Raw genomic sequence first — 258,113 nt, forward strand, 5'->3', positions numbered from 1 at the left:
GGGTTTCCCATGCGACCACGACAGCAAATATCGCCCTTGTTCCAGTAGAATTCATTCTCTCTTAGTGCTGGTGTCATGTATCCAAGTACGTTTGTCCACCATGTAGCAAATATAATCATCTCCAAGAGCGTGGGCTGATTTGTGATTACCTCAGGTTTCGTATTGGTTGGGGTCATTTGAGGAGGAATGGAAAATGGCTTCCAAAACAGTTGTCAAAAGGGTAAAATAGCGGTAGGGTTGAGAGCTTTGGGTGAGGTTCGAATCTGCTTCCCGTTTCTTTCAAAGATGAAAGCTTGAAAAATGTCGGGGTCATCACTAATCCACAAAGTAATTTAAACATTTGGTCACCGGCGCACCAACTCTGGGGGGTTGAGGCGTCTCCAGCCCCCTCAATATTTGTTGGAAAGGGGGCCACATTGCAGCGTAAGCGGCCAGAGTCTCCAGGGCTTTTTTTACAGGGGGAAACTCACAGGAACTCAGTTCCAGCAGCTCTCAGGTGAGCGCCATTGCCATTCTAAGAGAACGAGGGAGGTGTTCATGGCGAGCTCTGGCCCCTGTTTTTCTAGAAAAAAAAGAGCACCGGCCACTCAGCCTCCCCCAGATGAGGCAATGTTGCACACACGATGCACGCCAGGCCCCCTCAATCTTGGGAGCAACCTGGTGCCCTTGTTTGGTCAGAGTACTCTTCTTCCTTGATATAACTTGCTGCCCTTGCATTTGCAGAAGCTGCAACTTGTGCAGGGTGCAGCAGCCAGACACCTCACGGAAACAGCAACATCTTACTTGGCTGCTGAGAGAACTGAACTGGTTGCCCTTTTGCTACAGGACTACCTTTCCTTTCCTTCTAAAGTCTTTTGAAAACCTAAAAAAGTTTTGACAGGTCTTTACAATTCATCCATCAGTATTTATGGGTGTTATGTTGATATTTTTAATGATGTTTTTTATGAACCTTTTGTTCATTGTGTGTGTGTATGTGTGTGTGTAACACAAGTGGGTTATAGATTCTTAAAAAGGTAAAGGGACCCCTGACCATTAGGTCCAGTCGTGGCAGACTCTGGGGTTGCGGCGCTCATCTCGCTTTATCGGCTGAGGGAGCCGGTGTACAGCTTCCAGGTCATGTGGCCAGCAGGACTAAGCCACTTCCGGCGAACCACAGCAGCTCACGGTACCTATTTATCTACTTGCACTTTGACATGCTTTCAAACTGCTAGGTTGGCAGGAGCAGGGACCGAGCAATGGGAGCTCACCCCGTTGCGGGGATTCGAACCGCCAACCTTCTGATCAGCAAGCCCTAGGCTCTGTGGTTTAACCCACAATGCCACCCACATTCCTATAGATTCTTAAGCAATAATAATAAACCATTCCCTGGTTTTGTAGTATGATCTGGCCCTCAAATATTTTTCTTTCTTTCAGCAACATCTTCTGCAGGTAACCCACAGAACAGCTCTGCCAATGTCTTGGATTAAAAAACACACACCATTATTTGCAAGTTAACTGATTTGTATAAACACTCCATAGAGCGCCCATATAAACAAGTCGTTCATGTGCCTGTTTTTTTCCACCCCGTGTGCCAAGTTAGCATACCCGGGGGCGAGATTTTTCCCCTCTGGAATCATCCTGGCTCCTTCCGCTCTTCACAACCCATCTCCAGTTTTTGCACCGTTTAAAACACACACACGAAATACCATCAATTAAACTGTAATCACAACGCACCTCAGTAATTAATGCAGGAGAGCGACTGGAAGCTCTCCTGAATACCAATGAGATATGCAGGTGTGCCTGCAATTCCACACTACAATGCAGTTCAAATGTTGCCAATTAGGGAATTAGAACAGGTAAATAAATAAGAGGAGGTTGCAGGTATTTAGCCGAGTTTACCCTCTCTTGTTGCTTGTAAGGAGATGCACACTTTAAAAAGCTGTCCGCGGAAATAGCAAGGTAAGGAAAACCAACCTGAACGGAAGCCTCTTCAATTCACAGTGCCAAGACAGTATAAAACAAATTGGGGGGAACAGGGAGGGGGATATACAGGGTTTCAGTAGAAATCCAACACTGACTTCTTATCCATGAAGACTGGGCGGGAAAGACCATTGTGCCTTTCCTGGACATAGAATGAGAGAGAGAGCGGCATGCTTTAAAAGATGGTAAAGGTAAAGGGACCCCTGACCATTAGGTCCAGGCGTTGGCCGACTCTGGGGTTGCGGCGAGGGAGCCAGCATACAGCTTCCGGCTCATGTTGCCAGCATGACTAAGCCACTTCTGGCGAACCAGAGCAGCGCACGGAAACACCGTTTACCTTCCCGCCGGAGCGGTACCTATTTATCTATTTGCACTTTGACGTGCTTTCGAACTGCTAGGTTGGCAGGAGGAGAAGGCCCTCTGCCTGGCTCCCTGCAACTTGGCTTCTAACAGCGAGGGAACCACCAGAAGGCCCTTGGCGCTGGACCTCAGTTTCTGGGCAGAATGATGGGGGTGGAGACGCTCCTTCAGGTATACTGGACCGAGGCCGTTTAGGGCTTTCAAGGTCAGCAACAACACTTTAAATTGTGCTCGGAAACGTACTGGGAGCCAATGTAGGTCTTTCAAGACCAGTGTTATGTGGTCTCGGTGTCTGCTCCCAGTCACCAGTCTAGCTGCCGCATTCTGGATTAGTTGTAGTTTCTGGGTCACCTTCAAAGGTAGCCCCACATAGAGCACACTGCAGTAGTCCAAGCAGGAGATAACCAGAGCATGCACCACTCTGGCGAGACAGTCTGCGGGCAGGTAGGGTCTCAGCCTGCGTACCAGATGGAGCTAGTAGACAGCTGCCCTGGATACAGAATTGACCTGCTCTATGAACTGAGTGCAATTTTAAAACACTGCAGCAGGATCCCACGCACACTGTAAATGGTACTAAGTGGAGATACGTTACCTGTTTTGTTAAGGGCACCATGTTGGCGACCCCTTAGATACAATATTTGAGCTGGCAGCTCTACGCGCAGACGCATGGGCATGGGAATCTGAAATGAGGCCCTTCCTGAAGCCATGAAACTCCACAAAGAAAACACATTCATCATTAGGGTGTGGAAATGCTAAAAGAATTAAATTTTGCAATTTGGAAATCAGCCTGATGAGAACTAGTAGGAGAGCAGCTGTTGAGCATGATGCCAGGGACTGGCTGTACGAAGAGGAGCAGTGGGAGGCACCAATTGGTGAACCCCCCAGGAAACCTCAGAGGAAGAAGGCTCCAAGCCTGGGAATTGGTGGAGGAGAGGTCAGAGGGAGAAGATTGAGAGTAGAGGCTGGATGCTGAAGGGGCAACAGAGTTTAGTGAGCAGGAGGAACCTGTGAAAGGGAGCAGTTCAGGCTCTGAGGCTGAAGCAGAGGGGCGGGCTCAAGAGATAGCTGAAGAAGCCAGGGAGTCCCTAATAAACATGGGAAAAGAAGGCTTCCAGAACACCACCTGGCTTAGCACAGATTAAATCCCACTGACAGTCAGACTGTCTCTCCAAGATTTACCATTTGAATACAGTTATCTGGGAAAAAATTGATTTACAAGTACGTTCATCGATAGCAGGAAGTCAAGAGATATGAAATAAGGAGCCAAGCCGAAGTTGTTTAAAAAAGGCTTGAACTCCCTATGTAGAAGACGATTTGAAAATATTCATCTTTCTGTTTTTCATTTTGTTCTGTTTCTTTTTTCTTTTTATATTCTCTATTTTTCTTTTTAGTTTTATTCATGTATATTTGATGTACAGTGGTACCTCTGGTTACATACTTAATTCGTTCTGGAGGTCTGTTCTTAACCTGAAGCACCACTTTAGCTAATGGGGCCTCCTGCTGCCGCCGCGCGATATCTGTTCTTATCCTGAAGCAAAGTTCTTAACCCGAGGTACTATTCCTGGGTTAGCGGAGTCTAACCTGAAGCGTATGTAATCCGAGGTACCACTGTATTTACGTGTTTGCAACTAATAAAAATAATTCAAAAGAGTGGGAGAGAGAAGCAGCCAGGGAGTCTCCCTCTCCTGCTGTGACAAGCTCCCTTCCCACTACTCTCCAAGAACCCACAGAGTAATGAGGGGAGCAGAACAGAGGCCAGAGGTGCTTGGGAAACATCTGGGAGAGGAGGAGCCTTAAGAGCAGTAGAAGGCAGGGACCTTCAGTCCTGGCAACTGCTCCAAAGGGGCAAGTCCTACGAGGAATTGTTGCTGTGACAACGAGGCTGAGTTGTATTTCATTTCCAGCTAACTTCACCAGCAGGAGAGATTTCCTTCCTTTCGTGCTGACCTGAGTCTGACTCCCCGCATGGGACACATGAGCCCCCGTGAAATGTGCCCCTTTCCTTTCCATGGGTCCTGCGACCTACCCAGGCTTCCCTCCCCACAACAAGAACACGCCAGGGAGAGACAACCCTCCGTTTCACGAAGCACGTTTTATTATCGATGTGGAGAGAACATAATTGTCAGTACTTGGTGACAGCACAGCACAATCACAGGCTACGGTTACCGTGTAATCAAATGCCTTATTACAATTATAATTTGCAATCAATGAACTCCCATGCAATGGAGGTTTTAGAAACATGATTCCAGCAGAGGGGGGGGAAGACAGATGACCCTCCCAGTGACATAATTTTGGCAATAAATTAAACCAACATTCTCATGATTATGCAAAGGAAAAACACAATTCTTTGAGGAACGCAGCAGGAGGCGGCCAACGCAGGCCCAGGGAAGGGATGGCACCAAAAGCAGGTTCTGTAGAGAAAATGGCAGTGTTGGGATGAAATATTCCACCTCCTCCTAAGGTCAGGGGAGGGTTTCTGCCTTGCCTTCCTGCAATCACTGGCAAGTGGGTTTCACAAGCTGCCCTCCGATGTGTGATATCTAGTATAATGAGATTTGGGTCTTGGCCAGGCTGATTGAGCTGCCGCATCCTACGGTCTTGATTTAGCCCTTCTGGATTCTCCCTCTTTCTCTTCTGCCTGCCCTGCAAATGGGCTGCTGGATTGCTCTCGAATAAAACGCCCCGTTCTGCTGCTGGAACTGGAGTTGATGAGTTGACACTTGGCGCGGAGGGGCTTCTATCCTCCTCTGCCAGCCAGGCTCTGCAAGGGAACGAAAAGGAGCAAGGTGAAGTTTCAACCCCACCGCGAAGGGGAACAGTGTGCCTGAAAACAGACGGGTTAAGGGGGAGCTAATTTGAGATTTCGACAAGGACTAGAACCTCCAGACACTTTTAATATGATTTGGCATTCCTTTATTGTTACATGTGCAACGGAACCATCCTTTGAAGATGACCCTCATCACAAATCTGGCAGATTTGATAATCAGATAACGCTAATGCGCTTTATTTTAGTTGTTTTAACCCATGTGTAGCTGTACTCATTCAAAGTGCCTACTTTATAGCTTGGTTTTTCATCTCTCAAGTTTCATCTTCTTCTTCTTTTGGGGGGGGGTGTTGTATGATTTTATTAAGACCTTTCATAATGCATTACAATGAAAAACAAACTAATCTAAACAAAAACAAAGAAAGAAGAATAAGAATACAAAGTCCTCATTCACAGGTAAATCTCAACTTGTCCCACAGAGAGAGAAGTGACCCTTCCTAGCTTTCACCTGCGAGGTTCCCTTTTTTCTGGGATATCTTCCCTTCCCACTCTGGCACAGGTAATTTCCATCTGTTGTTAAAACTGTTCTCTCTGTTTTATATACATTATAAAATGAAATCAAAAAAACTTTACACCCCCCCCCCCAACTCCCAAAAAAAGGGGCCAGGACACCATCTGACCCAATGACACACCCAAAAGGCAGGGCGATTATTCTCCCAACAGCAGCAGCCCCACTCCACCTGCCCCCACGGCAGAATCTGAGCCCAGCTGCATGCCACCAGGAGGCTGCAGGTGTCACGGTTCGGTTCACGGGCGATCGAAGTCCCGGCAGGGGACGTCAGGACTGGGGGCAACATGGCGGGGTGGGAGCAGGAACCGGGGTCCAGAAGCCAGGAGTCAGGAAGCCAAGAGTCCGAGAGTCAGAGAGCCAGGAGTCAAGAAGCCGAGGGTCAGGAAGCAAGGAGGCACCAAGTCAGGGGTCCGAGGATCAAGAAGCAGGGAGTCAAGAAGCCAAGGTTCAAGGATCAGGAAGCAAGAAGCCAAATGCAGCAAGGCAGAAAGCATGTTGCTGTGGCAAAGAGCCAAAGGGAAATGCTGACCTTATATCCCTTCCCGGCTCTTGCCACCAGGTGCAGTGAGTTACCAATCACCCTGTGTGGCTGCGCCTTGCCTCTTCAGAACGAACTTAGGAAGGCCCCAGTCCTGCAAAGTCCTATTGGTCACAGGGCCTGGCTCCTGCACGCACACCTGACAGCAGGTGAGATGGCTGCAGACCAAAAGAGCTTCAGGTGGCTCAAAGAAGTGAGCTGGAAGGCCCCCTCCCAAGGACTGCAAAGGAAGGCAACCCATGGTCCCATTCAGAGAGCCCTCACCAGCATCACCCTTTTGAAGTACCCTTGAAGCATCCTGAATGCAAAGTGAGAAGTTTGGGAGACCAAACTGCCTATGTGTCACCTTGCAGGTGGAGAGGCAGGCAAGATACTTTTTGCCTCTCTTTAAGTGAGGGAAGGGAGGTGACCATTGCTTGGGGCTCCAGTCATATGCAACACAACTGGGCTCTGTGTCTGGTAGGAAAGTCCTGGGCAAGTGTTGTTCCCTTCACCTCCTAGAGAGCCAGTGTGGTGTAGTGGTTAAAAGCAGTATTCTCGTAATCTGGGGAACCGGGTTCGCTTCCCCGCTCCTCCACATGCAGCTGCTGGGTGACCTTGGGCCAGTCACACTTCTTTGAAGTCTCTCAGCCTCACTCACCTCACAGAGTGTTTGTTGTGGGGAAGGAAGGGAAAGGAGAATGTTAGCCGCTTTGAGACTCCTTATGGTAGTGATAAAGCAGAATATCAAATCCAAACTCTTCTTCTTCTCTTCTTCTCTTTCTGTTGCCTCCTTATTCTTACCCGCTTCCAAACCCTCCACAAAGCCACTATTGCAGTGAAGCTGCTGGCTTAACTGACACCCCCAAAACTGATACTTGACTGCAATGAAGTCTAAAATGTCAAGATTCATCCCTCGTTACCCCCCTTCTCCCACCCCTCTGTTTGGTACACTTGGTGCTCCCCTCCTTTTGTTGAAATGTAGACTGTATGCTCCCTGGGGCAGGAACCTTTTCTTCCTCCCTCCCTTTGTTGTTGTTGCTGCTGCTTACTCTGCAAAGCTCAATGTGCCTTAAGGGTGCTATTTCAAATAACAAACAGCAGCAATATTGCAACGATCCCAACAACCTTTTTTTTGCGATCTATATGAAAATCAACACCTGCCACTCAATCTTGAGAAACAGCACTGCCAGCAGAACAGGGGGGAGCGCCGACGTGCGGAGACCAGACACGTCCCCTTGGCAAACACACTTTGCGCGGAAACAAGCTTGCACCTGTGATGAAAATCGGCAGCCGCGCCACATTTCCCAATCTTTTAGCCTACTTCTAAGGGCTTGGTGAGTTCCCAACTGCCCCTAAGTGCAGATTGAGCAGATGAGACCAAACATGCTGTAGAGCAGGCATGTCCAAAGTCCATTTTCGGGGGCATAATCCGGTCCGCCGGTCAGTTTAATCCGGCCCCTGTGGCAGTTTATTTTCAGGGGTAAAATCCTAAAAAAACCTCACCAACTTCAATCCTAAAAAGGTCAACAACTTTGGCTGGCCCTTTGGTCCTTTTTTTTTTTAAAGATATTTAATAGAATTTTACAAAATGAAAAAAGAAAAAAGAAAAATACAAAATAAAATTAGATAAAAAACAATTCCATCTTTCCATCACTTTCTTTCATTTGCTTATTTCCCGGACCTCCTCGCACCTCCCGTTTTGTATTCCAGTTCAATTTGTTAGTTCAGCAAATCCTTCCCCTCTTTATTTATCCTAATCTTTAATCTTAAAATAATGTAGCATTAAATTTTTGTCAGTTAATAGTCCATTTTTTTCGTACTCCTTATAGCATTATAGCTAAAAACCACATAACTTTTCATCCAACATCATTCTAACATTCATTAATTTTACAATATTTCTGTAGGTAGTCTTTAAATTTCTTCCAATCTTCTTCCACCGACTGTTCTCCCTGGTCTCGGATTCTGCCGGTCATTTCTGCCAGTTCCATGTAGTCCATCACCTTCATCTGCCCTTTGGTCCTTTGGCCCTTCACTTCATCAAATCTGGCCCTCTTTAAAAAAGTTTGGACACCCATTTTATGCTTAATCTTCTGATCACACTTGGCATTGATAAATGGTACCAGCGTCCCTCTGGCATTGATAGGCAGGCAACCCGGGAAGGCAGCCCATCTAGGAGAAGGAAACTCTGATCCGAAACCTCCACTGCCAGAGAGCCCGTGTGGTGTAGTGGTTAAGAGCGGTGGACTCGTAATCTGGTGAACCGGGTTCGCTTCCCTGCTCCTCCACATGCAGCTGCTGGGTGACCTTGGGCCAGTCACACTTCTCTGAAGTCTCTCAGCCCCACTCACCTCACAGAGTGTTTGTTGTGGGGGAGGAAGGGAAAGGAGAATGTTAGCCGCTTTGAGACTCCTTATGGTAGTGATAAAGCGGGATATCAAATCCAAACTCTTCTTCTTCTTCTTCCTTGCGGGATATCTTTGGGAGAAGAAAAGGCTAAGGAGTAAACCCTACACATATCCAGAGTGGAGTGCCCAAGACGGTTGGATGGTGCCATGTACGCCTCCTTCCAGCAACTCCTGCAGCCAAGCTGATGCCAAACATATTGCTCTCCTTTCCTTTGCTTCACATTATCAAGGCCAAGAGGAGGATCTTGTTGCCTGGGCAGCCCAAGACCTCCAGACACACTGGCCAGGCTTGCGCCCCAGGGAGGTCACTTTGTGTGCTGCTAATACAGCAGTTTGACTTCAGCCCACGCTGGCACCCTCCTTCGTCTCTCGAGACAGACGGATGCCAACGACAAGAGCTCCTCTTCACATTGCCATTGTGGTGCGGAGGCTCCTGAAGTGGGGTACAAGGGCGGAAAGTTTGCCCCAGCGTATTTTCCCTCCTGATGTTCTTTCAAGGCATTTTCTTCCTACCTGTGATGATGGCAGGGTCCTGGGTTTATACAGAGTGCACGTTTGTGTGCATTTTATTCTACGCTAGCTTGTTTCTCCCATTCATATAACCTTGATGGCTTCTTCCTTGCGACAGGAAGGCATCTTCTGCAAGAGAATCTTATTATGAAAAGCCTGGCTACACGTTACTCTCATGGTGTGAAGAGCGTGAACTAGGCTCTGACTATTAAAAAACCTGAAGTTCGCTGGAGACAGGCAGGGTAACCTATAAGAGCTTGCAGGAAGACAGGAGCCCTTGGTGATCTTTCTCCCTCTTGTCTTTCTCCTTGTCTAGGTCTCCACTCCTCTCCCCAAAGACAGCTAGCCCCTCAAGGAGCTATGCAGGGAGAAAGGGGGCCAGAACCTTCCCTCTAGTTTTCTCCGCCTGCCTCCAGGGAACCTTCGGAAATCTCAGCAGCTAAAGCCTGGCTTATGCTTGGATATTTTCCGTGTGATGAATGCAACACCTAGCCAGGCTCTTAACATTCAACACTGCATAAATTTAAACACTGCATAAATTAACATAATATCTTTCGGGGGCAAAGTGGGGGGTGGGGTGAGGAATGCCACAACTTGAAAAGCAGAACCCCGCTACTTCCCTCTAGGAATCTGCCAGGTGAGGCAAGAAAATACAGGTGGCCGCCCATCACACAGATTGCTGACAGATTAAAACAAAACACAAAACACCATTTCCACTGTAAGGAGGTGTGGGGGGGGGGGGAACAACCACCCACATTTCCACTGCAAGAGATGCCCTGTATGACACAGAGAAGATTGAGTTGGGTACGCAGGGGGGTTCCATTCTGTGTTTTTGAAGCAGCAGCAGCTACACCTGCAACATTTTGGATTAATTGCTCAGAAAACTTGCTAATTGTTGGACATTTCCCTTGGTTAAAAACAATCTCTCTCGCATGTGCGCCAAATTATTCACTGCAATGACTTCAATCAGAACAGCAGGCGCAGGACTTTCAGGCAGAAAAGCAGAATTGTCTGTGCCTCCTCAGCATACTTTTTAGCTGCTTAGATAAAGTACAATATTATAGCAACGATCAAGGCAAACAATTCTGAGCACTAGTGGTTTGGCTGATGGAGGGGAATATATTCCCTCCCACCCCCACCCCCCAATAGCTCTCAATATATTCCAAGAATGAAGCTGATGAACCTGAGCTGGAAAATATAGAGCGAAAAATACGGTATATATATATAAGACGCACCAGACCAAAAGACACACCTAGTTTTTGGAGAAGGAAAAGAAGGGGGAAAAAATCTGAATCCCAGAAGCCAGAACAGCAAGAGAGATCGCTGTGCAGCAAAAGCAGTGATCCCTCTTGCTGTTCTGGCTTCTGTGATAGCTGCGCAGCCTGCATTCGCTCCATAAGACGCACACACATTTCCCCTTACTTTTTAGGAGGGAAAAAGTGAGTCTTATAGAGCAAAAAATACGGTATTTTTGGTAGGAGGTGGCCATGGTGAGGAGAGGACAGGGGTCAGCAAGCCTTACCTTGCCTGGGCTGGTTTACTCCAGCAGAGATCCCTCCGTGGGCCGAATCGCGCGCATACCTGCCCAAGATTTCCGGAGTCTGCATCTGTGCAGGCGCAATTTCCGGCATCGTGGAAGCGAGTCCCCGCGCCGTGCTGGTTTAGCACAGCGCGTGGGGACTCCCTGAGCGGATGGCTCGGTTTGTGGGCAGCTCATGGGCCAGTTAAATGACCTCCATGGGCCTTAGGTTGCCAACCCCTGCACTAGGAGCAAGAGCGCATCTGGTTGCTTAAGAAATTGGCACGGTGCATGTGACAAGACCAACTGGCTACATCCCTGCTCAATGCAACCAAGCTAGCTGTCAGACCAGAGGCTTATCTAGTCCAGCAACCTGTTCTCACAGTGGCCAACCAGATGCTTATGGGAAAAACAGAAGAAAGACATGTGGCAGTGAGTTCCACAGTTTAACTAAGCACTGCACGGAGAAGCACTTTCTGTTCTGATCCAACAGTCAGCATCATTGAATGTCCACGAGTTCCAGTGTTATGACACAGGGAGAAAAGCTTACTGTTATGTTTCCCCCCCCCTTCAAGATCCCATTCTTGCTGTAAGTGCGCATAAACGCTGATTGCCGCCGGCCGCCACTGCTTTGATAAACATGGTCACGATAAACAACTGTCGTCATCGGAAGCCTGCTCTGGTGGAGGGGAGGAATATATCAATAATACGCTTCGCTTTATCAAACTGCCTTGAGAGAACTTCAGATAAAGATTTAACTCGAGATACAGCCAAGTGTCAAAGCCCTCAATATTAGCAGCTCCACGAGGTTTTTCTAAGGGAGAGATGGAGCCGGGAGATTACCGAGTGCGAAATACGGAGTGTGCAGATGACAAGACGAGCCGATTGCAATCGAGGCAGGAAGGAAAGAGGAGTCAATAAATTCAATTTATGAGCAGCACAAAAAGAGTCTTCGGCTGCCGTGCTGGTGGGAGGCATCGCTACCTGGATTTCAGATTCCCTCCTGTGTCTGCTTCTCGGCGTTATTGAGCCGGTTTCCAAACGCAATTTTTGTTGCTGCTGTTCTTCTTCTTCGGTAGCCGATTTCGGATTGGCTTCTTCGTCCCCCGATTTCCCTCTCCTCGGCTTATTCATCCCCTCGCATGCATCTGTCTGTGTTAATCACGGTCTGGTTTTCATACAGCCTTTTTCAGAGCAGCTTCAAAGCCAACTATTTGTTTAGACTCTTCAGTCATCAGCAGCTTAAGGGGGGGGGATTGCGCCCCCACCTACGGCCCACAAGGACTACAAAAACATCCTCCCTTGGGATGTAGGAGTAAAAATATAGCTCCCTCTACACCTTTCCAATAGCATGATAAAAGCGCTTTCTGTTCCCATATGGGCACATCCAAACATATATGAGCACGGTTTTAACTGCTATCGCTGCTCTCAAAGGACTCTAGGAAACACCATTTTGGTAGGGTCTTAGGGACCCCAGCCTCCTCCCAACCTGCCCAGGATTCCAGACCACCTGTTTTAACGTGCACCGTAAGCTGTGTTCTGTATATCCATATCCTAGAACAGGTTCATGAGAGTGGAGTGAAACCCCACTAACAGTTAGAGGGCCATCAAAACAACTGTCTGCATCAGGAAGGAAGTGCGGTACTGGGGTGCTGATGTTCTTCCAGAAGGCACAGCAGCGATAGCATGTGATGCTACTCTGAACGCTCAGCAAATATGCAGATGACAGACATGACTCCACCTTCTCTTCCTGCCATTTCGGAAAGTTTGACGATAATGTCTAACTTTACGCTGCTTTCAGCATGCTGCAATAATGATATTTCTTTATGCTTTCTCTCCATTGGTTTATGTTGTTTATTAATAAAACATTTTTTAAAAAATAAATAAGAAACAGCAATAGATTTTGGAACTGTCGGGGCATCGTTGCCAAGTAAGGAAAATGCTTCGTTTTCTGTCTACAGGAGGACTTCTGTGGCATGGGGCTGTGCATTTCGGGGGGGGGGGGGAATGAAGCACAAAATGAACGTTTGTTCAGGCATTAGTTGGCAACTGCACATCCTCCTCTTCTTCTTCTTTGGCGATCATTCGTAGCCGAGTAAGATTGTCTTCCATAAACACAGTTTTAACAATGAGTCCGTAAGTGGCTGTGGAGGCCAATTCTGGATCCACACATCCTTCCACAGTGGGGACATTGGTTCCTGGGCGGGAGTTGATCATGGTGTGTTTTTGCCAAGTGTGTCTTCCTCTTAGCACGTTTCTCCCTTGCGTCCTGAGTTTGAGTGTCTTCAAAGCCCATGACACCTTTGGGAAAGGCTGTTCTCCAACTGGAGCGCTCGCAGGACAGTGTTTCCTAGTTGTCCGTGTTTATACTACATTTTTAAAGATTTGCCTTGAGACAGTCTTTAAACCTCTTTTGTTGACCACCAGCATTACGCTTTCCATTTTTAAGTTCGGAATAGAGTAGTTGCTTTGGAAGACGATCATCAGGCATCCGCACAACATGACCAGTCCAATGAAGATTCGCCTGTCTTCCCAAGTCAGTGATGTCACAGGTATTATCTAAACCGGGTGGGCAATCTCTGGGCATAAGCCTAGTTGGACCTGCGAGGTCTCCCCATTTAGCCTGCAACGCTGTTTCAGCCAAGCCACACCCATGTGCCCTATGCATGGCATTATATATATGACACCAGGTGTGGGGGCAGGTGAAAACCTGGCTCAGCCAAAAGGGGGTTTGCAGGCACTGCCGACCAGGTGATCGGCAGTGCCTGCAACACCGTATGCAAGCCAATCTGAAAGGGGTTCCCTAAGACCGAACCATCAGCTGACTGTCTGGGTTTTCCTAAGCTCCTTTCAAGGCGCTGTCCTGTGGAATGCTTTGAAAGAAGTCATGAAAGTGCAGGGCAAAAAAGGTATCACTGTGGTGTCAGGTGACTTGGCCCACCCACCTGTCAAACTTGGCCCGCAAGGGGTGGGGGACATAACCATCTGGCTGGCCCACCAAACAGATGCAGTTCTTCATCCTTGATGTGTAAGGAAGACAGTGCAGGCCACATGTCAGCCTCAATAGTTCTACAGGTGTCATAGACCTTGGTATGGGGGGAAAACTTGAATTTTTATAGCAAAACCAAATTGCTGTTTGGTTGCTGTGGGGTGGGGGGAAACAGAGGCGCGACTCACAGGGAAGATATCCAAATCCTTTGCAACAGAAGAGTTATGTGGCCATTTCTCAAAAAACCTGAATTGCTCGTACAGTCATACCTCGGGCTGAAGTAGCTTCGGGTTGAGCATTTTCGGGTTGCGCTCCGTGGCGACCCGGAAGTAACAGAGCGCATTACTTCCGGGTTTCGCCACTCGCGCATGCGCAGACACTCAAAATGACACCATGCGCATGCGCAGAAGCGGCGAATCACGACCCGCGCATGCATAGACGCTGGTTGCGTTCGCTTCAGGATGCGAACGGGGCTCCAGAACGGATCCTGTTCGCACCCAGAGGTACCACTGTACATCGTGAAAGCCAGCATGCTGGACCCAGGGGTGAAACCAGAAAGTTAACTCAGGATAGTGAAAGGATGATTGTCCGAGTGGTGGAGAGAATTAAGCATAGCCGAAATTCTAGGTTCTTATCTGAGTTGCACACCATAGACACTGAGGTATCCCATATAATTTGAGAGTAGAAGTGGAAACTGAGGTCATTTTGAGCAGTGAGGACCAATGGAACCCAGACAAACATGATCTGATTTTGAGCAGGGCAACGGTGGTTGGTGATTTGAGTATTGGGATTATATAGCTTCCTCCGTTCTTCCCCGGCAAGCTCAGACTTCGTAGGCTTGAGTTGAGATAAGAGAACAGAGGAGGCCTCGGTGCTGCTTCCCCTCTCTGCCACCAGCTGAATCAGAATAGCAGGAGTGCCGTGAGGGGCTACTATACTGGAAGAACAAGCGTGAAACTCGGAGACGACAGCGAGGGAGCAAGCAGGACGCAGGGCAGGCAACGGGGAGCAGGCAACAATCATGTATCTATAAAGATGCCGTAATTGGCCCTTTCCATCTCTCAGTTCCATGCATACGGTCTACGCCAGATTACTGTGTTCTCTTGAGAGACTCCACAAAGTAAACTTGGCAAGCTGCCTTGACAACCATTATAAACTGGCGTGTCCCTGGATTTGCAGACATGCAAAGCAAGCAAACGATAGCCATACAAGCTAGAGCGTGGCTTCTGGCCCTGCCGGTCCACCGGGAACGCTCTCTGAAAGAGAGCGGGCCAACTTGGTGGAAATGGAATTATAACAGGAGCAGAAGAGGATAATTTATAAAGCACCACCAGAAGCAAGCCAAGAGGATGTGTGCAACTGCCTTTGCTGGCAACGTTCGCCGCGGAGCCGCTGGATGCATTCCAGCAAAAAGTTCAGAGCTTTGCTGAAATCAATGGGAACTGAGTAAGAGCAACGCTACCAAAAGAAAAGAGAAGACAATACACTTTCCTCTAATTCAGCGGTTCTCAACCTGTGGGTCCCCAGATGTTGTTGACTACAAACTGAAGGGTTTGCTGGAACAGGCAAAGCAGACGCAATGCTTGAAAAGCCGAAGAACATCCAAAAATAGGTAGAGTGGTATTACTGGGGCAAGGAAGGAGGTTATATCTAGCAAGGAGGGTGCCAGGCGATGCTGTATAGATTTGACAAAATGTGAAGTATCTCTACTTGCAACAGCGTGATTCAAGGCCGGCTAGAAGCAGCGAAAGGCGGGGGAGGATTTAAATGCATTTCAAATGCAGACACGGATCCAAAGCCCCAGCGACTGCAACTAAGCTCAGCCACCGTCAGTTTAAGCAAGGTATATGGAGAGAACGACAAAGAAACTCTATGAATTGAAAGCAAATCGGAGGAAGAGAAATCCAATACAGTGGTGCCTCGCAAGACGAAATTAATCCGTTCTGCGAGTCTCTTCATCTTGCGGTTTTTTCGTCTTGCGAAGCACGGCTATTAGCGGCTTAGCGGCTTTAAGAAAAAGGAAACAAACTCGCAAGAACTCGCAAGACGTTTCGTCTTGCAAAGCAAGCCCATAGGGAAATTCGTCTTGCCTACCTGTAACCAATATTAGATTGTTCACAATGCTAAGTGTTAAACAATACCGTAGAAATGAATGGAACAGGATCGGCCGGATCACTAGACCACACCATGAAATAATGAAAAAGAAGTGCGGAGAATGGCAACGACCTTGCAAAATGCTCTAAGGCAGGAAACTGCCCAGAAGGCCCAGAGGGAGCTCCACGGAGGTCTTGCCGTTCCCCTGCCCCCTCCACCTGCTTTTTGGGACTCACCTGCTTGGCATGGTTGACACACTTCAAGTACTCGCTGGCCAGAACTGAGCAGCTCAGCGTCTGCTGGGAGTTTTCCTGGTAGCACTGGAAGATTTTGCTCTGCAAGTCAGCGCACACAGGGCGAGACTCGTATCGCCTGCAACAGGGGGAGGGAGGGAAGATAAGATGGAGGAGGAGGAGGAAGAAGAAGAAGATAGGTATTGAATGGCTGCTTTCACACTAATTTATATGAAACAATGTATTATTATATAGAATGTTTTGCTGGCAGAAAGTAGGTTCTTTGTTTTCTTAATTATATGATCAAGATTCATACAGACTAAAGGTCCATCCAGTCCAGCACTCTGTTTCAATAATTGCCACCCTCATGCCCTGAACCCTTCCCTGTTGCTTGATATCAGAAGATATCGTAGGCGTACTCTTGGAAATCAGATGAGGCTGTTAGCTTTCCCCCGCCTGCCAGCTTATCAACGTACCACAAATGACTTCCGTGGCTTCATGTGGGCTAGTACATTTTTGGGGTGGGGTAGAAACATATAAGGGGACGCGGGTGGCGCTGTGGGTAAAAGCCTCAGCGCCTAGGGCTTGCTGATCGAAAGGTCGGCGGTTCGAATCCCCGTGGCGGGGTGCGCTCCCGCTGCTCGGTCCCAGCGCCTGCCAACCTAGCAGTTCGAAAGCACCCCCGGGTGCAAGTAGATAAATAGGGACCGCTTACTGGCGGGAAGGTAAACGGCGTTTCCGTGTGCTGCACTGGCTCGCCAGATGCAACTTTGTCACGCTGGCCACGTGACCCGGAAGTGTCTCCGGACAGCGCTGGCCCCTGGCCTCTTGAGTGAGATGGGCGCACAACCCTAGAGTCTGTCAAGACTGGCCCGTACGGGCAGGGGTACTTTTACCTTTACCTTAGAAACATATATGGACTTATTTCCAAAGCTAGTTTCATACAATATCCCAAAGAAACATTCATTCATTCCCTTCACTCACTCATTCATTCATTCATTCATTTATTCATCCCCTTCACCCCAAGGTCCCAAGATAGGCATAGCCCAAGGAAGTAACACATGCATCATTAAAAGAAAACAGTAGACACAGCGCAATCGCAGAGCATTTGTTCTCCCAAGAATTAATGAACGGGAACCAAGATTTCTCAAGTACTCAGTGTATATTGCCAGCCTTCCCTAATCCATGCAAACACAATACGTTTTGGCAGTTCAGCTGGTTTCCACAGTTCGCCCAGCCAGTCTTTCTACAACAGATTTACAATCAGCATTTTCAATGTTGACAGATCCAAGATTAACTCAGTACGCTCCCTCCGCCTTACAATCCGTCTTAGGAACCTACCTCGACATTTACTAGATTCGCAGGAATTATGTAGTCACTCGTGGTTTGGGTTACCTGGATTGCCTCTCTCCAAAGGTCTCCCATCATCACCATCTTTTAGAAATTACGCTGGTGCAGATTTACATAGAAATAGATGGCTTTTTACCAGCTGACATCTGCGCCGTCCAGCTGCATAGATGCTATGCAATCCTACAAAATTAGGTATCAACCTTTCTTCCTGTTGTTCTCACTATAGAAGAAGTGGGAACTGAAAGTGCCCCCATGGGCTAGATCCTCAGTTTTCCCGTCTGCAGGCCACCCACCTGTTCAAAGGGGCATTGAATAACAGAAGCAACTACAAGCCAGGCACATGCACGTTCGCGCGCGCGCACACACACACGGTCCCTCTGCCATCATCACTCTCCAGCACCCACCACCAGACTTGAGAAGTGGTTGTTTCTGCGGTTTGGTAAATGAAAACCACATAGCATTCGAAATACACCTCATGCCTTCTCTTTTGAAAATCAATATGTGAACACACACGTTTCCCCCATAAATCCAATATGCAGCTCAATCATATCTTCCACATAGTATCATTTTAAGTAGAACATGGTGAGAGAGAGAGAAAGAGACGCTCATCTGTGAGTGTGTCCTGCAATGAATATTTTTATGCTCCTTATTTCGGATTGGTTTGGGAATAACCATATTTTAACAAAAAAGATGAAAGTGAGATGCGAAGCAGTCAACTGCTCCTTAGGAGGGCTCGGTTCTTGGCAGCCTTGCAAGATGTAGAAGCAAAAAAGAAACCAGAGGGTGACTGCTAAATCTCCTTTATTTTACAGCACACGCCAGATTAAAAAAAAACCCCATCTCTCCGGCGCTCTTGATCATTATGCTGTTTCACTGCAAAATGTTGGGAAGCCAAATTAAAAATCCAGCCCAGTGGCCCTGCTCTGTAGGCTCCAAAAGTTGAGACTTCTGTAGATACTTGAGGCCAAGAGGCCTTCATAGACTCATCGAGTTGGAAGGGGTCACAAGGGTCATCTAGTCCAACCCCCTGCAATGCAGGAATTTTTATTGTCCAATGTGGAGCTCGAACCCACAAGATTAAAGTGTCTCATGCTCTACCAACAAAGTGATCTTCCCTGTACAAATGTGCTCTTGGTAGCTGCTCCTGCTGTCAACAGGTATTTTTACAGGGGGACCCTGGTAAAGCTAATGCTTTGAATTTGGAAGATCCTGTTGAGATGCGTCCGGGGAGATGGGGGCATTTGGCAGGCCCCTAGCTGGCTCCAGCCACCAGCTGGCAGCCGGGCGAACTCTGGTTCTCAGAACAGCATCAATCAGCGACTTGAGCCTCAGAAGCCTTCAGAAGCTGAGCACGCTCTTATCAGCAGAGTGAATAACTCTTCACAACGGAAGTGGCAGACAGAGGCATATGTAAGCTTTTTATTTCAGGACAAAGAAAGCATTTCAGAGCAAAGAAAACATGTCTGCTCTCTTTCGTATCCAAGCAAACAGCATAGCAAAAGCTATACACAAACAGAAGTTCCCAGCAAGCTGTGCTGGAATGTAAACAGACATGTGACGAGCAACAATCCACACATCTGTTCTAAAGGTGGAATGGAACTATATTCTAACAGATCCTGGGTTCAATTCCTGGGTTCAATCTCCTTTTTCTTATAAAAAAAATATGATTCATGTAGCAGCAGATGACAGGAAATACCCCTCCCTCCCTGAAACCCCAAAGAGCTGCTGATGGACAAGCCAGGATAAAGGCAGCTTCCTGCATTCCACATCACATCAACGTGTGCCACCCCTAAATGTTCAGTTTCCAAAGACCTTATATTGAGAGAGGGGTTTCCCTGAGGAGGTGCAGGCCGCTGCCAACGGAGAGGCAAACGTCTGCCTGAATAGCCCTCCACCACTTTGGATACAGGATGTGACCGAGTCAGGAGGCACAATCCAAAATGCACCCCTATGTCATCTGCAGAACTGATCTGCACGTTGCATTTCCTGGTCAAAAAGTTGGGCTTTCTGTCTGGAGAGACAGGGTGTGGTGTGTGACACTGCTATGCCAACTGCTTCCTCACCAACTTGCAACCTTCAGGGTTTGAGCTAAAGAAAGCAATTCTCCCGTATTAGCATATTCATCTACTATGCTTGCAAGGGTTGGGGGCAGCAAGAGCAAACTCACAAGGATGATCCAAAGGAGCGTCTGAAGGAGTGTCTCCACCCCCTTCGTTCAGCCCGGACACTGAGATCCAGCGCCGAGGGCCTTCTGGCGGTTCCCTCATTGCGAGAAGTGAGGCTACAGGGAACCAGACAGAGGGCCTTCTCGGTAGTGGCACCCACCCTGTGGAATGCCCTCCCATCAGATGTCAAAGAGATAAACAACTACCTGACATTCAGAAGACATCTTAAGGCAGCCCTGTTCAGAGAAGTTTTTAATATTTAACGCTGTACTGTTTTTAACACTTGATTGGGAGCCACCCAGAGTGGCTGGGGAAACTCAGCCAGATGGGCGGGGTATAAATAATAAATTATTATTATTATTATTATTATTATTATTATTATTATTATTATTATGCAAAGACTGGGTGGTACGATGTGCAATGCTGCTGGAAGCAGACTTTTGTGGACTGTCAAGGCCAGGAGCCAGAGTGGTGTCCAGAATTGGTTTACTTGTGACAGGTAGTTATAACCCACCTTTTAGGACAAAGGCCTCCCATGTGTGCTTCCTCAGAGAGCCTCTTTGGGGAACCTCGGGACATGAGTCACTGAAAGGACCCACTTGTCCCCATAGCTCTTCTTTTGAGTGAGCAGAAATGAGCCTGAGCTGAGCACCACCCTCCTTAATTGTGTCCTCAGAAGCTGACTGTGTCACAATATGAGAAGTGATGCTGCGGCTTCTGTGACTGATAACCGTGAAGGCTACAGCTGCATCCATCCCCCCCGAAAAAGCTCGGAGGGACGCAGCATGCACATGCTTCGTATGACTTATGACTCACCACTCTCATGATTCACCACTTCTAATGAAACCTAATGGAAGCCTAGCTGCAGACTGCTAATAGGGTTTGTTTGGAGAGTCACTGCAAGCAAAGCAATTAACCTAAACTTAGAACAGCTCCTGAACTGTTCTGATGAGGTAATTCCGATGGCAAGGCTTTGCTCCCTTAGCAAAAGCATCCTCAATGTGCAGGACAGTTCAAATTGAGAGTGGTAGACACGCGGCCTCTCAAAATTCTCCACCCTATCATCCAGTTTATCAGGAGGGAGGAGAAATTCTCCCAGCAGCTTCTTGTAGGAGGGGGGCTCTCCATTCGTAGAAAAAGTAGGACTGCTCCATTCCCCTTTTTTTCTGTTTTTGCTGCCACAGCAAGTGCTGCATAGGCCGCTGCCTTAAACAGACTCAAGATGTTCTGATCTTAGGATCTTTCTTGACAAACAGAATCATGGAATTGTGGAGTTGGAAGAGACCCCGAGAGTCATCCAGTCCAAACCCCTGCAATGAAGGAATCTAACCAAAGCATCCATGACAGGAGCTGTCAGGTGCTGGTGGTGGTTGCTCACGAGGAACCAGGCAGGACTCCGATCTGTCTTTTGCAGGTTTTTATTTGTGCAAACTATTTACAGTGCAGAACCACAAAGTTCATGTCCATCTTAAGTCACTTGCAGATTCCGGGAGTGGCCCCTTCTGGTTTCTCCCTCAGCATAAGAACTTAGACACCCCAAATCTCCACCTCCCCTCCTTACGTTTCACCCCTCTGCACAAACTGGGCGACGGAAATGGTGTGAGGTGCTTGGGCTCTCAGTAGCATCTTCAAGCCCTCCCCTCGCTCGGCTTCCCCCTTCCCCCTCTGCTCCACTGGAGGTGTGGCTTACCCCACCATTGGAGGAGGAGCTGCTCCTCAGAAGCACTGGACAAGGAGCTGCTCCTCAGAAGTGTCGGAGGCTCTCTATATCCCACTGCCTCCCTCCGCTGTTCCGATGGCAGTCCCCTGACAGGAGCCATCCAACCATGTGTCTGTGTGATGGCCTGGGATTTGGACTCAGAGGCTGAACCTGAGGAATCCCAGCCTGCACAGGAGTCCCTGCCTCCAGAACCAGCTGAGCCAGGGCCTGAGCCTGAAGGGTCCTCACCTGTGCTGGATCCTCAGGTGCAGGCACCAACTGAGTCTGCTCTGGCCCCTGAGGGGATGGAGGACACATTGCTTGCAGGTGCTCCACTCTCAGCCCCATCAGGGGAAGGTGAGGTTGCTTCTGGGTCCGGTAACCCTCCAGCCTCTCCTGAGCTGCAGAGGCTCAGGGCAGAGAGGCGGAGGGAACTAAGTTCCTGCAGGAGGAGTGCTCGCCTCCAGGCCAGGAGACGCGAGTCACCTGAGGATCGGGGCCGCCCTGTGCCTCGGGGAAGATAAAAGCCAGCCAGCCCCAGTCCCAGGTTGCGGGAGCAACGTTGTTGCTAGCCTGTTCCTGCCTGCACCCTGTCCTGCTCTTCTGCCAGAGTTCCTTACCTCACCCGACTCCCTGCCTTGGACCCGAGTTCAGCTTTGACTCACAGCCTCCATACCGCACCCTCGACCTCGGACTGGACTCAGACCTCGCCTCTCGGGACCAGCACAGTCTGCTTTAGAAGCAAAAGGGAAGGGAGATCTGTTGCACAGTTAGGGGTGGAAGCTAATAATTCAGAGAGTAGTTCAAATCATAGTTGTTATGGCCAACGCAATGTATGCCTTAGCACAGCCAAGTGGAAGAAAGGTTTTACAGAGCTTCGGAGCTCTCAAGAAGTACGTAGTGTAGGCACTTTTTGCATGTGGGTTCTCCTATCCTCCAAAAGAAACCCTGGGATGACCAAGTATCAATATGTCTGGCTGTGTAAATGGGATCACTTCCTTAGCAGACAATGCACTATATTAGCCTACTAGAAAGAAGCCCTGGCTGCATATTGAACAATTCCATTTGTTGTGCTCCCCTAATGCGCCGTTTACCCATTTGGAAAAAGGCCAAGCGGGATTAACTGCCTAGCATGAGCTAGCGACAAAATGTGCAGTAAAGTATCCTCCAATCCAGAGATTTTGCCTATACCTGTACAATGCAACACAACAACATATCCAGGTAGCTGCCTGTTCACTGCGATGAATATGCTGTATTAAATGCAGGCCTGATAGTGAACTTCTAGATGAGGAAGTTCTAGTATTTATTTACACCCAGCCGTATCGATAAAATAATGTCAAAGCTGTTTCCCAAAATAGGTCAGGATCTCGCAAAACACAGTCTAGTTGCAACTAGACTGTTTGCAAACTGGCAAAACGGATCGGTCTGCTTCTGCTTCCCAGTTTAACAGTAGTAACAAGCAATATGGAGAACAATGTTATGATTCCTCTTTGACATTTCAAGCAAGCATTTCAAAACTGGATGATGATGAAGCTTTGGGGCCTTTAACTGAAATGCTCTACTAGTTCCACCAAAGTGGAGAAGCGCCTTCACATATACTTTGCAAAAAAACCAAGAACCCCGGTTTCCTAAGAGACATGGAAAGAGCTGCAATGTGTGATCATAGCACACCGGCTACATTGCTTTAATAACTGGCTTGTCAATCGAAAGCAGTCTTCTAATGCACGAGCAATATGATTTGGTGAACTGAAAATTAAATTCTGATTGACCAAGCCATTCCCCCACCCCCATCAAACTCTGAAGGTGGTCTTAAAAAATGTATAACCTGATTGTATTACTGCACACACCACTCCCATTTTGAGCAAAAACAGCTCTCCTGGGGCAGAGAGACTGTGCCAAATGGAAGGCATAGCCTTTCTTTGCAGGTTTACATAAATCTAATTTAAAATCTGTTCATTAATTTATTTTTGTAGGGCTGCTAGGCACTTCGCAACAACGTTGCAAATAGGATGATTTACTACTCGTTTAGGTGCCCTTGTTCTTTTAACAAAATCAACTCCACCCTTCCTTTCCCCCATGCCATTGAGAAAGCGACTTCCAAGATAAGGAAGAGGTGGGGTTGCGGGCTTCACACCCCTTCCCCACACTCACGGGGGCTGGCCCCAGCCCACGCGATAGCAGGGAATCCTCGGCCGCGTCATTCCCCGTGCCAGCCAATCGGCTGGCTCCGGGGGCGTGGCCTCGCCTACTTAGGTCTGGCGTGGCCGAGGCTCCCCCTCTTTCCCTCACCGCAGCTGACCTGGTTTTCCCTCCCTGCCCACCCATTAGGCTAGGTTCTTTGACGTTGCTATGAACTTCAGTCGGTCGCCGTCAAGGGGCCTGGTAGGAATTTTTCCAAATGGCAGATTGGCTCCAGCCATTTGGTTTTCGCCTACCTCGTAGCAAACCGTCACAACTCCTCGGTATTGGCAGTTAGGCATTGGTGGGGGTACTGTTTATTGTTATGCAGATGAAGGGGGGGGAAGGATCGCCATCACCTTCCCCCAAACAAAGGGTAGTCCGGTAAAGGATTCCGGGGGGCGTGGCCTTGTCCTAAGCCTATGGAGGTGTGGGCCCACGGCACGCCCCCACGCCATGACCCCGGGGGGAGGTCCTAGTTGACGTGCCTCAGCAGGAATCCTCCCACTAGTGATTAACCCTTACCGGCCTTCAAGCCGGTTAGTTGTTAGGGCCAATGCCTAAGCCAATACCACTCAATTCCTGTAATCAATAAGTTGTGGCCTAATTTGACCCATTAACTCGAATTCTTGTGTCCTATGTCTTTATTTCCATGGGAGGAGGCGGGAACTCGCCATGCAACACCCACTGTCCTTCAGTGTAACCAGCTCTTGACTGACTAACCATCTAAAATATATCCAGCGAATTCTTCTCCATCCACAATTCCTGCCCCTCATACATTGAACCTCGCATGCAACCTTCTTATTTACCTTCTGGCATTCCTTAGCCTTTCTTAGCATGTGCCTTTTAACTTGTTTATAAATGTTCCGGAGTTTGGAGCAAGCAGTGAACTGGCTAAGTTTGAATTATGACACCAAATTATTCAAGGCGAGAGAAGGAGATGGCAAAGAGCTCCAAAATGAACACCCCAAACTGGGTGAATGGGCAGATGCGGTTCAATATAAATAAGTGTAAAGTGATGCACATTGATTCCAAAAAATCTCAACTGATGTACAGTATACACTGATAGGTTATAAACCAGAGGCAAATGGCCAGGAATGGACTCTCGGTGGAAAGTTCAATGAAACATTGAACGGTGCCAGTAGGCAGCTACTGCGAAAAATGCGAATTTCATGTTGGGGATCATTTAGGAAAGGTTTGAAAATATTCTATTTTGTGTGCTCTCTTTGGCAGCACATATATTAAAATTGGAACAATACAGATAAGATTAGCATGACCCCTGCGCAATGATGACACGCAAATCCGTGAAGTGTTCCATATTTTTGCCAGAAGCCTTTTTGCTGGGTATTTCAGGTCAAGAATTGTCAAAAGAAAAGAAAAAAACAGAAAATATTTATGTATGCTACAACAGCAGCAAGAGTTTTGCTAGCCCAAGGCTGGAAGACAGGAGAAGTACCAACAAAAGAAGAATGGCAAGAAAAATGGATTAACTACACTGAATTAGCAAAGTTAACAGACAAATTACATGAAAAGGACAATAGTGACTTTAAAAAAGAATGGGAACCTCTCACAACTTACCTACAGAAACAACAAAAAGAGATGGACTCACTGGCCGGTTTTGAATAAACATTCACAACTTTAAGTAGAATATGAAGAAAGACAGTGCAAGAACATGTATAGTTATTTAACTTGCAGAAGATAACAAGTAATGTAACAGGCACCCAAAAATTATCAAGGGGCTGGAGCAACTCCCCACAAAATATTTTAAATTATGCACAATATGGAGAGATAGCAGATTTATTGTTTCTCCCTCTTATGTAATATTAGGGATGGTCAAAGCAAAGTAGTTGATCCCATCCATAGAGCGGTATTCATCACCTTTACAGCTTGACATATGCCACGCGGGGGGCGCTGTGGGTAAAAGCCTCAGTGCCTAGAACTTTCCGATCGAAAGGTCGGCGGTTCGAATCCCCGCGGGGGGGTGCGCTCCCGTTGCTTGGTCCCAGCGCCTGCCAACCTAGCAGTTCGAAAGCACCCCCGGGTGCAAGTAGATAAATAGGGACCGCTTACTGGCGGGAAGGTAAACAGCGTTTCCGTGTGCTGCGCTGGCTCGCCAGATGCAGCTTTGTCACGCTGGCCACGTGACCCGGAAGTGTCTCCGAACAGCGCTGGCCCCCGGCCTCTTAAGTGAGATGGGCGCACAACCCTAGAGTCTGGCAAGACTGGCCCGTACGGGCAGGGGTACCTTTACCTTTACATGCCACTAAAACAGATACAGGCGCAGATACAGTGGCAGAGCTCATCGCTATGAATTTACACAATTCTTGGATGCACAAGAACCTCGCTCTCTCTTTCCTCCTCACTTTGCAGCAAAATTTTTAAATGGTTAAGTCTCAGGTTGCTTTGTTCTATTCCGTACATGCTCCATGTAAAAAAAAAAATCTTATTTTCAGCAGATGATCAAATGCTTTGGAGCAAATACACTAATTCTTGTTGGTCTCCATGGCAAAAGGGGGGAAAGTTCTACCTCTTCTTTTTCACAACAGAATGACGCTCCGGGGATAATGATGCTGAAATTTAGTGTTGTGCACCTTTAAAGGTGTTTGATGCTGAGCATTGCAGTTGACCTTAGAGAGAAAGAGAGAGAAGCTGCTTCCACTTAAGGAGAGAGTACAGTATATATTACTGATATAAAAGGAAAGCACAGTTTCTGTGGTAGTGTGAGGCACTATAAAGATTTTATTACTGTAAGTTTGAGGTGGCTGTATTGCTCCCAGGTCTACTGAGCCAGGAGTGAGTTATGCAGCTCTTCCTAAAAGAGTGCCAATAAAAAATTTACAGTGCTGCTGGACTGTCATGTAGTTGGGCTTCTGTGGGTCGTGGCTTTAGCCCCCTCTATTTTACTCTGAATATTTAGTTTCACAGAACTGGAGCGGGAAACCAAAGTATTACTTGTCTGCTCTTACCAGTAGTAAGTTATAACCCCCCCCAAAAAAAAAACCTCACCCCTATCCTCATCACTGCACTATGAATTTAAGGCTGAGCTCAAGTTCTCAGCAGAGAACTATCAAAGCGAAATGGGGTGCCTATGGGGAAAGAAGGATGCTCTGAAATCACCTGCTCTGGCGGACCTTTCTCACCACCACCTGTTAGACACCTGCCCTACTCAAAGAGGCTTCTAGCCACTGGTGGCTTCCATTGCGTTTACCCGAGGTCCCTTGAGCCAAGGCTGGAAGCACTCCCCACATTCCAGGAGACAATTCGTCAAATTGTGAAGTTGGAAGGGTCTGCGAGGGTCATCTAGCCCAACCCCCTGCAATGCAGGAATCTTTTGACCAGCTTGGGGCTCAAACCCATGACCTTGAGATTATGAGTCTCATGCTCTACCGACTGAGCTATCCTAGCTCACTCAAGGGAAGGCATGGATATCTATCCAGATGTTGGGCTCCAATCTCATCAGCCCCAGCCAGCATGGCCAATGGTCGGGGGTGATGGGAATTTTAATTCAACAACATCTAGCCATAGGTTAGGCCACCCCCTACAATGTTCTCCAGGTATTGTTGGACTGTGACTCCTCGCCATCCCTGAACGCGATACGATAATCTTTATTGTCACTGTCCCATACAGAACAACGAAATTGAAAAAATCTACATCAGACATTCAAAAACCAACAAGCCTGCTATCCCAGCCTGGTTAGCCCCCTAAAAACTCTGATACCCCATAATTGAATACAATATACTTCCATAAAGACTGGGTTTAAGCTGGCCACCTGGGAAGTTAAGGAGGAAGAATGCTACTCTAGAGCAGGGGTCGGCAACCTGCGGCCCATGAGCCACAAGCAGCCCATGGAGGCAGTTTAACCAGCCCACAAGTCGCCCCCAAACCGAGCCGCCCGCTTGGTGAGTCCCTGCGCACTGTGCTAAACAGGAACAATGGGGGGACTTGCTTCCGTGACGCTGGAAATTGCATCTGCGCATGCTGAGACGTCAGATCCAGCCCACGGAAAGATCTCTGTGGGACTTGACCGGCCCAGGCAGGTAAAACCTTGCCCACCCCTGCTCTACAGGACTTCCAGGTAAAGACAAAAACATGAAAGCCACCGGCTGGCAAAACTGCATGCAATAATAATATAATAATAATTTATTATGTATACCCCGCCCATCTGGCTGAGTTTCCCCAGCCATTCTGGGCGGCTCCCAATCGAGTGTTAAAAACAATACAGCATTAAATATTAAAAACTTCCCTAAACAGGGCTGCCTTCAGATGTCTTTTAAAGATAAGATAGCTGCTTACTTCCTTCACATCTGAAGGGAGGGTGTTCCACAGGGCGGGCGCCACTACCGGGAAGGCCCTCTGCCTGGTTCCCTGTAACTTGGCTTCCCGCAGTGAGGGAACCGCCAGAAGGCCCTCGGTGCTGGATCTCAGTGTCCAGGCAGAACGATGGGGGTGGAGATGCTCCTTCAGATATACAGGACCGAAGCCATTTAGGGCTTTAAAGGTCAGCACCAACAATGCCACCACCGCTGGCCAGTTTTTGCCCTCTCCCTTTTCCTTTCTCAAAAACCACTGAAATGACCCCTTTGCTTGGAGACATGAAACCAGGGTTGGCGCTGATTTTCGTTCAGCCCTATAAAGTCACATCCTGTTTATGAGTTCTGGTTTACCCTGAGTGAGCTTCAGGTGAAACCACCTCCTCTTAAAGGCACAGTATCTTAGTCATTATTGGGAAGGTTTTGTTTTTAAGGGAGGAGGGGTTATGCACACAGCACAGGACTCTTCCCCACACCGATGTAAAGGCAGTTCCATTGCAGCCCCTGCTCAGTCGGGGCTGAGAACAACCCACTGAGAAGCGAAAAGCTCAAAGAGAAGATAATGAACATAATTATAGTTAGTTATTGTTTGGTCCCCTTACAGACCCATTTCGTAACACTTCTGCCAGCAGAGCTATTTTATGCAATGCCTTTTTCACGTGGCAATCTTTTCATAAATCAAAGCAAAAGCCAATAGCTGGCAGTTTCTCCTGCAGCCTGTTTGACAATAGAAGTTAACATGGAGCCCTGCCTGTTATCAATCTTCATAAATGCGCCCCCGCTATGGAAAAAGCTCCTGTCACAGTTCGCGAGCCCTTCGCTAATAATGCAAGCAGAAGAGTGAGCCTGGGGCTTTAATGGGTCTTCAAAATTACATGTGTGTGTGCATTTTAGTTGGGGATTTAGGTGTCTTTGGGGGTTTTAGCCATAACAAATGCCTGCATCCTCCCGTCTTTCAACATCTGAAGTGAAAGACACCCATGCTTCTTTTTCTTTCATTGTGTTCAACTGCAATGGAATTCACATATGGGTATCCCTCCGTCCTAGTCCACAGAGCAAAGATGCCAGGTGGCTACCCTCAAATTTGGAATTTCGTTTATTCGGGGATTTAACAAGTCTATTTCTGTGTGTGCAATTCGCAAAGTAAGCCGTTTATGTACAGGAAAGCAAGTTATGGTAAGGAATGAGCAACGGTTTCTTTTGTAGCTGATTTTTAAAGGTTTGTTGTTGTTGTTTTTTTGGTCTATGGCTGTGGAAATATTCCCTCCAAAAACTTTTGAGTCAAAGGAAGGAATTCAGCAGAGTAGTGAAAAGTGTTATCTTGCTCACAAGCTGCGCCATTCCTTTATCTACAGCTAGGGTTGATGGGAGTTGTAGTCCAAAAAGAGCTGGAGGCACAAGTTTGGGAAACCCTGATCTACTGCTTCAGCAAGTTCTCTTCCAAAAAAAGAAAAAGAAAAAAGTGAAAAGGAAGATAGGAGCCATTTCCTGTAGTATCCCAGCCAATCCCACTTCAGTCAGGTGGAGGCAGGGTGATGACATCACACAGCTCTATTTGGTTCGATGATGACATCATGAGGGCAGGAAACTTTGCTTGAATAGTGTTGCCAGGAAGCCAAATCAAAGTGAAGGCAATCAGATTTGGCTGTATGTGGTGACATCAGCAAGCCAAATAGGGTGAGGTAAAATTCCCTGCCCTTGCTCTGAAAGGGCATTTTCAATTTTTCCTGTGAAACCAGCCCCAAACAGCCAAAACTATGTGTGCAGATCTCTGCACCATGAGGTAAACTTTTCTGCAAAGCATCCCCACCCAAAACAATCTGTTTAGCCCTCGTTTTGGTCATATCTTTTGGAACGTCACCTGCCCGAATCTTAAGAGACTGAAAATCCTCCCCTTCTCCCACTCAAACAAATAAAATATACAGTTGTAAATTTTTATTTTCATTTTTTAAAGGGTGGTGGGAGGAGGAGATATGGCAGCCATGGTCAGTTAATAATAATAATAATAATAATAATAATAATAATAATAATAATAAATTTTATTTATACCCCATCCTCCCCAGTCAAGACTGGGCTCAGGGCGGCTAACACCAAATATAAAAACAATTGATAAGCTAAGCTATTGATAAGGAGCCTGTCACTTCTGTTTGATTCACTCCTTTTTACCATGTATCTACACGAAAGAGGTTTGGTCTCCAACAAAAGAACAAATAAACCACATCTGACTCAGATGTCATACATCAAGCCTGAGAAGGCCCATAAATCTTGCTTAATCATTACAGAGGAGGAGGCTGATTTATACGGAGGTTTTCACAGAGCGGCGCAACCTGCGGCTCCAGGGTCAGGAGGGGCCTTGACAGCTTTTGTATTTAAACTCTACAAGGTCTAAGGGCAAGAACACATCTTGCTTGTCTATGCATTGTATGAATGAAAACTTTCATGGCCGTTCGATTTTTATTTTTTAATGTTACCTAGAAACAGCCGATATGGTAAAACCACCTCCACGTTCTCAAGTCTCATCACTTGGTAACTCCCAGATATGCTAAACATAGGCTAACTCAGATGTTACAAAATTGTAAATGTGAACTAAACCCCCAAAGCAACCGTCCTTCAACAACCAGATTACCAAAAAAAGGACCAATTGCAAGAGTGTGTTGCTTTATCAGCTTAAATTAAGCACTGTGAGCTCCCTTTGCATCAGTGGGAGAATTAAGTACATATTTAAGCCTCATCAACACAGGTGGTTTTTTATGGAAGAAGCTGCACATTAGAACCATAGAAATGGAGAGTTGGAAGGAACTACGAGAGTCGTCATTTAGGTATAAGAACTAAGCGGTGATGTGATCCTCGCGAGGATGCTCTCTCTAAATTCCTGTGTTTCATCTGAAATAGCCTCCTCCGTCTAAGTTTACGCCTTTCGCTCTTTAGTGGACGCTTTCATTCAAGATGGCAGCCAGATGGGGAGGGGAATCCAGAGAAACAGACAAAGGGGCAAAAAAGGAAGAGTTTACGATGCCATAATGAAAGGTTTCTGTGGCTTCAGTTACAGATCCTTTGCAAGACAGCAATTGTGATCGCAAACACAGGGAAGCTAACTGCTACGGCATACAAAGATGGGTCAAATTTCTGACACTCATCGCTTCTGCACGTTTCTCTCGCTTCGCTTTCAGCACGGGGAGAACAAGGTTTGGTTAACCTTTCCCATCCACTACCACAAAATAGATGTTCAGACAGTAACTACAGCTAGTTAGCATCAGGTTCAATAGGAAGTATCTTAGTTTTCATGGACCACCCCCTCTGAAAAATTAACAAGATGGATCCAGTTTCTTATAAAATGAAACATGCCTTTTAGAAATCAGAGTTTGCCATGCACTGAAGCGATATTTTTTGAGAGGACAACACTCTTTGTGGTAGATTAATTTTGCACACCATCTCAAGACTGCTTGCGTGAGGCATTATATACAACCACCCACACCTCCAAAACAACAACTTGGGAGTTTGTTTGTTGTAAAGAATGTATATTATGGTAATAAAATAATAAAGGATTTGAAATTATATATATATACATATACATACATACACACACACACACACACACACAAACACACACACACCCTGGAAAGAAAGAAAGAAAGAAAGAAAGAAAGAAAGAAAGAAAGAAAGAAAGAAAGAAAGAGAGGATTGCTGGAACTCATGCCCCATGCCCTCAGAGTAGTATGTTATATTAAGGTAAATCTTTAAAAAATGTAGTGTAAACACTGACAACTGGGAAACACTGGCCTGCGAGAGCTCTAGTTGGAGAACAGCCTTTTCCAAAGGTGTCATGGACTTTGAAGACACTCAAACTCAGGACGCAAGGGAGAAACGTGCTAAGAGGAAGGCACGCCTGGCAAATCCACACCGTGATCAACTTCCGCCCGGAAACCAATGTCCCCACTATTGAAGGAAGTGTGGATCCAGAATCAGCCTCCACAGTCACTTACGGACTCACTGTTAAGGCCGTGTTTATGGAAGACAAACTTACTCAGCTACGAGGGATCGCCAAAGATTAGGTAAAAGGATGACCAGGTTCCAAACCAGCCGAGTGGTAATGAAATAATGGGAGACCTGGGACTCAGAATGAAGTGGGAATCTGAAACAGCAAGGAAACCTGACACTGAAGTTGCCAAAGAGAAATAAAGCAGAACTGGTACCTCCAAAGCTCTGGGCTGCTCCAGACGCAGTGCTGCCCTTTTCTTAAATTTAGAAATCCTGGCATACCCCTAGTGTATATTAAGCATGGCTGACAGATACACGGATTTAATGACTAAGCTGTGGCTATGATTGCCCAGGGAAGGCTGGGGAGAAATTGTGCAGGAGAAGGGAAGGAGTCTGCCATCCCAGACCTCCTTGCAGCCTCCTAACCATTGTTAAGGTGTAGGGCGAGTTATCTCTGCACCAGTCACAATTGCACAAAACTAGAAAAGGAAGAATGATAGAGCCGGTGTGGTGTAGTGGTTAAGGGCGGTAATCTCGTAATCTGGTGAACTGGGTTCGATTCCCCGCTCCTTCACATGCAGCTGCTGGGTGACCTTGGGCCAGTCACACTTCTCTGAAGTCTCTCAGCCCCACTCACCTCACAGAGTGTTTGTTGTGGGGGAGGAAGGGAAAGGAGAATGTTAGCCGCTTTGAGACTCCTTAAAGGGAGTGAAAGGCGGGATATCAAATCCAAAATTGTGAGTCCACTGGGTGACAGGCAACTAATGCTGATGAAAATGTTATAAGCCACCCTGAGCACTCCATGCTATCCCATGAATGCAAAGCCATCAGAAAGGGGACACACATACTATGTACTCCTAAAAACTAATAATGGGAGCCAAGTCTGAACTTCCTTCATGTTGCATTCTCTTTCATGAATGCTGGAAAGTACCTCCTAGTAGCAGCAGTTTCTGGCACTTGTTGCAAACAACGCATGTGCTGTTTAAATGCTTTTTCTTCCTGGCACCATCTTCCTTAAGTCTTTGCACTCTGGACCGGCCTCATTTCCTCACAGGTAATCCCATTAGCTGAGATGAGCCATGTGATGTGGCTGACATCACACATGCTTCATCATGATGTCACACAATGGTGCTACCATTCCTTGTGAACGAAATCATATGGGTCGCCATGGCTGGATTAACAGCAGCGTGGGCAAGCTATGACGAGGACTATAGGGGCAAAAAACTATAGGGACAATGTTGCCAAGCAGCAGTTGCAAACCAAAAGGGTCCTGAAGAGTTGTGAAATGTCATGAACACTTGGTTATTTACGGACAACATTTCAGCGAAATCTGTGTGTGTGTGTGTGTGTGTGTGTGTGTGCGCGTGTGTCCCAGCCCAAGGAATCTGGTTACACAGATTGTGCTACTGTCCAAGTGAATATTGCAATCAAAAAATATTTGGTACGATATTACTACTATTATTATCTTTCCCACACCAACTAAAGAGTGCCAATTCCCACAAAACTTAAAGCTTTGGACAATTGGCTGGGTGAATTACAGAATCGTTACATGGGATTCATTTCCACTGAAGCATTAGACATTAGTCTTTGATGGAAGTGGGACTTTGGACTCGATGGATCATTGATCCAATCTGCTACAATAAGGCAAACGTATTGTTGTTGTGCATGCGTGTGCATATTAACTGAGACACAAACTTAACTGGATTTTGTTGCCAGCGTTTGGCAGCCTGAAATGCGTTATTGATCCACTGACTAGTAAAAAAAGGTGGTTATGAAGGATGCTTACAAGAGGAACATGTCGTCAAATTCAACCTGCAAAGAGTCATTTTTTTTAAATCAAAGCTGTGCTTTGCAGGGAATTATTTTTAAACAGTGACTTCGTTAGTAGGGGTTACAGTGACTTGGATTCTAAAAGGTATGGTGGGTTTTCCGTATAGAAAACCAACCTATTGAGTACAAACCTGGGTGCATAAGCAAAGGGCAAAAATCCCTTGACTTACACGAGAGAGCAAGTGAAGGTTATATCAAGTTGCAAGTGGTATCAACAGTGCTCACTTGCTCAAAGCAGCATTGATAGAAACCACCTTGTTCAAAGAGCTCTTCCACTGCTCAAAAGGTTTCGTCTCTCCAGATTAATTCTAGCTTTGTCCCCATCCTCCTCACTGCTGGGTTTTGCAAGGTCAACACTGAGACTGAGGAAGAAGCTGCCAGGCAGTGCCAACCCCTAGACTAGAGCTAGGTAAGAAGGGCAGGGGTAAGTAAGAAGGGTTGTGGAGCAGTGCCCCATTTGCTCTAATGCAGGGGTCGGCAACCTAAGGCCCATGAGCCACAAGTGCCCACAGGGGTTGTTTTACCGGTCCACGAGCCGCCCCAAAACCAAACCGCCCGCTCGGCGAGTCCCCTGTGCGCTGCACTAAAACAAGACTCGCTTCCGCGGTGCTGAAAATCGCGTCTGCGCAGACACAGAGCCCGGAAATCACAGGTGCATACGTTATATAATAATAATAATAATAATAATAATAATAATAATAATAATAATAATTTATTATTTATACCCCGCCCATCTGGCAGGGTTTCCCCAGCCACTCTGGGCGGCTTCCAACAAAACACTAAAATACAATAAACTATTAAACATTAAAAGCTTCCCTAAACAGGGCTGCCTTCAAATGTCTTCTAAAAGTTTGGTAGTTATTTTTCTCTTTGATATCTGGTGGAAGAGTGTTCCACAGGGCGCGTGCCACTACCGAGAAGGCCCTCTGCCTGGTTCCCTGTAGCTTGGCTTCTTGCAGCAAGAGAACCGCCAGAAGGCCCTCGGCGCTGGACCTCAGTGTCCAGGCTGAACGATGGGGGTGGAGACGCTTCTTCAGGTATACTGGACCAGGGCCGTTTAGGGCTTTAAAGGTCAGCACCAACACTTTGAATTGTGCTCGGAAACGCACTGGGAACGTATGTTCACGCGTGCCCGTAATCCGACCCACAGAGGGGGCTCCGCAGCAGTGAACCAGCCCAGGCAAGGTAAGCCTTGCCGACCCCTGCTCTAATGGACCAGCCTGCAGTGGGCACTGTTCCTCAAATGTTTGCAAGCGGATGAGAGGTGAGGACAACCCTGCTCACACCAAACCTGGGAGTCCCTGGAGCTTTTCCCAGAAACTCATCCTTGGAGTGTGGGCAGGTGTTGGCGAATCCTCTTGGGGCCCTTCAACTAGGGACTACCCATCTTTTTCATTTATTAGGAGGTCTGTTGAGAATCCTGGAATGTACTTTTGGAGCACTAGTCAAGCAAAGATGCTATGCCAGGCCCTGTGAACACAGACCCAAACCTTGCATAAAGTCAAGTTCCTGTGGCTTGGGGAGATTCTTTCGTAAAAAGGAGTGCATGAAGTTTAGCAGCAGCAGAGGTTTCAACAGCTTTTGTGTGAAGCGAAAATATGTAGAGTAGTAAAAATGTATTAGAATAAAAATTTTGGCCTAACAAGTAGAAACCTGAAGATGGTTATGAAAGTAATAGTCAAAACTGAAACTTATGCCCATGATAACGATGTTCATCACAGTCCAGAACTGAACTCGGTTTTTAGTTTCTGAATTCCCATCTGGAAGTAGTGTGCCTTAGTGATTTGAGCACGCGCCTTCTGACCATGAAGGTATTTAATTCATAGTCTCTTAAAAAGGAACTGGTTGTCTCCTTTCACCTGGCTATATGGAAAGATGGCAAATCCAGCTCTCATAACTACCTTCCTGCAGTGCCAAAAGTGAAGGTTTCCTTCTGCCAGGCTCCCCCCACCTGGTTTGGCACCCAGCAACACCTACGACGCCGTTAAATCTTTGCCAGTCAAAATAGCTGCGGCATATTGAAGGGGAAAGTTGTTGGTACAGCACAAAATAAACTGAATTTCATTTTCAAAATTAATAACACCAGAGCTACTGTACTGATTGCATTAGTCATTTCCATAAATAATTAAAAACCTCAATTTGCACAGAATTCCCAATCTGCTGCACCACGGCAGCGCGAAACACAACGACCTTGCTGCAAAATCGACTGCGTCTTGCCAACGAGGACAGGGGGCCTCCAGCGATGGCACCGGTCCAGTCACCCTTAGCCGTGTTGTTGCCCCACGAGGCTTGATCCACGGCCAGATGTAGCTCTCCGCAAAGACATATTTTTCGTTCTCCAGCCTGCTCAGTAAATACAGTTCAGCTGGCAGGCCAGAAATAGGTAGGATCAGTGCTTTAGATGTCACGGCAGCCAAGCACCAAACTGTGGTTTGGCAGTCAGGAGTGCCCTGCAGGTTCTCAGGAGCTCTCCCCAACCCACATCATCCATATCGCCTCCGTTTTTTGGTTTGCTCTAATGTCTGCATCAGCCGGTGAACACCACTTAGTGCTAAACGAAATTATTTTTTGGCAAAGGGAAAATATTGGCTGCATGTGGGTCTGTCCCAGAAACGGTGATCTGAATCAGGGACCACTGCATGCACATGTGTTTGTTATTTTAAGTTCAAGAAGATGGGGATATTTCTTGTCACACCCAGCCTGGCCCTAGATCCAAGATCTGGCGACAGAATTAGAATTCAAAATGACCACAACAGATCGGAGAACTGGGCGCAAGCTAGCAAAATGAATTTCAACAGGGACAAATGTGAAGGTTCTGCACTTAGGCAGGAAGAACCAGATGGACAAATACAGGATGGGGGACAGCTGGGAGTAGGAGTACATGTGAAAAGGATCTAGGGGGTCTTGGTGGACCACAAGCTTAGCACAAGTCAACAGAGCAACTGCAATTTGGCTCGACCTTTGCCAGAAATGCCCTCATCACCAGCCCTCCCACCTAGTCATTGTGGGACTTCACTATGCAACAGTACAAAAGAATCATTACTTTAATTTGCTTGTTTTCCTCTTCCTCTTCCATTCCTTCTATGCCATGCCTCTTAGACTGTAAGCCATTATTTTAAATGTAAACTACCTTGATTGCTTTGGGAGAAAGGAAGTATATGAACGTAATTAGTAAATAAATAAACCAAGCTAGCCAAACAGAACAAGCTAAGCAGTGGAACGAGAGAGACAAAGGGAGGAGGAGGAGGAGGAGGAGGAAGAAGAAGAAGAAGAAGAAGAAGAAGAAGAAGAAGAAGAAGAAGAAGAAGAAGAAGAGGAGGAGGAGGAGGAGGAGGAGGAGGAGGAGGAGGAGGAGTTTGGATTTGATATCCAGCTTTATCACTACCCGAAGGAGTCTCAAAGCGGCTAACATTCTCCTTTCCCTTCCTCCCCCACAACAAACACTCTGTGAGGTGAGTGGGGCTGAGAGACCTCAGAGAAGTGTGACTAGCCCAAGGTCACCCAGCAGCTGCATGTGGAAGAGCGGGGAAGCGAACCCAGTTCCCCAGATTACGAGACTACCGCTCCTAACCACTACACCACACCGACCATCTTGAAGTTATGACTCAAGCCATTTATGGCTCTACAGGTTTGGAGTAGAGACGTCACCTTGCCAACAAAGGTTTGTATAGTTAAAGCCATGGTTTTCCCAGTAGTGATGTACGGAAGTGAGAGCTGGACCATAAAGAAGGCTGATCGCCGAAGAATTGATGCTTTTGAATTCTGGTGCTGGAGAAGACTCTTGAGAGTCCCATGGACTGCAAGAAGATCAAACGCATCCACTCTTAAGGAAATCAGCCCTGAGTGCTCACTGGAAGGACAGATCGTGAAGCTGAGGCTCCAGTACTTTGGCCACCTCATGAGAAGAGAAGACTCCCTGGAGAAGACACTGATGCTGGGAAAGATGGAGGGCACAAGGAGAAGGGGGCGACAGAGGACGAGATGGTTGGATAGTGTTTTCGAGGTTACCAGCAAGAGTTTGACCAAACTGCGGGAGGTAGTGGAGGACAGAGGTGCCTGGCGTGCTCTGGTCCATGGGGTCACGAAGAGTCGGACACGACTAAATGACTAAACAACAACAACAGGTTTGGAGTCCTCCCCTTGAACCGTGCCCAGGACACCTGAAGAAGCTGGCACAGTCACCTGCTGACTATTCTCTCTGCTGAGCTTTCAGATCAGCACAACTTCAAGAAGGAGAAAGGAGCCGGTTAATTACAAGCAGCATCAGCAGCAAATGAGCTGTAATGGAGGTGTTAGGAATGTAAATCAGACCATGCCCAAGATGCAGCTATGGCAGCATCTGTGCATGCAGCTTGCAAAGTAATGAGGCTGTGACGATGTCCTGGCGTCCTGCTTTGATCACTTCATCTTGTTCAAGAGCTCTGCAGGGATAAGAGAGGTTGGTGGCGCTGACCTCGTCCCTCCTGCAGCTTTGCCCAGGCACCAACGCGACACACAATTTACGGATATTTGAGTTGCAACTCCATCTGCCCTCCACCATTACCCCCATTCAGAATACTGGCAGCTTAACAGGTGTGAGAAGGGCAGGAGGTACGGAAAGAGCATAAGCCATTCCACGTTTTAACATGTAAAAAGGTAACCGACAGCCTATCCTTCTCCCTAGAACCAGAAACGCGATCCTTCTTCCTATAACCAGAAACAGGTGGCCCGCTACTTTACACGAAACAAAAAGCACCCATATAATCAGCCGTGCAGACGTACATTCCTTTTCATGCAAGCCGGTGAAGTCACTGGGATATGTTTAAATGAACACAGATGTTCAAAAATCTGCAAAATGGCTCTCACTGCAAAATGGGAGTGGGCGGGGAGGAGAGCGCTTGCAAAACTCATCCATACAGGAGGAGAAGGCACACGAGATAGATTGCAGCTTTTAGCCTCCCACCTTGTTTCCATACTGTAATTGGGAAATGGGTGACTTGTACTCATGTAAATTCCCAACAAAGCATGTTCAATACATGAAAACAAGAGGCTTTAGAATCTCTGAAAGGGGGCTGGAAGCCAGATGTATCACGGCGGAGTATCACTTGCCAGCGCTGAGCGTGAAGCGCTCCTTCCCATTGGAGGTGGAGGCTTGTGAAACTGCAGCCGGCAGCAAGAACTGCCCTTAATGAGCACATCTATCAATTTTCAGAGGACTTGGTTGATTACGGATACACAAAAATAAGAAACGTGCCAATTTAACTGTTGGGCACTGATGTGTAAAGAGAAAGAGAGAGGGAGAAGAGAGAGTTTCACTCACTCACTTGATTTCATAAAATGTCTATTGAAAATTACGCCATCTATCCTTGTGAGCATGCATGGGAAGCCGCTGGAATTTTTCCACATGGACCGCCAAGTCCACTCATTTTTACTGTGTGATGGGGCAAGTCCCAGTTATCAAGAATGGACATCGGACTGGGTGCTTTTCTTTTTATCTTAAAGCTATCAGAGACCAAGCTCATACAGTGGTGCCTCGCAAGACGAAAAGAATCCGTTCCGCAAGTCTCTTCGTCTTGCGGTTTTTTCGTCTTGCGAAGCAAGCCCATTAGCGGCTTAGCGGATTAGCGCTATTAGCGGCTTAGCGGATCAGCTGTTAAGCGGCTTAGCGATCAGCTGTTAAGCAGCTTAGCGGCTTAGCGGATCAGCTGTTAAGCGGCTTAGCGATCAGCTGTTAAGCAGCTTAGCGGATCAGCTGATAAGCGGTTTAGCGATCAGCTGTTAAGCGGCTTAGCGGATCAGCTGTTAAGTGGCTTAGCGGCTTGGGGGAAGGGGGGGAAGGAAAAAAAAGCTGCAGGAACTCGCAAGACATTTTCGTCTTGCAAAGCAAGCCCATAGGAAATTCGTTTTGCGAAGCACCTCCAAAACAGAAAACTCTTTCGTCTAGCAGGTTTTCCGTCTTGCGAGGCATTTGTATTGCGGGGCACCAGTGTACATTTGTTTCCTTAAAAATATATATTAGGAAGATGCTTCAAGTGTTCAGCTGTGAATGTGACCAACACAAGTATTATATAGCTCATTCAGAAGCCTTTAAAGAAGACTGGGAACCTTTTCTAGTCTATATAAAAAGTCATTTCCCATATGTGAAGACCACAGCATGGTTTGAATTGTAAAAAAAAACAGCAGAATATATTAAGCAACATGGTAGAGAGGATGAAATTAGATATGACGGAACCTTAAAACACAATTGTATGTAATTTGGGTTACAAACATCCATGTTGGGTGAGAAGGAAGCCACTACTTTTGTTGAACTGGAATATAATTGTTGAGTAACAAATGTAATTTTCTATATGGAAAAAAAGAATAAAATATTGTTATAAAAAGGGGGGGAGTCCTTAATTGGCTGACAGCAGTCTTGACCTTCCTAATGAACACATATCTTAGGGCTTGTCAGCTTGGCTGCATATACAGCTGCTCTCCCTCTTTGTTCCTGTATAACTATGTTGGCATAGACTCCCACCTGGAATAAAGGTACCCTCAGGCACAAGGGAATTGCGCTGCTATAGCTATTATGATCCCTTTAAAGTAGTTTTACTGGGATAAGAAAGGGTGCTCTAACCAGGCTCCACAATCTAACACATGCTCACAAATTGTCACAAAGGACATGCTCACAAATTGCCTGATGAAACTTTTATTTCAGAAGTCTATATAAAAGTACGCATGATTTGCAGAAAGTGGCGAGGAAGAGGATTTCACTCCCTTTCCCATTATGCTAGAATATACCTGTGAAGTTGATGGGCAGGAGATTCAAGGCAGACAAAAAGCAAATACTTTTTCCCACAGCACATACGTAGATTTATGGAATTCACCATCACAAGATGTGGCTGCAATGCCATTCAAAGGAGTTTGGACAAATTCATGGAGAATGTCAACCAATAAGTACGAGAGCCAGTGTGGTGTAGTGGTTAAGAGTGGTAGACTCGTAATCTGGTGAACCGGGTTCGCTTCCCCGCTCCTCCACATGCAGCTGCTGGGTGACCTTGGGCCAGTCACACTTCTCTGAAGTCTCTCAGCCCCACTCACCTCACAGAGTGTTTGTTGTGGGGGAGGAAGGGAAAGGAGATTGTTAGCTGCTTTGAGATTCCTACGGGTAGTGATAAAGCGGGATATCAAATCCAAACTCTTCTTCTTCTTCTTCTTCTTCTGCTTCTTCTTCTTCTTCTTCTTCTTCTTGCCACGAGAGCCATATGGACTCTCCATCTTCAGCATGCCTTTGAATGTCAGCTCTTGGGGGCGAACCAAAGCGAAAGGGCTGCTGGCTGGCTGGCTTCCTGGACCCAGTGAACTGGTCACCTTTGGAAACAAGCTGTTCATTTAGATCAGGGTTTCCCCAAACTTGTGTCTCTAACCATTTTTGGACTACAACTCCCATCATCCCTAGCCTGGAAGACCAGTGGTCAGGAGTGATGGGAACTGTAGCCCCAAAACAGCTAGAGACCCAAGTTTGGGAAACCCTGATTTAGATGCACCCCTTGGTATGATCCAGAAGGCCTCTTGCAGATGCTGGGCCACAACAACATGGCACATGGAAAGAGTGCACATCATTATCATGCAAACGTATGATCATGTATTTATAGAACTGTGATTTGGTAAAATGGAAATACACACACTCCTTCAGCACCTCCTGCTTTCACTGGATGCAGAGTACACATTTATCTAGCTAAAATGTGCTTAATTAATATTTCATATAGCAGTGTTGGATACTCTACATTCCTAATGGATTGTATTGATCAAAGGAAGAAAGGAAAACGTCTGTGTTGCTGTAGGGAAAACTAAAGCTGTCAGTTATAAAGCGATCACTGTTCAAAGGTTTAAGACTTGGAGCAGAGCCTCTGTAAAATCTAGGCAACTCCTCCTCAACCTGCAAAGGAAGCTACAATATTTAAGACAATGATCTGGGAACCAACTGAAGAGACTACCCTCGCAAAGCAAAGCATCAAGCAGCAGATAGTGCTAGACCCATGAAGACAGGTATGCAAGGCTGCCTTCTTTAGGAATTCCACTAACCCACATCTTCTCCCTGAGCTGCCTAAGGCCATGAATATGTCTGCGGAAGTTTTAAACTAGTTGGTAATAAGGTTGTTGTAAGCTGCCTTCAGTTTGCAGAAAGGCACAAGTAAGAAGATTTAAAATAAGAGCAACTTCCACTTTTATTTTTCTGGTTTTGATCATGTTTTCCATTAGCACCATTCTAATACACATTGTACCTTAACACAAGAACCACATCAAAGTCATGCCTTCATCTCAGCTGGGCTATTAGCTTTCTGAGTAGTTCCCGGCAAGTGCCTAAAGAATGGCTTAATTCACTACAGGGTATGGTTTGCTGTTCCTAGGGTTCGCCCTTCTTCCAAGTGCACTATTCTTCCTTCCTATTTGCACCATGTTTCGAAAATGCAAAGTGCTCTCAAGACCTGGTTTCCTTTATCCTCACAATCACCAGGCTAAACAAACACGAATTCTTCCCAGATCATAAATGAGGAACTGAAGCTGATGTGAGAGAAGATGTGGGTAAAATAAATCAATGGTCTTAACTTTCTAGATACAGGAATCAGATGTAACAATTGCTGGGTTAGCTTTCAACAACTGATCTGCTTTAATTCGTTTCATTTATTTTTGGCATGCTATCTTTTATCTGTCTGGCTTAGTTGTCACAAAGAACAAGGTGAGGTGGTGAACCTATGTCTGAACTATGCCACTTCTGACTCCTCTGGCAACGTATCGCACAGAAAACAAAACAACAAAAGAGAAAATGGTGGTAACATCTCTGCTACGACCCACTTGTTGAAGACCAGCGATCCTAGACCACTGTTGGTCTCCCAGTACAATTTTTTACTTTCTATGTATGTAATTCATACACGTGGCCAAATCTGTGGTGTGGGTGCTGCAAATGTTGTGTTAGTGGCACACCTCCAGACATGAGGAGAAAGATACTCTAAGCTCTGCTACCAGCCAGACAAACTGGGAGTTTGCAACCTGGAGAGCAGCCCAGCCTCAGCCATTGGCCAGAGAAAGGACATCTGCCAGGGCTTGTTCTCACCTCCCTAGCAGAAAAAAACCACTCTACTCTGGGACTGCAGAAGCAATGGGAACATTACTCTGGACTCTGATGCCAGCCAGAGTCTCCGGGGAGTACTTTGCATTGTTGTAATGTGTTGCAAACTGCCTTGAAGACATTTAATCAAGGGCAGGGTACAAATCTGTCAGATGGCAATGGTGGTTGCTCATGAGTAACCAGGCAGGACTCCGACCTGTCTTTTACAGGTTTTATTTGGGTGCAAACTATTTACAGTGCAGAGCCACAAGTTCATGTCTGCCTCAATTGCTAGCAGAATCCGGGAGTGGTTGTTTCCGGGACCTCCCCCAACATAAAAGTCTCGTTACTCCCAGCCTTTTCCTTCCCTCTTTGCGCTTTAGACCTCTGCGCAGTGTGAGCGACGGAAGGGGAGTGCTTCCCTCCTGGCCGGCTTGGCCAGGAGCGGTGCTGAGGCTCACCACAGCATTCCCAGGTCCTTTTACTTCTTCCCCACTGGAGGAAGAAGTAAAAGAAGTACTTCTTCCTCATCACCGGAAGAAGAACTGCTTGGCAAGATTTTCGGAGGCTCCCTGTAACACGACGGCTCCGTTTCCCGCCCCTGTTCCGATGCCAGTTCCCTGACAAAATCTTTAAAATAAGAGCAAAAACAATGACCCGAGGGGCCACTTGTGACATGCAGACAGGCCTTCACATCTGCATGGGTCAACTGGCCAGCAAGCCAGAAGCTAAACCATATTAAGGCAAAGCAGGATGAATATACTACAAAGCATCTTATATTGTTGCACAGTTGCCACCACAATTGGCCACCACAATTCTATGTCTTGGGGAAATAAGTGCAAGAGCTTGAGGCCCATTCCTGATCTCACTGCACATTGAGGTGTGTGGGGAAAGAACTATCTCAGACTCCAAGACGTTGTGCAGTCAATGACAAGACAATCAAGTGGGTCCACCAGAATATCAAACCAGGCTTAAGCTGCCTGCCAAAAGTCAACCAGACAAAGCAGGATAACTCTTCTCTTGCAGTTAAGATAACTCTACATATATTCTAAGGGACACAGGGGGCGCTGTGGGTTAAACCACAGAGCCTAGGACTTGCCAATCAGAAGGTCGGTGGTTCGAATCCCCGCAACAGTGTAAGCTCAGTCCCTGCTCCTGCCAACCTAGCAGTTCGAAAGCACATCAAAGTGGAAGTAGATAAATTGGTCCTGCTCCGGTGGGAAGGTAAACAGCATTTCTGTGCGCTGCTCTGGTTTGCCAGAAGCGGCTTAGTCATGCTGGCCACATGACCCGGAAGCTGTATGCCGGCTCCCTCGGCCAATAAAGCGAGATGAGCGCCGCAACCCCAGAGTCGGCCACTGGACCTAATGGTCAGGGGTCCCTTTACCCTTTACATATATTCTCTTGCAGGGTAGAGGCTTGGTTATTCCCCATTCTGAACCCCTAACTGAATGATCAGAATGTTACTTGGCCCTGATGGTCATGGGAAAATAAGATGTCATCCCCAGAGATGCCAAGTTTCCTGCCTTCAGCCCTCGAAATTGAAGTGTAAGAAAGGAATCCAAGAGAAATGCAAAATGCAATTACTCAGTAAAAGCCCAAAGCCTTTTGCCCAAAGCCAAGCTTTTCCTGTAATACTGCACTTTCCTCTCCCCCACCTTCTTCTTCCTTATGTAAACTTTTCATTATGAACAAGACATCTTTGTAACATAATCATTCTGGTTATAATGCAACTGTGAATAACATAACGCCTGCATTAGGAAAAAGCAGCAGGGCCTGGTAATGTTGTTTTAATATCATTTGTGTACTGCAGGAACTGGCTCAACCTGATCATTTAGAATTCGATCAATGCGAATTAGTGTCTTAAAGGGAGATAAACCATTTGACAATTTAGGATCTGATCAATGCAATTTGAGCCCCACAAAGATTTTTTTTTTTAAATCATCAGGTATGTTTTGGAATATTAAAGCAAATTAATGCAGCACTGGAACAGGCAATGAGCAGGCATCAAGGTAAGTACCGCAGACAATGTACAGTGAGCCTGCCAGCTTTCCAATAAATTCTAGGTAGGTTATGCAGTGTGCCCTCCATTCCTCTTAAACTTGGCAAATTATCCATTAAGACTACTCAAACCACATCTCATGTAATTCAAAAGGACTAAAAGTAAAACAGGAAGGGAAGGGAAGCTCAAGGGAAGAGATGAGTTGCTTGTTCATTTCACTATTGGAAGTACTTTTGTGTCAAGACAGAAAATAATCACAAAGACTGCCTTCAAAGAAGGCAGAGCGGAAAACTATGCAGAAAGTATAAAAATAAATTAAAAGAAAGCCTATCATACCCTGAATTAAGAACCATCCATTCTGGGGAAATCTCCAGGTTACCGATTGCTAAAAAGCAGAGACATCACCTTGCTGACAAAGGTCTGTATAGTTAAAGCTCTGGTTTTCCCAGTAGTGATGTATGGAAGTGAGAGCTGGACCATAAAGAAGGCTGATCGCCGAACAATTGATGCTTTTGAATTATGGTGCTGGAGGAGACTCTTGAGAGTCCCATGGACTGCAAGAAGATCAAACCAATCCATTCTGAAGGAAATCAGCCCTGAGTGCTCACTGGAAGGACAGATCCTGAAGCTGAGGCTCCAAGACTTTGGCCACCTCATGAGAAGAGAAGACTCCCTGGAAAAGACCCTGATGTTGGGAAAGATGGAGGGCACAAGGAGAAGGGGACGACAGAGGACGAGATGGTGGGACAATGTTCTCGAAGCTACCAGCATGAGTTTGACCAAACTGCGGGAGGCAGTGGAAGACAGGAGTGCCTGGCATGCTCTGGTCCACGGGGTCACAAAGAGTCGGACACGACTAAACGACTAAACAACAACTATTGATGGCTACTAGTCTAAATGGCGATATGCAACCTGCAGGATGAGAGGCACCTTGCCTGTGAACATCAGCTGGTGGGCAGCAACATCGCCTTCATGGGCTGCTCACAGGCTTCCCCCAAATGCATCTGGTTGGCCACTGTGGGACAAGATAGGCCTTCCATCGGACCCAGCAGGGCTCTTCTTGCATTTTGTGCCCACTTGCCTGTACTGATCACCACTGATTATGAAAAATACCTTTTAATTGACTACAGTCATCGTAAGGGATGACAATCATCTGAGCAGTGCAGGAACTAGCTCAACCTGACCAGTTAGAACCTGATCATTGCAAATGTTATGTCTTAAAGGGAGGTAAACCGCAGCGGTGGCCATACATATCGTATGGGTTTTTATTATACCTGGAGGCCATTTCCTGAGCTGTGCCCACTGTCTCATGCTAACAGCTTCAAGGAGCCACAGGTGAGAGCTGAGAGCAGGGTGGGGACCAAAGGTGGACAAGCTACCCCAGACAAGCTACAAGATGTTCCCCATCAGCGGTCCCACCCCCCTAACACCCCATACACTCCAGCACAAGCCCTGTGTCCATTCTTGATTACCAGGCAGAGGGCCTTCTCGGTAGTGGCGCCCGCCCTGTGGAACGCCCTCCCATCAGATGTCAAGGAAATAAACAACTATCTGACTTTTAGAAGACACCTGAAGGCAGCCCTGTTTAGGGAAAATTTTAATGTTTGATGTTTTATTGTGTTTTTAACATTCTGTTGTGAGCTGCCCAGAGTGGCAGATGGGCAGGGTAGTATAACAACATCAACAACAACAACAACAACAACAACATTTAGCCTCTCTATGCCAATAGGAATTAATACTGGCAGCCTACCTTCTGCAGCACAACTACTATCCAAATTAGTGTGTGAAACTTTCTCTTCGAAAACGAAGCAGAAAGTGAATATTTCAGTGGAAAACTTGCTGAAAATTCTAGGCATGTTTGCCATTCTGAAGTGGAGCTGCTTTGCAACAATACCACAATTAGCTCTATTAATCTCACACTCCCAACTTGAAGTCACACTGACATGCAGCACATTGGTTTATGCATTTAACAGAATTATAAATTTAGCAGTTCAACCTTATTTAATTCTCCTTTTACAGACAATTAAACAAGCTCTTTAAAGCACTTTTAGCTGGAAAAATCTGTCCTCAATCCTCACGTTCAATTAAACTGAACACGAGGCATCAGAAGAGCATCGATGTTTAGTTTTCTACTGAATCTTTCATAATTTACTTATCAAGCTATACTCCAGAAGACAGTTAAAAGAACATCTGTTTAAATTAAACTCTTGGGAGCATGAAAATAACACTGTGACTATTTTTTTAATATGCATTTATGTATCAAGGCAGACAGGAAGACATCTTTCCCCACCCCTCCTAATAGTTCCACGGGCTGAAAAAGGGAAATAGAAAGATGTTAATGGGCTGTAAGAAAATCATACACAATATTGGGTCTTGAATTAACAGTAAAATAATATGCCCAGTAATGTTTTAAATATCATGTTTTATTATACTAGTTATAAATTTTACTCATAAATTAACCCAAAACTGTGAATTATGGTCGTATCAAACACTACATGTCAATTGCTTCTGTGCCCACACAGACAAGAAGTGAGCATCTAGCCCACTGTTTCCCAAACTTTGGCCTGCAGTTGTTTTTGGACTACAACTCCCATCATCCCTAGGGAGAACGGGTGTGGTCAGGGATGATGGGAACTGTAGTCCAAAAACAGCTAGAGACCCAGGTTTGGGAAGAACTGTTCTAGTGAATAATAAGCTTGTACTCAATAAGTTAAGCTATGTATACATTTAAAGCGAGCTTTAATATTTTCAGGTTCCAGAGAATATGCTGGTATCTCTGCATAAGAGACATCTCGCCCACTTCCTTCCTATTGTCTTTTTTTTTTTTATAATAAATTTTTATTAGTTTTCCATAAGTAAAGAAAAAACAAAGCAAAAACATAAACATAAACAAACACAAAATCGACTTCCCCATACCACCCCTTTTCTGCATTCTTGTTTCAAGATTTTTCAGCAACCCTCTGATAATAAACTTAATTATATTTCATACATTTAACTTCTGTTAGTTATTAATACAACTGTAGTTCTTTATCTCTTATAACTCTGAGCCCCTAATTTTCCAAATTACAACAGTTTTTAAGATAAACTTTAAATTTGTTCCAATCTTCATCCACCGCCTCTTTCCCCCGGTCTCGAATTCTGCCAGTCATCTCTGCCAGTCTTCCTTCCTATTGTCACTTCTGCCCTGGAAGTTGAAATCATGAAAGCGGGAGAGGAGAAAGAAGGTCCTGTGGCTGAACAACTACGAGAAAAATGTGAGCTTCCTCTTCACAGAATGGGAAGGACTGACACACCCTGTCTTCCAATGAAATATACCTCTGTGTTTTCTATCCTTTTTCTCTATAAAGGCAAACAGATAACTCCTGAGTGCTGTACCTTAATTGCACGTCTAAAGCTTGCAGGTATTATTTGTCGATATTATTTGTATGAAAAGGCATGCCTATTTCCATAAGTTTGCCAGAAGTGCTTTGTGTCAGGTTATACATAAAACATTTTGCACTGGGAACGTTTAGCTTGGGAAAATAAAGCAATCCATTGTTCTTCCTGGGCTGTCTTAATTTCTAGTCGTTTCAAGCTCTTAAGTAAGGAAAACCTTAAACTAAAAGAGAAAGTGAAGAATGGTCTTGCGGGATAAGATCAAAGCGCCCGTGCCCAGCCTATAGTTGTCATGGCTAGAAATTTGGGGTGACCAGACCCCCATGAACTTGCCTAGTCTTTTTTTTTTTAATAACATATTTATTAAAATTTTCAAAAAATCCAGAAAAAAGAAAAAGAAAAGAAAAAAAGAAAACATTCACAGTTTAAGCCTTATTTTCAATGACATATTTCCAAGACTTCCCCACACCTCCCCTTCTTGTATTCCAATTCCACTTATTTGGTTCAACAAGTTCTTATCCCCAATTTTTGACCTTATTGTATTTAGTTCATTATTATATTTAGTTCATTTATATAACCAATTTTACCTTTATACATTAGAATCTTTTTCTAAGGTCGACCCCAATTCCCTTCCACGAATTCCCCATTTTTGTACTCATAACAAAACAAAATAAAAAAGAGAAGAAAAGATCAAAATATAATTGTACACCCTTTGGATTCCCAAGCTCCAACCCCCCCTTTCCCAGTTTTGATCCCCAATGTCCATCAATCTATCTGCTCTCAGCCTGGAGACCTCACATCCGAGGCTCTTAATTCTCTCTCAGTTCCCCTTTGCCAGTTTTCTTGATAGTCCTTTATATCAAACACCAAATCTCGGAGAAGCTCTGTCTCGATAATGTCCATTTTTTGAACTTGCCTAGTCTTCTTAAATAGTTGGGGGGGGGGATAAGCCTGTTTAAGTAATTCATGGAGACGCGGGTGGTGCTGTGGTCTGAACCACTGAGCCTCTTGGGCTTGCTGATCAGAAGGTCAGCGGTTCGAATCCCTGTGACGGGGTGAACTCCCGTTGCTCGGTCCCTGCTCCTGCCAACCTAGCAGTTCGAAAGCACGTCAAAGTGCAAGTAGATAAATCTGGCGGGAAGGTAAACGATGTTTCTTTGCGCTGCTCTGGTTTCGGTGTTTCGTTGCGCCTGAAGCGGCTTAATCATGCTGGCCACATGAACCGGAAAAACTATCTGCAGACAAATGCCAGCCTGTAAAGCGAGATGAGCGCTGCAACCCCAGAGTCATCTGCAACTGGACTTAACTGTCAGGGGTCCTTTACCTTTACCTTTAAGTAATTCATTGTTAAAAATAAGCCCTGGAACTACTTCTTATCATGTGCTGTCATGACCCTTTTGAATGTCTGAGGACTCAAACTCATGCATGTGGCAACTTTGAGAATGAAAAGTATAGAAGGCTTACTCTTGTCCGTCCCCCCCAATTCTTTTTATTGATTTTCATTAGACTTAGTCTTGAGTCACCGTAAGGCGACTTTTCACCTATACATCTGGACTGTAAGAAAGTTTTTTAGTATAGTGGAACCTTGGTTCTCTAAATTAATCTGTTCCGGGAGTCTGACTCCCAAAACCATTCGAAAACCAAGGCGCAGCTTCCAATTGGCCGCAGGATCTTCCTGCACTCAAGTCAGATGTTTGGCTTCCGAAAAAGTTCAAAAACCAGAATACTTACTTCCAAGTTTTTGGCGCTTGGGAACTACTTTGTTCATCAACTAAGCTGTTCAAGAACCAAGGTTCCACTGTATATGGAAAGTTGTGATTTTACCACACTGATTGCTTTTCAAGACCATTATACCATGCAACTATTGAATGGGGTGTGGGAAGAGAAGGAAAGACTCCTCAGAAATCCCTGTAAATTGGGTCTGAGAGTTTCTGGGCCTGACTTATTTTGCAGTCCAAAGGGAAAACCATAGAGGAGACTCCTTGAAAGGTTCCATATGCTTCCATATTGACAGGACTGTGCAATGACTCAATTTTAGAGTGTTTGCTGAAGACCTTCTTATTTCAGGGCGCTTTTAATGTTTTCCATCTTAGTTTGCTATAGGATGGTTCCTGTATTTCAATTCAACTACTACAGTGGTACCTCGGTTTACGAACTTTATCCATACCGGAAGTCCGTTCTTAAACCGGAGCCATTCTTAAACCCTAATGAGGCCTCCTGCTGCCAGTGCCCTTCCACTGTTCAGATTGCGTTTTTAGACCAAGGTAAAGTTCGCAAACTGGGACACTACTTCCGGTTTTGCGGAGTTCGTAAACCGAATAGTTCGTAAACAGGGCTGTTCTCAATCCGAGGTACCACTATATTTTAAACTGCCTTTTGTTAAATTGTGTTTTAGACATGCATCATTTCATGACACAGAAATTCGGGGTTGGGGGGGTTACTAGCAAACTGGAGGTTAAATTAACTCCTTTCCAGCCCCGGGAGGAGCACGGGGAGCATTTGCACAATGCACCTACACACTGCAGCCAACACACTAATGTGTCGTGACACTCAGTTTGGAAAGCTCTGATACAGAGCTACCAATATTCATAGTGCGTTAGAAAAACTGCATGCAACTGGCACCCTTCAGATGCTTTGGAGTGTAACTCCTGCCTGCCCCAGCCGGGATATACTGAAAAGGCAGAAAATATCTCGTCCTTTGGATGTTTTCCTATGGGAAGGCTGACTAAAGCCATGAGTTGCCATAAGGCTCCTTTATGATCTTTATCAAGTTATTAAGTAGCTATAATGATATGTTGTCATGGGGGCAGAGAGCCTTTCAGCAACAACAGACTTCCAGATAACAACAGAGTACTGGTCTCTGTCTTCTACTGACAGCATTCATCAGAAAACAGTAGGAAAATGGAAGGGGGGGGGGTTTAACATTTCTGAAATGAAAGCCATGAAATATGATGGATGATGCCTTCCTGCAAGAATTAGCAGCAGAAGAAGGAAAGACCAGGGCAAAAGGTCAGAGTCACTTCGGTCCCGCAATTACTGGATCTTCATTAAGCCCTCCGGAGAAATAAAGAGAATTCAACCCAACCTTCAACACAAGGGCAAAGTTAAATTACTGATTTAAATACCTTTCAAGCCGTTGGGGGCGGGGGAAGAGAGAGATTTTACCAAAATGGCTGAAATCTAATCACAGAGGTAGCAATATAATCTAAGGCGCTTTAAAAAACAGAAAACACTATATGATTAATAAAATTAAAGAAGAGCCCCCGCCCATTGGTCTGCAACCTAATGTAATCTTTGGGATTCCTATGATGGCAAGTGCATGCTTTAAAAGTAATAACAGTGCTTGCAGTCATCCCCTGCATCTTAGTGGGCCTGATCCAGGAGACGCATCCTTCTTTGAAGATTCCGTCCCATTCTTTCCAATAAGCATCATGCAAAAGTTAAGGACATGTGTCTGCTTTGAGTTTCTATGCTGCGACCAGGACACAGTTCAGCTGATTTGGAGCCCTGGTCACAAGGCTTTTCCTGCAATGCCAATACCCGCAAACTCACTTCATTTCCATTTTCGCTTTCCCAGAAAAGGCCGGGGGGGGGGGGGGCAGGGAAGAAATCAGATTCATGGTCTTCCTTCAAAAATAGTACAAGGATAAAAAGAAAAGAAAAAAGAGGACTTACTTGAATCTGGCATCTACTTCCTCGACAGCTTTTTGGTACTGCTCCGTGGTGACTTTATAGAACTGTGAGCTCTAGAAATACAGAGAGAGTGAGAGAAATAAGCGTAAGCAATCAAAGAAGTGAATGCCAAATGAAAAAAGCATTTTTTTTCATGGGGGAGGGGGGAGTTTAGTAATTCATGAGGCCCTAACGAGACATCCACAGCTGCTCTCACTCCAAGTCCAACAATTACTAAGAGAACCTCGTTAAATTTGCCGCTGTGGTTATTCTAAGTGGCGAAAAACTTACTGGGTGGAATTCAGTTGTCACCTTATTATGACTGTTCCGTCAGTGCAAGTATTTCTGCTTGCCAGATGGAACAATCTTCCTTCTCCTGCCCCTGTGCGCTGTTCGGGGGGCGGGTGTTCTCCTAATCTTGGGGGGGGGGGCATAGCTGTCAACAATTTGAAAATAAGGGACCAGCAACCTCGAAAATAAGGGTCCAGCAGCCAAAATAAGGGATTTTAGTCAGCCAGCTCCTGAGCCAAGGGCAGAAAGCCCAGCCAGCCCAGCAGCCAAACGAAGCCTCAAGCGGTGGTTCCCACAGCGCAGCAACCCGGCAAAGGGGATGCAGCAAGGAAAGCCACCGTCCCCTCTCCGCTGGGAAGCGCTGAGCAAAGGCGAGCCCCCAGGCAACGCGGCCGATTTGACCGGCCCAAGGCATGCAAGCTCCACCCTCAAGTCGTTCTTAGACTCCTTATTGGGTGAGCAACGCAGCCAAGCAACACAGTTGGAGCCTCCCTCCTCTCTGGCTGGCAGGCAGGGAGGGAGACGAGCTGCTTCCTTTGAAACCCGGGAAATTTAAGGGACATCATCAATAAGGGACAGCAGCGGGACACGGCGCTGGGATAAGGGAGTTTCCCGCCAAATAAGGGACGGTTGACAGCTAGGGGGGGGCACAGGAAGGGGCAGAAGGAGAGGCGAGAAAGCCCTGTTGCGCTAGGAGGGCTCATTGCACTAGTTGAATTCAGCCCATTGACTGGAAAGTAGACAACCAATTTATTCCTAATCATTCCCACATCCAGCTTCTTCAGACCTGCTTTTATCCAGTCCTTCTGTTCCTTCCTACCTGTTTTCCTTGGCCCTCTTTTCCCTCTGCTTCTTGTTTCCTAGGCTCCCCACTTCCATCTATTTTCTGATTCTTACACCCTCTGTCACTGGGCTCCCCTCTACCCTTAACATCCATGCCATTCACGGCTCATGTCTCCTTGTCTTCCATTTTGACTCTGCTCCCCAGCCTTGCTCTGAGCTTTGTGACATCATAACAGTTCAGCCAATGGCAAGATCAAATGCTCACAGCAGCTTCTACTGCTTTCTCTATTGCCCATGGCTAGAGCTTGCCGTTTCTGATAAACTGATAGAACCATGAGGGCAACCAAAATGGTCAAAGGCCTGGAAACGATGCCTTATGAGGAACGGCTAAGGGAGCTGGGCATGTTTAGCCTGGAGAAGAGGAGGTTAAGGGGTGATATGATAGCCATGTTCAAATATATAAAAGGATGTTATATAGAGGAGGGAGAAAGGTTGTTTTCTGCTGCTCCAGAGAAGCGGACACGGAGCAATGGATCCAAACTACAAGAAAGAAGATTCCGCCTAAACATTAGGAAGAACTTCCTGACAGTAAGAGCTGTTCGACAGTGGAATTTGCTGCCAAGGAGTGTGGTGGGGTCTCCTTCTTTGGAGGTCTTTAAGCAGAGGCTTGACAACCATATGCCAGGAGTGCTCTGATGGTGTTTCCTGCTTGGCAGGGGGTTGGACTCGATGGCCCTTGTGGTCTATTCCAACTCTATGATTCTATGAGAGGGAAGAGAGAGAGAGTGGACCTTTGCTTTAGTTTTATAGTTAAAATAATATATGCATAATTGGACCCTGAAATGTCACCTACATATATATAAATCTGGGAAGAGGTGGGGAGGGCTTTTGCAGAACCTCCCAACTGCTTGTGCCTCTGAAAGGGGGACATGCTTTGCAAAATCAGAATTACTGAGTGGCAGAACTGCACATTCTATCTCTACATGTGTCTTGAAATGCCGTCTGCAAAGTGAGGCTGGGGGAGGCAATTTTTAGTGGGGAAAGTGGTCCGATGAAGGATCTACAACCGCCTCACTGCTCAGAATCTGCCACCCCCTGTAACAAAACAACCCCAAACCCATCTTTCCAACCCAGATGTGAAACTCTAGCTGGTGGTTGGGGAAACAGCAGGAGGGCAAAACTTCAAGGCAGATTAAAAACCGTGACGCTAATTGTAATGAGGACTAGAACCTGGTTGCTAGTTTAATGGAAACAACAGCTGGATTGCTTATCCATAATGCCGGGCATAGAAAGTGGATGCAGAACCTGACCCATCAACAGCCCCTTCATCCTGCCTTGATGCAGGGGCCATGTATGAGATGATTAAAGGTTTAGAAGGCAAGTTGCAATAGCTGGCCTGTACCAACATGGTGATTAAAATGGCGCCTCTGTATTACACCACAGATGCCTTATGCATTTCATATTTATATAGACTACACTTCACACATAATAAACGGGACACCATGCTAGGACCCTGCTCTCAGCACTCTTTAAATGAGACTAGCTAATTTTTTGATTGGGATCTGCATATGCAATTCTTCTCTGTGCCCTGCCACAATCTTCATGGTCAACCAAGAATGTCCTCTTGGACCAAGCCATAGCAAACATAATCCTCCCCTCTTATGTAGTAGTGCGTCACTTCCATTAAGCAAACCTGATAACAAACCTGTAAAGGAGACCAGTATTACTATGATCCAATTATGGACTGGGGGCTGAAGACAAAAGAGAGCAGTTTGCTCAAACTCATCCAGCAAGTTCTTGGCTAAACCTAGACCAATGGTGGGAACTTCCAGTTTAATTCTGTCCTATATGCTTCAGAGATGGTTACATGGTCTTCCCACCAGCTACAGTAATAATCTAGCAGTAAACATTATCACGTTGCAAGTATCCCTACCTCACAGCACTGGCTGCCATGCAGGTAAAGAAACTCACAGTCCATGTGGTAAACACTATCAGACATTTGGCTTGGGGAGAGCTTACTTATGGGGACATCATTTTTGGAGACATCTCTATGGCTTGCAAAATGGGTAACCTGTCCCTCGGGCACCAACTTTCTTAAGCTGAAAATCCCCAAGAGTTTTTTAATCAGCAGGTAGAAGCTTTTAACCTCAGACACGCTCCTGACTATCAGATCCAAACCATGGTTATGTGAAGTCAGAAGAAGAAAACATCACAAGACATTTTCTTTCTACTTGTGCCACATTAAGAGCAGAAGACAGGCAACAGGAAACAAGGCTCCTTTACTCCTTTACTATGTTGATGAGTGAAAGAAACTACTCCATCTGGAAAGGTAAGAGGACAGATATTTAATCATCTGAGCCTGTGTCTTTTGCTTTACCAGGCAGCTCTGAATTCGCTGGGGATCTACAAAAATCATTGGAAAAATCATTAAGCTGAGAAGAAGGGCAAGATTGTGTTTTGAGCCTCACACTTTTTACGCAAATTATAATAAATTGTGTAACAGATACCACAGTCAAAAGGGCACACAAATATTAGACAGAACATGGTGGTCTCTCAACTCGGAGCTTGCTCCTGTGATCCAGACCTAATAATTCATTTGTCTGCGGACCCAAGTTCCAAGCATGTGATTTTGGGGGTAGTTTATTTTTTAATAAATCATTGTTGGCTGCTAAGAAAATGAAAATGAAATCCTCTTCACACTGCTGACCCCCATTGCATTTAGCAATCTCGCTCGCCCAATGACAGTCACATCCAGGTTCCTCAGATACAGATAAAATCAATAGGGATGTGATTAGACAAGCAGACGGACGACAATGCACATACGGACAGGTCACCATTTGAGATGATGAATAGTCCTCTATCAACCAACAGTCCCCTCTGATGCTAACATTTACTATAATCTTATTTGGGCAGCGATTTATCTTTCTTGTGCCTGATCAATAAAGATGAACACAACAGTTGCAAGGATCGATTGCAATTTTTTATCATTTTAAAGCATGAAGGCACATTTCTGACACAAAGGCAATATTCATAGTGTAGTTCAGCTTTTTCTTTCTTTCTTTTAAATCTGCCATTTGAGGGAACAGCTGAGTCGCGACACGTTGAGAGGCTTTAATCTGACTGCAGACTATCAAGCAGCCGTTTATCAACTTAGATTCAGTTTAGCGTGGCTCTCAAATGACACAGCTTTCGCTTGAAGTTGTGTAAAAGAATGTACGCGCACATGCGCACACACACACACCACATATGCAGAGTGGTGTGCTGCGATGAGCAAACGGGCTTTCGTTGTCTAACGAAATTCTTTATTTTAAAGAGAAACTTCAGAACTATGCAAACATTAGCTAGAAATGATCGTGGTTGCTTTAATGGACTGTCAATTAGAAACTACATTACTGTACAGGTTCTAATGTACTGCCAGAGAAATGGCTTTTCGCTTCTCAGCTGGTTAATTGAAATTGTCACTTAATAGGATGATAAACTGTGGGGCTATATTAGCTTTAGGTCAGATAAAGTGGGGATCAAGGGTTCCATTCTGAAACGGGCTCTGGAACCCTTCCCCAAAACAACAGGATGGAAACAAGCAAGGTCTTCACGTTTTCCACTTGTGGCATATGAACGAGAGACAGAGTTTTAAATACAGAACCTAATGTGCAACGAATTCCAAACGTGCAAGAGACAAAAACTGTTCGCAGACTGTCTTTTTGGATGTGCAGAGCCAGCTTGGTGTAGTGGTTAAGAGCGGTGGACTCGTAATCTGGTGAACCGGGTTCGATTCCCCGCTCCTCCACATGCAGCTGCTGGGTGACCTTGGGCCAGTCACACTTCTCTGAAGTCTCTCAGCCCCACTCACCTCACAGAGTGTTTGTTGTGGGGGAGGAAGGGAAAGGAGATTGTGAGCCGCTTTGAGACTCCTTAGGGTAGTGATAAAGCAGGATATCAAATCCAAATCCAAACGCTGAGCCCTACAGAGTTTTAAAAATTCCCTGCATTTTAGATGCAACTTGCAGGGCAAACTAGGTTTAAAGAATTGCTGGCCAAAATGGCAGGCGTTTCCGGGTGGAATATATTTCAGCGGAACAGAAGGAGTATCCATGGCTCAGTTTACTAGCACACCTTTGCAGCATGACAGCCGCCAGAAAAGCGAGCCGCATGGGTCCTCTTCTCTGAGGAGAAGAGTGTGTGTGAAGCAGCACTTCGAGAGGTTGCTGCCATGTTATTTTTGTCTCGTAAATACAACAGAAAAGCCAATTTTATAGCAATTTTCATCTTATAGTACATTACAAAATTGCATGTTGACACAATCAGAGCAAAACTAATGAGAAAGAAATGTGGTGGCATGCAGCTACTACAAATGCCTTTACACCAGAATATCAACTCCGCGTTTCTTCTACAGGAGCTTGAGGGGTATGCTGTAACAGAGCAACAGGCAAATCTTCCACTCTTTCAATTCTGATGGGACTTGAGATTGTAACAGAACCTGAAGGTGGGACTGGAGGGATAACAAGCAAGGAAACAGCCTGCGCACCAAGCTCTGGCAAGGAACGCCGGGGGGAACCAACTAGATTAGCCAGGAAGCATATGAGCAGCAATAGGCCTATTCCACTGCTTAAGCATCTGTAAAGGTTTTCAGATCAAGCTCCCTCTATGACTAAGTGTAGCTGAGTGCTCACTGGAAAGACAGACCCTGAAGCTGAGGCTCCAATACTTTGGCAGCCTCATGAGAAGAGAAGACTCCCTGGAAAAGACCCTGATGTTGGGAAAGATGGAGGGCACAAGGAGAAGGGGACGACAGAGGATGAGGTGGCTGGACAGTGTTCTCGAAGCTACGAACATGAGTTTGACCAAACTGCGGGAGGCAGTGGAAGACATGAGTGCCTGCGTGCTCTGGTCCATGGGGTCACGAAGAGTAGGACACAACTAAACGACTAAACAACAACAAAAGCTCTACTGCTCCCATGCTATTTTTTTTTTTATAAAAATTTTTATTGCGTTTCTTTCCATAGTTTTGTACATTGCAAACACATACAATAGATACAAGAAACATTTTTTTCTTTTTTAACAATACAAAAAGCACAGAAAAAAAGAAAGAAAAAGAAAGAATTAGATACATTTGGACTTCCCCACCCCTTCCGGATCTGCGTTCTTTAAATTAACCATGTCAGCAATTTGTTACCTTATTTCATACCTCACTGTAACTTTCAATTGTTATGTATCCAAAATCAATATATTATATCTCAGTTTTAATACCTTTAAAATAAACATAACATATTCAATTCAATTTGTCTCCTTTTCTCTTTTATCACTTATTTTACCATTTACTTAATCATAATTGCTAAAGCATAACATTTCCTGATCGTGCACTATCTTAAGATTCGTACAGTTTGTAATATTTTTGCAAATAGTCTTTAAATTTTTTCCAGTCCCCCTCAATTGTTTCTTGATCCAAATCTCGGATTCTGCCGGTCAGTTCAGCTATCTCCATGTAGTTCATCAACTGCGTCTGCCATTCCTCCAGCGTGGGCAAATCTTGTGTCTTCCAACTCTTTGCGATGAGTATTCTTGCTGCTGTGCTAGCGTACATAAACAAAGTTCTGTCCTTCTTTGACATTTTCTGGTCCACCATACCCAGCAGGAAGGCCTCTGGTTTCTTGGGAAAGGTATACCTAAATACCTTTTTCAATTCATTATAAATCATTTCCCAGAAGGCCTTCACTTTTGGGCAGGTCCACCAGAGATGGAAAAAAGTCCCCTCTGCCTCCTTACACTTCCAACATTTGTTGTCAGACAGGTGGTGAATCTTAGCTAACTTGACTGGGGTCATGTACCACCGGTATATCATTTTCATAATGTTTTCCTTCAGGGCACTACATGCCGTGAATTTCATTCCGGTGTTCCATAACCTTTCCCAGTCTTCAAACATAATGTTATGTCCAACATCCTGTGCCCATTTTATCATGGCAGATTTAACTGTCTCATCCTGTGTATTCCATTTAAGCAGCAAGTTATACATTTTCGAAAGTGTCTTAGTTTTTGATTCTAACAATTCCGTCTCTAATTTCGATTTTTCCACCTGGAAACCCACTTTTTTGTCCATTTTAAAAACCTCTTGAATTTGAGCATAATGTAACCAGTCTCGCACCTTATTTTTTAGCTTATCCTGACTCTGCAACTTCCAGTTATCTCCAATTTTTTCAATTAATTCCCAATATTTCGGCCAGTAGGCCTCCATATTGGGTCTTTTTCGAGCCTTGGCCTCCACCGGTGATAGCCACCTCGGTGTTTTACTCTCTAATAAGTCTTTGTATTTCAACCAGACTGCAAAAATTGCTTTTCTGACAATATGGTTTCTGAACAGTTTATGAACTTTAACCTTGTCATACCATAGGTATGCATGCCAACCAAAAGCATTGTCAAAACCTTCCAGATCTAGGACATCAGTGTTTTCCAACAAAAACCAATCTTTCAGCCAGCAGAAGGCTGCAGCTTCATAGTACAACCTCAAGTCCGGCAGGGCAAACCCTCCTCTTTCTTTCGAATCAGTTAATATTTTAAACTTTATTCGAGGCTTTTTGCCCTGCCAGACAAACTTAGATATATCCTTCTGCCATTTTCCAAAACATTCCACTCTGTCCACGATCTGTAGGGTTTGAAACAAAAACAACATTTTCGGCAATACATTCATTTTTATAGCTGCGATTCTTCCCAACAAGGAAAGTTTCCATCTTGACCAAATTTCTAAGTCCTTTTTAACTTCCGACCAACATTTCTCATAATTGTCTTTAAATAAATTCAAATTTTTGGAGGACAAATAAATCCCTAAGTATTTCACCTTTTTGACCACACTTAATTCTGTTTCTCTCTGAAACCCCTCTGTTTCTGTAGGTGTCAAATTCTTGGTCAGAACCTTAGTTTTTTGTTTGTTCAACTTAAATCCCGCCACCCGACCAAACTCAGATATAAGTTCCAGAACTCTTTTTGTACTGGGCTCTGGCTCCTGCAGTGTCAAAACTAGATCATCTGCAAAAGCTTTCAGTTTATATTGTTTCACTCCGACCTCTATCCCTTGTACCAACCGGTCCTCCCTTATCATGTTCAGTAGCACCTCCAGGACTGAAATAAATAAAAGAGGGGATAGAGGGCACCCTTGTCGTGTCCCTTTTTCAATTTTAAATTCCTCCGTCACCACATTGTTCACTATTAGTTTAGCTTTCTGTTCTGAATAAATTGCTTGTATTCCATTTTCAAACCCCCGTCCCACTCCCATCCCTTCCAAGTTTTTCTTCATAAACATCCAAGATATGTTGTCAAATGCTTTCTCCACATCAATAAAAATTAACACCGCCCTTGTGTTCCTATTGGTTTGCAGAAGTTCCAAAATGTCAATGATGTTTCTGGTATTCTCATATAAATGTCTACCAGGGAGAAAGCCTGCTTGGTCTTTATGAATTACTTCATTTAAGACCTTTTTAAGTCTCCTTGCCAAAATGTCTGCAAATATTTTATAATCCACATTCAGGAGTGAGATGGGACGGTAGTTCTTAAGCTGAGTCTTTTCAGATTCTGTCTTAGGTATCAATGTGATGAAAGCTTCTTTCCACGTTTCTGGTGCCCTCTTCCCATCCATAATCTGGTTGCATACCTCCAACAGAGGTTGTATCAAATAATCCTTCAAAGTCTTGTAGTATTTGGAGGTAAGCCCATCCGGGCCTGGAGATTTGCCTAGTTGCATATTCTGAATGGCACCTTCGATTTCCTGTGAAGTTATTGTAGAGTTCAAGATTGATCTTTTATCTTGAGTTATTTTTGATAGTCCATTTGTCTTTAAAAATTGATCTATCTCTGATTCTTTCTGAGGCCCCTGTGCATAAAGTTCTTTAAAATATCTGTGGAAGCACTTCCTAATTTCTTCTGGTTTCTGTACCATTCTTCCTTCAATCTCTAGATTTGTAACTGTGTTTAGCTTTTGTCTTTTTTTCAGCTGCCAAGCTAGCAGCTTTCCACATTTATTTGCTGATTCAAACGATCTTTGCTTCATCTGTTTAATTTTCCATTCGATCTCCTGATTTATCAACTTAGAATATTCTGCTTGATGGAATTTGATTTCTCTCAGCACCTCCTTTGACTTTGGTTTAGTTCTCAATTTTTTCTCTCCTTGATGTATTTTCTCCAATATTTTGTCCTTCTTTCCATTCCAGAGCTTTTTCTTAATTGTGTTCTGTTGTATCAGAAACCCTCTCATAACAGCTTTGCTTGCGTCCCAGATCGTTCTTTTTTCTACTGTAGTGTTCAAATTTATCTCAAAATAGTCCTTTAGCGTTTTTTGGGCCTTTTTCACAATCTCTTGATCTCTTAATAGTGTGTCATTCATTCTCCATCTGAAGGAACCGGATTGAGTTAGTCTGAATTCTAATTTTAGAGCGTTGTGGTCGGAGCATGTTTTTGGGCAGATTTCCACCTTTCTGGTCTTAGGTGCCAGCCCTCTAGACGTCCAGATTTGGTCGATCCTTGTCCAGGACAGGTGGGCCTCAGAGAAGAAAGTTCCTTCTTTACCTAGGGGGTTCTTTGTCCTCCATATGTCAATCAAATCCAAATTGTCAGTCAATTCGAAAAAAGTTTTAGGCAGTCTACCGTCTGATGTTAAATTTTGACTTTGAGACTTATCCATATGTGTAGACACCACTCCATTCATGTCTCCCATCATTATGATGTTGTTATAGTCCAAATAATCCAGCAAAATCTCATGCAGCTTCTTAAAAAATTCTGATTTCCCGTCGTTTGGAGCATATATTCCTAATATCAAGATTTTTTCTCCTTGTGTCTGGATTTCAATCGCCAAGATTCTTCCTTGTTCATCCTTAAATAAAAATTTGGGCATCAGGCTCTCCTTAGCGTAGATCACCACTCCTCTTTTCTTAACCTTATCTGATGAAATAAATTCTTGGCCTAGTCTTTTGTTAACCAAAACTTTTCTGTGGAGCCTGGTCACATGAGTTTCTTGTAGGCAAATAATGTCCAATTGTTCTTTCTTCAATATGTGAAATATCTTCCTTCTTTTCTCCGGGGAATTTCCGCCATTTATATTCCAACTAAATAGCTGCAGAGACATCCTGTATTATTTTGTTCCACCTAGAGTGGTGTGTCTTCTTTGTCCTCTGGTCCCGAGGGTATAGGCGTTCCTCCGCCTCCAGGCGGTATAGGCTCAGATTGAGGTAGGGGCCAATGAGCTGCTGCTTCTTTTTGGAGATCTTCTCCGTGGTCGTGCAGGAACTTTTGTAGGTCCTCTGGTGTTCTTATTTTAACCTTCTTCTGTTTGTAGGAAAATGATAATCCTTGTGGAAACTCCCACCTATAAGGAATTGAGTTGAGTCTCAACAACTTTGCCAATTCTGAGTAGGTGGCTCTCAAGTCCAGTAACTGTTTAGGTATATCTCTGTAAATTTCCACCCTTTTGTCTTGTATCTCAAGTGAGTTTTTAAAGTGAAGGCCTAGTATCTTGTCTCTCTCATCCCTTGTTCTCAAAGCTATCAAACAGTCTCTAGATCTGTCCTTTCTTACCAATCTTCCCAGTCGAAAAGCCGATACTATTTTAAAGTCAGTTTCTTCTTTTATAGCCCAGAACTTTGAAAATTCTGTTGTCAAAAATCCAATCAGATCTTCTTGTTCAATTTCTGGGATAGCCCTTAATCTGAGGTTAGTCTCCCGATTTTTCAATTCCACCAAAGAAAGATAGGTTTGCTGGTCCCCAATCTGTTTATGCAGAGGCTTGACTTCTGCTTTAACTTCCTCGACCTCTTTCTTAGCTGACGTTGCTATTTGAATGGCTTCCCCTGCTAGTTTACGATTCTCTTCTGTTGCTCCTTGCAATTTCTCAATTGCTTGTGTATGTTGGGAAACCTGATCCGTCAATTTCTGAATCGAGGATGTAGCTTGGTCAATTTTAATTGATTGATTATCTACTTTTTGATTTAAGGTTGACAGTTGTTCCAAAATTTGCTTCAGAACAGCCTCTGATCCTCCTGCTGCCATATCCTCCTCTTCAGGTTCTTTAGGCTTTTCAACTTCTAACTTTTGCGTTGCAAGCACAGCTGGAACTGATAATCTGCGTCCCTGAGCCAAAGTTGTTTGCACAAGCTGTGCCTGCTTTTTCGCTTTTTCTTTTTCCTTAGCTTCCTTAGCTTTGGCTGCTCTTGTCTTTCCTGTACCACTCATCAGTCAATGTTCAAGGTCAAATATTGTAATCCCATGGGAAAGACAAGTCCACTTCAAAAACAATCCAATGAGAGAAAGTAAACAAATAGAGCTGTTCCCAGGCCTTTATATTCCCAAAGTCCTCTAGGGGGAGTGCCACCAGAGTTCAGTAAGAAGAAGGCAACTTTTCCGCCATTAAAATCTCTATTGTTCCGATTTTAAAAGCACAATTGTCCCAAAACACTTAAAAAACAGATTCTGCAGAGCATTTCCAAACTTTAACAAAGTTCCAACAAGGTGCCTGCAACAATATCCAGTCTAGCTAGTTGAGCTCAAATGTGTCACTTTAATATCCAAAAGTATCTAGGAAATTTTGTAACAGTTCCACAGTTAAGGCAACTTCCCCCCCGGCAGTCCGATGATTTGGAGATCACTACCTCTGTTGCCCCCAGGCAGGGGGACCACTCCAAATTAAATTTTAAAGGTTTACTCACGGATACTTCTGTATTTCTTCTTTAAAAGTCAGTCCAAAAATGCACGAACGTCCCTCTTTAACGCTTCCCCACACAGCGCATTCAGCTCCTCCTGTCCTTTGCTTTGATCTTAGAAGCAGTGCCGGAAGACGGACTTCCTTTTTCTCGTCTCCCGGTTTCAGCCAAATTCTTTAAATTTAATCCACCGAATTTCAAGTCTTTACTCACGGGATTGTTGTTTCAGCCTGATATTTCCAGGAAGAAAGGTCGGCGCTCATCCGTGACAGCCTCGCGGCTTCGCCTCCGCAGAAAGAGCGATGAACTCACAGCACCGCTCCCCCTCCTTCACTCCGGAGCCCCTTACGGGGTTCCTTCCGCGAATTCGGGTTCGCTCCAGGTGCCCGCCGAGTCCCACGGCCACGAGCTCACTCTACTCGTGGTTTTTCTTCATGGGTTGCCGCTGCGCCGTAGCGAACAACCCTTTTCTGCGGTGCCCCTCTTCACAGCTCGAAGAGGTCCGCCATCACGGTTTCGCGCCGCCTCCGGAAGTCCTCTACTGCTCCCATGCTAGACCACCTTTTCTTTGTCGTCCCATTCCCCTCCTCCTGTGCCCCATAGCTCAGCAAGGTCCAACACTGGTAGATAAAAGTGATCCACTTGGCGTTGCGTGTTTGGACTTTCAGAAAGCGCTTGGTTCAGCTACGGAATACGCTCCCGCAATAAGCAGTGATAAACACCAACTTGGATGACTTTACAGTGGTACCTCGGGTTAAGAATTTAATTCATTCTGGAGGTCCGTTCATAACCTGAAACTGTTCTTAACCTGAGGTACCACTTTAGCTAACGGGGCCTCCCGCTGCTGCCGTGCTGCCGGAGCACAATTTCTGTTCTCATCCTGAAGCAAAGTTCTTAACCCAAGGTACTATTTCTGGGTTAGCAGAGTCTGTAACCTGAAGCGTCTGTAACCCGAGGTACCACTGTGGTTGGATAGCTCAGTTGGTTAGAGCGTGGTGCTGATAATGCCAAGGCTGCAGGTTTGATCCCCGTATGAGACAACTGTGTATTCTTGCATTGCAGAAGGTGGGACTAGATGATCCTTGGGGCCCCTTCCGACTCTAATTCTAAAAGAGAAATTTATGGAGGATAAGGCTATCAATGGCAACTACCCAAAGTGGCAATGAGCCACCTACACTGTTGGATTTAGTGTGCTTTTAAATGCCAGCTGCTGGGAACCCCAAGGAGGGAAAGTGCTCTTGTGCTCAGGTCTTGGTTTGGGGCTTCCCATAGGCATCTGGCTGGCCACTATGAGAACAGGATATTGGACTAGATGGGCTACTGGCCTGATTCACAAGGGCTCTGCTTATGTTCTTCCCACATTTTTCTTTCCCCCCGATTTCAGTACTGTTGTTTCCTCTGTTACAGTACACTGTCCGCAAGTTATACTCAAGTGACTTACATTCATTCATTTCCTTATTCATCATTCATTCAGATAACAGATCCTCCCAAAGCAGCTTAGTAATAAGTAATTATTAATTACTGTTGTTTTATTGTTTCGTTGCGATTCTTTCATTGCCAACTCCTTTGGGAAGATCTGTGCCCCTGAAAAGTGGCACAGAAATAGTTTAAAGGAAGCACATAATTTAGCTCGTTAAATATAAATCAGAGGAGCGGGGAAGAATAAAACCTTCTAAGAATTCTAAAGTCAGCGCCTGCATTCCCAGCCCATGATACCAGCAACCTCAGCCCATCTGAAAGCCAACTGGGAAAGAAAAGTCTTTGGGCTCACCAGAAAGAAAGGAAGGAGCCAAACACAACTCTCATGGAAGAGATTGCCATAATACACAGCGGCCCGTGTGTGTTAAAATACTGGAAATAAATAAATAACCACTGAAAATACCCTCTATTGTGTGTCCATCATTCTAAATCTATTCACTGGCAATGGCAGACCCAGAAGAAAGGCCTCAGAATCCACTCTTAAAGCCTGGGCCAGTTATGTGGGTGCAGGTGGTTCTTGAATGCCTTTCTCAGACACTGTGATTTATTGAAAATAGGCCTCTTTTCGATAAAGCTGTGGCAAGGGTTAAATTAAAAACAAGTGAGGAGCTACTTCATGTTAGAAGATATGCCATATCTCCTCTTCTCGGGAGAAACTGGCCACTCTCCAGGCTCCCGGCACGATCTCCTGGTGACCTCCCTGTCTGCATTCCCGGCAGATGCAGGCAAGGTCGCGATCAGCGATCCTCCTCAAACGTGAGAAGAACACACTGCTCTCCCCCCCCCCTCCCAGGCAGGGGGAAAGAGAGAGACAGAAATGTATTTACATGCCTTTATTTCTGTCTTTGCAGCATTACAGAGAAACACGTCCTCTCTCATCAGAGTCCAACAGAAGAGAGACAAAACTCCTCCTCCTGTACTTCCTGTACAGGTCACACTGAGCTATTTCCGGTGCTTTGCACTGAAAACAGACTCCCCCTCTGTTCCCACGGAACAGTTCCAACATTCCCATTACGTTTGGCTTTCAAGCCACCTGCTGCTCGCGGTTGCATTGCATCCATATCGTAACACTTCACCCAACCAACTTCTGATGTGGAATGAAGCTCACTGGCTTCCATTTAAAAACTAATGTATGAATCACACCTTCAATGGGACATGGTCTACATCCTCAGTAAAAAAAAAAGGTCCCTGCAGAATTTTACAAGGTCAACTGTTTTCGCAGTGTATGGAAACTCAGCAAGTATGTGTGTCTTTAACCTAGATCGAAAATCATCTCAGGGTGCTTCATTAGAAAAGGTGCTAAAAGATCTCATGTCATCGAAGCAGACGAAAGGTTATCACCATTGAAATGCATCTGAGTCCTCGCTTGCACTTCACAGAAACAGACAGCTCTTCCATGTGCCTCCCCACTGCAAATCTGCTGGAACCACCTTTGCTTCAGAGACAGAGTGTATCTCCTTTCCGTTGTGTTAGTTTGAACTCTGATGCCTCATATTCCAACAAATTCAGATGAAGTTTATGTTCACACTTTTAACTCACTCTGTGTGAAGGCTCTGAGTGGGAGATTGGCTAAAAACCCACTTTACCAAATACAACTCTTAATGACAAGTGGGAATCACCATTAGGGTGGGCAGGGGACCTTCGGGGTCAACAGACTGACATCAGAACCTACAAAAGGTCAGTGAACTTCCAGGTTTACTGTTCTGTACAGGGCAATGGCTTGTGCACCATCACATGTGACAGAGGGACACCTGTCTACCTGATGAAACACATAGATAGGTGTCTCTCACACTACTGGTGTATGAGATGTTTGCCTACACCATGAATGGAGCATCTCTGGCCTTCCAGATGCTGTTGGACTCTAAAAATCCCATCAGCCCTAGCCAGCATGACAAATTGTCAGGAATGCTGGGAATTCCAGTATCTGGAAGGCCACATGTTCCGTACTCTTGACTTAACAGTACAGATGTTCACGTAGGAAACTTGTGCATGTCCAGAAAGCCTTGGCAATAATCATACAACCATAGAATTGCAGACTTGGAAGGGATCCCAAGTGCCATCAAATCCAACTCCCTGCAATGCAGGAATTTCAGCTAAAGCATTCATGACAGATGGCCATCCAACCTCTGCTTAGAAACCTCCAGTGAAGATCTTTGGAGAACTCCATCAGTCCTAACAGTGAACTCCATTTATCCCTAGGGGATATAGTTAAGCCTGTGGGTCTTTTCCCCATGCTGACACCTTCACAACGGGTGCACATGTGTTTTTTCTCCTAAAAGAGGACATCCATTCAGGAAATTGCCACATGTGAAGTAACCCTTAGTCCCTCATCAAGATAGGGATTTCCCCTTTGAAGACACTGACGCCTGGAAGTGTTGCTCCATTCCTTGACAAGAATAGAAAGCAACCCATGTTTATCTTTGAGATTATGCCTGTTCACTGGGAAACATGTATTCCCTTACATAATTCAAAACAAATGGCTACAACTCCAAAAGTACATGAACAATATTCATGTTAAAAGAAAAATCAAACAAGAAACCTAAGCCATGATAAAGGGAGGGAAACACATTCTTCCCATCACATATTTCAGTTACGCACTTACCCACTGCCCTTCATCCAATTAGGATCACAGGGCAATTCACAGTACATGAACAAAGCAAAAAAAATACTATCCATAAACTGTTTAATCAAACCAGGAGTTTACAACTCTTCATATCAATCCAGCAGATAAAAAAATACAGTACAGTGGTACCTCAGGTTAAGTACTTAATTCGTTCCGGAGGTCCGTACTTAACCTGAAACTGTTCTTAACCTGAAGCACCACTTTAGCTAATGGGGCCTCCTGCTGCCGCCGCGCCGCCAGAGCACGATTTCTGTTCTTATCCTGAAGCAAAGTTCTTAACCTGAAGCACTATTTCTGGGTTAGCGGAGTCTGTAACCTGAAGCGTATGTAACCTGAAGTGTATGTAACCTGAGGTACCACTGTACTAACAACCCAACTAAAACATTAATATCACCCCAAGGCCTGGGTGAATAAGAGTGCCTTCAAAACCCAAAAATGAGCGTGATTGATACACCTTAAAGGGGACAGATTTAGCAACTTAGTCATCTATCTCAGTACTGTATTATCAACACTGACTGACATCAGCTCTACAGGGTTTCTTGCAGGGTTCTTTCCCTTCCCTACTTGCTGATTTGGTCATTGAACCTGGGACCTTTCCTATGCAAAGCTCATGCTCTACCACTGGGCTATTGCCCCTTTGCCCCCATAGGCAGGGCCCCATCACAAAGAATGCCCTATCCTGAGGGACCACATGAGGGACCGTGCCAGTTGGTGGGACAAGATGGGTCTCAACTGCAGACTATAATGCCTGGGCCAACTGATATTGGGGGGGGGGGGGTGCCTTCAACACCAGAGAACTGGTGTTATACGACTGAACTTGATACACCACTCAGCATTCAAACAGTGACATTTTGCACTAGCGGCAGCTTCATGATTGTCTTCTAGTCTAGCCCCACACGGAGAGCATTACAGCAGTCTACATGCCAGGTTGCTGTGGCAAGACTATCCTGGATTTGGAATGGCTGCAGGGTGTGAAAATAGGCATTCAGCCACTGTGCCCAACTGGGCTTCCAGAGGACTTAATGGAGATGGTATGGAGAGACTGTCCAGCAAGCACCTCCTGTACTATCTGTCATGGGCCAGGGCCAGGAGTCATCTTTACCGGCTGAAGGGTGTCTCCACCTGCAGCTGATCAGCCTTCAAGGACACGGAACAGAAGGCACTGATGAGAACCAGCTGGCTGCGGACTTCTTAAAACAGAGCTCTCAGCAGCAGTCAGATGCCAGAAACAACACCTGTGGTTCTGGCCCTACTTTGATGCTTCCTGCTCTCCATCTGGAGACCCTGACCTCTGGACCGTCTGACTTCGTATGTGGATTCTGCTCTCAGACAAGTGTTCATTGGAGACTCCTAGCCCCTGCATGCTCGGCAACAGGACTTGGACGGGACTATGACACTACCTTGCCCCAAAAGAAGATATATGCCACTGAGCAGTAGCTGTTAACCTCAGGGTTCAAGGAAGGACCTCTTGAGAGTGCACCACCACCTCTTCACTGCCCCATTGTGAAGAGAGGCATTCCCTGCCACTTGACTCCACCACGTCAATTTCTCCAACCTAGTTTTTTATAAGCCAATATGGACAGGAGTTGAGGACACATGTGATCAGCTACCTAGTTTCAAGCATCTTTTGCTTCTATGGTGTCAAAGCATTCTAAGTAGACTGTCCAAACCCACCACTCAGGTAAAGCTAACTAACTGGACCCCCTTCTCAAAAGGTACAGATGCATCACTTCACTACTAAAACATTCACCAGCTAATTTTGAGAGATGCGAAAGAAAATGGAAACCTCTCATCAAAGGACGTACCTATTTCACAAGCCTTGTAGCTATTCACTCAACCATCTAATCTGCATGTAATTGAAGCACATTCTGCTAATACAAATGTTCTCGATCCCTGGCACATTCTTAGATGCTCAATGATATCTACACATTCTATTGACAGGATGCCTAATCAAAGCCATTTGTGTTTACAACTTTTTGTTCCTTGGCGCCTTGTATCTGTGATACTACATATTACAAATCTCATCCTCGCTAAGCCACTGTTTGTGATTCTTCTGTACTCTGAAGGCCCTCTGTCATCTCGCGCTGCTTTGAGAAAGCTCCGGAGGCTTAATTGGCAAGCAAGAACTTACCATTGTTCCCGCTCCGATAATACCGGCATTTCAGACTGTGAACACGCATTAGCAGAAATGGCACATCTATAATATTGCTGGGCATCTACTGAATTCTGTAGCGCAGGACGCTAGCTGATTTCTTCACATTCAAAAATATGCAAAAGGGGGGAGGGATAATTTAGTTTCTCAATGAAATAAAGCCGTCTCTGGGGATTAAGATACTTGCTGATGAATGTTATTCCACAATGGCTTGAGCGTCAAGACCAAAAGAAAACACCACCTGCTTTGCATCCTTCAATGGGATTCCAGGATCAAAAGAGCATACCCTCTTGAGGTGCTATCCAAGTAGCAGAACAAGACAGACAAGCCATAAAGTTAGTTGTCTGTGGCTGCCACAAAATTATGGATCTCTGTCTTGGCAGCTTACGAACCAAGAAAGACAAGAAGATAGACATATGCCTTTATACTGAGCAAGGCCATTGATGTGTCTAAGTCAGTACTGTCCACAATGTCTGGCAGGGGTTCTCCAGGATTTCAGACAAAGGTCTCTCCCTAGCCCTTTCTGGAGATGCTTGGGTCTTCTGCATGCACATCAGATGTTCTGCCACTGAGCTATGTTATTTCCCCAATTAATATTGCTCAATCCAGCAACCAATAGTCATTGCATGGTATCTCTGCTTCCAGTATTTTTTAAGGATGGCAGGTTTCATAAAATCCCATGCACAATGACCTGAGCAACTTAGAAAGAGGGTGAGACAGAAACAGAACTAATAATGATGGATAATTACTTGTAAGACTTTGGGCCTTTTAAGAATTATAGATTATATTTAACCATGATATTTTCTTTTTGTATTTTATTCTAAGAATTGCCCTGCTCAGCCAAATCAAAGGCCACATGCCTTTCAGTACTCCATCTCTAGCTCTGATCAGTTGGAGGCCCCCTGAAAAGGTTGAAGGAGTTTGCAAATCATTCCTGTTCTTTACACTCATTCATGTATGGCGTTCCCTCAACTTATGAATGGACAAAAGGATCATACAGTGGTACCTTGCGTTACATACGCTTCAGGTTACATACGCCTCAGGTTACAGACTCTGCTAACCCAGAAATAGTACCTCGAGTTAAGAACTTTGCTTCAGGATGAGAACAGAAATCGTGTAGCGGCGGCGCAGCAGCAGGAGGCCCCATTAGCTAAAATGGTCTTCAGGTTAAGAGCAGTTTCAGGTTAAGAACAGACCTCCAGAACGAATTAAGTACTTAACCTGAGGTACCACTGTACTCCCAAATTAGTTTCTTATGCACCTCAACTTTACATAGGTAAGTTGAGGACCACAAAGAATTAGTATGTTACTTTTGCCAACTCATAGGCATAAGTCCTCAATCCATGGCATGAATGAATCCCAAATGGTGTTGGTGGAGGTGGCAAAGAATGTACCACCTGCTCAGCATTTAACCTCATGTTGGCACATTCTCCAGTTGCACACCAGACGCACTGAGTCACACTGTGACTCCCCCTCACATGGGCAGCAGCGCACTGTTTCACGGTCAGCCTCTGCAAATGCTGTGCCAGTATTCTCCATCTCTTCCTTCCTCAATTCGACATGTGTCTCTGAGAATCAATGTCAGGCCTATACGGCTTAAATTCCCACCTGGTTCACATCTACCTACCAACTTGGTATGAAAACTCACTGACTGTTCTCTGTTTCAGAGTTCTCACGGCCCCTTCTTTTACTACCAAACTACCAGCTCATTCATTTCATTATTTGCATTCTTTCTTTAAGAACAGAAAACACCAGAATCTTTATGGCAGCTTCCTATTCAACATGATTTCCTCACTCAGCTTTGCAATTATCCGCCTTCTCCCTGCCCTGCCTGCCCCCATCAGTTTCCACTGTCATTTTATCCACCCCAATAACTTTCACACGCAACTTACTGTAATGCATGCATAATCCCTCTCTGCTCTCATCTGCCCAGATCTCTTCCTCAAGCTCCCCCTGCCCCATCTTCATGTGAAGATAGTATTTCCATTTCTGTCCCTTTTCTGAGCACCAAAAGCAAACCCTAAACTCACGTAGAAGCATGGGTGGCTGTCTGCAAGCAAGCGCTTGCTGCCGAGTCAAAAGTAAAACTTGTCTCTTGCTTAGCATTCATTTCACCTTTTCCAAAAACCAAGCTTTTAAACCCACATAGCAACTGCAATCTGCCAACAGTTTGACCTCGCTCCCAAAGGCGCACTCCTCCATTGTCTCCCAAGACAGACAGATGCCAACCGTTTCCAAGGAAAGTTAGTAGATATACTCTGAAGGCTTTCTAAGTACGGGGAGGGGATGCCAAGAACTGCACAGCTCCCTGACCTCACCTTAAACCCAAATGCTCACTGATTGCCACATTAAAGTAAAGGTAAAGGGACCCCTGACCATTAGGTCCAGTCGTGACCGACTCTGGGGTTGCGGCGCTCATCTCGCTTTATTGGCCGAGGGAGCCGGCGTACAGCTTCTGGGTCATGTGGCCAGCATGACTAAGCCGCTTCTGGCAAACCAGAGCAGCACACAGAAACGCCGCTTACCTTCCCACCAGAGCGATACCTATTTATCTACTTGCACTTTGACGTGCTTTCGAACTGCTAGGTGGGCAGGAGCTGGGACTGAGCAACGGGAGCTCACCCCGTCGCGGGGATTTAAACCGCCGACCTTCTGATCGACAAGTCCTAGGCTCTGTGGTTTAACCCACAGCGCCACCCACATTGCTTGCCCCCTTTTAAGGTGCAAATGCAGTATCTGAAACCTTTTCCAGATCCTGCCATTTGTTTCTGCAGGAAGGACTACGGTTTAGTGGCAGAGCAGAAAGGTTGCCACTGCAGAAGCAGTTAACCTTCAGCATCTACAGTTAAACCACCTCCCATGGCAAGCTAAGGTGGAGAGCTGCTGCCAGGCAGGCACAGCAGACAGGCGTAGTTCACATGAATCAGTGATCCGAATTAGCACAAGGCAAATCCATCTCAAAGTCAGTGAACAACTGAGCCTTCGTTGTGATGAGTCCTTTCAATGTTGCTTTCTCAGGAAACTCTCTTGCCAGATATTCATCTCAGCACCCCCTGCATCACTTCTAAAAGCTGTATGAAGACTTTTTTTATTGTTTGCCTTCCTCTCCCTTTGTTTCAAATCCATTTTAACTGCAGTAAGTGATTTTTATCGTATTATGGGATTCTCCCAGAGCTTTATCAGTGTGCTATATAAGTGCTATATAAATAAAACCACGGCTCTTGTTGTGGCTATAGCAGTTTCTTTGTGTCATTTCATTTTCTATCTTCAGTACTATAATTTCCTTTAGTGTGCACGGAGTCCAGGGGAAAAAAGAAAAGAAAACTCTATATATTTAGTGTATGTCACACTTGAAAGTACGGTCATTACTTTGCAACTGAGGGATTCTGGGAGCCTGAGGATGACTTATTAGGGAGATACTATGCAAGAGAAGTGGTATTTAGCTCATCTGAATATAATAAAAGCCCAACACATACGCTATCTATGACCAACTGTGGGTTTTTTTATATAGAAAAAAAGAGTTTGGCATTTAAATTTTCTTGTTAAAATTCACAGCACTAACCTGTCCAACTTGCACGCATCTGAATTCAGCAAGAAACACCTCTACATATGGAGCTGTTCACAAGAGAGGGAGCTTGCACATCTATTTTTGTCACCTGGATATGGCAATGCTAGCGTTCCAGGGAGAATGAAAATGAACGGAACCCCATAACAATTTATGCTGCAGAAAGCAGAAGCAGAGATTACTATCTTCAAAACAAAGCACTGAGTACTTCAGCTGCCAGGCATTCCAGCCTTGCATGAAAGTAAAACCAAGATGAACAAACAGTTACCTGGATTAAAACTAGTTGTTTGGATAAACAGGTTTACAATTCAGCCTGGTTTTGATATTCAGTTGCTAGAGAGATTTACCCTCTCAGTTTAATGTGTTAAGATTATAGTGGATATCACTAAGGCAGCCTTTCTCAACCTGTGGGTCCCCAGATGTTGTTGAACTACAACTCCCATCACCCCTAGCTAGCAAGGCCAGAGCTCAGGAATGATGGGAGTTGTAGTCCAACAACATCTGGGGAACCACAGGTTGAGAACAGCTGCACTAAGGGGTTATCTCCAGAGATGGTGAGGATTCCAGGGTCACCTGTTCCAATTGGGGTGGTTTTATTTTGTGAGCCACTTTAAGGACTTCAGTAGAAAAGCAGGTGAGGCTGATAGGACACTTACTAGCACAGGGTCATCCAGTGAACTTGACGATTAAGTGCACAGGGTGAGGAACATTAGGACCTACATACCGTGTTGTACTCCAGTGCCCATCAACCCCAGCCAGCATGTCCTCCAGTCTGGGATGATGCAAGTTGTAGCCCAACAAGAAATTTAGCATCCACCCCTGCTTTAGTGGATGGAGACAAGTGAGGGGGTTGAATGTGGGTTGTGGTCCAGCACTCTATCCATTGCACAACACTGGCTCCATTATGGTAGAGGATATGTCCTTCAATTCTTCGGCGATCAGCCTTCTTTATGATCGCCGAAGAATTGATGCTTTTGAATTATGGTGCTGGAGGAGACTCTGGAGAGTCCCATGGACTGCAAGAAGATCAAACGTATCCATTCTTAAGGAAATTAGCCCTGAGTGCTCACTCGAAGGACAGATCCTGAAGCTGAGGCTCCAGTACTTTGGCCACCTCATGAGAAGAGAAGACTCCCTGGAAAAGACCCTGATGTTGGGAAGATTGAGGGCACAAGGAGAAGGGGACGACAGAGGACAAGATGGCTGGACAGTGTTCTTGAAGCTACCAGCATGAGTTTGACCAAACTGCGGGAGGCAGTGGAAGACAGGAGTGCGTGGCGTGCTCTGGTCCATGGGGTCACGAAGAGTAGGACACGACTAAACGACTAAACAACAACAAAATGTCCTTCAAGAAGCCCATCTCTTTTTAAGAACAGTGCCCTCCAAGTAGTTCCTCGACATCACTGTTGTGGCAACAGACTTTCAGGAGAGCAAGGCTTAGACAGCTTACTGGGCTCCCGGCTAAAAGGCAGCAGAAAGATTTCCAACAGCAGGTGGACGAACGCAGACCCCAGCACAATGGCAGAACAGGTGAGGACAGAGGGCCCTGATGGCTATCAAAAATGAAGGAATTCGGAGCCATCTGGAGCATCACTTTGCTGCAGTTTGTGCATCCAGGTACACACAAAGAAGCAATACCATGGGAATATATGGTACACAATAAGAAAGGGTTAAATCCAGTTTTTTTGGGGGGGGGAGTGTGAATGAAGATTTCAAAAGTGGCAGGGGAGTCACTATTCATTTCAAAAGGCATGATTATCTTCCTATATTTCAAAGGAAAGGCCTTTTGAAAGATCTGGCATGGAAATATGCATCTGAATAGAGGCATATTGAAAAGCCGGGAGCTTTCAGGTATAATGGTTCTCAGTCAGAGCGCTGGATGTGCTACAGGACTTGATTCCCTGTGGCACATTTTAACACAGTGGAGCAGAGCCATCAGACCTGCATTATCACCCCTGCCCAGCTACAAAAACTGATGGTTCATTAAATTTCCTCCCTTCCCCGCACCCCTCCCCCCGTCTCGCAGCCCTCTCATAGCTACCGCAAGCTCCCCATAAAATTTCTGGAGAAGCCTTATTCCTTTAGTGCAGATAATCTTATCTGAAGCAGACATTAAAAACCAAGAAAATAAAAAAGAGCCTGAAATGTTTAATTTCATCAAAGAAGAATAAAGCAAGGAAGGCGGTTAATACGAGTCATGCAGGTTGTTAAAATATTAGTATAACACTCGCCTGAGCTGTGTGTGGAAACACAAATCATTTCCCACACCCTGTCCTTCCCCTGCAGAAGAAATCCAGGTAGAAAAATTCTAAGTTAAAGCTAGTCAATGGATTTTCTTTCTTAAAAACTGAAAGTCATCACAGGGATGTGCCAAAGAGGTTCGGGATTGACTTCTTCATTGATTCCAGATGCTGTGTTAATTTAGTCCTCCTTCAAAATCTATCCTAAAATCTCCATGCCAATGCGGCTCACTCTTCTTGCATCAAAACCCATTTCACCGCTCTACCTCTAGAGCAGCCTTTCTCAGCCTGTGGGTCCCCAGATGTTGTTGAACTACAACTCCCATCACCCCTAGCTAGCAAGGCCAGAGCTCAGGGATGATGGGAGTTGTAGTCCAACAACATCTGGGGACCCACAGATTGAGAAACGCTGCTCTAGAGGGTACTCGTAAGCATATTCATGTGCACAAAGGACATTACGCTGGGGTCCACAACCTGCAGGTTTCAACTGGCACCATATATTCAGATATCCCCATCTGATCTTCCGCAGTTACAAACTCAACAAACACATTCACTTAAGCTTCTGCTTCAGTAAGAACTAGACTTGTCATTTCCTACCTCCGGGGGTCAAGAATACTGCAATGCACCCCATATTCCTGTTCTCCCCAAACTGTGTGTCTGAGAAAGGCATTCGTGGCTGACCTGGGAACCAGTTCTTTAGTGGAGGTAAAACAGAAGAGTCAAGGGGAGCAGGGTTGGGGGAGAGGCTGCAATATCCCAACATCTAGTGGTTTGGCCATTTGCTGCTATGCATCCGTGCCCCAGCTCTTTCAAATTCTTGGCGTAGGAGGTGACAACGCACCACACTGAGGAACTGGGAGGTCTATCAGAGGTACCGGAGGTGATGATGGAACTCGTATTGTGAAAGGCAGTATGTTTATTTTTGTCATGTAAGCTTGATCAGTACACATGCTTAGTTTCGAAGCAAACTTCAGACTTATTTTTTTCTGCACTCTGTATTTTGAAGGCAAGGATCTGCACAGATGCAGGGCTACATGTGAGGAAGCATGAATTTGTGGGGGAACCACCAACAGGAGAGGGGCAAGGAGCTGGTAGAGTGGCTTGATGGTGAAGCTCTGAGCCCATTACCTTAATCTGTGGATGACAGCAAATGATTATTGCCATTGCTGTTGTCATTACCTGCATTCACTGAGCACGATACAGATTACTACCTGAACAAAAGACTTTTTGAGTAATTCTGTATATTTTAAAATGTACTTCTTTAACAAAGTTTTCCTTTTCTAGTGAAAAATTACTTTGTATTTCAGTTGTATTGGTTTCCCGAATTTCATGGGGAAAGGTGCTCGTGGTCTCAAATTAGGAACTGGCAGCCAGATTATAGTTCAGTGATTCTCAAACTTCTTTATCTAGGCTATAAAAAATTGCTCGCACCACACCAACTTTTTAATTGATAAGAAATACATGGGGGGGGGGGGAGAGAACCAACCCTTAGCTGTGCTTGATTTATAACACTCCACAACCACTTTATAATATGATCATGGGACACCCAGAAAACATTAAACAATGCAGCTACCTAAGAACAAGAATCATTTCCAAAATATAATACTGATTGTCCTCAAATCTTCATGCCAACTTTCCGTCCTCCTTCTGCCACACCCTTTGAGAAGCACTGTTCTAGCTCTTCACTTCCTGTGCCACCCAGGCAGCTTGCCAGAAGAGGGAGCCACAGACCCAGTGTGCCAAATAGTCGTGGCTCTCTTGCGCACTGCCAAAGCAACTGGCTAGAAAAGAGAGCTTCAGGGACAGAGGGGACCAGAAACCTATGTCCCCACTGTGGAAGGACGTGTGCATCCAGAATTGGCCTTCACATCCATTTATGGACTCACCGTTAAGACCGTGTTTATGGAAGACAATCTTACTTGGCTACAAGTGATCACCAAAGAAGAAGAAGAGCAAGTCTCAAGCCTACCAATGTAGCCATTTCGCAGATGTCCTGAAGGACCAGTGAGGTAGCACTATGGGTCTCTAGAACCTACTAGACTCACCTAGCTAATTAATTTGCTAGCTGCCCTAGTCTCCTCTCCACCTCATTATGTTTAGACAGTTTATCTGGCTCACACGCCTTCCTGACACTGCCTCTGACTATGCCTCCAGATACCACCCTTAGAACCACTGCACTTTCCTCTTCCATGGCCACAACCCCGTTACATTTTTAAACTTGCTACCCATCAGATGCCAGTTGGGGCAGAACTGACTATATCTGGGATTAGAAAACATGTTTTCAAAAGCAAGTCCCCGGTAAAGAGCCAGTGTGGTGTAGTGGTTAAGAGCGGTAGTCTCGTAATCTGGGGAACTGGGTTCGTGTCTCCACTCCTCCACATGCAGCTGCTGGGTGACCTTGGGCCAGTCACACTTCTTTGAAGTCTCTCAGCCCCACTCACCTCACAGAGTGTTTGTTGTGGGGGAGGAAGGGAAAGGAGAATGTGAGCCGCTTTGAGACTCCTTAAAGGGAGTGAAAGGCGGGATATCAAATCAAAACTCTTCTTCTTCTTCTTCTTCTATTAGATATTAAGCAAAAACGGCTGATTTCTCACAGTCTTCAGTCTGCTGAGTCAATGGAGAAGTCAACACTCTGGCTTTGTGCACACGACCTTCTGAAGTAAGTTCTTCCCCCAAAAGAATCTGGAGCACTGTAGTTTGTCAAAGGTTGCTGGGAGCTGTGGATCTTTGAGGGACAACTGCGCTGCACAGAATTCTTTGGAGGGAAAGAACGAGCTTCCAGGGTGGTTTAAAGGGTTGGGACAGGATTCACTACTATTCCTACTCAAGAGCAGACCTGCTGAAGTTAACGGAGATGACTAACCTAGGTTCATTAATTTCAATGGGTTTACTCTGAGCAGGACTTAGTTGAATAGAGCCCACAGTGTGTGTACACAGTCTCTGCCTGCATGCTAAATTTATGGCTTGAGGCAAACAAAGTCTATTTTAGTTTGTTTGCATGTACAAGTGACTGTGTGCACACAAATGACTGCAAGTGAAAGCTCTACCTGACAAGATGTAACATGTGTGCTACTTTGGACGAATGGTCAGTTCCTCCCAAGTGCAAGACAGAAGTGTGTGGTTTTTTTCCACCACTATTTATTCACTCGGAGTTAAGTTTGGGGATTTCGCTTGCCGGCATACGTATGCACTTACAGGAGCAGCGAACGAGCAATGCATCACGTGAGACGGGTTGTCTCTGAACCAGAGCTTACTGCTCAGTGAACCTAGAAAGCAGACCTACAAAATCCATCAGCTGCCACAGACGCATGGCCCTCTCTCAGGGCTTTGCCCCAGCAGTTCCCCGTGGCCAGTGAAAAGACCTCTATTCAGCTGAAGACCAAGTTATTAAGAAATGGTTTGTCGTCTTAGATTGGATTGATCATTTGTTTCCCGAATTTCTTTTCCCATCATTTACTCATTATACGCCTCCTCCTGATGGGAGAGGACATTTATTAGCTCCCACATTTATTGCACTGGCAAACGGAAACACTCTGGCAGCAGCATTTCCTGAGGGCTGACTCATTTATTTACTGAATAAGAGACTGAAGTTTTCTAAGGGGCAGAAAAATTAAAATATCACTCAGGCTGACAGGAGAGAAAATGAAGGTCTATATGCGGATGAGAAGGATGTTTGAGCTTTCAGTTTACAAGGCTATTGACTAAAGAGAGTTCGAAAATTGCACAGGGATAACACTCCTTGCATAATATCCTCACACTGATAAATGAAAGGGCCTGGCCGCTTCCACTAATGCATGTTTTGCAAAATTCAGCAGCAGGACCTGGGAATGTGTCTGGAAAACCTACCCTTTTCGTGTCACATTTGTGCACAACTAACTGCCCAAGGCCACAAATATTTTACATTTCACTGTCACTCCATCTCAGCTTTGTAAGTCAAAAAGCACCACACATCCATTCACAACAGAGATGTGCCTACAAAGATATGGCTGGTTAGAGTTAATCTACAGGCCACTTCCTAAGTCTTAAAAAAAGGATCTACTCCTAGCTCTTTCCCTCACACTTCCCAAGGGCACATAATACAGTGGTACCGGTTGCGGACGGGATCCTTTCCGGAGGTCCGGCCGGATCCCAAGGTTTTTGCAACCGGAGAGACGCTTCTGTGCATGCGCGCGCAGCAAAAAACCCAGAAATATACTTCTGGGTTTGCCGCTTATGTATCCCAAAGTTTATGTAACTGGAGGGATTCATTAGCGGAGGTACAACTGTACCCTCTTCTCCCCAGCTGCTGCCTGAAAGGTTTCTGTTTATCCAAACCAATCTTCCAATCCCTTCATCACAACAGCAATTTTTAAAATCCCAGTTAACGGGTCCCCTCCAGATACTCAAGACAGGTCATGGACGTTCCATGAAATCACAGCAATTCAGCAAAATGGATGGAGCAAGATGAGGTCGTTCCCACTGCTTTTTATCCCAAGACTGCAGAACACATGAGCGGTAAAGTACAAACCAGCATAGCATCCCAATGTGGCTGCTGAAGAAAAGGTACTGCACCACTCTCTGAAACGTCCCTTAACAGATGAGCAATTCTGGATGTCTCTTTATAGTGTTTTACTTTGGGGATTCAAGCAATTTCTAGATAGGAGCCCCTTGGCCACCTAAACCGTACAGGATACTTTTAAAGCACAACACTAATAAGTTGGCCGTAAGGGTAGGTACATGCAGGAAGCACAGAGAACCAATAAATGAATACAGGCTGGGATGAGCTGCTTCTTCAAAAAAGAACTGTTTCCTGTATTACCATGCAGCTTGTCGAGCTCAGCTTTTACACAGGCTCTGTCCAAAACTGCAAAGGAACTTATTCCAATACGTCTCAGGCAGGGAATGGAGCAGAAGAGAAATGCCACAGATACAAGCACTTCAAAAAGCACAGAACAGGAATGTTTGGGTTTAAACGCAGGCATTAATTTCCATTAATAACAATGAACCGTTCTAGATGCCCAAATCATTTAGGCTATCGAGGTTCGAGAAGGCTCTTCAATCCAAGAGCGCTGGCCCTGCACATGTGTGAGCACACAGGAAGTTATTTTCAGCTGTGGTCAATGAAGTGTGAGATATAGAAGACAGAAGACAGGGAGGGTGGGGGAGAGAGAAAGTGAGCGGAATCAGCTCTTCACTGGCTCCCAGCAGAGAATCAAGAGGAAAAGGGGATTTCAGCGGAGCTGTCCATGGTAGCTTGCTCTTTAATCAATGATGCTGAGGTTACCTTCCTATGTATCCACCAAGGGCTCGTCCACTCTCCTGCTTGCCGCATGCCTAGAAAGCAAGGAGTCTAAGCGGTTTTTCACTTGTCCGAGAAGTTTTCTGTCTGCCCCACCCCTTTCCCCAGGAAAACCCAATTTTTAGTGCTGAATAAAACAGGCATCAATCTGCAGAAAACCCGACTGCCGTTCGCTCCAATTCAGTGGTAAAGATCGGGTGTCCCCGAGAGAAAGCGACCGGAGAATCTGGGCCAAGCCCTAAGTCTCCATTTGCCCAGATAATTGCCATTTTTGTCTTCTTTTGCACCAGTGTGCCCCCAGAGAATTCAAGAAGTATCTTCAAGCAACTTTTCAGTTTTTTTCCTTCCATCAATTCTAGCTTCATTTTGTTGAATAAAGGGGTTACTTGGGAAATGATCTATAATGAAATTAAGAAGGTCCTTAAATGGACCTTTCCTAAGAAACCTGAGGCTTTTCTCCTGGGCATGGTTGGCCAACTGGTGTCAAGGAAGGATAGGACGTTTTTTATGTATGCCACCACAGCAGCAAGGATTCTTTTAGCAAAGTATTGGAAGACACAAGAATTACCCACGCTGGAAGAATGGCAGACAAAGGTGATTGATTATATGGGACTGGCGGAGATGACTGGCAGAATCCGTGACCAGGGGAAAGAGACAGTGGAAGAAGACTGGAAGAAATTCAAAATATATCTTTAAAATTGTTGTAAAATTGATGAGTGTTAAAATGTCAAGGGATTGGGAAATAGAGAATTGCAGCTGTAATTGATAAGTTAGAGAAGAACTTAAAAGAAAATGAATTGAATAATTAGTTAATCGGAGGAGTTGCTGAAGAAATGTAAAACAAGGATGCAGAAAAGGGGGGGCATGGGGAAGTCCGGGAAGTAAGGTTTATGAAAAGAAGGTTATGAAATTATACATGTGTCAGGGTTTCAGGGAGAGAGGCACAGATGAGGGAGGAGACTGAGAGCGAGGGGGAAGAATCCCAGAACGAGGAGGAAGAGGATGACAATGACTTGAGGGTTTCCATGAGTCTTTCAAGTGAATCGGAGGATTCCCAAAAGGGGGCGCCCGTGGTCAGGCCAAGGGGAGTTACAGGGGGGACTCGTCAGGAGCAAGGAAGCAGCAGGGGAACCCAGAGTGGGAGTTGGGAATCAGGGCCGGCTTCCCCGCCGGAACGGAGTGAAGAGGGTGGAGTTTCCAGTGTGACAGGCGAAGCAGAGCAGGAAGCCGAGAGGGGAGAGAGATCGGGGGAGGACGTCCTCCCGGAAGGGGCGGAGAGTAGTACAGGGAGTAGTGTAACTGTCAAGAGGAAGGTCAGAGGTAGCGAACGCGCGCCAAGTTCAAATGTGGAGGCGCACGGAAATGCAGAGAGCCCGGAGGAGGAGCCTGGTCCCAAAGCACGCAGGAGGGGGGAGCAGGCGTCTGGGGACTCAGCGTCAGGGGAAAGCAGGAGGGAAGGAACCCAGGGGGGCAGGAAGACCCTGCGGAAAAGGAAGGACAGGAAGAGGTGGACCAGCACAAGCCTCTTAAACTGGTGTAGAGGCGGGACTGATTCAGAGGGGACTTCAGCAGTCTAAGCGTAACAGACGTGGGGCTGCGCGCCTCGGCTGTGGAGCAAACAATGTACTTCAATAAAGATCTTTGTATATAAAGTGGACTTGGCGTTGGTCTCTTGTGAGCTGGGACCTGAGGCGGCCCTGACAACATGTTTAATGTTTGTTTGTTTGTTTGTTTGTTTGTTTATGTATTGTGTACTGTTTGTGTTTATTTTGTGTTTGGAAAATCAATAAAAATTCTTTAAAAAAAAAAAAAAAGAATAAAGGGGTTAATGTAGATTGGGGGGAAGGGGAAACCGGCAAGGCAAAGCTGAACGCTGCAGCTCCCAAGTCTTGTCTTAAAAGTTCAAAAACGAGAGGCGACCCAGAAGCAACCTGCATCAAAAAAACGAGGCATGCAGCAACCAACACGCTTTCGTAAGCAAAATTCTTTACCACCGCTGTTTCCCTCCACGCACTGCTTTAGCAGCTGATGGACAATATTGTTTCTAACTATATATATATATATATATATATATATATATATATATATATATATATATGTGTGTGTGTGTGTGTGTGTGTGTGTGTAGCTTCTGAGTAGGGGTTTTTTTTAAAAAAAAGTTGAGAACGTTTACAATAATTTTCAAATGGTGAGCACCAACTTTCAATACTTCCCTTGTTACCTTTTATAAATTACGAGTAGATCCTGCAACAAAACATGCTGGGTGCTCATGCTAAAAGCCCTTTTTCAGAATACTCCATTCTATCCTGCATCCTCCTCAATTTTCCAGTGCCGACCCCAAAAGACACTCAGCATTGTGTGGACAATGAGCATATTAAAATCTCAATGGTCCATTTCACCCCCCTCCTTTCTTTTACGATTTGTTCTTAGAAGATTTTCTTTTGTGTTTCTGCAAATCTTGGAGTCACTCAAGTCTGCGTGTGGATGTTGCCATTTTGATTATGTAATGATTGGCACTCTGAAGAGTGCTCTGTATTTATTTCTGTCTAATCCTGTGTGTTCCTTGTCTTCACCTGTATACGCATTGAAAATTGAATGTTATAGCAAGGAAATAAGTACTGAAACGTAACAAAACAAAGTGGGAGAGGGGGTATTTTACTTATCAAATCTACTAATGCTCAGTGATGGATAAGACTCAGACCTTGTTTCCATAGAAGTCATACATGTAGCTGATTTGCCCAGGAAAATGGAAACAGGCCAGTCTTTCAACTTAAGGTGTTGTCTCTTTCCAAAGCACAGCTACTGCTGCTGATGTTTTAATGCTTAACACAAATCTTGGCACCAGGGAGAACCAGTCTAAAACTTAAATGGCCATGTTTAACTATAACATACGATATGTCTGCCTAGAAAAAAAAAATCTTGCAAGAAATATAAGATTAATGCTTATTATTCAATGTGAAAAACAACTTGGGAGTTTTTTATATAAAAAATTAAGTGATACTTCAGTGTTGCTATCTATCATAAGGACAGTAATGAATGAGAAGAATAATTTCTTTTTAACAAAGGAAAGTGTCGTCAAACATAGAGGCTCTTCAAGTTGTAACCGCAGTTGGGTAGCATATCTTTGCAATGATTAAATGCATGTAAGGATTTGTCCCTGCTGTCATATATAAAAATGCTTAGGTCTCGCTGACAGAGGTATCATGAGAGTACTTCCATACCAACTAAAAAGCTGAAATTTTGTGTGCACACAATAAAAGATAGTGCATCTCTTTCTCTCTCCCCCCCCTGATAAACAAGGAATGTCTGCATTCAATTGCTAAAGTGCTTCAGCACAGGATACAGACAAACCAAATTGTAAGTTTCTGACAGTTTCACCTTCATATACGTAGAACAGATTGCGGGGAGCAGGGGATCTGCAGTGGCAACCCAAAATGGATCGATGATTATAAAAGACAAACTCTGTTTTCACATAGCAATGAAAATAATGAATAGAGTTGGGGCAATAACACAACCCTGTTTAACACCCGATCCCACTGTGAATGGTTCACTTTGAGAGCCATTGTTATCTGCGATTGTTGCTGTCATATTATCATGGAGGAGCCGGATGATGTTTACAAATTTATCTGGGCAGCCCATTTTCAGAAGGACAGTCCACAGGGCATTACGATTTACAGTGTCGAAAGCCTTAGTCAAGTCAATAAACGCCATATACAGGGGTTGGTTTTGCTCTCTGTATTTTTCTTGAAGCTGTGAAAATCGTGTCCACTGTCCCCCTAGAAGGCCAAAAACCATTTTGGGATTCAGGAAGGGTCACCTCGGATATTGTTACGAGACGGTTTGCTAAGATCCTTACAAGAATTTTGCCGGCCGCAGCTAATACAGTGGTACCTTGGGTTACAGACGCTTCAAGTTACAGATGCTTCAGGTTGCAGACTCCACTAACCCAGAAATAGTACCTCGGGTTAAGAACTTTGCTTCAGGATGAGAACAGAAATCGTGCGGCAGCAGGAGGCCCCACTAGCTAAAGTGGTATCTCAGGTTAAGAACAGTTTCAGGTTAAGAACAGACCTCCAGAACGAATTAAGTTCTTAACCTGAGGTACCACTGTAGAGAGATGCCTCGATAGTTTCCACAATCAGTTCTGTCGCCTTTTTTAAAGAGATTGATACATTTGGCATCCCTAAAGTATGCAGGGATTTCTTCTTCTTTTTCAAAATATAGTCCAGCCCCCCACAAGGTCTAAGGGACAGTGGACCAGCCCCCTGCTGAAAAAGTTTGCTGACCCCTGTGGTAGAGCATTGTGTGAAGAAAGTGGAAGTAAATCCAATCAGGTTCCTCTGCTTGCATAAACAAGAGAGGAGCTACACTACCATAACACAAAGTGTCTGCACCCACTCTTCTGCTACGGATATTGCAAGTGTCTGCACAGCAACTAGTGGTTAGCTTCCTTCCACTTGCACTTCTTCAGATCCAACTCGTCGTTTAAAAATGATACTTCATTTTCCACCTGCACCAGACAAGCTGAGGTCTGAGATACTGTAATTGTCATTGACAAACTTGCTAGCCTTGGCCTAACTGGCACAGACTTCTCCCATCACAATACCCTCTCCAAATGCAGTGCAATCTACAGAGAGGAAGGCAGGAGCTCTGATGACAGAGTGTCATGCTTTAGACCAAACTGACAGCTCAATTGTGTGAAGCTGCCAGCCATATTAAACTCTGACCCACAATACAGAAGGTATTGTGTTAATCAATGCATTGTTGTGAAGCTGTGATGAACTCTCTGTTTTTAATCTTTCCAGTGCAGAGCCCAGAGGTTCAGAGAGTTGAAAAATGGCCACTGCGGACAGCATGGGAGCCAAGACTCATCCGAGTCTTAAGCAATATTTGGTCCTGGGATATCGCCTGCACGCCAAAGCAACCTGTCGTTCGGATCCTCAGAAACAGAGGGTAATGCCATTTAGGTGACAAGAATGATCACCTCAAGCTGCAATCCAATGATGTCTGCCCACATGACCCTAAAGCACTTTTGCGAAGTCAGTGGGTTTATTAGAATCCCGAGAATCACAGCGTTCAGTAAATTACAGGGCCTCATAGTTGTGGTGATAAGATTGAAAGCAGCAGGCCAGTGTGCCTGAAAAGCTCCACAATGATTGCAACCAATGTGACAGTGAGGAACGAGAAGGTGCAAGTTGGAACTTGTGCTAGGATATCAACAACATCCCCTACAAATTACGGGCAACTGAAATAAAACCATGTCTTTTCCCCTCTGCTTATCTCTGCCTCCATTTTCCTCCCCTATCTATATTGTCCACCTTCTATTTAATTAGTCTGTTTGCTCATCAGGACAGTGACCTGTCCTGTCACTGAAGCCAGGTTCTTGGTATCCAAGCAGAGTTGTGGCTGCTTGAATAAAATGGAACACTGGGGGGAACCTGAAGTGGTAATTCAATAGGGTTGATCTGAAGTCCCCCCAGCAATAACTTCAGAAAATGCTCCTCCAGGTATGTGGAATCACTGTAGATAAGCACCACCCACGCCCAGTTTGGACCGCCTTTGCAGAAGGATGCCGTGGTTGACGGTACTGAAAAGTCCAAGGAAATCAACTGGGCTGCTCTCCCTCATTTCTCTCGCCCAGCAAAGGTCATCCCACAAGGCTGTTTCAGTGCCAAAACAAGGCCTAAACCCTAATTGAAGTTGATGAACATCAGAGAGTGCTTGATATTGATGAGCGAACACTCATTCAAGCACATTGCCCAGGAATGTGAAACACAGCTTGGTTCGTAAGCATGGGTGGTCTTGGCCTTTTCTAAGAGCTTGTGGGGTTCTTCATTTGCTAAGCAAATCACCTCTCTCTAAAGGGAGTGGTCGGAATGCTGTGGCAAACCGTATTTTTCGCTCTATAAGGTGCACTTTTTCCCTCCTAAAAAGTAAGGGGAAATGTGTGTGCGTCTTATGGAGCGAATGCAGGCTGCGCAGCTATCCCAGAAGCCAGAACAGCGAGAGGAATCGCTGCGCAGCGCTCCCTCTTGCTGTTCTAGCTTCTGGGATAGCCCCTCAGTCCCTTCCCCCACCTCCCGGAAAAGCCCCCAAGAGCCGCACGGAGCATGTGCGCGGGCTGCCCTTCTCCCTCCTCGGGTAAAAGCCTGCAAGCACCACACACAGGCTCCATTCGGCTCGTGAAAGGGAGCGCTGAGCAGAGCCTGGGATGCATACAGGCTCTGCTCAGTGCTTCCTTTAAAGAATATTTTTTCCCTTGCATTCCCCTTCTAAAAACTAGGTGTGTCTTATGGTCAGGTGCATCTTATGGAGCGAAAAATACGGTAATTGGAATGCTTCAGTACAAATAAAGTGGGGAGCCAATGTTGGGTGAGATGACCTCTGCTCTGGTCAGACCTCACCTGGAGTACTGTGTCCAGTTCTGGGCACCACAGTTCAAGAGGGACACTGACAAACTGGAACGTGTCCAGAGGAGGGCAACCAAAATGGTCAAAGGCCTGGAAACGATGCCTTATGAGGAACGGCTAAGGGAGCTGGGCATGTTTAGCCTGGAGAAGAGGAGGTTAAGGGGCGATATGATAGCCATGTTCAAATATATAAAAGGATGTCATATAGAGGAGGGAGAAAGGTTGCTTTCTGCTGCTCCAGAGAAGCGGACACGGAGCAATGGATCCAAACTACAAGAAGGAAGATTCCACCTAAACATTAGGAAGAACTTCCTGACAGTAAGAGCTGTTTGACAGTGGAATTTGCTGCCAAGGAGTGTGGTGGAGTCTCCTTCTTTGGAGGTCTTTAAGCAGAGGCTTGACAACCATATGTCAGGAGTGCTCTGATGGTGTTTCCTGCTTGGCAGGGGGTTGGACTCGATGGCCCTTGTGGTCTATTCCAACTCTATGATTCTATGATTCTATGACCTTCTGCTCCCTTCCCAGTCTATAATTTCTGACAATTACGATTTTTGAAAGCTCAGTGTTTTCACACGATAGACCATGAATGCCTACCCTATGGTCTTTCAGTTGTTCCTGGACTCCAATTCCCACCATTTCTGATTGCTGGTTCTGCTGGCTGGGCTGATGGGAGTTGGACTTAGGAACATCTGGAGGGCTATAGGCTTACCATCTCTGTGTTAAGACGTTCAGAACAAAAAAAGCGAATAGCCGACACAACTTTCTAGAAAGCCCAGCAGGTAAGACAGACTTCCCACTATCAAAAGTTCTGGTGTCCACCACACTGATGCAAATTAAATTCATGGATGTGACAAGAGTAGATGCTGCTTAGTGGCTGCCCTCCAGCTTGCAGTACATTTGCAAAGCAGCCCCGGGGTACTTGCCCCCAAATTCCACAATAATGAGTTCCAGGACATCAGTTGGCAAGAAAGGAAATGGACTGCAAGTCCCACCTCACAATTGTTTCAATAAGTCTTGTGCAGTCCCTTGAAGGTAAACAGGTACTTCAGTCCCTCAAAGGGGGCTTTATGGGAGTGGGGAGGTCCCATTATCATATAACAGCACTTTCTGCTGAAATTAATCAAGCTCCTCGTTTCAGAATATTGCCTCTGAAATCCAAAAGCATGCAGTCAAGGCTTGCACAAAGACTACACAAGACAGCCTCTCTTAAGGAGCTGAGTGTTTTTTAACTATACAGTTGCCTTCTATACCCAAGGGAGTGATGTGTTTACGGTGCCAAACACATGCTTCAACTATTCACGGAAACTGCAGGGAATAAAGAGGTCTGAACAGCTTTACTTCATTACAATATATAATCATGGGCTGTTCTTACCAGAAGTACAGCATTCCCAGGTTCAGAGCTGATAGAAAGAACTTTTTAGCACCACGGAGGAACAGATATCGGTGAAATCTAAAGTCAGTAATAGGGCCTGACCTGGCAATGTTACCACTGGCTGGCTGTCATTCCTGGAAGTCATTATTTGGGGGTAGCAAATGCCAACCAACTTTTTGAAAGCTAAATATCTTTGCTTGTATTTAGCCATCTACTCATTTAAATGTGTACCTTTGGGTTAGGTTGGGGATAATGTACTAAAACCCTGCTGAAAGTTAAGATCAACATCTAAAAACCCGTACTAATATCCTCGTCTTTTTCCAGTTAACCCTAAATCAAACCTAAAACAGAGATTTTAAAACGTTTCCATAATATGTTTCTTTAGCTGAGCACAAAGCTTATTCTCTTCCCAAGTGTTTGGAGTGGGTAACTTTATTCTCCTTCTTGAGCCCGCTCTTACCCCAGCTATGAAAAGCTGATTTGAATAAAAGCATCTTGGGGGAGGGCAACCAAAACAGCCCATTGGTAGCTGAGCATGACTGGCGGGTACAGAATGCAAAGTGTCTGTTGGGGGCGGGTCAATGGAAAATTAGGGGGAGGGTGGCAATGGCATGGCATGGCAGGCTGACTTGGAAAAGTGAACAGAAACACTCTACGCTGCAACGTTTTGTTGCAGGTCCCACTTATTTACATTCCCTGTGGATAGCGAACTTCATGAAAAAGCTCAGGTTGAATGAGAAACGACCTCTTACATAATCTGCAGCTGTAAGACATGCAATAAAAACCTCTGCACAACATTGGGGGAAGGAACGTGATGCCTAAATTCCAAAGAACGTGCTTTCTGCCTCTGAAGTTATTATGTGGCTCAGAGGGCAACACGGTCCCTTTGCTATAGTTAAGCCTAACATATAGGTCAGAAATGTTTGCACAGCTACAGCCAACATTTGCAAGCCGGAGTTCACCAAACAAACTATCCAATTGCTAGATCATTCACCTGTTGAACCTCTGAGATGATGAATACAGCCGTGCGTGCAGGGAAATCTGAAACCCGCGTGGCTTGCATTGTAATACTTTTGTTCACGGCAAATGTACACACACATGCACGGAGATGATACTTGGCTTAGAAGCTGAATTGCGCATTATCTCCTTTGTCAAAGCCCTAGAGCTATCACTGCAAAAGCCCAGCATTCCTTTCTGAGCCTTGAATGGAGCGGGGGGTGGGGGGGGGTGAAGAGATCATTAAATTATAATTTCTCTACACTATTGGGATGAGGATTTCCTACCAACAGGATTAATGCGAGCACAAAAATCCAGACTAAAGCCGCTCAGCGGAGAGGAGAGCAGTTTAGTGTCTAGTAAATTTGATTGCTGTGAAAACCCTGACACATCATAATAGCAAAATCCTATTTACTGCAGCAAGCGGGATGGATAATACTGGTTAATACCAGGTATAGTGTGTGCCATCAACTCGCAGCTTTACTGTCTGTGTGCTCATCTTATTTGAAGTTTAATACTCCTTGACAGCCTGTGCAGTAAACTGATGCTGCAAATGAAGCGCCGATCCTACGAGCTAAAAATCCTACCTGCAAGCGTAAGCCACAGAGGGAAAACAGAAGTTATAAAAAAAAAGAGAGAGGATTGTAACTCATGTCTGCATTTTCAGGAATTTGAACCCAAGCACGATTCGTGAAGACAGATTCCATTCGCCTGTGCGAAATGTACCTGTCCAAATGCAGCCAAATCTAGTATCAAATCGATGGTTGAATTTCGAGCTGTGCAAGTTGTGAATTAGCATACAGATTCTGCATAGCTCATAGAATCCTGAGTTGGACGCTACATCAGGGTCATCTATTCCACACCCCCACACCCCAAAATGCTGGAATCTTTTGCCCAATGTTGCCTATATCCTTGTCAAAGCTGCAAATAAATTCATGTCTTCCCTCTGCTACAAAAATCACTAGGTGGCCTCAGGCAAGCCTCTATTTCTCTCTGTGTGCGCGTGTAATTATCACTACCTGCGCTTCTTGCACTTCATTTCCCTCTGAACTCGCTACTGACACCCCCTACCCTCTTCACATTCATGCGTCTTTTGGGCCTGCCATTTCAGGATTACACGCGATGCATTTGCTGACATGGGCTCTGATCCTGGAAAATGTACGCCGTAATAAATGTATTCTTCGTCTTTAAGGAGCCTGCCATCCACAATATGGAAAGAACAGCCTTACATTGCAGAGTAGCTGTAAGGAGATTGCAACCAGGAAATGTATGCAAAGTGCTTTTAAACACTACACAGCATTATATAAATGCCAGGTGTTCTATCATTGTCCTTTCTTTAAAAAGCTGCACTTTACACTGTAGCATATGCAGTATTACAAACATATAGAGAATTTGTCACAAGAGCAGGGGTCAGTCTCAATGCTGGTACTTATTTATTTCCTTTTTCCATAAGATTTTATTAAAGCTTTGCTAGTATTTCTGAAGCTGCAGCTATGTGGATCACTTCTGTTCTATAACAGCGGAGGAGCTTAAAGAGCAAATTGAGGCAAGAGTTCGACTTGTGCTGGAGAAAAACCTCCATGAAGCACTCAGGCCAGTCAAACTCTCAGCCAACGCTACATCCTGATTGCCCATAAAATTTTGAACTGGGAATTTTCCAGTATGCATCGGAATATTTTCTGATGCCCTAGAGCAGTGGCTCCCAAACTTTTTGAGTTGCAGAGCACTTTCCAGAAGAGAAATTCGTCACAGAGCACTATTGTCGCTCTTAAGCTAACGGTACATATTTCACGGAATCATAGGATTGTAGAGTTGGAAGAGACCTCAGGAGACCTCATTGCAACCCTCTGCAATGCACAAATATGCAGCTGCCCCATACGGGGATCAAACCTGCAACCTTGGTGTTATCAGCACCAGTCTCTGACCAACTTTTTCTTTCCAATCTCTTCGTGAAACGGACTCCATCAGAAGGTGGTGGACTCTCCTTCCTTGGAGGTTTTAAAGCAGAGGTTGGATGGCCATCTGTCATGGATTTAGATTCCTGCATTGCAGGGGGTTGGACTGGATGACCGTCAGGAGCCTTCCCACTCTATGATTCTAGAGTTATCTAGTTATCTCCTGCTTGGACTACTGCAATGCGCTCTACGTGGGGCTACCTTTGAAGGTGACCTGAAAACTACAACTAATCCAGAATGTGGCAGCTAGACTGGTGACTGGGAGCGGCTGCTGAGACCATATAACACCGGTCCTGAAAGATCTTCATTGGCTCCCAGTACGTTTCCGAGCACAATTCAAAGTGTTGGTGCTGACCTTTCAAGCCCTAAACGGCCTCGGTCCAGTATACCTGAAGGAGCATCTCCACCCCCATCGTTCTGCCTGGACACTGAGGTCCAGCTCCGAGGGCCTTCTGGCGGTTCCCTCACTGCGAGAAGTGAGGTAACAGGGAACCAGGCAGAGGGCCTTCTCAGTGGTGGCACCTGCCCTGTGGAATGCCCTCCCGTCAGATGTCAAGGAAATAAACAACTATTTTTCTTTTAGGGAAGTTTTTAATGTCTGATGGTGTATTCTTTTTAATATTTGGTTAGAAGCTGCCCAAAGTAGCTGGGGAAACCCAGCCAGATGGGCGGGGCATAAATAAATAAATTATCATCATCATCATCATCATCATCATCATCATCTCTACACCAACTCTTCCATCACCACACTGTCACTATTTGGTGGGTGTTTCCTCAGTATTAAAAAGCAATAGTGCCTTTATGTTATCTATCTCCCATCACAGGATTTATGGATTAAAGTCTAAGAGCTGCGAGAGTTTCTATTATTCTCAGTTAGGGTCAGGCACAAGTTCAAGTGAATGTTGTGCCCTCTTTTTCAGGCACAGAGGCTGCAACTGGTTCAGAGTGCAGCTGCCCTCACCCCAATGGATTTGAGGGTAGAAGACTGCTAACACAACTGCATCCTTACATTTACTGACTTCACCTTTCATCCTCTATGGGCTAAGAATAGGAAGTTACACACATAAACCGCTCGGCGCATTATGCCTTTTCCATATGAAATTAAGGCTGATTTTGGGATGCTTACCCTCACGATGAGTGTTTGCACTGTATGTTGAGGGTCTTCATTAAATCCATATTTTGGTTTGGAGTCTGACCCTCTCAGGATCCTGACACCGCAGGGTAGCTCACTTTTGCATTTCTAGGTATGCCAGTTCTAGTCACCAAGGGAGCAGTCACAACTAGCAACCGGTTGAATGGCAAATTGCAGGTCTGATTAAAAACCCAGGTCTCCCAGGTCTAAATCCAGCAGATAATGTGCTGAGCGACACTGGCTGTAATTATGCGCGTCCCGGCATGCGCATTTGAAACAAGATGATGTGTTTTGTCTCAACTACTCGTGCACAATTTTGAAACATGCCAAGCTGGGGCTGGGGGAGTCTGGTAATGATAGATTGTGGATTCTCTTCAATTTTTAACATCTGCACTTTGGAAATGAAGTAATGACGCAGTATAATGATGGAGTATCTCAGGGCGTTTTGCTGATGTCTCCTGCTGGAGGAAAAGTGAGCGTTTCCCTTCTAAGCGGCTTCATTATTTCAATCTATTTTCCCATTGATTTGCCATTTCCCATACAAGAATGGCAATTAGCCCACTATGGGCTCTGAGCGCATTAGATGCAGCTAGTGGGTTTTCGGCTAGGAGTGTCAGCTAGGACGTTTTCATTCAAAATTAAGGCAGGGGGCAGAAAGGGGGGGAGAGAACCAAGCCTATACCCTTACATCCTCTTCTATTGTGTCTCCTGCTGAAAGCTCAAGAGGGCTGCTCTGATATCAATGTGAATCAGGAGAATTGGCTCATATTTTCTCAGGGTCTGAAGAGGAAAATGTCCCTTTAGTACTGATGAATGAATCTCTCTCTTGAAATCTAATGTGGGGAACTCTTAAATAACGAGTTTATAGCCTGAGCAGATATACTGCATAGGAAGGTTATTCTTTAACTCCTTTGTTAAACTATTCCATCTTGCTTAGCCACCGTGAAGCAGGCAGTAACTCACAACCTGTGTGCCATTGCTGACCTACAAATACTGTCAGCTGTTTGGGGAATCACTTTCTTCCTTTTCCTTTTTTTTCTTTTTAAGTATCAATGCCTTTTTCTTTTTTTGCACATAAATGAAATTTATGGATGGCTATTGCCCCCAGGGAACAGAATTGTTTATGTTTCAGCATCCAAGCTGTCATGGATGCCGTGTCACTTTGTCCTGTATTAATCCTCACCAAAAGGTTGGCGCATCTTCACTCCTGCCTCTGAAATATTTTCAAAGTGACAGGCGTCATCTGAAAGTGAATATGTATAATAACTCAGCTCTAGAAGGAGCACACGGGGGCTGACACTAATCTGCTCTGTTGTCATCTCCCTTTATTATCAATGACTGCGGTGGTGTTTCTGCTGCAGAGGGAAACATGAATATGAAATTGCTAATTGAAAAAGAAAAAAACCTAATAAAAATGGCCAGTTAATTATATGGAGGAGCTCTGACACTTAGAGATGCAATATGCTCAAATGCCACCTTAACAGGAACCAAGGTACTTTATCTGAGAATTGGTCTAGGAATTAATGAGCATTCTTGGCCAAGACGGTCAGTGATTGCTTGCTTTCTCTCTTTTGGTTTTGAGAGGTACACTAGCTCAAGCCTTCCTTAAACACACAGCTTCTGCTCACTAGTACAAGGAATTCGCTCTCATCATTGCAAAATCGACTCTTTATCAATTTACATATTCTTCCTGCTTTAGCCTTCTTAGAGACATATTCATATTCATACACCTATCAACAGCCACCCAAAAGTAAAACAAAACCTCTGTAGTCAGAGATGGTATATATTTAATTGGGGGGCGCAGGTGGAGCTGTGGTCTAAACCACAGAGCCTAGGGCTTGCCGATCAAAAGGTTGGCGGATCGAATCCCCGCGATGGGGTGAGCTCCCGTTGCTCGGTCCCAGCTCCTGCCAACCTAGCAGTTCAAAAGCACATCAAGTGCAAGTAGATAAATAGGTACCGCTCTGGCGGGAAGGTAAACGGCGTTTCTGTACACTGCTCTGGTTCGCCAGAAGCAGCTTAGTCATGCTGGCCACATGACCTGGAAGCTGTCTGCGGACAAATGCCGGCTCCCTTGGCCTATAGAGCGAGATAAGCATGCAACCCCCGAGTCGTCTGCAACTGGACCTAACGGTCAGGGGTACTTTTACCTTTACCTTTACATATTTGATTACAAACTGGTCAGTACAATTCCACTGCCACCCTGGACTCCTTTGGGAGAACAGGTACAGTATAAATTTAATTAATATTTTTTTAATAAATAAATAAATAACAGTGCTGGGGAGAACCCACATCACAGTAGCAAAGCACATATTTTGAATAACGTAAGACCCAAGTTCAGTAACTGGCATCCCCAGTTAAAAAGATCTCCATCAGTAGGTCTAAAAAAAATACCCTCTATGTAAAACATTGGAAAGTCATTGCCAAAGTATTGAACTAAACATACCAATGAACTGGACATACTCAGTACACAGCAAGCGACATACAGTCCATAAAAACAAAATTGCCAACTTTTTTATTAATATAGAAAGAAGAGCTATTGCTTCTTTGTCCCAGTACAACTTGCTGCAACCTATAATCTTTTGCACCGAACATGATCTCACCTGATTAGTCTGAAAGGGGATGTAACGTGTGTTAACATCCCTGTAACGTATTGCAAGAATACGGAAAATCTATCATGGTCCCAATATATTACTTTTTCTTTCCCCTTCTTCCTCGCTTGCCTCCCTTTTTTTCAGGTATTGTTTTGACACTGAACCAGAGGAGAATCCTAACAAAGGCCTTATGTTATTTTCCCCTATTACCAACTTTGGCAGGGAAAAAGGGAAGGGAAGCTGTTTCACTGTAACAGCCACTTCATGCATACAGTGGCACCTCGGGTTAAGTACTTAATTCATTCTGGAGGTCCGTTCTTAACCTGAAACTGTTCTTAACTTGAAGCACCACTTTAGCTAATGGGGCCTTCCACAGCCACCGCCGCACAATTTTCTGTTCTTATCCTGAAACAAAGTTCTTAACCCGAGGTACTATTTCTGGGTTAGCGGAGTCTGTAACCCGAAGCGTATGTAACCCGAGATACCACTGTATTTTAAAGCCAAAAAGCCAAAGTATAGCAAATATGATCATCAGCACAAATAAACAACATGAGAGCATAGAAGTTTGGACTGCTCTCTGACCACATGGAGATGTCCTTAGAGGCTATACCAGGGATGGGGAACCACTGGGCCATGAGGCCATCCCTTAGAAACCAAAATGACACCCCCCCCCCCACACACACACACCCTGGCCAGGCTAGGCTGGAATTGCTTTCCTCCAGGGATGTGTCAAAATCAAAGCCTCAGCATTTTCTGAAAAAGTTGTAAGTCTTATGAAATTGAACTGCCGTCCAATAGCTCTGGTTCAGCCACTGAAACAGGTTAACATCATTGATGTGACACATCTCTCCATGGTGTGAAACAGTTTTACAAGACCCCGGAACATACAGAATGCCATTTTTTCCCCAAGAGGGAAAAGAGCTTTGTTCTTACCCTTCCTCCCTGAGCTCCACACCCTATTTAAAAGTTAGCCAAAAAGCAAGTGGAGAACGGGAATTAGCAGCAAACCCCTTCATTAAAAGAGAATAAACTTTCTCACCCTCTCTTCCAGTCGAGCCAGCTGCTCTTTGTAGTAAGCATCATGCTTCTTCAGCTCTCTGTCTTTCTCTTCCAGCTGCTTAGCCTAAAAAAAGCAACACACACACACACACACACAAAAGAGAAAACTGGATCAGAAAAAAAGGAACACTGGCAAGCCAAAAGTCTAGTGCAAATTGTGCCCGTTAACTCTTGCATAGAGACTGAAGCCTGCAGCCGGCACACTTTTGCCAAGGCAGTATATTAATAAGATCATGATTAGCGTATTGAGAAAGTTAAGTGCTTGCCCATTGTATTTCCCTGTTTGCTCAACAGCTGTGCCACAGTTCATCCAAACGGAGCTGGGAAGAGTCAGAAGGCAGTGCCAAGAAAGCAGCGTCGGGGTGAATGTTTAGTGAAAAATTGGTACCAGGAATCAAAAGAAATTTGAAGATCAATGATGAGGTAGCTAACCTGCAGTGACATTCCTAGAAGATGTGTTTTGAAAAGAACGCTTGGAGCACAAGGTGAAATGTTTCAAAAGTGTCTGATTAGATTATTAGATCCAGCAGCCACTCAAGTAAAACTGTTTTAAATTGTCAGGGACACCCCTCAATGAAACCTAGTAACTAACTGTACATTATGAGTGGCTTATCAGGGCTGGTGGTATATTCTGGTTACTGGAGCTATTCGAAATGGAGATTTTTATCCCAGTTAGCATCTGCACTGGATTTGAAACTGTTTTCATATATGTGGTTGTTTTAACTGTTTTTATGCAGGCAATTGTTTTATAGGCTTTTTATTGTATTGTGAAATTGCTTCAAGATGCTTCATAAGAAGTGACTCTTAAATGAAAGTAATTCTATTATTTGTTTGTTCATTCGTTCTGGGTTGTCCGAGGCAGTGGTCTATAAATAGGCAGATATTTTAACAGGAATAGGCATTGCGGCAGAACATCCACTTGAATTTACTATGCTGAGGAAGCCAGCAGTTTTATTGTATCTAATATAAACACATTGGTTCCTTATATCACATGATCTCCACTACACTGATCTCAGCAGCACCCTCTACGATTATTTTTCAGCATTCGCAGAGACAACAAAACGTCACATTAGTCAAAAGAGATTGGGGTTTTACCATAGATATCCGAGCCAAGATGGCAAGATTACTCAAATCCTTTCAACAACACAAAGGGCTATAGGTTTGGTGAGAACATTGCCCTTTTGAACACAAGCTAGCTCCAAGAAAACTACCACTCGTTATCTAGTAATTTTGTGAAACTTTAATGTTTGTGATGACACTGATATATCCGCACACATTTTCAGCGAAAGTATATGTCTTTCATCTTCAAATAATATTTTTGCTTACAAATGGTTTTCCCAGCTGCTGATCAAAGAGATCATTTTAGTCCCTCCCTGGCCAGAGCAGGCTGCATAGGAAAAGTGAGCCTTGTGAAGAACGGTCCTTGAGAGTGGAATGATTATCAAGAGATCAGGAGGACGTGGGATATTTCAACTCTGTGAAATTTCATCCCAAACTGACAATAATGAACCTGCCATTAACAAAAACCTTGGCCTATTGGTGACTTTCATAAAGCAAGTTTCACTGGGCCCGCTTCAGCCAGTCGGTTCTCATATCAAAACTAATCACTTGTGTCAAAATTAATTAATCCTGGCAAAATCTGCAGGAAACTTTGGAAATTGATGCTTTACTCCTCAAGGTTGCTTTGTTAGTTCTTACCATCAAAGATACAGGAATGAGCATATGGAGTATGGAGCATATGGAGCAAATGGAGTACCTGATTTGAACACATAAAACAGGCTGAGAGACTCATTTGATCCGCACAGTGTTGAGAGAGCCCTCCTTAGGAAAGTGTGGGATGCTGCTAAGAGGTGAAAGATACCCTCCTCTCTCCCTATTGCCCCCTATGGTCCCAGTCAAAGAGCCAGTTTCGTAACCGTAGTGAAGACCTTCTGAGCCTGACACACACTGGGATTTTGATGTATTTTGCAGAATTTAACCTGAATGATTTGCAACTTTAATTTCCTAGTAAGAAGCAACTCCATGCAAAGGAGGCTTTCCTATAAAAAGGAAGAGTGAGGACTCCTGTGCGAAATGGAAGGGATATCAACAAAATAACTCATTTGGAGAGAACTTGTCCCTTTTTAATGTTTTCTGTTTGTTCCCACCTTGCTTTGTCCCCCATCCACATAGCTACCGTTCCTGAAGAAGTAGAAACCCTATTACCACGCGCAACTTATGGTGTATATTCTGTACTCCTTACTGAAACTCTGACTTTACTGCTTACCTTAATTTCCATCTCCTGAAAGCATGTAAATCCAGAAAACACAGCCATCAATTTATGAAACAAACAGAGTATAAATAGAACCAACAAATGTGCAAGAGACAATTATGAAACTCTCACAGTTCTGGCCACCTAGATAATTTTTTCTGTTTTGTTTTGGAAACAAAACAACATTAATCAATTTGATACAAAAACAGATGGGCAAGTTTCTTGACTTTTCAAATATACAGAAGGTCAAACTAGATAGTCCCAGTATCTGAAGATGTTGGAGCATAAGATAAATTAACAGTATGGCAAAATGAAATTGGATCACAGGCAAGTTTAGCCATCAGTTGTCTTCATTTGTTTCTCTTTACAATTACTTCTTAAAATGATTTTCATGCCCTCCGAAATTTCATGGTTGAAAAAAATGGATAGGTCTATCAATAGTATTTAATTTATTTATAATAAAATCTTCACCCGGCAATTTTATCTTCAAACAGGGACAATCAATGTGTCTAACAAAAACAGACCAAGCAATTCAAATGCAGTAAAACCACAAAATAGCACACCTTAAAATATAAAACCAAAACTGGAACAAGACTTTTTAAATAAGAATAGAAAGCACATATAATGATCTAAGCGGCAGTGGACTCAAACATCTGTTGAAAAAGATGCCTCCAGAAAAGAACAAAACACGGATAAAGAGGTAGAAAGTCTGTCTCAGAAAGGAGAGGGAATATCTCTCTGAATTCCGGGTCTTCCGAACAAACAATGGGGGAGAGGTTATTGCCTAATTATCATTATTATTTATTAACTTATTTATAACCCACTATTCATTCTTTGCATAATCCTATAACAAGAAACAACAATATAATGCAACAATATTTTATTTGAATACAATTTATGTAAAGACAGACAGTATACTGCATCAGCCAAACAAGAGGCATTCCTTGGATGAATAACCTGGCATCTAAACCCCATCAATGTTGTTGTTGTTGCTATTTAAATTTGTATACCACCCTTCATCCAAAGATCTCAGAAGGGTTCAGAGCATAAAAATACAAAAGAAAAGCATGAAATACATAAGAAAAACAAGAACAAAATAAACCAATAACACACACAACCCGTCCCACAAGCACATTCTTTTGGTGCAACATAAACGAGAGCTGGAGCCCTGCTGAAGTTGTTGCAACTACAGAACGTGGGTGGCACTATGGTCTAAACAAATGAGCCTCTTGGGCTTGCCAATTGGAAGGTCGGCGGTTCGAATCCCTGCGATGGGGTGAGCTCCCGTTGCCCTGTCCCAGCTCCTGCCAACCTAGCAGTTTGAAAGCATACCAGTGCAAGTAGATAAATAGGTACCACTGTGGCGGGAGAAGGTAAATGCCATTTCCATGCACTCTGGCACTCATCACAGTCCTCTGTTGTGCCAGAAACTGCTGGCAGCATGACCCGGAAAGCTGTCTGCGGACAAATGCTGACTCACTTGATCTGAAAGCGGAAATGAGTGCCGCACCCCACAGTCGAATTTGACTGGACTTTACCATCCAAGGGTCCTTTACCTTTACCTGTTGGACTACAACTTCCATCAGCCTTAGTCATCATGGCTAAAGGTAAGAGATGATAGAGCTGTAGTCCTCCAACATCAGGAGGGCCACGTGTTTCCCAGCCCTTACACATTAGTCTTTTAATTTGCAGTATGTGAAACAGTAGACTAAACACTACATATTGGCATGCATGCGTGTGCAGAACAGTCAAGATGCATCAAATAGCCAACTAAGATATATCTTCTAAAGATATGGGAGAGGCAACTGAAATCTGAAGAGCAACCTTTTCACAAGTCGGCCTCAAACTTCCACTTTAAGACCAACAAGGATGGTGGTTTACCATGGACAGGTATGAGAACATTAGGACCATCTCTGGCAGATGGGGACCCTTGGAGAATGCAGATTTTAGTTCTAAGAAACTCCTATCCATATGAAGCCTCAGTCTCTTTCCACTCCTTTACCGAGAGCGAGTTTAAAAAGTCAATAGAGTGGAAAGAAAAAAAGTCACAAGGCAATTTGAATTTCCAACAATTTACTGTTCTAGGAAATTTAAGGGTATTAAAAAAAGGGAGAAGAAGAAAAGGTCACCTATGCATAGTAAGCAAGTAGGGGAGGCTTCAAGCTACCTAATCACAAATAACTTCTCCCCACCTACTTCAACAGATCAATTAAAAGCAATTGCCTGGACCTCTCCGAAGGAAAACAAAAGCAGCAAATTAACAGACTCACTGCTGTGGAACGAGGAGAAAGAGAAAGAAAATTAAAGGGATTCTAAACTTTAAGTAGGAAGCGAACAAACACAAATAGCATTTTGTAAGCCACGGTTTACCCAGGTCTAGACAAAGCCTGGTTTTTCCAAACGTTTTTCATCCCTGGATCCCTCATTCAACACTTTTGTGACATGTGCAAACTGAGTCTCCAGAAACGCATTAGTGAAAGGGGATGTGAGTCACATTAGTCGCTGGTGTTTGATCTGTGGTGGCCTCATTCACAAAAGCAAGTCAACCCTGGATGTTGCAGTAATCCAGTGGTGAAAATGCATGTGTGAAGCCCTCTCTTGTTCCACACATAGGCTGCTTCAGATGAGGGTATGGTGCCACTGAATATTCGAGGGGGGGGGGAATATGGAATACTAAAATGTTGAGGGCAATGACAAACCTAGACAGCATCTTAAAAAGCAGAGACATCACCTTGCCAGCAAAGGTCCGTATAGTTCAAGCTATGGTTTTCCCAGTAGTGATGTATGGAAGCTGGACCATAAAGAAGGCTGATCGCCGAAGAATTTATGCTTTTGAATTCTGATGCTGGAGGAGTCCCATGGACTGCAAGAAGATCAAACCTCTCCATTCTGACAGAAATCAGCCCTGAATGCTCACTGGAAGAACAGATCCTGAAGCTGAGGCTCCAAGACTTTGGCCACCTGATGAGAAGAGAAGACTCCCAGGAAAAGACCCTGATGTTGGGAAAGACTGAGGGCACAATGGTTGAGAAAGATTGAGGGCACAAGGGGACGAGGTGGTTGGACAGTGTTCTCGAAGCTACCAGCATGAGTTTGACCAAACTGCGGGAGGCAGTGGAAGACAGGAGTACCTGGTGTGCTCTGGTCCATGGGGTCACGAAGAGTCGGACACGACTAAACAACAACAACAAAATGTTGAGGTGCCCACTAAAATATTGGTGCTAAATATTAATGTGCACCCAACAAGCTTTATGCATTTGGGAATTCTAAAGGTAAAGGTAAAGGTACCCCTGCCCGTACGGGCCAGTCTTGACAGACTCTAGGGTTGTGCGCCCATCTCACTCAAGAGGCCGGGGGCCAGCGCTGTCCGCAGACACTTCCGGGTCACGTGGCCAGCGTGACAAATCTGCATCTGGCGAGCCAGCGCAGCACACGGAAACGCCATTTACCTTTCCGCTGGCAAGCGGTCCCTATTTATCTACTTGCAGCCGGGGGTGCTTTCGAACTGCTAGGTTGGCAGGCGCTGGGACCGAGCAACGGGAGCGCACCCCGCCGCGGGGATTCGAACCGCCGACCTTTCGATCGGCAAGCCCTAGGCGCTGAGGCTTTTACCCACAGCGCCACCCGCGTCCCTTGGGAATTCTAGGGCCACTATAATCTGGACCAACTGACAGGACTATTGTGGGTTAGTGAACAGAAGCCTGCCTTCCAAAGGCCAAGCTTACCCAGCCTGCCCCACCTCCCACACCATAACTCCCTGGTTGGATGGCCATCTGTCATGTATCATCTCGCTGAGATTCCTGCATTGCAAGGGGTTGGACTCGATGACCATAGAATCATAGAGTTGGAATAGACCACAAGGGCCATTGAGTCCAACCCCCTGCCAAGCAGGAAACACCATCAGAGCACTCCTGACATATGGTTGTCAAGCCTCTGCTTAAAGACCTCCAAAGAAGGAGACTCCACCACACTCCTTGGCAGCAAATTCCACTGTCGAACAGCTCTTACTGTCAGGAAGTTCTTCCTAATGTTTAGGTGGAATCTTCTTTCTTGTAGTTTGGATCCATTGCTCCGTGTCCGCTTCTCTGGAGCAGCAGACCCTCGGGGTCTCTTTCAACTCTAAAGTGCTATGATTCTATGTTTCTCAACACAGGCTTTTAGCTGCTACGCTACACTATAGTGGCTCTGTTGCAGTGTCAGTGGCATAAAGAAATTACTCCTTACTGCAACAAAACCGATTCACTGACAACCAAGAAGTATGGTTTTTCTGTTCTCTAAGAGGAATTGCAAGAATTGCCAAGTACATAAATAATTCACAGGAACAGTATCCACCAAGTGGCCAACGACATTTGTATTTTGCAAATCATGCAGAGCAAGCAAAAAATAATAATCTAAATATATAAAAAAGGAAGCCATGGCAACTTTTATACAGGGGACAGCATAAACATGCCAGTGGCAGAGAATTCATTGCTGATATATACACTTGGCAAGGTAATATTATATTTATGGGGCTACAGAACATGATCTCAGTGAATATCAATTAGCCGTAACAAAAATAATTAACAGTGGTCATGTATTCAATTAGCTGAATGTTGCACTTTAGTTGTAAATGAGAAATTGTACAAGGTTCACTGCTTCTTTTGCAGAGTGGTTCAAACACACATAATGCTGAGCTTAGGAAGACTTTAAAGTAGGAGTCCACCTCTGAAACTGTAGCCTTAAACACTCCAATACCTCAGGCTAAGCCAATGTCAAATCACATGTGGCAATAACCATTCATTCATCCATCTGAATACTTCTGATCCACACTTTCATGAAATATATCAAGGCGGCTTACAAAATAAAACACAATAAAAATCAATCAATAGCTATAAAATGTAATTTTAAAAAGCAGTAGATACAGGTACAGAAATAGGAGTATAGCATCTAGATCAAGGGAAGTAATAGTGCCACTGTATTCTGCTCTGGTCAGACCTCACCTGGAGTACTGTGTCCAGTTCTGGGCACCACAGTTCAAGAAGGACACTGACAAACTGGAACGTGTCCAGAGGAGGGCAACCAAAATGGTCAAAGGCCTGGAAACGATGCCTTATGAGGAACGGCTAAGGGAGCTGGGCATGTTTAGCCTGGAGAAGAGGAGGTTAAGGGGTGATATGATAGCCATGTTCAAATATATAAAAGGATGTCATATAGAGGAGGGAGAAAGGTTGTTTTCTGCTGCTCCAGAGAAGCGGACACAGAGCAATGGATCCAAACTACAAGAAAGAACATTCCACCTAAACATTAGGAAGAACTTCCTAACAGTAAGAGCTGTTCGACAGTGGAATTTGCTGCCAAGGAGTGTGGTGGAGTCTCCTTCTTTGGAGGTCTTTAAGCAGAGGCTTGACAACCATATGTCAGGAGTGCTCTGATGGTGTTTCCTGCTTGGCAGGGGGTTGGACTCAATGGCCCTTGTGGTCTATTCCAACTCTATGATTCTATGATTCTATGATTCTAGGTGGGTTTGCAGGCCATTGACTCTGTGGGCCAATGCTTGGGCTGCATCTCCTTAATCTTCAGCTTCCCTAGGAAATGTGTGTGTACACTTGGAACTATATTGCATGTGGGATTCCCTGCCCCAGAAGAAGAATGTGGGGATGTTCAGGGAGGCAGGAGAGGATATATTGTTTATTAATATCCTTCCTAACTTGTGCTAGCAAGTTCCTTTACTTAGCAGAGTGCAGTCCCCTTTACACAGCAGCAAACTAGTTGCAAACTGGTGTGAGTTTCTTAAGGCAATACGCAACTCAACTTGGCTTGTCCAGATTGAAATGTGTTCTGATATTTTCCTGGTAAGACCCCTTTAATCCCTCCTAAAAGAATAAGGACACCACAGTCTTATTCATAAGTAACAAAAAGAAAGTTTACTCACAATCAGGCAGTAATAATAATAATAATAATAATAATAATAATAATAATAATAATAATAAATAATAATAAATAATAATAATACCCCGCCCATCCGGCTGGGTTTCCCCAGCCACTCTGGGTGGCTTCCAACAGAATACTAAAATACAATAACCTATTAAACATTAAAAGCTTCCCTAAACAGGGCTGCCTTCAGATGCCTTCTAAAAGTTTAGTAGTTATTTTACTCTTTGACATCTGGTGGGAGGGCGTTCCACAGGGTGGGTGCCACCACCGAGAAGGCCCTCTGCCTGGTTCCCTGTAACTTGGCTTCTCGCAGGGAGGGAACCGCCAGAAGGCCCTCGGCGCTGGACCTCAGTGTCTGGGCAGAACGATGGAGGTGGAGATGCTCCTTCAGGTATACCGGACTGAGGCCGTTTAGGGCTTTAAAGGTCAGCACCAAAACTTTGAATTGTGCTCGGAAATGTACTGGGAGCCAGTGTAGGTCTTTCAAGACCGGTGTTAGGCAGAGCACAGTGTGATCCCTGAAGGCATGTTTAAGGCTTAAAGTTTCAAACATATACAAAGAGGTTTACCCCATAAGGGAGATTTACCTAGTGACTGCAGGCAAGCAGTCCAGCAGTTCACAGGACGAAAGGAAGATGGAAAAGAGAGGAGAGAGCGGCAGCATGCCTTGGCCTTTTACCAGGTCTGGAAAGGTCATGCCCACCCACTAGTCACATGCAAGGAAGGATGCTCCAGGCCAGGAGGAACAGGAAGTTTCCTCTGGCTGGACCAAACATCCCCCTGCATGTCCACTCTAGGAAAACAAGGAATGTTGTATTTGACTGCTCCCAGTGGATTACATCCCACATAGAAAACTACTCTCTTTTCCTGCGTGTGAGCCATCAAGTTGCAGACAGCAGCTTGATCCTTTATTCCCTCTGTGCAATAATACGCTAGTGGTAATCAATGACTTCATCTCAAAGAAGGTATCTGAGAGACCAAGATGTTAGTAAGAAGTCTTAGTCGGAAGAAGTCCAAAGGAGGGAGGGGTGGGGAGCAGCAAGATCTGGGAAAGATGATAGCAAAAGGCTCAGCACTTAAAAGAAGAGAACTGAATGCCAACTCCCTGCTTGAATTAAGCCAACTACACACGAAAAGTTGTACATTAAAGGGATATAGTGGAGTTCTGTAATGACTCACCTAAACATACCAATGTTACTTTCTACGGCAGCCACCCCCAACCTGCTGCCCCAACCTTCAGAGGTTGCTGGAATATACATTGATGAGCTTAAACCAGCATGGTCAATAGTTAGGGATGGTGTGAGTTCTGGCCCAAAATATCTGGAGGATAGTGAGTTAGGAAAGTCCTATGGAGTCGGATTCTGATAGCGTAGGGTAATTTAGATTCCCAGTACCCCAGACAAAGCAGCATTTCAGTTTTCCCCATTCACTCTCACTGAGGTCAACACATTCCCTTTCTTTTTTCTCATGGGGTTGAAATACCATAAAACGAATCAATCCTCATTATAGGAAAACACAAGAGACTATGAAGAGATACAGATTAATGTGGAAAGTTGTACATAATTTATATACTCCTTCCAGGCCAGTTTTGATCCATATAAATGGGCACACACACATATATTTAGGGTGATATTCAATCAACTTTTACTCAGAGCAGACTCACTGAAATTAGTGAACATGTCTAAGTTAAGTTGATTCATTTCAACAGAGCCTACTCTTGAGTAAAACTTGGCTGAATGTCACCCTTAAAATGTAAGGATGTAATAATTGTTAAATATTTACCAGGTTCTTAGAAAAGAGGTTTTGAGATCGAACTGATTGCCATTCATCTGACAAAAATCCATCACTATATTTACCATGCCACATTATCGGCCTGGAAGAGTTGCAGCCGTTCCATCTAAGCTGGTTAAGCCACTTCCTCCTCGATCCCAGGAGGAGAGACAAACAGAGGGATGGGTCAGATGAAGGATGAAACAATCTCTCTGCCTGAACGGCCGACAACTGACATGCCTCATGTTTGTGAAGGGAATAAAGATCTGTCCATCAAGGCTGACTTGACAGGGCTGCCCGGTGAAATGTTAAGTGAAGAAACAAGGGCTTTTTGCACTGAATAAAGCAGGAGGTTGTAAAAAAAAGTGTCTGTGGGCCTTGAGGCACACTAGAGAGAGATTCAAAGGGAAGGTTAATGTTAAAAGAGAGCAGTCGCTTAAGCACAGGGCTTGTGCGGGGCAGGGAATGCAAAGTTCTGCCCAGAAATCTGCTGGCGAGGTCTCTCAAAGCAACAGGGTCAGTAAATGCCATAAAGTTATCTTACATGATGATCTCATTTTAGGAGCATGGAGGTTGTAAGAGAGGCTGACGGGCTGGGAGTGAGGAGTTGAAGGAAAGCACAGGGAAGCAAGACTACCAGCCTTCCACTTCCCGTTTGTTAAGTCTACGAGCTCCAAGGAGTGCATCTGTTTTTGTCCATGCAACACTGCCATCTGTTTATCATCCACTGCATCCCAATGTGCCTTCCAGCCTGACACTCGATTAATCTCTCTTCTTAGGCACTTCGGTGCTACTGAAAGGTCTTTCCTTGCTGCTCCGCAAGCCAACTTCACATGGCATGAAGCGCGCTTGTTTAAACCGGCAACCATGAATGTTAACCAGAGTTCTTTGTTTGAACGGAACAACAAGCTTTGGTTTATCGAAAACAGAAGCAAAGTGTGATGGCCTGGGACTCGGGCTCGGAGCCAGAGGAGTCTCAGTCCGCACTGGATCCTTTGCCTCAGGCATCATCTGAACCTAGTCTGGGGCCTGATTCTGAAGAGCCCCAGTCTGCACAGGTTCCCCTGCAACAAGCACCAGCTGGGCCGAGTCAGGGGCCTGAGCCTGCCCTGGCTCCAGATGCGGGGATTATCTCATTGCCATCAGCTGGGCCATCACTTACAGCTGCTCCACTACCAGTTGGGTCAGGAAAGGCTAAGGCGGCCTCTGGGTCTAACCCAGTCTAACTCTGAGGAATCCCAGGCAAATGGGCGGGGTATAAATGATAAATTATTATTATTAAATTATTATTATAACCCACTGACATCTCCCGAGCTGCAGAGACTGAGGTCTGAGAGAAGGAGAGACCTGAGTACTCGCAGGAGGAGTGTTCGCCTTTGGGTGAAACAGGGAGGCGAGTCACCGGGGGATCAGGACCGGCCGTTAGCCTGACAGAGATAAAGGGCTGCTGGACCCCGCCCCAGGTTGCGGGAGCAACGTTGCTGCTTGCCAGAACCTGCCTGTGATCCTGTGCCTGACCTTGCCTGGTTTCCTGCCTGGTTTCCTGGCTTGGCCCTGTCGGACTGACTCCTCGTGGAACCCTTGGATTCGGGACCAGACCTGGACCGCGTTACTCGGGTTACTCCTGGGCCCAGCACACAAAGGCTTCCAAATCCCTTATGGTAGCACCAGAGGAGGATCTAGGGCTGTGGGGAGTGGGGTGAACAATCTCAGGAGGCATCTTGGTTTGTACACACGGTGCTGAAATATACTCAAGCTTATCAGGTCCACCCTTGTATGCTGACCTTAGATGTGCATGTCCCAGTTTAATCAAGGACTTCTGGTTTCAAGCACACCACTCTCTCTTTCTAAAATGGCGCTAATGATTTCCATAAGCTCTGGCCCAAACCCAACACACTCTGACTTTTATGGTAAGTCATAAAAGAAATGGAAGACACAAAACACTTTACCTGAGAAAAGGAGTTGCTAAACCTTTTTTTTAAAAAAATAATAATTATAAAGCTTCAAAACAGAATTTTTTAAGCTTCCATAATTTCCAAGGCGTTGCCAACCCTCACCCCTCCCTCTCTGTGGCTTGGGAACCACCCTGCGGTAAGAAACGAATCTAACACACTGTTTTACTCCTCATTCCTCCAGTGCCCTTCAGCTTTGGGTTTCTGCTGGCTTTGTCACTACTAATGGACCGCCTAATTGCTTGTAATATGCTCTTTTAAAAAGTTTATATGGAATGAGCTGCTCAGGTGGAATACAGTAGTAATACAAACCCTTACAGTGTAATGGTAGGAAGCAAAATGTGTCCAGTGACGCACAGCCTTTCTGAAATCTGCATATGAAGCCGCCTTTATGAATTATTTTTTTAAATATTCTCTCCCCCCACCCAATGTTTTTAGCCAGTTCTATTTTGAGCCCCATTGAGTCTCTGATAGGGGGGGAAACAGGCTTTATCACCATCATTATCAATTATTATCATCATTATTATCAACAGCAGCAGCAGCATCTCTCCAAAGTCTCAGGTGACGATCTTCCACTGCCTAGCTACCCTTCTAACAAGGATCTTGGCTGAAGTACGTACATTCACCTGGGATTCCTAAATAAGACTCTTTCATCTTCCTCCTTCCCAGGTAGTATGAGGTTTGATCCTTGGCTAAGGGAGCAATTATTTGGCGAAACAGCACGGGGGCTCTCAGCCAAAGGATAGCCACTGGTGGCATATAGGAGGAGTTTCAAGAGCATGAAACACAGGAGCAAATCTTTCTGCTGGTGCTAGGGAAAGAGTGTGGGATAGTTGGGAGAAGGGGCTGGAGACTGAGCACTGTTCAGGGGGGAGCTGGGAAATGGGAGCTGATGACGAGGAAGAGAGCTCAACCTCAGACGGCAACCCTAACACGAACGAGCGTCGTTTGGTGAATGACATGCACTGCTATTGGGTTTTTTAATTGGGGTTGGTGGGAGGACCAGTGCTGCAGTGTGGTCTTTCTGTATCTGTACCCAGGGGATCGTTTGGACCAGTAATGGATAAGAATGGGGAGAGAAAGAGAGAAAATGAATGTGTGCAGGAGCAGGCCGAGTGTGGTATGTGTGTGTTAGTGGATGTGGAATTTGCATGGGTACAGAATGAGTGGGATTCCAAACTACTCTCAAGGTTAGTAAGGTCTTCTTAAATTCTACCTTCCTGTATTTTAAATCTACTCCTTCATTTTTATCCTCAAAGCACTGGGTGAAAAAACCCCTCTTCTTCTGACTGTTTCAGAATAAATACATAAATAAATAAAGCTCAGGAACGCAGGATCCTGGTAAGTAAATCAAAAGAGTCACTTGCACAGCCATTCCCATATGACATGAATACCTACCTGCTGCCCCAAATTGGATGTTAACACCAGCAGTTAAAGCAGCGGGTGAAGCCACCTTCAGGCTGAAGATATGAACCACAGAGCAGGAAGAAATTGGAAGAACAATGGGCATTCCAAGTGAAATATACTGATAATCTTCAGGGTCAAACTTGATTCTGAAAGTTTGCAGCAGAATCCAACTATGCCTATTCCACACTGGATGGTGCCCATGCCTTAATCAATAAATTTAATCAATTCGTTCAGGAGCATTTCACATTTCAGAAAATGTTTTTGGAGTCTTAATTACAGTGGTACCTCTGGTTACATACTTAATTCATTCCGGAGGTCTGTTCTTAACCTGAACCTGTTCTTAATGTGAAGCACCACTTTAGCTAATGGGACCTCCCTCTGCTGCCGCGCTGCCGGAGCAGGATTTCTGTTCTCATCCTGAAGCAAAGTTCTTAACCCGAGGTAATATTTCTGGGTTAGCAGAGTCTGTAACCTGAAGCGTATGCAACCTGAAGCATATGTAACCTGAAGCGTATGTAACCCGAGGTACCACTGTATAGCAATAAATGAACAGACAAATGTTCATACAGTTTATTATTGTACCTGCCCATCTGACCCAGCTAGGGCGACATTGATGGCAGAACCAACGTCTGATGTGCTGGTGGGTGTATCTGCCAGTTGCAAATCTGGAAGAAGTCTGGGCTTTGAAGGGGAGAGCCCCAGATGAGTGGTAAAGCTCATGTCACATGCAAAATGCCACAAGTTCAGGAGGGGCTGGGGAAGACCCCTGCCTGATATCTTGGGGAGCCACCGCCAGCCAGTGTAGGCAATACTGAGCTAGATAGACCAATGGGGCAACTCCAAATGAGGCAGCATCCAGCGTTCATTGCAAAGTGAACTCCATCTTAATACGTCTCCAAGTCTTAAAAAAAACCCTGAATCACACACATAAAGGTAAAGGGACCCCTGACCATTAGGGTCCAGTCGTGGCCAACTCTGGGGTTGTGGCGCTCATCTCGCTTTACTGGCCGAGGGAGCCGGCGTTTGTCCGCAGACAGCTTCTGGGTCATGTGGCCAGCATGACTAAGCTGCTTCTGGCCAACCAGAGCAGCGCACGGAAACGCCGTTTACCTTCCCGCTGGAGCGGTACCTATTTATCTACTTGCACTTTGACGTGCTTTCGAACTGCTAGGTTGGCAGGAGCAGGTACTGAGCAACGGGAGCTCACCCCGTCGTGGGGATTCGAACCGCCGACCTTCTGATCGGCAAGTCCTAGGCTCTGTGGTTTAACCCACAGCGCCACCCGCCAGAAATAATTGCTGTGTGTTGCCAATTTCATGCCAATAAGAGTGCTCTCAGTTCTGCAAAAGATTTTGCCTGATGATCTATAAATATTAAATATATTTTAAATTTTAAACTATATGTTTTAGAGTGCTGGAGATCACTGTTCAAATTGTTTAATGCGATCTAACCCTGCAGACAGACATCTTTGGGAGGCTTTATCCTTGACCTTTGTATCACAATGGGAATATCTGCTGTGCTGATTTCATCAGTGCTTTTTCCATAAGTGACAAAGATCATTATCATGGCAAACATATCTAGGTTGTTTGCGTGCCAGCGCAGAGAAAATCGTATAGAGGTTATCCACAAGAGCACTGGAGTGGGTTTTTCAACTCTTTGCTGATTTTCCTTCGCATTCAGCATTTCTGAAACCAAATCTGAAAGAATACCCATGTGTTTTTCTGCCGGCTACTCTGCTTCACTTTAACTTAAGTGTCCCAGTACTGTACTCCTAGAAGTAAACATTGCCTGCCCTCTGCTCAAAATGAGACAGCAAAAATACTAAAATCCTGTAGCACAAGTCTCATATTAAAAAGGCAAAAAGAAAAGGAGACTTGCTTTAGTTTAGAGTAAGGATGACAAGAAAGCAGATCAGGCATTTCCATGCTTCGCTTTATGTTTGCCACGGTAAGAAAAGGGGGGTGACCAGTGAACAGTGAAATTGAAAAGCAACAATATCTGAAACAGATTAAATGCACAGTTAACCTGAAGAACTCATGGCCACAAGGAACAACAAAGTTTTGGTTAAAAGGGGGGGGGGTTACTCAGGTGGACCATAGAAAGTCAATTCTCTTTTAAATAGCAGTTCTTTGGTGGTGCTTTTTATATAGGTTTTTTAAATTACTAAAGAAGGAGTATTAAAAGTGCCTTGCATGCAGAGTGAACAGCAAGCAGATCCAATTCCTAGTGTGTTATGAAGATTCTTTCTAGATATTAATTTCTCCAAAATGTGCACAAATTAACACTTTCCTCTATCAGGGAGACTTCTAAACAATGGCATGGGAGTCCACACACTTGGCCAAACTACACTGGAAAGGAGCTCTTTCACTATGGATGGCTTGATCATCTCTATCATACAGAGGTTGATCACCTGCATCTACCCCATATTTCACAGATTCATGGACCATGGAGCAGGAAGACATTGGAACAACAACCAAAAACACCCAAATCCCTTAACTATTTAGGATTGCAACTAATCTTAATCCTACTCAGTGTAAACCCACTGCAATTAATACCCATGGCTCACTTCGGTCCATAGTTTCAATGAGTCTACTCAGTCTAAAATTTAGCTGGATAAATCCACAATAATTAAAACCCAACTCTTGCATAATACTTATGTCCTGCCTACAAATATTAACTAACAGGAAGCACCTCTGCTGTTCTCAAAGGGGCAAATAAGTAATTCTGTTTATCACCTGGTACAGTGGTCCACAGCTAGGAAAAATTATGCTGGTCTGTATAATTTCTGAGAATTTTCTGCATTGGACTAGATGACCCACGGGGTCCCTTCCGACAATTCTATGATTCTGCACCTGAAACAAGGAACTTAAATGAAGCTGGTCAACCCCTTAAATGAAGCTGGACAACTATTATTTGCATTTCATCTTCCCAACAAAACTCAGGTACAGTATACCGAGAAATGGCTTCCTGGCTGGGGTTTGCAAAGGAGCTTTTATGGGTGAAGAGGAAGTCGAACCCAAGATTTCCTGGTTTACATCCAATTTTCAGATTGCCCTTCAAACCGTTAAGAAAAAAGTTCAGACAACAAGTTCATGGTGTCAGAGCGTATGCAATGGGGGCAAAACCTTCTTGGCAATGACCTCTGAAACGAGCGCACAGACTTCCATTACCTTCACAGCACACACCTTCAGCTACAAAGCAGATACGGGTTGTAAAAAACATACAGGTTACATAAAAGTACAAAACAAGCTGAAGAGTCATGCAGTGTTCAGGCATCAAAAATTTTAGTACTGCCCAGGAAGTAGCTTATACACATTGCTCACTACAATTTATAGGAGGATTCCTTCTGACAAATATTTTATGTCTCTTTTTCTCTGTTTATAGCCATTGGCAGGCTTAACAGCGAAGAAGCTGTACACCTGGGGTTGACAGCAGCCGCAGAGTGAAACGGCCACCCTATCTAATCTCCGAAATACCTGAACCACTGGCTGTTGAGAGATTACGATTTCATTTAGACTGGTTGAAATATTGATGCGTTAGTACAGAGCTACTAAAAGAAGAACCTAGGTCCAAAAGGATTCTAAATTTCTCACTTCTTTACAAACTTTAAAATCTGCAAGGCACCATTTCAGATGAAGGGTTGTGTGCTTTTATTAAAAACAAGTGTTTTTGGTTTGTTCACTTGGGTTTTCTGTGGAGCTTTGGGCTTTGCAGCAAGCCAGAGGAAAACTGAATTGCAAACGGCCAATTCTCGCTCTGAAGCCGGTTGAACACTGTACATAACTGCGTGTACAACATTGCAGTGCAGCACAGCTGCAAAGAAGGTTCGTATCATAGCTGCACTGCAGCCTCTTGTAGCCGGCCAGTGGAGTTAAATTGGGTGGTCCTGGAGGTTCCTGAATCCTCCAGTGAGGAAGGAACTCCTATCTGAGCACCCACAGTGATCAACTGGCTACACACTTCAAAGATAAAGTTGTTTGACTCTGGATGAAGTACTCAATGACACAGTCAGCAATGTCTTGTGGGATCAGTTTCAGCTCATGCACTGAACTGCTGTGGCCAAGGTGCTGCACTCTAACAGCCCCTGTCCCTCCTGGCTTATTAAATCCAGCAGAGGGGAGTTTACTGGTTGGGTCTAGAGCATGGCTAATGCTTCTCTGCATAGGGGTGGGGGGTCCCTGCTTCCTTGAAAGAGGTGATGCTTCAGGAATGCCTAATATGCTGGCCTCACACATTTATATTTGCAACTCAGGACTTCGTCTGATGTTCTAGGACAGGCACGTCCAACAGGTAGATTGTGATCTACCGGTAGATCACTGAACATCTGTGGCAGATCACTGGCTCCCCACAAAGAAGCTCAACACCTTTGCCCTGCACCCCCTAAAACAGGGCTTCCCTCCTCCCTAAAAAAAAAAATGGACCCCCCCCCAAAAACAGGGTTTCCCTTCCTAAAAAAAAATCATCTGGCTGAGTTTCCCCAGCCAGTCTGGGCGGCTCCCAATCAAGTGTTGAAAACAATACAGCATTAAATATTAAAAACTTCTCTAAACAGGGCTGCCTTCAGATGTCTTTTAAAAATAAGATAGCTGCATATTTCCTTGACATCTGATGGGAGGGCATTCTACAGGGCGGGCGCCACTATCAAGAAGGCCCTCTGCCTGGTTCCCTGCAGGGAGGGAACCGCCAGATGGCCTTCGGCGCTGGATCTCAATGTCCGGGCTGAACGATGGGAGTGGAGACGCTCCTTCAGGTCACATGCAACCGAACCCCCCAAAACTGGGCTTTCCTTCCTAAGAAAAGCTCAACAACTTTGACCTGAACCTCCCCCCCCCCCCAAAAAAAAAAACAACGGGTAGATCACTGCCAGCTTTTAACTCTGTGAGAAGATTGTAGTCTCTTGGGGGCTGGCCACCCCTGTTCTATGATATGCAGTCAAACTGAAGCACACAGAATCATGGAAACATGGAAACAAATGTTGTAGTGGACAACAGCACCCAGTGATGTAGTTTGCCATGAGTAACCAGCTTCTGAGGACTCTGAGAGGATAGATCTCACAGGGGACTGTTGAGAGGCAGAGGCATGGTTGCTGCTGGGTCAGCACACTGCCACTGAGCCAGGCCATGACATCGGCACTGCCAGTCAGTCAGTATCCGCATGTCTGCCCATTGCTGACTTTGCAAGTGCCATGCCTCACCTTGAAACACCCGCCAGCAAAAATGTTCAGTCTCTCCCCAGGTTTGGCTCAGTGATGGCAGCCTGTTATGTAACAGCAAATCACCTGCGCAGCCGCCACTGATTGCACACGCACCTGCTTTGCCTATAGGCATGAACTCAAAGCCACCTCTGGATGTTCAGAGTTCACATGCCTATGGCAGAGCCAGATGTACAGACAGCATATTCTCATGCAGCTGCAAAACTATGCCTAGAAATTCCAACCGGGTTAAAAACGAAAACAAAAATACGCAAACCTCTGGCAACATTAGCCAACAATCAACAGCAAATATGACTTCAGAATCATCAACAGAAGCAATCACTGAATAGGCATCTAATTACTCTTTATTTGTTTAATGCCAACTATAACTGTCAGGAACGCTTCCTCATTTAAAGGATGCAAGAGATTTCATAGATGCAATATCAGCATATCTTGCAAGTTTCAATTAAAAGAATAAGCAATGTGTAAGAATTACCCTTTAATTACACAAACCACTTGAGACTGATGGCAAGAAATTAAAAGGGGTCATGTAACCATAAAAGCCTTGCTATTCTCAACCGTAGAAGCTTGTTTGGGGGGCTTTCATAGCCTGCTGTTTGACTGAAAACTCATTTTGCCACATTCTAAGCTATCAAACGCAGCTATTCCAATTCCAGCATTCTCATGGCTGTGTTTTTAAATTGCAGAAACAGGGAGTGCCCGCCTGTGAGCTTAATCCAAGCCTCCAGGCACTCGCAGGAGGGTCCTGCCCCCTCCCCTTCAACGACCAGGTCTGCTGCCTTCATGATTTTCCTGGCAGGCAATGCTCCTTTCCACATGATTGCAGTGCCCGCCTGCATACGTAACTCGCCCCTCTGCCCATGTCTAGGAAGCCATTCCAGGAAATGTTGGGGGTCCCTCACGAGAGTTCGGCTATAATTGGAAGCACTTAAGCCTTTTCAGCAGCCCTTGCCCATTACTGGAATGCACTGCCCACCTTCCAACGCAATGCTTCCCCCAGGAACCTCTTTCCAGTCCAAATGGAGAGGACTCTGAGAGGTCTGGGCTAAGCCAGGAGAGAAAGAGAGAGGGAATGTGTTGGTCATATCCAAATTAAGCAAAAGGGCACACTTAAAATTGCAGAAATGGACTAGCCTGGCATTGCATGGAAGGCTTTCTATTTGGGAGAGGCTCACACGTTCTCTCAATTGACGCTCCTGAGGTTTGCAAAGGAAGAGCAGGATAAGGGTTTTGAAACAGCAAAAAGTACAGACAATGACCATTTTGCGCACGTTCAAAGCACGCACGACCATGCACACGGCATCACTTGAAGCCCAGAAGTGACAGGAAAAAGCAAGCTTAAATGCACTCCAATGTTGCATGTGATGACCCCGTGCAAATCAGTAGTTGTCTGTATTCAACAATGGGGGGAAATTAGGACTGTATCATCTCCATGTTTTACCACACCCCCAATTTGTTCATGAAACCAATTTGCTTTATTACATGTAGATAGTGCCATACTTACACATGCATACATACACACTACTTTACTAAGAATGACTCTCTCTGCCCAGTGAAGGAAAAAGCAACAACAGAGTTCTTTGTGTCTGTCCCTTCAAAGGGCAGATTTTCTATGCAGTTTTTTTTATTCCAGTTACTTAATATGGTTTTGCTTCACCCGAATAACCCAAAGTATACAACCACCAGTTAGCCAACATGTTGTCTAAACCTACTAGATGGAATAAGATAGAAGAGGGGGTATTCTAAATGCTCAAATTCTGTCATTTCCATTTAAACAAATGTGCTGTCAAAGACCTCTCACTGACCTAAGCCTGGGAGACATGATGCCCATCAGAATGGAAGCTACTAGGCTGACAAAGCAGAACTCAACCGTCTATGCTGATATCCAATTGGGGAAGTTCCATATAAAGGACAATATCAGTCCCAGAAGAGCCCCGTAATGGAATGTAACTGGAAAAGTCACACGAATACATGATTGTGAATGGAAGCACAGAAATCAGGTCGTAATATATCTTGTTTTGACTTTCTGTTGAACCACAGAGGTACAGGGTGCAGTTTTCCCAAAGGAAACTTTGGGGAAGAGCTGGTCCCGACTGAATTCTATTCGCCATGCTTTCAGGCAGCATGGATTATTACTTGCTAAAATCTTGTTTTATCCTTTTTCCTGGTGAAGAAATTACACCAGCACACTCCTTGAGAAAAATGCCACAGCTTATCCCGCAAATGGATGTCTTGGAATTTTCATTTTACCTTCACGAATGGCTTTTCAAATGCATGGTCCCGTTTTAAATAGATTCAAAACTCTTTCAATGTCACCATTCTTCAGTGAGGTCTGTATCAATAGACCATTGTCACGGAGCCTGAAAACATAAAACTCCTATCTATTTTTTATTTATAAATAAACGAAATCCATCACAAAAGCAAGCACTCTGCACGCCTTCAGAGAGATCTAAGACAGCAACAAATTAAACTGGATCCTATTACTTGAAGGTCCAGGACCACAAAGAGCTGCTGAACACCGGCGGTGAACCGGTGTCACTTTGATCTCCATTGTAACAGAAAAGCAAAATGACATGTTCAAATGAAAATCATTTATAATGGATGAAAGCAAGGCTGCACTTTCTCTGAAACAGATATGTCTAGAGGGAGGCCAAAAAGGGAGTGGTGTGTGTTCAAGAAAGCAGGGGACGGCTATCATCAGAACAGCGTGCTCCGAGGGAGGTGACATTAAAAATGGAATTATTAGGATGTGCATTTTGGAACTTTGCATCTCATTTAGTTGCTGGGGACATTGATCTCATTTCTGCAACTGAATTTGTGGCTTTCTGCACCATCTGCCCTGCAATGTACCTCCCCACAACCTGCAAAAGATGGAACCCCCCCCCTTTTTTATGGTGGAAACCCTTTTTGAGCCATAAGGATTTTGTACAAACCTTATGATACGATACAATACTCTTTATTGTCATTGTCCCATACAGAACAGCGAAATTTAAAAATCTGCATAAGACATTCAAAAACCAACAAGCCTGCTATCCCAGCTATCCCAACCTGGTTAGCCCCCTAAAAACTCTGATGCCCCATTTTTAAATACAATATACTCCTATATACTTTTTCTGAACACACATAATCCCTGACCATTGGCCATGCTGGCTGGAGCTGGCAGCAGGGCTGACGAGACCAGGGACCAATGAGACAACACTGAAAGGGGTGTGGCAAGCAACAGGGTGGAATATGAAAGGTATCCTCCTCGTGGCCCAACCAGAAACCCACCAGCTCACAATGCTGACCCAGAAAGAGATGTCACATTCCTGGCTGTAGGCTGTGGTCAGGAAGACGTGTGGTCAGAGATGTCATGATTCCCTATCTGGGGACAAGAACACAATGGCCTTCAGTGCAGGCGGACCTCCCCCTGTCCTTTTTGAACTGTCAAAAAGCAGCCCTGATGACCAGATCATGTCTATTCAAGCTTTAGGAAGAAACATCTGACAATAAGAGCTGTTCTGGCAGGGGAATGGACTCCCTCGGGAGATGGTGGGTTCTCCTTCCTTGGAGGTTTTTAAGCAGAGGTTGGGTGGCCATCTGTCATGGATGCTTCCTGCACTGCAGGGGGTTGGACTAGATGATCTTCGGTGTCCCTTCCAACTCTACAAGTTCACCAGTTACCCAGGAACCTTGAAGAACCCAATGAAATACACAACACCATCTAGACAACAGGCCACTCATCACTGAAGAGGTGAGACTTGGGACTGTTTCAGTTACAATCCTTGGGGGGAATATTATATATTATTGATCTGATATGTAAGGCGGATCCTCTACCACTGAACTATGGTCTTGCCCAAAAGGCTGGAACCCACCAAACATTATCAGTAGTGACTAGCCCCCAGGCAGCCACTCCCAAGACCTTGATTTTTTTAAAAAAATAAATAAATCCTAAATTGCCAACCTTATCCAAGAAAAAGCTTTGAAATCTTCTTTGAACGAGTGCACAGAAACGCCAGGTGCAACTTCTGGCCAGACCCAATAGCCTCCTTTTATAGCAACCTTGAAGAGCACACTTTATACTCAAGTGCTTTCATCAGACGGATAGTTAAATGAATGACCAGGGAAGTACGAGGCTTTTTGCTACACTTAGCTCTTATATTTGCACTTACAGATGCTTTTAAATAAAATATGACACTTGGGGCTCATTCAAGTAATTTAAAGCCATGATTCTCAAAAGTGCGTCACGGGCTTCCATGAAGGTAGCAGGAGCATTCTCCTGTTCCCCCTCGGCTCCACCTTGCATGTACCCCAACCGAAGGCCAATTTGTACAGCAGAACTAAGTGGTGTAGCTGGAACACTTCAGATTGCAGGTGGGGGGGGTGTGAATGTTTGAATGCTGCTCCGCGGGGAGAAGAGACTCCTTGCAAATAGAAGAGTAGCACATCAGGAAGAAGGGTTCAACCCTAGGAAGATTTTTGGCATGTCTGAATGGTCTCCCATCCAATCTGATGTGGCACAGTTCAAGCGAAGCTTTAAGCCTTCTCCCATGTTGATCCATAAACAGTAACTAGAGTGTCAGCCTATCTCCCCTCCCAATCATTGCTTCGGCCCAGACACCGATGTCCAGCTCTGAGGGCCTGATGGCAGTTTCCTCACTGTAAGAAGTGAAGCTACAGAGAACCAGGCAGAGGGCCTTTTCAGTAGTAGCACCCTCCCTGTGGAACACCCTCCCTTCAGATTTCAAGAACTACACAACTTTTAGAAGACATCTGAAGGAAACCATGTATCATGAAGTTTTTAATGTTTGATGTTTTATTATGCTTTTATATGTGCTGAAAGCTGCCCAGAGTGGCTGCGGAAACCCAGTCAGATGGGAAAGGGTACAAATAATAAAATTATGGAAGATTATGATAGGATTGTCTGCTGTACGGAAGACCAGGGAACTGCCCACCTAGAGCGGAATGAGGTAGTTGATAGCGCTTCCCAACCCCCCATATAACCCCAGGATCAGTAACCAAGAAATTTTTGATTTGAGGGGTCCTGAGGTGACCCTGCTTCAGAAGAAACAGTTTAAAAGACTGTGAAATCTTTATTCTGTTCAGAAATGTATTAATATTGTATTAGAATAGATATTTATATCGCAATTATATACACACACTCGTTTTGCCTTGAACAATCCCTCAGGGTGTACCCAATGCCTCTAAGAAAGCTATGACATCTAAGAAAAATAACGTATGAAATATCTCACCAATCACATAAGCACATTCCTTTAAGGCTCAACATCAAAAACTTCGCATCCCAGGGCAGGAAGTGTTCATAGTTCAGTGTCAAAATGCCTGCTTTGCGTGTGGACTGCATCAGGTCCAGACCCCTGCAACACCATTGGAAAGGATTGCATGGGGCAAGACGGAGGAAGCATTTCTGCTCTGCTCAAGATGACAGACATAGCAGTAGCCAACCTTGAGGAACTGGTGGGATGCTCAATATAAGGCAGTTGAGTCAAAGGTGTGGCTTAGTTAAAGGTAAAGGACCCTTGACAGTTAAGTTCAGTCGCGATCGACTCTGGGGTTGCGCCGCTCATCCCGCTTTACAGGCCGAGGGAGCTGACGTTTGTTCGCAGACAGTTTTTCCGGATCATGTGGCCAGCATGACTAAGCCGCTTCTGGCGAACCAGAGCAGAGCACGGAAACGCCGTTTACCTTCCTCCCAGAGTGGTACCTATTTATCTACTTGCACTTTGACGTGCTTTCGAACTGCTAGGTTGGCAGGAGCTGGGACCGAGCAACGGGAACTCACCCCGTCGCGGGGATTCAAACCGCCGACCTTCCGATCAGCAAGCCCTAGGTTCAGTGGTTTAGACCACAGCGCCACCCGTGTCCCTGTGGTTTAGTTACACAGCTCCAAAGCTAATCCTTTCTCCTCCAACCCATCCCTAACAAATGAATTAGAACAGATTCACATGGTGAGTTATTTTCTCTCCCCCCACATAGCGTAAAACCAGACTGTATATCCATATTTTCAGCTCTTGGAAAGGCATACTTAAAGAGAGTGACTCAAACAGATTTTTTTTAAAAAAAGGTTCTGCTTATTTCTGCAACATGACTCCGACTTTGCAGTAGGTGTTAAGGCAGCTTTTCATGGCATCACAGAATGAAAACACTGCCTGGGTATTAGAAAAACACGAGGAACAGAAGGAACCTTCACATGCAGTTACAAATATTATCGGCTTAATAACTGAATCGGCTCATTTTGCTATATTCTGTGGGCTTGTCGTAGGTGTCTCTATAATCTTGCAGGTCAAATGCAGCCTCTGTTTATCTGCAAAGAGCTTCCATCAATCAGATGCAGACAACACTTTCAAAACAGCCTTTGATTCCAATTAGGAATCTGAAGAGAGAACCTGCTGCTGCTCGTTTGTACTGTTGCCAATTAGAGCACTTATTGGGTGCTCAGCACAGGGGGAGTTGTGGCACCCCAGGTCAGCTGAGAGAAGAAAAGCACCTTGACAATAAGGAAGCTGGGGCAGCGTGTGGGGCAGCACAGAGATGCAGAAGAAATGGGGGCAGAAGAAAATCTCAACAGGTATCATTCAAACAGGCTGCTTTCAAGCTGAATCAAAGTTTTTTCATATGGGCAAAGAAAAATGAGACCAAGGAAAAATGAAATCCCAGCCTTGAAAGAAGAGAGTTGACCAGTTGAATTGGCCACAAACTTTGGCGGGTATTGTCAAAAAAAGGTTTGCTATTTCGGCCATAGTTGAAGGGCTCCTTTGTTTGAAAGCCCCATGCCTTTCACTCAATCACCAGCAATTATTTAACCAAATAATTAAACCGAGGGGAATCCTGTCATTTCAGTGCTTTTGAGCCAGTAATAGCCAGCTTTCTAAGTCCCATTTTTAAGGATTTCCTCTCAGAACCTGCTGACTGTATCATCCATCCAATAGCACTTGGGACTGCGATTGCTCTAAGCAGCTGGGAAGACCAAATTCAACTCTCAGATTAAAACAAGCTGCCTGTTCCGAGTGAGGCTGTATTCCCTTTGAAGGCACGGCCATATAGTTTGAAGGTGTTCCTCGATTCAGCACTGAAGCTGGAGGCACAAGTAGTACCCATGACAACAAGTACCTTCTGCCAGCTTTGTTTGGTGCCCCTGCTATAGCCACTCCTGGAAGAGGTAGTCTGGCCACAGCAATCCACCTACCAGGAACCTGTCGTGAGCTCCATGTGGGGCTGCCTTCGAAGTTGGTCTGGAAACTGCAGTCAGTACACAATTCTAGGCCAGTGTTCCCCATACTTGCCTCTCCGGCTGTTTTTGGACTACAGTTCCCATCAACCCTGACCACTGGTCCTGCTAGCTAGGGATGATGCGAGTTGTAGTCCAAAAACAGCTGGAATCCCAAGCTTGGGAAACACTGGTCTAGGCCATTATGAGGGACAGCCTACCGAGGGCACTTTACACCTGTTGAAGGAAGCGTACTGGCTGAATATACGCTGCTGAGCCAAGTTCAAGAAGCTTCCATTCACATACAAATCTCTAAATCACTTAGGATCCAGATTCACAGCAGGCCTGCCTATAAATTATTCCTGAGAGCCAGCTTGGTGTAGTGGTTAAGAGCGGTGGACTTGTAATCTGGCGAACCGGGTTCGCTTCCCGCTCCTCCACATGCAGCTGCTGGGTGACCTTGGGCCAGTCACACTTCTCTGAAGTCTCTCAGCCCCACTCACCTCACAGAGTGTTTGTTGTGGGGGAGGAAGGGAAGGAGATTGTTAGCCGCTTTGAGACTCCTTAGGATAGTGATAAAGCAGGATATCAAATCCAAACTACTCTTCGTCTTCTCTTTCCAAATATGGCTGGTGCTGACTCTTACGGAGTTTCCGGCAGCAGCTGCAGGCATATATCTATTTATCTAGGACTTTAGAGAAGCGGAGCAGCTTGCCACGTTTTGTTATTTATCGGACTTAAATGCCTGTTGTGCTGTTTTTACTTCTTTTGTTGTTTTATGGTGTCTCCTAAATGCGACCTGCTCTGGGATAATTTTTAGACACGTAACCTGGGGAGGTGCTTTAAATGAACAAATAATAAAACCTGCTATAAAGCTCTGGAAACCTTCACTTATATTGAACGTGCTCCAGCCAAAGTTGAGAGCTGTGAATGCCTATCGGTCCCAAGGTAAAGAGATGTAGAAGTCCACACTCAACCCTCCCATTGACATCAACGGGACTTCCGTGATAATTAACACGGACTGGATCCCCTTTACCTTTTAAATATTTTATTTACTTCATTAAATCTTTCAAAGCTCTTTTAACTTTCCCTACTCCTCAACTTGCATTGTATACATTTCACGGTTCCCTAAGTGTCTTTAAAATTACAAGCACTTTAGGTCATGATTCGTGTGCCGCAGACTCTGTGTTGTTCCCTCTTCTCCCTACCCCCCTGGCTCAATTATATCTTAACATTATGGGGACTGGAATGCATTAAATAAATCATATTGCACAGACTCCCAGTAAAGTAATAATACTTACATGCGTTTTGGAAGAAATTGGCCTGCATTATAGATGTATGTATAATGTCATTACCTTATTTTCAGCACCGACTGTAATATCAAGCAGCAAGCGACTGCTTCTAGCTACGGATGGAAGCTTTTAGCAAACCTTATGTTTATTCTGTTGCTGGTAATTAGCTGCTTTGGTTAATGTAATCCAACATTTACAAACAGCAATTTACCCAATATATAAACCCGCTCCAGCAATTAACAAAGCATTGTTATTGATTAAGATTTAATACAGCAGTTACTGGTTCTGCAAAGCACCACATAACAAAAATGATCCCCATTTGTCAGAGGATATTTTATTGTCAAAAGTACTACACTGGCAGACAAAGCCTTTGAATCACATCTTCTTCTAGTCCTAAAAAAACAGCTTCTAAGGCCCAGGTGGGGAAGAGCAACAGGTTGAGTGCATAATACTTTGTCCTTAATTAAAAGGTATGCTGGGGTTTTTAAAAAATTCTAGGACAGTTACTATAAAGAACAGCATGTTAAATTTTCAAACACTGTGCACAGATTGTTTCAGGGCTCCAGACACTAATCCAGAATGCAGCAGCTAGAATAGTGACTGGGAGCGGCCACCAGGACCACATAACACCAGTCCTGAGAGATCTGCATTGGCTCCCAGTACGTTTCCGAGCACAATTCAAAGTGTTGGAGCTGACCGTTAAAGCCCTAAACGGCCTCAGTTCTGTATACTGTTTTAGTGTTGTTAGCTGCCCTGAGCCCGGCTTCGGCTGGGGAGGGCGGGATATAAATAAAATTTATTATTATTATAATTTATTATTATTATACCTGAAGGAGCGTCTCCACCCCCATCGTTCAGCCCAGACACTGAGGTCCAGTTCCAAGGGCCTTCTGGCGGTTCCCTCGCTGCGAGAAGTGAGGCTACAGGGAACCAGGCAGAGGTCCTTCTCGGTAGTGGCGCCCGCCCTGTGGAACGCCCTCCCTTCAGATATGAAGGAAATAAGCAACTATCTTATTTTAAAAGAAATCTGAAGGCAGCCCTGTTTAGGGAAGTTTTTAATATTTAATGCTGTACTGTTTTTAACACTTGATTGGGAGCCGCCCAGAGTGGCTGGGGAAACTCAGCCATATGGGCGGTGTATAAATAAATTATTATTATTATTATTATTATTATTATTATTATTATTATTATTATTATTATTATCATTATCTATGAATGCTGGCTCCTCATACCACTGCCTGAGGTGTTCCACTCCTACTCAGGGTATTCCTCTTTTGCCATAACCTTAACCATAGTATAGAATCATAGAATTGTACAGTTTGAAGGGACCCAAAGGTCATCTAGCCCAACCCTCTGCAATGCTGGAATCACAACTAAAGAATCCCTGGCAGGTGGTTATCCGACCTCTGCTCCAAAACCTCCCGTGAAGGTTCGGAGGTAGTCAGTTCCACTGTAAAACAGCTCTTACTGTCAGAAAGTTCTTCCTAATGTTTAATAGGAATCCCATTTGAACCCATTGGTTCCAGTCTTGCCCTCTGGAGCAGCAGGGAACAAGCTTGCTCCCTCTGCCACGTGACAGCCCTTTAGATATTTAAAGATGGCTATCACATCACCTCTCAAGTCTTCTCTGCACCAGGCTTCAAGTTCCTGGGCAGCGGAAATGATGCCTACAAATCAGGCAAGTGTGTGGTTCTCCATGCTCAGTGTTGCGGAGCAGGAAGAAGGCTTATTCAGAAAGATGAGCCACTTCAGGCTCTTCCTAGAGAAGTTTACAGGGGAACAGCAACTAAAATCCACTCAAGATGACCAATCCCTCCATTCGCCATCTAAGGCTTCAATCCTGTGCGCACTCAATAGGCAGTGAGTCTCACTGATTCAGGCATCCCCAAACTCGGTGTGGCGTTAACATATGAGAGTGCTGGAGGTGAAATAGTTAAACAGGTTAGCCAATCAGAACCCAGGGGGGTGGAGTCAGAGGGACTATAAAACCAGCTCTGGGAAGGGCAAAGGGAGGAGTTCGTTGGGAGGTTGGTTGGAGTGGGAGTGAATTGGGATAGAGTCTGTGGGTAGGTTGAGTTAAGTGTAGTGAAATAAGCTGAGTCAGGAACATTTAGGGGCTAGGAAGACAAGTAAATATCTGAGAGGTGGTTTAGTGAGTGAGAGCAGGTAGCGGAAGTTATAGGTCTGGATAGGCACCCCATGATTGTAATTGACCGATACCGTTTATGAAACCACACGCTTGTTAAACTGCAATAAATAAACAGAAGTTTATGTTCCAATTTAACCCTGACTGGACTCAGTATTGTACCAGGTAGAGCTTGGGTGGTGGCAGCAAGAAATAAAGTGGTGGCACAGGGATCAATAGACGGTGAAACGTCCGGTGATCCTGTGTGATCGCCACACTCGGCCCTCCAGATGTTTTGGGAATAAAAACTCCCATCATCCCTAGCTAACAGGACCAGTTATTTATTTATGTATCGAATTTATACACTGCCCTATACCCGGAGGTCTCAGGGTGGTTCACAGAATAAAATCAAAATATATACCACAAGATACATAATTAAAATAAATGCAACAACCCAATAACCCGCCCCCTCTATATCCTGGGATGAGAGCTGCCTGACTAAAGGGCACCTTCAAAGTGGTAGTCAAATGCCTCTGTAAACACATCTTATGGAAGTGAGAGCTGGACCATCAAGAAGGCTGATCGCTGAAGAATTGATGCTTTTGAATTATGGTGCTGGAAGAGACTCTGGAGAGTCCCATGCACTGCAAGAAGATCAAACGTATCCATTCTTAAGGAAATCAGCCCTGAGTGCTCACTGGAAGGACAGATCGTGAAGTTGAGGCTCCCATACTTCGACCACCTCCTGAGAAGAGAAGACTCCCTGGAAAAGACCCTGATGTTGGGAAAGATGGAGGGCACAAGGAGAAGGGGACGACAGAGGACGAGATGGCTGGACAGTGTTCTCGAAGCTACCAGCATGAGTTTGACCAAGCTGCGGGAGGCGGTGGAGGACAGGGGTACCTGGCGTGCTCTGGTCCAGGGGGTCACGAAGAGTCGGACACAACTGAACGACTAAACAACAACAAAGCACATCTTGTAAGAGAACATTCCAGGCTTCCTGAACCATTGGAGCTCAATCTCTCTCTCTCTCTCTCTCTCTCTCTCTCTCTCTCTCTCTCTCTCACACACACACACACACACACACACATCATTTGGGGGGCAGTTTGCAGCTACCCCACACTTTGCTCTCGGAAGCCATGCAAGTGGCTGCAGAAGAGGGACCCTGAACAACATCACTGGGGAAGGTTCCTAGGACTAAGGTGAAATTGCGATGCTCCCTTGTTATTTTTGGCTATTGGGTGCTGCAAGTGGTTTAAGTAATCTTGTTCTATTTATAGTATTGAAATGTGGGGGGGGGGGGGGTTGTATGTTATATTTGCTACTGTTTCGTTATGTTATTATGAAAGCGTTACAGTGCTGTTGTTTTGCTATACAGTGGTACCTTGGTTCTCAAACGCCTTGGTACTCAAATAACTTGGAACCCAAACACTGCAAACCTGGAAGTAAATGTTCCAGTTTGCGAACTTTTTTTCAGAAGTTGAATGTGCTTCGTTTTGAGTGTTATGCTTCCGATTTGAGTGCCACACTTCCGTTTTCTGTGTTACGCTGAGGTCTGTCTGTTTTTGCTATTTATTTTGCGTTTTTGTGGATCTTTTTGTTTGTTTTTGTGACTGTGTGGAACCCAGTTCAGCTACTGATGGATTGATCGATTGTGTGACTGCAGTACATTGTTTATTGCTTTCATTTTATGGATCAATGTCTCATTACATAGTAAAATTCATGTTATATTGCTGATTTAGAGGTTGATTTTAAAAGTCTGGAACGGATTAATCCATTTTGCATTACTTTCTATTGGAAAGCGCGCCTTGGTTTTGGAACGCTTTGGTTTTGGAACGGACTTCTGGAACGGATTAAGTTTGAGAACCAAGGTGCCACTGTGTTATGAAACTATGTCTGTAGTGTTTGTTTGAAATGTGTTCCTGTTTTCTTTGTTTGTGAGCTGCTTTGAGCGTGATTTTTTTTCCCTATGTGAGAAAAAGCGGCATACAAATACAGTGGTACCTCGGGTTACATACGCCTCAGGTTACAGACTCCGCTAACCCAGAAATAGTACCTCTGGTTAAGAACTTTGCTTCAGGATGAGAACAGAAATCCTGCTCCAGCGGCGCAGCAACAGCGGGAGGCCCCATTAGCTAAAGTGGTGCTTCAGGTTAAGAACAGTTTCAGGTTAAGAACGGCCCTCCGGAACGAATTAAGTACTTAACCCGAGGTACCACTATAAAACAAATGAATGGATGAATTCCTCTACAGATATGCATTAAGGTACAGAAAGCTCGCCTGAGAACTTATGCTGCCTGCCTGCATTGCATTACCTAGTATGGTGTAGTGGTTAAGAGCGGTAGTCACGTAATCTGGGTAACCGGGTTCACGTCTCCGCTCCTCCACATGCAGCTGCTGGGTGACCTTGGGCTCGTCACACTTCTTTGAAGTCTCTCAGCCCCACTCACCTCACATAGTGTTTGTTGTGGGGGAGGAAGGGAAAGGAGAATGTTAGCCGCTTTGAGACTCCTTAAAGGGAGTGAAAGGCGGGATATCAAATCCAAACTCTTCTTCTTCTTCTTCTTTGCACCATAACCATGGAGAAATCTGTTCTGCAGGAAGCCACACAGGATTCCCTCGATATCTGCAGGCAGCAAGACCCACGCGCAGCTTTTTCTCACAAGGAAAAATCAAGCAGTCCATCTGCCCCTGGCTTCCCAGACCCATTACTTTGGTTCGGTTGCCCAATGTCCCCGACATTCACAGAAAAGAGGAATGACGGGTCAAGGTGCCCATTAATGAAAAATTCTCTTTGATAGTCACAGCAGAACACTTATACTCATCACGAACCTGAAAGGGAATATTGCGGCAAGGGGCGGGGGGGGGGGGAGTACTCTTCCAATGCTCAAAGAAATTAACTCGAAGTATATTCGCTCCTTGATATATGCACCAGCAAAATAGCATTAATGGAACCGACACATAAGCATTCGCTGGCAACTATATCCCTTATCTCCCAGTCACAGATCTGGTGTAGTCAGCTACCCGTTAGCCATATCCCATTATTTCAACGCTTACAAACACATTGTTTGCTTTTCATAAAAATGCTAACAGTTGTAGGAAGAGCAGTATCAGGTATTTAATTAGACTTCCAAATCACTCCAACACCTTCCTACAGCATAATTTAGAATGAGGAGGAAGCTCCAGAATTCTTCTATTTATCTTTATGACCAACAGGCACTCGTTTGCAGGATAACCTACTGTTCAAAAGATGATTCAACTATTGTTTGCTTCTTTTTTTTCAACCACCATATAATTACCTCACTGTCTTAGGTCAAGGCTTATGTCCATCTGTTTTATGAACAGAATATGAGTAATCGAGCACCCCATGAGGGGAAACTGTTCCCTCTAACACCACCACCAGCGAAACCCATCCCTTGACTTAACCTTTAATACAAAGAAGTTTAGGCGTTTATGCTTCTTTATTTTCATTTCATGGTCTATGAAACTCGCCGGCACAATAGCTCAGAGCACCTCAACATAATAATAACCCTTTCCCACTGCCACCATTCCCTCAACATGTCCTGTCCTTATCTAGACAGGGATAGCCGAATTACGGTTGTGGCGCTGTGGGTAAAAGCCTCAGCGCCTAGGGCTTGCCGATCGAAAGGTCGGCGGTTCAAATCCCCGCGGCGGGGTGCGCTCCCGTCGTTCGGTCCCAGCACCTGCCAACCTAGCAGTTCGAAAGCACCCCCGGGTGCAAGTAGATAAATAGGGACCGCTTACCAGCGGGAAGGTAAACGGCGTTCCGTGTGCTGCGCTGGCTCGCCAGATGCAGCTTGTCACGCTGGCCACGTGACCCGGAAGTGTCTGCGGACAGCGCTGGCTCCCGGCCTATAGAGTGAGATGAGAGCACAACCCTAGAGTCTGGCAAGACTGGCCCGTATGGGCAGGGGTACCTTTATGCTCTGGTAACCTCTAGGTTAGATTACTGCAACACGTTCTACATAGGGCTGCCTCAGAAGATGGTTCAGAAACTTCAGCTAGTGCAGAATTCAGCGGCCAGGTTACTCATGGGAGCAAGATGATTTGAGCCTATCACACCAATCCTGGTCCACCTGCACTGGCTACCAATTTGTATTGGTTTGGACCTATAAAGCCTGAAATGGCTCAGGACTGCAATATCTCAAGGATCACCTCTTTCCATATGAACCTACCTGGACCCTGATACCATCATCTGAGGCCCTTCTTTGTGAATCATAAGAGGTTCAGAGGGTGGCAACACGAGAACGGGGCCTTTTCAACAGTGCCTCCTCATTTGTTGAATGCTCTCCCTGGGGAGGTTTGCCTGGCGCCTTCATTATACATCTTTAGGCGCCAGGCAAAAATGGTCCTCTTCAATCAGGCCTTTGGCCTTTAACTATCTGTGGTCTTTAAGAAGTGGGTGGGATGTTTTCAATTTATTTCTCTTTCCTGGAGAGCGGCCAGTGTGCCTTACACTAGTACCATGTCAAAGAAGTTAGCACTCACTAGAAAAACATCATGTGTAGGGTCACTTGTAATCATGCACATTCATCCCTATTCAATAGTTCAGTTGCCTAATGCTCATTGAGCAATAGCTGCTTTCTCCATGTGAAAATCCCAAAAAAAGTTACCATCACATTATTTACAAAGGCACCTAACACACACACACACCCGCATGGAGTCAGCCAGCTGCTTTCTACATATTAAAATCCACTTTCTGATCATTTAATCCTGTTACAATTATACAATGACCATGGGAATTCAAGAATCGCACAGCTCCGTTTTAAGAAAGTGAGAATAAAGAAAACTATTACGTTCATTAAAATGCTCCGAAAATGACTAGTTTATCATCTACGTTGCAGAATAGAACAGGGCTGAGCATAAATTATTTATGATGTGTAACAGTTTAATGGAGCATAAAATGGATTTTCTTTTCCTCACTATTAGCAAAAGTTGTGGGTTTTCTGTGTGTTAGTTCCAAACTTGGCAGTGTACCTTACCCATTTAGAATTATGACAGATGCATCAATTTTCTAAATTGTTCTATATCAACTGCAAGTTAAGAGAAAATTGCTTGCAGTAGGCTGTAACTGCTGTTTTCTAAGGTACCACACTGGTACCCTGCAGAGATCTCTCATAGTTGCTTTATGGAGTCTTTCAGCAAATGCATAACTTTTGACAAAACCTTCTGAAATTTGGGGAGCTTCCATCAGCAGAGCAGCACACCAGCCGAGAGTGGCAGCAACAGCAAAAGCTATCATTTTCCGATGGCTGGAGTGTGTTTGCTGATATAATTCACTGCAGCAAAGGTGATGCAATGCTTAAGCTAATGAAGCAAACTGCAACCACAAGGAAGGAGCAGCCACATACAGTATTCTGGTCATGCATTGTGTCCATCTTCTGGTCAGTCATGAAAAATGGGGAACATTTTTGAAAGGGGGGGAGGAAGGAGGAAGCGGAACTGGACTAAGTAAAGGTAATTTCAGGAAAAAGAGCACTATATATAATCAACAGGCCATATACACTTGCTTATCACTGTGAATTCAGATATGCAATTAGTCATACTTTGAATAAACTTTTTGGGTTAATGGTAAAATGACCACCCTTGAGATAGAAAACAACAGTGCAGTGACTGAGAGCCAGTGTGGTGTAGTGGTTAAGAGCGGTAGTCTCGTAATCTGGGGAACTGGGTTCACGTCTCCGCTCCTCCACATGCAGCTGCTGGGTGACCTTGGGCCAGTCACACTTCTCTGAAGTCTCTCAGCCCCACTCACCTCACAGAGTATTTGTTGTGGGGGAGGAAGGGAAAGGAGAATGTTAGCCGCTTTGAGACTCCTTAAAGGGAGTGAAAGGCGGGATATCAAATCCAAACTCTTATTATTATTATTATTTGCATTCCTGGAGGAATAAATGAGGAATGGTCCAGTATTTATTTATCTGTAGACTTATTGATTGCCATTTATACCCCACCCTTTAGCCAAAAAAGCTCTCAGAGGAAGGAGGGGAAAGCAAGCTCAAGCACATATTCATAAACTTCTTAAAGTTACAAACTTCTGATAAGGTAATAGGTAAAGGTAAAGGGACCCCTGACCATTAGGTCCAGTCGTGGCCAACTCTGGGGTTGCGGCGCTCATCTCGCTTTATTGGCTGAGGGAGCCGGCGTGCAGCTTCCAGGTCATGTGGCTAGCATGACTAAGCCGCTTCTGGCAAACCAGAGCAGCGCATGGAAACGCCGTTTACCTTCCCGCCGGAGTGGTACCTATTTATCTACTTGCACTTTGATGTGCTTTCGAACTGCTAGGTTGGCAGGAGCAGGGACCGAGCATCAGGAGCTCACACCATTGCTGGGATTCGAACCGCCGACCTTCTGATCAGCAAGCCCAAGAGGCTCAGTGGTTTAACCCACAGCACCACCCGCGTCCCTTCAGATAAGGTAGTATTGGGGGCTATTTATTACCCATGTACACGGAGCCTGAACAAAAGAGTTTTGGAGGCAAAAATGGACGGGTCCCAGCTTCGAGGAACTTGATATATTAGGGGATATTTTTTAAATGCATGTTGTGCACAAAATGCAGGTGCACTGTTCTAGGCCAGAGGTCTTCCTGCAGATGTTTGCCGGACGACAACTTGCACCATCCCTGACTATTGGTCATATAGGTTGGGGCTAACATCTCTGCAGACACTACATTGGCTACCCGTGATCAAGGTCAACCTGAGCTTCCCCTTCCACAGCCCTGGGTCCTCATGTTTAACCAGAATGACGTTACTCTTCAAAACCGTTTCTATGACTCCAGCTCCCACTGCAAGTGCTAAACCCCAATTCATATTCTGCTCAAGTAGTTCCTCTCTTGGGCTGAAAAAGCAATAGTGCTTGGCTCTCCCTGTGATGTGTACTACCTTGACTTCATTCTGCAAACCTGGCTGGCGGCCTTTAGGCTTTCGCTCACGTAATGCAAAATGTCTTGGCTGCTGTTGCGTTCTATACATTTCTGTCCCCTTTGTTGAGATGCTTCAAGTAGCACTATGCTCGACATACTAATATAAGCAGTACAGACACTGGATGAGGCTGAGACCAGGGCTGTCATAGGCTTGCTGGAGGGGAAATGCTGGCTCTGGGTGTTTGTGGGGAAGGGGAGGAACTTTTGAGAAGTGTTGAGCATAAACTAGTAGCCCGAAGTGCATTCAAATACCCTGTGACTGTGCAGAAGAGATGCTCTCTCACTGCAATACACACACACACACACACACACACACACACACACACACACGGACAAGAACATTTTCTTGCATTCAGAATTCTCTTCTTCCTGATGTATTCTAAATGCCCTGGCAGAAATTATTATGAAAAGAAACCATTAAAGGTATGCTAATGACTACGAATTGTGACAGATGCTATAGAAACAGGGCTGTTGGCTCAGTCACAGCACCATTAACTATCTATCATAAAGTACTCTGAACTTGCTCATTTATTACTACTGTGCCGCCCAAGGGGGGGAGGCGAGCAGCAAGAGAGTTTCTCCAAGGCAAAATCATAATCCACTTACTTATCCTAATGTCATGATCCCTACTGTTTATCTGCATGATAATTAGGAAAATGAGAAGGACTGAAATATTGTTTTTAAAATCGTGACTGGAATCACACGGCCCTGTGAAACAGGGCAGGGGGGCAGCACACCATCTTAGCAGACCGCTGGATTTCCAAAGCGGGGAACTTAATTAGATGCTGCATCTTCTATGTTAGCAGAGAGGAAAAGGTTACTAACCTTTGCTGTGGATGGCTGGAGAAGGAGGGGGGAAGAAGGGGATATAAAAAGCAAATTTCTATCAAGCCAAAAACAAAATTAGCAGAAATGCTTATTTGCTCATTGAAGCTACATTCCCAATCTTGACTGCACCAAGTGGAAACTATTCCTAAGAACCATTTGCACAGCATTTAAATGGTGCAGACTGCTTGCTATGAATCCTCTGTCTACAATACAACTCTTGACGTCATGCACTGCTATTCTCATTGCACAGCTAAGGAACCAAAACAGAGAGTGCTTCCAAGACCACACCACATAAATAACCACCAATATTGGGGAAGAAAGCAGGTTTGCATGCTTTACTCGGCAAACCACTTTGGCCTCTGGTTTTTGGAATAACTGCGAATAGCATTCATTCAAAAGCCGGACACTATCAATCACACAAGAGAAAACTGGGCAGGATCCAGTGTTGTGATCATACCGCTTATACCAGACACCAATTCCCAGTTCTACCTAGGCTAACCCTCTGTGGGTACTACAGACCTTTTAAAGCTAGAAAACAGACACTGAAGAGCCCAGCAATCCAACAGATTGCTACTACCAGCATTTTACTGATTTAAACTACCATATTTTTCGCACTATAAGATGCACCAGACCATAAGACGCACCTAGTTTTTGGAGGACGAAAACAAGAAAAAAAAATATTCTGAATCCCAGAAGCCAGAACAGCAAGAGGGATCACTGTGCAGCGAAAGCAGTTCTGGCTTCTGGGACAGCTGCACAGCCTGCATTCACTCCATAAGATGAACACACATCTCCCCTTACTTTTACAGCAAAAAAAAATACGGTATATGCAACTACAAGGTCTCCCCCCCTCAGGCTGGCCACCTTCAACTATGTAAAGGGCTGTCACATGGAAAATGGAGCAAACTTGCTATTTTCCTGCTCTGGAGGCTGGAAACCAAACCAAGGGATTCAAGTTACAAGAAAGAAGATTCCAACCAAACATCAGGAAGAACTCTATGATGGTGGGAGATGTTGGACAGTGGACTCTCCTTCATTGGAGGTTTTTAACCAGAGGTTGGATGGCTATCTGTCACGGATGCTTTAGTTGAGATTCTCGCTTTGTAATCTGGACGAGCCTCATGGTCCCTTCCAACACTACAATTCTATGATCCTATGAATACCACTTTTATATGCCTGTTGTTTTTGTCCATGGAGTTTTCTTGGCAGGGATACTGGAATGGCTTGCCAGTTCCTGCTCCAGGTGGATCACATCTAGTCAAAAATCTCCACTATGAACTGTCCGTCTTGGGTGGCCCTGTGCGGCATAGCTCATAGCTTCTCTGAGTTTTTCAAGCCCCTCCGCCACAACAAGGCAGTGATCCATGAAGGAGTCACCTCATGAGAAGAGAAGACTCCCTGGAAAAGACCCTGATGTTGGGAAAGATGGAGGGCACAAGGAGAAGGGGATGACAGAGGACGAGATTGTTGGACAGTGTTCGCGAAGCTACTAACATGAGTTTGACCAAACTGCGGGAGGCAGTGGAAGACAGGAGTGCCTGGCGTGCTCTGGTCCATGGGGTCACGAAGAGTCGGACACAACTAAACGACTAAACAACAACATGAATACCACTAAAGGAAGCCGCTCAAGTTATCCCTCTGTCTTTGCTTCCCTTCTTTCACCCCTTCCTTCTCATCTGTTCTCGAAGCCTACAAAAAACTTCCAATGAAGGAGTGTCCATCAGCTTCCGAGGGAGTCTGTTCTACTGTGTTTTAGTGGTATAACCAGAAACATTGAACCAAATAAACTATTAGTCAGAATCTACCTTTTTAACCAAGCATACTTAGTTATAAGCATACTCACTCAAAATCAAATCCCATTAAAAAATAAACAGGACTTGCTTCCAAGTAAACACAGTAAGGATTGAGCTGGAAGTTTATTGTATTTCCCCCCTCTCTCTCTTCCCCCTGGAAATGGGTACTTTTTGTCAGGGATTTTAGCTCCTGCATGCAGATATATAGAGTATACTGCAATTCATTCTTCAAAAGGCACATTACATAAATTACAGAAATCTACTATGATTGCAGGCACTTATATAGCTGCACATAACTTTTATATTGTACAAATGTCTAGAAAACCTGGCTATTTCCCCCCCCCCACCCTTTAATAATACAGGCAATTTCCCTCTAGTTTTGCTACCAATCAAAGAGAATATGCTAGACAAGGAAAGTCCCTTTACAATTCTGCTTTAACAGAATGTAATCTCTCTCTCTTCCCCATCCAACTTTTATCTTTTTTTTTCTTTTTTGGCTATACGAAAAAACCAAACAATAGAATAAACTAACAAGCAAGTTCTTCAGCTCCAGGTTAAAAAATATTTATGCTTAAATAAGCAAAAATGTATTAGGACAGACTTGTCAAGCTACATCGTCAGAAATCTTTAAATGCAGCCAAAGTTTCATCGGGGACTTGGCTGTACTCTGTGGCACACACTTGCATCATAGCATATAGAAGGTCAAACTCTGGCATCTTTTAGATTCAGCTTTTGCTCTGCCAACTCAGCTTGTGGAGGAAGAGGAGAGATACATGCCGGAGGCCCAGAAGTTATCAAAGTTTGGGGGAAGGGAAAGTAAGAGACACATATAAAGGTAAAGGTAAAGGTACCCCTGCCCGTACGGGCCAGTCTTGACATAGACTCTAGGGTTGTGCGCCCATCTCACTCAAGAGGCCGGGGGCCAGCGCTGTCCGGAGACACTTCCGGGTCACGTGGCCAGCGTGACATCGCTGCTCTGGCAAGCCAGAGCCGCACACGGAAACGCTGTTTACCTTCCCGCTAGTAAGCGGTCCCTATTCATCTACTTGCACCCGGGGGTGCTTTCGAACTGCTAGGTTGGCAGGTGCTGGGACCAAACAACGGGAGCGCACCCCGCCGCTGGGATTCGAACCGCCGACCTTTCGATCGGCAAGCCCTAGGCGCTGAGGCTTTTACCCACAGCGCCACCCGCATCCCTAAGAGACACGTATACAGCATATCAAATGTTGTTTAGGAAGTATGTCCTCATCTTTGTATCTTGGGGAAGCAATATCCCTCGAGAGAATGCAAAGTTGTGTGAATGTGAGGTCAACATGCTTCTCCCTTTCCTGGACATGACAAAAGATGGCAGAGCTCTTTTCACCAGGTGGCATGTGCATCTCGTTCAATTATGAAGGCAATGAGTTCATGCAGGAACTGCTATGAGGGAAGGTATAGAGAAAGGACTAGAAAATATGAACTCAATTCTAATCAATTTCAGTTGTACCTTGGTTGTCGAATGCCTTGGTACTCAGACGTTTTGGCTCCCGAACACCACAAGCCCGGAAATGAGTGTTCCGGTTTGCTAACGTTCTTTAGAATCCGAACATCCGATGGGGCTTCCGATTGGCTGCAGGAGCTTCCTGCAGCCAATCAGAAGCCGTGCTTTCGTTTCCAAATGTTCTGGAAGTCAAACGGACTTCTGGAACGGAGTCCATTCGACTTCCGAGGCACGACTGTATAACAAACAACAGGAAAGGGTGAGGGGAACCGATTATATTATATTAAACATTTGAGTTTTCAAATGTCAGTCTGGTTTCGAACGTCAGTCTGGTTTCAGTCTCCTAACACTCAGAGAAGAACAGACCAGCAACTGTTTCTTCCTCTGTCCCCAGTGACTGGCCAGTCATGCCCTTCATGCAGGCACTTCCAATCCAGGGACTGGATCAGACCCAAATCTCTTTAGCATCAGAAAGTTCACTGAATGATGGTCCATGCCTTGGGAGCGTTCTCTCCAGGGTCTCTCCAGTTTAGATCTCAAAGAGGGGAGAGGATGCACATAAATATTAAGATACTAGGCACTGCAGATTATCATTTCACTTCTGGCTTTCAAGCTGGCAGAAACAGGCTATTGCAGAGTAAACTAACCCTGCAGAAGGAGACCTCAGCAACAATTGGTAGTGGAAAGGAGGGAGCCTGAGGTCATGAGTCTTTCCTAACATTGTAATGATACAAGTAGGCCCCTGTTTTCCTCTGCAAAATGTTAGCAGGAATGGAGCCTCTACTCTTAAAACTATTTTTCATTAACTTTTTATGCATACACCATTAAACTTTAGGAAACATGTTGGGATAGAATTCAGGTTTCTGAAAGTTAAAATACTTCACACAAACTCACAGAGGTTTACTTTTAGAGAGTGAAAGGCTAAATAATCACCCATCCTCAGCAGAGTCAACCCCTTTTCTTGCCATGCCTCCTCACTGAAAAGAGGACAGCCCAGTGCCCAGTGATTCAATGGGCAACCTTCCCGAAGGGTGATTCTTCTCCACACTGGAAATGACTGAATGATCCAGGCACACTTGATGCGAAGATGTGGCAGAATTACAGCAAAGAGATGGCAGGAGACAAGTGAGTTTATGTCCTGCTTTGTGCTTCCTAAGAGATTTCTGTGGAAAAGAAGCATGTTGCCCTAGAAAGGCCTCTGGTCCAATTCTGCAGAGCTCTTCCTATGTTCTTAAAGGTAAAGGGACCCCTGACCATTAGGTCCAGTTGTGAACGACTCTGGGGTTGCGGCGCTCATCTCGCTTTATTGTCCGAGGGAGCCGGCGTACAGCTTCTGGGTCATGTGGCCAGCATGACTAAGCCGCTTCTGGCGAACCAGAGCAGCGCACAGAAACACCGTTTACCTTCCCGCCGGAGTGGTACCTATTTATCTACTTGCACTTTGACGTGCTTTCGAACTGCTAGGTTGGCAGGAGCAGGGACCGAACAACGGGAGCTCACCCCGTCGCGGGGATTCGAACTGCTGACCTTCTGATCGGCAAGCCCTAGGCTCTGCGGTTTAACCCACAGCGCCACCCACGTCATATGTTCTTACTCAGGCCAAAAACAATGAATCAGGCAACCTCTGCAACAAGTTGGTTCTCTAGGCTCACGTGAGCCTAACTAATGAATGGATTTATTTCTCACAGCCTTCTTGCTATTTTCTCAGCCAATTCACAGCTTGGCTGCATGCAATCCGAATGGGAGAAATCCCCACTTATTTCTTCATTGGACTGTCTCACAGACTGACTGCGACAGGAATCAAAACGAAAGTGCATTCAGCAATCTATGCAGGATTTAGCATTTAATGGTTGAACAATAATTTTATTACAAGAGCTCACAGGACACACGTCATCCTGGGGTTCAGCCATGCAACAAGGGAAAATGCTGCATCACCTACGGGGCATTTCAGTTAGCTGCGCTGTTTAACTATCAGGAGTAATTAATTCTGAATTTTGTGGATTTTGCAGATGTTTGCTCGAGGCCCTGGACAGTACTGCAGCAGGCAAATAAATTGTTTTCCTTTTACTCAAGGTCCACAGCAAAGCTGCCCAGTAACTGCATTATAGGAAACAGACGATGTGCTGAATGAAGAAATTGTGGTAAGCGATAGGCGGTGCTCCTGCCTACGAAAAATGAACAAAAGGTCTTCTGCAATCAGTAGCCAACTTGCTTGATGTCTCTCGATTATATTCTAAAGCAAACTATTTCAGCAGCTATTAAAACTAGTATTGACCTCTGCCAATTCAGACTTTAAGATGGATGCCTGAACACTTCTGGCACCAAAACAGAAGTTCACATTGAAAACTAGCACATCAACGAGAATGTTGAGCTAAAATGGTTCTCCAGTGTGGCATAGTGGTTAAGAGCAGTGGACTCGTAATCTGGTGAACTAGGTTCGCTTCCCCGCTCCTCCACATGCAGCTGCTGGATGACCTTGGGCTAGTCACACTTCTCTGAAATCTCTCAGCTCCATTCACCTCACAGAGTGTTTGTTGTGGGGGAGGAAGGGAAAGGAGATTGTGAGCCGCTTTGAGACTCCTTCAGGTAGTGATAAAGCGGGATATCAAATCCAAACTCTTCTTCTTCTCCCCAACAAGGTCGTTTTCTATGTGCAATAATTTTATAGGGAATGTGCAACACAAGAACGGCCTGCTGGATCAGCCCAATGGCCCAACTATGCCAGCATCCTGCTCTCACAGTGGCCAACCTGATGCCTCTGACACACCTGTTGGGAATCTGAATACGTGCAGCTTCACACACATAGTCAATTAGGGTTTGGCCAACAGCCAAGGCAATATGAAGGAGTAAGTCTGCCTGGTGATACAGAGGCATGGAGACAGCTCCGTGATTGGTCAAGCTCTCTCACGGGAATGATTTATGGCGTACTAACTGGAATGTGTTGGTGCGTGGTTCAGTGTTGAGTGTAGGAGTTGAGAGTTGTGTAAGAGAGAGCTAGTCAAAGATCCGTGTTCTGTTCTGTTCCTGTAAATAGTACACTGTATATAATAAACCTAGACAGCATCTTAAAAAGCAGAGACATCACCTTACCAACAAAGGTCCGTATAGTTAAAGCCATGGTTTTCCCAGTAGTGATGTATGGAAGTGAGAGCTGGACCATCAAGAAGGCTGATCGCCGAAGAATTGATGCTTTTGAATTATGGTGCTGGAGGAGACACTTGAGAGTCCCATGGACTGCAAGAAGATCAAACACATCCATTCTTAAGGAGATCAGCCCTGAGTGCTCACTAGAAGGACAGATCGTGAAGCTGAGGCTCCAATACTTTGGCCACCTCATGAGAAGAGAAGACTCCCTGGAAAAGACCCTGATGTTGGGAAAGATGGAGGGCACAAGGAGAAGGGGATGACAGAGGACAAGATGGTTGGACAGTATTCTCGAAGTTACCAGCATGAGTCTGACCAAACTGCGGGAGGCAGTGGAAGACAGGAGGGCCTGGCGTGCTCTGGTCCAGGGGGTCACGAAGAGTCGGACACGACTAAACGACTAAACAACAACATATAATGAACACCTATAACTACAAGTTACTGGTTCCTGCTTTATCCATCCTGTCTGCAGCCAAGTTGCCAATTGCTTTCATGAACTCTGCGTTTACTCTGCTAGGTCTGGCTAAGGTCCTGCAACTAGTCAGAAAGTTGCGAAACACCAACAGGTTATGACAATAACACCAAGGGGCAGAACATGAGCACAAGAGCAAAATTCTCCCCTCCTGTGTTTCCCAGCCACAGGTATTCAGAAACACTGCTGCCTCAAACTGTAGAGGTAGAGCCCAACCACCATGGCGAGTAGCTAGACTTGCTTTGCATTGTGTGTGTTTTGCACGGAGAAACTATTTATGTAGGTGAGTCCCCGCCTGCGGGCTGAAGTGGTAGAGGCCAGGAGCAGTTTTACTATTTCATTTATATATGTGCAGGCCGGTCATATCTGTACATTAGTACCTCAATCATTATTCACACTGTCAGGGGTTCAGGAGCAGAGGGACAGGAGAGGGAGGAAGTAGAGACCGAGGGAGAGGAATCTGAGGGAGAAGTCAGCGAGGGTAGCCATCCGAGGTCTCTAAGTCTCTCCAGTGAATCAGAGGATTCACAGAAAGGGGCCCCAGTGGTCAGAGCCAGGGGGTTGCCAGAGGGAACACCCCAGGAAGGAGGGGCCAGAGGGGACTCAGAGAGCAGCAGCTGGAAATCGGGACCAACTTTCCCACCGGAGAGCAGTAAGGGGGAGGAGTCCCAAACATCGGCAGCAGGCAGCCTTCCGTCAGCGGAAGGACATGAGTCAGGGTTAGCCACGCCTGCATCAGAGAGCGAGGTAACGGTCAAAAGGAAGGTCAGGGGCAGCGCGCGCGCGCCAAGTTCAAATGTACAGGAGGGGGGCGCAATGGGCAGTCCGGAGAGAGAGCCGGGTCCCAAAGCCCGCCGGAGAGAAGGGGAGGAGTCCGAAGGGTCCGCTTCCGAGGCATCCCGGAAAGAAGGCACCCAGGGGGGTAGTAGGACCCAGAGGAGGAAGGAGAAACGTAGAAGGTGGAGTAAGGCTAGAGTCTTAAGCTGGTGTACAGGGGGCGGAGACTCAGACGAGGCTTCGCTGGTCTAGGGTTTAGACGTAGAGACGCACGCTAGTGTTTGGAAATGGAAACTAAATGCCAATAAAGACTTCTGTACAGTTCTAATGGCTAGCGTTGGTCTTCTGTGAGCTGAGACCGGGAGGCAGTCTCTGACAGTAAGCCTCGTCTCACAGTTATCATCGGTTTTCTTCGCCTCAAGCATCGCTAAGGAAGCGAGGCAGGGAGGGTGGAAGACTGGTGCCTTGCGAGCTCACAAGAGTCAGGCAAGATGACTACAGAACAGAAAATAGCTTCCCTGCAAGAAGCGGTGACGCTACTCAACGCTGAAATAATCGCATCCAGGAAGAGAGAGGAAGAAGCGGCAGCTGCATGCAGAGATCTTCAAGCCAGGTTGGAAGGGCTTGTAAAGCAGGGGATCCCAGCACCCAGGTCCGAGGGGATCGGTTTGGGGAAGAGAGGAGGCAGCATTGTATCTCATTTTGATGGGAATTTGCAGCAGTACCCCAATTTCCGAGCAGATGTGCTGTTTGCGCTGCAGCTGCTGGAAAGAGACTTTAGAGATGAGCGGGAAAAAGTGGGGTTTATTTTGTCTCATTTGCATGGGAACGCGAAATCATGGCTGCGCAACCTGTGGAGAGATAAGGATCCAGCGCTCCAAAGCGCAGATGCGTTCATTAAGGCGATGGACTCCTGTTTCTTATCCAAAATAGACCTGGACATTGCCCGGAGGGACATATTTGGGCTAAGACAAGGGAAAGCCAGCGTAAGGCAGTATCATTCCCGGTTTTTTGCATTGGTCAACGCGCTGAATTGGGATAAGGATTCTCCGCCGGTTAGAGACCTTTTTTGGGAGGGTCTGAATGCACAGATCAAGGATGAGATGGCAAGGGGAGAGAGACCCACCACCACTCAGCAAGTGGTTGAAAGAGCGTTGTCTATTGGGGTGAGGCAGGAAGAACGTCCGTGGAGCAAAGAAGAAGGGCGTTGGGGACGTTCACCAGCGAGAGTGCCCTCCCTCTTGCCCAGAGAGGCAGCGCGTGCGCAGTCCACGCCTCCACAGGGAGGGGGCGAGGAGCAGATGGAGATTGGCGGTGCTAGGGCTCACTCAGCTACCAGAGCCTTAACGCCGGGAGCAGTAAAATCGAAGCTGCCTAGAAGGAACAGGAAGTGTTATATATGTGAGAGTGCAGAGCACATGGCGAAAGAGTGTCCCCAGAGGAGTTTCAAGCACACTGCAGCTTCAGTGACAGTATTGGAAACAACTCAGCAGAGAGCACCACAGCAGGGAAACGACCAGGTCTGGCTGGAAGAGGAGGCACTGGGGCCCAGCCAGACGAGTCAGTGAGGAAGTCCCCAGAGATTTTGCAGCCCACAGACCCCCTCCCGCCCAAGCCAGTGGTGCAGCTAACCGCATCGCTTCAGCTGCCCAATGGACTCACCTTAGAAGTGCCTATTACAATTGACTCTGGCAGTAACGCAGACTTTATAGGATTGGAGTTCATTCAACAACACAACGTAGCATTACTGCCAGCCACACTGCCCCTGAAGGTTGTCACGGTGGATGGCAGGGAACTGCTAGGGGGGCAGGTGGTGCAGCAGACGCCGCCTATGGTGATGCAAATTGGGAATCACCGGGAAGTCATCAGTTTCAATGTCACCCAGCTGTCCGACACGCCTATAGTATTAGGCATGAGTTGGCTGCACAGGCACAGCCCAGCATTGGCGTGGTACCAGCGCCACCTGACTTTTGGCTCCTCCTACTGTGCAGAACACTGCATTATACCCAGCCCGGAAGGGGAAGAGGAGGACCCGCAGTTGCAGTTGGGCACGCTGCAAGCAGTACCCCACAAGTATGCGGAGTTTTTGGAGGTATTCTGCGAGAAGGAGGCGGACAAGCTACCCCCTCACAGACCCTATGATTGCTGGAACCGCTGCAGACACCGTCTGAACCGTGGGAGAGGGTGGCCCTGGACTTCGTCACGGATCTGCCCAGCTCGAGGGGAAAGACAGCAGTGCTAGTGGTGGTGGACATGTTTACTAAGATGGCACACTTCATTCCGTGTGCGAAGGTAGCCACGGCAGAGCAGACCGCCAAACTGTTCATAGACCACGTGTTCAAGGTCCACGGTCTGCCACGGTCTATTCTTTCCGACCGGGGGCGACAGTTCATCTCGAACTTCTGGCAGAAGCTGATGGGCATTCTGAACGTCAAAGTCAATTTGGCGTCGGCGAGACACCCGCAGACCAACGGACAAGCGGAGAGGGTCAACGCCGTCATGCAGCAGTACCTAAGATGCTACGCCAACCAGCAGCCCACGACATGGGTGGACTACCTGCCGCTCGCCGAGTTCGCTTACAACAATACGAAGCACGTGTCGACGGGGGTGACGCCGTTCTTCGCCAACAACGGGAGGCATCCCAGAACCTTCCCGGGTTTAGAGAGAGTGGGGGAGGGGGAGCCACAGGCAGCGGAAGCCTTAGCGTCAGAGTTGCAGGAAGTCCACGAACAGCTCAGGAGGCAGTTAGAACTAGCAAAGCACGCATACAAGGTGCAGGCCGACAGACACAGAAGAGTTGGGGAAGACATACAGGTGGGTGACTGGGTCTGGCTAGCAGCGCAAGCAGTGCCGACCAGATCATTAGCTAAGAAGAAGCTAGGACATAAGCAGCTAGGACCTTACCAAGTCCAGGCGCAGGTCAATCCAGTGGCCTTCCGGTTGGCTCTTCCGGAGGGTTCCAGAATGCATCCGGTGTTCCATAGATCGGTGCTCACGCCCTACAAAGCACCTCATAGGTTTCAGGAGCCAGACACCGCACCAGACCAGAGCAGTGAAGGGCCCAGAGTGAGGGGGCCGCCTAGGAAGGGACACATCAATGAGGTCACAGAGATTTTGGACTCCAGATGGGGGGAAGAGGGAGTAGAATATTTCCTAGCCAGAGAGGGTACCCCGGCCAGTGCCAACAGCTGGGTACCGGACTATGCCTTGGAGGAACCGCTGCTCAAAGAGGAGTTTCATGCCCTCTTCCCGCACAGGCCCATGCCAGCAGAGTATTTCGATGACTGGCTTTTCACACCCACTCTTTCAGCCAGCACATTCCTGGGGTTCGACTCGGACGAGGAACAGGCACCAGTCTCCAGCTCTCAGGTGGGTTCGCCACCGGGGTCTGCCTCAGACCACTCGTATTGGTGGGACGATCAACCAGAGGAGCAGTGGCGCAGGAAGTGGCTGAGGGGTCCTTGGATGGGACCACCCGAAGAGGGGGAGAGGGGCGAGACGGACATGGACGTGTTGGGGGACAACGTGGGGTTCGAGCATGAAGACAGAGAGATGGAAGCAGAGGAGAGCGACGTTGACGAGTACATGGGGGATGAACTGTATCCGGCAAGCACCCCCGCGACGACGGAGCACCCAGTACCCGCACCGGAAGGAGGGGAGGGGGGAAGGGGGGGCTTCGAGGGGGGGATGGATGTCAGGGGTTCAGGAGCAGAGGGACAGGAGAGGGAGGAAGTAGAGACCGAGGGAGAGGAATCTGAGGGAGAAGTCAGCGAGGGTAGCCATCCGAGGTCTCTAAGTCTCTCCAGTGAATCAGAGGATTCACAGAAAGGGGCCCCAGTGGTCAGAGCCAGGGGGTTGCCAGAGGGAACACCCCAGGAAGGAGGGGCCAGAGGGGACTCAGAGAGCAGCAGCTGGAAATCGGGACCAACTTTCCCACCGGAGAGCAGTAAGGGGGAGGAGTCCCAAACATCGGCAGCAGGCAGCCTTCCGTCAGCGGAAGGACATGAGTCAGGGTTAGCCACGCCTGCATCAGAGAGCGAGGTAACGGTCAAAAGGAAGGTCAGGGGCAGCGCGCGCGCGCCAAGTTCAAATGTACAGGAGGGGGGCGCAATGGGCAGTCCGGAGAGAGAGCCGGGTCCCAAAGCCCGCCGGAGAGAAGGGGAGGAGTCCGAAGGGTCCGCTTCCGAGGCATCCCGGAAAGAAGGCACCCAGGGGGGTAGTAGGACCCAGAGGAGGAAGGAGAAACGTAGAAGGTGGAGTAAGGCTAGAGTCTTAAGCTGGTGTACAGGGGGCGGAGACTCAGACGAGGCTTCGCTGGTCTAGGGTTTAGACGTAGAGACGCACGCTAGTGTTTGGAAATGGAAACTAAATGCCAATAAAGACTTCTGTACAGTTCTAATGGCTAGCGTTGGTCTTCTGTGAGCTGAGACCGGGAGGCAGTCTCTGACACACACGTTTATCTTTTTTAAAAAAAAAATCACGACAGCAAAAACATGGGGCCATTGGGTTTAAATTCTGTTCTGGGACTGGCCCTAATTTTTAAGTATAAACACTAATCTTTTGAACATTTTCACCACACAGCAAATAGTCATTATTGAACTTCCTAGTCTTGCCATTTTGGTTTTTCTGCTTGGATGGGCCTAGAATAACTAATTGCATTCAGTTTTAGGCTATGTAGCTTCCCTCGAATAATTTCAGAATCATATAAAAGAACTTGTTTTTCTATTAAAATGATGAATGGGCTAAATGAGGTATGTAATAAAATACTGCAGGCTGGTAAACAAACTAGTGTTCTCTTACGGAAAAAGCGCTTTACCTCGTTTAGCAAATTCTGCCCTGCAGTATTTTCTAGCCAAGCCATCCTGAAAACATAGTTAGGAGAGGAAGGATTATTTGGCCGGCAGCAAGTAAGGTCAAGTGTAATCTGCTTCAGAAGAAAATCAGAAACCTTCCTGCAGTCAAAGGTGAGCAAGTGGGGGAAAAACAATGGAGACAAATGGGGCTGTTAGTGAAAACCCAATCTGCGTAGTCTGAAGGAGATGGATCCAAGCAACATTGGGGGGGGGGAGGATTATCTGGTTTACCCAATATCATATGCATTGGGGGAACTTATCAAGCAGAGTGAAAAGGTGAAGAGAAACTGGCTGTTGATGTCAGCGCTCTCAGCTTTTGAATGAAACTGCTTTCATGGCAAAACTATAGAAAAATGGGGAGGGGGGCATCTTTTAGAACATCTATGTCCTTGCTCAGTAGACATGCTCAGAGCTAGAGCAGCCCCCATAAATGCTTGCCCAGCCCTTCCTTAAATACCTACCACCACCCTTCTAGGTCATTAGTTTCACTGCCATACTGCCAGGGGCGTCTTACCCATAGAAGCTAGTGGCGCAGGGCGCCAAGTTCTGGAGGGCACCAGGGAAGAGGCAGAGGCTGGACGCGGTGCCTCCCGGAATCAGCTCGCCACCCTCGCCCGCCTCCGCCATGCTGCGCCAAAGCAGCGCCGCACCTGGAGCCTCCGCCTGCCGTGGCCACCATGGCACGAAGCAGCCAACTGAGCCAGGAGCCACCGCGTCCAGCCTCCGCCTCTTCCCCGCCAGAGGAGCTGCCCTCCAGCTGCTGCCCGCCTCCTCCAGCCCCACAAAGCTGGGCGTGTCGCCGGCAGTGCCATCCTCCCTGAAACAGGTCGGCAACTCTGGGAAACGGGGGGGGGGGGGGCAGGAGGGATCTTTGCACCATGGTGCTGGATGTGCTTAAGACGGCCCTGCAAACTGCTATTACAGTGGTACCCTCTAGATACAAATGGGATCCGTTCCAGAGCCCCGTTTGCATCTAGAGATAAACGTAACTAGTGACGGCACATCTGCGCGCGCGCGCGTCGTTTTTCGCTGCTTCTGCGCATGCACGTGACATCATTTTGAGCGTCTGCGCATGCGCAAGCGGAGAAACCCAGAAGTTTCCACAGGTTGCCGCAGAGCGCAACTCGAACGCGCTCAACTCGAAGCATATTCAACCTGAGGTATGACTGTACTGTCATGAGGTTTCTTTTAATGTTCTTGAATGACCACACACTCTGGACACTCGCTCCTCTTGGCTGCTAAAAGCCAGCAGCGAGGATACAGCTAGCTGAGCCAGGGAGATGATTAATGCCTCCGTGGGAAACGGGGAGGTCCCTGCCCGTTTTGGCACAGAAACCGGTTGCGATTTCAACTAACTGCAATTCCTGGGCACTCTTCAAAAATATAGCTCCAGATACAGTACATTACAATAGCTGGTCCCTGAGGTTATCAAACATGGATAAATACGGCTCTTTATTATGCTGAGTTTGTAGTTGTCAAGATGAAAGGACTGCTTTGTTTTAATTAACAGAGACAATGAATCAGGAGCTTGAGCCCAGGATAAAATGCAAAAGAGGGTACACAAATGTTTCAACACTATGGACCATTCTTCCAAACAATTGTCAGCTCCAAGTGCACAGAACTACATTTCTTTGGCTCTTCAATAGGAAATGAGACTTTAATGTTGCTGGCAACCCAAACAGACCTGCTTTCCAAATTGCAAGGTTTTAAATGACAGCTCATTTCAGTCCAAGCAGTAAAGCAAATATGTTAGCAGCAAATGCCAGGTCGTTATAAGGAGAGGGAAATATAACTGCCTTTGGGCACCATAAATAAAACTATAGATTTATTTATTTTTTTAACTCCGTGTTCTCCACAGCTCACCTTGACACTCATTACGGCTCCACTGATGGGATGTCAATAAGATATTTGTGGCGTTGTCACCACATTGAAAATTATTCCAAGATGAATGAATTCAGCTGGTCCCCAAGCAGTTTTTTGCAACACAGAACACTTCATGTGGAGTTCTGGATGCAGAATTGTTGTAGACTTAAAAGGGTGGTCACTAAAATGACCTGTGGAGTCTTCTGAAGCAAAATAATGCTCCTGTGAACACCTCATTGCCATTAAAGGTCTGCTTCAAGCAACTCAGTTTACTTGCAGCGCTTCATCCAATTTCCAATGCCTCCTTATGAGCAGCTTTAAAAGGCTGAAAGTTTGCCTTCTATTTCATAAGCTCAGGTCCATGGAAGATTATTATTGTTGGTTTTTAATACATAAAAGAACTTGAAGGCCAAAGTAAAGAGCCTTGCGTGCGTATATTTTCCCCCCCTTGATGAATTACCGTATTTTTTGCGCTGTAGGATGCACTTTTTCCCCTCCCAAAATTAAAGGGAAATGTGTGTGCGTCCTATGGAGCGAATGCAGGCTCCTTGGCTTCAGCGATAGCAACGCGAAGCTTCCAAAGCGCAGAGGGAGCGCTCCCTCCGCGCTCCAGAGGCTACGCGTTGCTTTCGCTGAAGCCTGGAGAACGAGAGGGGTCGGTGAGCACTGACACCTCTCGTTCTCCAGGCTTCAGGGATAGCCGCCTGAAGCCTTCGGAGCACAGCGAGAACTCGCGCTGCGCTCCAAAGGCTTCGCAACCTTGCCGCCGCTCCCAGCCCCGATCCTCCCCCGCCCCAGGCTAAAAACGAAGCCAAGACAGCGAATGGGATCCATCCCGCTCGCTGTCTTGGCTTCTGCCAAAGCTGTGCGCAGCCTCTCCCGGCTGGAGAGGTTGTGCACGGCTAAAGAGGCCGTGTCTTGGCTTCTTTGCTCTTTGGAGCGGGGGGAGGATAAGATTTTTTTCTTGACCCCCCCTAAAAACTAGGTGCGCCTTATGGTCCGGTGCGCCTTATGGAGCGAAAAGTACGGTATATTCTGACATTGAAAAATCTGCAGCACAAGAGGAACACAAGGGGGGGGAGGTATATTTTTAAAGCTTAGATTGGGGTGAGGAAAACAAGCCAAGGCTTCCTGCACAAGGAGACCACTGGGACATCTTTTAGCCACACAGTGGCATAGTTCCTGAGGTTAATTTAAGGAAGGTCACAGGTGGGAAGTTTGTGATCCTCTTCACTTTCCTGAAGCCAACCTCAGCTCCCTGAAACCCCCTCTGGAACAGGGGTCAGCAAATTTTTTCAGCAGGGGGTTGGTCCACTCTCCCTTAGACCTTGGGGGGGTGGCTGGACTATATTTGGGGGGGATGGACGAATTCCTATGCCCCACAAATAACCCTGTGATGCATTTTAAATAAAAGCACACATTCTACTCATGTAAAAAAACACTGATTCCCGGACAGACTGCGGGCCAGATTTAGAAGGCGATTGGGCCATATCCGGCCCCCGGTCCTTAGTTTGCCTGCCCATGCTCTGCATCAGAAGAAGCCACCAGAACATGGTGGGGTGGGGTGCAGAGGCGAGGAAAGGCTAGAAATAGATCCTTTCATGAACTTCCTTCCATTATTTATCATAGGATCAAAGCCATTAAAGCAGAAGCAAAGATCTTGAAAAGCACATTTAATCTGAAACGATTCCATTTGTTCAGTGGAACAAGCCTTTCAAAATTTTGATTTTTTATTTTTTTTAGTCCTTTTAGAAAATAGTTCCATGGAGAATCTTACCAACCACATCAGCTGCAGGGATGCAAAGAGGAAGCACCTAATGCCAGCATCTTCACGAGAGCACTCAGCTACTGTAAGCATGACACCCTCTCCAATTATCTCATCATCATATACCAAAATACTGTTTCCCTGTCACTACCTATCACTCAGCACCTAGATGGATTCCAGCCTCCCTTGAACTGGTTCTTCTGCAGCACCTTCTCACTGCTTGATAATTGGGGGGAAGATGACGACTTTACACTTACCAAGAGCTGTGCCTTGAGGCGCTCATCTTCGGTCGCAGCTCTCTCTCTAAGGATGGCTCTGGACAAGTGCTCGTTTGAGGCCGCCCGCTCTCGCTCAAGAACTTTGCTGATTTCATCTCGGACATGCATTTGATTCTGCTTCAGTCTACAAGAGAGTAAAGAAAGAAAGGCACGGAACTGAACTGTGTGCTCAAAACTTAACACCTGGTTGGGTCAAAGCAACACGACGCACATTTCTTGGACCTGTTCCACAGATATCCTGCAGATATCCCATTTCTACTATCATTTCATGTCAACAGAAGCAGTGCAGTGAGGCACGAGGAAGCATTTCCCACATTTTGTGCCCATTGAGAATACCACAAGGTATCCAACAGCTCTGGCAGGGAGACATAATTACTGGTTTTTAAAAAGCACAAGGAGCATATAAACGTGAATGCCAAATTTTTACAACATGCATAAAGCTTGAAGTATCGCAACCAACATGGTTTCAACTTATCAGTGCTACACCCAGATATAAAATCATTATGACTGTAAAAATCCCATTTCCCGGAAAGATTAAATACATTATTAATATCTCTTCATCTGCACCCGGGCAGAGAGTTATCCTTATTCCAAGCCATTCTTGTTTAAAGTAAAGTTGTTTATCCTTCACCGCCTATTTGTTGCCACTAAAAGGACTTAATAATAATAATAACAACAGCAACAATAATATTCTTTTATTTATATCCCGTCCTCCCCAGTTAGAGCTGGGCTCAGAGCGGCTAACAACAATAAAATAATACAGCATTCTAAAATCAGTTCAAATCAAATTAATGGCAACCACTGGGCTAGAGTTCTGTGAGGATTACCAAAGGAGGGGGTCAGGTTGTGCCTTGGCCAAAGGCCTGGTGGAACAGCTCTGTCTTGCAAGCCCTGCGGAAAGATGTCAAATCCCGCAGGGCCCTAGTCTCTTGTGACAGAGCGTTCCACCAGATCGGGGCCACGGCCGAAAAAGCACTGGCTCTGGTTGAGGCCAGACTAACCTCCCTGTGGCCCAGGACCTCCAAGATGTTTTTGTCTAAAGATCGTAAGGTCCTCCGTGGGACATACCAGGAGAGGCGGTCCCGTAGGTACGAGGGTCCTAAGCCGTATAGGGCTTTAAAGGTTAAAACCAGCACCTTAAACCTGATCCTGTACTCCACCGGGACCCTGTGCAGCTGGTATAGCACTGGGTGAATGTGATCCCGCGGCGAGGACTGCGTAAGGAGCCTCACTGTGGCATTCTGCACCCGCTGGAGTTTCTGGGTCAGTCTCAAGGGCAGCCCCACGTAAAGTTGTTAACTGTTCGCCATCAGGAGCTTGCCCAGAGAGGGAGGACTGAACATGGGTGAAGGTATCCACCCAAAGAGCCATACTGTAGACTAGAGAAGCAGAACAGGTAAGAGATTATGAGAACTGGAGTGGAAGAAAAAACTAAGATGACCCAACAGCTTGGGTCAATGGATCCCTGAATCACAAGCAGGAGGTCACTAGCAACATATCAAGAGCCTGTCAGAAGCAGAAATTTTAGAGGACCCCAGCCCAGTAACAGCTCATGGGGTGGGGTGGGGGTGCTGCCTTCAACACCTGTGTTGGTTCACCTATATCAGCTGAACAAATAATGGGGGGAATGGAATGTGGGGTGTAAATTGGCTTTATGTTCGTCAAATATATTTCACATCAAATTCTGAAGTTAAAGTGCATGCCACAAGACCTTTAAGATCCTTCAGAAATTTGATTTTACATACAAATGAATATATTTTTTAAAAAAACCTTTTCTCTATACTTATCAAATAATTTATAAGCTAACAATTGGAGGATGCAACTCTGAGAAAACAGCAATAGGAATAGGATCTAGGGATAGAGATTGTGGGTGTGGGTTGGAATAATTTGTGGGTTTAAAAACCACTAAAATCAGTATCAACTCGGATATGAGAAAATACGTTAAAATTACAACACCAATGGCATTTGACACCCTTATGGTGTAGCTATATTAATAAAACTATGCTGGAAGGTTCCGTTGCTTCCAGGATGGGCTAAAATGTTTCTTCTTTTCCTGCTCAAGTTCTCACTGGGCTCGAAATACCCAAGCTCTTCTGCGAGTGACACCGGCTTGTGACACCACCCTAGAGACTGGTGAGGATTTTAAGCCTGTATTTTGCATTACGCTTTGGGATCTTGACCGTGTTGGCAGTGTTCTTTGGACCGTGCGATGCAAGAAGAAAACTTGATCCGAGTCTGTCTGTCTGTCGTGGGGAATTCGACGTTCCGAGCGGGCAACCTCTAAAGCCGCCAAAGCTAATGAAATCATTAACGAAATACCTGCCGTTCTAACGCTGCACATTTTTATATGGAGACTAAAATATGTATTAAATAATGTAGCTAATAAAATACACCTGCTTCATGTGTGTTCTCATGCTGAGCACAAAGTCAACATCTGAAAGTTTGCCGCTGGTGACAGAATATCAAATACGGCTCTTCAAACGGGCTTTGGAAATTGCAGCAGAGATGAGGTTTCGGAGTTCTTGCCACTTTTGTGCATTACCGAGGGAGCTTCTGAGAACAAATCATCATGTCTAGGGTCACTTTGTGAAAGGTACACACACACACACACTCCATTACAGAGCTTTATATTCTTCCCCAAGGAAATGGTTAGAGGTTGGGGGTGGTGAAAGCAGACAATAAAGATTTGAATTGCCTTTGTGCTCCAGATACAACCCTCTGGAATGTGAACCAAATGGGAGTTTTTATCAAGTTTATTAAGCAACGTCTTCAATTACTCGAGCAGAAAGCTAGATTATGCAGACATGGACCAAATTCCATCAAGTGATTTCCCAAGATCCTCCAAATTATTCCAAATCGAATCTATCGCACAATCAATGATGCGGAAAACAGGAAGGCCAAATCAAAATACACAAATCTGAGTTTAGGGAGGCCAAATGTAATCCCAAACAGAGGAGTTTAAAAGAAACAGCTCTTCTTCAGTGCTTTATGAGTGTTAAATTTGGTGCAGTAACTAATTTGTGATCATCATTTGGTGTAAGTTCTACAACTAAGGGCTAAACTGATGGAAATTTTGACACACACGGGAGAACTCCAAAGTGTCATAATATTTGCAGGGTGTTATGACAGGCTTGGTTGTCTACAAGGAGAGGGTGCAGTAACCATCTGTAGCCACCCTCAGGTCTCTTATGGCAGAATGCCTGTTAGGAAACTGAAATCTCGCAGCTCCTGTTTGGGGTTCACAGAGAACACCCTTAGTCTTTCTCATCCTCCTGAAACTTTTCCCCGCTTAACCATTTAGTGCTGAAATTCTCAGAATTAGGGCCAGTTGTCAGGTGCTTAGCTGTTTTCATGTAAAGAACTCTGAAGCATTCATTAAGATATACCACTTTTTAAAAAAACACCTCTTTTTCAGCATAAACTTCAATTACTATTTTCCCACGAAGGTCTCATGGCATTATTATTGCGGGGGGGGGGGCACTACAGTTAAGGACAACCAAGTTTGCTTTTTCAATTGCAAATGTTCCCACAAGGCATGAAAAGAAACCAAGAAATATCACCAGGAACAGCCTAGATGACGGCAAACATCTCAGCCTCTTTTGGGGGGGCCCAAGTAATTTCTTGTTCTGCATTCTTGCAATGTCATTGTTCTCATTCCTCGCTTCATAATACCATTTAACAATCATTAGAATTAACTCTGTTAAAGAGCCAAAATACATGGGATAGTATCCAGAGTGGAGCAAAGTGAAATTCTTCCAACTGAATACTCCCATGGATGGAAGACAGAAAACAATTTCTGCCAATTCCCCATCACCTTAAAATCCCCCCCCCCCAAAAAAAACAACCCTCCAACCTGTACTGGAAGGTTGGTGAACCCTCCAGAATAGTATGGGAGGTGGAATTATGGGCTGCAGGAGGGATGGAGAATCAGCAAAAGCCGCCTTTCCTTCCCACCGCAGAAGCATCCAGCTCATGGACAGGGAATCTTCCACTGGGTCCAACTCACTTCCCAAAACAAAAAGGAGTCCTTCTGTTTATGGAACAGCTGGTCTGGATCCAACCCAAGGTTGGATTTTAACCTCCTCAGCTAAACCCTGTCCAGTGACATGGAGAGGTAAAGGAAAAGTTCCAAAGCAACTACTCTATTCCAAACTTAAAAATGGAAAGTGTAATGCTGGTGGTCAACAAAAGAGGTTTAAAAACTGTCTCAAGGCAAATCTTAAAAAATGTAGTATAAACATCAACAATCGGGAAACCCTTGCCTGTGAGCACTCCAATTGGAGAACAGCCTTTACCAATGGTGTCATGTACTTTGAAGACACTCAAACTCAGGACGCAAGGGAGAAACGTGCTAAGAGGAAGGTACGCTTGGCAAACCCTCACCGGGATCAGCTCCCACCCAGAAAACTATGTCTTCCCTGTCGAAGGACATGTGGATCCAGAATTGACCTCCACAGTCACTTGTGGAGTCACTGTTAAGACCATGGAAGACAATCTTACTCAGCTACGAGTGAACACCAAGGAAGAAGAAGATACATGGAGACCTAAGTGGCAGCTGCTTGTTACCTTTAAAGCAGAGGCTGAATAGGTGGAAGACAGCTTGACCATGACTTCACTTGATCACATGTAATGCTTAACCACAGTTCATGCAAACCATATTCATTAAAGCCATGCCTTTCTCCCTCAATACGAGCCATGCAGATCTAATTCAAATCAATACAAAAAGAAGAATCAATAAAATAAATAAAAATAAAAATGCAAAAGAGCAGATGAGATAAGCATGCTGTTATGGACTGGCTGGATGCAGAAGAGTGGTGGGAAGCACCGGCTGGGAAACCCCCCCAAGGGAACCCCCAGGGGATGGAGGCACAGAGCCAGGGGATTGGTGGTGGGACGACGATGCATGGTCAGAGGGAGAAGAGGGGACAGACTGGGAGACGGTGGTGTTGGAAACTGAAGAGGCAACAGGGCTTAGTGAGCAGGAAGAGTGTGTGGCAGAGAGCAGTCCAGAACCAGAGGCAGAAGCGGAGGCTGGTGAGGAAGGGGGCAAAGAGGCAGAGTGGAGGCAGGCTGCTGAAGAAGCCAAGGAGTCTCCCCTTCCTGTTGTGGCCAGCTCCCCTTCTCTTGGTCTCCCAGAACACAAAGAAGAACAAAGAGAGAGAGGATGAAGGATCCTCAGGCTGCTGGGGTAGGAACTGAGGGAGGAGCCTTAGAAAACGATAGGAAGGTGGGGACAATCAGTTCTCAGAACTGCACTGGGACAAGATCGCTGAGCCTGAGCTGTTTTGTTTCTTTGAAGAAAGAGTTAACTTCACTGACACCTTGTGAGTTATTGTTGACTTGCTCCCGACTCCCACCTTGCCACCTGCTAATAATGAAGGAGCAGGTTAAAGTCAGAACTAAAGGACTACAAAGATCTGACAGGCCAGACATCTACCAGGAAAATGGTATTTAGTCAAGAACAAAATGTCAGCAGTAAAGCGCCAAATAAATATCCTGAGGTAAGATAAAGGTAAAGGGACCCCTGAACATTAGGTCCAGTCATGGCCGACTGGGGTTGTGGCGCGCATCTCGTTTTACTAGCCGAGGGAGCCGGCATACAGCTTCCGGGTCATGTGGCCAGCATGACTAAGCCGCTTCTGGCGAACCAGAGCAGTGCACGGAAATGCCGTTTACCTTCCCGCCGGAGCAGTACCTATTTATCTACTTGCTCTTTGACGTGCTTTCGAACTGCTAGGTTGGCAGGAGCTGGGAACAAGCAATGGGAGCTCACCCCGTCGCGGGGATTCGAACCGCCGACTTTCTGATTGGCAAGTCTTAGGCTCTGTGATTTAACCCACAGCGCCACCCGCGTCTCTATCCTGAGGTAGGGGATTCCAAAGGTAGGGCATTGCAAAATGGTTGGGTGCTAGCACAATCCCGGTTGACTGCCATGCCTCAACCATGGTTGGCTGAGGTATTCTGATGAAGCACTTAATCACACTGAAGTCAAGCAGCCCATGGTTGGACATTATGTCTGCAAAGGACCATTATATAAACAGGCATAAAAGGCACAATTATCCAGATGAAATGAAAGGAGACAAGAAACGGGGACATGGGCCTTTCAACGTCATACAATATAGGAAGTTAAAAGCCCAGGCTTTTTAATGTTAAAATGGGGACAAGGATATGAGAAAGCCATCTTAGTAAATAAGACTCAGTCCGGAACTCATGACAGGCTCTTCATAATAAGGAAGCCTTTTTTATCTTGGAGTTTTCTCAGAACAAAAACTATTTCAAGTGAACTTTTGTGCCTTTTCTGACATCAGACATCACCACTGCAACGAAGCCAGCCAAGTATTATTGACCAAAGTTTATGCACAAATATCCCAAACTCATTTTAGATTCACCACCGTTTCAGTGCAAAGAAGGGCCGTTCTGAATGCAACCTGACTTATTTGCATTATGTAATTGCCTGGCTTGAAGGAGCTTAATGAAACAAACACAAGTCAGCGCTGTCCTAAGATCTCAAACACTTGCGTGCATCAACTTATAGTAGTTTTCTCTCCCAGCACATTTGATTGGCATTCAGTATGCACCACAACTGAAAGAAAACACACACCAGCTAAATCTCCAACAATGAACACTACTAACTACCTTAATGTTAAAAGAAAACCTGAGACCTAAAATTTATATGCAAGCACACAGATGCACACCATGGCCTATCGTTTGAGTTTAATGACTTCAAGAACTATTCAAATATACAAAAAAAGTATCAAAATGATTTTCTCTGCACTGCAATCGAGTCGAGCAGCTCCTGCAGTTCAATATGAAACACCAAATCAAAGGGAAATTACGGAAGATGGGAAATGACATATTTTATTGGTGGCCATGCACCAACAAATGTACCAGGAAAGTATCACGCTTGAAAATTTGCAACATATATACTGATCCAGCTTGTTCAACACAGACAACCTGATTTAATAAATTAATGGGACCTAGCCATCATAAACATAGAATACCGCATTCAACCACCAAAAGTCTTATGCTACAATATAATATCACAGAATCATAATGCTGGAATGGACTACAAGGGCCATCTAGTTCAACCCCCTGCAATGCAGGAATATTTTTGCCCAACACAGGGCTCGAACCTACAACACTGAGAGTCTCATGTTCTACCAACTGAGCTATCCTAGCTAGCAGGACCAGTGGACAGGGGGATGATGGGAATTGCAGTCCAAAAACAGCTGGAGACCCAAGTTAGAATCATAGAATCATAGAGTTGGAATAGACCACAAGGGCCATCGAGTCCAACCCCCTGCCAAGCAGGAAACACCATCAGAGCACTCCTGACATATGGTTGTCAAGCCTCTGCTTAAAGACCTCCAAAGAAGGAGACTCCACCACACTCCTTGGCAGCAAATTCCACTGTCAAACAGCTCTTACTGTCAGGAAGTTCTTCCTAATGTTTAGGTGGAATCTTCTTTCTTGTAGTTTGGATCCATTGCTCCGTGTCCGCTTCTCTGGAGCAGCAGAAAACAACCTTTCTCCCTCCTCTATATGACATCCTTTTATATATTTGAACATGGCTATCATATCACCCCTTAACCTACTCTTCTCCAGGCTAAACATGCCCAGCTCCCTTAGCCGTTCCTCATAAGGCATCGTTTCCAGGCCTTTGACCATTTTGGTTGCCCTCCTCTGGAAATAAGGTTGCCCTCCTCTGGAAATAAGGCATCGTTTCCAGGCCTTTGACCATTTTGGTTGCCTTTCCTCGTTGGGAAACCCTGGACAGTAGATCACTGAATCTTGTTGAAGCCAGCCCCACAGTTTAACTATGTGTTGTTCTTGTATTCGATAGATGGGAACCTGCTCTTATCTACTTTCTCCTCACATGCATAATGTCATACTCCTCTGTCACGTCCCCTCTCCCTTACTCACCTTTTTCTACACTCAACACCCACCCACCCCAAAAATTAGCCACTTAGCCCCTTGGTTATTTTCATTGCCATTCTAGCTGTTCTACAGATTGGAAGGGAAGACTGGCAACTACAGTCATACCTCAGGGTGAAGTAGCTTCGGGTTGAACGTTTTCGGGTTGCGCTTACTTCTAGGTCGTGTTACTTCCGGGTTTCGCCGCTTGCGCATGCTCAAAATGACGTCATGTGCATGCACAGAAGCGGCGAATCACGACCCACGCACGCGCAGACGCGGGTTGCGTTCTGCTTTGGATGCGAACGGGGCTCCAGAACGGATCCCGTTCACATCCAGAGGTACCACTGTATGGGATGCAGGATCCTGGAACACATGAGCCACTGATCTGATCCACCGCGGCTCTTATTATATTGCATTTGTTGTCATCATGACATTCATGGAGGAATTTAGGGGGTTGAACTTGGCTAGATATAGAGCCTCGCCTAGATTTCAACAAAATGTTTCTCCCATACCAAACAATCATGCAAAAGGTCATGGACACAGTACCAATAAATAAACTTCCAGTGTGGGACAAGAGAATGAGAATCCCAGAGCAATCAGCTGATTATAAAAGCACATCACCTTGACCCTTGGCATCTGCGCCAGATTAACGCGGGCAAAGGCTGTGCTGTGTCCTGAAATCAATCTGAGTGTGTTCTTGCGGGAGGGCAACAAAAACCTGGAGCACAAGGTTCTTTGCACCAGCGAAAAGAGTGACTTCTTCAAGGATGGCGTTGAAACATTGAGGCCTTTGAACATATAGCAAAGGAAGCCGGTCAGCTTTGCTCTTGAGCAAATAAATAATGAAGACGGAATCAATGGGCAACGTCGGACACTGCTATGTAGGAGGGATATCTGTAGGCATTTGTATAGACTATGCACATTGCATAGTAACTGTTGTGGGTCTTTTCTAAGAAAGCTAGGAGAAAGGAAAAGAGTCAAAGGGGCTGCTTTACACCCTACTTTTTTTACTCAGCTATACTTAAAAAGGTAAAGGGACCCCTGACCATTAGGTCCAGTCGTGGCTGACTCTGGGGTTGCGGCGCTCATCTCGCTTTATTGGCCGAGGGAGCCGGCGTACAGCTTCCGGGTCATGTGGCCAGCATGACTAAGCCGCTTCTGGCAAACCAGAGCAGCGCACGGAAATGCGATTTACCTTCCCGCCGGAGCAGTACCTATTTACAGTGGTGCCCCGCAAGACGAATGCCTTGCAAGACGAAAAACTCGCTAGACGAAAGGGTTTTCCGTTTTTTGAGTCGTTCCGCAAGACGAATTTCCCTATGGGCTTGCTTCGCAAGACGAAACGTCTTGCGAGTTCTTGCGAGTTTGTTTCCTTTTTCTTAAAGCCGCTAAGCCGTTAATAGCCGCTAAGCCGCTAAGCTGTTAATAGCCGCTAAGCCGCTAATAGCTGTGCTTCTGAAGACGAAGAGACTCGCAGAACGGATTAATTTCGTCTTGCGAGGCACCACTGTATCTACTTGCACTTTGACGTGTTTTCGAGCTGCTAGGTTGGCAGGAGCAGGGACCAAGCAACAGGAGCTCACCCCGTCACGGGGATTCGAACCGCCGACCTTCTGATTGGCAGGCCCAAGGCTCTGTGGTTTAACCCACAGTGCCACCCGCATCCCTTCAGCTATACTTACCCGAATACCAAAATATTAGTTTCGTAACTTATTTAAATGATCACTTTAAAACAACAACAACAATGCAGGACAAAACATGTACTTTGGCCAATAAGCTACAAACATAATGAAGATACAAAATACCATCAAAACAAGCAACAGCAAAGAGCATAACTAAATCAGTAATGCGTGACTTCGATAACCACAGTTTAAGCATCTGTTTTAAAACCACAACTTCACTGCTCACCGAGCAGCAAGGAAATGCAGTGGTACCTCTAGTTACGAACTTAATTCGTTCCGGAGGTCCGTTCTTAACCTGAGACTGTTCTTAACTAGAGGCATGCTTTCACTAATGGGGCCTCTTGCTGCCGCTGCGCCGTCGGCACACGATTTCCGTTCTCATCCTGCGGCAAAGTTCTCAACTCGAGGTAACTCTTCCAGGTTAGCGGAGTTTGTAACCTGAAGCATTTGTAACCTGAGGCGTTTGTAACTCGAGGTACCACTTTAAGTGGTTAGGCAGCCCTCTCTTGGGGAAGGTGTTCAGCGACGGAGGCTTTGATATGGCGCAGGCTTGGACCGCCACAGTACAGTCCCCGATTCATCGCCTGTTTGGCAGTGGAGGGGGTGACTGCACAGTGCTGGGGTAGGCAAGGGGGTGGTGGCTCTCTGCTAGCAGCTGCCATGGACCCCCCCTTTCATTCTTTCTTGAAAAATGGTATTGTTCACACCTCTCCATCCTCTCGTTTCCTCCCTTCGCTGTCTCCCCCTGCCATGCTCATTCTCTCTCTCGCTCTCTCTCTCCTTTCTCCTCTGTAAACATTTTTTAAATTAAAAGGGGTCCTTAAAAAGGTTGGGAACCACTGTTCTAAATCATCAATCTTCAGCTGGCGTATCAGGGACCCTCTACTGGGTCACGGCCTAATGTAAAGTGGGTATCGCACTACCACCACGCAAACATTGTCGGCATCTGTCTGTCTCGAGAGACAATTGAGTGTGCCTCTAGGGCAAGGGTCAGCAAACTTTTTCAGCAGGGGGCCAGTCCACTGTCCCTCAGACCTTGTGGGGGCCGGACTATATATATTTTGGGGGGGGGGGGTGTTGAACAAATTCCTATGCCCCACAAATAACCCAGAGATGCATTTTAAATAAAAGGGCACATTCTACTCATGTAAAAACTCGCTAGTTCCCGGACCGTCTGGGGGCCGGATTTAAAAGGTGTTTGGGCCAGATCTGGCCCCCAGGACTTAGTTTGCCCACCCATGCTCTAGGACAGGGGTCTGCAACCCGCGGCTCCGGAGCCACATGTGGCTCTTTTACACCTTTGCCGCGGCTCTGGGGCGGATACTAGCGAGGGGAGGAGGCGCATTGTGCGCCCCGACACTCCCCACTGTGGCGGGCGCTGTACTGGCTGTGACGTCGCATGGGGGCGGTGCATGCGTTAGTCACGCACCATCCTGACGTCACCTTCCCGCCCGCCCGCTACGTTGTAAGGGGCATGTATGGTGGTCACTACTACATTGTAAGGGGCATGTATGCTGGTCACTACATTGTAAGGGGCATGTACACAGGTCACTGCATTGAAAGGGGGCATGTACGCTGGTCACTGCTTTGAAGGGGAGTGAAGAACACACACACAAAAAAGGTAACTTGTTAATTTAACATTTATTTCTATGAGGAGGAGTAATTCTGAGGGGTCAAACAAAGAAATAATAAAAAGTGACAAAAAAGTTATTTTTATAATGACGAGGATGACATTGGGCCCTCATTATTAATTATTATTTACATCAGGCACTGATTATGATTTGTGGTACACTGGGGCCCTGATTAATTTTCTATGTCGCAATGGTTTTGCGGCTCCCAGATTTTTTTCCTTCGGAAACGGGTCCAAGTGGCTCTTTTTGTCTTAAAGGTTGCAGACCCCTGCTCTAGGAGGTAAAACCGCTGTGTTAGCAGCACTGATCTGACTTCCTTGAGATGTGAAAAAATGGGTGTCCAAAACCACATTTGTGTTAATGGTGGATCCAAAGTCTAAAAGGGCTGGAGACTACTGCTTTAAGTCTTAAGCTGCTTGCAGTAATAATTGATATTAAATAATGTATTGGGGATATGATCTTGCATTTCTACTTCAGATTTTTTTTTTGTGGGGGTGGGGTGGGGGAGCCATATATATATTCTTCCAGGCAGGATTCATAATATTTTCTGAAGCACATTGTTTCCTAGGCCCCACTTCCATATTGAACTGACAATAATGATGCTGTAATTAGTCTACAATACCATGCTAAAAGTCATCCCACACAGTATGAACCACGTTAGCTTGACAAAATGAATAATTTAACTTAGCAAGAGAGGATTCACTCCACCAGCTATGCCACTTACCCGGACATATTGGTTTTCCAATACTCAATAGCGCAGCCAAAGGTACTGGAAGGCTAAGAAAGTCGGTCGTGCTTCTATGTCTAATTGCTAGACATAGACCAAAAGAGTAACTCGGAGACAGTCATAAGCACTTGCCAGTAAAGGTATGTGTATCTGAATGTACTGCCTACATAGGTTCCCAATGCCTACACAGGTGCGCCTTTGCTTGTCATAGACTCATAGGATTATAAAGTTGGAAGGGACCCTAAGGAACAAGCAACATCTGGTCCAAACCTCCTCCCCCTGTAATGCAGGGATCTCAACTATTGCATCTGTGGCAGGTGGCCACCCAACCTCTGCTTAGAAACCTCCAATGAAGGAGACTCCAGCTTCATCTTAAAGTGCTCCTGATGTCTCATGATTCCCAAGACCCCTTGCAACCTGAAAGAGAACACTTACTGTTGGGGAGACTCCTGCAGATTAAGACACACTACCAGCGCATCCTGAAATAGCTATAAATAGCTACCTAGTCTCTATGTGGGTGGCGCTGTGGTCTAAACCACAGAGCCTAGGGCTTGCTGATCGGAAGGTCAGCGGTTTGAATCCCCGCGAGGGGTTGAGCTCCCGTTGTTCAGTCCTAGGTCCTGCCAACCTAACAGTTCGAAAGCACGTCAAAGTGCAAGTAGATAAATAGGTACCGCTTTGGCGGGAAGGTAAACGGCGTTTGCGTGCGCTGCTCTGGTTCGCCAGAAGTGGCTTAGTCATGCTGGCCACATGACCCGGAAGCTGTACGCTGGCTCCCTCGGCCAATAAAGCAAGATGAGCGCCGCAGCCCCAGAGTCAGTCACGACTGGACCTAATGGTCAGGGGTCCCTTTACCCTTTACCTTTTTAGTCTCTACTCAAACCTGGTTAGTATTTCAATAGGTTCACCACCTTAAACGCCCACGGAATTATCACAGGGAAGTAAAGAACCCTGCTGGTGGGAGGACACATCCCATAAGAGTTGCAATTTTAAATGGGTCAATGTGCACCTGCACAGTTGCAGCTCTTGCTATCTTGTGGTCTCCGGGGGTCAAGAAAGTGATTAGCACTTTACTGTGCCTTATGTAACAAGGTGTGAATCTCCTTGCTGTTGAACAGAATACCAGGGTCCCTTTATGTTTAGCGATGATGTACAGCAGATGTTTTGGTGGATCAAAATACCCATCCCATCTGGTTGGCTTCAACTTTTAAAAGGTCTTGTCACAGAACACGGCTGTGTGTGTGCAACAGCTCCAGCTTAAGAGCATTTGCACCAAGCCAGACGCACAGCGCGGGACACATTTACGGTGCAAGGCCATTTGTCACTTTGTGCTTACTTTCAACGTGAGCAGGTTTGTTAATGTCGTTTGACAGACTTGTGTAACATCCTAAAATGTTTTGAACAATGCAGTTTAGGTCACAATGCAATATTGATGAACGAATAATGTTCCTGAATGCCGACCTCAATATTTAATGAGCCTGAGTGCTGCAGAAAGAGATGGAAGCTGGAAATCACTGCAGTTGTCAGGGAGCCGAGGAAAGGGCTACCAGCTCTAAGGAAGCCTTCAACCCAGAGCTTGAACTGGGAAATAAGGAAGGTGCAAAATGTGAGGGGTAGGGTTCCTGGAGGCAACAATCCTGGAAAAGAGGAGACTGAGAGCAGATAGGATAACCATCTTCAAATATTTCAAGGGATGCCCCATGGAAAATGGAGCAAGCTACAGTAGTTTTCTCCTGCTCTGCAGGGGAGGACTCGAACCAATGGCTTCAAGTTACAAGAAAGGAGATTCCAGCTAAACATCAGGAAGAACTGTCTAACAGCAAGAGCTGCTCAATAGCGGAACAGACCGTCTCAGAAGGTGGCAGATTCTCCTTCACTTAAAGGTTTTTGAGCAGAGGTTAGATGGCCATCTGCCATGTATGATTTAGTTGAGATTTCTGCATTGCAGAGGGCTGGACTAGATGACTTTTTGCAAATCCCACAATTCTTTGATTCTATAATTTACTACTACACATCCATTGAAAGGTCGGAGGGAATGATTCCCTCCAAAGACAGGCCCCTTTGGGAGGAAGAGTAGAACACAAGTTAAATAATAAGAAAGGTACAATATCTCCACGCCTTAACAAAAATCAGTGAGAAGTGGGCAGGGCCACAGAAGGTCTGCTGAGCACCTCCCCTGCATTTCAGCAGGTCCTGCCAAGCAGCTTCCCAGTACTTTAGATGCCTATTACTCCTTCAGCCAAATAAATGACGCATTAACATGAAACAATAATCTGAATGGCTCTTTGATGCTTATTCCATTTGCTATTTTACAAAATGAAAAATCTCCATCTAGAAGCAAACATTCCTTCTGAGTTCCCACTAGTGAAGATGATGAGGAGAAAATTACTTCTCCAGCCAGTAATCCAAAGTGGTATAGTATTTACCTAATGCGCCATCACCAAACATAACAAAGTAGCTTCCAATGTCTCATTTCTCCGGTAAAACACAACAATTATCAAGCTGAACCTCTACATACAATCTGTCTGTTGAAAAATACCACATTTTAAGACTGAATGGGGGGGGGGGACTCACCTAGAAATTGGGGTTTTATGAGAGCTATCTCTTTAATTCCCATTCCCATGCTTTGAATTCTATTTTCTCATGTGACTTTAGCACTTATCTTCTCCAGACGTGTCCATGTTTTTAAAATGAGTCCACATAAGCAGCTCCTGGGAAGAATTTAGATCCAGGAGAGAGCTGGCAGAGCACAGGAGCTTACCTATTTACCACTGAATTCCTCCCCATTATTAGCTCAGCTTGGACAATTCAACAAACCATAGTTTGCAGACTGGGAAATATGAAATGAGATCATATTAGCCTTGTCTGGATAGAACACTAAGCTAGTTATGGTGGCATTTTGTGAATAAGCCTGCGTGACCCTCGGCCAATGCACACCCTGCTCCCCTCTAGTGTAGTCACAAGAAAGAGATGAGAAAATTTTGCATCCACTTTAACTAAACTGTGGTTAGTCTGAACTATGGTTTATTGAAACAAGCCAGTTTCAAACTGTGGCTTATGAAACTGGCCTGTTTCAACAAAATATAATAAAGATGAACCACAGTTTGGAATTTGGCATCATGCCTAACTGTGGCTAATTAAAAACTGAAGCAAAAAGTTTCCAATCCCATACTTGTGGCCCCACCCACATTGTCAGAAATGAAACAAAAAACGCACAACTGTAAAAAGAAGCACTCAGCAAAAGGTATTATAAATATTTTTCTGCATCAATGTTGAACTCGTTTTGAGAGACAGAACAGCCATCAAAATCTGAAAGACGGCACAGTGTGCCTAGATTTCATCATGACATATAGCAAATATCAAAAGAGCTCTGAAATCTGTTACATTACCACTCACTACGCTGAGCAAACGCAAGGCGCACACACAAAATAATTTATCAAGTGCTTTGTTCAAAGCCAGGTACAGAAGAAAAATTTTGTTTTTATATTTCCTCAGATCTTTGCCAGTCCTCTAAAATAAACATGCTATTAAAAGAAAAATCAATAGAAAGCTTTAAAATGTACAGTATCATAAAAGGTCAAGGCCTATCATCGATTTTAATATCACATTTTCGGGGGCAGTTTCCCAATGGGTTCTTTCTAATGCTCCTCTTCCTTTCGCTCTCTTTTTGTTCATTCTGAAGATGAGAAAAGCAAGACAGCATCTCGCAGCAAGGTTGCTCAGAGACTGAAAAGCTGAAGACAGGCACGTTCTGGCAATGGCCGCAAGCTAGAAGACCCTGGGTCACTGGGAGGCTGAGCTTCCTGCCTCCCAAGAAACGTAAGAGGAGCCCCATTGGGTCAGGCCAAAGACCCATCATGGGAACTGCAATTTAGCCCTCACAGAGCTACAGTTCCCAGTGTCAGGAGTTCAGCCTACACCCGAGTAGGACCCTGGCAGAGGCACATGCCCGACTGGCATGTTCTCTCCCTCCTGGTCGATCGTTCGGGAGCTTCATAAGCTTTCTTCAGCCCAAACATCACAGCAACCGATGCCAACCGACACCGGCACACTTAGGGATCTGCAGAGTTTGCGCATCATGCGCGTGACAGACCTCAGCAACTCAGCATTTTGGCTAATCTACTTTATTTACATATAAACACACATGTAGCACTGCAACATGTCTCCCTCTCTCTCTAGCATAAGACAGCAAAGAGAAAAAGAACAAAGGGCAATAGTCCCACTTCACGGAACACAGTAACACAAACATCCTGTCTCCGTCACTTCCCACTCTGTGGAGTCAAAACACACACCGTCATGTGATAGACAAAAATCCCATGACTGAAATCATGGAGCAGGAATTCTAACACCCAGCACCCTTAACAATCTGCATTTCTCAGGATCTCTTGGGGAAGCCATGTGTTTTAAACGTATGGGGTGGATGTGACTCTTCTCCAGCATCCTGTTCTCACAATGGCCAACCAGATGCCTCATTGAGAAGCCCATGAATGGAACCTCAATATATCAGCGCTCCCCTCGCTTGTGATTCCCAGCAACTGGTATTCAGAAGCATACTGTTTCTGACAGCAGAATCACAGAATTGTAGACTTGGAAGGTACCATGAGGATCATCTAGTGCAACCCCCTTGAATGCAGGAATCTTTTTGCCCAATGTGGGGCTCAAACTCACGACCATAAGATCAAGAGTCTCATGCTCCATATCTACCACCGTCTAGTCGCCTCTGAAAACCTTAAGCCCCATAATGTCACGGCAAGGACATCATGGCAAGGGAACGAACAGCCTGGTGCCATCTACCAGTCACTGAAGGAGCAGCTACTCCTAGACTTGCTTTCCTCTTCCCTCCTTTTGCATGCACCATGTCCATCAGCTGGTCAGCTTATCACCCCTCTTTTATTGTCCATTCCGGGAAGCCCAACCACTGCCACAGTGTCCTTTCTCTTGGCAGATCAAGATAAGCAGGTGACAGCAAAGGTTGCAAGGTTTTTAGCTGGGGCAATCAGAATAAGATCCACTATTTGGCTATTGATTCAAAACCCTAAAATGTATTGTAATTGACTTTTTACAGTGGTACCACAGGTTAAGAACTTAATTCATTCTGGAGGTCCGTTCTTAACCTGAAACTGTTCTTAACCTGAGATACCACTCTAGCTAATGGGACCTCCCACTGCCACCATGCCGCCACCGCACAATTTCTGTTCTCATTCTGAAGCAAAGTTCTTAACCCAAGGTACTATTTCTGGGTTAGTGGAGTCTGTAACCTGAAGCATCTGTAACCTGAAGCATCTGTAACCCGAGGTACCACTGTATTTCTATTCTTTGTATACCATATTGTTATTTTATTGCTATGGCTGATGGCTGACGCAAAGATTCATTCATTCAGCTGGTCAGTATCCTGGTACAAGTTGTGTTATTTTTTTACTACCTGTTTAGTGTTTAGAAAAATATTAGGTGCTACGTAAGTCAATAGTGACGACGGAGATGATCTGACAGAGTTTGCTATATCTACGATGTACTGTTGAGGAACAACTGAAACAAGACTGGGGAAAGGGAATCTTTCACACAGGATGGAATCTCTATTAATTTACTGTGATACTTCACTCTTCTACACACACACACACACACACACACAAATGCAAGAGAAATTAATTATTTCTATCTAACACTCTTCCACTGAGTGCTACATCCAGGCACTGCCACGTACACATTTTTAAAGTTGATTTAGTGTTTACAGGAATTTTCCTCAACAAATGGATGTGAAGATTTAGAAATATGGTGGGCAAAGGTTGCAGTATGTTATCTAGCAAATGACAGATAAAAATGCCACACCATATGGAGTCCAGCTGCCCCTTGCAGAACACACTCATTATTTGGGACCGTCTGAAGAGCTATTTGGAGCACTGCGCAGAAGAAGGGAGGGGAAATACATTTGCTGGAAGCTTCAAAGCCACATTTCTAGAAGCCACCGCTTCCAAATGGAAGGCTAAAAATGAGAATGCTCGCTCTTGCTAAGTTGTTGCCATCTGTTTGGCAGCAAACAATGGCTTGCGGGGGTAGGAAATCGCACAACTGGATGCCCTGCCAGAAAACGCAGGGAAATTAGACTACCCTAGAGTGTGGCTTCTTCCTATAGCAGCCATTGGCAACCGGGTGCCCACTTGGCCTTTGGAGCTACAACTCCCAATGGCCAAAGTCAGAACATCTGGAGGGCAGCAGGTTGGCAAAGGCTGTCTTAAAGGATCTCAAAGTCCAGGATCCAGGGGGCAGAGAGGGAGTACAGTGGTACCTCGGGTTATATACGCTTCAGGTTACAGACTCCACTAACCCAGAAATAGTACCCCGGGTTAAGAACTTTGCTTCACGATGAGAACAGAAATCGTGCTCCGGCAGCGCGGCAGCAGCGGGAGGCCCCATTAGCTAAAGTGGTGCTTCAGGTTAAGAACAGTTTCAGGTTAAGAACGGACCTCCGGAACGAATTAAGTACTTAACCCGAGGTACCACTGTAACATCCAAGCCTCCTTTACAACAAGGTGCCAAGACAAGAACATGTGGGCAGCCATATCTGAAGACACGAACCAAGCATGGCAGGGCTCACTATTCACCATGTCAAGCATTCTACATGGGGAATATAGTTGGGCGATAACATGAAACACCACCGTGACTTCCTTCCCCCGCAGTTTAATAAAAAGGCGAGAACTTCCTTGGTAAGTGTGAGCAAAACAGATTATAAGCAAAAGAGAAATGTTAAGCAAAACACTGTTTATTAGTCAATGCCAGGGCAGAAGAGGGGAGAAGAGGCAGGAGCGAAGCAATGAGGAAGTTTTAATTATCATTTATTTTATTTTATTCTATTCTTTTATTATCATTCATTTTGTTGTCATTTATTGGGAGCCACCAGACGCAGACAGTTTCAAACATCAACTCGACATTTAATACCAACAGCACACACTGTAAAAGGATGCTGTCGGGTATCTATTCCACACTGAGAGTCATACTGAATATGTGCATTTTGGAATAAGAAATAAGGGGAAATGGAGAGACAGGACGTCGGTGCTGTTCCTCAGTTGAGGAACAGGATATTCAAAGCACATACAGTCATACCTCATTGCTTCAGGCTGCGCATTTTCAGGTTGCGTCCCGCGGTGACCCAGAAGTATGGGAAAGGGTTACTTCTGGGTTTCACCGCTTGAGCATGTGCAGACACGCAAAATGATGTTTGCGCATGCGCAGAAGCGGCGACTCGCAACTTGTGCATGCGCAGCCACAGGTTGCGCTCTTTTCAGGTTGTGAACGGGCCTCCGGAACGGATCCAGTTCACAACCAGAGGTATCACTGTACAACCAAAGTTCAGGGTGCCAACGTAAAACATTTGCATGGATGGAAAAGGCTATCCCTGCCATTCTGAAAATTCTCCAAAGTGGACAGAGAGCAGGAAGGGAAGAAGGGGCCATCTGATTAAGGTTAAGGGTTATGTGGTACGATTCAGTTATGCTTTTGCACCTCTGTCCATCAATCTCCAGTATACACCCCACCTCTCCTCCAAGCTCACAACAGTATGTGTGTGTTCTTGCACACTTTATCCTCACAACCACTTTGTGAGATAGGCTGGGCCTAAATACCAACTTGTCCCAGAGGTACATGCCATAAGCACGGAAGAGAGTATTTATCCAGTATCACCTTATGTCCATCTAACCATGATCGAAAACTAAGTGCAGGCTGTGTAAAAGTGCAAAAAAATAATTAAATACTTGGGAAAAATTGCTTCATAGATTTTCATCTTCACTACCACCACACATCCTCCTTGTTCAAGCATCTTCAGTACATATTTCAGCTGTGGAAATCCAATATTCCATTGAGGATGACAACACAAACCTCAGTAGTGAGTTCATCAATAGCATAATCACTATAATAAAACCGCTAAGTTATCCTCCCACTTTTGATTTCCCAGGGCATCCCAATCCTCTCTGCCTGTCATTTAGACTGTAAATTCACAGAGGTAATTGGATCTCCATCTTGCAAAGCACCCAAGTCAAGCACTGGGGTGGGGGGTGGGGATTATGCTTCTCAGTGATGAAAGTGCTGTCATAATCACCCTATGCAGAAGTTGGTAGAATTAAAAGAAGAAAGTGAAGGTACTGTAGCCTGGATAGCTCAGCTGGTTAGAGTGTGGAACGCCAAGGTTGAAGGTTCATTCCCCATATGGGACAGCTGCATATTCATCCCTGCACTGCAAGGGTTTGGACTCGATGGTCCTCAAGGTCCCTTCCAACTCTATGATTCTATGATCTACAGAACACACACAAATCTAAATTAGCACAGCAGTTTTTCACATTCCCCAAACAGAGGGGAGTGATGAGGTTGGATGCAACAACAATCGCGGACTGCCAACTCCACATCTGCTGATCGATCCCTCAGACGTTTCCAAGTTCCAAGTCAGAGCAGTTGCACACTGTCTCCAAGGTCTCAAGTCACCACTCATCGCTGGCTTGCTGGCAGAAGTGTCAAGAACATAGCAAGACCCCTGCTGGATCACACCAAGGTTCCTTCTAGTCCAGCATCCTGGCTCCCACCGTGGCCAAGAACGTGTCTCCTGCTTTTGCTCCCCAGCAACTCATAACCAGCATCATGCTGCCTCTGAAGCTTTAAGTTTCATATAGCCATTGTAGTTCACAGCTCCATGCATTCATCCGTAAGATTTATGATAACCCAGCACTGCCAAAAAATAAGGAGAAATTAGCTCATAGGCAGGAGAGCATTAGCAAAAGGGAGATTTGGCCAAGGACACAGCGGGGGACTATGGTAACAAAGTGCCAGGGTTGGGGGGGGGGGGGGCGATATGAAATAATGTTCTGGATAAGTTCCTTTCTTGGCAAGAAGCCCTAACTTCACTACGCAGAGATTTTTTAATATATATTGTGGATTGTTATTCAGCTATCTCTGGCAACTAGCTGCAATTTGTCACCGTGTCCCTAAGGCAAGGCACACGCTGCTCCACTGAGTTGTGCAGATTTCTCAGCAAGCTTCTCCACAGGAGTTGACAGAGCAGGTGCATCGCGTTGACCACAAGCAGATTTCTCATCTCCAAAGTTCATGAGCCATGGCACCCATCTGGCACGGCGCACGCCACCTGCATGCCACCAAGAAAAATGCTTCCAACTACAGGAACGTTCTTCACTGGCACGTCAACAGCAAGTTCAGATGGTCACCTCGTCACAGCCATGAGCAAGAGCGCATGATTTAACAGATGAGTCAGTCAATGAATGTTCTAGATATACAATGCTCATCTGAATCAAGGGGACATATACCAGCAGGCTTACAAAAACAGGAATTGAAATGGAAGGTATTTCAACCCTAAATAAACATTAATTTACCCCCATCTAGACACTACCTACTGTTGGGAAGGTGGCAAGCACACACGCATAGAGAGTTTTCAGGTGTGACTTGGCTGGTTTATTCAGAGGACTTCACCACGGAGTATACAGATGAGCAACTACTATCGATTTCTAAGTTACAGGCATATAGGGTCTCATGATCTCACAAAATCACACATCAGCTTTTAGGTGATATACTAAAGTTACAGTGAGATATTGCAGGAAAAAAATCAAGCTAGGAAATATTCTCGATTGATTAACATGCCCCTGAGTAAGAAACACACAAGACATGTTGACCAGCGTCTTTATGTATTAGCTCAAGGATGTAGCAAACAAGTCCTCAACTCTAAGTAGCTGAAATCCTAGCTTCAGGGAATAGCCCAGTTTCACACTGTTTTTCATCAAAGATACCTTGAACCAGCACATGACCTATAGAAAATTTCTGTTTGCATCTTTTTCTACAAGAACATCTCTCTATAGCAAACAGTATCTTCAGCTGAAGTAAACGTTGGTTACACAATCAAATACTGTTTACCTGCCAAAAACTCCAAATACAGCATTCTGCATATCGTCTGTCAGACTTATGCTAGCTTTTGAGTCACACACAGCCAGGAGTCCACAGGCTATTAACAGCAAATAAAATATGAATAAATGGCCCCAAAACCACCCACAACCAAATGCACACACCTACACCTATCTGGAACCACAATCCAGTACGGGCAGCAACCATTTTGTGCGGGGGTCCCATTCCCAGCCCCCAAGCGCATACAAGCCCACCCCACCCCATTATGTCCCCCCCATTCCACCTCTGTTCTGCCCTCTTCCAGGTCCCACACATCAGCAATCACACATTTTGGACTCTCCTAAAATGTTTGTCACCTTATCATAACTTTCCAAATGTGAAGGAAGCCTCTTCTAGGAGAGACCCTTGTCCAGTCCCTCTCAGAAGTATAACTCAGCCCCATAACAGATTGGAGACTCCTCCTGCCTCTGTTTGGGATGGGTTTCACTTCAGTGTGCCATGCGTCCACCTGAATATCACTCCTTGTGTTCCTTCTGTGTGGATTTGTAACTGGCTGACTGACCGAACCCAAAGGGTGCTCATCAATGGTTCCTCTTCATCCTGGAGAAGAGTGCCTAGTGGGGTGCCACAGGGTTCTGTCTTAGGCCCGGTCTTATTCAACATCTTTATCAATGACTTGGATGATGGACTCAAGGGCATCCTGATCAAATTTGCAGATGACACCAAACTGGGAGGGGTGGCTAACACCCCAGAGGACAGGATCACACTTCAAAACGACCTTGACTGATTAGAGAACTGGGCCAAAACAAACAAGATGAACTTTAACAGGGAGAAATGTAAAGTACTGCACTTGGGCAAAAAAAAAAGAGAGGCACAAATACAAGATGGGGGACACCTGGCTTGAGAGCAGTACATGTGAAAAGGATCTAGGAGTCTTGGTTGACCACAAACTTGACATGAGCCAACAGTGTGACGCGGCAGCTAAAGAAGCAAATGCAATTCTGGGCTGCATCAATAGGAGTATAGCATCTAGATCAAGGGAAGTAATAGTGCCACTGTATTCTGCTCTGGTCAGACCTCACCTGGAGTACTGTGTCCAGTTCTGGGCACCACAGTTCAAGAAGGACACTGACAAACTGGAACGTGTCCAGAGGAGGGCAACCAAAATGGTCAAAGGCCTGGAAACGATGCCTTATGAGGAATGGCTAAGGGAGCTGGGCATGTTTAGCCTGGAGAAGAGGAGGTTAAGGGGTGATATGATAGCCATGTTCAAATATATAAAAGGATGCCACATAGAGGAGGGAGAAAGGTTGTTTTCTGCTGCTCCAGAGAAGCGGACACGGAGCAATGGATCCAAACTACAAGAAAGAAGATTCCACCTAAACATTAGGAAGAGCTTCCTGACAGTAAGAGCTGTTCGACAGTGGAATTTGCTGCCAAGGAGTGTGGTGGAGTCTCCTTCTTTGGAGGTCTTTAAGCAGAGGCTTGACAACCATATGTCAGGAGTGCTCTGATGGTGTTTCCTGCTTGGCAGGGGGTTGGACTCGATGGCCCTTGTGGTCTATGCCAACTCTATGATTCTATGATTCTCTGAGATACCTGTGATTACAGAAAGCTAGACCCAAAGGCTCAGCTGGAAGGGAAGAGGCCTTAAGTTGTCTGGAGAGAGAATTGCAAGCAAGGGTGTTGCTCCCAATTGGGAGCTATGTGGCCCTGACTCCAGCAGGGCTGGGGGGGGGGGGCTACTCTTGCTAAAGCTGTCAGGTGACGCCATGATGAAATTTTAAAAGGTAAGTTGATTCTTACACAATTTCACAGTGGTCAGTTCACCACCATCCCAACCGTATTGGGTTGGGTACTGAGAGGTTCCCACACCCTGAAACTAAACCAACAGCTCTTATAGACATTTTAAGCACATACTGAAAGTCATTCCACATATTTCGATGGCTCTTTTTATTTTGCTCTCGGAAAAGCACACAGCACAGAAATAAGAGCTGGGGGAAACAAGAGATATTTAGCCTGCTTTCATTTTGTTCTTCCCTAGCAAATCTCAGCATGAAGAATTATGGCTCTAAAGCATCTTGAAAGCATCTACGTTTGATGAAGATTTTATTAGGAGAAGGCAAATAAAAAATGTATAAAAAGGAATGAAAATACAGCTATGCAATACATGTCACTCTGTGTGAAAAAAGATATGAAGCTCATTTTAAAGACATGAAGTCATCAACTCGCGGTGGATTCTGAATGTCACCTTAAGTACTTTGGCAAAGAAGAGCTAACAGTGACAAAGTAGAACAGTCCAAAATTAAACTGCCAACATTAGACATAAAAAATCCACAGCGCAGCTCCATTTTATAGCCTTAAGAGCTTGCTAGCTTTTTACATCTGCTAATGTAAAGTGCCCGGGTGAACCTCAAACAAAGAGTGTTTTTGATGCATGAGATTTCTGACATGAGCACACTGTGACTGCACATCTCTGATAAAAGGAATTAGATGAGCAAGGCTCCCATTTGCGCCACCAGGTAGAAGGTGGAACTCTAATGTCAAAGGCTAGGGGGTCAGAATGAGTGGCATTTTTCTCCCTGTCAGAGAGCTTGACATATGGACTGAGGGAGCCAATGGAGGAGTTAATCACAGCAGCAGAGCGCCTGCAATTCGCATGTGTCCCATTAGAAGCCTGCCATATTGTCTTAGGACAGCAGCCATGGTATATAACCCCACAGAGTATTCTTTCAATCAGGGAAAGAAATAGACATTTTGAACACAATAGACCACAGGGACACATGAGTGTTTCGACCCAGCTGCAATGCTTTCTATGCAATTCTATCAGCCCATCATGGCACTCGGAAGATAAATATTCCCAGCCTAGAGAAGTGGGGTTTCATAATGGACCCACCACAAAAACACCTTACTGCTCAAAGAATGCTTAAGGGAGCAGAGGGTAAACCAATTAGAACATGGCCATCTTTACACCTTTCAGCAGAAGCGCAGGTCCCACTTTAACAGCTAAGTAGCTACTGCCCACACGTAACAGTGCACATGTTCAGCAAAAGAAGCCTCTAACAAAAATTATATATGCAGCAACAGATCAATGGTTTTATATTCTCTGTGTGCGGGAAGAACAACATTACAAAGAGCTTTATTAAAATAGCATTCTTATAGTAGGAGCAGCAGCAGCAGAATTCTGCACGGTGCTTTGCAAAATGACTGTTGTCAGCAGGAGACAATGGAAGAGTGAGCCTTCGAGGGTGAAGTCAAACTGTTGGAAAGTTACAGCACCTACTGTAGCTGTAGAGACCGATACGGGAGAGACATGTTTTGTTAGAGCTGGGGCAGATGAAGGCGTCTGGTTGTGCTGATGAAGGTGTAGCATGGCTTTTCTTCTTCCTGTGCTCCTCCCAGCCGACATTTCTCCTCTGGTCACTGGTGTGATGGCCTGGGACTCGGGCTCGGACTTGGAGCCAGAGGAGACTCAGTGCACACCGGATCCTTTGCCTCAGGCGGCATCTGAACCAAGTCTGGGGCCTGATCCTGAAGAGTCCCAGTCTGCACAGGTTTCCCTGCAACTAGCGCCAGCTGGACCGAGTCAGGGGCCTGAACCTGCCCTGGCTCCAGATGCGGGGATTACCTCGTTGCCTCCAGCTAGACCATCACTTATAGCTGCTCCACTACCATTTGGGTCAAGAGAGGCTGAGGCGGCCTCTGGGTCTAGTAACCCACCAACATCTCCTGAGCTGCAGAGACTGAGAGAATGAGAGACCTGAGTACTCGCAGAAGGAGTGCTTGCCTTCGGGCGAGACAGGGAGGTGAGTCACCAGGGGATCAGGACCGGCCGTTGCCCCATCAGAGATAAAAGGCTGCTGGACCCCGCCCCAGGTTGTGGGAGCAACGTTGCTGTTTGCCAGAACCTGCCTGTGATCCTGTGCCTGACCTTGCCTGGTTTCCTGCCTCGTGTCCTGCCTTGGCCCTGTCGGACTGACTCTTCGTGGAAGCCTTGGATTCGGGACTGGACCTGGACCGCGTTACTCGGGTTACCCCCGAGCCCAGCAAACTTGTTGTGGATACACAACCTCAACTTGACTAACTGTCTCCAGCCACTACAATGGTCTGCAAGGGGGTGACCACGATTTTGTCTACCTGGGCTTCACCATAACACAGAGGGGTGGGTGCTGCCAGCCTTCATGTCATGTTTGCAGGCATCTTTGTAACGCAGAGTTGGTCTTCCAATGGGCCTGGTGCCTGAAGCCAGCTCCCTATAGAGCATGTCCTTGGGGATCCTGCCTTCTTCCATTCTTTGGACATGAGCAAGCCAGCGTACACGTCACTGAGACAGAAGCGCGAATATGCTGGGAGTGTGGGCTTGGAAGAGCACATCTTTGTTTGAGACTCTGTCCTGCCATGTGTGTGATAGGTAAAGGTAAAGGTACCTCTGCCCGTACGGGCCAGTCGTGTCCGACTCTAGGGTTGCGTGCTCATCTCACTCTAGAGGCCGGGGACCAGCGCCGTCCGGAGACACTTCCGGGTCACAAAGCTGCAGCTGGTGAGCCAGCACCAGCGCAGCACACGGAAACGCCGTTTACCTTCCCACTATAAAGCGGTCCCTATTTATCTACTTGCACTTAAGAGTGCTTTCGAACTGCTAGGTGGGCAGGAGCCGGGACCGAACGACGGGAGCTCACCCCGCCGCGGGGATTCGAACCGCCGACCATACGATCGGCAAGTCCTAGGCACTGAGGTTTTACCTACAGCGCCACCCGCTGTGTGTGATACTGAACATCATCTTGACACAGGGTACGTGGAAAGCGTTGCTCCTGGCAGGCGTAAGATACCCACACCTCACTACCATAAAGCAGCATGTTCAACATGCAACCCTGGTGGACCTTCATCTTGGTATTGGTTGTTAGCATCACATCCTCCCATACACCTTTGGAGAGGCAAGCCATTGCCATAGCTTCCCTGCCAATACAGTGGTACCTCGGGTTAAGTACTTAATTCGTTCCGGAGGTCCATTCTTAACCTGAAACTGTTCTTAACCTGAAGCACCACTTTAGCTAATGGGGCCTCCTGCTGCTGCCGCGCCATCGGGGCACAATTTCTGTTCTCATCCTGAAGCAAAGTTCTTAACCCGAGGTAATATTTCTGGGTTAGCGGAGTCTGTAACCTGAAGCATATGTAACCTGAACCGTATGTAACCAGACATACCACTGTATCCTTGTCCAGCTCCACGTCAGTGGAGAGGATACTGCTTATGGTGAAGCCCAGGTAGACAAAATCGTCCACCACCTCAAGGATGTGGTCAGCAATGCTGATGCGTGAAGTGCTGGTGACATCCTGAAGCAAGATGTTGGTCTTCGTCAGGTTGGTGGTGGGGCTGAACTCCATGCAGGCTTTGGCAAAACAGCTGATGAGACTCTGTCCAGCTTCTTCAGAAGTAAGCTTTTCTATCACATACAAAAGAGAGTTCTTCACTGAAAAACCTATGTAGTGAATACATGGTTCTTCTGGGTGCCCTCCTTGCAAGAGAAAGGTGTTGTTCTTCTCTTGGAGGCTGCCATTCAAAGCAAGTTTGGTCTCCTGTAGAGCAGCAATGTCACTGTTGTGCATTTTCAGCTCACAGTCAATGATGGCTACCTTCTGTGCGTCACTGACTTGCAGCAGGTCAGTGAACAAGCTTCACACAAAAAAAAAACCAACCCAAGGCAAATCAAAGATGGATAGAAGTGAGAGCAAGTATTTCATTCAGTTATGGTGGGGTATGGTAAATATGGGGTTATAAAGGGGAGATGGGTGAAATCAGCAGCACATCTCTGGGTGTCAGGGACTGTCAAGAAGGTGGACATGTACATAGTGTAACTTTTAGTTTATTTCCCTTTCCCTTAACACTGTTTTGCATGCGGAAGATCTCAGCTTCAATCCATGACATCCTCAGGTGTAGCTGGGAAAGGTTCCTGCATTAAGTCCGGCAGAGCCACTGTCCATCAGTAAAGTAGACGGACCAATGAAGGCTCTGACTTGGTATAAGACAGCTTTCTATGTTCCTATTCCTATATTGGGCATCATCTGCAGTTCTGCCCTGCGCATATGTGAACAGAATTCTACCATTACACGGATGCAGTTTTTCCATGGTAGTGGGTGGGGGGAGAGATATTAAAAATGATTCGTTCAAAAGGTTTTTTTGTTTCTTCAAGAAAACAACTATGCACGTTTCATGAACAGATGGGGTTTCTTAGAAGAAGTGAGAGTACGGGGAAAAGACAGCAGAGCGATCATTACATTACACATCTAAATTATATGAATACCACCCACAGAATCCATTGCTGGAAAGCAAATATCTTACAATATATATATATTTCTAAAGAGTGAGGAAATGACTGAATATTCTGTTGTGACCAAGGGAGCTGGCTGCACACAGAGCCTTATAAATGTGACAAAAAGAAAACCCCAGGTTAAATTTTACGTTGTACATAATGTAGACAACCAACTGTCCACAACACCCACATCTCATTTTTCTGTCTTCATCCAGAACCTACTTTCTGAATCAAGTTTATTTAACCATGAAAGCTTGCAATGGCTCCAGTTTCCCCAAATTTCTGCAGAGCTAAGCATATGAACTTACCTTATGTTATAAGATCTCTGGCCCATCTAGCACAGTAGTTTAAATGATGATGGGCAGCAAACACCATTGTGCAAGTTAAGCTCCCTGTCAGCTCTTCTGCCAAGCGACTTTTTAGGCTGCGATGCCAAACACCGGACATCAGACCTTGTGCATGCAAATCCCATGTTCTAATACTTAGTGTGGTCGTTCGACACAACTTCAGCATATCCCAAGCCCCAACAGATTAGGCAGAAACCAGTCTGGCTAAGAGTCCAACAAGACTCCTATGATAATAGAGATCATTATGTAGTACAGTCGTACCTCCGTTTACGTAACCCTCTGGTTACGTAAACTTCAGGATGCACGCATGGCAAACCCAGAAGTATTTTACCAGGCTTCACCACACACACATGCACACATGCACAGAAGTGGTCCTCAGGTTGTGGAAACCTCGGGATCCAACTGGACCTCTGAAATGGATCCCGTCCGCAACCGGAGGTACCACTGTACTAGCAGCCAATGCTTCCTCGTTGCAATGCGGCTTGACTTGCCTCTTCCAGCTATTTTATTTACTCCTCATCCTATTGCTGAACTGCCACTTTAGATTCAGACTCCAGGAGTCGGCACCCACCCTCTTTTACAATTACCAAAAATAGGTCCTAATAATGGTGGTGGTGGTGTTGCTGCTGCTGCTCTTGTTATTTATTAAATCTGTATACCATCCTATACCCATAGATCACAACATAAAATTACAATATAAAACCCACAAAACACATAATAAAAATAAGAACAAAAACAAACCAATAATCTGCACTTCCACAACACGTTTTAAAAGGTGCTGGGTGTCAGTCAGCCCAAGGCCTGGTTAAAGAGGAACATATGGTATTTGCCCGGTGCCTAAAGGTGTATAATGAAGGCACCAGCCAAACCTGCCTGGGCAGAGCATTCCACAAGCAGAGAGCCACTGCAGAAAAGATCTGTTCTCGTGTTGCCTCTCGCAGAGGAGCACCCATCTTATTTTTCTAAATGATCCCAACTGGAGGTGGCAGAGGACATAATCCAAATTCATTCAACAGCACCATGAGGTGAGGCTTCAAGCCAGATTCTCTCCCTAGAGTCCTTCCAGGACAGAAGTCTTGTCATCCTTAGGTCCTGGCTGTGGGTATATAAGGACTTGGTTAAGCTCTTGACTCTGCTGGGTCAGCATGTGCCTTTCCTGAGAGTTCCACAGTGTCCTACAAAACTAGAGGCTGTTTCTCTAGAACCTGCCCTTGGTGCCAGTTGTCTGAAACCTGTTACCTACTCTTGAGCTGCGTCAGCTGAAAGAGAGCACCTGTCCTGTCCGATGTAGTGCATGGCTGGTCCCTCAAGCAGGCTAGATGAGGACAGCACCTTCCATTTGCCCAATACACTGAATCTGCCTAATGCTGAAGCATCTTAGTAACAAATCTCAACAAGTACTAGCTCGCTGGTATAAGGACATCTGCCCCTGACTGGTTGAGTGATGCTAAGGAAATTCCCCTCTCTCATAATGCCATTGGAAGGGAAGAATGCAACACTGAGAGGTGAGCAACAGAACCACCAGAACCTCTTGATGTTACTGGAACCGGGAGAAGGGGAATCAAAGCACATAATAAATCGATCCATTTAAAATGCTAGCATTAATTACATTAACACTAACACACAAATACTAAATACATTTCCTTGTAAAAATCAAAAATCAATTAAGACAAGCCACAATATTTCAAAGAGCAGTGTTTTCACCATAACACATTGATTTGCTTTACTACTCAATTCAAAGAGGCACATTTCAGCTGGGTTTTGGGGTTTTTTACAGAACCATTTACACACTAGCATCCAATTATTTACAACATTAAGATAATTTACAGTGTAATCCAATATATTACTCAAAAGTAAGTCCCAAACAGCCCAATGAGGCATACGCCCAGCTAAACCACACCACACGCTTCATTGATTCCCTCCTCCCTTGACAAATTTCAGTCCAGGTACTTTGGGCTATTGGGAAAACTTTTTATATATTTACATGGTTCATAAATTAACGTGACATAGTTTTTACTTTTGTTTGCCTTCCTAAGTCAAACAACATGCTCAGTTCTAAGGCCTGTCTCCTGCCCCTCTAGGCTTATTAGATCTAGAACAGAGAATGCATCTGGCACGATCTAGGGCATAAATAACATTGTCTCAGAGCGAAGGGTGGTTTCCACCAACCTTTAATGAGACAGTGGTAAGACCGAAGTAATCAGTCTTGACTCTGGGTGATGGGGATATCATTCCCTTCCTGGGCTCACTTCCTTGAGTGAGCAGTTGCCAGCCTAATCCAAGCACTATTCGATGAAACTGGATTTCTAAATCCATTTCGTTAAGTTTTGAAGCCTGGCTTTGGCGCAGAAACTGCTTTGGTTTTATTCATTTTAATTTTTTTATTTACAGGCCGTTCAACAACAAAGTGTTCTGAGTGGCTTGCAGCAAGGTTAAAAACTATCAAATGCGTTAAAAAAAATATGGAATGGTCTTTGCCAGGAAGGGAGAGGGGGGATAAGACTCTGTAGGTCTCCCTATACCACGGGTGTCAAACACAAGGCCCGCGGGCCGAATCCAGCCCGCCAGACCTCGTCATGTGGCCCGTGTAGCCGCCACCGGCCGCCAGAGTTCACCTTTTATTCTCGCTTTTTTTTTCTTTCTTTCTTTCTTTCTTTTTTTTGACACAAGAAAGCCGCCTCTTCAGCGCATGCACGGCAGCCTACAAGCCAGAGAACGTCTGCCCTCTAGCGGCACCGGCCGTTCTACACAGGAAACCTCCACTTTACATGTCCTTTACATAGTCCTACAGATACAACCGGCCCTTTGAGGGTGACCAAACTGCTGATGCGGCCCCCGATGAATTTGAGTTTGACACCCCTGCCCTATACCATTCAGCAGTTTTCAAAACAATCAGCCATGGCATCTTTGCTGTTCCAGTTGGAAGACTACTGCCTTGATGACCAATTCCAAAGCGGGGGGGGGGGGGGCTGGGGAGAGTTCTGCTCAACCAGCTAAGCAAGGTGATCCGGACGAGTGCCTGGGTGGGAGAACACTGTGACACACACACACACCCCCCAAAAAAAAGAAGAACCCACACTGAGCTTACTAGAAGTGAAAACTGAGCATAAAGGTAAAGGTAAAGGGACCCCTGACCATTAAGTCCAGTAGTGGACGACTCTGGGGTTGCAGCGCTCATCTTGCTTTAGTGGCTGAGGGAGCCGGCATTTGTCTGCAGACAGTTTCCAAATCATGTGGCCAGCATGATAAAGCCGCTTCTGGCGAACCAGAGCAGTGCACGGAAACGCCGTTTACCTTCCTGCCGTAGCAGTACCTATTTATCTACTTGCACTTTGACGTGCTTTCGAACTGCTAGGTTGGCAGGAGCAGGGACCAAGCAACGGGAGCTCACCCCGTCGCGGGCACTGATTAATTTTTAAACGTAGCTGCTTGGATTTCATTTTATTAATGTATAATTGAAAGCGCTGCACTCTTCTGACCTGTGCCTTCAAGACCTACTAAACATTTATGACTAAAGCCCAACTTCAGCCTTTCAAATGCAAACCCCCCCCTCCAATTTGTAGAAGAGTAAATATTGCTGTTTTTCACCCAAGATACACTATAGTATGCCCATAGCATGTCCAATAGAAAAAGCAACAGCAGTTCCCTTTCCCCAACCTCCATCCCAACACACACAGCATCTCTTTACGTATTTCAAAGCCTAATGTATGTACTCTTCTTCAAAGCAGTTCTACCTGTTCCCCTGCTGTTAGAATTTACCTCTTGATCAATCTGATGAGTTCAGCAACACAAGCCTCCGTTGTTTTTCCTGAGCAATTCCATTGCTAGGCAAACAGTTTACTAGGGCTCAAGAGAGGGTGGGAAATACAAAAACATAAAAGGCAGAACTTTAAACCCTCCCCCCCTTTTAAAAAAAAAGAGCATAACAGCATAGCGCTTCAAGTATGTGAGGTCAGAGAGATGTAGACAGAATGCAAGCCATAGAGAAAAACAACTCTCTACTAATTTATTTTTCTGTTTACCACCATTACACACCAAACAAATAGATGTCTGGTCACACCTTGCTTTAAAAAACATCTTAATTCATCCAGAGACCTCTGATTTCCCCACTTACCACAACACTGCAAGAAGCATGCCTTTAAAACACAAACAGCGAGGACTGAAGATCTACTCCTGACAAAACAAACCTTTTATGGGCTTCAGCATCTCTCCTGGCTTGTTCTAATGCCAGTTCTTCAGCTATTCTTTTCTTCAGGTCTTCCTCATTCACTGGAATTAAGAAGTGGGAAAGGATTAAGTGACATGGATGGGATACAGGTGATGCCAGAATGAAACACATTCAGAACGACCAGATAAAAGAATAGCCAGGAGGATTTGTTCGGTTTTACCATCACATTTTCAACTCATACCAACGTAATCACCAAAGCAGCTATTGCAGGGATGGGGAGCCCCAGGTCTGAGGGCCAAACGTGACTCTCCAGTCCTATCTGAGCCTCAGGAGCTTCCTCAGGTCATACAGCTTGCCTGGGTGGACATGGGATGGGGTGTAGAAACTACCCTACTATGTTGTTGTTGTTGTTTAGTCGTTTAGTCGTGTCCGACTCTTCGTGACCCCATGGACCAGAGCACGCCAGGCACTCCTGTCTTCCACCGCCTCCCGCAGTTTGGTCAGGCTCATGTTTGTAGCTTCGAGAACACTATCCAACCATCTCATCCTCTGTCGTCCCCTTCTCCTTGTGCCCTCCATCTTTCCCTACTATACATAAGTAAAAATTACATTCATTGCTCTGCCCACTGTTGCCTCTGGCATGTTGTGAGCATCTCTAGTGTGTCTCGTACTGTAGCTACGATTCCTGCATTGCAGGGAGTTGGACCAGATAGCCCTTGGGGTCTCCTTCAACTCTACAGTTCTATGTGTCTATGTGGCCCCCAGAAGGTTGCCCAGAAGGGAATGAGGACCCTCAGGCTGAGAAAGGTTCCCCATTCCTGAGCTATTGCAAACTGCTTCTTATAACAGGGCCTCTGACAAAAGACAATGCCTAGAGATGACCTTCTTCGTTTCTTTGCCGAATGTTGGGCAGGGTTGTCTGATGAGCCCCCAATGTTGTCCTCCAGCTCCCATCAGCCCCAGCTAGCATGGACAACCTTCAGGTATAATGAGGCTTGCAGCCCAACAACATCTAGAAGGCATCACTTTGCCCAAGCTGGACAACCCCTCTCAATGCTCATTTCTGGAGTCATTTCGGTTGTTTCGAAAACAGGAAAAGGATGAAAACGTGTCTTCCAAGCTTCCCACTAAGGAAAAACAAATTTTACTTATGCTGCTTCTGAAATGCACCTGCCGCTGTCTCATTTTGAGTTACTTCATCAGAGAGCTTTGCCAAAATCACATGGCTTTAAAAAACTGGTGGGCAGCATAAATGGCACAAACCGTACGCAGATTCCCAAAAACCCCACTAACCCGCTTATAATTTAGGCTGCAGTCCATAAGGATCTTCTTCTGTTCAAACACAACTGTCCTATTGGGATTTGCACAGCCAACACGCCCAGAGGATTGTGCCCTTTGTTTTATCTCTTCTCTGCCCATCTCAAACCCCCCGCAAGCAGATCTCATTCACAGCTGCACTACAAAGGCAGCAAAACATTTTATGCCACAATTGATCATTAGAGTCATCTCGACTCTGGAAAGATACTTCAAGTGTCTGGTTTGGCACCCGACAACAGACATACAATGCATAACAATTAAGGTGTCCACCAACCTATGTATCACAATTTTTTATTGCCCCTGCATGTAAGAATGGATAAAAAAGGCTAATGGACCGTAGAACCAACTTCTGAGGAACAATAAATAAGATTCGGGTATCAGCCAATAAAGACATGGCACTTTTGACCTGAACAATCAATTAGGTTATGCATTGATCAGCTTGATCCTAACAGGGAATAAAAGTGGAGCTGTAGATCATTAAATAGAAATTCTATTAACCCTTGTAAGCAAGATGGTTCCCAAATGAGAAATTGAAGCAAGCTGAGTAAAACCCAATCCTGGAAGGAGGTCACTGTTTGAGAAATAACTCCTGCAATTTTATTTATCTGCCCAAGTGCTTTCAAAAAAGCCAAATAATTTGACTCAAATGGCTGTGTTAAAACACATAGGCAGACAATTCCTATTTAGTTGAGGCGAATAAATTGCGTGCAAATAAACCACTGGAGAATACAGCACAGTATAATTACTCCAAGTTTGGTCAGGTTAAGGTCACCTAGAGAACACACGTTATTGGCAGGGAACCCAGTTTTTCTCCGGGCAAATTCTGAGGTTATACCAGACACTCATGAGATGCATTTGAAGAGTTATGTGTCAAGGAACAGCACAGTAGCTTGTCATTTAGATAGCACCAAGGGCACTTGAGCCACAAAATGAGTGTCCAGTTGAAGAAATACGCCCACCTTGGCATGGGTTGTTTGTTCAGATGAACCTCTGTTCTATGAATGGGGGGGGGGGGGACAAATATGCAGTAGCTAAAGGCAGTACCACATCTATGTGGGATACATATGTGGGTATCTCTGTATCGTGTCCCCTCCCTACCATTTACCAGTGTTTCATCACACTGAGTATTTCCCAGCCTCCATCAAGAATATGAAGCAACATGAGGTAAGCACACAATGATGCTGCCGCAATGCAGGTTAAGTGATGCCACACATTGCAGGAGAAGAGAGAACTCAACATGGACTTCCCTTTTGACAGAAGACACATGGCTTGTACCAATGGGTACCTAGCAGACATGATCCAATTCCTCCCTTGTATGTTCATTAAACACGAGTAGATTCATTTGAACATAATTTCCCAACCTTGGGCTCCCAGTTGTTGACAAACTAAAACTCCCACCATGCCAAACCATCTGACATGCTGGCTGGGGTTGATGGGAGTTGTAGCACATTTCCGAGCACAATTCAAAGTGTTGGTGCTGACCTTTAAAGCCATAAATGGCCTCAGCCCTGTATACCTGAAAGAGCATCTCCACCCCCATCGTTCTGCCCGGACACTGAGGTCCAGCACCGAGGGCCTTCTGACGGTTCCCTCACTGTGAGAAATGAGGCTACAGGGAACCAGGCAAAGGGCCTTCTTGGTAGTGGCACCTGCCCTGTGGAATGCCCTCCCATCAGATGTCAAGGAGATGAGTAACTATACAATCTTTTGAAGACATCTGATGGCAGCCCTGCATACAGAGGATTATAATGTTTAATGTTTTATTATGTTTTTGTATATGCTGGAAGCTGCCGAGAGTGTCTGGGGCAAAACAGTAAGATGGGCGGTGTACAAATGTTGTTGTTGTCATTGTTGGTTAAGGTGACTTTTTGGAATCCAAAAACTATGACCAAATCATGTAGCAGATGAGATACAACCAGGAGTTCTCTACGCCTTAGGCTGTCACCACCAAAAGGACAGATAAGGGGTGGGTGGGAGGAAGAGTGTCTTTTAGTGGCTCAGATGTTAATGCATTATTTATTTATTTCATAAAATGTATGCACAACTTGATTGTAAAAAATAAAATAAAAATCAAAGTGGCTTACGAAAGAGTTTTGCCAGAACCAATGTCCATTTTCAGCCATCATCAGGCAAAGAGTGGATTGTGATGGTTTTTAAGCTGCCGTTCAAGAGCCTGAAGTTGATAGAAAATGTGGTATTTCTAGGCCTGCCCTAGACCTCCTACATAAATCAAGTTAGCCAATGTGGTTCTTAGAATCGCTTGCCTCCAGGATAATGTGTTATTCTGCTCCAGATCTCCACACTTCCAAACAACCAGCGCAGCACTCAAACCCCCAACAGCTGACTGAACCAACAAGTACACACAAGGCAATTTCTCTGTGGAAGTACATTACAACATTGTAAGACCTTCTGAAATGAAGTGACTATATGGTTAACACAGCCAGCTAATTTGCTCATTTAATTCAAGTATAAAATGGACTTGATTCTGATCTATCACAGACTAGAGAGCTTTACTGCAGTCCCAAGTAATTTGGATGAGAAAGTTCATTAAAATACTAGAGTTACAACACACCTGAACAGTTTGTCACATCTAGTGCATTATAATTCTTCAAGCATGTGAACGAAAGAGGGGATGAAAGAACACCTGCTGACATTATTTTGTTTGGTCTTTAAAGGAGACTTTAAGAAAAATTCCCTCACAAGCAGCTATTAAAGCAAACCAGTAGTCTCAAGGTGAGAGGCAGGGCATTGTCACAAGCGAGACATATGCAAATCCAGACTGAAAAGCAAAGAGCAATGGAGAAAAATGTATCCATAAAGAAGGCAGACACAAAGCTAGGGGAGACACAAGCACCTTCTTAAAATAATTACAACTAGATCAGGCATAGGAAAACTCCGGGCCCCCAGATGTTTTGGACTACAATTCCCATCATCTCTGACAACTGGTCCTGTTAGCTAGGGATGATGGGAACTTTAGTCCAAAACATCTGGAGGGCCGGAATTTGCCTATGCCTGAACTAGATATTAGGCCTGGATGATATATTGATATATCGCCCGGGAGCAGTACGAGGAGCAGACTGCGATGTCCGTTTCACTTTGTAGCGGTACAGTATATCGCTGATGAAACTGCCACATCTCCTGAGTCCCTCTGCTGGCAGCGTCAACAGCAGGGGTTGGCAAAGTTTTTGTGGCTTGGGCCGGTTCACGGTCCCGCAGACGCCGTGGTGGGCCGGAGTGTGTGCGCACACACATATGCGCAAATGCTATTTCTGACGCTCCTTTCGGAACAGAGGAGGCGTGCACAGCTTCCCATTGGCTGCAGGACCTTCCTGCAGCCAATGGGAAGCCAGCCAGCGTCACGGAAGGAGGTACCCGCTCTGCGCGGCGCACGGGAGCTGACCGAGTGGGCGGCAGGGGTCCCTGAGCAGGCGGCGGGGGTCCATGGGCCGGTTAAACGACCCCCATAGGCCACTTGTGACCCATGGGCCTTAGGTTGCCAACCCCGATCTACTCAGTGTTGGTTTGGATAGGTGTGAAGTTTGAAGTCCATATGGTGATATAGGTTTCATATTCAGGTAGGTAGCCGTGTTGGTCTGACACAGTCGAAATAAATTAAAAAATTGTCCAGTGCATGCACATGAACACTTATACCCAGAACAAACTTAGTTGGTCTCTAAGGTGCTACTGGGCAACTTATTTATTTATTTTTTAATAGATTTCATAATTTTTGACCTGGCAATACATCAGGAATCATAATGTGTATTTGGATTGGGCAATATCAGGAGTGGTTTTACCACTGCTTCCTTCGAGCTGCCAGCAGGGACCACCCCCTCTCAAGAAGGCATTAATCACCTCCCTGGTCCAGCCAGCTGTCCCCTCACTGTTATTTTTTATGAGCCAAGAGGGACAAAGGTCCAGAGCATGGGTAGACAAACTAAGGCCCTGGGGCCTGATCCAGCCCAATCGCCTTCTCAATCCGACCTGGGGGTGGTCCGGGAATCAGCGTGTTTTTACATGAGTAGAATGTGTCGTTTTATTTAAAATGCATCTCTGGGTTATTTGTGGGGCATAGGAATTCATTCATTATTACTTTTTCAAAATATAGTCCGGCCCCCCACAAGGTCTGAGGGACAGGGGACTGACCCCTGAAAAAGTTTGCTGACCCCTGGGTCCAGAGCATAGGTCCTTGACCGATCCAAGCACCTTATCCACATCTTCAAGCCTTACTAACTGAAACCCATCCAATATAATAGGAGTAGACAGTGCTCTGGAGATCTCTCAAGATTCATCTGCTGTAACAGTGGAAAAGGCTGGCTTGATCTAAGCAGTCTTTCGAAATTAACCCGTGGTATCACCTGAGGGCAAACTCCATTTTCCCCCAGTCCTGCAGGAGATCAACTCCATTTGCTTCCACACAGCCATTCAAAAATACGTGCTGCCCTGCATTGTAATCAGAATTCCATTCAGTGAAATCAGCCACTGACAATCTTTTCTACTTTTGTGTTTTAGTTCATTCTAAACAGGGTCTGCAGCTGTTTGGTCTATCCCCATGGAACAACCACAACAAAAACCCTCAAAAGCAATTCTATCACCTGAATTGCACTGACATACATTTGTATTTGAATAATATTCTCTCTTATAAATAATAATTGATTGCAATGGTTTTGAATGCCTTTGTTTCATATGAGCTGATTGGCATTTTGTAAATAGCACAAGACTGATATGGTCCCACTAATAAATAAAAGCAGCACCTTTGGGGGGGGGGGAGGATTACTATTAGTCAGTTGATCAACCTTTGTTTGACTGGTCAAATGACCAACTTTAATTCAAAAAGATCAGCGTGCAGGCGATGTACAGTTTGTTTTATATATCTCTCTCACTGCAGACTTGCTACCTGAAATGACAAACATCTGCACTGGAGGCAATGCAGTGAGTGCGGGAGACAGAAATGAAAGACTTAACATGCTAATAGTCATAAATAATGAGAAAAGGACAGACTTACAGCTTGATGACCTGAAACACTGACACCACAAAGCAAAGATTTTATTATATTTTACTGCTCCCTTGCAGTTGACCTTTCCTCCGCCTCCTGTTTATACAATACGCAAGTCATCTTCCATTCATTATTGGGCTTCCTAACAAGCTCTCCAGCGCAGGCCATAGCTAAGTTCCATCAACACACCTAGAAGGGAAGGGAAGCTGGCCGTGACAAGAGCAGCTAACAGGGCAGTAAGAGCAGAGCTGGAAACCAGAGCCTGGGGGATGCAGAAGGTATTTGCAATGCTCATCATCAAAGGGCACTTTCACAAGGGACACGGAAAAGGCTTTTTAGTACCAAATGTCTCACTCTGGAATGTTTAGGGGAAGAGAGGAAAGCCATTTTAAAATTATTATTATTTTTTTTAATATCTTTATTGTCATTGCCCCCTCTCGGGGACAACGAAATTACTTAAATTAAACACATGCTCTAGCCGTGGTGGCTCTTTTGCATGTGGAAAATTCAAACATGAACTTTATTTTTTATATAAATTTTTATTAGTTTTTTTAACATACCATTTTCAACAATAATTAAAGATATTTTTACATCTTGTTCAATTTTTTGACTTCCATCAGTCCTGCCTGAAAATTTTCCAATCTAATCACTTAGTACACATTTCTTATTTTCCGTTACATTTAAAACTCATAACCAATATCTCTATTCGTTGTCTACCTTGTAGCACTTCATATATTCCTCCTTACAAAACTTCTCGTAGTCCTACTAGCATAATTTGTTGGTTACAGTTGCTCTTCAAATAATTCATATACTTCTTCCAATCTTCTGTAAATCTCTGGTCCCGCAGGTTTTGAATCGTTCCTGTCATTTTATCCAATTCTGCATAGTCCATTATTTTCGTCTGCTATTCTTCTTTCATCGGATCTAACATGGACTTTGGAGCCACTTGTTTAAGTGTCTAAAATCTTAGTCTAAAAGCCAGCTGACTACAGCAACAATAAGTCAACTCACTACACCTAACAAGGCAGGGTTTTGTCAATGAGAACTCATGCCATACTTGGTTTGGTCCAAGCCTATCCAACTTGGAACCCAAACAGAATGGGCCACCACCAACCTGCGAAGCACTCAGAACCACACACAGACAGACCTACAACCTAGGACAGAGGTTTTCAGCCTTTTGGAGTCCATGGCTCCCTTGGCCAACTACGTATAGTCTTTCTGCATTAACTGTGTGGGGCTCAGTAGCTCAGTTCTGCCACCCCTTTTTCAAACAGCCTCCATTGTGGAGTGTTTCCTCAGCCTCCTCTCGTTGGGAGTCCACCGGGCTGCAGCCACCACTGCTCCTGGTCTCAGAGCCACCCCCACACCCCAAAGAGAGATGCCTCCTCCCCCTGATCCACAGGGACCAATGAAGAGGATGACCCCAGCCTTTGCAGCCCAATGGGAATGGGCTGAAGGTGAACGTGAGGCCACCATCTTACTCACCTTGGGAGGCAGCAGTGGCAGCAGCAGACACCGCCAGGCCTGCATGGTGGAAAGGCTCCCCTTTGGCTCTGGGCACTCAGCTCCCAGGCAGGCCTTGCACACAGCAAGCACAAGAAACGTCAGTGCAATGCCTGCCTACCCGGCCTCCCACTAGTCTGTCCATTCCTAACAGCAAGGGCTGGTGGAGTGGCTGGCTGGGCTCCCTCGCCTGCTTGCTTGCTTACTCCAAGGCTGCCTCAGCTCCTGGCACCCAGCACCCCCTGGCCAACCCCAGAGGCACCATTCGCCTCCTAAGCTTGTAGCCAGGGCTGCTGCAACAAACAGGCACACAAACTTTTGGGAGGCAGAGATGGGAGAGGGCATCAGAGGAGGGAGGGAAGGAAAGAGGGACAGAGGCCAGTGTTGCCCGCAGCACTCCTGACCATCATTCAAGGCACCCCAGGGTGCCACGGCACACTGGTTAAAAACCACTGACCTAGGAGGTTAGAGGTGCGAATGGTTTGGGTGAGACACAGAGGTCAAATGGAAGAAACGTTTCTGTAATACAGGAAGTGGGGAACTGAAATATGGCTGATGGACCTGCTTTGGACAAGGAAATGGGTCTTTTGAGTTTCACTCTTCAGGGCAGACATTTTCCTTTCTTTCAGTGTTCACCTAAAGAAGGATGGGGAGCCTACGTACCTCCCAGATGTTGCTGGACTACAACTCTCATCATCCCTAACCATTGGCTATGCTGCCTGGGGCTGCTGGCAATTGGAGTCCAACCACACCTGGAAGGCCACAGGTTCCCCGTCCCTGACCCAAACACTTTAAAATGTGAAGTGGCCCTGAACTTAAGATGATTCTCTTCTGCGTAAGCCACACTTCAATAAAATTCCCAAGGTAGCTGCATATCCCATGCCACTCCCACCCAGAATCGTTCATCGTTCTCAATTCAACAATGCAAGGTTTTAAAAATCTGTCCATTATGCACAACTGGACTGCAGCATGTGAAGCATTCTGCAGTTTAGCCAAGAAGAGCGGAATGACTTCCTCACTATACAGCCTGTCATGAAAAATAATACAGTGGTACCTTGGAATAGGGCAAGAAGTGGAAATAGGCAATTGACTGCAAAAGAGTACAGTGGTACCTCAGGTTAAGTACTTAATTCGTTCCAGAGGTCTGTACTTAACCTGAAACTGTTCTTAACCTGAAGCACCACTTTAGCTAATGGGGCCTCCTGCTGCTGCCACGCAGCCGGAGCACGATTTCTGCTCTCATCCTGAAGCAAAGTTCTTAACCTGAAGCACTATTTCTGGGTTGGCAGAGTCTGTAACCTGAAGCGTATGTAACCCGAGGTACCACTGTAACCCCCAATTTTTTAAGGAGACATACGCAAGTCACCAAATAATAAAGGCATTATATTTAAAATCATCCCCAGGCACAGCAAGATTAACAAGCCTGTCTCTGTCGCCACAACTGGAAATAAGCCTCTGTTTTAGGAATCAAACAGCCTTTCCTTGTTCTAAGAAAAAAGGAATCCCGCAGAGGCATTCAGGAAACCTAACAGTTTGTATACCAAGGTAAGAATTTCAGGGGAGGAAATGCAACAGCCCGTGGGGAAGGCATGCCTGAGTCACTTCTGAGAGTGACCTTGTTACACGCTTTCTAGATTTCTGCATTTCTGAGCAACAGGTCAGCTCACTGGAGGACGGTTGTCAAGAACGCTGTTCCTGGATTCTTTTTCAAAGGAAACAAAGGCAAAACCTACCCTCAGAATCACACAGGAGCATATTGATTCAAAAAAGGGGGCGGAGAGAGAGAGAGAACTAAAATAATGATGTGCAGCTGAGAGGGAGGAATCTCCTGGCAATCTCACTGTAACTGGAAAATGCAGAGGCAGATGTTCCTTGATATGTCCAATGCTACTTATGGGCTGCTATTAAGGACAGTCACTCAGTTTCATTGCTCCTAGCTGTGCCCACTGACAACAGACCCAGACTGCGGCGGTTGGGCAGGGAAAGGAGAGGACAAGCACAACTACTCCAAGGGAACGATGGCCACCATTTTTTTAATGTCCAGTTATTATCAGGGAGGCAATGCAATTCACTTAGTAAAGGCCACTTTGTGCTTTTTCAACAAGGCTGTTATGGCAGAGGTGGGGAACCTCAGGCACAGGGCCAAATGTGGCAGCTCCAGGCCTCTCCAGCTGGCCCTTGGGACCCGTGTATGTCTTATATATTGCATGCATGTGTTGGCTTTTCAAGCTATCACCCTTTCCATGGAGACTTTCACGCAATCCTTTGATCCCCTTGTCCCCTTATAAAGCTAAGAGCAAGTACATCTGGAGTTGCCAACATGAGGACTTCCTCTAGTGCCTCTGAACACCCGCATCACGCACTGACACCTTCGTTTTCCTTCCATCTCCCCCTTGCCTCCTCTGAATTTTAGACTGTATGCTCCTAGAGGCAGGATTGGGTCTTTCTGTTGCTACTCTGTAGAGCATGGTACATATGGAAGATATAAGGGATGCCTGCTCATTGCAGTTAGTGACCAATTTATGAAAATATAGATTAGTGTATATATGGCGCTCCATGTCCTTCTAGCTGTACTCTCAAAGCATGAAACTTGATAGCACTGTTAACATTGGATAATGTCTTTATAGAAACTTCTAAATGCCTTAAGATGAGCCCTCGTAATATATTCACTTCCCCCCACGAGGCACGAAATCTCTTTTCAATAGCTACTTGACCATATGTCAATTTACTGTCAGAATGCCCTTCTCTTTTCGGAAAACTTTTGCAAATAAGGAGGCAAATGTTCCCTTACCACCAATTGCTGTGACTTGCATTCCCTTAAATCCATTATAGTACAAGCGATTCCCTCCTGCGTAAACGCAAAGCTGGAAGTGCATTAGTATAGCTGTTTGTAAGGCTTTTAACACAACAATAGGCTGGAGTATTGGAATTTTAAAACTTTCATATTAAATAACGATGCAACGGATGGTGATGTGAAGGATTTACAATGCTGCTTTCAGTGAGATAACACGAACACAGCACTGTGCTATTTCCCCCCCGCCCCCCTGCTCTGACCAGAGCAATTCACAAATTCCTTAAGAAGCTATTCAGCCTAACAACAGAAGGAATTTATTGGGTGACCCATTTTATTTCCTTTCAACCTCACTGAAATCATACCTAAAAATGAATGGAAGGGGGGAGAATTGAGCCAGGACTCCTTAGTATTTATTTTCAGCAATTCACGAAATGCTATTCTGTTGTAAAAAGTGTATCTTGAAGTATTGATTCCCAAACAGGCAACAGTTAAGCTAAGGCATGCTTGAGCAAAAAGCAAGCCCCGCTGAGTTTGGTGGGGTTTAATTTCTAGCAACTGAGCTTAGGACTGAAGCCTTGATTCTTTGCATAAGTGCATAAGTACAGCATGCCCTAAGAATTCAATACACCAGGTGTAAACTACTCCTTTATGCATTGACTACTAGTTAAGGTAAATTGGGAGGGGTTTTTTTGGTTAGCGCATTTTTCAAGTTCAAACATGGCGTTAAAAGTCCCCAGATTTGCAATCCAGGGAAATAATTTCAGTTCCGTAATGCAAAGGTAAAGGGACCCCTGACCATTAGGTCCAGTCATGACCAACTCTGGGGTTGGGGCGCTCATCTCGCTTTATTGGCCGAGGGAGCTGGCATACAGCTTCAGGGTCATGTGGCCAGCAGGACTAAGCTGCTTCTGGTGAACCAGAGCAGCACACGGAAATGCCGTTTACCTTCCCGCCGGAGCGGTACCTATTTATCTACTTGCACTTTGACGTGCTTTCGAACTGCTCGGTTGGCAGGAGCAGGGATCGAGCAACAGGAGCTCACCCCGTCATGGGGATTCGAACCGCCGACCTTCTGATCAGCAAGTCCTAGGCTCTGTGGTTTAACCCACAGCGCCATCCGTGTCCCCAATGCAAAGGTACCAGGCAGAAAAAGATGTTGCTGCTGTTGAGAAAGTGGGGCCCACAAGTTTCCCCAAGGGCAAGCACTGAATGAAACAGATCCGGGTGTTCCATTTCCCTCCCTACAGTCTACCTACCAGATTGCTGCCCGTTCCCACACACCCTCATGGTTGCTCCAACTTCCTTTCAGTTCAGAGAGCCAGTGTGGTGTAGTGGTTAAGAGCGGTAGTCTCGTAATCTGGGGAACCGGGTTTGCGTCTCCGCTCCTCCACATGCTGTGTGAGCTTGGGCTAGTCACACTTCTTTGAAGTCTCTCAGCCCCACTCACCTCACAGAGTGTTTGTTGTGGGGGAGGAAGGGGGAGGAGAATGTTAGCCGCTTTGAGATTCCTTCAGGTAGTGATAAAGCGGGGTATCAAATCCAAACTCTTCTCTTCTTCTTCTTCTGCTCAGATCCTCTGGGTCAGGGCCCTCCAAGGTGGAGACCAAGTCCCAACTAGTCCAACCCCCTGCAATGCAGGAATAGGAAGCTGTCCTGTATGGGGATCGAACCTGCAACCTCGGTGCTAACAGCACCACACTCTAACCAACTGAGCTATCCAGGAGGGGCCATAATAACTCTAATGAACAGGGAGTCCCAGACTGCAGGAAAGGCGGGATAGAATAGGAATCGGAATAATAAAATATCCCTTGGAAATGGGAGGGCAACACCAGGTTAAAGCTGTGAACCGCCCAGAGACCTCTGGGTATAAAGCAGTATATAAATTCAATAAATAATAATAATAAGGCAGGAATGTGGAAGCTGTCTCCATTCAGATCTTGTTGGACTACAATTCTCCTCAGCTCCAGGCAGCATGGTCAGGGATGACTAAAACTGCGCCCTGCTCCTGAAAACTCCAGTCTGGATGTGCTTCTAATGAATGCTGGGTTGAAGGTTAACAAGGCAAGCATCCTCCAGGAGTTGCTTTGCAAGAGGCTACTGACCATTAACAAAGACAGGCTGCATATTACTGCAGCACTTCTGTCCCAGGGGCTCCCAGGTCAGAAATCAGCTTTGTTGGAATCAAACCAGAAATCAGTGCCGGGGGGCGGGGGAAATGCACAGATTTGTATTACTCTTTAAGGAACTTATCCAACCTCATACCACTGTCTTATTAGGTGTGGCCACAATGGTAGACAACAGATTTAGCCTAGTATAAAGCATAAGGAACTAAGATCATGGCCACTGGTCACATTACCTCCTGGCAAATAGAAGGGGAAGAAATAGAGGCAGTGAGAGATTTTACTTTCTTGGGTTCCATGATCACTGCAGATGGTGACAGCAGTCACAAAATTAAAAGACGCCTGCTTCTTGGGAGAAAAGCAATGACAAACCTAGACAGCATCTTAAAAAGCAGAGACATCACCTTGCCAACAAAGGTCCGTCTAGTTAAAGTTATGGTTTTCCCAGTAGTGATGTATGGAAGAGAGAGCTGGACCATAAAGAAGGCTGATCGCCAAAGAATGGTTGCTTTTAAATTATGGTGCTGGAGGAGACTCTGGAGAGTCCCATGCCCTGCAAGAAGCTCAAACCGATCCATTCTGAAGGAAATCAGCCCCGAGTGCTCACTGGAAGGACAGATCCTGAAGCTGAAGCTCCAATACTTTGGCCACCTCATGAGAAGAGAAGACTCCCTGCAAAAGACCCTGGTGTTGGGAAAGATGGAGGGCACAAGGAGAAAGGACAGAGGACGAGATGGTTGGACAGTGCTCTCCGAAGCTACCAGCATGAGTTTGACTGAACTGCGGGAGGCAGTGGAAGACAGGACTCCCTGGGAAAGACCCTGGTGTTGGGAAAGATGGAGGGCACAAGGAGAAGGGGATGACAGAGGACGAGATGGTTGGACAGTGTTTTCGAAGCTGCCAGCATGAGTTTGACCAAACTGCGGGAGGCAGTGGAAGACAGGAGTACCTGGCGTGCTCTGGTCCATGGGGTCACAAAGAGTCGGACATGACTAAACGACTAAACAACAATAAAGGGAAAGCGGGACATTCCTGGATCAAATGAGAAACTGGGACGGCTTCTCTAAATCAGGGGTGTCCCAGGAAAATAGGGACACTTGGAGATCCTGCAATAAAACGGTCACTGAAAAACTCACAATAACAGCCCTTCCCCCCCCCCCCATTTTTGCAATAGGCTGTTTTTCTATACTGTACACACCCATCTCTAAATTCCATCCAGGGAAGCAACATGAGTTTGACCAAACTGCGGGAGGCAGTGGAAGGCAGGAGTGCCTGGCGTGCTCTGGTCCAGGGGGTCATGAAGAGTCAGACACGACTAAACAACAAAGCATAAGGAAAGCCTGCTGGATCAGGTCAATGGCCCATCTAGTACAGCATCTTGTTCTCATAGTGTTCTCATAGATGCCTGTGGGAAACCCGCAAGCAACTGGTATTAAGAGGTATACTGTCTCCGTGGAGGAAGAACTTAGCCATCACGACTAACAGCCATTCATAGCCTTTTCCACCATTAATTTATCCATCCTCCTGATGCCATTCAAGTTGGTGGCCATCACTGCCTCCTGTCGGAGGAAGTTCCACCGTTCAACTATCAAATGTCACCCAACTCATCAGAAGCTGAGTCGTTGGCACCAGCCATCACTTAGTTCCTCAGAACCCAAAGCTGACTCCTTTGAAAACTATTTCCACTTGGCAGTAATCACATGAAACTGGAAGACTGTGAATCACAGAATTATAGGGTTGGAAGGAACACAACCAGTCACCTTTTCCAACTCTCTGAAATGCAAGAAAGGCACGTCTCCATCAACCAGATTGGGACCAAACAGCCTGAAAGTGAGTAGCCAATTCCAATTGTTGGTCATCCCATTGGGTAATTACATAACTTTAATGTAACTGAATTTTCTTCTTTTCCTCTTCCTGTTCATTCTTCCATCTATCAGACATTCTGGCACGACCCTATTTTATTTTTGCATGCCACTTAGTTGAATTTTAGGGGACGGGGAACAGGGCCAAACCAGCGGACTTGGTCTTTTGGAGTTATACTGGGAGCCCCATACTAAGACAGAATTATATCTCCCTTCCTGTGCATAGACTATCTATTACTCAATAAAGGCCAACACTAAAATCAATACTGAGGTGGGTTTATTAATTGAACAAGTCATTAATTGGGTTCTGAAGAACAACTAAAGTCAAGGTATAACAAAAGGAGAGGAGTAGCCACACATTCTTAAGAGCTGGACGGCTACTGATAAGCAACCATTTTTGAGTAGAGGGGATGTTAAAAGCAGACTAGAATGTAAAACACACACACAAAGGATTTCCTATTTGTCATTCTAAATGAAAAGTTAATTTCATGTGTAATCACTTAAAAATGTAAAAGGCTTAATGAGCTATAAATAATGAAATCAGCCTACTGTATCTACATATAGTTGCAGGCAGTGGACTAACACAACCCCGTGTATGCACCAGTTTATCTACAATACCCAAGTACAAGAAGAGAAGTTAATTACAACTGTCTGACAGATTTAATATAACCTGAACTTAATTTTGGCATCTTAATTTCCTTTCAAGCTGTCAAGCTATTCTATTGAAATATAATCTAGCTTCCTATCTGCAAAAATGCAGTTTAATTTTTTCTAAAGGCTTTGCCGCCCTTTTCATAAACATCTTTCACAAGATGCTTCACCTCAAAAGCTCGGTGTTATCTTCATCAAGGGAGAGGGGAGGAAATCACAGGGTTTCATAAGTTTCAGCTATCTTCTCAGTTTGACATCTAAGGCTTGTGAAGTTTTCAAGGGAGACCAGAGCATTGAAAAGCCTCCTAGAGAACAGGTTTCTAAGAAAGCCAAAGGAATTTGGAGCCAAACATTTGCATGTATTGCCAGAAGCGCTCCAAGAGTAAACTAGTTTTAAGTGTTGCATCTCAGGGCACAAGGCAAACCAGGAGCAAGATTTACACTGGCTTGCCCAAGGTAAAACATCCCTCATCTAACAGATCAACAGCAGGCCACTCTGCAGCCTCTCCCTGTCTTCTGCATCTAAATCCCTCCAGCTCTTCTCCCAACCACTAACTATAATAAGGAGCCATGTCTGCACTGCCTTCTTCTGCTGTTATTATTATATGCCATTATGCAAAGATGAGAGGGACGGGAGTGGTGCTTTGGGTTAAACCACAGAGCCTAGGACTTGCCAATCAGAAAGTCGGCGGTTCGAATCCCCGCAACGGGGTGAGCTCCCATTGCTCGGTCCCTGCTCCTGCCAACCTAGCAGTTCGAAAGCACGTCAAAGTGCAAGTAGATAAATAGGTACCGCTCCAGGCGGGAAGGTAAGCGGCATTTCCGTGTGCTGCTCTGGTTCGCCATAAACGGCTTAGTCATGCTGGCCACATGACCCAGAAGCTGTACGCCGGCTCCCTCAGCCAGTAAAGCGAGATGAGCGCCGCAGCCCCAGAGTCGGCCACGACTGAACCTAATGGTCAGGGGTCCCTTTACGTTTACTATGCAAAGATGCATCCAGTTTATACCGTGGTGTGGTGGTGAGGGTTTTTGTTTGTTTGCTTGCTTGCTTCAGTTTATTGTAATATGTATGTTGCTGTAAACATTCTGAAGATTTAAAAAAAAAAATTCTTTTCCCCAAGCCATTCTAGGCGGCTTCCAACGGATATAAAAGCATAATAAAACACCAAACATTAACAACTTCCCTAAACAGGGCTGCCTTCCGATGTCTTCCAAAAGTCAGATAGTCGTTTATCTCCTTGACATCTGGTGGGAGGGCATTCCACAGGGTGGGAACCACAACCGAGAAGGCCCTCTGCCTGGTTCCCTGTAACTTCACTTCTCCCAGTGAGGGAACTGCCAGAAGACCCTTGGAGTTGGACCTCAGTGTCTGGGCTGAACGACGGGGGTGGAGACACCACTATTATTTTTCTTACATACTGTTTCAAATGAGCTCAGCAGGTGTTTCATTCTGGAAGCAGAGAACTGTTTTACATCAGACGCTCATTCCTAAGCTCCCACAAAGAAAATATCGGCAGCTTGATCTGAATCTTATTTAAGCTCTTACCAAAAATCCACGTAGACATGTCATGCCTTACAAGTGTCCAGCTCTCTGTGGTGTCTTCAAGCAGTTGGAGGAGCTAGGTAGTCGGGATATAAGCCCTGGCCCAGCAATGCTGCATTTGGCCAGCTAAAGGGCAGTCCGTTTTTTCCGCAGCCATTAGCAATGGGGTTTCAAGCTGTGGGAACTGCTTTGGGAAAGCCCATCAGAGCTCTCCTGATCCTCCAAGGAGTCTGTGGACTAGTCATTTAGGGCGGAAATGGTGTCTCCTCGGTCCAAGAGATGTGAGGGGGCTCTGGTACAAACGGATTCACAATGGAAGGACTGGGGAGCAGCTCTAACTCCTCCTGGAAACTGCTGTTGAAGGAGGAGTCTTCATCTGAGGGACGTGGGTGGCGCTGTGGTCTAAACCAGTGTTTCCCAACCTTGTGCCTCCAGCTGTTTTTGGACTACAATTCCCATCATCCCTTGCCACTGGTCTTGCTAGTCAGGGATGATGGGAGTTGTAGTTCAAAAACAGCTGGAGGCACAAGGTTGGGAAACACTGGTCTAAACTACTGAGCCTCTTGAGCTCCCGTTGCCCTGTCTCAGCTTCTGCCAACCTAGCAGTTTGAAAGCACGCCAGTACAAGTAGATAAATAGCTACTGCTGTGGTGAGAAGGTAAACAGCATTTCCATGCGCTCCAGTTTCCATCACAGTGTTCCATTGCGCCAGAAGCGGTTTAGTCATGCTGGCCACATGACCTGGAAATCTGTCTGTGGACAAACACCGGTTCCCTCGGCCTGAAAACGAGAGGCGCATCACAACCCCATAGTCACCTTTGACTGGACTTAACGGTCCAGGGGTCCTTGACCTTAATCTACATCTGAGGATTCCTGGTCCAGGACCATAACATCAGGTTGCAACACCAGGCCGGGTCCCCAAGCCACCTCTGATGGAACAAGGCACGCTGCCTCATTTTACAGCCCTGTTTTTACCTTAAACCTTCTGAGGTCCTAAGTTTAAGTAAAGCCACCCTTCATTTTGATGCCAGGAATTCTATTTCGGGAACAGAGAATCCACATTTACATACTCACTGTCCGAATCTAGAAACTGCTATGTTACAATGGTAGTTCTCAGGACACCATTTGACAAGTGTAGAGTAGCCTCAAGAAACAAGATGCTGCCATAGCAGGTAAAACATCCAAATACTAATGCAAGGTGTGGGGGAAAAACATTAATATTCAGGAGATGCTTATTAAGGGTCTTGTTAAAAGACAGCCGCAGCATTTTTCCACCATCATCTTGCTAACACCCTGTAAAAATTGTAAATTCCACTTCCATAAATAGCAAGAGGGAATTCTGCCCTCCAGGATATCCCTCAAATATAAGCCAAGAAGGCATGAGTGATCTGTCAGTCAACATAGGAAGCAGAATCTTTATACATTATTCTGAAAATTAATATGCTGCCTTATAGCCCAGAAAGAGAGATCCTCAGGTTAGCTTACAAAGAGTTAAGACGTATATTACAAAAACTGTTCCATGGTCACACCAGGGTGTGACAGACTGGTAAGTGTGACAAAAGGTTGGGAACTGGTTTTTACATATATAGATAAGAATAAAAGCCAATACCTCCTAGATTATCTCTGCTCTCAGAGCAATAGGCAGTGGTGGTTGGGGCTCTGGAGTCATTCAAAGCTCCAGTTTTCTTAGACTGTCTCCATCTTGAGTGGCAGGTAGCCACAAGAAATAACTCACCACCAGACATCAAGCCCTTTTTATAGGCAGCTGCTCAGGTTACAACCAAATTGCAAAATCACATTTTAAATCTGTTTTTAATTAATCCATTAACCACAGCAATTAAACTGATTAATGCTTTCAAGATCTACCGTGCTTTTTTTTTTTTAACTTGGCTGCACGTTTTCAAATTTCAGGAAGCTTTTAGTAAGAAGGGATACTTTTCTTTCTTTCTTTTAAAGAGCTGGACCCATGCACACCATTTGGAGGTGGGGGAGAATCATAGAATTGTTGAGCTGGAAGGGCCCCTTTAGGCCATCTAAGTCCAACACCCTGCAATGCAGGAATCTCAGACTGATAAATAAAACAAAGGAAGTAGCAGCATGTGCCTATTGTTCATCCAAAATGAGATTTTGCTTTAAGAGGATTGTTCGCTTTTATTGGATGAAGCACTTGTGGTCGAATTGAGAGGAAACTCCACAACAGACCCTTAGCCTGTTTAATTTGACAGCCGACATAAAGCTTCAGTAGGACTGCAAGAAGATCAAACCTCTCCATTCTCAAGGAAATCAGCCCCGAATGCTCACTGGAAGGACAGATCCTGAAGCTGAGGCTCCAATACTTTGGCCACCTCATGAGAAGAGAAGACTCCCTGGAGAAGACACTGATGCTGGGAAAGATGGAGGGCACAAGGAGAAGGGGACGACAGAGGACGAGATGGTTGGACAGTGTTCTCGAAGCTACCAACATGAGTTTGACCAAACTGCAGGAGGCAGTGGAAGACAGAAGTGCCTGGTGTGCTCTGGTCCAGGGGGGTCACGAAGAGTCGGACATGACTAAATGACTAAAGAACAACAAGACTTGTCAGTAGCACACAGGTGCAGGTGGAAGATTATAAAGCAGACAGCAGATCCATGGCTCTGAATTGTTTTTAATATTACATTAAAGATGTTCTGAACAGCAGAGAGCTCAGCGCTGAAAGCAAGCGTTTCCTGCAATAGTTTAGAGGCCTCATGATGACCCCAAGATGAATGGTGGGTCCCTCACTGCTCCTTTCACCTTGGGTGTCTGTGTACCCAGAACTCCCAGCCAGATGAGTGGGGTATAAATAATAAAATTATATTATTGTTAAACAGGTGGGCTGTTAATCTGAGCATAATGACACTTCCCCTCTTGTTTCACAATGGCCTTGTTTTAGCAATGGCCCTGCAAGCGCTTACCACCTGAGACCACTACTAGGAAGAATGGTGTTTTCTTCATAAAATGTATATATAGTAATAGTAGTAGTAGTAGTAGTAGTAGTAGTAAAAGAATAATAATAATAGTTTATTATTTCTATCCCACCCATCTGGCTGGGTTTCCCCAGCCACTCTGGGCAGCTTCCAACAGAAAGTTAAAAATACATTAAAAATCAGTCATTAAAAACTTCACTAAACAAGGTTGCCTTCAGTTGTCTTCTAAATGTAATATAGTTTATTTCTTTGACATCTGATGGGCGGGCTTTCCACAGGATAGGCACCACTACCGAGAAGGCCTGGTTCCCTGTAACTTGTCTCCTCGCAGTGAGGGAACCGCCAGAAGGCCCTCAGAGCTAGACCTCAGTGTCTGGGCTGAGCTATGGGGGTGGAGACGCTCCTTCAGGTGTACTGGCCTGAGGCCGTTTAGGGCTTTAAAGCATCAACACTCTGAATTGTGCTCGAAAACATACTGAGAGCCAATGGAGGTCTTTCAAGGCCGCTGCTATGTGGTCTCAGCGGCCGCTCCCAGTCACCAGTCTAGCTGCGGCATTCTGGATTAGTTGTAGTTTCCATGTCACTTTTAAAGGTAGCCCCACGTAGAGCGCATTGCAGTAGTCCAAGTGGGAGGTAACCAGAGCATGCACCACTCTGGCGAGACAGTCCACAGGCAGATAGGGTCTCAGCCTGCGTACCAGATGGAGCTAGTAAACAGCTGCCCTGGACACAGAACTGACCTGCACCTCCATGGACAGCTGTGAGTCTAAAATGACTCCCAGGCTGCGCACCTGCTCCTTCAGGGGCACCGTTACCCCATTCAGGACCAGGGAGTCCCCCATACCCGCCCAACCCGTCTCCCAAAAACGTATTCTGTCTTGTCAGGATTCAACCTCAACCTGTTAGCCTGATTTGGGGGAGGGGGAACTTCAAAGCAATTGCTATTGGATTGCTACCCCCCCCATTGTGCTTGTAGTAGAATACAAGAGTGACATTGAGTGTTAGTGACCTACCTGATATAAGACAGGTGAAATTAAAAGCCAAGTATCCCACAATGAAGTTCAGTCTTCTGTGTGCTACGTCAACTCTACTCATTATCAAAACACTGTGCTTCCTGGTGGTCCTCTGAAAGTTCAGCCACTTCTACTCAACTTGGCTGCCCTGCTTCCCCCATAGGCATTGGGATCTCTACACAACCAGATGAAATCCAGCAGCTTCCCAGGCAGATGAGCAATAACAAGGAACACATATCAACTCCTGGTTCTGGTCTATCTCCAGCTGCAAATACTTCTGAAATGTTTATTTTGCTGGAAAAGAATAGTTTGGTCTAAAACTCTAAATATTTCATCCGCCTGAACTGTTCTTCTGCAGCTTTAATGTGCAAAACAATGCACCTTGAATACTGCATTCAGCGGTGGAAACATTAACCAGATGCCGTCAAGCCTTTATATTACATTTCACTTCTTATTGCTCCAGCAGGTAGATTTGCTTTTAGTAGAAAATCCAGAGGGGGAGGGGGCACACACACCAAAGAGTCTGTTTCTTCAGCCCAGAGAACCCATTGGTATCAACTTGGCAAAATATGCCAGCTGCTGTGGTCCCAATATTTTTGCTTTATCTGTAAATTGTGCAATTACGGAGGGGGTGGGCACATTATAAAGTGTGTCTCTGCATTTAGTAGAAACCAAAAAAGAGCACTTCTAGGCTTGGGTCAAAGAGCGTGAAATTTAATTTTGAATAATCCACCTGAGACCAAAGAAGCTCATAATATGCTGTACCAGAATTACCTGTTTTATAGCATCTATTGAAACAAAAATGGCACTTCTAAGTGAACAAATTCTACTAGCCTGCATACTGAAATGGCCAACGTTATCTGCAAAGTCATAACCCTGATCAGAGCTTCTATTAGCTAGACTTACAAATATTATTATACACACACACAAACTCCACTAGCGGTGTTGATAGAACCAGCACATCCTCCCATATAACACTGAGATGCTTCACATAGTACACAAATCCAAACTACGGTTTAGCGTGAACATGCAGCCTCCCAGAAAGGTGATTTGTGGACACTTTGCTCCTACTACCTTGTTTCCTGCATGGCTGAGAGCCAAGGCATCGTTCAGCTTAGCTTGTCATCTGACCCTGGGCTGGTGGTTTGTCTTGCTCCAGACAAATGATGAGGATAGATCCTGGGTCTACAGCTCATGGTTTGTCTGGAGTGAGACAAACCAAACGTCCCAGTTCAGACAATGCACTAAACCAAACGACAGCTTAGCTCACAGTGGCAGCACCACTAGGGAAGGAGCACAGCGGCCACAATCTCCTCTCCAGGAATTCTCTCATACATGCTAAACCACCATTTGGTTTAACATTATGTGCAAACTAGCTCAGTTTTCCTGTATTGCCTAATTTAAAAAACGAAAAACAAACTTTACCAAAACATTTGCTTTTGGCAAAGCTCTTCCAGTGTCTGTACAGAATGTTAATTAGAGTATTCTTTTGCAGTCAATTGCCTATTTCCACTTCTCACCCTATTCCAAGAACTCAAATTAGATTGTAATGTGACCTTAATTGTATTGTTATAAAGTTGATAGTTCTGTGATGAATGGGGTGCCAGAGGTTAGCAACTTACCCCTGGCCACTGAGCAGGGATACAAACCTTGGGTATCCCACACTGAAATTACATACAGTACTACCAAGACATCTGAGAGGTGGGCAGTTATGGAAAGAGGGCTTTCCCTTCCATTATGTGCCTCACCTCCAAGGCTACCATTTGGAGAAGAGTAAGAGACATGCTATAAGCCAGGGATCAGCAAGGTTTATCTTGCCTGGGCTGGATCGGTCCCGCAGAGATCCTTCCATGGGCTGGATTGCGCACGTGAGCCCATGATTTTCGGCGTTGGAGTCTGCACAGATGCGATTTTCAGCATCTGCGCATGCGCAGACGTGATTTCCAGCACCGTGGAAGTGAGTCCCCACGCCGTGCTAGTTTAGCGCAGCATGTGAGCAGGCAGCTCGGTTCAGGGGTGGCTCGTGGGCTGGTCAAACAACCTCCACGAGCCACTTCCGGCCCATGGGCCTTAGGTTGGTGACCCCTGCTATAAGCTCCCTATGACAGAAGGCTTTGTACCCATCCTTTGGGCACCTCCACTGTCGCAGGCTGACTTGCCTCTGAAAACCAGTTCCTGTAAATCACATGTGAAGAGAGCACTCAAGTCCTGACTGTGGTCTTCCCATAGGTATTCCTGCACTGCAGTGGGTTTGACTAATGACCCTCAGGGTCCCTTTCCAACTCTATGATACTATATATCCGGCCAGTCAGTGCAAGAACAAAACGCTGGACTAGATGAGTCTTGGCCTCTTCTTTTGTTCTTATGGAGCATATGCAGCTCAATCAGGACTCTTTTGGACAGAGGGAGGTGTTTATAGCTACCACTACTTCCATGCCGGAATGCGGGTAGCGCTGTGGGTTAAACCACAGAGACGAGGGCTTGCCGATCGGAAGGTCGGTGGTTCGAATCCCCGCAACGGGGTGAGCTCCCGTTGCTTGGTCCCTGCTCCTGCCAACCTAACAGTTCGAAAGCACGTCAAAGTGCAAGTAGATAAATAGGTACCACTCCGGCAGGAAGGTAAACGGCATTTCCATGAGCTGCTCTGGTTCACCAGAAGCGGCTTAGTCCTGCTGGCCACGTGACCCAGAAGTTGTACGCCGGCTCCCTTGGCCAGTAAAGCGAGATGAGAGCCGCAACCCCAGAGTCAGCCACGACTGGACCTAATGGTCAGGGGTCCCTTTACCTTTTTACTTCCATGCCACCTACAAAGACTGTTTCCTGATGCGGCGATCTCGCCACACCAATGATCCAGGAGCAACGTCAATCTGCAGCTTTAGCCTACCGGACACAATGGGTATTTGGGTGACGATATGCCTTAAGTGTGACCAACAGAAGAGCCTATGGTATACCAAAGGAAATAAAAAATTGGGTTTTTCACTATAAGTTTGCTCTGCAGAGGCTTTTGTCTTGCACCGTCCAGTAACACGGGTGCACAGTTGAGCAGGAGATTAACAATTATACTGGAAAAATAATGTTCATTGCTTCTCCTTTCCCCCCCCCCCTCCCCCTTTCCATTTTTAAAAGAAGCTGGGGAGGTATTTCACCTTCCAATACATTTACATTGACCCTGAACCCTTTCCTCTAAAAGAATGTCGGCCTCTGAAAGAGCAGGCAACTAACCAACAGCAGCACTCTGTGAAACTGGGGAGGAGGAGAACAAAGAACTTGAGTCAAGGACACTGGGGCAAGCCACTGCTCAATCAAACTGCTGCCGTTTCTTTAGAAGCTATCACAGGGAGGTGAGCTAAGCCCTATCTGATCGGTCAGATGCGTTCAGCAGATCTTTTCAAGAGAGTAAATTGAGTTTCACCATCGCCAAGGTACCCTAAATTAAACATCTATCATATTCATCCTCACTTGGCTCATTCTATAGATCCTTCAAAGTTGGTTACACTCCAGTTTCGTATTGGCTGGCGACACAGCAGCACCGCACTTAAATGGATCTCGTGCTTCAAATCGCTCCTTTTTACATATCTACACTGATCTCCAGCTTGACTTCACATTTTCCCGAGATGCAGACAGACTTGGAGTGGGGAAAGGGGTGCGAGGGAAGCTGAGCGTAAAAGCTACAAGTTCTGGCATAACCAGAAGTATTACAACAATGCAGTTCTCAGCATGCACATACACGGACACACAACACACACACACACACACACACACACACACACACAGTTACAAGGGAGTGTGGGGACTCAGGACCTGCCAAAAGCATCAGGATGGCCTGCTGTGAGCCCTGCAAAGGCCTTACTCCTGGAAGGCCAGAGGGACATTGCTCTCCTGCGAGAGCTGAAGATCCCAGACTCACTGGAACAAACTCTGGGGTGGGGCAACCATCTAAAATAATAAGTCAGGGTTGGCGGCTAGTGGCTAGGACAAAGATAGTATAAGGACTCTTTATCTTTTAAAACCATGCTCTGGTTATCTCCTGCTTGGACTACTGCAATGTGCTCTACGTGGGGCTACCTTTGAAGGTGACCCGGAAACTACAACTAATCCAGAATGCGGCAGCTAGACTGGTGACTGGGCGCAGCCGCCGAGACCATATAACACCGGTCCTGAAATACCTACAGAGAGCCAGTGTGGTGTAGTGGTTAAGAGCGGTAGTCTTGCAATCTGGTGAACCGGGTTCGCGTCTCCGCTCCTCCACATGCAGCTGCTGGGTGACCTTGGGCCAGTCACACTTCTTTGAAGTCTCTCAGCCCCACTCACCTCACAGAGTGTTTGTTGTGGGGGAGGAAGGGAAAGGAGAACGTTAGCCGCTTTGAGACTCCTTAGGGTAGTGATAAAGCGGGATATCAAATCCAAACTCTTCTTCTCTTCTTCTTCTACATTGGCTCCCATTGGCTACGTTTCCAAGCACAATTCAGAACCCTGAAAAGTCCTAATGAGTTAAAATGTCTTGGGCACCATGGTACTTAAGAGAATAATGTCTTCCGTGATGTTCTACAGCAACCTCAAAGGCAAGCAAAGGATGCTCTCTTCGTGTGATACAATTTCCCTGGAGGCTGGAGCCAAAGCCAGGCCACTTTCGATAAGTACACACTAGGACAAAGATGGTATAAGGTCATTCTGGAGGAACAAATATTTACCAGTTTTATTGGGCTGTTCTTTTAGTATTGCCTTCCTATACACCCACATAAGACTGAAGTAAAAGGGTGGGTCAGAAAGTGGGGAAATACTTAAAAAAAAAAAAAAACCCACCCCATAAAGGGCAGAAATATCTAAAAAGATGCAATTCAGAAACAGAATGAAACAGAACAATGTTAAATCAGCCCCTATCATTCTTCTCTTAGATTAAGAAGGGCTGTAAAGGGTATTAAAGAGATTTATCGTTCCAAAGGTCAAGAATTTTAAGCCTACTGCTTGGATTACCCAGCTAAGGGGACGCAGTAATAAAAGTGCACACAAGGGAAGAAAGGAAATGTACATTTGGCTTCACGAAGAAATTCCAAAGTCAGAGCCTAGCCTTACTGCATATATATTTTCTGTTTAAACGAGTAGACTTCCAAATCACCGAACAAAGGCAAAAAGACTGCGATGGAGGGCATAGACATAGCTTTAAGCCAGGCATGTCCAACAGATAGGTCATGATCTACTGGTAGATAGTGGGGTGTTCCTGGTAGATATCTGGACCCTCAGCGATCTCCTTACAAAAAAGCAAAAACAAACAAACAAACAAACAAACAAACAAAAACCAAATTTGGCTTACTAAAAGAAGCTCAACAAGCTTACTAAAACTTTACTAAAAAAAGCTCAAGCTCCACAACTTTGGCTTCCTAAAAAAAGCTCCACAACTTTGGATAGATCACTGCCAGTGATCTGTGAATAATAATACTGTGAATAATAATATCTGTGAATAGTAATACTGTGAATAGATCGCAGTCTTATTGGGAGTTGGACATCCCTGCTTTAAGCTGTTGCCACCTTATACTTACATGATGTCCCAAGTTTGTGCTAGTCGCATAAATCAAAGATCTTAAAATCTATTTGGAGCACACTCAAGAGCTTCATTCTGCCCAAACAGATTTTTTGTTTTGTTCTGTTTTTAAACAGCAGACCCCCATGCCATGTCAGAAACCACTTTAGAATTTCAAGAAAAATATGGCCAGGTATGCTGCTAACAATCTATTTTCCAGAAATCAAAGGGATTATCCATTTAAAAATGCTCAAAATAAGCCCCAGCCTATAGTAAAGCAAATTAGAATACCTTTACCTCTCCCCTTTAAGATATAATAACAGACTAGAAAACATCCAGAAAGGTATTAACATACTTTTTTTTCCTGGAACCTGGTGGACCGGGATAATAAAAAGGTAGATAAGGCTTTTATCCATATGCTCCAGCAATTTGATATAATATGTTTGCAAGAGACTTGGTCTCATGAATTTAACCCGCCCCACCTTACAATGTTATAAATCTTTTTGCTAGCAGCCAGCTGTTAATAAATTTATACAGGGCTGAGGAAGAGGGGCTTGACTTCCTTTATATCACTTGATTTGGCAGGAGAAGTTTGGATAGCAGATTTTGGAACTCAAAATAATTACATTTTGCCAGTACAAATCAAAACTGAATTAGGAATCTTTCTTTTCTGTATAAACATCTACCTTCCCGCTACTATTAGTCTGTCACTGACAACCAAGATTTGGTCAGATTCAACATCACTACTGCAGCAGATCAGTTATAAATGCCCCATAGCGTTTATACTTCTCTGTGGAGATTTTAATGCCCAAATTGGAACAGCAGCAGAGGGTTTCTTGCTACCTTTAGGCTTAGGCTTGGAAGTTGTCTTCCTAACCTCTCATTACTCTCTGGACAAGAAATATAATGTGCAGGCTCTGAAGTTGTTGGATACTGTATTCCGACATAATTTATATATCCTTCAGAAGAGTCCCATAGACATTTCCAAGGGTCAGTATACTTATTTGCACAAATACAGTGGAAGTGCTATCAACCTGATGAGTTTCTCCACTTTTGTGAACACTTTTGAAGGGTTAGAACGAACAGAAAGGGACCAATTTCCAGCATCAGTGACCCTAGGTCCTCCAATAGAAAACATGCCTCAGGCTGGCCATCTTCAATTATCTAAAGCAGAGGCTTTCAACCTTCTGGAGTCCACAGCTCCCTTGAGCACCTATATTCTTTCTACAGCACCCCTGTGGCGCTCAGGAGCCCTGTTAGGTCACCCCTTGCCTGCAGAGCTGGCAGCCCCTCACCCTTTTTCAAACCCCGTTCCTTGTGGAGGGTTCCCTCAGCCTCCTCTCCTCTCCCTCTTGCTGCTGCCCCTGGTCTCTGAGCTGCACCCCTCACCCCAAAGAGAGGTGCCTCCTCAGCCTGACTCACAAGGACCAATGAAGAGGATGACCCCAGTCTTGGCAGCCCAATGGAAATGGGCTGAAGGTGAACATGAGGCCACCATTTTTCTCACCTTGGGAGGAAGCAGTGGCAGCAGCAGACACCGCCAGGCCTGCATGGTGGAAAGGCTCCCCTTTGGCGCCAGGCACTCAGCTCCCAGGCAGGCCTTGCACACAGCAAGCACAAGAAACGTCAGCACGATGCCTGCCTACCCAACCTCCCACTAGTCTGTCCATTCCCAACAGCAAGGGCTGGTGGAGTGGCTGGCTGGGCTCCCTCACCTGCTTGCTTGCTTACTCCAAGGCCGCCTCAGCTCCTGGCACCCAGCACCCCCTGGCCAGCCCCAGAGGCACCGTTCGCCTCCTGAGCTTGTAGCCAGGGATGCTGCAACAAACAGGCGTGCAAGCCTTTGGGAGGCAGAGATGGGAGAGGGCATCAGAGGAGGGAGGGAAGGAAAGAGGGACAGAGGCCAGTGTTGCCCGCAGCACTCCTGACCTTCATTCAAGGCACCCCAGGGTGCCACGGCACACTGGCCTAAAACCACTGACCTAAAGGGTTGCCACATGGAGGATGAAGCAAGCTCTGAAGAGTGGGACCTTTCATATGGAGGCAGTGAAAGTCAAAGCACAGAAAATCAAAGGGGCACTGATGAAGTTCTAATACAATAAGGGCAGCTGACTTTGTGTGTCCCCGTTTTTGTCCCACTTGGTGTCTTGATACCTTTTTATGCAATTTTAAAGTTATTTGACTTGACCTGACGAAAACAGTTTTGAGGTTTGCCTTTGTAACTTCATCCGTTTCCATCTTCTGTTTTATCACGTAGAGCTCCGTAGAGTATTTTCTGTTCCAGAGCAGGAACCGCCATTCCTCTTCTCTGGCTGGTTTGTTGGGTAATGCAGGAATACAGCCCAGGAAAGCAAAGTCGCAAAGACCTCATCCAACTGGAATCAACTGTGCTTTATTCCATCACAGCAAAAGCCAAGGGACGTGAAAATAGAAGTGAGCTTTCCATAGCAAAGCTGCAATCATGGCTTTGGCTAGGATCAAAGCTCCGGTTGCACAAAGCACCTAAATGCCAGCACAGCGCTGCCCTTCACTGCCAGCCCTGCTAAACTCTGCCACTGACATGGTTCTCTCTGAGCCCTCGGATTCAGATCAGCAGCAAGGGGGCATGTAAGGATGAGGACTCAGAAGGGGAGATGGGGAGGATGAGGCCATGGGAGGGGAGACAAGGAGGACAAGATTATGTAGCAGAGCCCACCTGAAGAAGCCCTCCCAGATGACTCAGGACCTGACAAGGTGCAAGACCCAGGAGTTTCACCTTCCAAGCCTGTGGAGAGCTCTGGGGCACGGCCTGCTGGAGAGTATGAAGGAGGCAGCTCACCAGGCGATGTCTCCAAGGGAGAGCTGGTGCATCAAGAGGAGTGCTTATGCATTATGAGGTCTGGGCAACAGGCACAAATGCAAAACAATGATTACGATAATCTTCATTGTCGTTGTCCCATACAGAACAACAAAATTGAAAAATCTACATAAGACATTCAAAAACCAAGATGCCTGCTATCCCAGCTATCCCAACCTGGTTAGCCCCCTAAAAACTCTGATACCCCATTTTTAAATACAATATACTCCCATAGAGACTCCTTACACTGCATTTAAAACCAATATCGCATTTGGATAGAAACTGTTAATGAACTACAACCTTTGACCCCTCAGTCTCACAGTGAGGGGGAAAGGACTCTCTCGTTCAAGTTATAGCATGCCAACTTGAAGAATTTGGTATTAAATGGTACATTTTCCGGGGGAAGCCTAATCTCCTGGCTATTCAGCAGTGCCTAGTTCGGAGGACATATTCACTGTTTGCTGTCAGTTGTTTCACTTTGGTTTTCAGCTAATGTTTAGTTCTGTAATCTGAAAGCAATCAAGAACTACACTCTGAAACCATGAAGAAGTGGAAAGTACTAGCCATGTGAGAAACCAAAGCTGAGTTCAAAAATAATCTTTTGTTGTATTTTAATCTTTCGTTGGAGGCCACCCAGTGTGACTGGGGAAACCCAGCCAGATGGACGGGGTATAAATAAATTATTATTATTATTATTATTAATTATTATTATTATTATTATTATTATTATTCAAGAGCCTTTGTCATTATTATTATTTTTATTCATTTTGCCTCAAGGTGTGTGAAACTCAAACACCTGCCTATCTTTTTATGATGGTCTATCAAAATATATCATATAACCAACTTTAAACTTGCCTTTAAGTTTCCAAACCACCAAGGAACATAACCAAGCAAAACGTCACACACATATATAGATCATATATATATGAATAAATGCACACACTGCACTTGTCCTCATCACAGAGAGAACAAAAAACATGAAACTTTGCTATGCACTGTTTTTTATAATCAAGTCTGTTCTTCCTTTCACCTGCAGCTGAAAAACTTACTGTGACTTCTCCAGCCTTCGTACTTTGTTAAATATTCTTTCCCAGTAAAGGTGAACTTTCCAGAAGCTGTGACCTCTCCTGGTAACAGTTACCTACCTGCCTAAGCTCCTGTGTGATCTCCCTTCTCACCAGTGAGGCACCATTAAGCCATCTGAGTGCAGTATTGCTCAATTTGTATGCACAATCACAAGGAGAACAACTTTTGCATTTATCAGAGCCAAGTCCATTATATGCAAACCTAAGTGGCTGCAGGCAAAATTAAACTTATCTTTCCTGATGGTATCCGTGTCCCTTCGCCTCATCTGCTCATTCAAGGACCACAAGAACTAATATGGCTTTCATATCAAAATGAGACCATATCACTGTGCAGCAGCAGTAGCAGGAGATATTCAACACGTTCATACATTTATGTGTTCTGCCCTTCTTGGCCATCAAGTTAGGCTCTGTGAATTATTACTCGGAATCATTACATAGCAACTTCATCTCAAAAAATAATCTCAAGGTAATTAAAATGTGACATGCCACTGAAGTCTGGCACCCCTTTTACTTCAAGCTGGTTGAAATAACAGCTGTTATCTTTCCTAATATACATTTATCATTATTGCGGTTAGTTCCTGAACATTTCACTAAAAAGTACTTTAAAAATTCATTTTACTGATCCTCCCCACTTTGCCCCAACCCAAAAACCTTCGTGTGCAAAAATCACAGAAGTACCCCTTGAGAATGGAGAGGCTTATTCTTGAAATAATATATTCAGTATACCTGAAGGAGCGTCTCCACCCCCATCGTTTTGCCCAGACACAGAGGTCCAGCTCCAGGGCCTTCTGGCGGTTCCCTCATTGCAAGAAGCAAAGCTACAGGGAACCAGGCAGAGGGCCTTCTCAGTGGTGGCGCCCGCCCTGTGGAATGCCCTCCCACCAGATGTCAAAGAGAACAACAACTGCCAGACTTTTAGAAGACATCTGAAGGCAGGCCTGTTTAGGGAAGCTTTTAATGTTTAATAGATTATTGTATTTTAATATTCTGTTGAAAGCCGCCCAGAGTGGCTGGGTATAAATAATAAATTAGTAGTAGTAGTAGTAGTAGTAGTAGTAGTAGTAGTAGTATTAATCACACCAGCCTGAGGCACATTGGGTGAGATGTCACAGGTGGCAATGGAGGACCAACAATGAGGAACAGAAGATCACAGCACTACGATAGACCGAAAGCTATGCAGTCTACCCTACAGTCTCAGGCAGGATTAGCCACCCTGAGATACACTCACACAATCTAGAATGCAGTGTGCTATAAATACACGCTATGAAGATCAAATGGCTCCAAATGTCAAAAGCCAGTAATTCACTGTAGGTGGCAACTATACTCTCACACCCTACGTCCAGCCAGCTGCAAGATTTTGGGAGCAGGCAAAACCCACCTACCAAAAGAACTTGCATGTGTGCAACTGAGACAGTCAATGTGCTGTAGTGGCACAATCCATGAAGCTCGCTGGATGCCAATGGGCCAGTCACAGCTCTCAGCCTAACCTAACTTCCCATATAGAAAGCGTGCCACCCAGCTAAATGTTCAAAATTGCCAGTCTCTTTAAGAGCCACAAATGGAAAGCTCTCCACGACGGACAAAGGGAAATGGCAACAACTGATCCTTCAATGAAAAGCCACAACAGAGAAAGCAGACGCTGAAAACTGATCCCACATTGTAAAGACGGCGGCCTTAACGCTTTTCCTTTTTCATAACCTTTTTGTGCCTTCCTCCTTAAATAATACACTGACTTTTCAGGAATCCAGTAGTGTTAAAAAAAACAACAAATTAAGCCATTAAATTTGTCTATTATGACTAAGCGCTGCTTTTAGCGCATGCATTCAAGAAACGCACTCAAACTAGGCTGATCGAATTACTTGTCATCACACAGCCCTAGGAAAGAATGACAGATGTACTTTAAAGATTTTGTACTTGTTAAATATTTCAGTATGTTTAAAGTTACTCAAATAACTGAAAGACGATGTTTGCAAGAAGCAGGCTAGAGATTTCTTTATTATGGTTGTAACTTAATTTCTGCCCAACTTGAGATCAATAGATGCGTCTTACATTGGCAAGCACAATCATAGGATAGAAATACTCTAGAGTATGGGAGGAGGGGGCCTTCAAATATTTTGATAACTTGCAACGGCCTTGTTTAAGGACACCTATGAACATCTCTTAAAAATGGGATACTGCTGTTCTCTGTACTACAAGATGAAACTAGCTTGCGTCAAACTTCAGGGTGAGAGACAGATGTACCCACCAGTTACCCCACCCCAATTCTGCCAGCATCACTGGCCCTTCCTAAGTACCATTTGTGAATGTAGCTCAGTCAGTAGAGCAGGACACTCTTAATCTCAGGGTTATGGGTTTGAGCCCCACACTGGGCATAAGATTCCTGCATTGCAAGGGGGTTGGACTAGATCAGGGAACTTCCAAGAGACTGCGATCTACTCACCGAATTAAAAGCTAGCAGTGATCTACCCCTGTTTTATTGAGGTTCAGGTCAAAGTTCTTCAGCTTTTTTTAGGGAGGGGAAAAGCCCCGTTTTACTGGGCTTCAGATCAAAGCTGTTGAGCTTTTTTAGGGAGGGGAAAAGCCCCATTTTTAGGGGGTTCGGGAAGCATAAGTTGCCTAGATTTGGGAGGGACCAAAACCACGCAGGGATTGACCAGTAGATTGCGAGCGACCTGTTGGACAACCCTGAACTAGAAGACCCTCATGTTCCTTTCTAACTCTACAATTCTATGATTCTAAACATACATTTGTCCCCTTTTCTGATGTGGGGATGAAACTCGTTTTTAAAAGTTTCAATACAGCTCTGGAAATGAGGAAGATGGTGGTATATTATGGGAGTCAGCTAATTAGCACTATGAAAATCTAGGCAATTTCTAAAAGGAAAATCTTCATCTACTGAGGGCACAGGAAGTATGCTTCCATGGTAGTCCCACAGATCAAACTATGCACATGCAACTTAACTTCCAGGTGCACATTCTGCTGAGTTAACTTTTAAGGAACCTCACAGCTACCAGAGATAAAGCAGACATATCATCTACTAATGCATAAGTTGCAAAGTCAGATCTCCAAAGTATGTCTTAAGGTGAAAATACAGCAGAGAGCAAACCATGTTTGCGTGCAGCTGAAGAAGAAAGCAACAAGGGAGAAACTCAGTAGGGTGCTTAAAAACAAAAGCATTGTAAAGAAATCCATCCCGCTCTTGCAGAAAGTCAAAAGAAGGCAAATGAATGATTGGAACCAGCTCTGCAAAAGGACTTCAGGGTTTACTAAAATAAGTTCAGGGCTACATTTTGATTCTTATCTCTTATAGCCAGAAGTGTGCACATACCTGAAGTGCCTCCAATCAAGCCATGACCACCAGAGCCCGATTTCTGAGACCTCCCGCTTGCTGAAGAAGGGTCCTTCATACGCTCTATGACATTTTCAGACAGCTGAGGAGACATTGGAGCAAAGAAACACACAAAAACATCGTAAGTTGGCTTATCAAAATATGTATTTCCCACACTGTCTTTGGTTCTAGCTCCAGGTATAATGTACTTTTTTCTCCATTTTTTTATTAGCTCTGAGCAGCAGAAAACACATTCTGATAAGCACTTTTTTTAAGCAACTAACAAGAACACTTTGGCAGTCCTGGAAATACATTTGCCCCAGCCTATCTGGGCTAAAAACACCCTTAATAATAATTATTATTTATTATTTATTATTTATACCCCGCCCATCTGACTGGGTTTCCCCAGTCACTCTGGGCAGCTTCCAACAGAATATTAAAATACAATAGTCTATTCAACATTAAAAGCTTCCCTAAAGAGGGCTGCCTTCAGATGTCTTCTAAAAGTCTGGTAGTTGTTTTTCTCTTTGACATCTGGTGGGAGGGCGTTCCACAGGGCGGGTGCTACCACCGAGAAGGCCCTCTGCCTTGAATCTTCACTATGCAAAAAATACATCATCTTCATCAACATCATCAATTACATTTATATACCACCTTTTCTTCCAAGGAAGCTCAAGGTAGCATACATGATTCTTCTCCTCCTCCCCATTTTATCATCACAACAACCCTGTGAGGTAGGTTAGGCTGAGTGCGAGATCATTGGCCCAAGGTCACCCAGGGAGTTTTATGGCCGAGTGGGGATTTGAACCCTGGTCTCCCAGATCCTGCTTTGACACTCTTGACTACCGCATGCTTTTGCAGCTACTACCTAGAGACTGCAATCCTAGAAAAACTTCAGCATAAGTAAATACATTTTAAATCATTGGGGCTGCTATACAAGTGTGGTTAGAACTGGGATGCATGTGCCGAACTAAGGCAGAGAGTTCCATTGTGCTGCAGAAATATCAGTTTCATGGACTAACAGGATATATTAGCTTGCCTATGCAGGCCATTAAGAATACATCTTTCCATAATCGTCATCTGATTTTACCTTTTTTATATAGTTTTTTTCTTAAATGGTTTTATGTTCTATTGTTGCAAACCGCTTTGGTATTAAAAAAAATAAAAAATAAAAATGAATAGTGGTATACAAATATTTTCACAAACAAAAGGTAAATAAATAAATGAAATATATATGTAAACGTTAAATCCCAAAGGGTATTTTTTTAAAAAAACTGAATAGTGGTATACAAATATTTTCACAAACAAAAGGTAAATAAATAAACGAAATATATGTGTAAACGTTAGATTCCCATTAATGCACACAATCCCACAAGGCTTCCTTGTCTACTTGGTAAATTAACACACTGCTGCAGCAATGGGTATCCGGGTGCTATCCAGTATCAACTCTACAGTTTCTTGAGGAAACAGGACTTCAAGCTGCGTTAGTGTCACAGGGACACAAGCGTGCCTGTTTACAGGTGAACGAACAAAGGGAGGAGGAGGAATAAAAGAATAGTTGGCAGAGACTAACGGAAAGCAGGGGCCAGGAGAAGTGTGAGGAAATCAAAGAGACAGAAGGAACAAACTCTTCCTCGGGTGCCACCCCAATATTTCCCTGTTTCATCATTCGCCTTTCATTTTTCTTTTGAAGTGCTGTTGGTAAGAGCTTTTACATAAGCTCCAGAAACGATGACCCCCCAGGTTCCATGGCTCAGAGAGGCCCTTTGCTAGGTTTCTTTGAGGAAAGGATAGGAGTCATTGAGACAAAAGGAAAATATGAGTACAGGGACATGACAAGGTAAGGAAACGAACACTGGAAGGTGGGCATTAGAAGCTCTAATACCAGGGTTCATTATCGTCTGTGTTTATTGAAAATATTTGTATCCCACCCTTCCGCGAGATTGTTCTCTAAGGGGCCTCACAACAAACCATTCAAGATACAATCCACTACAATAAAGTAGATTAAAACTGCTCCAGCAGCCAGGAGGAGATAAAGGGACAAAACACAAAAAACCCCACCCTCCTCAAACCATCACCTATGGCGCTTTACAACTCAAACTCAAACTCTGGCTAGGTGCCAGGGAGAGGAGTCATTTGGAACTGAGTAAAAATTACCCTACTGACAAGGATGCTGCTCTATAGTAAGAACCATTAGCTATTACAGTCGTAACTTGGAAGTCAAACAGAATCCGTTCTGAAAGTCCATTCGACTTCCAAAACGTTCAGCAACCAAAGCGCAGTTTCTGATTGGCTGCAGGAAGCTCCTGAAGCCTATCAGAAGCCGCAGAAGCCCTGGCTGACGTTCGGCTTCCAAAAGAAGTTTGAAAACCGAAACACTCACTTCCGGGTTTCGATCATTCGGGAGCCGAAACGTACGAGTATCAAGGCGTTCCGACAACCAAGGTATAACTGTACTTCCTAGCTTTGAAAACTGCAGTCCTCAAACCATTTGTAGCCTGGTCTGTGTGCGTTCAGTATGGTTTACTATCAAGCAACTGTGCAGTCTTGTACAAACCCTTGTGCTTAATTAGAAAATAAACGAGTTCCAGGGCACTTGCCTCCAAGTAACAATGTGCCTGACTGCAGGCTTACCTTGCAATCCTATGCATGTTTACTTAGAAGTTGTCCCACTGCACTGAGTGGGCATTACACTTAGGTAAGTATGTACAGAATCACAGCCTTTGTTGAAGGTTTATGCAGTTCAAGACTAGAAGATGTGTTCTGTCATTCCTTGAAGTAACACTAACACAAGCTAGAAGCCTTTAAGTTTTCTTCATGCTATGTTTCTCAGCAAGACCTCACTAAGACCTGTGTTTCATCACAGATTGAATCATAAGCAGCACTGTATTGAAGAGGATCACACCAGAACAGCCAGACACCTGTTCTGCTCATCTCACGCCCACAAATTTCCCCGTTGCAAGCCAGGCAAAATTTCCCCCTGCCGTGACAATGATAGAACATGCTTTTGAAAATATTTAAGTAATGAGAGAGTTGTGTATCCTGGAATAGAGCAGAAAGGGCAAGGTTAAAACAGAAAAAACAAGAAGGTTAAAGGAGAAACAAGAGAAGGCAGAGGAGCAGGACGGAAACCCTCTGCAGATTTGACGCAAAGGAGCAGAAATACTGAAATGTGATATAATCTGTCCAACCCTGCCAGGCTATTCTGATGGATACCAGGGTCAGTGGTGTAGAAAGCAAGATAGGCAGAGACAAGGCGGCCCATGTTAATAATCTCCTGGCAAGGGAGGTATCAATGGCTACTAGTCATGATGGAATATGTTCTGCCTCCACTGTCAGAGGCAATATGCCTCTGAACATCTGTTGCTGGGAGTCACAAGCAGGTAAAATGTTGCATTCAGGTGCTGCTTTCGTGCTTCCCATAGACATCTGGTTGGCCACGGTGGGAAAAGGATGCTGGACAAGATTGGCCAATGGCCTGATAGGTCTTGTCTCCCACTAGAGTAGCCAAGGCATTTTCTTTCCAGATTTGAGACTGGACAAGGAAATCACTACCATGCAGAAGTTAAAGCAGTTAAGTTGCTACCACTACTCACTGGATCACCTGAATATGGGAGCCCGGGTGGTCTAGGAATCTAGCTTTCTTTCTTTTTAAGCAGCAGTTTTACAAATAGCTTCTTCAAGGCAGTAGGGCAGAACTGCCCACTCTGAGAGTATTTTACCATAGCCTAGAACAACTGGCCAGTCTCTCTGAGCAGGCAAGAACCTTACATGGTACACATGCCTGAGTGAATGTTTCCTTGGGCATCATAAACTGAAATTATCCGTGCTGTATAATGGCAAGATTTACCAATGAGCACTATGCACCTGGACTGCACGAGCTCAACTTAAAATAAAGGTTCAGGCAAAAGGTCCACGAGCAGAGGAAAATATTTGGCCTGGCCTGTTCTTGCGCCTTGAAAAGCAGCTTGAACTGTAACAGCAGAAAACAGCATGCAAAACTTTTCACAACGTGAAGATTAATCTTATCACCTCCTGCAAGGAGAAGCTCGGACCTCGACTCACTCACCTGTGACCTAGCTCAATGGGCGGTGAAGCAATTGGGAGTGTTGTCTACAGGCACTGCCGTGGTTTCCTTCTGCACTATCCAAAGAGAGAGAGCAAGCAGAGGCAGTCACTGCAGGCGCCACTCACTTGCTCACATCTGTGATTTCTTTCTTAAAAGTGTAGCAGTTGGTGCTGGTCCCATTCTGGCTGCCTAGAGAGGGCAAAGGAATGAGTGAACAGAGGAAGTGGCAGGATACCATTTCCTCAGATTACTCACTGAAGGTTTTCACTCTCCAGCCAGCACTGTGGTTGCGCAGTCTCTGGGCAATGCAGCTAGCCCAATTCAGACCACTGTGTTACCAATAAAAAGAGAATATAAGTAAACAAGTGAGCTGGAAGTGGCAGGAATTGCTTCTTCCTACTGTCGCCTGGGCCTCTCATTGGCATAGTGCAGAGGTGAGGAACAGCCAGCCCGTGAGCCACACATGAAGAGGTATACAACCTCCAACAATAGAGGCAGATAATATCCATCCCGGCATGTAGCCATTGAAAGCTTTTTCCTCCTCTGTGAATCTGTCCAACCCTCTTTCAAAGTCATTCAAGAGCCAGTGTGGTGTAGTGGGAGAGACCAGATCCTATTGTTGTTGTTGTTCTTATTATTAGGAATATATTGTATGAGGAAAGGTTGCAACATTTGAGGCTAATAATAATAATTATAATTTATTATTTAAAGCCCGCCCATCTGGCTGAGTTTCCCCAGCCACTCTGGGCGGCTTCCAATCAACTGTTAAAAACAATACAGCATTAAATATTAAAAACTTCCCTAAGCAGGGCTGCCTTCAGATGTCTTTTAAAGATAGGATAGCTGCTTATTTCCTTCACATCTGAAGGAAGGGCGTTCCACAGGGCGGGTGCCACCACCGAGAAGGCCCTCTGCCTGGTTCCCTGTAACCTCACTTCTCGCAGGGAGGGAACTGCCAGAAGGCCCTCGGCGCTGGACCTCAGTGTCCGGGTAGAATGATGGGGATGGAGACGCTCCTTCAGATATACTGGACTGAGGCCATTTAGGGCTTTAAAGGTCAGCACCAACACTTTGAATTGTGCTCGGAAAGATGACAAGAAAGGAGATTCCAACTCAACATTAGGAAGAACTTTTGGATGGCAAGAACTGTTCAGCAGTGGAACAGACTCCCGTGAGAGACTGCAGACTTTCTACACCTTGAGAGGTTTATAAAGCAACCGTCAGGTGGCCATCTGTCGCAGGCGCTTCCGTTAAGATCCCTGCATTGCAGGGGGTCAGAATGGATGACCCTCAGGGTCCCTTCCCACTCTGCAATGCTATAGTCCCATGAAGTGCACCTCCAGGTGCCACCAGACAAAAAGACCTCGACAACTCAGAAAAACAAGAGCCCCAGACATAGGGCGAGTCATTAGCCGTAACCGTGCCTCTGCAACAGATGGATCCTGTCAAGGACCTCAACTGTCAGGGCCATCTCATTTGCACGCCACCTTTCCATAGCTATAAACCATGCTCAAGGCGGCTTACAATAACTAAATAAAAGTCATGGGAAAGTACAGGGCCAGATGGGAAACTGCAATGCCAGATTCGAACGCTTTCCCCAGAGACCCTTGCAAGACCAAAAGATAAGAGACGCATGAAGCACAGGGCGGAGCAATGGAGAATTTCTGAAACATCAATGGGATATTAGCTCCGCCCAAGGCATGATGGAGGACAGCAGCAGCCAGGAAAAGATAAGACGTAACATTTTACAATGACAGGAAGAAACACCATGGACAGAATAACGGCCACACACAGGAAGAACAAGGATATAGCTTGAGTGTCTCACTTGTAGTTTTATAAATCATTTAATGTGCCAAAACGAATGGAAGTCGTTAATACTGCAGTTGTTGTATACAGGATTTGTTATCTTGACTGGAGCGTAATTTAAATTGATAAGATTTTGGAACTTGGAGTATAGAAAAATCCAACTACTGTTTGTATACTTTGAATAACTGTGTACATGATCAATTTATTTTGTCTTTTTATATATTTTTTCTTTTTCATTTTATATTTTTGCTCTTTTTGTAATTCTTTTTTGAAGATGTAGGCTTAATGTTTAACATTTGTTTTTGTTGCATTTTTTCCAATATGCAATAAAGATTATTTTAAAATATATATATTTTGGAACATGGAAATAAACAAAACCACCAAACCATCAATTCTAGCGTGCTGGGCGGGGGGGGGGGGGGGACCTAAATTATATAATTTGATGATGGGTACTGAATGATGGACGGGACGCGGGTGGAGCTGTGGGTTAAACCCCAGAACCTAGGGCTTGCCGATCAGAAGATTGGCGGTTCGAATCCCCACGACGGGGTGAGCTCCCGTTGCTCGGTCCCTGCTCCTGCCCACCTAGCAGCTCGAAAGCACACCAGCGCAAGCAGATAAGTAGGTACCGCTCCAGCGGGAAGGTAAAAGGTGTTTCCGTGCGCTGCTCTGGTTCACCAGAAGCGGCTTAATCATGCAGGCCACATGACCCAGAAAAACTGTCCGCGGACAAACGCCGGCTCCCTTGGCCAGTAAAGCAAGATGAGTGCCGCAACCCCAGAGTCGGCCACGACTGGACCTAACGGTGAGGGGTCCCTTTACCTTTACCATATGACGGGTATTGCTAATTGTATTATAATATGACATTGTTATAATGAGGCTATTATTGGATTGTTGCAATTGAAAACTAATAAAAAAAATTCACAAATAAAAATTAAGAGACGTAGTAAATGAGCAGCAGCAGCAGCTGAGGAGGTCAAGGCAGCAGCACGACAACCCTGCAAGGTCGGCCTGTCCTCCTCCCTCCCTCCTTCCCTCTCTCTCTCTCTCTCTCTCACCCGGACGCCCTTCACCACCGTGATGTTGTCATTCTCGTCCGCCTCGAAGGTGACCCTCCGCGGGGCGCTGCCTCCGCCGCCCATCACGACCCGGCTGCCGGCGAGGGTCGCGCACTCGAGCGCCGACTAGGCCGCAAAGAAGCAGAAGACGGGACAAGGTGCCCGAGGAGACCCGCGCCACGCCCGCCGACGCGCGATTGGCCCGCCGCCCCTCGAGGCCCGCCCACCGCCCACAGCGCGCCGGGCTCCCGTTGGCTCAGAAGCTGGTTGCCCAGGGCAACAGCCCGCCCCGGCGTGTCCACCAGGCCGGGTGGAAAGTTTTTTCCGACTCGTGGGTTTCCCGACAGAACTTGTGGGAGCTGAGAAGGCGGCGAGACTTCAATTCCCAGGATGCCCTGGGGCAAAGGGGTGTGCTCGCAAGGCAGGCTGGGTAAAAGGGAGTCTGTCTGAGAGTCAGGCCGCAAATCACTCGCGGGAGCCGCAATGGATTGTGGGCTGTGTAGTTCAAGCCTTCAGATGTAGCTGCTGCTTTTATTTGCTCTTTAATTCTACTTTCTTAACTGAATTTTAATAGCGGCAAAGCAGGTTGCGGGGGGAGAAGCAATTAAATAGGAAACGGTTTGAAGCTGTCAGTAAACTGTCAACGAGGAAGTATGGCACAGCTAATGCAGTTTACTAGTGAAAAATCTGTGTATATAATAATACAATACAATAGTGAAGAATACAATGAGGAAAAGACTGTGTGGTCTATAATTTCAATGGGTTCTGCAGTCTAAATCAAAACAATCACGCAAAATTTCTCCCCGAAAAAAATATAATTTATATTAAAAATATACCCTTGTACTAAATCCTATCACTTCTGGTACCTTATTAATTGGGGGTGTTTTTTTTTTTTAAGGATTACTCTCCCCCCATCCTCCTCCCTAGGTTTTTAGCTGTTTCTATTTTAGCTGTAAGGCACATGTCAGGGAAGGAGGCAGCATATAAATATAATAATAATAATAATAATAATAATAATAATAATAATAATAATAATACCTGGCTCCCCTGAGCCAAAAGCGCAAATTGCTAGGTCCAGGTAACTGAGATCAGAAGTCTTCCCAAATTGCCATTGTGATTAGAGCCCCTGCCAAAATATGCGAGATCAGAGCCTTGTTATTTAGATATCGGTCCAAATCTTATTTATTACTACATTTACATCCCATCCTTCCTCCAGGGATCTCATGGCCCCTCCTCCTCTTCATGCCACCCTCCCAACAACCTTGTGAGGTAGGTTAGGCAGAGAGAGAGAGTGACTAAACCCAAGGTCACCCAGTTAACTTAGTGGCGGAGTGGGGATTTGAACCCTAGTCTCCTAGGTCCCGGCGGGACGCGGGTGGCGCTGTGGGTAAAAGCCTCAGCGCCTAGGGCTTGCCGATCGAAAGGTCGGCGGTTCGAATCCCCGCGGCGGGGTGCGCTCCCGCTGCTCGGTCCCAGCGCCTGCCAACCTAGCAGTTCGAAAGCACCCCCGGGTGCAAGTAGATAAATAGGGACCGCTTACTGGCGGGAAGGTAAACGGCGTTTCCGTGTGCGGCACTGGCTTGCCAGATGCAGCTTTGTCACGCTGGCCACGTGACCCGGAAGTGTCTCCGGACAGTGCTGGCCCCCAGCCTCCTAAGTGAGATGGGCGCACAACCCCAGAGTCTGTCAAGACTGGCCCATACGGGCAGGGGTACCTTTACCTTTACCTTACTCCTAGGTCCCAGTCCAGCAATCCAACCACTAGGCCACACTGACAAGCTCTGAAATAGCAATCCTCTATAAGCTGAACTTAACAGGATTCACTGTTAGGGCTTTAAAGGTCAGAACCAACACTTTGAATTGTGCTCGGAAACTTAGCAGCTTCAGCTCATGACAGATGCATCCAGGTGCCTCCTGAGAAGGTTGGGCAGCCAAAAGCACATTACACTAAGCTACCACCCCAGCAGGTACGCTGCCTTCCCTGTTCTGTGCAGGAACAAGGCTGAGGGCATATTGACAAGGGCAAGTGTGGGCATGAAGTAATAGTACATCGAACAACCACGCATTGCAAGGAAGGAAGGAAGGAAGCCTTGGCACGACTGAACTGCAAAACGATTCCCACCCAGCCTGCACACATACGTAGCCCCAGTATTACAGAGAGACCTGCCGTCAGCATGAACGCAAGGGAGTCTCTTCTTGGCATCCGAGGCAAACCGATGCATGAAGCAGAAAAGCAGGCATGCCATGATGTTAAGCAGCGAGGCACCAGGTGGAGAAGATAAGGTTCAACAGGAGCTTGAGGGGGGGAACCTATTAGCAGTGGATTGCGGCATTGTGTCTCCCTCATTTGCCACAAACAGAAACCAACTTTTGATTGAGTACGAGGCCATTTCCCCCCACGATGAACCTCTTTGGGATTTAAAGGCTATGAGTAAACAGTTAGTCAAAAGAGCAGTTGGTTTATGTATTGAAAACACCAAGGCTTGCAGGGGGGGGCAGGGGGTGGTAATTTAGATTCAAATTAAGCCTCTTGAAGAGAAAAGTCATAGCCAAAGAGCAAAGAGGATTCCACACACACCAAAATCCATCTAAACAACCAGCCAGTTTCTGGAGAAATTCCAGATCACCTCATTAGGAAAGTGGTGGTTTTTTGGTTTGGGTTTTTTTAGGGTTCAATCTCCAGTTAAAAAAAACCCAAGCAGCAGCTGAACAGAAAGACTCGTTTTTCTGAGACCCTGGGAAGGGTCTACCTCTGAAGTCAGGCATTCCTGGGTGAAATGGGAAAATTAGAGCCACCTGCTATAAGGCAACTTCCTCTGTGCCTATATTTTGATGTTTTCCTCAGGTAAATTCAAGTTTGCTTTTCAATTATAATCCCGTGCCTCGAGATCACGAAGCCTCATCCCACCAAACAATATCGGGAACCTATTGTAGAAAGTTATTTCTCTCCAGCTGCCAGTTTAAATGCTGAGTGGCCTCGGCTAATTGGACCTTTATTAGAGTTCTTACCTGCCATTCACCGGAAAGTCCCAGGGCAGGCTACAACAATGTAGAAACACAATCCTTTATTACTTTGGGGGGCTCCTTGGCAATCTAGAAAATCACTGGAAGAATATGAACACACACAAACACACACACTTGCCACGACGCGGAATGGAGTGGAACTTCCAAAAGTATTTAATACCTCGTGTCGTGCGCAGTGACGTTTTAGTATCCAATTGTGTTTAGAAGCTGAGAACACAGGCTCTTCTTGCGCTGATAAATGTCGTATGGTCCACAAAATCTTCATGCCATCATTTTATTATCATTATTATTCATGAAGGTGCCACTTCACTCTTCGGTGTTTTGTTGCAACCACCTAAAATGGCTACCCCTCTAGAATGTGGCAGTGTTGGCTTGAAACAGTATTCTAACACACTGAGCAGCATCCAACACCATTGTCCAATTAGCAGAGTAGCTCCCAAACTGTTTTCGGGCCACTGCCCACCTGGCTCCATAAACCCATCCCCGGTGCCCTTGCCCTACAAAAAGCATTATTCAGAATAGTGTAGGGTTACCAGACGTCCCCATTTCCCCCAGGACAGTCCCCAGATTTGTGAATAAGTCACCAGACAAATTCCATCCCTGGAATGTCCCCAGGAAACGCAGCAGCGGCAGTCTCAGCAGCCCGGAGCAGTTGGCTCTGGCTGGCTTCAGGAGCTGCTCGGAAGTCCCCATCTGATGGTGGTGCAGGGGCTCTAAGATTCAGCTTCCAGGCTGCCTCCACCTTCCCTGACCCCAGCAACCAAGCTGTGAAGGGAGGCTTCATGCTGCCTATCGGAGCAGCCTCCCAACTCCTACTTGTGTGCAAGCAGGAGGGGGCAGGGATCTCTCAGTTAGGCATCAGGAAGCCTTCCTTCCCAGCTGAGGGATCCCTGCCCCCTCCCGCTTGCACACAAGTAGGAATGGGATTGGGGCTGCTCCGATGGGAAGGGAGGTATCGCGCTGCCCGAGCCTTGCTGCCGCCACTGCCCCCCTCGGCCCTCCTTCTGAGCCTTCCCACCACACACTGCTTCCCCACCACCACCACTGAAGAACCAACTCCTCAGGGGCTGCCCAGGCTCATGGAGAAAGAAGATAGAAGCCTCGGAGGAAGGGGAAACATGGCAGTTGAGGTCAAGGCGGTGGCCGCCCCTCTGCCACTGCTATCACTGCAGCATCAATGTCCTGAACATGTAGTATTTATTTATTTATGTATTTAAAGTGTCCCTGGATTCATTAAAAAATCTGGTAACCTAAGAATAGTGATTTGCACAACCCACTGAGGAAGATAACACCACAATAAGATTCAAAACAATAATAAATAATTGCCCCTTTTGTGGGTTCCCCAGCAGCCGCTGCCATGACCAAGCTAAGTTTCCTGATTCATCACAATGCTGTGGGTATTGAAGAAATCGACTACAAATCCCATTGCACTGGACAGCTTCTATCATCTCCAGTGGTAGCCCCAAGACCCACTTTCTTCAATCCCATTTTGACTTGGAAGTTTTCCAGTCCAGGCTGAGTGGAGAAAGACGGACTAGAAGTGGCAGGGACACTGCCCAAACATCAAAGCAAGGTCTGTCTGACTTACTTGCTTATTGCTCTAGTGAGGAAGCACCCAGACACCATTATGAAAAAGCCCAGGCGGCCTAATAGGCAATTCTGCTGTAATACACACTGTAATAAAATGGTTGTCTGCAGATATCTGTATGTTCCGATTGGTTCTGTGGTTTGGCGATCAAAAGTGAAGGCCTCTGGAACTTTTGAGTCAGGGGGAATTCACTGGACCCCTTTGCCCTAGGCCACTCTTGTTTGAGGACCAGGACATTTGCAGGGAAACCAAAATGCTTGTTTACAAAGCTATTGTACTACCAAGCTTACTGTATGCTTGTGAAACATGGACCGCTTATAAACGCCATCTCCAACTCCTCAAAAGATTCCATCAGCGGTGCCTCTGAAAATCTTTATACATCACTTGGGAAGGCAGGCGAACTAATGCCAGTGTACTGGAAGAAGCAAAGATCACCAATTTTGAAGCCATGATTCTTCAACATCAACTTCGTTGGACTGGTCATGTTGTGCGGATGCCTGGTGATCGTCTTCCGAAGAAACTACTCTATTCTGAACTTAAAAATAGAAAGCGTAATGCTGGTTGCCAACATAAGAGGTATAAAGACTGTCTCGAGGCAAATCTTTAAAAATGTAGTGTGCACACCAAGAACTGGGAAACACTGGCCTGCGAGCGCTCCATTTGGAGAACAGCCTTTACCAAAGGTGTCATGGACTTTGAAGACACTCAAACTCAGGATGCAAGGGAGAAACATGCTAAGTGGAAGGCATGCTTGGCAAATCCACACTGTGATCAACTCCTGCCCGGAAACCTATGTCTCCACTGTGGAAGGACGTGTGGATCCAGAATTGGTTTCCACAGTCGCTTACAGACTCATTGTTAAGACCGTGTTTATAGAAGACAATCTTATTCAGCTACAAGTGGTCGCCAAAAAAGAAAGAAGAAGACTCAGTTTGCTTCATAGCTGAGTGAGAATTTGAATTCAAGTCTTCCCAGTTGTAGTCTGACCCTTAAACACTAGACTATGCTGGGTTTTCAGTGGCGTAGTATTGTGGCACCTTAGAAGAAGAAGACGAGTTTGGATTTGATATCCCGCTTCATCACTACCCGAAGGAGTCTCAAAGCGGCTAACATTCTCCTTTCCCTTCCTCCCCCACAACAAACTTTCTATGAGGTGAGTGGGGCTGAGAGACTTCAGAGAAGCGTGACTAGCCCAAGGTCACGCAGCAGCTGCATGTGGAGGAGCAGGGAAGTGAACCCGGTTCACCAGATTACGAGTCTACCACCCTTAAACACCAAGAAATGTACAACAGTGCAAGGTTTCTTGGACTATAGTCCATTTTGTCAGGTGTGTGAAGTGTTGATTGAAAACTCATGCCATAATAAATTCCGTAGTGTTTGAATTGCAACAGGGCTCTGTTGTTTTTGCTGCAAAAAAAAAGCTATTCCTCCGCAAATTGTTAGACTTCAACAGTATTTGATCACTGGCGCGTAACGGTATTTTCTATCAACAGTGCTTAATAGTTGGCATACAGCGGTATTTTGAATTTCACAATTGTTGATATTTGGCATGCAATGGTATTCCGCGTGTGGCTGTTGGCATGCAATGGTATTTAGAATTCGGCCGTACAGTACTTGATAGCTGGCATGCAGTGCTATTTTGTATCTGACAGTTGACATACGAAACTTTACAAATATTTGATGCCTTCCACAAATCAAAAGATGCAAGGAAAGGCGATGAATCCAAAGAACTCAAATTTCAAAGGCTTAGGCTGAAATGCGATGCAAAAAGCTAAAACCTGAACTTGGAATTTTGAATATCTACAATTATTTGAAATTTCCCACTGCCTCTGCTAGACATGGATATGGATATTAGATTACAATGCGGTCCAGGGTTAGGTAGCATGGTGCCCTCCAGTGGTCAAGGATGATGGGCTTTGTAGTCCAACAACATCTGGAAAAGAACACAGTGGCTCCCCCAGGCACTACTACACCACTGTCCTGGCTCTGAATTAAGACTTCTCCTTATGTGCTTTTTAGAGTTAAAAGCTTGTTGCTGCTTTTGAAGTGCTGGCTTTCATAAATAGCCAAATTCTGGGGAAGTCAAGTGCAGGATCCGGTATTGCCAAGCAGAAACTCAGAGGAGGCTTGCGCCCAGAAACCGCCCTGGACTCATCTCCCCAACGGAGACTGGAGACTGGGGCAGGCCGGCTGTGGACGGGGCCCCTCCCTGCACCACAGCCAGTTTAGTAAATAGATGCCTGGCAAGGGAGAGTGGCGAGCCTGTTCTGCCACTTCAGAGTACAAAGCAAGAGGGAATTTAGCATTTAACATCAATGTCAGCAGAAATGTTTCATGACCTTCAACAGGCCTCCTGCTCCCTGCAGAGTTATTCATCAGGAGGGGGGGGGGGGACATGACCAAGCTGTAGAATCATCTCAGACACATTTGAGGGCCTCCTGCCGAGAGCATCAAGGGCCGGCAGCACCAGCCGTGATTAGTCTCTCCACCCCAGTTGGAGCTGCAAGGATGCTCTCCCCCAAAAGATGCTTTTGATCAGGCCGCTCAGTCTTGTCTGGGAGTGGGGGAGAGGGAGAGAGAGAAAGGGCCTTTCTCAGTGATTAAAAAACAGATTTCAGCACAACGCTCCCTCCCTGGTCCAAGTAGCGTGATATCTTGCCTCTGCGTAATGGGCTGGGAATGGTAATTTGTTCTCTCTCACACACACACAGAAATTGAGATGTGATTTCTGGAGACGGAAAGAGGAGAGGTGTTTGAAAAAGAAAACCCCACAGACAGAGGGGGGATAATTCACAAAATGATAGGGCAATGCTGGGCTAAAGAGGGGGGCGGGTGGCATGGGAGACAGCCTACTGCTTTGGCCATTTTTATTTTTTAAGCTACATGTCTCCCCTTGCGCTTGAATGCGACAGTGCACAAGACTTACCCTGCAAAGTCTTACGATGGGGTGGGGAATCTCGGTCCTGGGGGCCAAATACAGTCCTCCAGGCCTGTTATGTACTGAGTTGAATAGGATTCAGAATGCAGCAGTCTGATTGGTCCTGGAACAATAGGATTCAGAATGCAGCAGTTTGATTGATCCTAGAACGATAGGGTCCAGAATGCAGCAGTCTGATTGGTCCTAGAACGATAGGGTACAGAATACAGCAGTCTGATTGGTCCACAGAAGCCACCCAATCCAGCTCCAGGTGGAAGTGAATCCGCAACCTGATTGGCCTACAGGTGAATCCCAGAACTAGCCAATCACGTGGGGCCCATTGTGTAAATAATATATATAAAGCAGACATTCTAGGGGAACTTCCATTCCTCCTCACCACTATGAGCTGAATAAAGAGCATGAAATCTACTCTCGACTCCAAGTATATTTCAAGGCCTCTCTCTTTAGCTCTCAAACCTCCGCCGCCACCTGCCACCAGCCAAACTCCTCCGTGGCTCTGCCTCATAGACATCCCTGGAATCACATAACTGCTGCTTCCCTGGATGGAGTTTAGAGATGGGTGTGTACAGAATAGAAAAACAGCCTATTGCACAAATGGGGGGGGGGAGGACTGTTATTGTGACTTTTTCAATGACCGTTTTATTGCAGACCCTCCAAGTGTCCCTATTTTCCTGGGACAACCCTGATTTAGAGAAGCTGTCCCGGTTTCTAATTTGATCCCGAAATGTCCCGCTTTTCCTTTGTTGTTGTTGTTTAGTCAGTTAGTCATGTCCGACTCTTCGTAACCCCCTGGACCAGAGCACGCCAGGCACTCCTGTCTTCCACTGCCTCCCGCAGTTTGGTCAAACTCATGCTGGTCTCTTCGAGAACACTGTCCAACCATCTCGTCCTCTGTCGTCCCCTTCTCCTTGTGCCCTCCATCTTTCCCAACATCAGGGTATTTTCCAGGAAGTCTTCTCTTCTCATGAGGTGGCCAAAGTATTGGAGCCTCAGCTTCAGGATCTGTCCTTCCAGTGCACACTCAGGGCTGATTTCCTTCAGAATGGAGAGGTTTGATCTTCTTGCAGTCCATGGGACTCTCAAGAGTCTCCTCCAGCACCACAATTCAAAAGCACCCATTCTTCGGCGATCAGCCTTCTTTATGGTCCAGCTCTCACTTCCATACATCACTACTGGGAAAACCATAGCTTTAACTATATGGACCTTTGTTGGCAAGGTGATGTCTCTGCTTTTTAAGAGGCTGTCTAGCTTTTCCTTAGGACGCCCCTATGCTCATCAGAGAAATGAGCAAAAAACAAAAACGGTTCCCCAACCTAGGGGAGGAGGTTTCAAAGGTAAGCCGAGCTGTTTAAAAATGTTATCGGTTCATTCCAGGGTCTTGAATTGTGCCAGTGGATTTGTGCTGAAGAATAGCAGACCAGATGCTGAAGTGCAGCTATTATGGGATATTATATTCACTGCACAGTTCTGCTCAATTCCAGGAGCAAACTTCTCTGCACGGCTCTTTTTTGACCCACTGGGCTTCTCACGTTTGTGCTGACGGAGTCTTTGCTGCTCCAGGTGTAATTCCAGCAGTTTCATCGGCTTCCACTGCCGGGGAAAGCAAGGAGTTCGGTTAACTGCTTGCATGAACAGAAACCAGCCGGCCGGCTCCTTGCCTACGGGAAGCTCAGGGTTTGCCAATTCCCCTGCGAAACAGCAAATTGATTAATTGCATGTGACTAGCACAGGTTATTTACTCGGTAAGGGACTAGCATGGCGATCGCTATCTCTTTTGTGCAGAAGAATTGTTAAGTCGCTTTGATCCGGCACTTTGGTAAATAAACAACAGGTTAATGCGATTTCAGAATATGAAGCTTGCGTGACAGTGACAGCAGATCATGCAAAATGCGGAGCAGATGGCACCTCTTTTTCTTCCACGCTCTTGCCAGCAGAAAAAACAAACAAACAGCAAGCAAATGGACAATGAGGCGCCGGTATGCGGCTTGCAGGGAAAATGAGAAATAGGAGGAAAGCTTTGGAGGTTGCAGCGCGACACTGATGGCAAACTAAGGCTGTTCTGCTGAGCTTCCGAGGTCCTTTGCATGCAGAAGGTCCCAGGCAGGATTCGGAATCTCCTAATGCCACCACTGGTTAGTGCAGGCAACACGAAGGACTCAGCTACATTAGTCAGAATACAGCATTATAAATGCATTATATCACTGTGACACCAGGTGGCGCTGCAGAGCTGAAATCGCAACTCAATGATATTTCAATTGTGAACTTTACTACAGGTTTTTTTTTGCAGAGCTGTTCTAGAGTGTTTTTTTACAGCTGTGTAGATCTAGCCTCCGCTAGATGGCCTGGGTGTAAGGCAACTTCCTGTGTTCTGTTTGCAATGTGGAGCCGCTGCTACAGTACAGTGAAGGCAGCAATCCATTTCTGGACATAGCTAAGACAATTGAGCAAAAGGAGGCATCATTGGACACAGAACACTAAGTCAAATGTCGTGCTTTGGAACATGCCCCAGATTTTTACCTGGCCACTTGCCTTTCCCCATGGGCCCAAGTTATGGGAAGACTACCTCCCTACCTGCTCCCAACTGCCTGTCTGATTTTCACCATTGTCCACCTATTCAAGTGGCCCTGACCCTCTTCAGCCTGCAAACTGTCCAGGGAGGAATGTTCCCATCTGCTAAAGTTCATGGATTCACGTTGACTCAGCTAGAAGGAACACGGATTCTAGTATTTCAAGACCAGGAAGAACCTACATCGGGGAGGCTCACAGGTGCCATAAGATGCCATCATTTTATCCTCCTTTGTGTAACGGATGCCCAGAGAGATCTCCTCCATCGCGCAGGTCTGCAGAGACTCCACAGCCAGACGTTATGTAAATTCTGCTTCTATTTTAATACTTTTGAGGTAGCCATCGGCAGATGGTGTGCTGAAACGCTCGTAATTTTAGCCAGTGGAATTGCAATTACCAACTGTCTTCTTTAGCGTGCCACGATTAGATATATTGCTATTAATAATCCCTAATAATGAAACGCAACGGCCGGTGCCTGGAGCCCTTGTTCCCAACAGGAGAGAGAAACTGCCATGTCGGTGCCACACTTGCTTATGACAGTCTCTGCAATGGGGAAGTATCTGGATCAACTGCTTCTTTCGTAGCTATATTCTGAACACACCGGAACTAAGAGGCAAGGAGTCGGTGGTTTTGAACGACACCGTTTCCAAACTCTATAAAGCACTTCTCGAGTAATAAAGGAGCAGGAAGCAAGACCCCAGGGCCACAATATGGAGCAACTCCTTGACAGCAAAGAATTCCCAGGTGGCGTGATCCCAGGAACGTAGAAGGCTGTCTTGTATGGAGTCAGACCATTGATCCATGTAGCTCAGTATTGTCTACACTAACTGGCAGCTGCTCTTCAGGATTTCAGACAGGATGTTGTCATGGGCGATCAAAGTCCCGGCTGAGGATGTCAGGATCGTGGGCAAAATGGCGGGGTGGGAGCAGGAACGAGAGTCCAGAAGCCAGAAGTCCGAGGGTCAGGAAGCAAGGAGTCACGAAGTCAGGGGTCCGAGGATCAAGAAGCAAGGAGGCACGAATTCAGGGGTCCGAGGATCAAGAAGCAAGGAGTCAAGAAGTCAGGGGTCTGAGGAACAAGAAGCAAGGAGTCAAGAAGTCAAGGGTCCGAGGGCCAGGAAGCAAGGAGTCAAGAAGTCAGGGGTCTGAGGAACAAGAAGCAAGGAGTCAAGAAGTCAAGGGTCCGAGGGCCAGGAAGCAAGGAGTCAAGAAGCCAGGGGTCCAAGGATCAAGAAGCAAGGAGTCAAGAAGTCAGGGGTCCAAGGATCAAGAAGCAAGGAGTCACGAAGTCAAGGGTCCGAGGAACAGGAAGCAAGGAGTCACGAAGTTGAGGGGTCAAGGAGCAAGAGGTCAAGGGGCCAAACGTAGCAAGGCAGGGAACGTGTTGCTGTGGCAAAGAGCTGAAGGGAAATGCTGACCTTATATCCCTTCCTGGCTCTTGCCACCAGGTGCTGTGAGTTACCAATCGGCCTCACCTGTGCAGCCACTCCTTGCTGTTTCAGAACAAACTTAGGAAGGCCCCAGTCCTGTAAAGTCCTATTGGTCACAGGGCCTGGCTCCTGCACGCACTCCTGACAGATGTTCTCTGAGCCGCACCTGAGATGCTGGCGATTGAACCTGAGACCTTCTGCATTCATAGCAGAAGTAGTAGAAGGCAGAGCTTGCAGGTGTAGCATCTCGCTTTGAAAATCAATGATGGGGTATTACAGCCCAGTTTTAGCTGCCCAGTCTCCTCCTGTGGAAGCAAGAGCATGGAGAGGTATCAGAGGGGGCTGTCAAGACCTGCCACCTCCAAGCACATTATCTTTGCATGCCAGCCAGGCTGGAAAGTGCAAGGAGAGTGAGTTCCACCTAGCTTTTCAGCTGCTGGGTGGGTTGATGCCACATCAATCAATCAATCGATGCAATAGTTAAGGGGCCCATAGAGATATGTTGTTGTTGTTTAGTCGTTTAGTCGTGTCCGACTCTTCGTGACCCCCTGGACCAGAGCACGCCAGGCACTCCTGTCTTCCACTGCTTCCCGCAGTTTGGTCAAACTCATGCTGTTCGCTTTGAGAACACTGTCCAGCCATCTCATCCTCTGTCGTCCCCTTCTCCTTGTGCCCTCCATCTTTCCAAACATCAGGGTCTTTTCCAGGGAGTCTTCTCTTCTCATGAGGTGGCCAAAGTATTGGAGCCTCAGCTTCAGGATCTGTCCTTCCAGTGAGCACTCAGGGCCGATTTCCTTCAGAATGGAGAGGTTTGCTCTTCTTGCAGTCCATGGGACTCTCAAAAGACTCCTCCAGCACCAGAATTCAAAAGCATCCATTCTTTGGCGATCAGCCTTCTTTACGGTCCAGCTCTCACTTCCATACATCACTACTGGGAAGACCATAGCTTTAACTATACGGACCTATGTTGGCAAGGTGAAGTCTCTGCTTTTTAAGATGCTGTCTAGGTTAGAGATATAAAGGGGCACAAACTCCAAGACTTCGACTTACGTACAGATTCTTAGCAGAAGCAGCCGCTGCCTTTGGACCAGTGTTTTCCGACAGCGAGAAAGCAGCAAACATGCGTCACTGTGGCAAACTGATTTGTATTCCGCACGGAACGCTCAGTGGAGAGTTGGAGGTAATCGCAGATGGGAGGTGCTTTTTATTTTTATTTTAAAAAAAGAAATGTTTGTGTTTCTGCCCTCCCCCCCTCTCTTTTCCTACACATCACTTCAAGGGGTTTTAATTAAGCCAACACCTGATTATGACTTTGGCAGCCAAATTACAGTTTGCAGGGTCTTTATCACGAGAGATGATTGTTCTCCAGGGCTAGCAGCTATTCTGTGCCGCTCACTGCTAAAATCTAAGTGACAGGCATGTGTTTAATTCCATGTGCCCATAAGAGGGAGGAGGGACACAGAAGTTTCTTTTTTAAATTACACACACACACACACACACACACACACACACACAAGCATGCATTTATGCTTCCCTCTCCAGCATGCAATTATTTATTTAACTGTGGGAGCAATCCTATATGGGACTTATTCTGGCTAAGGAGGCTTTAGGAATCTGCAGCAGCGCCGGTCCTTTGGGCCAACACCAGCTACGACGGCAGCACAAGCAAAACGCCAACATAACACTCTCAGTGTGCCAGTATATTGACTAAAGGGAGCAGGACTGGGGTGGGACAGTAGAGAAGCCCACACACTCCATATCCTTTTGCTTCTCCGCACCACCACTGTGAATGGTGCCAGGACTGGTGCTGGAATTTCCTTTCCATTCAAAAATGGCTGCCATTGCCTTGAGGATGACACCCCTGCCCACATTGATGCCACTCAGTAATGTCTGGCACCCCCAAAAGAGGGGCAAAATTGTGGGATGGGTTTTAAGGGGCGGAAGGTAAAGGTAAAGAGACCCCTGACCATTAGGTCCAGTCGTGACTGACTCTGGGGCTGCGGCGCTCATCTTGCTTTATTGGCCGAGGGAGCCGGCGTACAGCTTCCGGGTCATGTGGCCAGCATGACTAAGCCGCTTCTGGCGAACCAGAGCAGCGCACGGAAACACCGTTTACCTTCCCGCCGGAGCGGTACCTATTTATCTACTTACACTTCATGCTTTTGAACTGCTAGGTTGGCAGGAGCAGGGACCGAGCAACAGGAGCTCACCCCGTCGTGGGGATTCGAACCGCCGACCTTCTGATCGGCAAGTCCTAGGCTCTGTGGTTTAACCCACAGCACCACCCGCATCCCCAAGGGGTGGAAGAGGATATATTAATTGCAATATATCCCTCCAGCTCCTGCCAACCTAACAGTTCAAAAGCACGTCAAAGTGCAAGTAGATAATTAGGTACCGCTCCAGCGGGAAGGTAAACGGCATGGGTCCTGGTGGCTGCTCCCATTCCGGATAAGTTGTAGTTCCTGCAGGATGAATGGCTTTCTCCATATAGGAAGGTTCTTTATTCCGAGTCTGACCCTTGGGCAATGTCTCTCAGCATCGTCTTCACAGCCTGGCAGTGGCTCTTTGAGGTTTCAGATGGGTGCATTCCCAGCCCTAACTGGTGAATGAACCAGGAAACTTGGGCTTCCAAACCAGATTTTCTCTCTTTAAGTTAGAGTTCTTCCCTAGGTTGCTCCCTTGCTGGAACTCCCAGCTGCTGCCAGAACAGCCCCAGCCTTGATGAAACAATGTTATGGCTCAAAAAATAAAAACCCCTGCTGCTGATTCTTGTTCCAGCCTGATATAATTAGGAGAGGAAAAACGATTCTAATAGCACCAAGCGCCATTCTCTTTCCCCTGGTCTCCCGCTAATATTTTTCTCCCGCTTTTGAACTCGGCTGCTTTGCACCGTATCAAGTTCAGTACATAGATTTAAATATAATAAGGCGGGCTGCGTGAATTGATTTTCTGTGGAGGTCAGGTTGATAACATTATATGGGCAGCGAATAAACACAGAGTTTTATTAAAGAGGGGGGGAATCAAACGCCTATCTGTGTTAGATTAATTAAAGATCCGCTGTAAAGGAAACATCCAAAAGAACATGGAATTTTTCCCAGCGCGCGCAGGCTAATAGCTGAACCTCCTGCCAGATCAAAAGGCGGGCGCTGCCGGCCGAACAATATACAAAGTCCTCTTGGAGAAATCGCAGTGGCAGGCAGAGCTGTTCACAAGCACAAAGGTTACTTTGCCCTTCCCCTATTTCAAGGAGAAACCACCATGTAAAATAAACAAACTTTGCAGCAGAACAGCCACTAGCCTGCTTAATTTTTTACCACCATTTACCAAGGCAACGCGAGGGGGCAGGGAGGAGGGAAATGGGATGTAAATGCTCAGTCGCTTCTCATATTTTCAGCTATCCAGCACTATCATAGAATTGTAGAGTTGGAAGGGTCCTCCAGCGGTCATCTAGCCCAACCCCCGGCAATGCAAGAATCCCAACTAAAGAATCCCTGACAGGGGGCCATGCAAACTCTAGTTCCAACGATGTTAATTATGCTAATGCAGGGCTTGATGCACAGGTCTTGGCAGGGATTGCCCCCCGAACCTTTTTCCTTTAAAAATAATATTTTTGCAACAATAACAACAAGGATGCTCTTCGCCCAGAGATGGAAAGAAGAAAAAGTACTGACCAGAGAACAGTGTGTAATAAACAAAATCTGCCCTTATTCCCTTATAGGGGACACAAGAGCCCTTATGGAGTCCTTTGTAAGTTCTCCATCGGTAGGAGAAAAGAACAGAGGCCAACCAGAGAATATTGAGAAGCAAAGCAGCTAGTAAGCCTGATCTTTATTGATCTGTTGCAACAGGGTGCTCCCCTCACACACAGGACAGGAGGACCCAGAACAAAGGTGTGGCTGGACTTATATAGACATTTTAAATTGCCTTCCCTGGAGCTCAAGACCACCCCTCCATACATCATACATACATCACAGAAGGGGTGTAACCCAAGACCACCCCCCACAAATATCATACCTACATCACAGAAAAGGTGGTCTACAACAGAAATTTGAATGTTGTTGTTTTTCCTGTCTGCCAGGTTATCTGATAATGCCTTATCTGATGGCCTTTCCTGGTAATCTGGCCATTCGTTTGAGATGGTGATTTCCCAATTCCTGAGACAATGGGAAGGTTCCCTCACTCACCCCCTCCCTCCTTGTTTGGTCAGTTTGGAAGTCAAAATGGTTTCAGGGCAGTCTTCCTGCACTGCTCCAGACATGTGGTCCACATATCCATGTACGTGCTTGGTTGGTACATTTATGAACATTTATGATATATATAAGACCTTACTTTTTTTATTTCAAGCAGCAGACCAAGCTGATGGAATATGCCAAAATGGCAAGATTGACGGGAAAGGTCAGAAACCAGGAAGACCAAATATTTGTGAAAGACTGGAATAACTTTTTAACGTATTTGAGAGACCACTGTTAACAGTTGAAATGATTGGCAGAAATACAATGACACTTGTAAAGTAACACAAACTTTGGATACTATGGATATTTAATATATAGATTACAGTAAAATATGCAGGAATAAAATTTAGAAATGGAACCCAGGGAAGGAGAGAGGGAGGGAGGTCTGAAGGTTCGAGAGAACATTTCCCCCCTTTCTTTTTTGTTTTTTCTTTGGAATAGTTACGCTTGTGGTGTATAATCTCTATGTAAAACTAATAAAAAATTATAACTAATAATAACAACATTTTATTCTTTTTCCATATTATATTTGTTACTCAACAGTTATATCCGAATTCAACAAAACTGGTGACTTATCACTCCCCCAACACCAATGTTTATAACCCAAATTACCTACAATTGTGTTTTAAGGTTACGCCTTGTCTAATTTCATCCTCTTCAACATGTTTCTTAATATATTCTGCTATTTTCTTACACTTCAAACCCCACTGTGCTCTTTGCATATGGGAAATAACTTTTTTAATAGACTAGAAAGGGTTTCTTTAAAGGATTCTAAGTCTGCATCTCTTACCAGTGACATCAGTTTTGGCATCTCTGCATCTTCCAAGATTTTCATCAACCATTTTTCCTTTGAAGGTTTTCTCTCCTCCTTCCCTTTCTGTGCACAGAGAATCCTTGACCCCCAACCTGTTTCCAGAGCTGCTTATTTTCACTGTCCTAATATTGCGCCTTTAAAGGTAACGAGTAAAGGGACCCCTGACCATTAGGTCCAGTCATGACCGACTCTGGGGTTGCGGCGCTCATCTCATTTTATTGGCCGAGGGAGCTGGCGTACAGCTTCCAGGTCATGTGGCCAGCATGACTAAGCCTCTTCTCATAAATCAGAGCAGCACACAGAAACGCCATTTACCTTCCCGCCAGAGCAGTACCTATTTATCAACTTGCACTTTGACGTGCTTTTGAACTGCTAGGTTGGCAGGAGCAGGGACCAAGCAACGGGAGCTCACCCAGTCATGGGGATTCGAACTGCCAACCTTCTGATCGGCAAGCCCTAGGCTCTGTGGTTTAACCCACAGCGCCACCCGCATCCCTCTTGTGCCTTTAGTAGCAGCTAAACCATACTAATGAGGGGATTTTTCCTCATCACCCTACCAGGAGCGCAAGTGATGGGCTGCTGCCAAAGGCACAGGAGTAGAGTAATTTTAGAAAAGTGGTACCCTAATGTCCATAAAGAAAGAAAGAAAAAAGGAGGAGAATTCCTTTTATCATATTCTGGGCAAGGTAAGGAAACAGGACCATGGAGAGCGACGAGTGGCTCTGAACAGAAAACAGGCAAGAGGATCATAGAATCATAGAGTTGGAATAGACCACAAGGGCCATCGAGTCCAACCCCCTGCCAAGCGGGAAACACCATCAGAGCACTCCTGACATATGGTTGTCAAGCCTCTGCTTAAAGACCTCCAAAGAAGGAGACTCCACCACACTCCTTGGCAGCAAATTCCACTGTCGAACAGCTCTTACTGTCAGGAAGTTCTTCCTAATGTTTAGGTGGAATCTTCTTTCTTGTAGTTTGGATCCATTGTTCCGTGTCCGCTTCTCTGGAGCAGCAGAAAACAACCTTTCTCCCTCCTCTATATGACATCCTTTTATATATTTGAACATGGCTATCATATCACCCCTTAACCTCCTCTTCTCCAGGCTAAACATGCCCAGCTCCCTTAGCCGTTCCTCATAAGGCATCGTTTCCAGGCCTTTGACCATTTTGGTTGCCCTCCTCTGGACACGTTCCAGTTTGTCAGTGTCCTTCTTGAACTGTGGTGCCCAGAACTGGAGAACACATTGGATCAGTGTTTCTCTACCTTTTTTCCGACCTTGGCCTCCTTCCGGCCTTGTTTCCTTCCTGTTGCACCCCGCCCCCATATCTGTAGTTAAAGGGGGCATTGGTGGGCAGCTGCCGCCCAATAAGTAAAAATCAAAACAAATCCAAGGTTCTGCCCCCCCCAACAAAAGTATGCCCCCCTAACAAAAACCCTGGCTACACCCCGACCCCCCCCCTCCTGTCTTACTGGTGGAAAGGTAGCTATTAAAACATTTTGTCCCACTTACCAATCTGGCAGCTGCATTCTGCACTAGCTGCAGCTTCCAGCCTGTCTTCAAGGGCCGTCCCAAGCACAGTGCACTGCAGCAGTACTAAAATAATACAATACAAATTGAGAAGCAGAGACTAGAGGGTGGGGCAAGGCAGGTGGAAAGAGGCCTTGCCTGGCAAAGTCTCTCTCCTCACAGTTCTTCCTCTAGGCACAGCTCCCTCATGAGGAGTCCCAGAGCCAGGGTTTGGGGCAAGGCAGGTGGGGAAGTGTCACAGTCCGGTTCACGGGTGATCAAAGTCTGGATTCTCGTTCCTGCTCTCACCCCGCCATCTTTCCCCCGGTCCTGACGTCCTCAGCCAGGACTTCGATCGCCTGTAGAGCGGACCGTGACAATGGATTTGCTGTTTGGCTGAATTCATCTCCTAATCATCCACCTAGAACACAATGGTTTGAACAATCCATCCTTTTTCCCAAGGAATTCTGGAAATTGTAGCTCTGTGGGGGTAATAGTGGTCTCCTCACTAAGTTCAACATCCTAAGCAAGCTATAAAAGCTAAAGGTAAAGAACCCCTGACAGTTCAGTCCAGTCAAAGGTGACTACAGGGTTGCTGCGCTCATCTTGCTTTTCATGCCGAGTGAGCTGGCATTTGTCCACAGACAGTTTTCCAGGTCATGTGGCCAGCATGACTAAACCACTTCTGGCACAACAGGACACCATGACAGAAGTCAGAGTGCACGGAAATGCTGTTTACCTTCCCGCCACAGTGGTACCTATTTATCTAGCACTGCTGTGCTTTCGAACTGCCAAGTTGGCAGAAGTTGGGATAGAGCAATGGGCGCTCATCCCATCGCATGGATTCAAACCGCTGACCTTCCAATCGGCAAGCCCAAGAGGCTCAGGGGTTTAGACCACAGCGCCACACGTGTCCCAACAAGCCATAATAGTGTTTTAAATGTATGGTGTGTGGCTGTGGCCTGGCCTTCCAGACAGAGACACATTCAGGGACTGAGGTCCTTGTTGGAACATTTCTTGCAAAGCTCCTGTTAAATTTCAGTCGGTCCTGCACAGCAGAAGTTCTCAGCTTATTGTGGCCTCAAGATTTTGGTTCCTTTTGAAAACTGTGAACTTGGGACTAAGACTGCATAAGAGAGACAAAAGTATTTATTCTTCCTGCTTTGCAATAAGCAAGCAACTTCTGACACCGAGGCTGCTCCATTGCACAAAGGCCTCTGGTGGTTGAAACAATTGCCATCAGTGCACTGGGCATCTGCAAACGAACATGGCTGAAAGGAAGAAAGGAAGGGGATATAAATATATAGATATTTGCCTGTAACACGCAAACTGTGGATGACAGGGAGTGGGGGGGGCACAAGGCATTGGGTTGAAACAATGTGGATACTTGAGCATGCGGTGGACCAAGGCAAAACACTAAATAGTTCTCATTTAACTGGAGTTGCCAGTATATCCGACTCAAAAATACATGATTGTAACAGCTCCTTAGTGTGTCTTTCCGTTTCCATTTTGAAAAAGGGATGGCAGATAATAAACCACAGCAACATCCCATGAGCTCAGAGGGTTTAATGAAGAATTAAGGCGGTTGTAACCGCACAGCTGAAATTATAGGAAGGAAATTGAATTATTCTCCCCATATTAAATGCATATATTCTTGAGCAATTCTGCCAAAATTACTTTGCTAACCCGCGGTGTGAAATATAGGCTGTTTTCGCTGGGGTGCATTAAACAAAGAAGGCTGCTTCTGTGCAAGTGGATTTGGAGGGGATGGAAGAGGAGGAGGAGAAGGGGGTGAACTCAGGATGAAGAAGCACACCCAGCTTATGGTTATATCGGCTCTAAATTGTCTCACAGCTGTTTCTGGCTCCATTAGACGGAAGACCGGGTAATTTATGGAAGTCATTTTTAACAATTTGATTGTTGGTATATATCTGCTGAATTGATTGGTTGGCGAGACAGATCTTTATTTTTATAATAGCAATAACATCCTTTGCACATTGCTGCTCAATTTATCCCCGATGTTAACAGTGCCAGCCTGCATCTATCAATTTATAATGGGGGGGGGGGGAATACGCTGCTATTTCTTAATTAGCTGTCTAATTGTGAGGGAGCAGGCCCACTGCACCAGCAGATGAGCCTGGCTGGACAAACTTGGAAGCTCACATAGCACTACTGAGTACGCATGCAAAGCAAAGGCAGTGGTTCTCACTGGACTGTGCTGGGGTTCACAGAATGCTTACCTGTATTCCTCAATGGGAAAATCAATAGGTGATAAACTGCCCATGAAAAGCAACTAATCCAGAATGTGGCAGCTAGACTGCTGACTGGGAGCAGCCGACGGGACCATATAACACCAGTCCTAAAAGATCTACGCCGGCTCCCAGTATGTTTCCGAGCACAATTCAAAATGTTGGTGCTGACCTTTAAAGCCCTAAACAGCCTCAGTCCAGTATACCTGAAGGAGCGTCTCCACCCCCATCATCCAGCTCAGATGCTGAGGTCCAGCTCCCAGGGCCTTCTGGCACTTCCCTCATTGCAAGTACTGTAGTGAAGTTGCCCTGTTTGGATTTGATATCTCACTTTATCACTACCCTAAGGAGTCTCAAAGCGGCTAACATTCTCCTTTCCCTTCCTCCCCCACAACAAACACTCTGTGAGGTGAGTGAGGCTGAGAGACTTCAGAGAAGTGTGACTGGCCCAAGGTCACCCAGCAGCTGCAGGTGGAGGAGCGGGGAAGCAAATCCGGTTCACCAGATTACGAGACTACCGCTCTTAACACTACACCACACTGGCTCTCCCATCATTTCATTCATTCATTCATTTCATTTATTGAATTTATATTCCACCCCATACCCAGAGGTCTCAGGGCAGTTCATAAAAAAGATCATAATCTATAAAATCACAATAAAAACAATACTCCCCCCCCAAAAAGACCCACATTTTAAAGTGTATAGGGTGTTAATCAGGTCAGCCAAAGGCCTGGTTAAAAAGAAACGTTTTCACCTGGCACCAGGCGAACTTCGCTGGGGAGAGCATTCCACAGATGGGGAGCCACTGCAGAAAAGGCCCCGTTCTTGTGTTGCCACCCTCCTGATCTCTTGAGGAGGAGGCACACAAAGGAGGGCCTCAGAAGATGATCTCAGGGTCTGGGTAGGTTCATATGGGAAGAGGCAGTCAGATGTCAAGGAGATCATAACTTTTATACAACTTTTAGAAGACATCTGCAGGCAGCCCTGCATGGGAAAGTTTTGGTGTTTGATGTTTTATTATGGTTTTGTATGTGTTGGAAGCCACCCAGAGTGGCTGGGGCAACCCCAGTCAGATGGGCAGGGTACATGTAATAGAATTATTATCACCCCATTACTCATCTTTCCCTACAACATGCAGACACAGGACAGTGCTGGGTGCATTCTAGGTCACACTGACCATAGAAAACTCCTTTATACTAAGGCAGACCGTTGGTCCATCTAACTCAGTACTGCTTACACTGACTGGCAGCAGCTCTCAGATGTTTCAGGCAGGGGTGTCTCTTAGCCCTACCTGGAAATCCTGGGTGTTGTCCCTGGAGCATTCTGTGTGCAACAGTTCTTAAACTGAGTCAATCTGTGCGGACGGTGAGACCCAACCATTTTGAAGAGGGAGTGTGTCTGAGCATGGAGATTTCCAAACTTCCTACCTTCAGGAAATCCTTTCCACAGTCGCTTCTGAAGAACCCCTGAGCATTTACCCTAGAGCCTGCTGCATGCTGTATCTTTCAGGGCTCATGCTCAGTTGGTAGCAAGCTTCCAGGATCTCCAAACTACTGCCCAAGCTACTGCCCAAGAGGTTGCTGCAGCCCATTGAACTATGGTTATAGAATTCAGACTCTACGCACCCTTGTAATGGGACCTGGTGTTATTAGGTAAAGGTAAAGGTAAAGGTACCCCTGCCCGTATGGGCCAGTCTTGCCAGACTCTAGGGTTGTGCGCCCATCTCACTCAAGAGGCCGGGGGCCAGCGCTGTCCAGAGACACTTCCGGGTCACATGGCCAGCGTGACATCACTGCTCTGGCGAGCCAGAGTCGCACAAGGAAACGCCGTTTACCTTCCCGCTTGTAAGCGGTCCCTATTTATCTACTTGCACCCGGGGGTGCTTTCGAACTGCTAGGTTGGCAGGCGCTGGGACCGAACGACGGGAGCGCACCCCGCCGCAGGGATTCGAACCGCCGACCTTTCGATTGGCAAGCCCTAGGCGCTGAGGCTTTTACCCACAGCGCCACCTGCGTCCCGGTGTTATTAACAGGACTATAAGATATGCAGATGACACAACCTTGATGGCAGAAAGTGAGAAGGAATTAAATAACCTTTTAATGAGGGTGAAAGAGGAGAGTGCAAAATATGGTCTGAAGCTCAACGTCAAAAAAACTAAGATCATGGCCACTGGTCCCATCACCTCCTGGCAAATAGAAGGGGAAGAAATGGAGGCAGTGACAGATTTTACCTTCTTAGGCTCCAATAATCACTGCAGGTGGTGACAGCAGTCACAAAATTAAAAGACCCTGCTTCTTGGGAGAAAAGCATTGGCAAACCTAGACAGCATCTTAAAAAGCAGAGACATCACCTTGACGACAAAAATCCGTATAGTTAAAGCTATGGTTTTCCCAGTAGTGATGTATGGAAGTGAGAGCTGGACCATAAAGAAGGCTGATCGCCAAAGAATTGATGCTTTTGAATTATGGTGCTGGAGGAAACTCTTGAGAGTCCCATGGACTGCAAGAAGATCAAATCTATCCATTCTGAAGGAAAACAGGCCTGAATGTTCACTGGAAGGACAGATCCTGAAGCTGAGGCTCCAATACTTTGGCCACCTCATGAGAAGAGAAGACCCCCTGGAAAAGACCCTGATGTTGGGAAAGATGGAGGGCACAAGGAGAAGGGGACGACAGAGGACGAGATGGTTGGACAGTGTTCTCGAAGCTACCAGCATGAGTTTGACCAAACTGCAGGAGGCAGTGGAGGACAGGAGTGCCTGGCGTGCTCTGGTCCATGGGGTCACGAAGAGTCGGACACGACTAAACGACTAAACAACAAGAAGAGAAGGAAGGCACAATGAGGCTCATCCAGCCCAAGCCCCCTGCAAGGTGCAGTCCTTTTGCCCGACGTTGGGCTCAAACCCACATCTCTTTGCTCTGCTGACTGAGTTATCCCAGCTGGCTTCAATTACTTTGAGTAATTGAAAGAAAGAAAGAAAGAAAGAAAGAAAGAAAGAAAGAAAGAAAGAAAGAAAGTCTAATAGACTTCATACAACAACAAGCTTTTTGGAGATAGGCCAAGAGGTGATCTGTAAAACTGCAGGATATTAACATGTTGTTTATCTAAAGATTTTTATCCTACCTTTTCACCCTGAATACACAGTGCTCAGAGCAAGTCACATCAGATTAAAAAACAAGATGCAACAATAACAGAGCTATTGATTTGCAATGTGCTTTGTATTTGGCTTGTCTTATTGTATGTGCAGTTTTACTGTTGATATTAGGCTGTTTGCCACCATAATATTTTTTTATTAATTTGGGAAGTGTATATGTGTGTGTGTATCCCTTTAATGAACAGCAAATTTTTGTGTTAGGGATGAATAATTTGTATCATACATGCATACATAATTTTATTTGCATGCTCAAGGCAGCTTACATCATAAAAACAATACATTTTAAAAGTAGTGAAACAATAAATAAAACATTAAAAATACACAACCCACCTGAACAACTGTTTACTTACAAGCTCTCTAAAGGTCAGGATCATGTGCTTTATCCATACAACAGTCAGAAAACACAAGCAGTAAAACTTGACATTTACAGTGGTGAAAGTTCCTAAATTATTGGTATAGGCACATAAGAATGGCTTGTAAAAGCCGTGCAATCTGAGCTTGGAGCAACCAGCTCAAAGCTCTTTACACACTGAGCTGATTAGGTAGACTGAGGTACAACAATATGCTTGATTACCTTCCTCCCAATGTTAGGGCAAGTGACTTAGTTAAGCCTCGCAGGACAGCTTACTCTATGGCATTAACCCCTTCGTGCTTTAACTAGATTTAAGCATATTGGTTATATAAGGCCATATCCCACACAAATGCCAATTCAGGTTTTCAACCAGTAACCATTTGCTCCAACTGAGCTTTAAAGAGCGGATTTTCACAAGGAAAGTACTGGAGCTAAAAAAGGGGGGAGGGGGGAGGTTCTCAGACACAGAGCTTCAAAGCGCGGACCACATCTAAAAAGAATGGAGGATAGGGAAGTGTGAAAAGCCCTCAGATGAGTTTAGAGCCCTTCTGAGATCTGTCCATTTAACTGCTCCCTTGGTTTCTGGCAGAGAGTCGCTCCCACCCCTGCCTGGAGATGCCAGTGTGGTGTAGAGGTTAAGAGCGGTAGACTCGTAATCTGGTGAACCAGGTTTGATTCCCCGCTCCTCCACATGCAGCTGCTGGGTGACCTTGGGCTAGTCACACTTCTCTGAAATCTCACAGCCCCACTCACCTCACAGAGTGTTTGTTGTGGGAGAGGAAGGGAAAGGAGAATGTTAGCGGCTTTGAGACTCCTTCGGGTAGTGATAAAGCGGGATATCAAATCCAAGCTCTTCTCTTCTTCAGGGATTGAATCTGGGGCCTCCTGCCACTGAGCTACGCTCCCAGCAGGCTCACCTTCCCTAGAGCTATTTAAGCAGAGGCTGAATGTGTTGGGAATTCCATTCCACCCTTTGCTGCAGATATGTGGGATTGTTACATGACACATGTCTATTTACATTCCAGCACAGATTGCTGGAGTCCGTTGAGTGGAACATCCGCTCTGTTTTGCTTTTGTTTTCTCTCTCTCCGAGAAGAACGACAAGGAGAGAGGCCATGTTTTTCTTTGTCCTGATTTATGTGGAATAAATGCATAGTTTAGTACAGTATCCACGCCTCAAGCCTGATCTGTTGTGTGTTTACTCTGTTGAGTAATGTGTGCTCTTGCATGCCCAGCAGCTTGAGTCGCAGACGCATGTTGGAGGAACATGACTGGTGGATCTCCACAGCGGCAAGGCTGAGAGGGGAGACGCTCCTGGTGGGGCCAAGCCAGCTGGCTTTTCATCCCCGGTTCCAACAGGGTGGTCATCTCTGCTTGCAAGACTCCAGCACTGGGCATGGGGTGGATGACCTGCACAGGCCCTTCCAACTCCAAAGTGCTCCCATCCTAAGCAAACATTGGCACCTGAGAAAGCGTATACATTTCTGCATCCCCTCCCCAAAGTTCTGTCAGATCTGTGTGGTGTAGTGGTTAAGAGCAGTAGTCTCGTAATCTGGTGAACCGGGTTCGCTTCCCTGCTCCTCCACGTGCAGCTGCTGGGTGACCTTGGGCCAGTCACACTTCTCTGAAGTCTCTCAGCCTCACTCACCTCACAGAGTGTTTGTTGTGGGAGAGGAAGGGAAAGGAGAATGTTAGCCGCTTTGAGACTCCTTCGGGTAATGATAAAGCGGGATATCAAATCCAAACTCCTTCCTTTCTTCCTTCTTCCCTCCCAAGCGATGCTATTATCTCTCCCTGAATATTTAGATTGGGGTGAGCACTTCTGGGACTTGTCAGAGCGAATCAGAACTAGCCACCCTTCCGCTTGCAATGTGTGGCTTGTAAGCGCCTCTCAAATCTAATTTATTAAAAACACATTTGTCTTTGAGAGCATCAGATCCCTGATTAATTTCCAGCGCCTGGGCTTTATTTAACGCCACAGGTTGGATTGTCATTTCTGATTTTTTCCAAAGAATGCCTGATTGATAGAAGCTACTGAGAAGGTGTTCATCGGCTGCATTGTTCTTGTCAAGGAAGGGAGGGAGGGGGACTTGTTGATGAAAATAGCAGAGTGTCTTTTGTTATTGGGCTAAGTCGTCATGCTAATGGTTCCAGGGAGGGGCGGACGGGGGGGGGCACACAATATAAGTAAGTAAGTAAATCACACACCACGTTAATGTTGTGCAAGAGGTACGGCGAGCAATTTAATTGCTATGTTCAGACGGCACCGTTCTATTTCTTTAATTTATCTTTACCCCCCACAATGAGAAGACATCGCTCTGTCCTCCTCGGCGCATCCTCTTGCTGAATTGTTGGGGTGTAAATCCATGTAAATGAGGATTTTCATTTGAAAAATAACTCTCCGCTTTAATGGCTAGCTCCCTTGAAAGGAATTTTTCATGCCTCTCGTAGCTGGGCCCCTTTAACTCCCCCAAAGGAGAGGCAACGCAAACTGCGGCAGTTCCCTTCGCTTAGGAAAGGTGAGGCATGTTGTTGTCATTGTCTGTCTTGGGAGACAATGGAGTGTGCCTCTGGGGGTCTAACTGTTGCATTAGCGGCACCAGAGTGAAATCCCTGGGACGCAAGCCTGGCCATAGTGTGTGGAGGTCCTGGTTTGCCAAACAACAAGACCCTCCTCTCGGCTTCGCTGGTGTGGTCCAAAGAAAAGCAGAGCAAGACATTTGGCAGCAGCCTGGAGTTGCTGGAAGGAGGCATGCAAGGCACCACCCAACCACCTTAGGGACTCCAGATTTGTGTAGGGTGTACTCCTTAGTCGGTGCATGTTGGCAGTTAGGGTGTATTTTGCCAACAAAGGTCCGTATAGTTAAAGCCATGGTTTTCCCAGTAGTGATGTATGGAAGTGAGAGCTGGACCATCAAGAAGGCTGATCACCGAAGAATGGATGCTTTTGAATTATGGTGCTGGAGGAGACTCTTGAGAGTCCCATGGACTGCAAGAAGATCAAACCTCTCCATTCTGAAGGAAATCAGCCCTGAGTGCTCACTGGAAGGACAGATCCTGAAGCTGAGGCTTCAATACATTGGCCACCTCAGGAGAAGAGAAGACTCCCTGGAGAAGACACTGATGCTGGGAAAGATGGAGGGTGCAAGGAGAAGGGGCCGACAGAGGACGAGATGGTTGGATAGTGTTTTCGAGGTTACCAGCATGAGTTTGACCAAACTGCGTGAGGTAGTGGAGGACAGAGGTGCCTGGCGTGCTCTGGTCCATGGGGTCACGAAGAGTCGGACCCTAAATGACTAAACAACAACAAACTCCTTAGCCTTTTCTTCTCCCCAAGATATCCTGCAAGGCAGCAGAGGTTTAGGACCAGAGTTTCCTTCTCCTGGATGGGCTGCCTTCCCAGGCTGATCGGCCTCATCCAGCCCTCACTTCCTTCCATGGCATGTGCAGAAACTGCATTCTTGGCCTTTGGACCCAATCCGCTCTCGCCCTCTCTGCATGCAGGGGGAGTTCTTAACTCACTGAGGGCTTGGGACCCGATGAAAGTAAAGGTAAAGGGACCCCTGACCGTTAGGTCCAGTCGCGGATGACTCTGGGGTTGTGGCGCTCATCTCGCTTTATCATCACACTGGAGAGCCAGTGTGGTGTAGTGGTTAAGAGCGGTAGTCTCGCAATCTGGGGAACCGGGTTCGCGTCTCCGCTCCTCCACATGCAACTGCTGGGTGACCTTGGGCCAGTCACACTTCTTTGAAGTCTCTCAGCCCCACTCACCTCACAGGGTGTCTGTTGTGGGGGAGGAAGGGAAAGGAGATTGTTAGCCGCTTTGAGACTCCTGAAGGGGATTGAAAGGCGGGATATCAAATCCAAACTCTTCTCTTCTTCTTCTTGAACTGCTAGGTTGGCAGGAGCAGGGACCGAGCAACAGGAGCTCACCCTGTTGCGGGGATTCGAACCACTGGCCTTCTGATCGGCAAGCCCTAGGCTCTGTGGTTTAACCCACAGCACCACCCGCGTCCCATTTGGGACCCAATTAGTGGGACATAAATGTAAAAATCCATAGTGAATTGGCATGGATCAAGGAAGGGGTGGAGCCTCCAGTCTTCGCTGCTGAAGCCACAGCTCCAAGTGGCAGTGTAAAGTCTTCCTGACCAGGGGTAGATTGAAAGGTCTTTGGCCCGATTCGGAAGAGCTCTTTGGATGTGACCTCCCTGCCGGAGGGGGCCTGCCCTTGCATTTCCTCATCAAATTGGCTCTGTTGCGAAGGTCACACGCACCTGAAACGGAATTGGGAGGGAGAGATTTCTTTTGGAAACACAGCCTAGAGATGTTTTTAATAGCAGAGGAAACAGCCTATGCATAGAAATGGGCATCTTTACAGGTAATCAACCAGTCACATCCTGATGGGCCGCAGAAGAGAACATTTCCTCCCCAGGTAGGAGATCTCAGCGGTTTGCATAGCCTGCGGTGTGAGCTTAGTATTAGCGGAGGATGGTTCTCAAAGAGTCCGGAGCTCCGAACACTTTATAGCCTGGACCCCTGTGCTAAATGAACTCTGCAAGTTGATACAATCAATGCAAATGCCCTTATTTGCATAACCCTTTCCCTTTCATTTGCATATCTTCACCTCTTCAGAGTTGCGGTCCCTTTTTCTTAAGAACAAGATGGGTAGCCATCTATCCCATGGGTAGGCAATCTAAGGCCCGGGGGCCGGATCCGGCCCAATCGCCTTCTAAATCTGGCCTGCAGATGGTCTGGGAATCAGGGTGTTTTTACGTGAGAAGAATGTGTCATTTTATTTAAAATGCATCTCTGGGTTATTTGTGGGGCCTGCCTGGTGTTTTCACATGAGTAGAATGTGTGCTTTTATTTAAAATGCAGAACAACCGCGAGGCCCTCAGAGAGCAGTGCTCCTGAAGGGGCCTGCAAAAGCTGGAGCCAATCCTCACATCCTAAATTATTCCTGGAGCTTACAGCTAATGGTACAAAAGATTAAAAACAGAGGAAATAAAGGGAAAACCAAACAGCAGCATACCTTTGCTGTTCAATGAGTTGGGGTGCTGGCAAGGAACACTCCGTTTTACTATTAACGTTAAATTAGCTCATTCAATCAGCTAATTATGCACAATATACACAGATCTCTCCACCTAGAGCAAGCAAGCATGACAAGGGCGGGCTGCTCAGCTGCAAGTAGTTTGAGCAAGCCGCTTTCCAAGGTGAGTAATTCTGGGATTCTGGCCCCGTTTGATTCAATCAGATCTTGGCACGAGTCCAGGAGTTTGCTCTTGCCACTGGCTGGTATCCAACGCTTTGCAGAAATATTAACGGCATCTTGGGCTAACTTGGCAATATTTTCAAAACTCTCAGACAGGCTAGTAAAAATATCAAAAGTACGTTTTTTGTTTTTTTTAATAGCTGCTTGCTGATGCAAAGAACCAGCCTAGATGACCCAAGTTATCTTTCCTGCACTAATTTACACCGTCTTAAAAAACAAAACAACAAAAACAGCAAAATTAATGCAAGTCATTAAACTCAAGTTTTCCCAGTGGCTATAATGCACAGAACTGCCCCTGTGATTGCATCCAAGTGTAGCCAGATTTGCCTTTGAACTACCCTACCCACATCCAGGAAACTGTGATGTGTACATTTAAAATTACTGGCATACAGCCAAGCCATACGACAGCATGTACAAAGGAACAGAGGAAGAGAGAGGTGAGTCAGACCACATGGTCCATCTATGCCAGTAGGATGTATGGAAGTGAGAGCTGGACCATCAAGAAGGCTGATTGCCGAAGAATTGATGCTTTTAAATTATGGTGCTGGAGAAGACTCTGGAGAGTCCCATGGACTGCAAGAAGATCAAACCAATCCATTCTGAAGGAAATCAGCCCCGAGTGCTCACTGGAAGGACAGGTCCTGAAGCTGAAGCTCCAATACTTTGGCCACCTCATGAGAAGAGAAGACTCCCTGGAAAAGACCCTGATGTTGGGAAAGATGGAGGACACAAGGAGAAGGGGAAGACAGAGGACGAGATGGTTGGACAGTGTTCTCAAAGAGACCAACATGAGTTTGACCAAACTGCGGGAGGCAGTGGAAGACAGGAGGGCCTGGCATTCTCTGGTCCATGGGGTCACGAAGAGTCGGACATGACTAAACGACAACAACAACAACAACAACATGCCAGTACAGTTGTAGCTTGGTTCTCGAATGCCTTGGTACTCGTCGGTTTTGGCTCCCAAACACCGCAGACCCGGAAGTGAGTGTTCCGGTTTGCAAAAGTTTTTGGGAAGCTGAATGTCCGATGCAGCTGACCCGACTTCTGATTGCGTGCAGGAAGCTCCTGCAGCCAATCGGAAGCCGCGCCTTAGTTTTTGAACTTTTTCAGAAGTCGAACTGACTTCCGGAATGGATTTTGTTCGAGAACCAAGGTACGACTGTACTGTAAACACTGGCTGGCAGCGGCTCTCCAGGGTGTGAGGGCCATACTCAGCCCTACCTGCAGATGTCAAGGATTGAACCCAAAACATTCTACACAGAAAGCAGAGGTGCTGTTACTGAGCTACTACAGCCCTTCTGTAAGAGTCTTAGGACTTTGGAGGTTTGATAGTCCTTCTCACTCGTTAAGTCTTAGCAAACCGTCCTTAGGACCAGTAGTCATGAAGGACCACCTTCAGCTACGTGAGGAGTGTTGGTGCATTTAGGGTTGCCATATGTCCTCTTTTTCCAGGACATGCCCTCTTTCTCATGGGTATGTAAAAAAAAAAAAGCTGTGAAACAAGTGTCAATAATGTTTAGCTACTGTTGTTGTTGTTGTTTAGTCATTTAGTCGTGTCCAATTCTTTGTGACCCCATGGACCAGAGCATGCCAGGCACTCCTGTCTTCCACTGTCTTCCACTTCCAGTGAGCACTCAGGGCTGATTTCCTTCAGAATGGAGAGGTTTGATCTTCTTGCAGTCCATGGGACTCTCAAGAGTCTCCTCCTGCACCAGAATTCAAAAGCATCCATTCTTCGGCGATCAGCCTTCTTTACGGTCCAGTTCTCACTTCCATACATCACTACTGGGGAAACCAGAGCTTTAACTATACAGACCTTTGTTGGCAAGGTGATGTGTCTGCTTTTTAAGATGCTGTCTAGGTTTGTCATGTTTATTAATTTCAGGGGGGAGGTACTCTGAGAAAAACATAGTTGAATATCACCCCTAGTGTTAAGAATCACAGAATCATAGAGTTGGAAGGGACCGCAAGGATAATCTAGAAGCAGAAACCTTTTCTCTACTTGCCTTTTCTCCAAAGTAAACATTTAGCTCAGTTAGCTAGAGTGTGCTGTTGCTACCGCCAGGGTTGTGGGTTCAATCCTCATTTAGGCTACCTGCAGATTCCTGCATTGCAGGGGGTTGGACTAGATGGCCCTTGTAGTCTTTCTCAACCCTACAAATCTATGATTCTAAACAGGGCCAGATTTAGGTTTGATGAGGCCCTAAGCTACTGAAGGTTATGGGGCCCTTTATATGTCCAGCTGTCCTTTGTCAACAACAAATTGTCGCTTTTTTGTGTTGCATATATGCTATATGGTAATTTATGGACCTAATAGGTATCTAAAGCCATTGGCACACAACAAAATATGTATTTTATCAAAGTAATTGTTGAACTGAAATACAATTAAGAATAAGTATATTAATAGTGAAATACAATTAAGAATAAGTATATTAATAGTGCAGCATCTTGAGAAGTAGAGACGTCACCTTGCCGACAAAGGTCCGTATAGTTAAAGCCATGGTTTTCCCAGTAGTGATGTATGGAAGTGAGAGCTGGACCATAAAGAAGGCTGATCGCCGAAGAATGGATGCTTTTGAATTATGGTGCTGGAGGAGACTCTTGAGAGTCCCATGGACTGCAAGAAGATCAAACGCATCCATTCTGAAGGAAACCAGCCCTGAGTGCTCACTGGAAGGACAGATCGTGAAGCTGAGGCTCCAGTACTTTGGCCACCTCATGAGAAAAGAAGACTCCCTGGAGAAGACACTGATGCTGGGAAAGATGGAGAACACAAGGAGAAGGGGGCGACAGAGGACGAGATGGTTGGATAGTGTTTTCGAGGTTACCAGCATGAGTTTGACCAAACTGCGGGAAGTAGTGGAGGACAGAGGTGCCTGGCGTGCTCTGGTCCATGGGGTCACGAAGAGTCGGACACGACTAAACGACTAAACAACAACAACAACAACAAATATTAATAGTGAGATTTTTTGGGGGCCCCCAAAGAGTGGGGCCCTAAGCTATAGCTTGTTTAGCTTATATGTAAATCCAGCACTGATTCTAAACCACCCGTAAGGATTTCTTTCTTAGGAATCCTTAACCCTCTCATAGAATTATAGTTCCGATAGCTAATTTGCAACTAGATGAGTAGGTGGCTGTGGAGAAATAAAATCTTGGCAGGTCTATTGTTTGCAGTGTGGGCATGTGTTACATTGGGGGGGCATTTCTAAATGATTTTTCTCCTCCCCCTTGGAATGTTGAGTTATTTGTTTTGCAAATAAAAAAATAATGCCCATCAAACTCACTCCCAATTCATTAACGCAAATCAATAATTCTTAAAGTTATTAACTGGTTGGATGCTATCCATCGCGTTGCTTCCCCTCACCCCAAACCTAGTCAAATGTTCCCCTCATCATTTTGCCAACACTTCCGCTGCAAATTTACACTTCCACAGAACTGTGAAGGGAAACAAATCTCATTATTACCCCCCCCCTTCCTTTCAAAGCAATTGCTGTCCCATTGTGCCAGCTTACCTGGTATGCAAATGCGATTTTAAAAATCCCTGCCACAGCACCCTGCGGAGAGAACATATGCCACGGTCTCCGAGTCTGAAGCTAGCAGCTGTGCAGCAGATCGAAATGAAGTCCAGATATGCCAAAATCGCCCAACAAACAAGCCATTGAGAGATCTTTTCAAAGCCCCCAGTACCGTTGCAATAAGGTTTAATGACAGCAACTAGCGTCTGCTTGGGAGCAGCTTGATGCAAAGTTTCCTGTAGAAGTTGACAGACACCTTCTTCTCTGTTGCATTCTGGGATTACTGTGTTCCAGTACGTTTCCGGGTGCAATTCAAAGTGTTGGTGCTGATCTTTAAAGCCCTAAATGCCCTTGGTCCAGTATACGTGAAGGAGCGTCTCCACCCCCATCGTTCTGCCCGGACACTGATGTCCAGCTCTGAGGGCCTTCTGGCAGTTCCCTCCCTGCAAGAAGCCAAGTTACAGGGAACCAGGCAGAGGGCCTTCTCGGTGGTGGCACCCGCCCTGTGGAACACCCTCCCACCAGATGTCAAAGAGAAGAACAACTACCAGACTTTTAGAAGACATCTGAAGGCAGCCCTGTTTAGTGAAGCTTTTACTGTCTGGTGGACTATTGTGTTTTAATGTTTTATTGGAAGCTGCCCAGAGTGGCTGGGCGTGGTATAAATAAATTATTATTATTACTATTATTATTATTATTATTATTATTATTATTATTATTATTATTATTATTATTATTATTCCTGCTCTGCGAATGGCACTGAAAGAGATGAAATCGGTGGTAGGCAACTTTTCATTTTCTTTCTACAAGTGTAGCTCCACAAGTCAAGCTGAAAGCGTTACAGCAGGGATGGGGAGGTAAAAAAGTAAAAAGCTAGAGGACTCTTGGATGGTTAAATCCAGGTGACTCTGGGGTGCGGTGCTCAGCTCACTTCAGGCCAAGGGAACTGGCTTTTGTCCACAGACAGAGAAGCCACCCAAGATGCTGAAGGATGCGTGACTCTGGTGAGAGGCTGCTGACCAAAACATGAGAGGGCAGTGGAGTGTTCCAAGCTGTAATTCCAGCCACATCAGGCACAGAGAGGATGCCTCAGTCAATCCTAGCACCATCTGCCAAGGTACATGTGTAGGGGGGAATCAGGCAGTTTACAAGGTCAGGACAAGCGACCCGCTGACCTTGTTTGCTGATCCAAAGCATATGGGCTCAATAAACGAAGCAATAATTAAGGTTACTACAGCGTGTCATTGACCTAGCTACTTAGCACCAACACTGGGCTTGGGTTCCCTTGAAGCAAGGGCGTTTGTGAGGTTTCAGGCACCAAGAGCAAATGCAATCCTTGATGTTAGAATCACGGGGAGACAGGGAACAGCTAGCTGGCTGTTGCTGTTGCTTCAGTTGGAACAGCTTGGTGGAAACGTGCACATATTAAAGATCCAGAATGTTCAAGTCCACACACATTTCCTCAAGCAAAACCAAAAGAAGAGAAGACGAAAGCAGAGTGTGATCACGTCTTGCACTCGTATAACCTGTGTGATTTCAGCTGTATGTGGGTTGGTTGAAATTGCACAAGTTACCGTAAATCCAAGCAAGGCAGAGAGTTTAAAAGTTCTTTTTTGTGCCAAGTCCACTTGTGGTTACCTGTTGTGGAAATCGTTTTTTTTTAACTCTCTGCTTTGCTTGGGGAGTAGAGGGCAAGGTCCTTTTGGTGCACTGGCTCTGGGAAGCTCTCGCAAAATCTTGTGAGCCCCTCTTGAGTTCCTGCGATATCTTGCGTAACCATCCCTGGCCTTCCAGAGCTGGTCTTGCCTCCCAAGCAAGATGAGATATGAAGTGAAATGTGTAGACACTATATTCTCATCCTTTGTTTTGTGACAAACCAACCTCTGTTTGCTTATTTATTTGGAGTGTTTGCTTTCTCCCACCCCTAGAGAACAATCCTGTGCACACTCACACCTTTATGATACGATATGATACGATAATCTTTATTGTCATTGTCCCATACAGAACAACAAAATTGAAAAAATCTACATCAGACATTCAAAAACCTACAAGCCTGCTATCCCAACTATCCCAGCCAGGTTAGCCCCTAAAATGCTGATACCCCATAACTGAATACGATATACTCCCATAGTGACTACCTTACACTGTGTTTAAAACCAAAATCACATTTGGATAGAAACTGTTTCTCAGACGGCTAGTTTTAGTCTTTATAACCCTGTACCTTCTTCCAGAAGCCAGAAGCTGAAAGAGATCATTTCCAGGGTGCGTACTATCCTGCACTATCTCTGCAGCTTTCTTATGGCACCTGGAAGCATAGATTTGATCCAAGGTGGGAAGAGTGCACCCAATTATTCTCTTTGCAGTCTTTACAACCCTGGACAGCATTGGTTTTTTCCCTGACTGTGCAGCTCCCAAACCACACACAGAGACCATAAGTTAATACACTCTCAACAGTACAATGGTAAAATGCCATCAACAGATTATTTTTCCTCAGGATTCCCAGAAAATATAACCTCTGCTGTGCTCTCTTCATCAGGTCTTTGCTGTTTTCTCTCCAGGTTAGGTCATCTCTCAATTCCATTCCCAGAAATCAAAACACTGAGACCTGTTCCACACACTTCCCCTCAATAATAAGTGGGTGAATATTCAATTTACGTTTCCTAAAGTCCACAATAATCTCTTTTTTTCCTTTAAGTTAAGTTGTTTTTCCTGCACCACTCCCCCAACTGCTCAACTTCCTTCCTATAGGCTGCCTCCCCCTATCCAGCCGTGATTACACCAACCACCATTGTATCATCTGCAAACTTAATGATCTTATTACTGGGGTATTTGGGGGCACAGTCAGCTGTATAGAGCGTATATAAAAGCGGGCTCAGCATGCACCC

General features: G+C 45.7%; 1 protein-coding gene and 1 non-coding gene across 2 annotated transcripts; one reads left to right on the top strand and one right to left on the bottom strand.

Annotated features, from left to right (window-relative positions):
• Positions 1-4,392: 4,392 nt before the first annotated feature.
• On the bottom strand, positions 4,393-222,768 carry CHCHD3 (coiled-coil-helix-coiled-coil-helix domain containing 3). The gene is made up of 8 exons (XM_028745324.2): positions 222,588-222,768; positions 215,655-215,757; positions 182,165-182,246; positions 149,454-149,598; positions 96,136-96,219; positions 51,554-51,624; positions 15,928-16,063; positions 4,393-5,080 (listed from the first exon to the last, which is right to left on the bottom strand). The coding sequence occupies exons 1-8, from the start codon at positions 222,669-222,671 to the stop codon at positions 5,057-5,059; spliced, it is 729 nt and encodes a 242-aa protein (XP_028601157.2). The 5' UTR covers positions 222,672-222,768; the 3' UTR covers positions 4,393-5,056.
• Positions 24,534-24,640, top strand: LOC114606070 (U6 spliceosomal RNA). The gene has a single exon (XR_003708766.2). It is a non-coding gene; the product is annotated as a U6 spliceosomal RNA (small nuclear RNA).
• Positions 222,769-258,113: the final 35,345 nt, after the last annotated feature.

Source organism: Podarcis muralis, chromosome 10, assembly GCF_964188315.1.
Source record: "Podarcis muralis chromosome 10, rPodMur119.hap1.1, whole genome shotgun sequence".
Lineage (NCBI taxonomy): Eukaryota > Metazoa > Chordata > Lepidosauria > Squamata > Lacertidae > Podarcis > Podarcis muralis.

Coding starts and splice junctions, on each gene's coding strand:
- CHCHD3 (XM_028745324.2), bottom strand. CDS start 222,671: ATGGGCGGCGGAGGCAGCGCCCCGCGGAGGGTCACCTTCGAGGCGGAC. Junction 215,758..222,587: donor CGGTGGTGAAGGGCGTCCGG/GTGAGAGAGAGA, acceptor ATGTCTCCTCAG/CTGTCTGAAAATGTCATAGA. Junction 16,064..51,553: donor GAAGTAGATGCCAGATTCAA/GTAAGTCCTCTT, acceptor CCCCTGTTGCAG/GCGATACGAGTCTCGCCCTG.